Source organism: Rhinichthys klamathensis, unplaced genomic scaffold (assembly GCF_029890125.1).
Source record: "Rhinichthys klamathensis goyatoka isolate OS25496 unplaced genomic scaffold, OSU_Roscu_1.1 h1tg000177l_1, whole genome shotgun sequence".
Classification (NCBI taxonomy): domain Eukaryota; kingdom Metazoa; phylum Chordata; class Actinopteri; order Cypriniformes; family Leuciscidae; genus Rhinichthys; species Rhinichthys klamathensis.
This window is the reverse complement of record NW_026606706.1, coordinates 1,490,774-1,703,119: the sequence shown is the minus strand read 5'-3', so window position 1 is coordinate 1,703,119 and position 212,346 is coordinate 1,490,774. Positions and strand designations below refer to the sequence as shown.

Below are 212,346 nucleotides of genomic sequence, written 5' to 3'. Positions count from 1 at the left end.
TTTAACCTTTTTTATTTTACAGTAACTTAAATGATGCAATAATTTTTTTTAATCGAACAGTTGACATCTCAGATATTGGCATTAAATTAAAAAGGGATCTTCTTATTGGATTATGGCACATCGAAACCAGAGCCATAGAGAATATTATTATTATTATAAGATCTCTATATGGCTCTGATCGAAACCAGAGCCGTCATATCTAACGGCTCTGATCGAAACCTGATCGAAACAACCAATGCAAAAGTAACGAAAGCTCTGATTGGACACACCCAGCGATGAGAAATTCTGATTGGACGATTGGCGAGCGAGCTCGTCATCAGACAGGTCAGAGTCAGAGAGGATCATTCGGCGGAGAGACTCTCTCTGACAGTAACGTTAGTTCTGTGGAAAATGTCGGAGACGGCGGTTACTTGTAATATCTGTGGCGCATCCTACACATTACCCGGTAACAAACAAAAAAAATCTTGAATGTTATGATAATTCGAAAGTGTATTTTACGTTACTTGACTTTTTTATTCTATCTGATCCTACGCGCATGTTTGAAAACAACGTGACTGAAGATTCAAGAAAAGCGTTATAATAAGCATTTATGTATTTGTCATGGTTTACGAAATCTAATGTAAATATTGTGGGTTTATTAATCTGGTGGACTATGCTTTTTATTTTTCAGAAGATGAAGCTGTGGGGAATCTCCCGCACGTGCTGTTGTGCAGTCATATCTTTTGCAGCACATGTCTGCACGCGCTCGAGTCACCTCAGAAAGTCATCACGTGTCCGGAATGTCAGGTAATTTACATGGATGAGAAAAAAGGCCAGGGGAAAACTAGATTGTCAGTGAATAACGACTTAAATTTCAGTTTCTTCCTCGCCCAAAGTTATATCCCTGCAGAAGACATGCATTTTAGCGTTACACGGCCCCCTTGCATTTTATAATGTTCTTGTCTAACGTTACATGGCTTGACAGTCCCTCGTCACTGACTATGCTTTTGTCGTTTGTAAAAGAGCAGTGTATCCACCTTTTTCCTAACGAGCCTACTATGGAAGGCACTTCCGGTTTGGGGAAGTTCCACTCAAAAAGACTGAAACAAATAATTTCAAGTCATACAGTTGCACTGTCTGCAAATAATTCTTATCTGTCAGTTTGATTGGATGAGCTGCAAATTTGCTTTAAAGGGGTCATATAATGGCATTTTTTGTACAAGCTAATATGATTCTTTAGGGTCTAAATTAAAAGTTTGTAATATACTTTAATTAAAAATTTTCATTAGTATTGTAAGAAAACACTTATTTTACCTGGTCAAAAATAGCTCTGTTTTCAGCACGCCGTTTTAGTGCATATGCCTTTAAATGATAATGAGCTTTGCTCACCCCGCCTCTCTGTTCTGTGCGTACACCGTTTGTAACACAATAACCTTAACGCGTTGTTCATTATAGACGTGGGATTATGAATTATATTGAGAACGTCGTACATAGAAAACATGCTGCAATGTACCCTGAGTGTAAACCTTAAGACGCATTCACTGTGAAGCGTGCAGCTAGCGATTTGCAAAGATGAATATAAATATTAAAGTCCCTGTAAAGGCAATTCTAAAAAAATTTTCATTATAAATGTTAGAAATGTATTGCTAAAACATATTACAAAGACTGTGAACTGTGAAGTACTGAATTGTGGAGTTAGACCGTTAAACAGTTTTTCACCATTGCTATTTTATGGATTTTTTGGGCGGGGCTAAAACGGGGCTCGATGACGCACCTGAGCTTGTGGACACGCCCCTACTTGATGACGCACTAAAGCCACTGAGGCTCGGCCCCTCCCCTAACAATAGAGCACATTCGCATCAGTTTGGCGCTCAATCGCGAGTTACTGTCAGTACTATTAGTTACTACAGCCAACAGTTTGCTAGCTAGCTATTCCTTCGACACGTAAATGCGTAGGCTACTACCTGGATGCGATCACGTACAGATCGGTGTCTTTATTTAAATTTCCTAAAAACGATCACATCAAGAAGAGGTGGATTAATTTTGTGGAGAGCCAACCTTGATGGAGAGCTGAGGATCACCGCCAACACCCGCCTCTGTAGTGATCATTTTACACGGGATAGTTTATAAACTTTCGTCGGAGACAACTGGGATTCACTGATAATCCACTGTTACTGGTGAATGGGGCCGAACCAACTATCTTCGCCTCGGCCTTCATCTCCCCGTCCCGAAAGCAGTATCAGCTAATATCACCGTCGGCAGCTTTCCCGCGAGTGGGCGTGGCTTCAGCGCAGCCAGCGGACACGCCCCCAGCGTTTGAGAGCAGAGAATAATGCTCATTTTTTCAAGATTTTGATAGCTTATTTTATGTACTTGCCGGCTTTTTTTATCATTCAAATTTGGCTGGGTGTCTAATAACACATTTTTCTGTGGTGTGACAAACTCAGAACACATACTTAATTTTGACTTTACAGGGACTTTAATATAAAGGTTAATAAAACAGTGCGGTTCCCAAGTGTTCTACGTGGTGCGCTAAACTGTGGCGCTGTTACAAAATAGCCTAAATTACAGCATTTAAAGTTGGGGATAAAACATAGGCTGTATATTTACAGCCTATGTTACTGTATATTTAGAATACAGTAATATATAACTGCTTATAAAGGAATAAATATCAAGGAGTAAATCAATGAAAATTTCTTTCTATTGGTAAAAAAAATAAAAATTAGTGCTGGGCAACGATTAATTTTTAATCGCGATTAATCGCATGATTTTCTTGCGATTAATCACATTGTTACGCGCAAACTTTAATAATGAATTCTAAAGTAGTGTATTACTCACTTTTGATTTAAATGTACTGCTATATACACAAAAGTGGAATAACATGTGGTTTGCAAAAACTTTAAACAAATAAGGTGCTTTATACCAGCAGTATTCCCTTTACACAGCAATAAAATATTTATTGTAAATCTCAACTTAAACATTAATGTAATCAAATCAAATATTAAAACAAAGCTATTTGCCACTGCCAGGGCATTACCTTTTATCTAGCTTGTTAAAACGAGTCCAGTTTTCTTGTTTTTTTTTCTTAACGGGTATCAACAGGTGTCTTTTAGCAGCAGAAACAGTCTATGTAGTCAGAGGTCATGAGATATAAGTCGACCAACGTTACTTCTCTGATAGTAGCTTAGGTTTGGTCATGCCATGGTTTCCCACGTACACTAAGATTGCATTAAACAGAGGTAAAGCCCAATTTATACTTCTGCGTCGAACTTACGTCGTACCCTGACGTGCACCTCTCCAAAAATGTAACAACACGTCAATTCTACGCGCACCGCAAGCGCTGTGATTGCTAGAACCGCTCCACGGGTTTCACATGCTCCCTCTGCATGTGTAATTGCGCGTCAACGCGGACAACGACGCAGAAGTAAAACCAACCAACGCGTAGTGTATACCGTAAGTAAGTCCGACACAGGAGTATAAATCAGCCTTTTAGAGTGAGGTGAATTGGTCGAGCACAAGGTGCAGCGACAAGCGGGTGCGTTCTGTGAAACTGTTGCGGTCATGCTCGCCTCACGCGCTCGCCTCACGCAAGCGCCTGCGCCCGCCCGTTGCCTAAGTTGAATTGTGTAAAAGGACTTTGATTGTCTATAACTTTTTGTACACGACGCGCAGTACAAATCATTGGAAGAGAGACTGATCCTCGGCTCGCTGTTTGTGAGTTTCCAATATTTAAATAGTTATCAGGATATCAACAGAAGGGAATTCACATGGCAGAGCATCCCCGCTAAACTAAACGCAGGCCTATCAGGTAAAGTTATGTATAATTTTGATTTAAGTTAAAAAGATTACAGCTGCGTAGGGCACAGAAGCCGTTGCCATGGTTACTATCCATAGAGCGCCTGTCATTCACTTGCGGAGCGCTGTCTCCCTTTCTGTTCACCTGAGAGAACCTGCCAAAGCCCCTCCACTGCTGGTTTGGGTGGGTTATTTGCTGGCTGACCAACTTCCCACCCCTCCTGTGATCATGGTTTGACTGTAGGCCTATGTCCTATTCAGAGCCAGTGTGCAACGCACTTCCAAAATAAAAAAAATAAAAAAAATGCGTTAACGTGCGATAAAAAAAATTGTCGGCATTAATTAATAAATGCGTTAACGCGTTAACTTGCCCAGCCCTAATAAAAATAATATGCAACTGGTCGACCAATGAGAATGTCAGTCGACCAAGACGGCATCGACCGATTAGACGACTAAACGACTAAAGTTGACAGCCCTACAGATATGTAATTTTCTCGTCAAAATGCATGCTGCTCCCCCAAATATTACACGACAATAGCCTACTTCACTTCATACAACAGCCAGTCTTTCGATGAAGAAGTTAAATCAGTGTTCCTGAATTTAATGGATTTAGAGTATGTAGTACATTAACGTTTTAAAATTAATGGCGAGTCCGCTGTTGAAGGTGACGATCATCCATTTAATCACGCGTAACGACAATACAGAATAATTGTAATTTGACCATCGGGTGCGGATACTTATGCTGCATTCCAGGCAGGTTTTTGAGCACGTAAATCACGACTTCAAACCACGACTCACGACTTTATAGCATTCCAGGCCAGTCACGCCAAACTACCTGAGCGCAAGGAATTGTGGTAGCTAGATGTAAACAAACCAGCATGGCGGACCTTACGGGGCTTATGCGCATTTGTAATAATTTCTGTCACCAAAGGTGCTTACTCCTTGTTTATTTGAGGGAAACGGAGGAGGAAAAACGGCGCATAAGGCAAGATAAGCTGTTATACCTTTTATTTTACTTTATTTGGAAATGTATTTGGTATTAATTTATCCTTGCACTCAATGGACTGAAAACTAGTTAACGTTATATTGTCCTAAAGTGTATTCTCTCCGTGTACCGCCTGCAGAAACACTGCATCCGTAGGGGCTGCCATTGTTGTTTTGTATGGTGTGACGTCAGAGCTCGTAACTGGGAGTACATCGATCTAGATTGGCCGTATATGAGAGACAACTGGATGTGTCACGGAGACCGGTGTCTGCGCACGAGAGAGAACGGTGTCGGCCTGCGAGAGAACGGTGTCTGCGCGCGCGAGAGAACGGTGTCGGCGCGCGAGAGAGACCGAGTGTGTCCGAGCATTAGTATGCGTGCGCTCTTTTAGACACACTCGGATATATTTTTTTTATATCGATACTAGAGGTTGAAATATCAATACACTATCGTGAAAAAAATTATCGCGATAGTTAGCTGTATCGATATTTTTGCACAGCCCTAGTAAACTAAATAATTTTTTTAAATAATTATAATATATTATTATTGCATATATTTTATTAAAGCTGCAGTCCGTAGCTTTCTTTGGTTTAAAAATTGTCCAAAATACATATTTGAGAAAATACATAACCAGCCAGTGTTCAAAACTATCTGCTTGCTTTAGCTCGATTCAAAGCGGTAAGCTTGTAATAATGTTTTTAATTCCAGTGGTACTGGTGGATTTCCGCGGGAAATTCGAGCATGTCTTTGCGTCATTACGTCACATCTGTACACATAAAGGAGTCTCGGCTAGTAGGCTATATTGTGTGTGAGGATGCTGGAGGTGGAGATTTATCGCCTTTTCTCACAGAACTTGATATAATTAAACTTATCAATTTGATGGCGGATCCAGAAAGGTTCAAACGACAATCACCAGTGACAACTAGAGATTCACCGGCTGTAAAATGCAAAAGACTTCGTTCGGACTTCGGAGTGGCTACAGAAAAAAAGAGACTGCAACCGGACCCATGCGAAAACAAGGATAATATCGGAAGGACATTACATGTAGTCACACAATACAGTAGTGCTGACGTTGTTAACATTAACAATTTGAGAACAAAGTATAATTTGTACGGTTTTGCGTGATATAAGCGATTGTTAGATTTAATCAGCACGATTTACTGTAATGTCAGAACCAGAACAAAAGTGGATGTTACTTGTTCAGATGACATTTTCCGGTGAAAATTATTATGTTGGTCATACTTTCAAAAAGAATAATCTGTGATTTCTGAATTGCCAGTATCCACACCGGCGTGGTGACTGACAGCTGCACAGTCTCCTCAAACATTGTGTCCATCCGCGCTGTGCCGTGTCGAGGGTGTCGAAGTACAACTCGTGTAAAGTTTATAATTCCGCGAATAACTGCAATTACAGATTGCGTACAGAGATGGCGACAAAGAGGACAAACTGCAGACTGCAGCTTTAAATATACAATTAATACATTTCATTTGTACAGAACTATTTTCATAGGCACCACCACAAAAATATTATTTTAATGTGTGTAAATTGTGTAATATGTGTGTAAATAAAAGTAAAAATGGAAAATAATAGACCAGAAATATGACAAAAATGTTTAAATATATATATATATATATATAAATTAATGTATATGTGACACAAAAAGGCTGTTTATTATTTTGGGCGGGAAAAAAAATATGCTTGGCTGGTGGATTTTTTCATCTACCAGTCCCCGTGGCAGGTGAGCCAAAAAGTTAATTTGGGGCCCTGGATACATTCACATTATAATGCTTGATCTGTAGATAAAGGGCTGTGGATTTGCATAAAATTACTTTATTTTGCCGGAGTTTATTGCTGTTTTTAAACTACTCGCTACCGTGTGCCTGTTAGATCACACACATTACAAGGACTAAGAATCGGCATCAAACGCACAATAACTGGAATTTAAAACTGTGAAGAAACAAATGATCAATAAACTTTTAGACGGATATACACTAGGATTTGTGCGCCCGACATTTCTTCGCTTTGTGCCGTGAACTTTTAAATGTGCACTTGTAGCTTTAAGCACATCATTCTGCACCTGCGATGGGCATACCGTAAAACTTCAAATAATAGCCGAGTCCCAAACGCCTGTCTCTTTTACACGCCTGGTGTGGCTGCAGGTTTGGGTAAATAAAAGCCGGTCTCAAATAAAGGCCGGGTCTGTTTTTTAGTTTCGGGTTGTATTTAATCTTCTAAAACCCGTCCGATCGTCCACTTTTTGGCGGCCGCAAAAGCAAATTTTTGTCCCGCCAAAGCCTATTTTGATTGGTGAGTGATGTAGAATAGAATGACTGCTGCGCTTGACAGGGCGCAAACGAGTAGAGAGACAGAGAGAGCGCCCCGGCCGCGCGCGCGCACTCTCACGTCTTCAAACAACACGAGCGCTGTCTCTCTCTCTCTCTCTCCCTCGCGCATATTAATCAAAATCAATTGACACGATAGAAAAAGGTCGGAAGACCGCAGTTTCAGGTGGAGCATTTGGAGACTTTTGGAGAGATTAGAGACTCTAGGCCTACACTAATGAACAACATCTCAAGTTCAACACTAAATTATAAAGGCCTGTCTCAAATACAAGCCGGTGCAGTTCGACGATTTGGGAAAATAAAAGCCTGGGCTATTATTTGAAGTTTTACGGTACGTGCTTTGTGCCGCTCTGTTTTGGACCGTTTCATTTTATCATGGTTTTGCGCACTGAAAGATTTTTAAAAGCCTATTTTTTTGTCGTATCTATCATATCTTGTTGCCCCATTAAAAAGCTGCACAATACATTTAAAATAAGCATAATTTAATGGCATATTATTTGTGTGTAGTGTATATAAATATACTTCTGAATTCTTTACATTCATATATAAATATAAAATTGTTAAATGTATGAATACCTGAATGAATTTTATTAGAGTACTAATAGTAATTTGTTTTTATTAACATGTTTAGATTTTTATAAAATTACTATGCAGATTTTTTCAAGAATTACTTTTTGCTGCTGATTTATACACTCACTAATTTGAATAAAAAAATTGTCAGCTATTGAATACATTTAATATTTAACTGTAATCTTACACTGCAAAATGATAACTTACATGGACATGTCTAAATGGACATGAAAGTGAAATCAAACTGACATACAAAAATGTACTATGACGGTGACAATATCAAGATGGTCTTACAGGGCTCCTAGGGCTGGGTACCGAGTTCGATACTTTTTAGGTACCGACCGAATTGCCTCGATACTATCGAGTATCGAAAAATGACATGTTGTTCGGTTCCAGATTTCGATACCTAAGGAGTTAACTCGTCAACGTCAGTGCTCAAACAAATACATATGAAATGCACATACACGCAAACTCTACACACACACAAGACGCGTGGAACTCTCCGCGCACATACTCATATGAGACGCGCGCGTGCACGCACAAACTCTCCACGCGCATACTTATATGACATGAGACGCGAGCACACACACACACTCTCCGCGCACATATTCATGAAACGCGAGCACACACACATAATACCTTAAAGATGTGGAAAAGTCGATCAAAAGTGTGGGTACATTTCTCCAGGCTCGATGCCAACAGCGCGCGATGCAGTATTTGCGGTAAAATAATTGCAAAGACCGGTACCACGACAAATATGATGAAGACCTTGACAGTGCAGTAAACATAAAAGTTGCTCCTCTTCGATTGGTAAATGAAGAGATACCTTGTTGACAGTGTTTATACCGTAAAACTTCAAATAATAGCCGAGTCCCAAATAGACGCCTGTCTCTTTTACACGCCTGGTGTGGCTGCAGGTTTGGGTAAATAAAGGCCGGTCTCAAATAGAGGCCTGGTCTGTTTTTTAGTTTCGGGTTGTATTTAATGCTCTAAAACCGTCAGATCGTCCGCTTTTCCGCGGCCGCCAAAGCAAATTTTTGTTCCTCCAAAGCCTTTTTTGATCGATGAGTGATGTAGAATAGAATGACTGCTGCGCTTGACAGGGCGCACAAGCAGAGAGAGAGAGAGAGCGCCCCGGCCGCGCGCGCGCACTCTCACGTCTTCAAACAACACGAGCGCTGTCTTGCTCTCTCTCGCTCGCGCATATTAATCAAAATCAATTGACGCGATAGTAAAAGGTCGGAAGACCGCAGTTTCACGTGGAGCATTTGGAGTTTTTTAGAGATTAGAGACAGGCCTATACACTCAATGAACAACATCTCAACACTAAATTATAAAGGCCTGTCTCATATAGACGCCTGTCTCAAATACAAGCCCGTGCAGTTCGACGATTTGGGAAAATAAAAGCCCGGGCTACTATTTGAAGTTTTACGGTATTGCAATAATATTAACCTACTGAATGTAGGCCTACACTGCCATTCAAAAATGGGTTGGTTAGTCAGAATTTCTTTTCAGTAAGGATGCATTAAAGTTATCAAAGGTGACATTAAAACATGTGTTACAATATTGGCGGGTTACAATATATTTCGTTTTTAAATAAATGATGTTCTTTTGAAATTTTTATTCATCAAAGAATCATGAAAAATGTATCATAGTTTCCAAAATATTAAGCAGCAAACTGTTTTCATATTTCTGAAGGGTCATGTGACACTGAAGTAATGATTTTCAGCTTTGAATTCAATTCATTTCAATAAATTACATTTTGAAATATATTCAAATAAGATTTTAAATTGTAATACTATTTCACAATATTACAAGTTTTACTGTATTTTTTATTTTAAAAAATTCAGCTTTGGTGAGCATGAGCTCTTTATAAAACATTTTTTGTTCCTTTGTGCTTTTTTTGTTCCTTTGTGCATTGGCTAAGGAGCATGAGTCAAACTGAAAAAATCTTCTGAGGTAATGTTATGTAATCTTGTTAAAATGGATTTCATAAAATTGGTATCGAAAAAAGTATCGTTAGGAACCGGTATCGAAACTCAGGTATCGAAATTGGCACCGGATCGAAAGATTTTGAACGATACCCAGCCCTAAGGGCTCCAGACTAAAATTTGAGAGTTTGCGACTGCATTTTACATGTGCGACCAGTAAATTTGCCCCTTTTTTTTTACACGTTAAACGTGGAAGGGGCGCGTCAATGAATCCGGAATGAGTGGCAGGCCAATGAGTGTGACAAGAATAGGGAATGGCTACTGTAAGTGGCTAATGTGTGGAGGGGGAGGGTCCCAGAGATAATCGAGCGCGCGTAATTAAACGTCTGTGGGAGGGAGACGGTGACAAATATCACAACCTGCTATGTGCGTCTAAGCAATGAGCAAGCAATCTATCGACTCGTTCTTCTGACCTGCGTCTAGTGCCAGAGTCTACAGTATCACAGTCAGATGATGATTCAGAGTCAGAGGTTTGTGTGGCGAAAAAGGCCCGAACCCATCATTTTCGGGAAGACTGGCTGCGAGAATTCAGCTGGTTGAGGTACTGTAAGGAGACGAACTCCATGAACTGCGAATGTTGCAGTCGCTACCTTGTTCTAGTGGAATGTTATTGGCCAGTGCCCCTAATGTCTACAATACATACATTTGTTAAGTATTGTTTGTATCTGTGAAATGACCGAAAGGTTACTAAGCACTTTGTTACTAAGCACTAGGCTTGCTATGATAGTCGGTGTTACCGTTGTTCAGAAGCAACACCAGTTACATCTCTTTTCCCACCGCGGCACCGCCCCCCCCCCCCACTGTCGATTAGATTTTTTTTTTTTTTATAAAATCATTTAGTTCAGTTAGAGAACAGACACTATTAAACTGAACATGTCTGCTTAATAAATCGTGAGCCGAACGAGAGTCGCCGCATAGATCAGCAGCAGGAGTTTCATGTTGTCACACGTCGATTAACCGGTGGGAAAATATCCTCACCGTCACATCCCTACTAAGCACTTTTTTTTATTCTGAATGTATGGTATATTTTTTTCATATTTGTACTGAAATTGACAGCAATGGTGCTGTCGGTTTACCCTGTTGCATCTTCAAAAGTGCACAATAAAATGTGACAATGAATTTGAAACAGCACATTGAAATTTCTGTATCTATTATCAAAGTATTTATTAGTAATACAGTGGAAATTACTAGAAATGTGAATATCTGGTTAGCATGTTGATTTATGGTGTGTGCCCCTACATTTTCTGGTTGTGCCCCTAAAATTTTCATTTGGGGGCCACTGTGCTCTTAGTGAAAAAAGTTAGTCTGGAGCCCTGTCTTATGAAGGGAGGTCAAACCATTTAAATGTCTTTTATTTGATTACAATGTACATAACTTTTTACCCTTTATCATTAAAGAAGAGACCAGGCTTATAGTTGTTTGTATCGTTGAAAAAATTAATCCATAATTGAAAGGGGAAAAAACATTCTCAGTCCTGGCAATTTTTTGTATAAATTTCAATACCCCATCAGAAACTATAAAACATAATAAGTTCCCAAATAATAATCCTCCTGATACTCCAGATTAGGGCTGTGCTCAAAATATCGATACGACGATACATCGTCATGAACTCCTGACGATGCGCGTATCGATACAGCAACTGCTGTATCGATACTGTCATGCTTTTGAATGTAGCCAATTCAGGGCTCGAATTTCAGCACGGGATTGCGAGTATTACGCATTATTCTAACCATATATATTGGATATAACATCGAATTAGTCATTTTAAAACATTCTGAAAGACACAATTTCACAAACAGCGTGAGTGTTCAGCTGTGCCGCGTCTTCTGTCTCTATCTCAAAATGGGTTGCTCAAGGCAAGCGTCAAACGCGCTGAAGGCGGCGATACACTCTCGCTTTCGGGAGTTGGGACATGACGGAATATTCACTTGCATATTCAGGCCAGTATTGCATTGTCACTTAAGTTTACCATTCGCTCGTCTTTTTAAGTCTTACCACGCAAAACATTCAAGCGATTTTAAACTATTCAGTGCTCGCACGCTCTCTGAGAGAAGGTTTTCTCTGCATGCATACATAGAGTAAAGCCGCCTCACAAACAGCCTGTGAGTAACAAAAGTTCTTTTTCACGGATTATATCGCTTTTACGGACAAAAACAAGCAAAATGATGTCAAAAATGTCAGTCTTGGTGAGTATCCAACACAGTCGGTTAATGCATGTGACAGCATAATGAACACAGGATCCGTGCAGTAGCTCTTAAAGTGACGGCAGCCATGTGTGTCTGTCATTAATATTGTCGTCAAAACAAAAAAAGATAGCTTTAATTATAAGGAATCTGGATTTATAGCCAAAGTATTTAATTTAGTCAGGACTAAAATACTACCCAATGTTATTGTACATTTAATTACTTTAAGTTTCTGTAGTATTTCTGAATACTAGTGCTAGACCTATTCAAAAAAAATTCTCTTTATTGGTAGGCTATCTTTATTCTATTGTATTTATTTGTTTAAAATGATTTCAACGTAATGTAAAGAAATTACTTTGTTTGGTGCACATTCCAACACTTATTTAATTGAACTCTCATTGTTTTTTAATGACAAAAACTAAATAGTTTTTCAGTTATCACAACTGTTATAACACTGTTTATTCAATAAAGATATTACTCTGCTCAAAAGAAATTTAAATTCCAAATTGATCCATATCGTGATACGTATCGTATCGTGGCTTTAGTATCGTGATGCGTATCGTATCGTGACATTGTTGGTGATACACAGCCCTACTCCAGATGACATGCAGAATCAGATACTATGGATGAACTCTGAAATTACTATAGGAGACCAACGAATTTTGTGGAATATATGTATTCAAAATGGACATGTGCCGGTATTCGGTAATGCGATAAATCGCGGTAATGAATATGCACGATATTGTTATCGCGGGGACTTCGAAATACCGTGAAAAATAATAGATCCGAATTTAGATTTTTAGAACGCGCATCAGCTTATTTCCAATCAACCGCTTAAAAAACAATGCGTATATGCGCAAAACACATGTGCACTTTGATGTAAACAATCCCCACATCACATGTATAAGCACTGTGTGCATGCAGTGCGCACTCTAGTCTAATGTAAACAATCCTCACATGGAGAAGAAGCACGGCGGAAGGAGGAACGCTGCCGACTATTTATCCCCCGCATGGCTGCCAACTCTCACGCATTCAGCTTGAGACTCACGCAATTGACACTTTCACACGGTCTCGCGCCACACATCCATTTTCTCACGCAGAGAAAAATCGCGGAGCAAAGAGGACACTGACACCGACAGACTAGACAGAGCAGGTTACTTTTGATTTGAAAAAAATATCAGCTCTCAGGTTTTATAACGAAATTCAGACAATAAATACTGTTTTGGTGCTTGTAAATGTGACGTGACAGATCGCGCGCCTCAGATCAAGTAAACCGATCATCTGTTACTTTTTATTAAAGATACAGTACAACCCACCGAAAGGTACGTACTTTCGCTTAATCAGTGTTTTTCAACCACGGAAAGAGGTCAATAACACTGCAGGAGAACAATTATGTCACAGAACGTTACATTTACCTCAGGAAAGCCATTTAATGTTAGTTGACTATAAGAAAATAGCTATAGAGAGGAGTATTTTGCTAAATATGTGCACTATATTACATATTTTAATATATGTACTTGTCATTATATAATTGTTATTATAATGAAAATTACGGCATATTACATTTTTATATTTATATTATAATTATATTTATATTGTATGCATTATATTTAATTTCTCTCTGTATGTTTACAGCATTATGTGAGATATATTTTTTCTTGAGAAACATTTAAATGCAGGCTATCTACTGTAGCCTACCTAATATTTATCCAAATGAGTCAATATTGAATCAAGATTCAAATTAAATCCAAGAATTTAATTGAAATCATGAAAATTGTGTTAAGCAATAATACAAACGGTAGCCTCAGTAACCATGTAAACATTATAACATGTTGTCACTAAAAAATAAAATGAATGTTTTGACAATCACAATTACACATTGTGATGCAAGTTTTTTTTAGATACCCCCAATCCGTCTGTTTCTCTTGTGCAATTAAAATATCGTGATAATACCGTATACCGTGATAAAAGCTCAATCAATTAATCGCAGCATGAAAATTTGATACCGGCAGATGCCTAATTCAAAATGGTTTAATCTTTGTGAATGACTTTTTAAATACATCTGGTCACATTATTTCATTTTATGATTTCTCAATACAATTTAATGAATGTTTGGGTTTGTATCGATACAATCAGATTGTTTCAGCAATTCCAATTGGCTGGAAACAAAAAATACAAAATAAACACAAGCAATTGGTTTGTCTCCCAAAAGTACGATGCTGGAAATAGTTACATAATATAAAAATAAATAAAATAATTTACAATTGGAAGTTATATTCTGCAGGATTTGCACTTTTTCTTCACAGGGTCTGCCAGTACTGGGAAGATGAAATCAATGTATCAATTCTAGGGCTGAACGATTTTGAAAAATAATCTAATTGCGATTTTTTTTTTTTTTACCAAGATTGCGATTTAATATGCTATTAGTTTTTAAGTTCTTTATCTTCTGTATTATTCGACAAAGACAAGCAATAAATCATTGTATAGTAGGGATGGGAATCTTTAGGCACCTCATGATATACTTTTTTTCGTAATTAATATTATTAATAACAGTTAAAAACTTTATTTGTGTAATTATACGCATATTTAAAAATAATTATTAAAAATCATGTTAAGAATTTTAAATAGGCTATATAAACGAATATAGCTTTAAAATATAAAAGCTAGTAAATAAAGAGGAACAAAAAAAAAACATTACAAGCAATAAAACAAGAGTGCTTTCAGTATTTAAAAGTAGGCCGTCTGAACATTTTCCAATCAAGAGCTGTGAGTGAGTTGTCTTCTCAGTTTAGATACGATAAGCTGCATTCACACTAATGCACAGATCCCTTTTGAAATATAAGATGTGGTTTGTCCTGTTGGTTTAAGATATTACTGACTGCATTTACATTCATTTCGCGTCATAAAAGCATTTTGAGATGCCAGTACATCAACCAATGAGTCGCTCACAGCCGCATACAGGAGCGCTCTTCACAAAGCGCGCGTAAGTATTTTAAATTGAAAGCAGCCTTCTCAGTGATTTTCATATTTTTAATATATAAGCCAACTGCATTCCAAAAGACATAAATAATGCCTTAGTAGAGCATTTGTGAGGAAAATTCCGGCGGGCGAGACCGCGAACTGCAAGAGTAACATCAAGCAAAGCGGCAACCAGTGCGATAAAGCCCACGAATGTCCTTGTAATTAGATTAAACCTTTCCGAACTTTATGAAAGATTATTTTTCGTAAGGTTCGAGCGGTTTCGCGTGCGTGAGAGAGAGAGAGAGGCAGAATGAATACGGCTGTTTCTAAAGTACACGCAGCTTCATCACGCATCTGTTTAAAAACTAAGCTCAGACTCGATTCTGAAATTCTCTGAATATATTATTGTACATATATATAAATATATTTATATATATATATTAGGGGTGGAAGGGTACACAGAAGTCACGGTTCGTTTCATACCTCGGTTCAGACGTCACGGTTCGGTACGATTTCGGTACAATGGAGTGAATAGCAAAACAAAAATATAGAAGGCTTTTTATATAAATGTCTTAAGCCTTGTATTTTTTAAATAAGTTTTATTAATAAAGGCATATAACCAGTTTATTTGTAGTGCACTGACAGTAGTTTTAAATAATTAGTTTATTAATTAAATTATTAAAAAGACGAAAAGACCTTGAGATATGTTTGGTAATTGTACCTGAATGAATTTAAAATTAATTTGCTATTTCAGATCAATATATTTGTTTCCTTCATTTTAATTAACCCTAACTTTATTCTCATCTGAATTATAAATAATTGATTTCCGTATAAAATAATACTACCACTAAAAACTTTTGTCAACAGTTGTAGGTTACAGTTTGATAAGAGTTTAGAGTGTGACAAAAGCACAATGTTGTGTTTTATTGCGAGTGTACACAAATATAAGTAAACAATTTGCAGTTTTAATGATGTCCTGTATGAAAAAAATGACGGAGTATATTTTTATGTTTCCACTGTTTGATCGCCCGTGCCTCTCTCACACACACACGCACACAGTTCGATCGCGCGATTCGCGCCCGCGCCTCTCTCTCTCTCTCTCTCTCTCTCTCTCTCTCGCACGCGCACACACACATTTCGATCGCGCGATTCGCGCCCGCGCCTCTCCCTCTCTCTCGCACGCGCGCGCACACACACACACACACACACACACACACACACACACTGTTAATCGCGCCTCTCTCTCTCTCTCTCTCTCTCGCACACACATACACACACTTCAGCATTGCAATCTTGATCGCAGCCTGTTCATTGCTGCGTTCACAGTCACACCAAAAGCGAATAGAGCGAAAGTTATCGCTATTTAAGAGTTTTTTTTTTTATTTGTACCGTGTATTCTCCGTGCAAATTTGTGCACCGAACCGTGACGCCCGTACCGTTTCGGTTCAATACGAATACATGTACCGTTCCACCCCTAATATATATATTACAACATAATATCACAGAAATCAAACATAAACTGTTCTTTCCTGTATGCCATGCCAAGTTGATGCTACATCTGCAGACTGCTTTTCTCTCGCGTGTCACGTGACCAGAGTGTAATCGCAGCTTTTGCGGTTTAAAAATCGCGTTTCATCATATCGCGATATTATCGCAAATGCAATTAATCGTTCAGCCCTAATCAATTCCATGGAAAGAATATTTTAGATCAATTTATAACACTACTGTAGATTCATATTCAAGAATATTCCAACTAAATTTTTTTTACAAGATAATTGCAACTAAAAAAAAGTTATATTTATATCACATTGAAAATAATCCATATTGCAGATTTTGTGAGGATGAAGAGGAAGACCTATGGCACTTATTTTACTTTTGCCCAGTAGTATATAAATTCTGGTCAAGTGTCCAAGCTTGGTTAAAGACGGCTAGAATGGAATTTACCATAACACCTCAAACTATTGTACTTGGTCATTTTACAGGTAGTTTGCTTGTGATAAATACCATTTTATTAATAGGGAAAATGTTTATTTTTAAAACGAAAGTATCATCATGCTTGTGTTTAGGTTACTTTAAGAATGTTATAAGGTCGCATCTTCTTTTAGAAAAGATAATAGCAGAAAGCAACAATAAATTAGATGAATATAACAAAAAATGGAATAATATTCTATGTTTATTATAATTATATGAAACCTTTTCTCATGTATGTTTTTGGGGTATAAATGTGAGGATGAATGTATAAGCATGTAGTGTCTCTGTAGATTTGGGTCTGTAAATTGTATTTCTTATTAAATAAAGATATATAAAAAATAAATAAATAATGATGGTTCAAGTAAACAGTAATTTAAAAAAAAGAACAAAGAAAGAAGTTGCAAGCAACAGTACACATAAATTCAAAAGAAATTAAAGAGCTTGCTTTTCAGGCAGGCCTAGGTCTACCAGTAGTATTCAAGTTAGAAATACTAGAGAAATTGATGTCTAATGTTTAATTGTAAATGTTAAAGGGGTCATGAACTGGCTTTTTACATTTTTTTTTATATTGTTGTCTGAGGTCAACTTATGACGTTCGCTTGGTTTTTACATTCAAAAACATCAAAATGAATAAGTAATAGGCTATTTTCTACCCTAGTTTTGAGCCTAGCTCAAAAACGCTCAGTTTTTATGGGCGTCTCGCATTGAAGACTTGGAAGTAAACGCCCACTGCTGTGAGTGGATAACAGTTTAGCATATTATAATGAGTTTCGTGTAATGCGCGAATCAGTGGGCGGGGCTAAACCGGCCGTGTTGAAGTAGGCGTTGATCTTCTTCTGCGGGGGTGGTGTTTTATCCTCTTTGTCGTCATAGTTCCCCACTTTGAAAAACGAGTCGTTTGCTGAGCCTGGTGTCAATAAAAGCTTTTATTGGACTAACAAGGACGTTTTCAGTTCTGAAACTTACAGGATATTCTTATAATATGACGAACTCTTAGATGTCAAAAGCTCAAGGAAAATTTGATTTCTCAGTTCATCACCCCTTTAAAAATAGTAATATGAAACAGGTGTAAGCCTAAATATGTCCAATTTATGACATGTACAGTAGGTAGGAAATACAAAAGCCCTGACTAGGGATGTGACGGTGAGGATTTTTTTACACCGGTTAATCGACGTGTGACGACACCGGTAATACCGGTATCACCGGCGGGGGCTTTTAAATCGCTAATTTAAAGGCAAATGATGCGCGCGTTTGCACGGGCATGCATAATGGTGGTCGTGCGGAGCAACACTGTTTTGTTATTGTGCGCTGAATTGCCGCTAATTTGAAAACGAAACTAATTTTTTTTTACATCGCTTATAAAAAGCTGGTGCAGCAGTGTGCACTTCACTTTCACTTATACATTTGCGTCAATTCATCCTTCGCAGCGAGTTTGATGCGATCTGACAAATCAAAATCCACCATTTTTGTCCGACAAAGCAGTCAGGAGAGTAGTAGTTTAGTAGTCTAGATTAGTAGATTAACGTCGGTGGATTTGAACTTGTCTTTAACTGAGGCAATCTCTCACGACACATTAGAGCCACAGAACGGTAGGCCTATTTATTGTTTAATTTTCTTTGACTGACCAAATTTGAAAGTTGAGACTTTGTTTCATATTAAATATTACCTGCTCGGTCCTGTCTGTCAGCGCGTTGTCAGTGCCATTATAGGCTACGTGAGTTGCACGTAGGGCTGAACGATTTTGGAAAATAATCTAATTGTGATTTTTTTAACCAATATTGCGATTGCGATTTAATATGCGATTACTTTTTAAGTTCTTTATCTTCTGTATTATTCGACAAAGACAAGCAATAAATCATTGTATAGTAGGGATGGGAATCTTTAGGCACCTCATAATATACTTTTTTTCGTAATTAATATTGTTAATAACAGTTAAAAACTTTATTTGTGTAATTATACGTATTCTTTAAAATATTTATTAAAAAAACATGTTAAGAATTTTAAATGGGCTATTTAAACGAATATAGCTTCAAAATATAAAAGCTAGTAAATAAAGAGGGAAAAAAACATTACAAGCAATAAACAAAGAGTGCTTTCAGTATTTAAAAGTATGGCTGTCTGAACGTTCAAGCGCTGTGAGTGATTTGTCTTCTTAGTTTAGATACGATAAGCTCTATTCACACTAGTGCACAGATCCCTTTTGAAATATAAGATGTGGTTTGTCCTGTTGGATTTAGATATGACTGACCGTGTTTACATTCATTTCGCGTCATAAAAGCATTTTGAGATGCCAGTACATCAACCAATGAGTCGCTCCTAGCCGCATACAGGAGCGCTCTTCACAAAGCGCGCGTGAGTATTTTAAATTGAAAGCAGCCTTCTCAGTGATTTTCATATTTTTAATATATAAGCCAACTGCATTCCAAAAGACATAAATAATGCCTTAGTAGAGCATTTGTGAGGAAAATTCCGGCGGGCGAGACCGCGAACTGCAAGAGTAACATCAAGCAAAGCGGCAACCAGTGCGATAAAGCCCACGAATGTCCTAGTAATTCGCTTAACTTTATGAAAGATTATTTTTCGTAAGGTTCGAGTGGTTTCGTGTGTGTGTGTGAGAGAGAGAGAGAGAGGCAGAATACGGCTGTTTCTAAAGCACACGCAGCGTCTGTTTAAAAACTAAGCTCAGACTCGATTCTGAAATTCTCTGAATATATTATTATACATTATATATTAATTATATATATATATTACAACATAATATCATATAAATCAAACATAAACGGTTCTTTCCTGTATATACCAGGCCTATATGCGTAGCGTGCCAAGTTGATGCTACATCTGCAGACTGCTTTTCTCTCGTGTGTCACGTGACCAGAGTGTAATCTCAGCCTTTGCGGTTTAAAAATCGCGTTTCATCATATCGCGATATTATCGCAAATGCAATTAATCGTTCAGCCCTAGTTGCACGTATAAAAATAAGTTAACGAATAACCTCGATCCATCAGGAAACGCCATATAGGTCGTTGAATTTCACTGCGCTTCATGAAGAGTTTTTCTTTTGCGTGAAGAAGCCGTTCGCCGGAGATGTGTTAAAGATAGCGAAGTGCATTCATGATTATTAGGCTACTGGTTTAATAATCCTCCTGGCTTCGGGTCTGAGTGAGTCATTTACTCTCTTACCTTTGTTTTTTGATTAACTTTAATGACACTTTAAGACCAGCTGCTGACAGAGACGCGATCGACACGCATTCCATTTTCTCACAAATCTACGTTAATTTAAGACTTATTTAAATCATTTAAGACTGCTCTTATGAGGACACTCGACAAAACTGACATTTTGGCATAACTTGTGTGTGTTATGGTTTGTTCAAGCCCGAAAGAGAACTCGATACTGACGCGCGTCTTTTCTGTGGGTCGCGCGCGCGCGTGTATGTGTGTGTGTGTGTGTGTGTAGGCAGGACAGTGCGGTCTCTTTAGTCTTGTCGCGCTTAATATCATTCACATTAATAAGAGCGTGATCATACAACGGTAGTCAACGGGTGGCAGAAAAAAAACGGATACTGCGTAATTGCGTTAAATATATAAATATATGCCTATATATAGCCTATATATATTCATTTTTTTTTGCGGTGTCGCGGTGGACAAGTGATGAAACCGGTGTTGTGCCTGAACACCGTGTAACACCGGTAACACCGACTACCGTAGCAAGCCTAGCCCTGACACGGAGCAGATGAATACAGTATAAAGCAAGAGAGAGCAAACTTTAAAATGACCCCTCAAAAATGTCCTTATTTGTTAAGTGGGGGTGTAATAGTCTCCATATTATTCAAAATAAATGGCATTCAGTTTATTTTCACATGTTAAGCAAACCACAAAAATTAGCCTCCCTGGAGCCTGTAGTGATGTCATGTGCTTAGTAGTCTTTAGTAGGGCTGCACGGTTTGGGGAAAATGTCATATTGCGATTATTGAGGTCAATATTGCGATATGCGATTGCGATATAATAAACATATGGTTTCATGAGTCAACTTGCTTGGTTCTAATGCAAAATGCACACACAGATTAGTGATAATTCTGAAATGTGTATTTCTCAACTCAAACTAGCAACAACAACTAAATGATTGATAACACCTATAATGATCAATAAGCCATTGATGTCTGGATAAAAATTAATTTAATTTTAATTTAAGTGAACTTCAAACAATCCTCACATAAACCCATAATAAATGTCATATTTACCTGTGCTCTTCCTGTCTACAGGTAGGACATATACAGAAATTGAATAAAGTTATCAAACAGTCTGCGCTGCATAAATTATAAATTATATGGACTAAAATCCTATTTAAAGCTACACAAGTTCTTTGGTCAAGAGCAGTGAGTGTTTTTCTCTGTTCCCTTTGTTCTTTGATTAACTTTACTGACAGAAAGCATTATTGGATGCTGGCCCTTTAAGAGTTGCTGACAGAGACGCGGATCTCACACGCGCCTTATTCTCTCACAACTCTTTACGACCATCAGACAGGGTGTCCGCGGGTCCTTAAAAAGTCTTAAATTAGATTTTTAAAATTTAAGGCCATAAATAGTCTTAAAAAGTCTTATTTTTACTTATGAAAGGTCTTAAATTTTCGATGGCAATTTGAATCAGACATATCTAAATGTTTTCCAAATTAGAACCATCTAATTAGCGTACTTTTTTATTTATTATTCTTTCTTTGTGGATTTGCTTGTTCACGTGACACTTCGCGTCACATTCGCGGCATTATTACGTCCTGCACGCGAAACAGGAGGAGAGGAGAAGCAAGTTGGCAAATGTCAGTTCAATTGTAAGTTAATTCTTTGTGCGTAGTGGTGTGCAATGTGTATGGTCTATGATATTGTAATCATTGTTTTAACGATGTACGAGGCACTGCGAGCTGACATCGCTTTTGTCTCTCGTGCTTTCACTGCGTGATATGTGTAAGTTACGGTTATTGGTATGTTCCCAAATTAGTTTTTGTCTCATATTTATATCATATTATGTTGTTATCATAGGCCTACAATATCACATCAGCAAGAGTTCCGTTTTCCCGTGCACAATTGCAAATGTGACTTTTATTTTATATAACAGTTAAATTAACATTGTGAGTTACATTTTATAAACAATATTGTCAATATTGTTTGTTTTCCCTTTATTTCGCTGATGAGAATTTCAAAATGAAGCCATAGCAGAGTCTCAATGCAACCGACAGCGATGCTTTTTTTTTATAGAATCCGTGTTTTGAACGAATCAATTTAATGATTCAATGAACAACCACTTGCTGCTTTCCCGAATGAATCAGTTTGATCAAATCGGTTGAATGAACGACTCCCTCAACTCACTTATTAAGACAGTGACTTGGCGCCACCTACTGGCAGTTTTAGTTTCACATTTAAATTACCCTTTAATTAGAATGTTAAATATGAACTGATTTCTAATTTTAACGATCTCATAGCTTTATTTATGCAATTTTAAATGCAGTGTAAATATATTAATGCCAGATCTGATGCCACTTCTGTGTCACCTCTGCACTGCAAAGATGGATTTTGATTTAATTACTTTAATTACTCTTACTTTGGCTCTCCTCTTACTTTGGCTCTCAACGAAGGCGGTCGCATTTTCATTCCCTCCTCTCCCTTACCTCCCCTGCTTTTGCTCCTCTCGTCTCGTCTAGTCTACTGTCTTGTACTTTGTGAGAGACTCTCTCCGCACTGCTCTCCAAACTAAGAAATTATGGATTTGATCAACTGGTCTCTCAACGCAATTGACACCATCTTCTCGACGAGAAGCTTGGGTTCGGAGGAACCTGACTGCCCTGCCGGAACGTTCGCAGCTGGCTACACGATGGACGCGTGGGAGAGGTGGCGGGTCGTGTGTCTGGCGGCTCTTTCCGTGGAGGACATTGAAGATATCTACCTATTCGGAACCATGATAACAGGTTTTCTGCTGATTGGATTAGGCATTGCCCTGGTTTATCGAGAAATTAAGAAGTCGGCGACAGCTGTCCAAAGCTCCACAAGGCTGCCCGTCATGATTGAAGCAGTGGGCAGAGCTGTCAGCACTCAGACTGTGACTATGAACCACTATATGGATAACATCATGGAGAAGCTCACAGCTCTGCAAAGGCAAATGGATCGTTTCGGAGACCAAAATGGACCAGGGGCTGTGTAAATCGGAATGCGGCTACTCGTCCTAAGACCAAACAATCCCAATCTTATCTGCTTTCGGCCCCCCTCATCCAGCACTGGCCTTGGCCAAGGCCGCTGTTGGAACAACAACTCCTCCGGAAGAGCACTGCAGTGAGACGCTCTTGCGTTCCTTCCCCCACTCCCCACAAACACCTGCTGATTGTTGACTCTGTCTGGGACATGATCAGGGTTGTCTCCATGGCAACTTGCTGTGTATCGCTATGACAATCCTGCGGACTTGAGGCACTAAGATTATGATGCCAGGCATAGTGACTCTCCAGGCCTACACATACACGAACTCTTACATATATACAGATATGCAATCACCCCCCCACCCCCCATCCCTCGCCTTCAACGCTTTGTACCACCAGTCTGACAGGCGGGTCTGTGACCAGCGCCGAGAATGGCTGCAGGACCGGACGGATACCTGTCTGAGCTGGGTTACCTCCATCCCCCACTCCCCTCCCCTGTTGCAAGTCTTGTGTGTTCTTTGTTTGTAGAGTGTACTGATTATGTGCAAATGTTGCTGAGGTGTTTTTTACTGTTCCCAAACTGTACTCCTCACAGGAGCATAGTCTGGGGGTTGCCTTTTTTTTTTCTCCTCACCTCTCCTCATGTTATGCTGTATTTTCTTCCTAAATGCTCTGTCTTCCTGTCCTGTCTACCCCCTTGTCATATTGTATGTATTTTTGTATGGACAGGTTGATGGCTAATTTCGTTGGTACTTGTGACCAATGACAATAAAGGCTACTACTACTACTACTACTACTAATTATTTAATTTGACTGGTAACAGTGGTATTGTGTAATTATTCTAATATAATTTAATTTGAATGTTAGAATTTGACATAAAAGTTGATGCATACATCTACATATATAGATGAAAATGTCCATATATAGATGAAAATGTCCATATATAGATTAAAATGTCCCTGGAAATCTATTGAAGGTGGCAAATATTACCTTTAAAATATCGAGACATATTTTGTCAATATTGCACACGCCTAATGCATGGTATTAATTTTGATTTCTTCGGGTCTTAAAAAGGTCTTAAAAAGCCTTAAATTTGACTTTAAAAAGTGTGCAGAAACCCTGCTGCTCTTATATTATGAAGACACTCGACAAATGATACTTTGGCATAATTGTGTGTGTTATTGTTCATTCACTTCAAGCGGAAAGAGAACTGTATTCTGGCGCGCGGTCTGTGCATGCGCATGATACTGGCACGCGTCTTTCAGTCAGGACATTCACAGGCAGCGCGCTCTCTTTTGACGTGTCTCGCTGAATGGTTTAAAGCATTCGCATGAACGGGATCATGTAACACTAGCCAAAGGATGACAAAAAATAACAGATCCTGCGTTAACAGCCCTAATTTGTTTATTTCATATAAAATCGCAGTATTTTGCGTCATATAATCGCATAGGCTTGACATCGCGATTACGATTGCGATATGATTAATCGTGCAGCAGCAGCACTTGTCTTTAGGTGTTGGGGATTTCATTTTTAAAGAGCCATGAGAAGGAGCTTAAAATTATACTTCAATCACATTAACTATTGTAAATAATAAATTCACAAAATTGATCATATCCTGACTCTAAATTTAATTGGATTGGATCTTTACTAAAATAAAATTTGGGATTCAACCCACTGATTTGCAGTTCTCCTGAAGCAGCAATATTTGTTTATTAAATGCTCCTATGGAATGGGATTATATGAAATTGGTGTTGTTAATTATGGAAGTCTTTTTGTTTGTTTTAATATAGATGGAAACCCTAATTGGTGAGGAAGGAGTTGATGGGTTGGAGGTGGACAGCAGAATCATTGGCCTCATCTATACAGCACGGATGAACACAAAGAAAGAGTATTTAGCAAACTGACTTTTAGTGATGTATTCTTAAAGTCCAATATCTGTATTTTATTTATTTATTTCAAATGTATATTTTTCATAACTTTATGCAAAACATGAGACCCATTTTTAGAACTATATTTTAATGAAACATTGGTTCAATAAGTTGCAATCGCAAAATAAACATTATTGTCAGCAGGCACTCTGGAGACCGGTGGAAATCTCAAAGGTTAAGGAGCCCACCCTCATATGCAGCCGTCCACACACAGGAGAATGCTGAAGGGGTACACACACTTTCCACATATATAGTCTCATCCTTTCATTAAGATCAGGTTCACTTAATATTCTCAGCTCAAGGTTAGAGCTCAGTAGTGTGTGTGTGTGTGTGTGTGTTTGTGTAGAGGCCAGATGTCGTTAAAGTTTTGGATGAAGCTCTCATTAAAGCAATGGAAAACCTGAATCAACTTGATAAACTTCACCAGGTAAAATGAGAAACTGTTTAAACAAACTTCTGTAACCTAATTTTGTAGGAATGTTTTCCTGTGTAGAAATCAGTTGACTGGGCAACTGATTTTTGTCAAGAGATGTTACGAGAGACATTGTTTTTGATTAAAGATTACACAGACACGTTTTTTAATAATAAATGTGTAGAGATACATTTATAATAAACATTGTCTTTTGTCATTCATGATTTCATAGTGATTTTAAAACTTTTGAATAATATATGTGATATTGCTGATTTGTATATTTAACTTATGTTCTGTGTATTTAAGACTCTTACCAATGGTATTCATGCTCAGCTGAAAAAAGAAAGAACTCGAATTGTCAGAGAAATTGATGAGGCCATTAACAAAGCAAGGAGCATTCTGACGAAAAGGTATGTGGACAGAATTTTTAGAGGCACAAACTGAGATGAAACATTCTGTGGAGTTTTATAGGTCACAGACTTGGCAAATAATGCTTCTCATCATGAACTTTGTGGAATTTGTAGACGGAATATGTTGGTGTCAAAATTGGACGCTATTGATCATCTCTTCTCGGATGGTTGGAAAGAGTGTAAGAGAATAGAAGAGCGGGTAAAGGATCTGCAAACAGCCATCCAGAAAGCTCGACACGTTCGTCAGGTTCCTTCTCTGGAGACCTATTGCAACCTAGACAAGGTGACGCCATACAGAGTTCTGCTTAATGTTAAATGATCTAAATGACTCAATTTATTAAGTTTAGTTTTAAATTCTAGGAATTAAGGCAAGTAAGATAGTTAGTAGCTACTAGTTAGAAACTCTGAATTTTGTGAAAGCTCCAACTTCTCTTGTGTGTGTGTGTGAAGTGTAATTCTATTATAATCCTTGTTACCTAGTGTGCTTTTCTTGTTCTTAAATGTTTTGCAAGAGCATACAGGCTAAATGTGAAATGTAGTGATGTATGTATTTTACAATATCAATAACAGACCCATTTAGAAATGATTTTCCCTTTTTTTTTTATTTTTTTTTTTTATTCCACATTTATTCCACATTCCACCTCAAGCAAACATTTCTATCAGATTTATTTCAGATACTGTATGTATATATCATATTATATTTTTTGTGTTTACTATACATCTTAAAATAAGACATTTTCCGTTTCTGAGGCAACACTGAATCTTAAACCTTCTCTCAAATGTTTTGCTATATTTATTTTTAATTGTTTTAAGATTTTGGAGACTCTACAAATTCCAGTGGATGTTGAATCATATGACATGAGCTGTCTGTCATTGCGTTCAGGACTCAGGTAGATGACCATCGTACACATAGTTTCAGAGCTCCAGAATGCAATTAATATTGTCACAAAATGAATGCACACAGCTCTGCTGTTTTTACATGCATACAAAAAGAAAGGGAAGAATTTACTCTTTAATTTTGTTTTTTATTTATAGCTGCAGTCTTCAGATAGACAGTCTTACTGAAAGTATGAAAAACTGTCTTAAAATCACAGATGTCGATTATAGTTGGTAAGTGAAATATAATGTGCTTCATTAAATGTGTGTAAAACCTATTGATAAGATTTTTGTCATTTTATTATCATGTCAGTAGGGATGAAACGATGACCGGTTTCACGATAAAATGTCCTGACAGTTAGTATCATCGGTTAAAATGTAATTGATTATCGTGATTTAAAAAAAACTCGCGATAAATCCATTCCTGGCAGCATTAGTCTGACGCAGGCGCGCAAATGAAACTTTTTTGTACGAGAAGACACGGCGGAAGGCAGTGACAGCACTCCAGAGAATTTCAGCCTTCTAAGCCAAATCTGACGTGTGGTCATATTTTGCCTTTTACAAAAGTCCTGAGGGAAACTTATTAGAGTGTGGTCCTCCTGTCTGCAGAACATGCAAAAAGAAAGTCGCTGCAAAAGGGGAACACTTCAAATCATATTCGTGACCATCACCCTCTTTTATATCAAACGCAAGGTAAATTAACTTTTACCTCAATAGCAAAATTAAGTTTGGGAAATAATTGGACACAAAATATTGTTTTGAGTAGAATGTTTATTATCTCACTTGTAGGGGTGGAACGGTACATGTATTCGCATTGAACCGAAACGGTACGGGCGTCACGGTTCGGTGCATGAATTTACACGGAGAATACACGGTATAAAAATAAATAAAACTCGCGTGCAAATGAATTAATGTAATGCGGAACTACTGTTAGATACGCGGGTTCTTTAGGGACACATAATCTGTAGCCCCGCCTAGGCGAGCTTCGCCTATATATGCAGTTTTTTTTTCAGGTCGATGACGGTCCAGTGAGTGAGTCAGAGATAGCAGCACTAAGGGCGAGTGGTGGCGACCCACAAGAGTTAGAGGACCCGCCGGCCTCTTTAAGATCGCACGTTTGGGAGAACTTCGGTTTCCCAGTCAGTTACAATTAATTAAACAACAAGCTTCAATATTAGGTTACTTGCTTGCGCGCGCTCTCTCTCTCTCTCTTTCTCTCTCTCTCTCTCTCTCTCTCTCTCTCTCTCTTGCTCTGGTTAATTAATAAAAAAAATTATTACAGCGCTACTTTTTTCACTTCAGAATTCTAGATCTGAGCTGTAGATAAACGGGAGGGGAAAAATCTGAACTATATATCTTTTCCGTTTGACCAGCAAAACATTCATGATGACAGCTCTTATCTGTCTGTCGGTGTCATCTTTTGGACATTCATCATATTGCATTGGTTTTCATTTCTTGTCCTCAAAGCACTAATCTGTTTATTTTTAAGTTACACATTCTACATTGATTAAAAAAGAAAATCAAATGTGTTTTTAATGGTAGTATTATTTTATACAGAAATAAATTATTTATAATTCAGATGAGAATAAAGTTAGTGTTAATTAAAATTTTAAAGGTCCCCTGACATGAAATTTTCACTTTCTGAGGTTTTTTCATTAATATTAGTTCCCCAAGCCTGTATTTGGTCCCCTCGTGTCTAGAATTTTCAATCGGTGTAAACCGAGCTTTGGCTATTTTTCTCTTCTCTGCAGCTCAGACACGCTGATCTTGAATCTCCTCGTTATGACGTCATAACGAGGAAAGGTTACCTCCCCTTTCTCTGCTTTGCCCGCCTGGAGAATTTGGCTCGCCCATGAGAAAACGAGCTAGGAACAGGAAGTACGAACGCGCCGGCGCGATTTTAGTTTTTCCTAGAGAAATAGCTTTGAGATTTGAGTTTTTCCTCGAGAGATATCATGGCTTGCAAACAAACGAAGCATGGCAGTTGATCAGTGTTCGGATGTACAAATGAACACAAAAGTATTTTTTAGTTCCTTCATCCGAGCCTCTGAAGAAACAATGGGTTAATTTTATTTTCTCTGGAAATAAGCCGACACGACTTCCCAAAGTTTTGTATGGTCCAAACATTTCACCGACGACTGTTTCCTCAACTCGATGAACGTCTGAAAATAAATCGATCGAGCTACCAAGCAACAATTTCTGATGTGTAGCCTAATTGTTCAAGTTCAGACAGGTTAAGTTAATCTTTCTCTCAAAATCGTTCAATACTGTTTATGCATCAGTAAGTCAAGCCAGTGACTAAAATATCAACTTCACATCGTTTCTTTTAGTAGGATGAAAATAATCGTATTTAAATTCTGAACAAATTATACAGAAAGCGATCAAAGAACAATCTTTCCACACAGCGCGAGTTTATCTGGACAACTCGTTATGAAATCAATGACGCACGTTACACTGCACAACGAAGCTCTTACTGTATATCATCGTGTTTGCATTGGGGAAAGCATTAGAGAGAGTGCAGAAACTGCGTTGCAAAGATAATATCTTCATGCTCGCGATCAACAGACTGTCATCTGCTTGCTCAATGCTCATCACGGCAACATTTTATGTGATGGGAATAGATCTAAATACTTTAAAAACTTCTCACGATTCGTTAATCTCGATAGCTGTAATAGTAAAAACGTATAATAGCTGTAGTAAAAGTATTCGAGAAAGTTTCGCATGTAATGCATAGCTATTTCATATGCAAGCATGTCAGCCAATCACAGCAGTGGCTGGCTACACTGAATCCCACAGCAGACACACCCCTTCAAACAGAGCGTTCAAATCAGAGGCTAAAATCAGGCTAGGAAAATTGCCTTTTTTTTCTAAATAATGACTATTGATGATCTAAAAAACATACTAACATTATAAGGGCAACCCAGGAAACATTATAAATTAATAAAATAACCCCATGTCAGGGGACCTTTAAGGAAAACAAATATATTGATCTGAAATATAGCAAATTAATTTTAAATTCATTCAGTTACAATTACCAAACATATCTCAAGGTCTTTTTGGCTTTTTATCAATTTAATTAATAAACTAATAATATAAAACTATTGTCAATGCACTACAAATAATCTGGTTCTATGCCTTTACTTTATTATATTCCTTAAATCCAGCCCCCCACAGAGAGAGAAAGAAAATGCTCCAATAGTAATACGTTAATTACATGAATTACTCAAATGTAGTAATACACTAGGTGGTTCAGCCTGAGACATGCACAATACATGCACAATAAAAAAAAAAATTGCCTTCTGCATTTTTGTTTTGCTTTTCCCTCCATTGTACCGAACCGTAATGTCTGAACCGAACCGTGACTTCTGTGTACCGTTCCACCCCTACTCACTTGTAATTAACGCAAAGCTACCGCAAAGATAAGTTCGTAGCAAGTGGCTTTGAACCAAGCGAACGAAGAAGTTCAAACAAGACTATTAACGGTTTAGTTCACTTTAAAGTTTAAATTAGCCCATGATTTACTCACTCTCAAGCCATCCTAGGTGTATATGACTTTCTTCTTTCAGACGAATACAATCGGAGTTATATTAATAAACACCCTGACGCTTACAAGCTTTATAATGGCAGTGGATTGCAAGATACAAGAGACATGGATGTGCACGCTGTTATAATAATGTGTTGCTATTGACAAAGGTCATGTAATTTAAAGCTGCAGTATGTAACTTTTGCATGCATCTTGCAGAAGAACATTGTAGCCGGAGCTACGTCTCTCTGTTTATGTCTGATGAATCACGCAGGGACTGGGCTACTCCGCAGTTTTACAACCCGTACCAGCCTAAAATGGTCAGAATATAAACCCTTATTATATGTGTACCATAGTATAACAATACAAAAACATGGTTTGGAAACTGGATTCATGATTTACTCGCTCATTGTGTACATTTTGTAAATTTTGAACAAAAAAAGTTACATACTGCAGCTTTAATGTTTATTCTTAAAAGAAGTGCATAGTTGATCATTTTATTAGTTGTTTGTTGATTTTTCAAATATAAAATTTGTTGAAATGTTTTCAGTGTGTATCAGTTCTTTCTTTTTGAACATTTTCATCTCATTTAAACAAAACCATGATAATATTGATAATCGTGATAACTTTGGTCACTATAATCGTGATAGAAAAAATTCTCATACCGTTTCATCTCTACATGCCAGTATCAGAGAAGTTGCTGTGGAGCCTTTCAAACATGTTGTGAAAAGCACTGAGGAAGTCTGGGACAGCTCCAGTCAGTCTGTTCCGAGAAATGCAGACACCATTCCCAAAAGACAACGCACACACAGCCCAAGTTTTATGGGTGAAACAGATACAGGAACAGAGAAAGTGGAAATAGGTGTGTGTTTTCAGGGCTGGGTAAAAATATTGATAGTGATTGTTATTTTTTTGTGTCTGACTGAGCATTTTCTTATGTTTTTATGGGTTTTTTTTAGCACGCAGTTACCCGGTTGCTGAACCAAGGTGCAATGAACGGAACAGAGCACTTAAAAAACATCGCAGGCAGCATCTTGAAAAGTCCTCAACTCTACAACCTAAAAGTATGTGCCATGTTGGTTAATCAGAAGAATGAAAAACAAGACAACTCTCTTTTTCCTTGTGTTATTGAAGTGCATTTTGTGCCAACCGTGTGTTTGTTTGTTTTTTCTTCTGTAGTGGTGCACTATGCACTGGCAACACACATTGTGAACCCTGGACATTTCTACGTACGCTATTTGCTCGAACACAAGGCAGGTCAAAAGTTGGCCAAAAAGATCAACGATTTCTGCTCAGGAGAGAATAGCCACTTCACGTGCAGTGATGAAATCAAGACGGGTATGTGCATGTAATCCTTTAATGTTAATGATGGTTTTTTTTTAGTATTGATTACACAGTGCTTACTTCATAATTAGTCATAATTTTTCTGCTACAATATTTGGATTCACGGTTTAAAATGTGCATTTTAAAATTGTTTTCAGAAGGTTTTATGTTAAAATACTTTCTCTGACCATGGCTGATGCGTTACATGGGAAAAGACATTCAGCTCTGGTTACTGAATGTCTGGTTAGTGGCCCCGACTAAAGCTGAGTTCACACTACAAGCGACTTTGTCGCTGCAGGTCGCCAGTGGCTGCGCTGGAGGGCGTTCCGACTACTGGTTGCCTAGTAGGGGTGTGCAAAGCAGCCGGTATTTGTATCTGTATTTGTATTTGTTGAGGGGGGAAAAGTATTTGTATTTATATTTGTATTCGAGTAAAATTCTAAATGGGCGTAAAAATCTATTTTTTTTGCGTTACACTTCTAATTTATGTTATAGTGTTCTTTAATAATATCCATTATAATAATTATGGATATGCAATATTGGTTGATGTTTTTCCATAAATCCAGCAATGAACATGTAACAAGGAACGTCATTGAAAAGAAAATAACATAACAGCCATTACCTCATCCATGGGCAGTGTTTCCTCTAGGATTTTTTCCAGCCGTGGTGGCAGGCCCATTTCGCCAGGGGGAGGGGCGTGGCCCATGAGTGATATTCCCATTGGCCACGCCCCCTTATCCCAGGTGTTTAAACCTCCCCTAAGTATTATAACATGAAAGGCGCCAATAAGAGCGGCAAAGCGATTATGCGCATCGCGTGCGCAGAATGATGCACTTGCGAAGTCACAGCGTGCAGCGCTTCGCATTGAAAGGTTCAAAGCACAAAGCGAAGAGATTATATCTGCTTAATATATTATATCTATGCAACAGTTTATTAAGCCTTTTCTTTTAACAGTTTTAAATTTCAGTTAACTTACAGTGCGCATGAAGAACAATTCATAGTGCTCTCTACTCTAGTGCTGTAGTAACAGACACCCGGGAGAAAGGAATGTGATTTAGAAAGCGCTATAAACTCCAGCAAGATAAAGTAATTTTATGCAAACTATAGACCTTTATCTACAAATATAGTATAAAGGGAACATTGATCTTGAAGAGAGTGTCGTCGTGTTACTATGTGTTACTGTCGTAACCGAACGTGACGTGCTGTTTGAATCCTGAATGGAGAATGACTGAGGAGAGATGAGTTTCCATTAACTTTAACTTAACGACTTAAATATACATTTTTACCTCACATTATGCTATTGAATGACTTTAGAAGTCTTGGAATATAGTGTGAAAACTTTATGGTGCTTTACAATGTTTTGTTTGCCTTTAGTGGGGCTTAACAATAACACAAACAATATCGGACCGAGAAGCTGCAGCCATGGCGGGATGATTTTAGGTGTGGCGGCCCGCCACGGCAGAATGAATGTAGCGGAAACACTGATGGTTAAACCAACAACTAATAAAATACAATTGTGAACATTATGAACCCCACCACCACCCGTCCTTGTTGGAGGACGCTGAACAGACAGAATAAAAACAAATAATGCTTCAAAGAACTGTTCTTCTGAAAGAACTTCTTTCTAAGCACAGAATTCCAAGAACTAAACTTTATCAACCCCTGACTGGGAGATCTGGCAGAACAAAAGTTGTATTCTATATAATACTCTTATAAACTAAAAGATAAAGCCCTGCTATTGTCAACTGTGTGCCAAAAAACAGACACAAATGTTTTTTTTTTGTTTTTTTAATGTAAAAAAAAAAAATTATGTTAACCATAACTTAACCATTTTTCACTTGGAAGAAGATATCTTCTGCCAACATACTCTGTTAAATTTCTCCATGTTGTATTTTGTGAACACAAGCTCCTCCACATGTGAGGGGAGCAGTCTGGAGCGATGTGGGGATACAATATCTCCTGCTGTGCTAAAGATCCTCTCAGAGGAGACACTTGTTGGGGGGCAGGTGAGATATTCCATTGCCACATGAGCTAGGGCTGACTGTGGCTGCATCATTTTTGACCAGAAGGCCACTGCAGGATCTGAGGTCAGTGATTCAGTGCTGTCCTCAGCTAAGTAGCTCTCAACTATCTTGAGGGAGGTCATAGCACCAGATGAGGCAGATTTGGCTTTTGATTTAGCAAGATTGTGCATTGCCCCCCAAAAGAGGCTTTTTTGCCCACTGGTCTCACTCTCAACTGAGGATGAACTGGCAGCTTCAGGTACCCCAGAAACAGCATCCGCTTGGAGTTCTGCATCCACCTCTGCAGCCACTTCTGCCTTGAGCCTGTCAAACTCTGATGTACTAAGTAGTGACATGGGCAAGCTCTTAAATCAGGGATCCAGTAGGGTGGCTTTAAAGTAATGACCTGAGGAGTCATCAAAGACAGCCTGGAAGCGCTGAGCCAACTGAGACTGCAATGTGGTCACCATTTTAATTGCCTCTGGAAGAGCCAGTACATCCGCATCCACCTTTAAGTTTGTTAATGCAGTCTTGAGAGCCTGCACACAAGGGATAACAGAAGACAGAGAAGCCACATCCTCACACACAGTGCGTGTTGCCTCCTCAAATGGTTGTAGTATTTTCACAATGGCCTGCACTAGTTCCCATTGATGGTGTGACATTACTCCTCCCAGATCCATCTCTGCACACATGGTAGTCAGTGGTCGTCTCTGCTCCAACAGCCGCTGGAGCATGTGGAAGAAGGAATTCCACCTGGTTGACACATCATGCACCAAAGTGTTCTTGGGAAGGCCAAGCTCTTCCTGGATTTTGTGAAGTTTGTTCACAGCTTTGTTTGATCTGTGTACAAACCCAGTGATCTTGCGAGCAATCAATATCACATTGGTCACTCCCCGGCACTCCTTTAGAGCAGCTGTTACCACTAGGTGTAAATTGTGAGCCATACACCTAATGTGCACATAGTTACCATCAGCCATTGCCTTAACCATGTTAGTGGCATTATCTGTGACAAAATACTCAACAGAAAATTTCACTCCAACATCATCTTGCCATTGTTTCACAACGGCCTGGAGGTGATGTAGAATGTTGGCTGCTGTGTGATCTTCATTAAGAACCTCCATCTTGAGAAGTGCTGTCACATGTTTATGTTCATCTATTCCTTGTGGACTCTGTTTGCATTCTATCCAGTGGCCAGTGAGAGAAAGATATGCATTTGTGGAAAATTTGCTCGTCCAGATGTCAGACGTGCAGTGCACAAATTTCCCTTCAATTTTTGAGAGAGTTTCTTTTACTTTTGTTTTCGCATCTTGGTAAAGTTGTGGTATAACTGTGCGAGAGAAATGCCAACGAGATGGTAGTTGGTATCGAGGTGCAACCACATTGAGAAGCTTGCGAAAACCTTTATTCTCCACTACTGAGTAGGGCATCAGGTCAAGGCAAATCATTTCTCCCACTGTGTTTGTTATTTGCTTTGCAGTGGGGTGGTTGGGTGGATAAGCCTGTTTTGCATTAAATGCAGCTAATATAGGTGATTGAAACTGACTTGCAGGGGCAGAACATGGCTGTGATGATGATTTGGTGCTTGTGGGGGGGTTGGCAGACAGTACCAGGAGAGGATGCTTTAAGTGCATGTGATTATGCATAGCAGATGTTGACAGATGTTTGATTTCTCTGCCTCTGCTGATTTGACTTTTGCACACATTACATATCACTTTAGTTTTATCTGCAGCACTGACTGTAAAATGCTTCCACACAGAACTTGAGCAAGTTTTTTTGGCTGGTGGAGGACCAAGAGATGGCTCAGCAGCAGCCACACTATTTTCTATTTGGTTGACCAAATCCATGTTTCAGCTAAGTTAATAAATGTGACGGGAAGCTATGCTAAGGTTAACTAGCCTACATCTTGCTGTCTGCAAAAGACAGAGTAACTTAACGTACCATATAACTCCCACAAGTGCATACAATTCGACACAACTAAGTTACACGAGCATTTTTTTTAAACCTTTTTAAATTTTAACCGAACGTTAACGTTACTCTGTCAACAGCCTATTGTCTATATTACCGAGCTAACAGAGCTACGTAAACAGAGCGAACATGAGAGCACGCGACTGCAGACGTAAATAATGCAGCGTAATGGAATAATCTCCTCATCAAACTCAGCTTCCCGAAAGTTATAAACTGCCTCCGGAACCCAGTAATACAAAAATAGTTAGTGACGCAGTTAAGTTTTTTTTCCGCTCAGCCGAGCCCCCTCTGTTGCTGTGTGGAGCAGCCGTCAGTCACCTCTTTCTGAACGTCAGTCACTCACTCATCCGGGCATGCACTGACTGCGGTCTCGTGAGGAAACACAGCTTTTTGATATAACGGTTTTCTTGTTCCCGAATACAAATATTTTTTAAAGTATTTGTTCGAAATAAGTATTCATAAAAAACACGTTATTTGTGCCTTTCCGAATACCGTATTCGGGTTCGGCTCCTCCCCTATTGCCTAGTAATGTTTGTCAGTGACATTCACGGATGTTACTCTGTTAGACAACAAATACGTTTTCTTGCCAATACAAACAAATATTTTGGAAGGAAAAGTCTAAATATAAATGGAATCAGTACATAAAATGCATAATATTAAAGATGAATGAGAAACAGTGAGTGCTCTTTGCCATCGCGGCTATTTAACTGCAGAAAACGGGCAAATACCGGTCTATCTGGGTTCCCGAAACCATTCAGGCACGGAGTCAGTACGGTGAATACCACTGTATGTATACGGAGATATATCATAAATAATAGGACAGTTTCTGACTGCTAAAATTACCTTCTCGTTCAACTTGCCTCGGTCAGACTCAGCACTGAAGAGTGACGTGCTCCACTGACTTCACTCCTATTGGTTGTCGCTCCCGAAAGTCGCTCTGCATTTGCATAAAGTTAAACAGATCTCAACTTTGTCGCGTCGTCAGACACGTCCCATCCAGTCGCCAACGGTCGCAACCGCACGTGTCGCCGGAAGTCGCCCGCTCACCATTGAAAATGAATGGTATCTTGTCGCTTGGTCGCGTGTAGTGTGAACGCAGCTTAAGGATTTTCATTGTCGAATCAGATTCGTCAAGTCCTGCCTATAGTCGACTAATAGTCGAATCATGTGTGTGGTGTTGGAGAGGGGGCGGGGCTTTAACATTTTAAAGCCGCAATGTACAGAATATCACACAAAGATGTAATGTATAAAAACATTTTGGATCAATAAAACTAAGAAATAACATAAATAACTGCAGAAAGGCCACACTGCAGATAGGATTTGCATTTCACATGCAAATCAAATTAAATCGGCTGAATTGCCTGTACGAGCATACTCTAAGTAGGCCTACCCTTAACATCGATGCACTGAAAAATAATCAACAATTAAGAACACAATATAGGCTACATTTATAATAAATAAAAATACAAAACGAAATAATTCAGAATCAAGTCACAAGAAGCAGAACGTGTGCAAAATGCCTAAAGTGCAGGGGAACAAATATTCAAAACACAAGTCACAAATAGCTAAATTAGATCACCCTGAGTGATCAATTAATAAAATAAAAATAAAGAAATTATTAAAATAACGAAAGTATGGCCAGGATTGTCAACTTTGTCTTTTTAACTGCTGAAACAACAATAAACGCTAAACTGGAGCGGCAGTCTTTTTAGCTAAACGTGTTCACAGTATCCAAAAATCAAATTAGAACCGGCTGAAATGTTTTGAAATCACTTGTACCCATACCTGATCGAAAAAACAAAATCCAGTCTTTCACTCGGCCTGTGTCCGTTTGAGTCTTTTCAAATTGTGTGCGCGGATAAAATACATTCTAAAACGCTTAACGTGAAAAACGCTTAACGGCTTTGTCCTGAAACTGTTATATTAAAAGATCAAATTCTGTACACACCTTATTAATAAAGCATACTATATAGCCTACAGAAAAGCAGATGAGCCCAGAATATGAACGCAACGCGTTTTATTATAGGCTACGTTAAGCATTTTCCTCCCATAGAAAACCGTTAAAGAAAAAGCTTTACGTGACTTTTTGCGTTCATATTCTGGGTTCATCTGCTTATCTGCACATAGAATGGTTTCTTAAGGTGTGTAGCCTACTGTGTACATACATTAAGCACGTAAAAGTGCCATTTAAGCGTTTTACAAGCTTTTTTCACGTTAAAGCTAGGGTATACGATTTCAAAGATTGTTCATTATTAATATCCTCGTTTAGATGCTGGTTATGGTTATATAGTACAATCCTAACAATATGAATAGAAAAAAGAATGAAAAAAATCCATTCACTCTATTGGCTGTACAGCCGCAGAGAAGTTGACCAGTGTAAGCTGTCCGGCCGGACAGCTTACATTGGTCAACTGCTCTCATCCAATCACCAGCTCCACTGAAACTCCGCCTGGCGCTCGCGTCTCCACCCCACCGCACCCCTCCTGCACTCTAAACAATGCTGGGTTGTTTTAACCCAAATTTGGGTCAAATATGGACAAACCCAATTGTTGGGTTAAAAATGTAATTTAAAATGTTAACCCAACTTCAACTTTCACTTTCAACTGGAATTTTTTTAATTACATTTTTAACCCAACATTTGGGTTTGTCCATATTTGACCCAAATTTGGGTTGAAACAACCCAGCATTTTTTAGAGTGTGCGTCATGAAATTGCGCGAGCAAGCAGCTGACAGTGGTAGCTAGCTAAGTAGCATATCAGCAATGGATAAAAAAAAAAGACAGCAGCAAGCGTCCCCTGCTTGCCCCTACAGTAAAGTAAGGACGAAAGAGAAAGTCATTAGAGGAACGAGCAGAGATTAAAAAAAAAATGTGAAGAACGCCGAACTTTGAGTAGGATAAATATAGGGTCCACCATTGACCGTTGGAGGAAGCTTCAGGAAGATCTGGGACTAAAAACCGACGCTGACACGGCTGACTTTTTGTTGAGCAGGTAAACATTTATTTATACTTTTATGGACGTGTTACAAAAATAGCTTTTTATCAGTTTGACAACTTGCTCATGCTGCCGGTCGGCATTGGAATGTTAGCCGTTTAGCATCGCCTATCACGGGTCAAAGTTATTATATTTCTTGAAGTCCTTGAATATATTTCAGTTGGCCTAAGTTAGCGGGTTTCTGTTCGAGCCGATCGAAATTTGAACAAGATGCGCTGTGTGCTGCAATAACAATTACTGAAAACCTTAGCAATACTAGTAGTATTATACTAATGGTGGTGGGGAGTTTAGAACATTTCATGTGTTGCTAATCTTGCGTTGACGTGAACTCAAACGTGACATTGAATTGTTGATGAAGCAACTAAGTTCAAGTGTCTAAAGGCAATTTTACATATGTGTCATTAGCGAGGTCATTAGATTGAACATTACATGAACTGACATTACATCTCAGTTCCGATGTTTACTACCGGTGATCACAGCTTGACTGAGTGACGTAGTTCAGTTCGTTTCCCGGTGGGAGGGATCAGGTAGCACAGAGGGGAGGGGTGTGTGTGTGGAGGGGTGGGATGAGTTTTTAAAAAATTCAGGCTTTCTTGACCGATTTTCAAAATCGTATACCATAGCTTTAAGCGTTTTAGAATGTCCCGAGGAAAACCAACCTGTTAACGTTGGCCGACAGAAGTGCGATCATGGTTTTCCTGATGCTAAATCCAGCCTTGGAGAATATCCTTTCTGATGGTGTGCATCTTTAGATTTTCTTATCCCAGACATTTTTAAAGATTTAAATCCCTGCCGACAAGACGCTCCTCTGTCGGTCACGGATCGAAAGTGAAACTTAAATCTGTCACGGGGTGTTTGGATTTATTCACGCTGCACGCACGTAAAAAAATATTTATTAAAAGCTTCTTTCTTTGCACATTTTTATTGACAACATTATCATAATAGGCTACGTATTGACAGAAAACCAGTAGTTCTATGTGAAATCAGACATTGAGCACACTCATATAGCCAAAATGACATAATCCTCGTTTAATAACACATCTGCGAAGATTCGACCGTGAGATTGGTAGTCGAATCAGGCTCCTCCTATCGAAGCATCGAATCTTCGAGTATTCGGGGTCACCCCTAGTGTCCACAAGACTTTTGATTAATGGATGTTGTCGCCTTGAGTTTTTCCTTCAAAGTGATGTGAAAATCATCCTGCCTAATCATTCACATAAAACAAAAGTAAGACACTTTTGGTTTAGAAAGGCAATATGCGTGAGGCCGTGAATAATCATGAATAATTATCTGATTCACACCTGATAAGACAATGACCCGCATAATGAGCTGTGTAATGAGCCTTTCAGTCAGGTGTGTCACTGAGAGGGAACCACAAGAAAGAATGTGAGGACAAAAGAAATATATTTAGAATATAGTTAACAATATAATCCAAATATAAATAAGTCATTTTGAATCACATTTTGCGTACACAGTCATACCTGGTAACAAATCCTGTTCAAATAGGCTTTATGGGCCATTCTACAGAATTGGTTCAAAGTTAGAGTTGGAAACATCTTGTCTTTTTCCACAAATTTTGTTTGCATGCAAATTGTATAATATCCAAGGTAAACATTTCTAGTAATTGTGCAGTTAATTCTAATACTGTATTTAAAAAAAGTTTTGGAATATTTATTCTCTCCCCAAATTTGTCACTAATAAAACACAATAAAAAATAATTTTAATGAGAAGGCTTATACCTACTAAAATTTTGTTTACATCTACCTTGTAAATATATTTTTATGCTATTTTATTAAAAAGTTTACACATGTAAATCAACAACAATTACAAGTTTAACAATATTTCAAGTGTAATCTTTCTTTGTAAAAAGCATACATTTTATTAGGGCTGCACGATTTGGGGAAAATTTCATATTGCGATTATTGAGGTCAATATTGCAATTGAGATATAATAAACACATGGTTTCATGAGCCAACTTGCTTGGTTCTCAAGGAAAATGCACACACAGATTAGTGATAATGCTGAAATGTGTATTTCTCAACTCAAACTAGCAACAACAACTAAATGCACAGTGTTTTCAAATTAAAATAATATTTTTTACAAAATGAAATGATGACATCTTTGCATTACTCCAAACTTGTTATTGTCTCAATAGTGCAATAGTATAAAATAAATAGAACAATAAATAAGAACATTTGTATGCTCATGAAAATAAGATATTTTGAACATTCTGTCCAGACACAGGGACATTTAAGCAGGATGTAACATGCTTTGTCTAAACTCAGTCTGTGGATCATTTTTGGTGTAAGTGTATTGTGATTATCAAAACATTTGGTAACTAAACAGAAATTTAAGTTTAGTGACAACATGTTACAATGTTTACATGGTACAATGCTTGGTAGACTACTGTTTTTATTATTGCTTGACACAAATTTCACGATTTCAATTCAAATCTTCTGATTTGATTCCTATCTTGATTCAATATCGGTTCATTTGGATAAATATTATGTACAGTAGATACATGTTATTTTTTCTCAAGAAAAATAAATCTCACCTAATGCTGTAAACATACAGAGACCCTGTCAGCTGGTATTATTATTAAAGGTTAAGGTTTAATTTATACTCAAATTAAATATGTGGTTTTTACTAGGCTATAATAACAACGTTACAATATTTTAATGATACAAGTAAAAATATAAATATTTAATATAGTTCACATATTTAGCAAAATACAAAATACTTAGGTAAATGTAACGTTATGTGACATTGTTCTCCAGCTGTTTTATTGACCTCTTTCCGCGGTTGAAAAACACTAATTGATCGATATTATGTATAAGGCACAAACATTTCGGTAAGTTGTACTGTATCTTTCAACACACCTATTGTCCATTTGTGTTTATTTACTATTACTAGTAAAGAAGAGATGTTTGGTTCACGACCACGATCTGTCACATGACATTTACAAGCGCCAAAACGCTATTGTTTGAATTTCCTAATACACTCAGACAGAATCTGAGAGCTGAGAATTAGTTTCATATCAAAAGTAACCTGCTCTGTCTAGTCTGTCACTGTCAGTGTCCTCTTTGCTTCACAATTTTTCTCTGAGTGAGAAAATGGATGTGTGGCGTGAGAGTGTGTGAAAAGTGTCAATTGCGTTTGTCTCACGCTGAATGAGTGAGAGTTGGCAGCCCTGCTCTCTCTGCTCAGTGTCGGTTATCTTATAACTAAAATATCGCCATATAACAGGCAGATATTTTTTTTTCTGGTCACCAGTTCGGTGTCCGTCTTCTCGGCATCATCTTCACATGTGCGCTGCACACCTGAAAAAGTCACGGCGTGACCATACGCGCCACACTTGACACTGCCTAAATTGAAACTGTCTAGGCAACTAACGTGCTATCAAATGGCTTTCCTGAGGTAAATGTAACGTTATGTGACATTGTAACATAACACATAACACTGAAAGCCATCAGTGTCGGTTATCTTATAACCAAAACATCGCCATATAACAGAGGTAGATTTTTTTCTGGTCACCAGTTCGGTGTCCGTCTTCTCGGCATCATCTTCACCTGTTCTGCGCGCTGCACACCTGAATTTTATTTACAGTGACAGACTAGACAGAGGAGGTTACTTTTTATATGAAACTAATTCTCAGATCTCAGATTCTGTCAATTTTATTTGATGTGGCAGTGTAACACTGTGTTACTGCCACATCAAATAAGCTTTTGTTCGCCAATTGCTGCTCCTTCACCTGTTCTGCGCGCTGCACACCTGAATTTTATTAGCGGAAAATGGGCAAACAGCTCTGAGAGAATGGGTCTTCTGGTCTTCTTTTATTAGCGGTGTAGAAAATGGGCAAACAGCTCTGAGAGAATGGGTCTTCTGGTCTTCTTTTATTAGCGGTGTAGAAAATGGGCAAACAGCTCTGAGAGAATGGGTCTTCTGGTCTTCTTTTATTAGCGGTGTAGAAAATGGGCAAACAGCTCTGAGAGAATGGGTTGTCATGTCCACACATGCATTTATTTCATAAAATCAAAGTTTTTCAAAAATCAAATCAAATAAAAAATTCAGAGAAAGCTAAAATTGCTTTTTTTTTTTATTAAACAGTGCTTTAATGAACAAATTGTGTCCTTGTCTTTAAATTAATTCAATTACAAGTAAACGTTTCGCAAGGATAAAAAAATGATCTGCTAATGCTGTAAACTATATAGGAGCCCTTACTTGCACATTACTATAACATTAAAGCTTAACAACAGAGCCTAGACTTTTAGCCTAAATTCAGTTGATATTTATTTTTAGATATAATAATAATAATCAACACTCAAATAACAAATTGTATGAAAACATGTAAACTGCACATAAGGCAGTTTTTGCATTAACATATGTTTTTACTCTAATTTGTTATTGAAATATAATAATTTACACAGTTGCTGTTATTTTCATGACAGATATTATAAACATACATTAAATAATCAAGCATAACAGGTTAAGTAAAATATAATATATAGGCTAATATAGTGCATTTATTTAGTGAAAGAGTTAGTGAACCAACAAGCTGTGGACACTGAATGACTTGCCTGAGGTAAATGTAAAGCTATGTGAAAAACTAAGCGTTTTATTGATGTATTTCCGCTGTTGAAACACTGATTTGAGTGATTACACGAGTTATGATGCCTTTCAGTAAGTATACTGTATCTTTCAACATACCTTTGGGTGTCCATTCATATTTATTCTGTAACTGAGGAAGAGATGATCGCGTTTACTCGCTCCGCGCTGCCGCTTTAAACGGGGAGCCTAGTACAGTGATCTGTCACGCCATATCTTAGAGCGCCAAAACGGCATTTATTGTTTGAATTCCGTGATCAAATAGACATAATTTCAAAGACTACATCTTGCTTATTATCGAAAGTAACAAAACATGGAGCTTGCTATTATAGGGTGTTAATGGTGGTTGGGCTGCAGCGCTGTATTCGTTGTGTACACATAAGACATGAGGTCCATTGAGCCAGGGCTGGGCGGGGCAGCAGGGGGCGGGGCGTGTTCGGTACGACATGATAGTATCGCGATACGTATCGTGGGTGGTGTATCGCGGTTTTTCGGTTCGGTTCGAATATCGTTACACCCCTAATGATTAATCGTGCAGCACTACATTTTATCATACACATTTCAAAGTTAAGGATTCATTCGTTTGAATATACATTGGAACAAACACTATAATAACATCTTAGTTGATAATTCAGTATACCTAGTTTATTTTTGACAAAACATCCCATACTATATATTTAACATATGAGCAGAAATTGGCTTATTTGATGTGGCAGTAGTCTATTTTTACAGTAAAAACTTTATAATCTATCCAAAACTAGTCAACAAAATCTTGTCTAAACACTCCTATTTTGTCTGTAACATATCGTTTTTATGATATATTAATATAGGGTATATAAATGTTAATTTTCAGTTTAATACGTTGCTTATACAAAGACATTTTATTTCAACATATTTCAGTCGATTTTTACTCATCTCAGTATATCAATATAGTTTGGGAAAAGCTAAACTAGTAGATGTGTTCATGTAAAAATAGCATGTTTACTAATGTAAGAGCCTGTAGTAAACGGCGCGCATCTGTGCCGTTCATTCACACATAGACAAGCGATTCATATTTAAACAGTCTTTTTGCGGTTTACATACACTATATCGCGATTAGAACAATCCTCAGCTGGATCTGTTGCTCCTCGAAATGAAACCGAAACCAGCACTTCTGAGGTAAATTTTTCCAGGATTATATTACTATTACGCTATTATCACAGGGTCGCAAGAAATTGATGTGGGCGTTGACAGGTTTGCATGGATCGCCTCAGATCATTTGCGTTTGAATAGTAAGCGCTCTCAGTAGGTGTGTTCACATTAGCAGATAATGAGTTGCCATGAGAATGACCGACATCTCTCTCTTTTCATACAGATTACTTAAACAGAGAATATTTGTTTTCGTTTTGAATTAGATAATTTAATAACAGACACTTAAAGTGTAAATTGCAGGTTACATTTTTCACGAAGATAATGCAATGTGCTTACTAAACATAAAGATAAGAACCGCCCACCATTGTTTTGTATGTTTGCTTTTTTATACCAAAATGCTGAATATAATATGAAAAGTTGGTACTTTTTACACTCCCCCTCCCTTCCACTAGGCTGGGCGTGACGTCATAAAAGGGACTCCAAGCCTAGAGTTACCGTTAGTCTAACGGCAAGAAGGCTAGCAGTTATATAGAAACGTTTTTTAGATTCAGAAGTGATGAATGAAATAACTCAATTGTAAACATACTCGTGTGTGCTGGCTTCAAGAGGACCGTGATCCTGCCTGAAATGAGAGTAAGCTATTCGCAAAACAAATGGGTTCAGGCAGCATGCGTCAAAACCAGGATGCTGCGTGAGGCACGTCAGATTTGCTGGTCGCGGGTCGAGCTGCTCCGCTAAACTCCAAAACGCGTTCACCTCACGGCAGCACATACTCTCCACTGCTGATTCCATTGGGTGGCATAGCCTACACAAACACCTGTCAAACCCAGCGATAGGGACATCGATCTCTTTTTTTTTTTTTTTCTGACAATGAGCATTGCTAATTAGTTGCGTTTTAGCAGAGGCAATATCGCGTTCTGTCAGCAGATGCCAGCAAAAGCGCCATTGTGCCTGTGCAGTGTGTGCATCTCTACAGCTCTGATTAGGACTACTAACACCATGTAAGTAAATAATGTCTTCAGTCGTTGTCCCTCCTTGCTATTCTACATGACGGCAAGATTTTGAAAAGACTTTGGCTTGTTCCCTAATGTTATCCGGGTTAGCACCAGGCTAACCTAGGCTAGCTCTAGTTACTCACCAGGACACGGGGGGTGCTTCTCAATTCTTATTTGTGCATCCTCGTTTCCTTTCCTCGCTTCCTTTCCTCGCGTCTCGGCTCCACCCCTGCAGGATGCGAGGGAAGGCTGCAAGGAAGGAAAAAATGAGAACAGAGGAATCGAATGAAAGTTTTTTTTATACTTTGGAATACTTGATCACTCGAGCGTCACTTCACTGCGTCATCAGCTGCGCTCAAAGGATCTGCCCTTATGTTGTTGAAGTTTGGTTATTTAAGAAATTAGTAATAAATAATAATAAAGCAAGATACCCTGTTGAAATATGTGAGATGTGTGGTTTATATAAACTGCAAAGGTAAAGTATAAATTAAAATGATTGTGACCGACGTGAAGGGGGAGGAGAATTGATACGTGCGTCAGGTTTAGTCGATAAAACACTTCCGCAAAGCATACAACTGTGCATCCTCGCTCATAGCTCCTCTGGAAGCCTCCTCACTCCTCGATCCTCGCCTCCTCGCGGTGCAATTAGAGAATTGAGATGTCCTTCAAGATGGCTGAGATCGATCGGTTTCCGGGTCATAGGATGGAGGACGGAGGATCGAGGAGACGAGGAGGGATATTGAGAAGCACCCCTGGCCAACCCTCCACTCATTTTCCTCACACCAAGCATTGATAACTCTTTGAGGGCCATGATTTCTCGCAATTTCATCCCCTCTCTCACGCCTGACTGGTTCAAAATTGTAGGGCTGTGGTCCATCAAGAATTTGATGGTTTCCCACCTCCTCAGTCTCCCAGTCATTCACCATAGTCAAGCCACAAACAGTACGAATCTAGCAGAATATGGGTTGCTACTCCCTCTTATGACATCATCACCCAGTTACTGTAAAAAAACATGCTACCTTTGAAGAAAGAGTATAATCGGAGTTATATTCAAAAATGTCCTGGCTCTTCCAAGCTTTATAATGGCAGTGAATTGCAACCATCAGATTGAAGCTCAAAAAAGTGCATCTATCCATAATAAAAGTGCTCCACACGGCTCCGGGGGGTTAATAAAGATCTTCTGAAGCAAAGTGATGAGTTTGTGTAAGATAAATATTCACATTTAACATGCTAAAATGTACAATTCTAGCTTCCGGCCAAGCGAACATACAGTCTTCTTACGCCTAGAGCGCAACTAACGCAACTTGTGACGTCGAAGAAGCGTAGTGCGTCATGGCGTAAATATCAGCAGTGAGTCGCATTACTCAAATAAGTTGCGCTTTATACTTAAGTCGAATCTTTATGCTCGTTTGGCCGGAAGCTATTTATTTTACTTTATAAAGTTTTAGGCCTACATTTTGGGCTCCCATTCACTGCCATTATAAAGCTCGGAAGCATCAGGGTGTTTATTAAAATAACTGATTGTATTCGTCTGAAAGAAGAAAGTCATATACACCTGGGATGGCTTGAGGGCGAGTAAATCATGGGCTAATTTTCATTTTAAAGTGGACTACTCCTTTAAGTGTTTCCCGTGTGAGGTACTTTGTGTTGCCATGTTTACGTTGCCATGACGTTCATTTCGGTGCATCCCTAGTTTAGACTGCATCTGAATAACAATGCAGCAGCTTCGTCTTAGCTGTTACTTTATGTGTATTTTAGCACATCTGAAAGGCTGTATTTAATCAGCTACCAGTATCATAACTGTGTCCTATATTATGGCATTATGATATAAGGCTGTCAAAATGTCTGGTAAGCAAAATTCTAATTTCTTTCTTAAATATTAGCAAAATTCTAATTATATTCAAGTTAGAGGAAAAAAGTACTGTATTGTCTCCAATGCCCATGAGATGGCTTAAGCGAGGGCAATAAGCAAATATTAACCAAATCAAGCATCGCAACTTTTATTGAAATCTTTTAAGTGACATTCACTTTTTAGAGTGCATTAACTTTTGAAAGCATTGTTCTTAAATTAAATTAAATTTCTTTAATTTGCATGCAAGGCAAATCAGGTTACAATAGTGCATAAAACTGTAAGTGCATCAGCACATGAACTCAAAATAGCAAACTGCCATTCAGAAACAATTCACTTCTACTCACTACACATCTACATATTGTTCGTCAAAAACACCAGACGGTCAACTTGATCTGCAGCAAATGCTGAGCGCTTTTTGTTGACAATGTTTTCAGCTGATGAAAACACACGCTCAGCTCTGACCGATGTGCAAGGTATGGTCAAGTATGTAGTTGCACAGTTTTTGCCACCAACTGAGAGGGTTTTTGTCAGTTTGTTTAAAAATTAAGCCCTATTATGATATGAACATTGTCTTAATGTATGTTTGCAAATGGAATAATTTTTTTTATATATATATTTTAGTGCTGGGCAAGTTAACGCGTTATTATCGCGTTAACGCATTTATTAATTAATGCCGACAATTTTTTTATCGGGCGTTAACGCAGAGTTTTTTTTATTATTATTTTGAAAGTCCGTTGCTCACTGGCTCTGAATACACATAGGCCTACAGTCAAACCATGATCACAGGAGGGGTGGGATGTTGGTCAGCCAGCAAATAACCCACCCAAACCAGCAGTGGAGGGGCTTTGGCAGGTTCTCTCAGGTGAACAGAAAGGGAGACAGCGCTCCGCGAGTGAATGACAGGCGCTCTATGGATAGTAGCCATGGCAACGGCTTCTGTCCGCTATGCAACTGTAGCCTTTTTAACTTAAATTAAAATTATACATAACTTTACCTGATAGGCCTGCGTTTAGTTTAGCGGGGATGCTCTGCCATGTGAATTCCCTCCTGTTGATATCCTGATAACTATTTAGATTCTGGAAACTCACAAACAGCGAGCCGAGGATCAGTCTCTCTTCCAATGATTTGTGCTGCGCGTCGTGTACAAAAAAGTTAGACAATTCAACTTCGGCAACGCGCGGGCGCGGGCGCGAGCGTGAGGCGGGCATGACCGCAACAGTTTCACAGGAACGCACCCGCTTGTCGCTGCACCTGTGCTCGACCACTTCACCTCACTCTAGGCTGATTTATACTTCTGCGTCGGACTTACGCCGGAGCCTCTACGCTATAGACTACGCGTTGGTTTTCATTTATATATCTGCGTCGGTTGTCCGCGTTGACGCGCAATTACACATGCAGACGGAGAGTGTGAAACCCGGGGAGCGGTTCTAGCAATCACAGCGCTTGCGGTACGCGTAGAATTGACGTTACATTTTTGGAGAGATGCACGTCAGGGTACGCGCGCTACACAGCTACGGCGTGAGTTCGACGCAGAAGTATAAATTGGGCTTTACCTCTGTTTAATGTAATCTTACGTGGGAAACCATGGCATGCCATGACCAAACCTAAGCTGCTATCAGAGAAGTAACGTTGGTCGACTTATATCTGTAGTAGTGATCATGACCCTTTGACTACATAGACTGTTTCTGCTGCTCCCTGATACAAGATACCTGTTCAGAAAAAAACACACAAGAAAACAGGACTCGTTTTAACAAGCTAGATAAAAGGTAATGCCCTGGCAGTGGCAAATAGCTTTGTTTAAATATTTGATTTGATTACATTAATGTTTAAGTTGAGATTTACAAGAAATATTTTATTGATACTGTGTAAAGGGAATACTGCTGGTATAAAAGCACCTTATTTGTTTAAAGTTTTTGCAAACCGCATGTTATTGCACTTTTGTAGCAGTACATTTAAATCAAAAGTGCGCAATACACTACTTTAGAATTCATTATTTAATTTTGCGCGTAACAATGCGATTAATCGCGATTAATCGCAAGAAGATCATGCGATTAATCGCGATTAAATTTTTTAATCGTTGCCCAGCACTAATATATTTGTATGGATGACAAATGTCAACAACACACAGCTTCATAAAATGAAAACAAATGAATGCAAGTAAACTTGCATATGATGTATGTGTGTGTGTTCACAGGCTCTCTGATCTTTGTCTATTGGAAGGAGGATGTGTGGTGTAGAGTAACAGTGACTGAGCTCTTTCAGAAAGAGCGTTTCCAGAGTGTGACCAAATGCCTTGCTTTAGAAGTCTCCCGTCTATGTGTTTACTTTGAGGACTATGGCTTCTCCAAGGGCTTCTCAATCCCAAGGTGAGAATTAAATGGTCTGTATGTGTAAGCACTGTTAAAAAAAATTAGGTTGTCATTAGGGCTGTTGCGATAACCGCAATAATGTAATATACATTCAATTAAAATAATAAGACACTAGGCAGTTACCAATCAAATTAAATAATTTACATTGAAAAATTATAACTGTATTAAATGAGATTATGAGATTGTTTTGAATATTTTTTGAACATACAAATAAAGAATGTTGAAAAGAATGATACTTTGAAACTAATCCGCCAGTAGGTGGCGGCAGGAGACCGTCTTAATGAGCGAGTCATTGAGTCAATTATTCAAACGATTCGTTCAAACGGCTGATTTATTCAGAATGAGGCGGTTTAATAATGGGTAATTGAATCTTTGACTCAAGCGATTAGGTCAAAACGCTGAATCATTCAGTAATGAATCATGGATGAGTGTTGCTGTGAGATGCGCTATGGTTCTGTTGTTTGGAACTATTTTCGCTGCTGAAACAGAACAAAAACAGTCATTGCATCTAAAAATGTAAGTAACTTAATTTTAACTATTTGTTAATTGAACTGTTATGAAATCAATATCTCGGTTTCAATCGTGATGGCATTCAGAAAAACAGCACTCTGGTCGTGTGTAGCCTATATATTGTTTCTTAACTATAATTAATATGTTATAAATAACTGCGCGAGCCTCAACTGCGCAACTTTGTTACCGTCCGTACATTAGGTACCATGATGGGAGTTCCGTGTCTTTATTACACTCAACACATTATAATGATTTATCTGTCATCCACCCTCGATTGAATGGAATGTTTTTATTACTTGGCCCGCTCGACCCACGGATTATGATCCGTGGAGCACGTGGAAAAAGTGTATATGAGCACGTGACTGTCTGTCCGAGTTTTGTCGAGAGGCGGAGGCGGCACGAAATTTGACGGCTGCCTCATAATTGTCTATGCATTAGGGCTGTAACGATACGCGATATAAAATCGAAAGTATCGCGATGTGAGAAGGCAGAATCGCGATCACAACCCTTCCAACTCCCAGAGTTATCCTTCCTGTCCAGAACCAATGCTACCACATCTTTAAATTGCTATTAGTATTATTTGAAGTTAACATTATAAAATACGTAGACCTACACCACAAAACTAGTTGAGGATAAATTATTTAAAATTTGGCAATTCAGCGTTATGGACGTGAAATTTGCAGCCAAAACTTAAAATATAAATTCTCAGAAAGTGCATTTAATACCAATATATTGACACTTCTGTTTATATATCCATAGCCTACTCCCTTAATAAAGTCCAGTAGATGTCCAGACATTAGAAAAATATAAGTCTACACATGCATTTTATATTTAATATGAGGGAAATACACACGCGTACACGGACGCAACACAAAACATCTTTAATTTTTAGGTGGCAAAAATAATAATATTTTTTTATAATTCTGTAAATTACACTGTACAAACCAAAAGTAATAGGCTACTAGGCTACCCACCGGATGAAGGAGGGTTGGCTCTCCCCAGAACATAAAATATTCATTTTGTTTTATTTTTCGTGTTCGCATTTAAGAGGAAAAAAACAATGTTGTGACAGTTCTCTGGAAGCGGCACTAAAACTTTCAGAGACCTCAAACAGAAAGCACAAAGACTTTAAATTGAATTTCGTTTTGTATTAATTGTATCTCAATTTTAATAAATGTTTCATCAACCAACTGCCTGGATTTAATAAATTAGTAAATATAGCAGACAGATAATCACGACACAGAGAGGCCGGCGCGTGAACTGGAGCTCGTCTCATATGAATCGAAACCCAGTGTATAAGCCTATAGACCTGAGAAATATATCTACCGGTATATTGAAATGTCTACTTTTAAACCGAACAATTCAAAACGAAAGAAAACAGACTGCTCTCTGCTTATGTAATCCGTATGAAAAGTGCATTTCTCTCTGGCGCGTTCACTACTGCGAAGATCGCGAGTCAGCATCGCAACTTCGTCTTTGCAGCTGACACTGACAGAAAACACTAATAAACAATTAAATGTCTCCTTGCTATATTTGACATATTCATAATCATTACTTTTGCCGGTTCTTTGTGTCAGCTTTTAGGTGCTTTATTGGCAGTGCCACCCTTACGTTACATGAACGTGTCACCACCGCATCAGCACCGAAAATTGGAGATTTTTTTAGACCATAATCGCACAACCTATTTGATATTCTATAATTAAATACTCAGTGACTCATCCCAACCAACTATTTTTTAAAAATTAACTTGTAAGCGTCTTTTTACATGTTACATATCATGTGAGTCGTGACTACCTTTCCATGTGACGCGAGCTAGTTGAAGAACGTTAAGAAACATAGAAAACAACCCAGAGATTGCGGACCCTCCCAATAGCCTACATTTCAGTCAGCAGTATGTCAACATTTCGGCTACACGGTGGAGAACAGGGATGGCAATCGTGTAATCTACAAGATACACAATTTGCCGTAAGTGTTTTAATAAGCTTCCTCAATTGACCGGCAACACGTCCAACATGCAGATGCATATCCTACGGCACCATCCCGAAATCAATTTAGTTGGAGCACAGGACACAACCCAAAAGCAGCAGCCTACACTGCCTAGTTTAGTTTAATAATTTGCATAGTTATTATTGTTCTTTGGTGTTCAGATTATACAGGTTTTTCCTAATGTAATTTAATAAAAATACCAGTATATATATATTTTTTCTCTCTCAAAATCTCTTTTTTTCACCCCAAGCCCCGCCCCCGTGACAGAATCGCGATACGAATCGAATCGTGGGTCAAAAATCGTGATACGAATCGAATCGTGGGTTTGGTGTATCGTTACAGCCCTACTATGCATGAAAAACCCTGTGACTAACTAGTTTATGGTTTTCTGAGGTAAATGTGACATTACATGACATTGGTTACAAGCTGTTTTAATGACGTCTTTCCACGGTTGAAACACTGATTGAACGATTCCATGTAACATGATACGGATTTCGATAAGTTGTACTCTATCTTTTAATACACTTTCAGATGCTCATTCATGTTTATTACGCGCTGTAACTGGTATTATTAAGGTGGAAGAGAAGATCATGTGCGCTCCGCGCTGCTGCTTCCCTTGAGCTGAGCTGCGCCAGAGCGATCTCACGCCACAGCGCCAAAACAGTATTTGTTTTTGAATTTCGTTTAAAAAAATAGCACAAAGATTATTGCCATATATTGGATCGGATGCGCTCTACAATGTTTCATTTATTCATCAAAAGGATGACTAATCGATTCTTGGGATTTAAGAATCGATATCGGTTTGTAAAAATGAGAATCGATTAAAATTGAGAAATCAAATTTTTTTTTTTACCCAGCCCTACTGCACACTAGGGATGTGCACGAATATTCGAATTTTCGAATATTCGATCTGTAATTATTATTCGAAAAATAAAATACTATTCGAATTTTACTACATTGCTTTGCTGGCCGTAAATGCAGTGAATCCATGATAAATCCCAAGCACTAACTCGCAGTTATAATTAAATGCACTGGGTGGCGCTGTGGAGTGTATTAACAAGTTGTGTGTATTTGATCACATAATGTTGTCGTCTGCCTCGCGAAGTTTGGAATTACTTGAAAATGATCTTACTAAATGGAATTACTTTTGATCGAATTAATTAATTAATCTGAGTTATAATATCATCAACACAATGAGAAATCACATGAAATCCAAACAGTCGAATGAGGAAAGACAGCTGTCCATCACTGCATTCACGACTGCAGGTAAGCGCAGCTGGACCCCGCATGATCCGAAATGATAACTTATCTTATAGCAAAATGATTTTGAGACATATACTTCCTTTAGGTTTCGTTGAGGGAGACAGGTTTAAGAACAGAAAACGCAAAGTGCTGTTAGAAACTTAGAACACCGTTATCTTTGTGTCTCTGAAGCGTCAGTCAGCAAAGCGCATTTTCTCCCTCGAGCATAAATTGCTGGCGGCGCCCCTTCATCTGGACATTGTTTTTCTCAATAAAAACGTGAAACAATATAAACACGATAATCATATGCTGACTCGTGTGTGTGTGTGTACGTTCTGTACGATATCTGGCGCAATCTGCTTTATTAGGCGTTTTTTTCCCCGTTCGCGCTGCTTAAGCATGCTTTTATTAATGCTTTTGTTTTTTTATATTTTTTGTTTACACATAGGCCTACTATTTAATGTTTTCAACTAAAAGAAAACTTTAACATATATTGTAAGCTTGTTGTGTATATTGCCTAATTGTAAGCTGTTCAGAAGTGGTGACAAAAACGTGAAAAATTTTTTTTACTTAAAAAATAACATCTTTTTCGTTAAACGTCATTTAAATAAACGAATATTCGATTTTTATGAGCCCGAATATTCGAATGCAATATTTTTGAAAAATGCCCATCCCTACTGCACACCCCTAGTTGCTGTTTCCAAGGAAAGTGAAATCTTTGTTGTATCATCCTTTTAACGTTTAAGGGTATTTCCCATGAATGGCTAGCCTGGTTAAAACCAGACCATTCTCTTCTCAGTTGTAACTGAGTTATGGTCTGGCAAAGCGTCATAGACAAATCATTTCCAGAGGGGCGTCACCAACGGACATTGAGGATAGACCTAAAACCAATCAGAGCGATGAAGGAGATGACGTATGCAGAGCGGCGGAGAAACATCTCTGAGTGTTGTTCTTTGCTCGGTTTTTAACAAAAAGGAAACAATCAAATCGTTCGAATCAGCTATCGCGTCTGTTTTAAGCGATTGATGTTCGACGGCGGCATCTATCTTTGTAATGTAGGCTACAAAATCTGCTTCAAAATCCCAGCGCTGTCGTCATCGTGTAAAGCCCGCCCCAACGTTTCTGATTGGTCCCTCGATTTCGATGGATTGGAAATAGGCTTGAATGAGCTCTTTGCCAGACTAACTTTCAGAGCAAATCTAAATTTGCCGGAAGTTGTCTGGGTTTTCCCAGGCTAATGAATGGCATCAGCACTGGTCAATGCATTGAGTCAATGGAGATTTGAGGATCGGATCTAACTGTTATACATAAAACAATAGCCTAACAAGCTAATTGTCAGGTTTGTGTTATGTTCTGTTATGTGGACCCTTATTTTGACTAGGGGTCGACTGATTATCGGCGCCGATATTAAGCATTTTTAGGGTTATCGGTATCGGCCATTTTCAAAACCGATTTGCCGATAAAATAATTTTATTTTGAAATGCGCTATATTTGGCTCTAACGCAGCCACATCTGTCGGAACTCACCACTCTGTAGACTAGATTAATGTCCCTGCCCATCTGATTTGTTGGGAGTCACGAGTCCGGAGGATCAACGCGGAAAGCTGAAGGCACTGAAAGTTTTGCACTCTCACACCGAAAGCACTTGCTGACTGGAGCACTTCACTGATCATCAGTTTGTCTCTCAAAGTTAAGGCAGCAGCAGACTTTGCTGAAGAAGCAACAAATTACTACACTGAAGTTGCAAAATACCTCAATATAATAGAGCCCTGTGATTTCCGCGATGCATAAAACAGACGAAATCCAGTCATAAAAACGGAATTTACTGTATAAAGCGGAATATCACGGAATTTGTCAACTTTTTGATGAATTCATAAAAAGCAGGTCAGTACAAATCAAATTAAATTTCAAACCGCAAAAAGACTATTTAAATATGAATCCTGCGTGTCTCTAAATGAATGGTGCAGACGCGTGATTTCAGTTACCACACACACACACACACACACACACACACACACACACACACACACACACACACTGGAGCACGCGTGACACTTGCGCTGTTTTCAGCCTCAGCCGCATCATTATATGAGGACATGATTGCATAAACATCATCTCCAGAGTCGCTTAGTCACTTCATGAGCTTTTTAATGCTTCAACTGAGAAAAGTTATCGTCATATCATAAACACACAGAAACTCAAAGATCTCCACGGCAACCCGACAAAATAAAAGTTCCGTTTTTCATAGGGCCCTAAAAATGTAATTTTTGTTAAACTGTAAATAAACTGAATAAGTTTGATTTCAATTAATTAGAAATGCTTTTTGATTACTAAAATTTAATTTAAACATTAAAATAGTCTTTAGGTTTTACAAAGTGTTTACAGAATGCTGCTGGGTGCTCCCTGCACTTTTTAAGTTATTATAATTATTAATATTAATAACAGTCCTCAGATTCAAAGATATGTTTAAAATCATTTAAAGAAAGTATTTGTCAAAACCCTTTGTTATTCTTAATTTTGAGATTAATTTACATTTTTACACCAGACATATATCGGTTCAAAATATCGGTTATCGGTCTATTTGATCTGTAATAATCGGCATCGGCCCTGAAAATCACAGATCGGTCGACCCCTAATTTTGACATTCTCTTCTGTTTACTTCACTTCCTGTTTCAACGCTGTTTTGTTTCAGTTACATTGGTTACTGTATATGTCCTTATTTCTGTTCCTGCTGACCACATTGTAACTAGGGATGCACCGAAATGAAAATTCTTGGCCGAAGCCGAAACCGAATATAATGAAACACTTAGCCGAAGGCCGAATACCGAACACGGGTTTTCCGCATTTTTTTTGTGACAATTTTTCATAGCCTTTTCTCACAGCACTTGATTATAATTAAACTTATCAATTTGATGGCGGATCCAGGAAGGTTCAAACGACAATCACCAGTGATAACTGGAGACTCACCCATTGTAAAATGCAAAAGACTTCGTTTGGACTTCAGAGTGGCTACAGAAAAAAAGAGACTGCAACCGGACCCATGCGAAAACAAGGATAGCCTACATATCGGAAGGACATTACATGTAGTCACACAAAGCTGACGTTGTTCACATTAACAATTTGAGAACAAAGTATAATTTGCACGGTTTTGCGTGATATGATAAGCGATTTTTAGATTTAATCAGCGCAATTTACTGCAATGTCAGAACCAAAACAAAAGTGGATGTTACTAACTTGCTCAGATGACATTTTCTGGTGAAAATTATTATGTTGGTCATACTTCCAAAAAGAATAATCTGTGATTCTGAATTGCCAGTATCCACAACGGCGCGGTGACTGACAGCTGCACTCTCTCCTCAAACATTGTGTCCATCCGCGCTGTGCCATGTCGAAGTACAACTCACGTAAAGTTGATAATTCCGCGAATTACTGCAATTGCAGATTTCGAACAGAGATGGCGACAAAGAGGAAAAACTGCAGACTGCAGCTTTAACAATGAACATTTTGTTTACATTCCAGAAGACATTATACCAACAAAGCACAATAAATAAATTATTAAACTAATGATATTATTATTTGGCCATCTTTGAGCTTATATTAGGCCTATAACTAACTGCTGAAAGAATGTTACGTTTGTATGCCTACAACAAAAAAGTGCATCTTTTGTTGTTTGATTAACCCTCTGGGGTCTGAGGTGTTTTCTGGGCCCTGGAGGTGTTCTGACATGCTCTGACATTTATGCTTTTTTCTGATACTTGTGACATTTTCATGGCTAAAGTCTGATTACACTGTATTCAGCACAAACTCTGCTACAGTAATATGTCAGCAGCATGTATGTAAAAGTTTTTAGTTTTGAGATAATGACGTTTATGCGTGGTTTGTGAAAAAAACAAAAAAAAACATTGTCACTGAAATAAGGTCATGAAACCCATACTGATTATTTCTTCACAAGACTTTTGAAAATTGTATCACATAGCCTAGAATATTTGCTTCAAAACTTATGTGAAAATCATCCTGATTACGCATTCACAAAATTAGGCGCTACATGGGGAAAAACTGAAGCGGAACAGCACGGCACAAACAATAACGTGACAACTTAAACAGCAGCAGGAGTAAGGCCTATATAGCCTAGCCTAATTCATTTCCTAATATTGTTTGCTAGAAACACCAATTTATCAACTTGATCTGGATCAAGTGCGGCTCTCCTTTTATTGACGATGTTCTCCGCGGTGGAGAACACGCGCTCGGAGCGCGCACACGTGCCTGGCACACATTTGCGCGTCTTTGCATGGACCCTTATAATCGGATTGACGGCTCAATCGGACTAAAAAACGATCCGCAAGTTTTGCCTGAGTACTTCAGTGGTCTAGTGGCAGATCTTTTGCCAAGCGTGTCAGAGGTTACGGGTTCTAATCCGCCCTCGGTATAGTTTTTTTTTCTCTCATCAAAACCGAATATGTTTATCAGTGGTTACAGTTTATATCAAGCAGGGATAATGCACACGTTTGTGTGCATTTTATTTTGTGATTTTACCGGAATGAATAGTGTCCGCCGCAACGGCGATAGATTGAAGAGCGCGTCCGAGTGAAGACTGCGCGCGCGCCGCCACAAGAGAACACTGTATCAATGACACTGATAGCAGCAGACACGAGCGCTTAGCTTGAGTTCAAAAACAAAACATTTTAGCGGTAGATCTCTTATTTAAGAGCGGACTAAATGAATGCTCTGCTAGTTAACTGTAGATGTTTTATTTGTATTAGGTACATCCGTGCCTCAATGTTTCCAAAAGTGGTGGGTACAAAATGACTCATGACGAAATCTGGTGGGGACGCGTACCCACCGCCCCCACCGAAATCGACGCCTATGCAAATATGTGATACTGTCTAAATACAATATATTTTTTATATATAAATGTTCAGTTTTGGTTAGTCTATTACCCAGGCTGCCAAGGCAACTGCAAAAGGCTGCAAATATAAATGGACAGATGTCAGCATCAGTGAGATGTACCGCTAACTTACCTAACTAACCATCAGCCTTCAGAAATCATTCTAATATGATTTTTTTTAAAATCAATGTTGGAAACAGTTGTGCTGCTTAATTTTTTTTAACCTGTAATAGTTTTTTTTAGGATTCTTTGAATAAATTTTTTTTTTATAAAAAAAACAAGTTTGGTCTTTTTATGTTTGTTTTTTTGAAAGGATGTGTTAAGTGATAGGAGTGACTAAGTCTTTACGTTCTTAGGAAAGATTTCTATTTTGAATAAATGCTGTTCTTTTTAACTTTTTATTCATCAGTGAATCATTCTTAGTTCAGGCTGCCTCACAGCACCTTGATGGGCCATTGGGGGAGTGTCTTTAGTCTTCCCACCCAGGTGTAAATCACATTAATATTCATGGCCATTCACACTCCCACGCATACAGCAGTGCTAACCAAAAACTGACGTAAGAAATTTAAATCGTTATATTGTTGTTTGTGAAAGAGTGGTCAGAATGATTTTCACTTCATTTTGAAGTAAAAATTCTAGCCTACAAGAATAGTAACTCAAAAGTCTTGTGGACAGGGATTAAAGTTCTCCGTCGCTACGACGGATTTCCGTTAATTGCAGCGAGTCTATGACGGATATCCGTCAATTGCAGGGTTCCCGTCTGTCCTTATGTCTTAAATTAACTTTTCATAATTTTAAGGCCGTAAATAGGCTTTCATTTCGCAAACAGTGTGATAAATGTCTTAATTTTAGTTTGAATAGGTCTTAAATTAAGGAAAGATGATGCGTATTCACCCTGCTGAGGGGGGATGTGATAAAGCCTGGAGTGGAGCAAAAGCACGTTCCTCTCTCCACTCTAAGCATTCTGTAATCACTTTGCTCATGGTCCACTCCGGTTTTTCAATTCCCGCTCACGGAAAAACTGCTCCCTGGACCCTGTTCACTCAATCTTGTCAGGCGAGGCTACAGCTCGTTTGCTGCGGTCCCATGATAGAAAACAGAACGCGGGTCAATATTGGTCGTTTCTCAATACCAAGTACGCAAACTTCGGACTTGCGTCCTTGGTAGTTCGGACTTGCCAAGTTCGACTCAGGAGAACAAACTCCCGAGGACGAGAGGACGCTGCTAACAGCGCGTTCTTGATCGCGTCACTCAGCACGCGGCTACTCCGGTTATCAACTCTGCCTTTTTTCATCAACACCACTGTGCCTCTTTTCTTTTATAAATGAACATAATTATTATCATAAACATATAAATGGCCACACAAATGTGGTTCAGGCAACGCACATTGATTTATCATATAGTTATAACAACACGAAATATAGCTAAAACACAAACCTGCTTCTTTTTGTTTTCATTTTAAAAATATGAAACATTATTTATCATTAAAACTGACATTTAACAAACAGACAGGGTTGTATCGTTTTATTGTATTATGCGTACACATACAGTGAAGAGAATGCATAGTAATATAATATTTTATATATTTTAGAATATATAAAATTACACAACCATGTCTCTTTTTTGTTAAATGTCAGTTTTAATGCTAATATCCCGTTCAAAAGTAGTAGCCTAATAGGTAGGCTATAATAAGCTATACAATGAGAAATAAAGCAAACATTTCAATTAAACATAAGTCAGCTCTGTAATAGGCTACAAAGTTAAAGTTAAATATAGCCTACATAATAAAGTTATAAAACTTCACTTTGCCCTCAGCCAAAACAATTTGCCATGGCACAAACTATATATTAATATAGTTTAGCATTGTTTGGTCTCATAAGATAAATAAAAACATGCACTGAAAAGTTATGTAGATGGTTGATTATTTGTCAAGATAAGTAATTGTTTTTCATAGATTAAAATAGCTTTTAAATTACTCAATATTAGATCGGTTTTAAACATCTTCCCTTAAAACGCTATTGGTCTCGAATATTTAAATAGACAGAAGAATTTTTTTCACTTTAATCCCTGCGTGGACAACATTCAGTATGTGTTAAATGGCCTTATTGCGGTGACATTGTTTTTCCCAAAACGTACTAACCACGCATAATATTTTTTTTCTATAAAATGCAAACATGTACATCCATTTTGCTTACATATTATTGTAGCAGAGTTTGTGCTGAATACAGCAAATTTAAATGTTGGCAAATGGTATGTTTTAAGTAGCTGAAATAAGCACAAATGTCAGGGCATGTCAAAACATCTCAAGGACCCCAAAAACACCTCAGACCCCAGAGGGTTAATTATCGAAGATAAAAACATTCTTGTGTGTACATGTATATTCACTCCAATCTCATTTCATAACATTTTAGTCTGGCACCAGTTTAACTAGTAGCTACAATGTAAAGTATATACAACCATAAGACGCTTATTATGTGTCTTACCTTAAAAATCGTTCTCATAATCAAATCGTGTTCTTCTAATTATTCTGAGGCAAATCAAAGGTGCACAGACCAAACACTTCAGTCCTGCTCTGCTTTTCATCAAGTTTGGATTCTTTGTTTAGAGGTGATGAGGGCGTTTGCGTTCCTTCACGTGGATCATTTGCATTTGAACAGCTCACGCGCGTGTGGGCGTGGTCACATTAGAGTCAATGAGCTCAGGCTGAAGAAACTGTACATGTCGTTCCTTTCATACGGATTACTTAAACAGAGAATATTTGTTTTTGGTATGATTTACATCATTTAAAAATGGAGACTTAAAGCTTTGTAAAGACATAACTCTCACGTGTGGGTAGCAAGTATTTGCTGAGTTAAAGATGATTTTCTATCGCGTTTCAGAATGAACTTCACATTGAGAGAGACGACAGAACACACATCATGTTTATTTTCTTTATTTTACGAAAAACACAACATTTTGTTTTTATTATTAGTGTACACAAATAAAAGTAGACATTTAACAGTTTTGAATGATCTATAACACTTGCCTGTATCACAAAAATCGACAGAGTTATTTGAGTCTCTTTTGCACTGATAAGAAAAAAAGAGAGACAATCGCGCCGGCGCGATAGCCGACCCCAGGGGGTTAACATTAATATGACACAGACAGGTATTTAAGGCTGCTGTCATTTTAAGACCAATGCTTGGATCTACCGGTAATACAGTATACTGACACATATCCGGTTTTCACCGAGCGGTTAAGCCACAACCGACTGTATTTACGCGAGATACTCCACATGATGGGCAGTTTGACTGACACCTGTGTGTCAGTATTTCACCATTCAGGCGCAAGGAGAAGTGAATTCGGAATCGTGCGCTGTCTGAGAGAGCGCTTCTGGGGCGCGTCATTCAGCCCGATGCAACATTAGATTTATTTTTTCACAACTTACTGCGCATAATTAATAATTTGATACTCTTTTTGAATATTCTCATTAAACACACGCGTCTCTAACTTGATCTCCTCGCTGACTTGAATTAGGCCTACACTAAATAGTGCTGTAAGATTTTGCAGATGCACCCCTTGACAATCAAAAACGTCATTGTTCAGTAAAATTTATTTGGCCTTTTCACTTATTCTTTTTTTTATATTTTCGGCCGAATAATTTCGGTTGCTGAACATTCTGTGCATCCCTAATTGTAACATTTATTTATATAGCCATAAATATTAGGGGTGTAACGGTTAACAAAATTCACGGTTCGGTTCGAATATTTTTATTAAAACTAACATCATAAAGTATGATATTTTTTTTACTTTTGAGCAATGATAGAGCTATACTTGACTTTTCTTAGGAGCATATAAAACAAAACCGCTCCTTGGACAAAATGAAATGTAATATTGTAGTAGTTATAAACAAAGGTTTATTTTATTTCAGATTAACATTTGAGGGCAGCAATTGTATTCATAATGTCAAAATAAAACCGACGTAATGTTACTTGAAAGCATTATAGCCTACTATTCTTGCCAAACTTCCATGGTTACTGTTAGTAGTGTTACTACAGTACATCCATGGTGAATGTTGCTGATCTGTGGACACTGAATAGTTCATTCATGGCACAATGTTTCTTCCTGGTTTCCACATCAGCGCTGTTTGATATGTTAATAACGGAGAAATGTGAATGTTTCTCACTAGATCTCGCAGCGATGTTATTACTTCACTGGCGAATTCAAATTTTTTTCTTTACTGGATTTCGCTGTGTAGTAACAGTGCTGCTTGATTAAGATCGGCTCGCGCTGCATTGGTCCAAACTGATAAACGGTCCGTCAACCACACAATAACGAGTAGCTCAGTTTCGTTCCGATTACATTACATTTGCCATTTGTTGTTGGGCAATGTTGTGGTCACGTCAGCGTCTCTTACATTATGAGCGCGCTTACTTTAGAAATAACGACATTTTTGGTCGGCAGGAAAATTGGTCCAACAATTCAATACGAATACGTGTATCGTTTAGTGTTGCCGCGATTAGTCGACATAATCGACCATGCAAACTAGTCGACACCAATTTTTTTTTAGTCGACGCGTCGTTTTACTATTGACCGCATATTTATTTTTGGTCTCCCATCTCAAACGGCTCACTGTAATTCACCTCCACACACCAGTCTGTGCGCTGCGCGCGCCCTGCTGGTTAATCTGCCATCCTCTTCCTTCCCCCTCCCCTGCCTTCACTGCTTTGATATGAAAAATTGCGGAGGCAGGTGACGGTGCTTTCACACTGGGCTCGTTTGCTGCTGCCCGAGCGCGATTGTTTGAGGAGACTCTTTTCCAAATTTGTTGAATACACTGCAGACTCACTCTCGCTCGTATCCAAGGTAAATCATCAACACTATCATCCCTTACATGCGTTTTATTTAACTAAATACATAATCAGCTAAAACGCGCACCGGAGTCCGTGTTGCTTTCACATTCACGCGAACCGCTGCACGGGCCCGGCATGCACGCAAGTGTAAACGCAAGCTGCATAGCTGCGTGCCTGCCTGCTTTCAGCGCGATTCATTATGAGGCAGAGCTAAGCGTATAGGCTAGTCCAGACTCTTTCAGTTCAATTCCAATTTATTTGTATAGCGCTTTTCACAATACATATTGTTTCAAAGCAGCTTTACCTAAAATGGATGCATTGCATCTACTTTAGCCTACAATTCAGAGTGATGTTATCAGTTATGCATTTCAGAAATGTACATATAAAAATGTTCAGTAAGCTAATGTATTCATTTAAGGCAGAACAAAGAGCTAATTTAAGTAATGAATACATGCATGTTTGTTAATAGAGGATTAGATTAGGACTCTGACTAATATGGTATAGCCTAATGGAAATGCAGATACTTATGCTTAGATTGTTAATACATAATGTTTTTCAATAGGTGACATTTTATATTTTGGCCCTTCAGTTGAGTTCAAAATGAAATGGACACAACGAAATGACAAACAATTTTTTTTTTAAATTAGTCGTTTAGACTAGTCGACTAATCGAAAAATTAGTCGTTAGAAAATTAGTCGTTAGTGGCAGCACTAGTATCGTTACACCCCTAATAAATATAAATACATCTAAAACTAAATAAATGGTGATAATACTGCGTATTGCACTATTGAGCCACTCAAAATTACCACAGGGTAAATTCCTTCACCGCAACAGCCCTTGTTGTCATTTTTAAAGGCTCAAAATCCTCTTTATTTGTTAGTTGTGTGCATTTCTGGATCTGGACCTGAACGTTGTTGTATCTTCAAATAGTGAATCTGCTCATGGCATTAGATTTGACTGAGATTGATCTGTTTGCAAATCATGTTTTCTGTTTGTGTGTTTTAGTGATGGAGGTTTAAGCTCGTTGAATGAGTGTCTGCGGAGACCTGATGCATCTGCTCTAATGGAAATAAACGGCTGGGCTCCTCTGGCCATCAAATGTTCCCTTCAAGATATCATTCCTTCGGACTTGGTAAGAGCTGTGGAGATGTATTTACTCTAACCAGTGATGGGAATAACGGCGTTATAAATAACGGCATTACTTTTTCCAGTAACGAGTAATCTAATTGATTACTCTTCTCATCTTAATAACGCCGTTCCCGTTACTGCCAAAAAATGCGGCGCGTTACTATAACTGATGAAGCTGGGTTTTTTTTTTCATCAGACCAACTAGATCTCTGAGCGAGAGGCAAATACTTTTTTTACTGTTCTTCCTTGGTTAGTGGGTAGAGCACGAGACAAGCGCATAAATGCTGACGACTGAGGTAGAGTAAAATGTCATTGTAAGCCAATCAGAGGTAGAGTTGGGCGGGTGTTCGAAAGCACGCATAGTAGTAGGCATTCGGCACTTTTGACTCAGCTCACTGAAAAGAGCCGGCTCTTTTGGCTCACAAACGGCTCTTTAAATGACTTTGACTATAATATTTAAATTTTTATTACATAATTATTTAATTTCTATAGGCTAAATTTATAAAAATAGAGTCGGCTCTTCAGATATGCGAGCCAGCTCCCGACGTTCACCTAAAAGAGCCGGCTCTTAGAGTCGGCTCATTCGCGAATCGCGAACGACCCATCAAAAGCTCATTCGCGAACGAGTCGATCCATCATCACTAACGGCTAACGCTCATGAATTGCGAACGACCCATCATAACGCATAGTCGGACAGGACAGGACACACAATGAACAACACAAGCAAGCCAGTCAGTCAACGAGAGACAGGTATGGCGACGAGCTTAACAAGCTTAATTTAATTTTGCCCAGTTGTGGCCTGTTGAGGGGCAATAAATATCAAAAGTTCCAAAACATCTATTGTGTTATTTGCATTGATCCACTATATAAACATAATATCTACATGGCATTTGATTGGAGGCTAGTCCCACAGCAACATTTTTTTTTTTAGATGTGTGTACAATGTTTCATGTTTCTGTTAATAATGTATTGTAATAAGTGTCCATTTCATTATAATATTCAGATTTATCATAAATAATTGAACATGCACATGTATTGTAAGTTCCGTTAAAGAGGGGTAGAGGTGGGGTCACATTTGAGCATTTAAAATTTAATTTTACTTGAAAGTAACGCAATAGTTACTTTCTTAAGTAACTAGTTACTTTTAAAATTTGTAACTGAGTAACTAATTTAGTTACTTTTTGGAAGTAGTAACTAGTAACTGTAACTAATTACTTTTTAAAAGTAACTTGCCCAACACTGACTCTAACAACACAACCAGTTATCAGTGTTGTTATTGAGTGCACAAAATACATGTTAAAACAAGTTTTCTCACATTTCAACCACAGGAAGTTATGGGTTCCATCTAGTGGTGGAAAACTTTTGTTTCATATCTATTTCTGTTTTATAGATGTTATTAGAGAATATTAAGTGTTTGAACGTGGCTTGTGTCCAGGCACAATTGATAACTGAGAAGACATGGAAAGTGATGAGTTGTTTGTGTTTTATGTGTATCAGGTGAATGGGTGGACTTCAGAGGCAAGTGACGAGATGAGAAGACTGCTGGGCACTGAGGCTGTGGAGATGCAGGTGTTCGGTGAGGACGGAGACACGCTGTTAGTGGATATGAGGAAAACGGCGATGGTGTCTCTGCGGGAGCATCTGGTGTTCATGGAACTGGCCAGGTGTGTAATAGTCACATCTGGGGCTGTTAACTTCATCCTTACAGCACACTAATGGTGGGAAGCTTTAGGCACCTCACGATCCGATCCGATCCGATTCTGAGAGTCACAATCTTCTATTGTGTATAATGTTTATTATCTTATAAGACTTTGAATATATTGCACGAAAACTGAATTGGTGCTTGTCTGTTTCTTTTGGTCTATGACTGCTCCTTGTACTGTTTAAAAGAGCGCAATAATTAATTAGTTTTTAAATTATCATGACAGGACAATTGACAAGCACTAAACTTCCGTTTCTACAGATTAAAGTGAGCACCGCTTAAAACAACAAAGCGTTTCACACCACAATTACTCAGGGTTGTTTATGGTAATGATCTTTCGGAGCTTTATCTATAATATTTTTTTCTAGAGCCAAAAGTCTATGCCTTTCCAGCATATGAAGAGCATTTCATAATAAACAATGTTAGAATTTGGAAAACTATTTAGAGATGGCAAGGAAAGACAAAAAACATTTAAATACTTTTTGTTCTCATGATGAGAGTTAAGATTATTAGAATACACTCACCTAAAGGATTATTAGGAACACCTGTTCAATTTCTCATTAATGCAATTATCTAATCAACCAATCACATGGCAGTTGCTTCAATGCATTTAGGGGTGTGGTCCTGGTCAAGACAATCTCCTGAACTCCAAACTGAATGTCAGAATGGAAAAGAAAGGTGATTTAAGCTATTTTGAGCATGGCATGGTTGTTGGTGCCAGACGGGCCGATCTGAGTATTTCACAATCTGCTTAGTTACTGGGATTTTCACGCAAAACCATTTCTAGGGTTTACAAAGAATGGTGTGAAAAGGGAAAAACATCCAGTATGCGGCAGTCCTGTGGGCGAAAATGCCTTGTTGATGCTAGACGTCAGAGGAGAATGGGCGGACTGATTCAAGCTGATAGAAAAGAAACTTCGACTGAAATAACCACTCGTTACAACCGAGGTATGCAGCAAAGCATTTGTGAAGCCACAACATGCACAACCTTGAGGCGGATGGGCTACAACAGCAGAAGACCCCACCGGGTACCACTCATCTCCACTACAAATTGGAAAAAGAGGCTACAATTTGCAAGAGCTCACCAAAATTGGTCAGTTGAAGACTGGAAAAATGTTGCCTGGTCTGATGAGTCTCGATTTCTGTTGAGACATTCAGATGGTAGAGTCAAAATTTGGCGTAAACGGAATGAGAACATGGATCCATCATGCCTTGTTACCACTGTGCAGGCTGGTGGTGGTGGTGTAATGGTGAGGGGGATGTTTTCTTGGCTCACTTTAGGCCCCTTAGTGCCAATTGGGCATCGTTTAAATGCCACGGCCTACCTGGGCATTGTTTCTGACCATGTCCATCCCTTTATGGCCACCATGTACCCATCCTCTGATGGCTACTTCCAGCAGGATAATGCACCATGTCACAAAGCTCGAATCATTTCAAATTGGTTTCTTGAACATGACAATGAGTTCACTGTACTAAAATGGCCCCCACAGTCACCAGATCTCAACCCAATAGAGCATTTTGGGATGTGGTGGAACGGGAGCTTCGTGCCCTGGATGTGCATCCCACAAATCTCCATCAACTGCAAGATGCTATCCTATCAATATGGGCCAACATTTCAAAAGAATGCTTTCAGCATCTTGTTGAATCAATGCCATGTAGAATTAAGGCAGTTCTGAAGGCGATAGGGGGTCAAACACAGTATTAGTATGGTGTTCCTAATAATCCTTTAGGTGAGTGTATGTACATTGTTTGTTTTTAGTGTTTATTGCTTTGAGCAAAATGTAAAAATGGTCCATACTTTTCTTAAGAGGTAGTAATACATTTACTTAGACATCTTAGACATCACTGTTTTGGCTCTATGGGCCCAATATTCTCATCTTTGTCTATTTTGAGTGTTCAGTTTTTTTAGTCTTTTTTTACAAAGTACTACGGCTGCCTTGATGGAAATGTATAACTGTTCCAAAAAAGTATTGTCCTGACCTCCGCTGGAAAGGAAATATAGAGACCGGACCTCTTGTAACTTTAATTGAATACCCCTGCTTAGGGGTGTCACGATTCTCCAAATCCTCGATTCGATAAAATTTTCGATTCTAAGGTCACGGTTCGATTCGATTCTCGATTTTTACATTTATTTTTTTAAAGCCGAAACCGGCCAATCAGGATGCTCTCTGTCTTACATGCGCTTCATGAGGCACATACGCAAGATCTCTCGCTCTCTCTGGTGCGCGCGCTATACGGTTTGGAGCACAGTTTTTTCTGTCTCGCATGCGCTCTTGCTCGCTCTTGCTCGCTCGCTCTAGATTCCGGGAGATTTTAACTAATTTGCGGGCATCAGGGAGCCGCTATCAATATGCGGGAGACTCCAGGAACAGGGCTCCAGACTAACTTTTCCACTGGTTGCACTGGTGCTACCAACTTTCTCAGTTGGTCGCACCAGCATATGATTTGGTCGCACCTTTTTTTTTTCTTTTTTGCTACATGCCATGGGATTAATTAGGGGTGCTCCGATCAGGATTTTTGGGGGCGATCACCGATCGCCGATTACTGGAAGCTGTATCACCCGATACCGATACCGATCACCGATTACAGGGTCTATTTGAAGACTTCTTTTTATCATGTAGCATTACTTATTAAACTATATTTAACAACAATGTAGCCTACATTAAGTATTACATTTAAGAGAAGACAATGCATAATGAATTGACACCTGTGTATTTATTTGCAAGCAACATGTATTAACATAGCAGCTTGGTTATTGGGAGCAGCTTAGGGCTTGACATACAACTTTCCTGTAGAATGTAAAATAAAATAAATAAAAGACAGAACATCTTTAAAGACAGAGTCTTTAAATTTAGCTTTAGACTACTTTAAACTAAAAACAGCAACAAAAAAGGCTATAGCCAAAATAATGTTTTGAGTCAGTCAGCCATCAGTTTTTCTAATACACTTAAAGGACCACCGGTAGTAAAGTGCACAGCAAAAAAAAAAAAAAAAAAAAAAAAACGAACAACTTCCATATCTGTATCTATAACTTTGCTTTTTTCTGGGATGCTTAGTCAGATTTTGTGGGCATTTAGAGAGGAAGAGAGAGGTAGAGAAACCTTTTTGTGTGTGTGTGTGTGTGTGTGTGAAGAACCCTTGCAAAATTATTTTAAACATATTAAGAAAGCCACCACTACTGGTCACTATGGTTAGATTGATTTTTTTTTAGATCCAGTGAAGTCTGTCCCACAATGTACCTAATATAAATAAATAAAACATCTTCAGTTAACTAGCAGATCATTCATTTAGTTCGCTATTAAATAAGAAATCTAGCGCTAAAATGTGTTTTTGAACTCAAGCTGCGCGCTCGTTGCCGCGGCGATCAGTTGCATGGATACAGTGCTCTGTGCCTCGCTCTGTGCAGTCTTCACTCGGACGCGCGCTTCAAACTATCGCCGTTGCGGACTCTATTCATTCCGGTGTAATCACAAAATAAAACACAAACGTATCCTTGCTTGATATAACTGTAACCGCTGATGAACATATTCAGTTTTGATGAGAGAGAAAAATATGTACGAGTGATTTGACGGACGCACGCGGGGTGGGCGATGGGGGGTGGGGGTTTGGATACATTTTTGTCATTGGTTGTTGCGTTAAATCTTACCCAGATACAATAGTGCTATTTTCTGATTGGCTATTGTGTAGCTCGACGAACAACACCAGAGGAAACGCGCTTGATTCATGCCGGTTCCACAGTGAGAGCGGCGCGGCCAGAGTTTTGGCCGCTGCAGCATATTCAATATATTACAAATAGTTTTTCAGCGTGAGAAATACAATGTGTGGCGGGAAAGCGTGACAAAAGACCGAAATGAGTGACTGTCACGCTCAATGCTTGACACTTGAGAGCCCTGTTGTAGAATTGCCAGACCGGTGAAGCCATTTTTACCAGGGCGTAAAAAAATTGTCCCGCGAGTTTTGCGTCATCTGATCGGCTTTTCTGGATCGGCCTTTATAGAGACCGCCGATCACACATCCCAAAGCAATTATCGGCCGATCATGATCGGCGACCGATCAATCGGAGCACCCTTAGGATTAATCAATGCATGCTGATGAATAGTGGTTTTAATGGACCAAGGCTAGCAAAGGCTTTCTGGGTTGCAGCAGAAATACCTGTAATATATTAATTATCATTGCCAAATTTCAGGATTTTCATGGATTTTGGACAGTAATTTTAATCTGTAATTTTAAGCATTTTACATTTGAATTATATACAATCTATCTATTTACATTTGAATCATATTCTATCTATCTATCTATCTATCTATCTATCTATCTATCTATCTATCTATCTATCTATCTATCTATCTATCCATCTATCTATCTGTCTATTATCATCTTTCTATCTTTTAAAAATCATTAAACATTCAAATGTATGCATTACATTTTAAAAGATTAGAGTATTATAATAAACTGATACAGATTTTTCGTTATCAATAGTTTATAGTTGTAACAAAAAGCAGAAATCTCACACTCCTTACCTTCTGCATTTTATAATAATTTCCTTTTCCTCTGTCGAGCGATCATGAGTAATCGCTCGACAGAGGAAAATATAACCGCTGAAAAGACGTAGGAGGAAGGGGCTCTGTGATTCGTGAGACCATTTTTATCATTTTAAATGCCTTAATTCGTGAATTCGTAATTGGCGCGTTTCACCATCAGTGTGCAATGCGCGTGACGTCTACGTTCGTCAATAAATAAACTGCACGTGTCTTGCGGAAGAACATTGTAGACGGAACTTCTCTCCGTTAATGTCTATGGCGAGTCACGCAGGCACGGGCTGCTCCGCAGCCGAGACGACCCCGGGATAAAATAGTCCAAATATAAACACTTATTATAGGCGTACCGTAGTGATTTAGAATAAGTCAAAAACACGGTTTGGAAAATGGATTCATGATGTAGCCTACTCGTTCATTTTGAACATAAGACTGCAGCAGCTGATACAACGGCGATCTGTTGCTCAAGCGTCCACTCGCCCAAATGCGACCACATAACATTTTAACTCGCACATTCTCAAAAAATGGTCGCATATGCCAAAGTAAACTGTGGCTTTTTTGAAGCGCGAATGTTGTCAACATAACTCTTACACACCTGCGACTTCAATGAAAGAGGAGGGGGTTCAAGTTCTGTCGATGGGTCTCCTGCATCTGCAGTTGCCATGCTATCTTTTGAATGGCTGTAGCTAAGTTAGAGGAGGTTGACCATAGACTCGCAGCTTTTCAACACGCGTGTTTTTTTCCCTGCTTGGCACGCCGACTGGACGTGACATGGGGGCGTGGCAGCATCGACGATTCCATTTTTTAATTCGATCGATTCGAATTTTTTTTTATTTCGATCGATTTCGATTTAAGATCGAAATCGTGACACCCTTACCCCTGCTATACATTGAAGCCCACGATTTCCCTTTTCTTCAAACTTTTCGAACTTTATAGAAGATTGGAGTAGGGTTGGGCGATATGACAAAAATATCATATCAGAAAAATTATGATTCACGATTTTATCACGATTCTTTTTCATGTTGGTTTTACTATTTTGCAAATGACTGAGGATTACAGCCAAACTAATATCAAAAAACAAAGTCATATTTAAAAACAAAGCCTTACCAGGAAACAAAATATAAAATAATAAAGAATGGCAGACATTTAGGCCAAAGTGCACGCGATGTTGTTTAATACAGATTAGGGATGGGACGAAATATCGTTTGACAAAATATCGCGATACAAAACATGACGAAACGCATCGAGGTCGAAAAAAAATGGATCGCGAAATAAAGATAGATGGCACTGCTGCATGATTTGCGTAGTATATAAATAATTTAGTGTATTATATGTGTGTGTGTATGTATATGGGGCAGACATACAGTCTATGGTGGCAGGCTGGCAGCACCATCTGCTGATCAAGCAGGGTAAAACTAAATGAAAAAAAAAACTATATCCGGGGAACGGTGCGGTACGTCATCATCACGTCAAGACAGCGCATGTTGCAACAACAACACTGCAGTCTACAGCGAGCTAACAAATATTAGCATCAGTACCAACTGCCTTGCCCCCAAACAGCCGACCAAGGAGTCAAATGTATATATATACCGTAAAACTTCAAATAATAGCCCGGGCTTTTATTTTCCCAAATCGTCGAACTGCACCGGCTTGTATTTGAGACAGTATTGTATTGAGACCTCAAACAGAAAGCACAAAGACTTTCTTTAAATTGAATTTCGTTTTGTATTAATTGTATCTTTATATGAGACCGGCCTTTATAATTTAGTGTTGAGATGTTCATTGAGTCTAAGTAAGCCGAGAGTCTCTAATCTCTAAAAATCTCCAAATGCTCCACGTGAAACTGCGGTCTTCCGACCTTTTACTATCGTGTCAATTGATTTTGATTAATATGCGCGAGGGAGAGAGAGCAAGACAGCGCTCGTTTTGTTTGAAGACGTGAGAGTGCGCGCGCGCGGCCGGGGCTCTCTCTCTCTCTCTCTCTCTCTCTCTCTCTCTCTCTCTCTCTCTCTCTCTCTCTCTCTCTCTCTCTCTCTCTCTCTCTCTCTCTCTCTCTCTCTCTCTCTCTCTCTCTCTCTCTCTCTCTCTCTCTCTCTCTCTGCTCGTTATGCGCCCTGTCAAGCGCAGCAGTCAATTCATTCTACATCACTAGCCGATCAAAAGAGGCTTTGGCGGGACACACATTATACAGTAATATTTTTTTCCTTTTTTGATATCGTATCGTGACGTATCGTATCGTGACCCTGGCATATCGAGGTGCATCGTATCGTGAGTTTAAGTGTATCGTCCCATCCCTACTACAGATGTACATCGCATCTGTTCGTTCATTCACTCTCGCTCGTACATTAGTAAACGTTATTTTTACATGAACACATCCAAACTATATTGCTATAGCCTACTGAGATTTGTTCTAATCGCGATATAGAATAGTGTCTGTAATGATAACATTTCGTTGACTAGTTTTGGATAGATTATAAAGTTTTTACTCTAAAATAGACATCAAATAAGCTTTTGTTAGACAGTTTCTGCTCATATGTTAAATATATAGTATGTTTTGTCAAAAATAAACTAATCAACTGTTATAGTGTTGTTTGTTGCAAGCTAGGCTATATCAAAATAATGAATCCTTAACTTTGAAATATGTAATATAAAATGTATTGGCCTACTTTAAAAAATAATACTTTATAAGAGATTTATGGAAAGACAATTTTCTTTTCAAGATGTTTCCAACTCTAACTTTGAACCAATTCTATAGAATGGCACATATAACCTATTTGAACAGGATTTGTTTCCAGGTATGACTAAAAATGTGCTTTTGATTTTCATTTATATTTTGATTTTATATATATATATATATATATATATATATATATATCGTCGCTGCCCGATGAAACTCACGTATGTCCAAAACGGTTACTTTTCAGGAAGTGAAAAAAACACGTAATTTCAAAAGCAGTTGAACGTAGCGTTGTCATACTTGGTACGACAACTTTAAATGTAACCATATTCTTGCCAGTGTAATGATATAATCCACATTTGACCAAAATCGAGTTTAAATGGACATACGTGCATATTTTACAGTAACGGTGGTCGATACGCGTTTTTCCGATCATTAATTAGAATGACCCAGTCGCGTTTCATATTGACAGATGAATAGGCTACGCTCAGTTTATTAAATAGCCTACGTCTCAGATTATTAATACGCTCAGTTTATTATATCTCTCTTGCAAACTATGAAGGGACAATGAATCAATACACTGACATGGAAATGCTAGACTGATAGGGAAAGATGATAGGGAAGCACAGGCGAAGCACTGCTACTTGGGCGCAGAGATAGGCTATCAAGCAACACCTGAAATAAAGCTTGCAAATTTGTTGATGAAAACATTGATTAAAATGAAGATACAATTTATACAAAACGAAATTTTCAAGCAAAAATAATATTCGAAGATCGCTGGGTATTATTTAGTGCTGCCGCGATTAGTCGACTTAGTCGACGGAATCGACCATGCAAATTAGTCGACGCCAATTTTTTTAGTCGACGTGTCGTTTTACTATTGACCGCATATTTATTTTTGGTCTCAAACGGCTCACTGTAATTCACCTCCACACACCAGTCTGTGCGATGTGCGTGCCCTGCTGGTTAATCTGCCATCCTCTTCCTTCCCCCGCCTTCACTGCTTTGATATGAAAAATTGTGGAGGCAGTTGACGGTGCTTTCACACTGGGCTCGTTTGCTGCGGTCCGAGCCCGCGCGCGATTGTTCCCGGCGCCCCCGCAGCGTTGGTCTGGTTTCACACTCAACTTAATTCTACCGAACCCTGGTGTGTTTGCGTGCATCTTACGCAATCGCAAACCTACACGGCGCATGATAGAAAACAGAACGTGGGTCAATATATATATATTTTAATTAATTCTGTGCTATTATGCGCAGCTGAGTGAACAACACAGGTGCGTGTGTCGCATAAGGTGGCCTTCTGCTGCTTGCAAATTGACTCTTTTGAGGAGACACTTTTCCAAATGTGTTGCCCTGATTCCACGGGCTAAGCGCGAATACACTGCAGACTCGCTCTCGCTCGTATCCAAGGTAAATCATCAACACTATCATCCCTTACAAGTGTTTTATTTAACTAAATACATAATCAGCTAAAACGTGCACCCGAGTCCGTGTTGCTTTCACATTCACGCAAACCGCGGCACGGGCCCGGCATGCACGCAAGTGTAAACGAGAGCTGCATAGCTGCGTGCCTGCCTGCTTCAGCGCGATTCATTATAAGGCAGAGCTAAGCGTAGTAGGCTAGTCCAGGCTCTTTCAATTCAATTCCAATTTATTTGTATAGCGCTTTTCACAATACATATTGTTTCAAAGGAGCTTTACCTAAAATGCATGAGTGCATCTACTTTAGCCTACAATTCACAGTGATGTTTTCAGTTATGCATTTCAGAAATGTACATATAAAAATGTACAGTAAGCTAATGTATTAAGTTAAGGCAGAACAAAGAGCTAATTTAAGTAATGAATACATGCATGTTTGTTAATAGAGGATTAGATTAGGACTCTGACTAATGGTATAGCCTAATGGAAATGCAGATACTTATGCTTAGATTGTTAATACATAATGTTTTTCAACAGGTGACATTTTATATTTTGGCCCTTCAGTTCAAAATAAAATGGACACAAGGAAATGGCAAACAATGTTTGTTTTTTTAATTAGTCGTTTAGATTAGTTGACTAATTGAAAAATTAGTCGAAAGATTAGTCGTTAGAAAATTAGTCGTTAGTGGCAGCACTAGTATTATTTGATTATTAGCATGTGAGCAAAGCGGAGCGGTGTGACGCTTATAAGTTAAAAAACTTAAACATACGTTTCATATTTATGTTTAAATAATATAATGTTTTTTGTTTTTGTTTTTCATCTATGTTGATTATATGAAAACGGAACCGCATGAGATGAGTAAGATAGGATCATAAGATGACCAATAGGCCTATATCGGAAAACATTTGGAATGGGTCAGATTTTGATCTACTAAGTTTTGTTTTGTAGAAAGCCTTTCTTTAAATTTTATTTCGTTTTGTATAAATTGTATCTTCATTTTAATCAATGTTTCATCAACAAATTTGCCTGGATTAATAAAAAAGAAGCACTTCATATGAAGTGTGCATTTCTCTCTATAGGCTCGTTCACTACTGCGAAGATGGCGAGTCTGCATCGTCAACTTTATCAACAATTCAAATGTTTCATGCATAATCATTACTTTCGCCCGTTATTTGTGGCAAGCTTTATTTCAGGTGTTGCGTGATATCTCTGCGCCCAAGTAGCAGTGCTTCGAATCTTCACGAGACCGGCGAGATGCATCCATAGGGTGGGAGATACGCGGCGTGATTGACAGCTTTGACACCAAATGGATATACGTGAAAATCAGATGACATGATTTCACAACTTTTCATTGGTCATTTAGATAATGTGAAGCATGCTGTATACGGAAATGAACCTGGATATTCTATCCGTCGAAAAATCTCAAAATCGGCAAAATGGACATACGTGGTTTTCATCGGACAGCGACGATATATATATATGTTAGGGCTGTAACGATACGCAATATAAAATCGAAATCGCGATACTCAGGTCCACGATCCAGTATCGCGATGTGAGAAAGCAGAATCGCGACACACCCCTTCCAACTCCCAGAATTATCCTTCCCGTCCAGATCCAATGCTACCACATCTTTAAATTACTATTAGTATTATTTGAAGTTAACATTATAAAATACGTAGACCTACACCACAAAACTAGTTGAGGATAAATAATTTTAAAATTTGGCAATTTCAGCGTTATAGACGTGAAATTTGCAGCCAAAACTTGAAATATAAATTCTCAGAAAATGCATTTAATACCAATATATTGACACTTCTTTTTATATATCCATAGCCTACTCCCTTAATAAAGTCCAGTACATGTCCAGACATTAGAAAAATATAAGTCTACACATTTTATTTTTCGTGTTCGCATTTAAGAGGAAAAAACAATGTCGTGACAGTTCTCTGGAAGCGGCACTAAAACTTTCAGAGACCTCAAACAGAAAGCACAAAGACTTTCTTTAAATTGAATTTCGTTTTGTATTAATTTTATCTCAATTTTAATAAATGTTTCATCAACCAATTGCCTTGATTTAAAGGAGCTGTATGTAAGAAATTTATTTCAATTAATCATAAAATGGCCCTGATATATCACTAGACATTAAGAAATCATGTACATTTCAAATACTTATATCACTGACAACAGTAGTCCGGCCAGGATATTGTCATTTAAAAAGTGCAGTTGCAGCCCTCAACTGATGTTGATGTTGTCATGTTGTGTTTTGGTCTGATGCTCCACCTATCTACCAATCACGAAGTCAGTAGTGTTGCGGCATCCGGGTTGCCAGCTCTGCTCTAGTTACCACAGCTGCAGCTCGTCACGCTCCTGCTGGATCCTGCAGCCGATCTGGCAACCTTGAGTCAGGGGGGAGGGGGAGGGTATACACCACTCTACAGTAATTTGAAAGTGATTGCAGTACCAGTTTTGGCCACAATCTTACATACAGCTCCTTTAATAAATAAGAAGTAAATATAGCAGACAGATAATCACGACATGGAGGTGCCGGCGCGTGAACTGGAGCTCGTCTCATATGAATCGAAACCCAGTGTATAAGCCTATAGACCTGAGAAATATTTCTATATTGAAATGTCTACTTTTAAACCGAACAATTCAAAACAAAATAAAACAGACTGCTCTCTGCTTATGTAATCTGTATGAAAAGTGCATTTCTCTCTGGCGCGTTCACTACTGCGAAGATCGCGAGTCAGCATCGCAACTTCATCTTTGCTGACACTGACAGAAAACAATTTATTAATAAACAATTAAAATGTCTCCTTGCTATATTCGACATATTCATAATCATTACTTTTGACGGTTCTTTGTGTCAGCTTTTAGGTGCTTTATTAGCAGTGCCACCCTTACGTTACATGAACGTGTCACCACCGCATCAGCACCGAAAACATGGAGATTTTTTTTGACAATAATCGCACAACCTATTTGATATTCTATAATTAAATACTCAGTGACTCATCCCAACCAACTATTTAAAAAAATTTACTTGTAAGCGTCTTTTTACATGTTACATATCATGTGAGTCGTGACTACCTTTCCATGTGACGCGAGCTAGTTGAAGAACGTGAAGAAACATGGAAAACAACCCAGAGATTGCAGACCCTCCCAATACATTTCAGTCAGCAGTATGTCAACATTTCGGCTACACGGTGGAGAACAAGGATGGCAATCGTGTAGTCTACATGACCCACACAATTTGCCGTAAGTGTTTTAATAAGCTTCCTCAATTGACCGGCAACACGTCCAACATGCAGATGCATATCCTACGGCACCATCCCGAAATCAATTTAGTTGGAGCACAGAAAACAAGTGTTGTTAGGTGCTGTTTGACAGGCTTTTTAGTGCCTGTGAGCTATGGGTGTACGTGCTCAGAAAAGCGCATGTTAGGACAGCGCATCAGCCTGTGAATGAAAATGTTTAACCGGCAATGCTTAAAGCACTTTCAAATAATTAACTTTTGTGAATTGCAGTGTCCCGTGAGTGTAACTCGACATCCGCGTTAACATCTGATGTGAATGTACGTCGCGTCGTGAGACGGAGGCGCCAGAACTGCAACTGATATAATGCACTGTAGCACGGTAGATCGTGGAGACATTTTAATCGTCCACGATCAAAAACCGTGATATTGCACACCCCTAGATTGAAGGGTTTTTATGTTTGTGGAATTGGAAGCAAGCCGAATACATCTGTTTCTAGACCGCACTCAGTTCTATGGCGAATTTGGGTTAAAAGCGAATCGATTCTGTCGAAGAGAGAATCGTGATGCATCTGCTATTATCAGTATATTGAACAATGACATCTTTAACTGAGATAATTTTTGTCAGTCATTCATCACTTAGGGCTAGAGATGCACCGATTGCAAATTTCTTGGCCGATTCTGATTGACAGCATATACAAACAAAAATCTACTTTTCTTCAATGCTAAAAAGTAAAAAGGCAGTAATACAATAATGCAAACAGCACAAATAAAGGCAATAGAATAAATAGAGGTATGAGATAAACACTGCTTTACATTTTTCAGTTGCGTCTAACATTATTTCAGGTAAGATAACACTGGATATTCTTCATTGTAAAAATTAAATACAGATTAAAGGGATAGTTCACTTTGAAATTAATTTTTGATATGTTTCAGCTTACCTCAAGGGCATCCAAGATGTAGGTGTCTTTGTTTCCGCAGAAGTTTCAATTTTGATATTTTTAGGTCAAACCGTTCTTGTCTGTCAGTCATATAATGCAGGTCTATGGTCACCACCTCAAAGAGCATGCACAGAGAAGTCCAAATTAAACATGATTTAATGACTCGTTTCGTGTCTTAGGCCATCAATGTGTACTTACATTTACGAGTCATTAAATCATGTTTAATTTGGACTTCTCTGTGCATGCTCTTTGAGGTGGTGACCATAGACCTGCATTATATGACTGACAGACAAGAACGGTTTGACTTAAAAATATCAAAATTGAAATTACTGCGGAAACAAAGACACCTACATCTTGGATGCCCTTGAGGTAAGCTAAAACGTATCAAAAATTTATTTCAAAGTGAACTATCCCTTTAACCCTTGTGCATCAATTAAAAAAAGTTACACATAGCTACACAGAGGACAAAAATGTCCGTGTCAAAGAACTGTCATAAAAATGTGAAGCTTGGGAGCACAGACTTAAGTTTGGTATCATTTTAAAGAAGACCCTTGGCAGATTATTGCTGAAGTAAAAATATAATAATAAGTAAATCCAAAAAAAAGTTATATAGGTATAAGTTTATGAAAATTATTTATGAAAATTATTTTACATAAAACATATATTTTATAAATCAAGTTGAACTCTAAAACGGCAAGAAAATCAAAGCCATAAATCTAAATAAGTTGTGTTCCAAATTTGAGGTTGATATCTCAAAAAATGAGCTTTCGGTAAGAATTTGTTTGGGCGCAGTAACAGATTTTCCCCATTGGGTGCCAGCAAAACTCCACTGGCGTACACAGTGATTGCATTTGTTATTTGCAGTTGAGTTTTTCTCTCTCACTATTACAAACACACACATGCGCACACACACACATATTTTTTTATAACACACATACTAACCACACTCTGACATCCATACCAACACACCCACACAAATATCGTTGCATAATGTATCGAATTGGCTCTATAATATGCCGAAGCAGAAAACAGGAATAAAGCGATATTTGTTTTATAGGCCAAACCTGGAAAAAATGGCACCATCTGATAAAAAATAGTAAAAATGTAAATTTTGAAGCCTTGCCAACAGAATGAAAGCCTCTTAACAAAGATTGCATCATTTTATAGTTAAATGGCACCAGGATTAAAAATTGCAGTTTTAATGGGTTTCAATGGGGACATTTTTGTCCAAAAGGCGCTGAGAGGGAATTATTTTTTGGACCTAGTGCAAAAAAGATTTTTCAAAGGAAATGGAAGTGTAATAGTAAAATTACAATAAAAATACACACCTGTGCCAAAATTCATCCAGTTAGCATTAACAAAAAAAAAAAAGTTACACATAGCTACAAAGTGGACAAAAATGTCCATGTCAAAAAACTGTCATAAAAATGTTAGGCTTGGGAGCAAAGACTTAAGTTTGGTCTCATTTTAAAGAGGACCCTTGGCAGATTATTGCTGAAGTTAAACAAGTGAAAAAAGTGAAACCAAACATTTTGTATAGAGGTTTAAGTTTATGAAAATTATTTATGAACATTATTATCGTTATTTTATATAAAATATATATTTTATGAAACATGTTGAACTCTAAAACTGATATAAATTCAAAGCCATAAATCTAAATAAGTTGTGTTCCAAATTTGAGGTTGATATCTCAAAATATGAGCTTTCGGTAAGATTTTGTTTGGGTGCAGTAACAGATTTTCCCCATTGGGTGCCAGCAAACCTCCACTGGTGCACACAGTGATTGGATTTTAGATTTGCAATTGAGTTTTTCTCTCTAAAATTTTACAAGCACACAAACAGACACACACACAATTTTTTTTTTATTACACGCATACAAACCACACTCAGACATCCATACCAACACACCCACACAATTATCGTTGCACAATTTATCCAATTGGCTCTATAATATGCCGAAGCAGAAAACAGGAATAAAGCGATATTTGTTTTATAGGCCAAACCTGGAAAAATGGCACCATCTGGTAAAAAATAGTTAAAATTTAAAATTTGAAGCCTTGCCAACAGAATGAAAGCCTCTTAACAAAGATTGCATCATTTTATAGTTAAATGGCACTGGGATTAAAAATGGCAGTTTTAATGGGTTTCAATGGGGACATTTTTGTCCAAAAGGCGCTGAGTGGGAGTATTTTGTGTACCTAGTGCAAAAAAGATTTTTTTAAGAAAATGGCGGTGAAATAGTAAAATTACAATAAAAATACACACCTGTGCCAAATTTTATGCAGTTAGCATTAACACAGGCAAAGTGATAAAAAAAAAAAAAAACTGAAAAGGACAAAAATGTCCATATGGATGCACAAGGGTTAATGTTTACAATTAAAGTTAAAAAATTTATTCAGTCAAGAAAAGAGTAATTTTCTTTGTCTTTTGTTCTTTGATTAACATAAACTCTTAAGTGACAGCAGTCTAATATTTTATGAATGGATCCAATATATTGTTACACAACATGCGTTATCTTTCTCAACTATTTACGTTCTAAAACTGACTGTTTAACTGAATACTCGCCAAGACGGACATTTTGAGAATTTTGAGTATTTGAATGAATGCGGTATTTTGGGGTTGGATTTGTCCAGCTGCATGTTTCCATGCGACTGACTGTGAGCTTGGCTGTGACGTTATTTCCTGTGCAGGACCTACACTACGTTCCCAAATGTGGTTATAATGTATGTTGTATGTAATTTAAATATGAATAGCAAATTATAAATCTGATGCTGTTGTAAGTTGTGTGTAAATTTTGTTAAAGTCCCTGTAAAGGCAATTCTAAAAAAAAATTCTAAACCCATTATAAATGTTTGAAATGTATTGCTAAAACATATTACAAAGACTGTGAATTAATGAATTGTGGAGTTAGACCGTTAAACAGTTTTTCACCATTGCTATTTTCCGGATTTTTTGGGCGGGGCTAAAACGGGGCTCGATGACGCACTGGAGCCCCTGAGCTCCTGGACACGCCCCTACTTGATGACGCACTGAGGCCACCCAATCGCGACTTACTGTCAGTACTATTAGTTACTACAGCCTACAGTTTGCTTGCTAGCTAGCTATGCCTTCGACACGGAAATGCGTAGGCTACTACCTGGATGCGATCATGTACTAAACAGATCGGTGTCTTTATTTAAATTTCCTAAAAACGATCACATCAAGAATAGGTGGATTCATTTTGTGAAGAGCCAACCTTGATGGAGAGCTGAGGATCACCGCCAACACCCGCCTCTGTAGCGATCATTTTACACGGGATAGTTTTATAAACTTTCGTCGGAGACAACTGGGATTCACTGATAATCCACTGTTACTGGTGAATGGGGCCGAGCCGACTATCTCCCGCCTCGGCCTTCATATCCCCGTCCCGAAAGCAGTATCACAAATATCACCGTCGGCTGCTTTCCCGCGAGTGGGCGTGGTTTCAGCGCAGCCAGCGGACACGCCCCCAGCGTTTGAGAGCAGAGAATACTACTCATTTTTTCAAGATTTTGATAGCTTATTTTATGTACTTGCCGGCTTTTTTTATCATTCAAATTTGTCTGGGTGGCTAATAACACATTTTTCTGTGGTGTGACAAACTCAGAACACATACTTAATTTTTACTTTACAGGGACTTATATAAATATAAAATGTAGTTTAAAAAGTGAGAAGATTTGAATCCCAGGAAACACGTGCCCTGATAAATGTATACCTTGAATGGACTAAGTATTTTTGGCAAAGCATCAGCAAATAAATAAAATGTAAATGCAAGTGAAAATGAGAAATGCCTGAACTTCCAAACAGAAAAAAAAAAAATGCTTATTGGTGAACCATGACACAAAGCTTAATGAAATGTTTTCAAAAATAATACATTAACTTTGCCAACCCTAGTAAACACAATTAGATGTCAACTCTTTTTTGTTATCGTTTTGCTATTATTGTTATTATGAACAATGCTGATCTGAAACTTGTGTGTACAGATTCTACTCTCCTATAGTAGCTCCTGGCAGTGTGCCCCTGCTCTTCTACCCTCCAGTTCCCCCTAAAATCAATGTTGAGTTCAACGCTATGGTTGCTCATGTAAACTCACCGTCAGACTTCTATGTACAACAAGTGGGTGTAAAAACACACTATTATAAATTCCAAATGAAATTAAATGAATGATTGAAAATGTGATTTACTCACCCTTGGTGAATGCAGGTTGAAAATATGGAGTACTTGCTGTTGCATTCGAAGCTTCAAGACTGTTACAGTCATCCCAATGCAGACCAGGAGTTCCAGATCTACTGCCCTTCTATCTCACAGGCCTGCGTCGCTAGCTATGACCAAGAGTGGTGCAGGGTCCAGGTCACAGGTGTGTGTGTGTGTGCACTATGTCAAACATATAAACATTCAGTAAAGGAAGACTGTCGCTCTGATAAAATGTATGACGGTTAAGGCCTCTGTTTATCTCTCAGGTTTCCCTGGTGGTCGGATGGTCGAGGTTCGGTATGTGGACTTCGGTTACATAAAGACTCTCTCCGTGAAAGATCTGAGACAAATAAAGGACGAGTTCTTTGCTTTGCCAGAAATGGTAAGATTTAGGCTGTAATACTGGTTATGAGGGACAAAACTGGTATGAAATTTTATACTTAAGTAAGTTTCATTCATATTTAAACCCCCTTTAATCAACAACTCCGGTTTCTACATCAATATCCAAATGAACAGACTAGTTTTAAATAATAATTACTTGCTGGTGCATGGCAAGATATCTTGTGATCGTGTTGCCTCTACAAGTACTTTTCATATTCACATACTTTTCATTTTAATGCCATGGTAACAAACATACCTGAGAGTGCAAATATCCTGTATCTTAGGGTGTACTCACACTAGGCACTGTTGCCTTGTACCGTGTTTTTATGAAATGTAATGGAGTAAAAAGTATGATATTATTAGGGTTGGGTACCGAAACGCGGTGCCAATAGGGAACCGGTTCTGACGTAAACAGTAGTAGCCAGACCGAATAAGAACGAAAATTTCGGTGCCTGATTTCGGTGCCTGAGTCTCTGTGTCATGAGGCGCACACACGCAAAGTCTCTCGCTCTCGCGCCGTGCACGCACTATACGGTTTGGAGCACAGTCTGTTCCGTCTCTCATGCGCGCTCTTGCTCGCTCGCTCTAGATTCCGGGAGATTTGAACTAATTTGCGGGCATCAGGGAGCCGTTATCAATATGCGGGAGACTCCCGGAACGTCTGCTGATAGCGAGGGGATTAATGAAGATGCCGAAGACAAAACGCTCCCAAGGTTTGGCTGCATTTCACGTGTAAAATTACGCGTCAGAACGCCCTCTAGGTGTGCCGATTGTCTGAAGAATCATATAGAATCACGCCAATCCATTGGCTGATGGCGTGGGCGCCGCCTTGACGCTCTTACGTCGTCATATTATATTAGCGCGCGCATCATCTGCTCCTCAGATTTTTCTGCCGAAAAAGGAAGCTTGTCGGCAGCGCGAGGAGTTTGGCAGTGAACGCAGCGTCTCGTTCCCTATTCAGAGAACATGGGTTACACCATTAACCAGAGACGTTCTCTTTCATAAGTTTACTCAAAGCTGCGTAGCTAAGATGCAGTGGGAACGAAATACCAAACTTGCCAAGCTAAGCGCTGCGTAACTAGTACAATGACCAGATAACTTACATGACTGGTTCAAGCAGACAAAACATGGGAACCTGTAGCCATGTCGATATTAGATTACCCTGCTGGTAATCTCTATTAATCTCCAGTATTATTACATTGTTTGATACAATATTGTTTCATTTGATATTATGTAAATGTGAATTTTTTTTTATATTGGTTTATTTATTATTACCATATGTTACTTGTATTTATATTGTTTAAAGATATAAGTTAATATTGTGTCCAGTTTGGCCCTGTAAATAAAGGGGTATTATTTTTTGACAAAGTGTGTGCGGTTTCGTTTTCTTAAGTACCGTTTCAAGAACAGTTTAAGCACCGGAACCGTTTAAAAAATACAGAGTAGGTACTGGTATCGGATAAAACCCAACCGATACCCAACCCTAGATATTATGCTTTGGAATGTAGTGAAGTAAAAGTTTCCAAAATAAATATACTCTAAAGAACAGATATTTGAAAAATGTACTTAAATACAGTAACAAAGTAAAAATACTTCCACCGGTCCACCACTGGTAAATATTGAAAATAAATATAAGGAAAATATTTAGCTCCTTCCAGATCATGCATGCTCCAGTTGTTTCTGTTAAAGGACCCAAGATAGATATATCGGCTGTTCCACAATCTTTCCTCACCGACACTCTACTCTGACACCCTACTGCAAATGATTTTGTCAATTTTGGTTGAACTTATCTACATCTATGAAACTAATCCTTCAAGTGTTTAAATGTAATAATTTCATTCCCCTTATGTTTGTTTCATTTTGATTTTGTCAACATAAAAATAAAATGTAATATTTAAAATCAAATGTGCAGTGAAAATTACCCCGCAGTATCAGATAGCATCCCACTAGTAAGAATGATCCTGTCAAAGCAGGTCTTACAAGCACACCTCAATCATCGGCATGAGACCTCTGATAAATAACCAACTTAAGGAAGCCTATCTGTCCATCTATTTTCAGGCCTTGTGGTGCAGTCTGAATGATGTGGTCAGTTTGCAGAAAACATGGAGTGATGAAGCCTGTGATATGTTTAAGGAACTCGTGGAGCATAAACTTATCACTGTTGTGGCAAAACGTAACTTTACACCTACAGACATAAACACTAGGGGTGTAACGGTTCAAATTACAAAAGGTTTGGTTTTTATTTCTTAGGTTCATGGTTTCGGTACGGTTCGGTATGTGTTTAGGGTAAAATGACAACTGTCAAATAAAAATAAAGAAAATATGAACAAATAATCGAACTACAAGCAATAGTACAAAATAAATACAATAGAGCAAAAATACAAATAAAATCCAGTTAGTCCACTACATATACACATGCACTGATACTGATACACATGTTGTCTTTCTTGACTGTTTACAATATTTTTGTGAATTTGTCCATTCAAGCCCATAACTTGAAATTAATATTTGCGCACTGTCTGAGACGCAGCTTTCCGTGTGCGTGCTTCGGATGATTGCACACACAAATCTTCTCACAGCGTGCGCAAGGTCTTTCACGTCTGCTTGGGCTTGAATGTTTAAATTGCCAAGGCTTAAATGAGTTTAGTTTAAACACATTAAAACTACTCACGCTCACGCGCTATCAACACCTGGGTGATGACGTCATAAATAACTGGTCATATTAGAGCATACGGCACTCCTATTTAACTAAGTTTAGGAGAAGATAGAATGTGTATCCATTGACAGAAACCTTCATTATCCTAACTCTGTCTGTTTTATGTGTTATTTTCAATAAACCATATTTTAGATGCGTCTGCGTCGTCAGATTTGAGAAACCGCGGTGCAAGTTTGTGCCGAACTGTGGATGGAGAACTTTTTATATATATATATTAGGGATGTCCCGATACCACTTATTCACTTCCGATACCGATGCCGCAGCTTTGGCTATTTGCCGATACCGATATCAATCCGATTTCTTTATTTTATTCTTGAACTAATACTAATAAAATTAATGGAAGCACTTTGCTCATTTAGCCACCTAAAACATCTCACTCAAATGGAGAACAAATACTTCTCCAGTATATAGTCCACAACAACAGTTGATTATGAAAGACTGCCACCCTTTTTTTAAACACTACAAATAAATAAATAAATAAAAATACAGGTACTTCAGTGCTTAAAGCTACCAACAGGTTTAAAGTAGGGCTGTCAAATGATTAATCATGATTAATCACATCCAAAATAAAAGTTTTTTTTACATAATATATGTGGGTGCACTGTGTATAATTATTTTATATATATAAATACACACACATGCTTGTATATATTTAAGAAATATTTTCATGTATATACTGTATATAGATTTATATATAATTTATATTATATATAAATATAAATATTTTATATATAAATAATATTTTTTTCTTAAATATACATGCATGTGTGTGTATTTATATATATATATACAAAATAATTATACACAGTGCACCCACATATATTATGTAAAAAAAACTTTTATTTTGGATGTGATTAATCGTGATTAATCATTTGACAGCCCTAGTTTAAAGTTAATCATTAACAAGCTTTAAATTACACATTGATCCGTGTACTTTTGCATCCATTCGTTTTTCCTTTTTTAACCCGTAAAACGAAAAATGAACGGTTGTTGTATTTTTAAAACGCAAAGTTGAACACCAAAATTTTAATTTGAACTGTAGGCACACCAAATGGTGCGCAAAAAAATAATTATTGACGTACTTTCAGATTTTTCTTTATGACTTTTTGCCCCTTTATTAAACATTTAAAATATTCACAAATTAATATAGAAAAAAAGTTTTTCCCGCAGTGTTGAATGAGAAGAGCCATGTGTCTGGAACCATACAGAGAGGTGATTTAGGCTCTAGATGATTTATAGGCTAATAATAATAAATGTGTCTGAAAAATAACGATGTATTTTAATTGTTTATTAATAAACTAGTGTTTTCTAAATCAGTGTCGGCTGGAAACATATCTCCATCTCTGCTGTAAAGCGGATGCGCCTTTAGAGAGAAATTCATAGCTATGGATTAATCAGACGGTTTGCTTTCGATTCGAATTTGTTCGTTTAAAAGTGGACATTTCAAGCTTTAGCCTACATAGGTAGGCTATATTTTGTTTCAGTTCATTTTTGAGATGCGATCCAGTTCACAGAGACCATGAAAGCACGCCTGATTGTTTTCTTTTATTTTACAAAAGCACAACGTTTTCTTGTTATTGTGAGTTTACACAAATAAATATAGATAGAGTATTTTAAGTTGTTTCCACTGTTGATAGGAAAACGCTAGTGTTTGCACCCGCGCCTCCGTGCCATGCAGTGCGCTCCACACTCCGCACAAACCCTTGCTTGGACATGCGTCAAAATCTTGTGTCTACAGTTTACAGCCTATGGTTTATAAACTGAGGAGACTGAATGCAAAACCGTGTTTTTAGTACACAGAAGGTAGTGGGTGGGAGTGTCTGTTGTGAGTTTAGGGGGCACGTCAGCCAGAGATGTAGAGTGAGAGAGAGAGAGAGAGACTACTGCCTGCTGAACAGAGGGTCGCCGAAAGAAGGATCTGAAGTGCCGGTGTTTCGGCTACAAAAACCCGCCGAACTGATCCGAAACCAGCCCAACTTTTAAACACCCGCCCAAACCCTTTTTAGCCCGCAAAATAGATTGCAAAATTAGCCCAATTGGCGGGAAAACGCCCAATCTGCAGGCTGAGCCGCTCAACTGGATGTCGCAGCAAGGGAAATGCTAATATTCAAGCATTTCAAGCATTGTTGGATAGGTATCAGATCATATTTTTTTCTCCCCTCCGATCTAGCATTCTGGGCCAGTATCGGCACGATACCGATGACGTGGATCGGATCGGGACATCCCTAATATATATATATATATAAACAGAGAACTGTTACACCCTTTATAAACACACATAGACATCTGAGATACATCAATGCTTTTAAGCAAGTTTAATGTTTACATTTCTGTAGTTTTTATATACATTTTCCATAATAAAATTGAGGGTAATGTGGTATACTGTACATTTTTGCTTGTCACTCATGTTTATTCAGAGTCCAACACTACACCTTTGCCCGTGTGTCTGTATGAGATTGGGGACGATTTTCCAGGAACCAGTATTGTGGACATACTGGTCAGAAATGGCCTTGCTGTTTCCAGTAAACAGTAAGTTGTAAAAAGACCAAAGAAACATCTGGACCATCTTTCTTTCTGTTTTTCGTTCTTTCTGTCCCTTTTTTCCCCCTCTTGCTCGCTCATTTAAGCTAAGCTGTAAAATTCATTCTTTTCCATGTTCATTTTCTCCTGCTTTATCAGGATCCAGGTTAAAGACACCCAGCCCTTGGAGACGACTGTCTGGGACCCTCCATTTGAGGAGGAAGTTCGGTGTGTTGTGCCGACTCCCCCTCCTGCTTCTGAAGAGCTGAAGCCTAGCCTGAGTCTGCCTACCTGTCTCAAAGACATCAGAGTTCGTGTGACGCACGTCACCTCCCCTGGAAACATCTTTGTGCAGCTGCTGCAGTTTGACACCCAGCTGAAGAGGTGCCCGGTTTTCTCAGTCCATACTCTATAGTCATCAGATGCATTTGAAGTTGTAACGCTGCCATTTTGCTTGCAATGTTTGCAGAATCCACGACACACTAAAGAGTCTCTTCTCTAAGTCTGAGCCGCAAGAGATGCACTGGGAAGCAGAGATGTTCTGTGCTGCTAATAACACTGGGGTTTGGGAAAGAGGAAAAGTGTGCAGCGTGTCCACTAGTGGTGTTGCAGAGGTATTTGTGCACACACTTATTGAATAAAATGGAAAGAGTGGGAATCTGCTGTTTAATTGGACTGGTGTGTGTTTATAGGTTTTGCGTTGTGACTTTGGTAATAAAGTGAATCTCCATGTGAACAATCTCAGACCCCTCTGTGCGGATCTAATTGGATCTTTCTTACTGGAATGTAACCTCAGTGGTATAAGGTAAATTATCTTTTCCCCACAGTTGTGCATATACAGTTGCAGTCATAAGTTTACTTGCACTTTGCAGAAACATAATAATTGCTGATAGAATAAATTGTACCTATTTTCTCTTCAGGGAATCATTGAAGTATCATATTTAGCTTCTAAAGGGCAGTATTAAATGGAAAAATAAGATATTTAAACAAAATAAGAACCGGGTTTTTATTTTATTTTTTTAAAGGAGAACTCCGGTCAATTTTAACATTGAGCTCATTTTTTTGTACATATGGAGTGCTGTCAGTACAGACAAAAATTACAAAAATCGGTGTTGCCTACACCGTGTTATCCTCTTTTTAAAATTCGCACCCTGTTGACTTCAATGGGGCAAGTTTTAAACCTGCTTTTAGCCTCTTAAGAACCTTGATTTGTCATTACAAGTGCACAGCCATGTGAGTGGTGTTATTAAGAGTGACCACGGTCAATCTGACTGCAGTAGATGTGCAAGATATTAATAAAAATGATGTTAATTCAGCCAGCCCACATACCTGTATTTACTTCCTGTTTTCGTTCGAAGTCCACGGTAGTCAATTGTCGAGTTCGCGCGCGCGATCATTAGTTATATTAGTCATTAAATATAACTAATGATCGCGCGCGCGAACTCGACAATTGACTACCGTGGACTTCGAACGAAAACAGGAAGTAAATACAGGTATGTGGGCTGGCTGAATTAACATCATTTTTATTAATATCTTGCACATCTACTGCAGTCAGATTGACCGTGGTCACTCTTAATAACACCACTCACATGGCTGTGCACTTGTAATGACACATCAAGGTTGTTAAGAGGCTAAAAAAAGGTTTAAAACTTGCCCCATTGAAGTCAACAGGGGTGCGAATTTTAAAAAGAGGATAACACGGTGTAGGCAACACCGATTTTTGTCGTTTTTGTCTGTACTGACAGCACTCCATATGTACAAAAAAATGAGTTCAATGTTAAAATTGACCGGAGTTCTCCTTTAATGCATTTTGTTCTTGAGCATCAATGAATGTTTGCACCTTTTGTAATAGTTGTTTGAGTCCCTCAATTGTCCTTATTGAGAAAAGATGCATCTCAAAACCATACAATCACTTTTGGAGGGTTCAAATATGCAGAAGATGTGCAAGTTTTCTCAAGAACCAGTTAACTGCTAAGGACAGACCAGGGACTATTACAAAACAAAAAACTTTTTCATGGATCATTTGGCATATGTAACAGGGAATTTTTTTTTTTTATTCAGCTATTTATGTCTTATGTAGGACTAAACACATTTCTCTTTCTCTCTAACTCTCAGGCCAGCTGGTGGTCGCTCTACATGGACAGCCACAGCGTGTGACTTTATCTCTCTCTACTTGACCGGTGCCATGGCTGTAATGGACATAAAGGTTAGAATGAATGTAAAGAAATGAAAACTTCAACCATAGAAGTTAACTCTGTACGCTGATTTCACGCAGCCGACATTTTGAAATGGCTCCGGTGGGAAGAAAACCGGAAGTGTCGCCTTTAATCATAGTAGAGTTGCGAATGCGATGGCGTATTGTTGTGTTTAATGTAGAAATTAGTTATTCTAAAAATGTACATACATTTCTTTCATACTTTAGACTTAATACAGTGAAATTCATTTATAAATAAAATGAATTTTTTATATATAATTCAGAACGTAAAAAAAAGAAGCAGGAACGAACTTTATACATATCCTTAATATTAACATCCAATAGTGTAAATTGTGGCAGCAGCTTCAGGTTGGTAGTCCAAGGCATTGTTGTCTATCTGTACTTCCGGGGTTCTTCCCACCGGAGCCTCGGTTTCAATTTCAAAATGGCGGCTGCGTGAAATCAGCGTATTAAAGCCAGTTCCTGTCTCTGATTCTGTGTGTAATTTCCCTCTCAGGAGCCAACCGCCAGTCCAGTGCTTGTGTGTCTGTTCTGTTCGAACCGGGCCGGTCAAAACGTAAATTTTGCTGATTTTCTCATTAGTGAAGGCCTTGCACTAAAGGAGAGAAAGTAAGAAAAATGTCACTACAGGATAGTAGTAATTCAGATGAACATTAATGTCAAGCCTTTCATATACTGAAGTAAACTGTTCCTAGGGCTGCTTCCACATCTGAGACAGTTTTTTCAGAGGAGTGTGTGTTGAGCGAGGAGGTTCCTGAGCAACAGAGAATAGTGAGTCCATCTCAGACTCCGCCCAGACCCACCCCTCGCTTTAACCCATCACCAGAGAGAGTGCAGACACGCTCTTACCCCCCTCCAGAGCTGCCTCCCTGCGGAAACACGCTCATGAGCATCTCAGCCATCTCTGAACAAGGTGTCATTTATGCAATGACACACCAAGCAGGTGTGTGAAGTTTTTATTGGTAGCTTAAACAAATAAAACTTTTCAGCATCTCTCTCAGCCTTAAAAAATGTATGTAAATGACTTCTGTTATGATTGGCTAACCTGATATTTTTAATGAGATTGCCACTGGCTACAATATAAATTTACATGTTATGATGAAATGTGCATGTAATGCCTTTTTACCTGCGTGTTCTGTGATGAGTAGCCTATCAAATCTTTTGTTGTGTTGCCATAATATAAATTAGACTGTGCACCGGTTTCACTCACTGAGTTTGGGGTGCAAAATATCCACGGGGACAGAAATGCGATAGAATGTCAAAACAAAAAATATCAGACTTTTTCAAACAGTCCTCATCTCTGTTGAACAATTTGTAGGGCTTTGTAACTTTTAATGTTACTTTTAATATGTTTGTTCCTTTAATAAACAAATTCTCAGCTTTCAAATTCTGCCAATTTTACCTCAAAATACAAACAATAAATATGTTTTTTTTTTATCTTTAATGCGGCGTGACAGATCGCTTCAGTTTAAGCGGCATGTGAACCGATCATTATTTACTACTAGTTATAAGATGAAAATATATATATAAATATAGCTGCGAGCAGCGATTGCGGGCCCAAGCCGGTGGCACTGCCACCCCGGTGCCTTTAGGGTTACTGTGCACGACGTGCAAAAACGTAACCCCGCTTTCACTGTCGCCCTACGGTCTCATGGATTTAACGGACACATGAAATAAGTACACAAGACCGAAAATTCATATGAAGTGTACCATTTTGGACAGGGCCTATGATCGTGAATCACAATAGCCACATATATGAGAATTTAAATTTAGAATCATTTTTAATGTCATAGGATGTCATAGGTCAATCTGTTTTGCAGCACTTAAATGTGTAAATCCAGAAGCCCAGTATTTATCTGGAGGTCTTTGCCCTTTGCCTGTCAACCTGGTTTGTCTCTGCCTTTTCTGTTCTGCCCTGTTTGCCATTTCTTAATAAAAAGCTGCAAATGGATCCCCCTGGCCTGACCCTGCCTCGTTACAACACATATGCTGCATCTGCTCGCTATCTGCCGAACGGCTCTGGTAGTTCCGCTTCAGCACTGATGATGTTGTAGGAATAGTGCGCTCTGGTTGGTCTGGATTATTCGGGATTTTTTATTTTATACAGAAATAAGTTATTTATAATTTAGATGAGAATAAAGTTAGTGTTGATTAAAATGAAGGAAAACAAATATATTGATCTGAAATATAGCACATAAATTTTAAATTAATTTAGGTTCAATTACCAAACATACAATCTTAATTTAATTTAAAGCAAACAATACATTTAAAGTATGACTAGTCAGAATGGCGTTGTAGATATCTCAAACTGGAGTTAGGGATAGTCATAATTTAATTGTAGATATTTATTATCAAGTTATAAATATCTTGAAATTCATTTTGATTAGAGATATCTGAAATTTGATATCTGTAACTTTCATTTTATTGGGTTAGCTATGCGCACTGTGATTGGCTCATCGCATTTGGGGGTGTGGCTTAGCCATAGGTCAATTACGTTACAGATGTCTTAAATGATAATACAAACTATCCAAAATATAATTACGACTTGTCAGAAAGACGTTGTTGATTTCTACAATGTTAATTCCGGATAGTCAAACTTAGCTTTTAAATGTTAAAAGGGCTTGCCATACAGAGACGTAGGCTCAGAGAGAGGCTCACCATATTCAAACCAAAATATCTGACTTCCTGTTGGTCGGAGCTAATGACTGTAAATTAGAAAGTTGTCCGGCTCGAGGAGAACAATATACATACCGATTTTTGTAACTGTAGATAAAACTAATCCCCCCACTTTTGACAAAAGGTGGCGCTACTGAGCCCTCACCACGCCCGTTTCTGAAACTTTGCACATGTCTACTGGCTAATAAATGTAATGTGTCTGAGTTTTATGGAATTTCAAGCATGCTAAGAGTCTCAAAAGCATCAAACAAGAATATTAAAGTTTGATACGTTGCCACGGCAACAGTATCTAAGTTATCAATACTATTTTCACAGCTCTACATCTGCCGTGTGTTTACATTATACACATAAAGTTTGAAGCAAATCGGGTAAAAATAAGAGATATCTTAAATTTGTAAAAATAAGAGGGTTATTTCAAAGCATTTAGAAAGTGACACACTTCCTGCTGCCAGTTGGTGGCGCTATAACTTTGACTCACAATAGTCACATCCATGTGACCGGCCTCTTACAACGAACACACTGCTGAAGTTTCCCCAAGATCAGTTAATGTATGCAGAAGTTATAACACACTTCCTGTTTCTCTTTTCGCGCCATAATTTCGTTTCCTCGCCATGGCCAAACCGTTCGAGATATCAAAAATCCCCTGGCAATTTTTCATCCTCAATGTCTTGACTTCATGTTGACCGAGTTTCGTGCCGTGTCTTTGAATTCTCTTGAAGGAGTATTTCAAATTCCATTGCATGCGTTTTCCAAACAACCCTAAATAGCCGACTTCCTGTTGGGCTGGGGAAAAAAGTAAGAGTATGAAGTGTATATGAACATATGAGATCTATATGTGTACTGAGTTTCATATTATTACATGCAAACGTGTTTGATTTATGGACCAAGTTTTCGGACCCCGTTCCAGGGGGCGCTGTCGAGCCCCCCTGCCACGCCCGGGTACCATCTTCAGCCCGGCCCTGATGGCCGCGGGTTCCGAACCGTGTGCAAAGTTTCAAGAGTTTTTGAGCATGTTAAGGGCCCCAAAAGTGCCAGAATAGTCGTTAGAATTTTTTTTTTAAATGTATCCTAAGGAAAACAATAGGGCCTTCGCCCTTTCAGGGCTTGGGCCCTAATAAGCATGAATGAACATCAGAAGGTATGTTAAAAGAAACGGTACAACTTTCTGAAATGTATTGTCTTATGTAATCGCTTAATCTGTTACAAATGGGGAAAGACCTCAATAAAACATTTTGTAAACTGTCACATACCATTACATTTGCCTCATTCAATGTCCATAAACTTGTTAGTCAGCTATAGGGTTGGGTACCGAAACGCGGTGCCAATAGGGAACCGGTTCTGACGTAAACGGTAGTAACCAGACCGAATAAGAACGAAAATTTCGGTGCCTCATTTCGGTGCCTGAGTCTCTGTGTCATGAGGCGCACACACGCAAAGTCTCTCGCTCTCTCCCTCTCTCTCTCCGCCGTGCACGCACTATACGGTTTATTGGAGCACTGTCTGTTCTGTCTCACATGCACACTTTTGCTCGCTCGCTCTAGATTCCGGGAGATTTTAACTAATTTGCGGGCATCAGGGAGCCGTTATCAATATGCGGGAGACTCCCGGAACGTCTGCTGATAGCGAGGGGATTATTGAAGATGCCGAAGACAAAACGCTCCCAAGGTTTGGCTGCATTTCACGTGTAAAATTACGCGTCAGAACGATTGTCTGAAGAAGCCCATATAGAATCACGATTCACTCCAATCCATTGGCTGATGGCGCGGCCGCCGCCTTGACGCTCACGTCATCGTATTATATTAGCGCGCGCATCATCTGCTCCTCAGATTTCTCTGCCGAAAAAGGAAGCTTGTCGGCAGCGTGAGGAGTTTGGCAGTGAACGCAGCGTCTCGTTCCCTATTCAGAGAACATGGGTTACACCAGTAACCAGAGAGTTTACTCAAAGCTGCGTAGCTAAGATGCAGTGGGAACGAAATACCTAACTCGCCAAGCTAAGTGCTGTGTAACTAGTACAATGACCAGATAACTTACATGACTGGTTCAAGCAGACAAAACATGGGAACCTGTAGCCATGTCGATATTAGATTACCCTGCTAGTAATCTCTATTAATCTCCAGTATTATTACATTGTTTGATACAATATTGTTTTATTTGATATTATGTAATGTGAATTTTTATTTCATATTGGTTTATTTATTATTACCATATGTTACTTGTATTTATATTGTTTAAAGATATAAGTTAATATTGTGTCCAGTTTGGCCCTTTAAATAAAGGGGTATTATTTTTTGACAAAGTGTGTGCGGTTTCGTTTTCTTAAGTGCCGTTTCAAGAACCGTTTAAGCACCGGAACCGTTTAAAAAATACAGAGTAGGTACTGGTATCGGATAAAACCCAACCGATACCCAACCCTAGTCCGCTAGAAAAAAAACTCTAGATAGGATCATTTTGCTAAATGTATGCACTATATTACATATTCATTCAAATTTTACTTAACCTGTTGTCTACATGATAAGAAGCTAAAAAATAAAATCCAACACTGCCTATATGATTGCATGTGTAGAGCTGCCATTCACCAAATTTACCTCTCAGATATTACTAATGAAGAAAAATGGACTGGATGTGTGCAAGACATATGACAACATTTATAGGATGCATTGAGGCGGTGGCCAAACTACACTCAATGGCTGTTCACACTTGTAGTTCGGTTCGTTTGGTCCGGACTAAACGTTTACATGTCTTTGGTCTGTGTTGCGTTTATATTTCATTCAAACTACACCAGAGTTCATTTGGAAGTGGACCGAGTCCATTTCAGCAGTCTTGGTTCGCTTGTTAAGTGCGCTCCAGGGTTCAGATGGCAGCGTTCACACTTATTTAAATTTACAGCACTAACAGAGCAATCGCACTAGGGTTCGTTTTAATTGCAACAAACATGGCGTATGATTTTCAAGTAGAAAAAGATGAGCCATGGTCATATGTTGTTAAACATGGGCAAGGAACATTTGTTTCTCATGATATGTCCTCTCCCAGTACTCTTTTCTTTTTTTTTCTGCTGTGTTTAGTGTGTGAGTTTGATCGCTTGCGGGAGCGGCTGCAACAGTACATTAAAACTCTGCCGAGACAGAAGAACTACAACTGGAAAGGAGTTTTGGGCTGTGCTGTCATGGGAACCGACATGTTCTGGTACAGAGGTCAGGTGCAGGAGGTCATTGGAGGACACGTGAAGGTCAGTGTGCTTTCGTTGCATTGCATTACTTCTGTGTGAAAGTGAATTTATTTAAAAATCCCAAATCCTCTGATCAAATATAATTGGCTTAACACTTTGGGTTGTATTGTTTTGTTACCAGTTTGTGATGTAATTGTTACAGGTCCGATATGTGGATCAGGGACTTGTGGAGAGCATCCCGGTTTGTCACGTGTACCCAGTGGTTCTCTGTGAGGATGTGCCGCAGCTCTGTGTGCCTTGTCAGATAAATGGAGTCATACCGGTATGTGTGTGTGTGGTAATTTTGAATTTGATCACTTTGAATGTAAACTGCGCAATGTGATCAATCTCGCAGCAGTGCATCCTTTAAACCAGGGATTTCCTACACAAAAAAAAAATTCACCTCTTTGACCTAAAAATATTTACTTCAGGTACCATCAGTTTTTAAATTAGTATTTCAATAATGAAACACATTTACGGTTATTGGCAGTTAACCCTTTCGCACGTGCGATCACACCGGTGTGATCAGTCTTGGCTGGTCCCTGGAGCGTACGATCACACCGGTGTGATTAGAACGGTCAGTGCATCACGTGATCAACTGCTAAATTCATATATGCTTTCGCGCTTTGGCTGGCGCTGAGCCAGAGACAGACGCGCTCAGCGCTGTCATATATCACAACTTTTCAGTGTTTTCAACCACATAATGTTTATTTTAGGTTTCAGACATTTAAATACACATAAGTACTAGTAAAAAAAGAATTTTGAGTTTGTAAAATACACACTGATGTCTATGGAAGCGGCAATAATAATCCTTTCCATTATATTAAGACGACACGTTTTATTCATATCAGATACACATTGTCTAAGTAGCTTTACATTTTACCCTATTCTTTTCTAGGGGTGGGGGGAAAAATCGATTCTTAGATGCATCGCGATGCGGACGTGGACGATTCTGAATCGATTCACAAATGTCAAAAAATCGATTTTCCCCCCCAAAAAAAAGATTTTTTTGATATATTTATAATAACGTAATATTGACGGAACGCGAAAGACGGAACTCTGAAGCGCGGAAGTGCAGTGGCCGGACCGTCTGTGGCGTGCACATAACAGAGACGCGATGGCTGAGCGCTAAACACCCTCCGCGTTAAGGCCAATTTATACTTCTGCGTCGAGTGTACGCCGTAGTGTACGGCGTACGCTACGCACGTAGGCGACGCCGTCATGAGCATTTATACTTCTGCGTTTAGGTCTGCGTTGCTCTGCAGTACAGCGCCGAAACGCTAGTTAGCGGCGGAGGGTTTTAATGTTCCACTGTGTTTAGATTCCTCGCGGCAAGAAGAAGAAGATTCCTCGCGGCTGTTTTGAGTTTAGGTTACTACAAGCAATGTCGACTGAAAGAGAGCAGATCATGTTGGAGTTGGAGCTTATCGAGGTGGAAAAGGTTTTTTTTTTTTTTTTTTTTTTTTTTTTTACAGTTTCGGTGTACTTAGAATTTAAAAATGGCGGGTGGTGCAGAAGAACACGCCGGAAATACATAGGAGGAAACGCGATGCTCCCAAGCCGACCAATCACAGATCTTGCGGTCCGCGTCGTCGCGACGTGTAGTTACATTTTTGAGGAGGTGCGCGTCAGGTTACGGCGAAGGGTACGGCGTATGGTACGCGTCTGTGCGTATGCTACGCCGTACCTACTGCGCGCACCCGACGCAGAAGTATAAATTGGCCTTTAGGTTAAAAGCTGACGTGTGGAGATATTTTGGCTTCTGAAGTTGAAGGGGGAAAGGAGCTGGACAAGAGCCACACTAGTTGTAAGCTTTGTATAATAAAACTAACGACCGAAACACGACAAATATGAGAAACCATATGACACGTTTCCAGCCAGAGGAGGAAAAACACTCGGCTGTACCAGTCGTTATAATATTAATTTACTACAAGTATGCTCCTAGTTTAGGCACACATTTATTTTCCTGTTGGTTCTTTGCAATGTTAATAAAATATATTGTACGTTAATTCTTTATGGGTCATTACTTTGTACTTTTAAAGCAAAGTATTTATAGTCACACACACACAAAAGATTCAGATAATTGATTTGTAACATTATAAATGTCTTCACTGTAACTTTTGATCAATTTAATTTATCCTTGATGAATAAAAGTATTGATTTCTTTTTTCTTTCGCCCAAAACAATTAAATAAAAAATCTTACCGACTCCAAAATTTTGAACGGTATTGTTTAATGTTACAAAAGCTTTCTATTTCAGATAAATGCTGTTCTTTTGAATTTCTGGGTGATTCTCTGAATTGGGTGCCCTTCAAATCCCCCAAACTTGCTTCAAAGATTTTCAATTGAAGGAAATCACAAAATGCATTTTAACGCTGTCAATTAATAGAACCAGGTGCCTTTGCATTATAATGCAACACAATTGCTTTTAAAAAATAATTTAATTTAAAGATAATGGGTTGCTTAAGTAGTAGACAACAAGCATGTTTGCATGTCCTCAGTAACCATCATTACATTTTCATTGAATATCAAACAAATAAAAAGTGCAAATTAATACCAAAATGTTGCTGCTAATATAATCATATGTTGGTCTAGTGTATTTTCGTTTACTGTTGTGAAATGGAAAATCTGTTAAGTTATGTTTCTTTTACTGCGCATGTGTGAAGAGCACCATTTTATGGGTTAGCGCGGTTTATTCAGTTGTTGTTCGGTCTGGCGTTCTATGAGAGGTAGAGCGGCTGTGTTAAGTGATGGAGCAATAAAGAATCTATTGTCTGATAACTGTTGTAGTTATTGAATCAACATTGGTAGCAGAGGATGGCTGCTGCTGGGAATTACAAAAATCCCCCACCGTTTGACGAGAAGACGGCTTATGAAAGTTGGAAAAATGAGATTGAAATTTGGAGACGCGTTACTGACCTGGAAAAGAAAAAACAAGCCTTGGCAGTTACTCTGTCACTAACGGGCAGAGCAAGGGACAGTGCTCTGGAAATTTCCGCTGAGGATTTGAATGACGACACGGGAATGCAAACACTCATAGCGAAGTTGGACTCTGTATTTTTAAAAGAAGAAAAAGATCGGCAGTACGAGGCGTACACGGAGTTTGACCGGATCACTAGAGAGAGCGGTGTTTCTATGGTGGAATACATCGTCGAGTTCGAACGTCGATACAACAGGCTACGTAAGTTCAAAATGGAGCTTCCTGATGCCGTACTAGCCTTTAAGCTACTTGATACTGCCGGACTTACTGTTAAAGATAAACAGTTAGCACTTACAGCTTGCTCTAGCGTTTCTTTCACTGATATGAAATCAGCCTTGAAAAGAATTTTTGGAGATAACGTTACTTCACCACGAGAGGGCGGCAGTGTACTACAAAACACAGATGGTGACACTGCCTATTACACGAGATATTCAGGAAAACGGGGACACAAGTCTAACACTACACAACAACCCCAAACCATAGCTCAAGGCACAAACCCTCTTGATAAATATGGAAGAAGAACGAAATGTGCAATTTGCCAAAGCACGTATCACTGGGCAAAGGACTGTCCAAATAAAAAGGAACATGTAAGACTGACAAAAGATGAAGGCCTAAAAGATGACGTTAAAGAATGTAACATCACTTTGTTTTCAAATGAATCTTTGTCTAACACAGAAATTTTCATGGTGGAGGCTTTAGGATCAGCTGTGATTGACACAGCCTGTACAAGAACTGTGTGTGGAGAAAAATGGCTTGAAGATTACACAAGTGGGCTGCCACAGAGTGAGTTACTAAAAATAGATGACAAACAAAGTGCAAGACCTTTCAGATTTGGTGATGGCAAGGTTGTTTATTCCACAAGGAAAGTTACCATTCCAGCAAGGATAGGACATACCAGATGCAAAATAGAGACAGAAGTTGTTCCTGCAGAAATACCAATGCTTTTAAGCAAGACTTCATTGAAAAGAGCAAGTGCAGTTCTGGACATTGCACGTGACAAAGCAACGATGTTTAAACAACCTGTTAAACTTGAACTAACATCTTCAGGACATTACTGTGTGAATTTGAGAGAAGACAGTCATCCAGATGAAAAGGAGACAAGTGAGAACAAGACACACAATGAAAATGAAATTCTTGCTGTGACAGAAAACATGACAACAAAAGAAAAGGAGACAGTCCTATTGAAACTACACAGACAATTTGGACATGCTTCAGCTGATAGACTGAAAAAATTACTGGCCTGCTCAGGTAATCACGATGATGAAAGCAACACAATTCTTAAGAACATTGTTAAAAACTGTGATATATGTACCAGATACAGCAAGCCAAAACATAAGCCTGTAGTGGGTTTGCCTATGGCATCAGCCTATAATGAGACTGTGGCTGTGGACTTGCATGAGCTTGAGCACGGAGTATGGTATTTGCATGCTATTGATCATTTCACACGCTTCAGTGCAGGGAGTATCGTCACCACAAAGAACCCAAAAGAGATAGTGAAGCATTTTATTCACTGCTGGATAAGTGTTCATGGTCCCCCATGCAGAGTGTTTAGTGATAATGGAGGTGAATTTAATAACGACGAAATGAAGGACATGGCTGAAAAGTTTAACATTGAAATCAAAACAACGGCAGCGTACAGTCCGTGGAGCAATGGCCTTGTTGAAAGGCACAATCTGACCCTAACTGAAATTTTGCTGAAACTGAAGAGGGACAACAACTGTGACTGGAAGACAGCTCTAGATTGGGCACTAATGGCAAAGAACTCCATGCACAATGTGCATGGTTACAGTCCCTACCAGTTAGTGTTTGGGCAGAACCCGAATCTTCCCTCAGTCCTCACCAATAAGCCTCCAGCTCTAGAAACAAGTACGAGTAGTTGGATAGCTAAACAAATCACCACACTACATGCAATGAGAACAGCATTCACAGAAGCCGAATGCTCAGAGAGAATTAGAAGAGCCCTTCGTAAGCAACTGCGGCCCATTGATGACAGATATGAAACGGGAGACAAAGTGTATTATAAGCGAGTAGATTGTAATAAGTGGAAAGGTCCAGGTGTGGTCATAGGCCAAGATAGTGTGGTTGTATTTGTCAGGCATGGTGGAACCTATGTTCGGGTGCATCAGTCTAGACTAAGAAAGGTGGATGACCCACAAACAAACCTGGAGGAGACAGAAAGGGAACAAATGAAAAAAAATGAAAATCCCACAATAACACCAGCAGCAGATCTTAGTGACACTGAAAGTGAAACTGAGGAAATGACACCAGAAAATGACGAACCCATTAATGCTGAAGATGTCAGTGAACCTTCTGCATCAGTGCTACCTGGAGGTGATAGTCTTTATCAATCCCACACGCCACAAACCTGCTCATCCACGAACTGTGAAGGTCTAAGCCTGAAAAAAGATCAAATAGTTAAATACACAGATAATCAAAGTGGACAAATCCATACTGGAAAAATCCTCGGCCGAGCAGGAAAGGCAACCGGCAAACACAAAAACTGGTACAATTTGCAGTTCAGTGAGCCTGAGGAAACCGCTGGCACAACTGCATCAGTCAATCTAGGACAAATGGACAATGTTCAGGTGATTCCATCCGAACATGCTAAGTTGAGCACTGGCTACAATGATGAAGATATATTGATAGTACATGATGATCTCTTCACGCATGAAAAAAATACAGAACTAAGCACCTGGAAGAGAAATAACGTCTTTGAAGAAGTGAAAAATGAAGGCCAGAAGTGCATCTCCACGAGGTGGGTGTGCACACTTAAAGAAACGACTGCTGAAGTTGTACGTAAGGCCAGACTAGTGGCGAGAGGCTTTGAAGAAATGAACTCTCAAGACCTTCCCAAAGACTCACCTACATGTGCCTCAGAGTCTCTTAAAATGATCATGGCAGTAATATGTCAAAATAAATGGCAGCTAAACTCCATGGACATTAAAGCAGCCTTTCTACAAGGTAAAGAGTTAACCAGAGATATTTACATTCGCCCACCACAAGAAGTGCAGAACAAAGGAACCATATGGAAGTTGAAAAAATGTGTTTATGGCCTAACAGATGCTTCTTTATTCTGGTATAATAGAGTAAAAGACACCATGCAACAATTGGGAGCTACCGTGTCAAAGGTAGATCCAGCAGTATTCTACTGGGTGGATGATTCCTGCAAGGTGATGGGGATTCTTGCGTCACATGTGGATGACTTTATTTGGGGTGGTACAGATGCATTCTCCATAAATATCATTCCTCAGTTGAAAGCTGCCTTTCAAGTCGGACGGGAAGAACATGACAGTTTCAGCTACATTGGAATAGAAGTACATTCTAAGGACGATGAAATACAAGTACAACAAGGAACGTACATAAAAAATCTGCAACCCATCCCAGTGGATTCCACCAGAGCAACACAACGTGAGGCGTCATTGACAGATGTTGAGATGGACATGCTTAAATCAAAGATTGGACAAATATTGTGGGTTGCCAGGCAAAGTCGTCCTGACATTATATATGACATATCCATGTTGGCATCTAACACAAAGCATGCTACCGTTCAGACCCTGCATTGTGCAAATAAACTTATCAGAAAACTGAAATCAGAAGAGGTCATCTTGAGGTTTCAGTACTTAGGGGAAAACAGTTCAGTTAAATTGGTGGTGTACAGTGATTCCTCAATGGGAAATCTTCCGGATGGTGGTACACAGGGTGGTCATTTCATCATGCTTATGGGGGAAAATGGAAAATTTTCTCCTATATCTTGGCAGTCAAAACGGATCAGAAGAGTTGTACGGAGTACCTTAGCGGGAGAGACTTTGGCACTTGCAGATGGAGTTGACAGTGCCGTTTTCCTCGCTACATTATACTCTGAGATTACCACTGGTGGCTCCTCATGCATCAACGTGCCTATTGTGTGTGTAATAGACAATCATTCTCTTCTTGATGCTCTCAAATCTACAAAATCTGTAACCGAAAAGAGACTGCGCCTAGAAATCAGTAGTATGAAGGAGCTTATACACTCTGGAACTATTCAGCAGATCTTGTGGTCAGCCACTAAAGAGCCGCTAGCTAACTGCTTGACCAAAAAGGGTGCATCTGCACTTGGCCTTCTGAAAGCCCTCAGCACAGGTGTTTGCTATCTTAAGCACTGAATGGATTTGCTTATGTTTTGTCAATGTAGACATTTAAACTGAGGTATTTAAGTTAACCTGTTATCCTGTTATAATAATAACCAATGCTTATGTTATATCTTGAACAGTTTTTTCTTTATAAAAAAAAAAGAGGGAGATTGTTAAGTTATGTTTCTTTTACTGCGCATGTGTGAAGAGCACCATTTTATGGGTTAGCGCGGTTTATTCAGTTGTTGTTCGGTCTGGCGTTCTATGAGAGGTAGAGCGGCTGTGTTAAGTGATGGAGCAATAAAGAATCTATTGTCTGATAACTGTTGTAGTTATTGAATCAACAAATCAATAATCGCTAATCGAGAATCGTTAATAATCGAAAATCGACTGTAATCGAATCGGGACTTCAATAATCGTAATTGAATCGAATCGGGAAATCAGACAGATTAACCACCCCTATTCTTTTCCCAGTTCACCGGCCACTTACTTTCATGTATTTCGTGAGAAGTTGAGGAATTGACGCGTTGTAAACTAACATGGCGCCGCCCATCGCACATGCAGCTCAACTAACGCGATCGTTATAAAGGTGTTTAAACAACAAAACACATCCACTTCCACATATTTGACAATCGGAATATCAGTGTTTCATGTTATAGCTAATACATTTGTGAATATTTTGAATAAAAAAGGAAAAATGACATAAAAGCAGATCATTATTCATTCAGCGCTGTGTTGTGGTTGCGCTGTTACGTGACAATGACGCATCACCATGGAAACGTTAAAGTGACAGGTTCTAAATAACGGTCGCCTAGAAAAACTCACGCTGGGGGATCAGTTAGAATATTGTAAACTTACGTGTGAAAGGGTTAATGGTCAAATGACAGGCAGGTAAATATATTTTTTTGTTTTGTTTTTTTATTTTTTTATTGCAAAAACAGTATTAATAAAATGTTTAAAATGTACTACAAAATGTAATTTTGCATAAAGAAAATTAAGCATATTTTAGAGCCATTTAAAGGTCCCGTTTTGCAATCTGACATTATTTTAATGAATATGAATCTCACAATGCAAAAATATAACAGGATGTATTTTATGTATTATACAAATATTTTGTGTTAATGGTGTTATGAAATAAGACCCAAGACATTTCTTTCTAAGATGAATCCTTTCATTAGTTCATTAATTTATGTAAAATTCAAAGTAATTCTTTGAATGTGATTTTAAGTAGTCTGGTTTTCAGCAAATCATCAGGCTTTAACTGTTACAGATCGGGAAGGGATGGCAGTGGGATGCTGTGGTGCTTATGAAGGAGTTGCTACTTGGGCGTTCAGTCAATGTCTACATTATGGTAAAGTAAATTTACATGTACTTATTTACATCTACACCACTTCATGTATCAGCAGAACTGTATTAATCACTTATAGGTCAAATCATCATGTGTTGACAAGCAGTCAGCTATCTCCCAGTAAACCTGTTGTTTTGCAGGAACAACCAGAGGATCCATGTGACTGTGTTACGGTAGAGATAATGGTGGATGGCATGGCACTTAGCAAGATAATGGTGCACCACCAATATGCCACTTTTGACCCTGCCATCAGCAGCCAAGAGGTCTGATCAGTGGAGATTAGCGGTATTGTTTTGCTTGTGTGAGGTATAGATATTGACAGTTTTTCTTTCCAGGATTATGTGGTTAAGCCTCATGCCCTTGATTTGGATGACTGGGACCTAAACACAGAGGTAGAAGTTTCATTTCTGTTGACGTTGTACAATTCCTCAATTTCTGGTGTCACTCAGTTTGCTTACTAAAATTTCAGAGCTGGTTTAGTAGCAGGGTGTTGTGTTTTTAGGGATTGGAGGAGCCCCAGCTTGTTTTAGGGGTCTATAAAGAACTCCAGATTCCTAAAGAAAGAAAACATTTCCCTGCCAAGGTCAAGCATATCCGCACCCCTAATGAGGTATGTGAGCTGATGGGTCTGTTTTCAAACCTTCCGTCACATGTTTATATCTGGCCTTATTCATCAGACATTCATTTTTTAAGAAAAAACACCTTATGAATTTATCGTCTCATAGAGTTGGTCTTAAATTTGAAGTGCAGCACCAGTATTAGAAGAACCAGTAACATTAGAGAAAATTCGCTGGCAAAAATTGTCCTGCACAGCTTACATAGAGGGTGCTTTCTGTTGGTCAACGTGGCAAGTCTGTGAACAACTTGAACCTGTTGTGAAATTAGCCTGGGAAAATCTTTCACCCTCACATGAAATTCCAGATGGAATTGATTCCTATTGAGCTGCAGTACAGCTGTAAATATGACTGCTCATGTACAGTCCCTTACTGTACATTGCTTTCATTGAATCTGATGTGTGCTTGCAGGTGTTCCTGTGTGTGTTGGAAAAGACTCAGAGAAAACTGGAGCAGGGAGATAGTTTGGAGGAAGCTCTCGAGCGTGTGAATAAGAGTGTTGAAAACCTGAGCCTGCTGACAGACTTCCCCATTGGTGCTTATGTTTGATCACATTGAAATGAATCATAACCAATTGACAAAGACTTCAGTGGTACTATGTGTGTTACACATGCCTTTTGTATAAGTTAATTTGAGAAACTAAAATCTGAGACCACCTTTTTCATTCCTCGCCTGTGGCCCATTGGAATAGGCTCCAGCAGAAAACAAGCGATTTGTTGAATGGATGTTTTTTATTGTGTGTTTGTGTGCAGAGTGTCCCTGTCTGGCCGAATACAGTGATGGTAAATATTATCGTGCAAAGCTACTGGGCTTTTCTGAAGTCACTCCCTCTGTCAAGCTCCTTGTGAGACATGTGGATTTTGGCTCGGATGACATTTTACCAGTAAACAAGTAAGACCGTAGATTATACAACGATTGGCATTGCAATACTTTGTGCAGGCTGTTTTTGTAATTGCATTTAAGGCCTCGTTCTTGTAGAAATGTAAAAAATATTTGGATTTGGCTAATTCACTTCGCATCAAATCAGTAGTTCTCAACCTTTTTGTCCAAAACCATATTCGAAGGACCCCCCCAAATACTTCTGCAGTAATGGAAAAATCTCATCTTCAAACTTTTTTATACAGAAACTTGGAGTGGATTTATATTGAAATAAAAATAATTACTACAGTTACATTTCGTAATCACAGAAGTTTAAACAACTGATGTTCTTCAGGATTTACTTTTTATAACCAATGAAATTGCATTACTTTTCTAGATGTTCATTATAACAGGGATTTTTTTAATGATTTCTTGCTTACAAATAGCAATTTCTACTCTATACAATTGCAATTACAAATGCCCATGTCTTTTTCCAGTTCTAGAAATTACACTTAAAATTCTTTTATAGGTTTTTTAATTTGAGTGAATTTAGCTATTTTTGTTTTGTCTTGTTCAATCATTGTCAGCTAGCCGCCGGTTGAGAACCACTGCATTAAAAGAACTAATTTATTACAATCCTATTCAAAATCAAATAACACATCAAAAAACATATACATGTGTGTTGTCACTGCAGATTGCGGCAGCTCCCTGCATCCCTCCATCATTATCCCTGTGCAGCTGTTTACGTCAAGTTAGCAGGCTTCAAACCAGCAAACGTGATCTTGGAGATGGAGCGGATACCTTATCGGCCTGAGTGGACTATGAAAGCAATGCTGGAGATGATCGACCTGTTGAACGGAGAGCTCACTGCGGTGGTCACTGTACGCCTCATTCATAGTTGCAGAAATGTGTGCCCTTTTACACCTGGCATAACATGCATTTTTGGTGACTGGATCATGATCTGATCGCTCTTAACCACGTTTAAATGTTGGAGTTCACATTCAATGAAGGTGTAAATGAAAAGCTAAAGTTGAATTTAACTTGAGACATTTTAATGCAACTGTGTATTCTCATACTAATCAGAGACAACCAAAGGTGTAAAAGGGGACCGAATTTTCGTATAACATTTAGGCTGTTTACACCTGGTATTAAGATGCGTTTTGGTCAATTGGAAAGCAGTTGCATGAATGTGTGTTAATCTATCCAAATGTGCAATACAGGCAACGGAACCACAGCTGACCGTGTTGCTGTATAATGCAGATGGAAGACTTGTCCACACACGTCTGGTGGAGAAAGGCCTTGCAGATTATGAATAAAGGTAAGTGTGAGATTAAATAAATCAAATGAGGAAAAAAAAAAAAAAAACATTTTTCTAAACGTGTTTGTCATGTTTTATTTTCAGTTTCTATAGGTTGTGGCAGTGACTGAGGATCGTCAGCGTTCATAGCTTTTGAAGGCAAAACTTTTTATGTTGGTGTAGTAGTTTCATTTTATGTTAAAGCATTCAGGGGTTTAAGCTACTTTGTGCAGTTGTTAATATATTTGGCCAGTTTTATGTTTGTGCAATTTTATGTTCAATATTTGTATTCAAATTTAAGGCTGCTTCAATGTAGCAGAAATATTTTGTTGATGTTTAAGATCTCTGTTCAGCAGAGCTGAATAAAAACTCTTATTGACTTTTGCCGGCTCACAAGTCTTGTTGTTACTTATTGGTTCACAAGTGTTTGTACTAAATCATAACTGACAATTTTTGCTAATTTTGTACATCATTTATGGTCAACAAATGACTAAATTGACCTATTGATGCACTTTTATCTTCAGACCACTGCCAGAAGCATCCTGAAGAAATTTTCACTTTACATTATCTTAAATCATTGTCCTTTAAGGTACACTGTAACTTTTTCTTCAAAATGAACAAGACTTGAAATGAATACATCAATCCTTCCAAAATGTGTTTTTGTCTTACACTTAAAGGTGCTCTAAGCGATGTCACGCGTTTTTTAGGCCAAAACATTTTTTGTCACATACAGCAAACATCTCCTCACTATCCGCTGGCTGCCTGTCCCCTGAACACTGTAAAGAAACGCGATCTCTGTAGACAGCCCAGGCTCCACAAACTGCGGCGACCCACTCCCCGAAACATGACAAACAGTTCCAGCCAATCACCGACAAGAAGGACTTGGGGGCGGGGTTTGGGGGGTTAGTGCGCGGATGAGGAGGAGGGAGGGTCTAGCTAGCCTCCGTTTTGTTTGACAATACTTTAAACATCAACAAGAAGTGATGTCACCCGACATCGCTTAGAGAACCTTTAAGCTTGTAGGAAATTGTTTACATACGACTCTTGCCTGTGCGTGTCTCGTCATCTGTAAATGGAGAAAAGTTGCTCCGGCTACGTTGACGCATGTATGGTGTGGGAGTAGCCTAGTTTAGTTGTCACAAATGAGCAGGAAAGGTTGACATGGAGCAGCTAAATCTCAAACCTCCGGGGAGTCACCCATTTAAAAAAAATAAAATAAAGTCGGCTGGCAAAAAGAAAATGACAGAGCTCTTAATAAAATTTTGAAAAAATGGCTTGGCTTTTCGGAGATGGCAGAAACTGAAGGATTTGAAATTTTTTAAAAGTGAAGTGCAGTTTTTATCAATCAACAGGGGAGTAAGGTATTTTATTAAACAGATAAATTGCAATATGTAGCTTTCTAACACCATAGTTACTGTAATGAGTTCATCTAGTCGGCTTGAGATCCTTTCCTTGATCTAAACTGGTTATATCTCTTAAGCCTATTAATGAATGTTTTATGAGCAGTAGGACAACCATATTCACGCAGAGCCAAAGCACAACCAAAACAATGTTCTTTCGCAAAATGCTTTTCTTTTTTTTTTATCATCGCTAGATGGCCAAAAGTTACATCGTGACCCAAAAATGGGTAGCCTTCAGTCAGGATTTGGCCAAGATGCTGATATCCAGCATGCAAGCGTGAATTACAGAGTGAGGTTATGAAGAAGAAAAATTATCAACACTGTAAATGTTTTTGCCAATAAAAGCCTTTAAAAACTTGTTAAATGATCAGTTGCACTGACATTTATCGTCATTTATTACAAATTACTGAATGGCATCAAGCCTATTTTATTTCTCTAAAAAGTAGAATTTAGAACTATACCTTTCGCACACAAAACTGAACTCAACATAAAAAGATTTATTTTTTACAGAAATAAATACTCGACACATTTACAAAATGCACACACATTCTTTCACTTAAATTCACTCAAGGCCATGTTTTCCTTCCTTAAAACAGAGTATTGTGGATCATTCATGTCTTAGTGTCCATAATGACATGACCCTGTGCATCTTTTAACCGCACACGTCCTGTTGGGTATTGTGTCTCCTGCCGTCCATCTGAGTAAACGGTTTTAACCGTTCCATCTGGATATTCCCGTCTTTTAAAATCTAAGGTGTGGATCTCCCGCTGGCCAGTGTTAAACTGGATCACCTTACTACCATCCCTGAAAGAAAGCAGAATAAAAATGCTCTGACTTCAATACGTTAGGTGTCTCTTAATTATAACACACTGAGGTGGAGGGCCATGAGTTGTACTCACGGATTCAGCTGTATTATTGTTCCATCTGTCAGTACACTTTCCTCTCTTCCATCAGGGTAAAGAGTCTTGACTGTCTGATCAGGGAAAGTGATTTCCTTACGACCATCTGGAAAATGTTTCTCTAAAATAGGCATGGGGGGAAGATTAAGACTTAAAATGTAGTCTGGACATAAAACTGGACCTCTAAATATTACTTTTGAAAGAAATTAAGGCCCACCTGTTTGATTGTTAGGAAACTGAAGCACTTCCATCCCATCAGGGTAGGTGATGTGTGTGGTCTGAGCTTCAGCGTAGTAATAAATCTGAAAGAGAATGGCATTACTAATTGAAACGCTTTGCTGATTTTAAATTCACTTAGTTTTAATTGTTAACTGTCAAACCACCATTACACCAAAAAACAGCACAAATACAGCATTTAAAATTGATGGAAGAACATGTTTTCACACATAGATTATTGATCATTACATGGTGTAAACTTCCTAATAAGAGATGGAAACAACACTCTTCAGAGTCCATGCCTCACCACTCTTTGATCAGGCATTGTATGTTTTACATCCCCGTTGAAAAACATAACTTTGACAGTCTGTCCGTCGGCAGAGAGCTCTTTCCTTGTGCCATTTGGAAAAACAACAAGTCGACCTCCATCAGGAAGAACCTTCTCAATCTGAAACATACATGAATATGAGTTAGACCCCAACTTCCATTTGAAATTGGGCATTTTGATAACTTTAGAAATGTGACCATCATTTCTACACTTCCCTTATGGAAGGGTGTGGTTCAGTTTTGTTTGAAATGGCATTCCCTCAATGTCAGTACTATCTGAGCTTTGAATTGGAGCTAAACAAGACATATTACCTTGTTGTCAGACTGCGTGATCTCTTCCTGTTCCTCCTCTGACTGTCCGATGACAGCTGTGTTAATCAGTGGAGCATCATGGTTCCTCTGAGTCATAACCAGTCCACCTGTACACTGAGTTCCCACTGGACTGTGCTCCCTTTTGAAGCTGATACCCTCTTTCATTTGTTCAGGGAAAAAAGCTGTGGCAAAATGTGATTGATTATTTGTGAGTCATGCTACATGGTAATCACACTAGGGTTGGGAATCAAAAATCGATTCCAATTCTAGAATCGGATACTTGTTATAAAATTTTTATTTAGATTCCTCTTATTGATTAATTTGTGTGCATTTTAATATGACTTTAAACCATTCAAGCGCAAGAATTCTCGCATGGTGTTTACTGTATTACACACACATCCAAAACACGTGCACAGAAAGCTGTTTAATAGTGCGTGATACTGAACCGAGTCCTCTTCTGCGTCTTTTTGAATGGACAAATACACACAACATGTCGAAATATTCATAAACAGTCGGTTATGTCTTAAGTGAATGTAAACAGTTGACAAAGAAAACGCATGTGTAACTATATTGGATCTGTGTAGCTCTTAAAGTGACAGCAGCCTAAAATGTCTGCTGCCGTCTCTATAATAACATTGATCAAACAACAAAAGACAAAGAGAAAATTTACTCGCTGTTCTTGACTGAATAACTTTTGTAACGGCATTTGTAATGTATATTTTATTTATAAAGTCCAGTGTTATTTTACATTTGATTAGTTTCTATACCTAAATACCTGAAAATCTTAAAACACTGTTTATTTTAATCGTATCTTTGTTCAGTTGTATTTATTTGTGCGATTGCTAATTTGTTTATTTGTCCTTTTTTCATTGTTTACTTGTCTTTAATAATGCTTGAAATTTATATTAGTTAGGCTAGTTGTTTTTGCTATAGTCAAAAGTTCCTTCTGTAAGTGTTCTTTAGCCTGTTGATTTTTGTTCATGGTATTCAGCTGCAATGAAATGTTTTGTAATAAGACTTGAATGATATCTACTCTTTTTTTTTTTAATCAAAATTAGTAATCGATAAGCAGAATCGGATTCATTAAAATTAAAAAGATACCCAACCCTAAAGCACACTAAAAAGCACTAATATGGTGGTGTTGATAAATAATAGCTACCCGAGTCTGTGAGAGGAATCTGTGTCTCTGGACTTCCCTTTCTGCTGCTGTTGCTTTTTGCACTCAGGGAGGGACTCTAGACACACACAAACAGACATACTAGTAAGAGTGAAAATTTACACAAATTAACATAAGTTATTTTAAAAAGCAATCCTCTGGGAATTATTGTTTAGTGTTATGCATGTAAGAGAAAAGCGTTGAATTTACCCGTCTATGAAGGGAAGGACCTTCAGACCTGCCAATCCACACTTACCCTAGAATCTGTACTTTTGGATCCAGTACTAGCTCTATTGCTAGACGCAGAGAACCTTCCTTTTTCCTTCTCTTTCTCAGCACTCTTCCACACACTGAGACGCAGTTTCTCCAGTGTCCGCACTTGGTCTCTGAGGGATGCGTTCTCTGCACTCAAAGCGTCTACCTGCTGCCGAAGACGGCTCTGTGTGTTGCTCCAACGAGCCTCTCGTTTGCGCAGATCCTCTTGCAGCACGTTTAATTGCTGCTTTAGAGCCTGATACAGACATAAACCATCAAATTTAAAACACATCAAACAATTCAATATAGTAACTAATAGTATAGTGTCCAAATGATACTTTTTCAAAAGACGATAATCAAACCGGACCTGGATCTCATCTCGTTCTTGTTTGTCAGGTCTTGCTCTCACAGTTGCTGCATGCTTTTCAAAAAGCTTCTTTTCACGCTGCAGTTTCTTATTTTCCTCCCTTTTGAACTCCTCCCACTTTGCGATTTCCTCCATCCTCTTCTTTTCAAATTCAGCCCTATCTTTCCTGTATTGGAAAGTTATTTAAGTTTTCAGTTATATTTGTTTTAGGCATGATAAATAACTGTATATTCATATTGCCAAGGCATTTGCAATTTAGCTGTGAACAATATTGAACTATATATCAAATTACACATTTAGTATTTTGAGTATTTAAGAAGAAAGGTAAAGGGCCCTACTTGAGATTCTCTCTTGTTTCCTGGTTCTCCTGCTTTAGTTTGACCAGTGACACATTCTCAGATTTGAACCTTTCAATCTCTGTTTCCAGCTCCACCAAACGCTCACGAAGAAGTCTTGATTGAGCTTAAAAAAAATTTGTTTCAGGATTTAGTAGGATCATGCAAGTACTGTATGTAACCACTGCATTACATATGTGCACATTCAGAAAAGAAGTTGAGATGTTTTTCCTGAAATGTAATCATGCATGTATCCTACAGTTTAAAACTTTGGGGTTAGTAAGATGTTTAGTAAATAAATTGATACTTTTATTCATAAAGGATGCATTATATTGATCAAACTTGTCCAAATTTAATCTAACTATTTTCAACAATGATAATAAGAAATGTTTCTTGAGCACCATATCAGCATGTTATAATAATTTCTGGAGGATCACGTGACACTGAAGACATCCCTAGCAAAAATATTTTGTTTTAGTTTTACACAGCATTGATTATGATAATTTCTTCATTAGGAAGCAGGTCTCAAGATTTTGCAATGATAATGATTTAAAAACATTTCAGTAAGCAAATAAGCACATTCAGTAGCTGCATGCAGACAGTCAAAACTTCTACCGTTACCTGTTCCTTCTTCACTGGGCATGTTCTGTGGTTCCTGCGCAGTTACTGGAGGAGAAGGTTTATCCTTTAGCACTGGAAACAGCTTTGATACCAACTGGCATGTTGATGGAGCTTCTTTGTGATTTCCAACTGCATGTTGACTACCACTTACTGGTTTTACCCCCTTGGAGAAGGCAACCTTCCTTTTCAGCGCCCTCTCTGATAAGGATTCCTCTGCAGGACAGCAGGACTCATCCTCAGGTTCATTCCAGGTATCATCGTCATCAAACTCTAACTGGGCCCTTGATTCTACAAGAGTAGAGTCTCTATTGTCACTTAAATTCCTTTCATCCTCCTCTGGACTGCTGGCTCCGTCTCTGTCTTGATAGGTGCTTTTATCATAAGGCAGAGTGGTGGGCACTTGAAAGCAGTGGCTTATAGGTGGATTGGACATGTTGGGAAGGGGTTGCAAATCTGAGTTACTGCACAATTTGTTGTCATCCAACTTTTCATCGGTTTCCTTTTCAGAGAACCCTCTCATTAGTTCGTTCGGCCTTGTGCCAATGACGTCTCTCTGTATCGCTGGTACTGGAGGCACTGGTACACTATGACCCAATGTGGGACCAGGAGCTACTGTGGGCCCTTGTGCAGATTGATAGGTTGATTTGATGGGTGTGGAGGAGAGACGTCTACGATCTTTGTGAAGGAGGGTGCTGATGAAGGACGAGTTGCTGGAAAAGGATATTTCATCTGCTGCTCTTTCTAGCAACTCAAACTCTCCGAGTTCGGCACATTCAAGCTGGTGATCTTGTTCCCAGCGCTCCCTCCGCTCCGTAAACCACACCTCAAATGAGTTTTCTGCAACACAGGCATTATCCTCCACAAGACTGCATGCTCTTCCTTTATTGTCGTTTGTTGTAGTGACACTGTTAATCTTCTGCTTGGATAAGGGATAAGGTTTTCGCTGGAACAGAGCTGAGATGGAGCCCATGTTCTGACCCTGGTGTGCAACAAGAACATGAGGTTGAACTGTCATCTTGGTGACTGGTGCTGTAGTTTTATTCTGAGGAACATTTTCTTTGTTGAGCACAGCAGTCTTGCGTTGGATCACATGGTGTGCCGATTTTGAGCCTTCGGTTTTGTTTACTATGGACTTCTTCTTGGACTTCATGTCTGGGCCTTGGGAAACTTTTGGATTTGGGCACAAGGAGGGATTGGGGTTAGGTGGACTGTTTCTGTGTGATTGTACAGTGGCTTTTCCCCCAGTAAACCTGGCCAGACCTTCTCCTCGTTTAAGAAAGGGTCTCTTTACCTTCATACTTTCAGCTGGAGCATTCTACATAAGTAAATATGAAAAAAATATGAGAAGATGAGACATGGATATGAAGCTAGATAAGGCCAATCCACATTACATAAGAAAAAAATGCTACAGACATGCTTTGTACTGCACAGATGATACTTATATACACTTAATAGTTATAGCTTATCAAACTCTGTTTGGTCGCATCTACTGAAAAACTGCTTATAAAGATATTGAGAAAAACATTTTTGTTTCCAAACATCATTGACATTATCTCCTCAGTCTTCAGCTGCACACAACATTCTCAACATGAACATTATGTCGTCTAAGGTTTGTGCACTAAGTAACCTCATGTTCTTCAACTGACCTTGCCCTTCAGTCTCTGGTCTTCCATCTTGAGCTGCTCTTCCAGTATTTCCTCAAATGTTTTCAAACCTGATTTGATAGGTCTAAAACAAATACACACATAACATGTTAACCAGACTGACGCAATACATTTGTCCATTGTCAAAGCAATGTATTCCATCTTGCAGTTTTGAAGTTTACCTGTCCCGTGGCTCTGAGTTACACTCTTTTCTATATAGAGTTTGATCTTCTATCGTTGACTGAAAGGATTCTTCAGAATCAGGATCATTGTCATTATGTCCAGTGTTCAACTCCACCACACTTTGTTCCTGGTTCAACATACTGGTCTCTAGAGCAGCATATAGAGAAAGTTAGTCAAAGCTCATCCTGTCTTGATGGTTATCGACCATATAAAGTGAAGTTTAGACCAAACAGTGTTATGTATATTTAAAGTGTGATGCAATGCCTTAACAGCTTGGAGGGCTCAATTTTGTTGTTTCAACCAAGGCTAAATGTACTAAATAAGAGCTCTTATCATACAGGCGAATGACACATGCACCATAAATCATGTACCTGCAGTATTCTGTGGTTTTCCCAGAAGTCTTTGTGGTTCATGCTGTAATCTAAACAGCTGTTCCTGCTGATGGGTTTTTAGCTGCTCTTGCATGCGATGTTGCATTTGCTTCAGCTGAATAAATAAAACAAGGCATTAAATAATTTACTAAACTAAACATTTAAAACACTGTTGCTTTAAATGCTTTGACTAAGCAAACCATTCTAAATAAGAAATCTAAATTATTAGACTTATAATAATTTATAAGTCTAATAATTTAGATGTATTTACATAAATGTGAAAAAAGTAAAATACCATCAAGCAATTCAAACAGATCATCCCTTTATCTTGACATATGAGATGAAATTAACTAATTAAAATACCCAAGAAGAAAAGCAGCAGACAAATTTATTAAAGCAAGATCTCTGCAAAATTCACATTAATTGTGGACCTTAACTCACCTGTTCAAGCTTAGCTATTAATGGGAGATCCCGTGTGTTTCTTAAAACATCTTGCATACTTTGCATCTCACTGTTTAAAGATGCATCAAACAACTCCGTTTCACCGAGTGTCTTGCCGCTTCCACTTGGACTGCACACATCCACGCTGGCACAGCTGCTGCTTCGGGAGATAGGCAGCGGGGCAAACTGGCAGCTAAAGGAGTCATCTGGATCCTGAACCACCAGACTGCCGCTACTCCGGACTGACCCAGAACCGGCTTCTCCTGGGGAACCGTTTAATATCACCCCAGCGCGGGAGCTATCCGGGATCCACTGAGAGAGGAAGTGAAACTGCCCTTGCTGGAGTCCAGCTGGAGATGGCATCATGATGATGTTGGCCTGATTCAAACCCTAAAAAGGTGGGTTCACAAATTCATATTTAAACTGTTGGTCATGTTAACTCCACTGAGTGCAATTATTCAGACAGAGAGAGATGAGAAGATAAGTGAGTAGAGTACTTTATTTTTATGGCGTGGTTTCACAGACAGGCCTTAGATTGAGTTAGGATTAAGCCTTTAGTTCAATTAGGACATTTAAGTAGATTTTTGATTTTTTACATTTTCCTTAGAAAAGAAAATTACTTGTGTGCATCTTGTGACAAAACAATGGCATTGACATATTTTAAGATGTCAGTGCAAGTTGCTTTCAGTTAAAACAGCTCAAACGTGCATTTTAGTCTGGGACTTAAACGGGGGTATTTGTAGTGGGATAAGCTGTGCCACCTTTTGCTTAAGTTGTGGTCTAAAGAAAGACAAATGGAAAATACAATTTAATGATGCGTAGTCCCATTTCAGAGTGTTATTTTGCTGCACACTTTTCACATTTTCATAAACCAGCCTGGAAAAGGTTTAATATGTAGGATAATTGAACGTTTTCGAAGAGTATTTATAACAGTAATATTATTTCCTGCAATTGAATGGAAAGCTCATCACTATCAGTTGAGTAACGTTAAATGGCTCACTTTAACACACATTTACGTTTTTTTGGGGAGAAATACTCTTACTACTTTAACTACTGGGCATGACCAATTGTTAGAGTTGGGCTATATTACTGCATTAAAATTAAAATCCATAGCATCTCACTTTTATCCAATTCTGTAGTAACATAAGCTCTCTATTTCACACACAGATATAACACACTCAATCAAACAATGTATGTCTGTCAGTGCCTCTGAAGCTGCAATTGACATAAATGGAAACTAACGTAGTGAAATAAACTGCCAGTGACGACCAAAATCCTGTCTAGATAACGTTAGGCAGCTCATTTAAGTTTTAACACTGGTTCTCCTCGGCAATTAACGTTATAAAACAGTATTTTAAGGCACAGAAAGATTGCAAGCATTTTCTAATATAAATCCAATTTTCGATACAATATCATTTTTAAAAATCGTTAAAGAGCTGTGAATGAATATGTCATACCTTGGTCTGGGTTGCCAAGGCGGGTATTTAAAGATTTCAGCAGTTGACGTCTGAACTTTGGTGAGTTTCGAACGATACCGCCATAACAAAGCAAAGCCCGCGAGACAGACGAAGGAAAACGAAAGCACCGGTGCATGATGGAAGCTGCAGTTTTCCTATGCTCCTCCCCTCCGTCGTGTATTTCCGCCACCGAATAATAAGAAAATAAAAAAGGTAATTGCGACTTTTTGTCCCACAATTCCACCTTTATGTTTTATCTCACAATTCGTCCCCCCTCAGAATTGCAAGTTTATCTCGCAATTCGTATTTAATAAATCTGAGTCAATTCTCTGGTTTAGGCTTGTGACTTTTTTTTTGTCCCAGAATCGCGAAATATTATAAGGGAAAAGTCAGAATTGAAAAAAAAATGTCGTTGCGGAAACAATTCCATACGATTATTATTCATGAGCATTGGAAAATAACCAAGCAAATTATTATTATTATTATTATAGCTAATTCTTTTTCATTAAGTAAAACTATTAGCCTACAAAGATGAAAGTTCATGAGATATACCTTCAATATCCGATACCACATTTAGGCCTACTTCGTGTAACCTCGATGATCCATGACTTAACCTTCATGATCAGGCTTCGCCTGGTGGACGATTAAAACATCCACGAATGCATTCAAATATTAACAACATAGCAACGAGTAGCCTAGCCTACAACCTCAAGAAATTAACCCCACAGCAACACCTTGGCAAAAAACCGCCAACATGCATAGGTAAGCAGCATCACACACACACATTTCTCTCAGAAAATGTAAAAGGGAATTTTTTGTATGCAGTATAGTAGTGCTATGATTACGATCATGAAACATGCTCACAGTCTACAGCAGATTGTATAACAACAGACAAATGCAAATATATCAATTTCGAACATAAGGTTTTACTCAATAATCATCTCTATATTTCTGCTGAAATACTGCTATGAAAAGTTTATTTCCTGTAAAGTTCTGAACCCAAACCCATAGCATGTCTCCTATAAGTTCTGATCAATGTGACAAACTATCTAAACATCTTTTTGTTCTCTTATACTGTATATGAAATTCAAGTCAATCACAGTGAATTAAATTATTTCTTTCAATCTTGCCCTCTTGCTTCCACTCCAGTCTCCAGGGGCATTGTGGTGTGCTGTAATAGCAGAAACAGTACAAGTGATGGCGCCAAAGCCCAAAAAGCAGCATGTCTTGCCATTCTGTGTGTGCACATGCGTGTGAGGTTTCCACTGGTTATATTCATAGACTGTCTGACTGTGTATGTGTCATCATAGAGCCCCTTCCCCCGTCTCTCTCTGTGATGCTGATGCTGAATTGCCCATCACTGAAGGACAGAGGGTGATATTCTTCTCATAACGTCCACTCGACTATCCGTCCTCCTTCCATCTGGAGTGAAGGATGGCGATGATCTGGATGCAGACAGAGAAGGCAGTCGTGCAAGAGCTACAGCGCAGATTGAGCAATGTCTCTCACAGCATTGGTAAGAACTGTAGCCTAAATGAGTATGTTTGTCACTCAGCTTGTTTTTATTAAAGAGCTACTTGGTGAAATGCCTCTACACACTGAGTCGCTTATTGATAGCTTTGGTAATGTTTTTAAGTGGTAAGAATTGCTCGCCTTTGGAATATTACAGCAGTAGGCTACTGTCTACATTATAATTTTATATGTGGCCACAAATGTTGGTCACTTCATGGTCAAAGTATTGGCCAAATCATAGCTGAGTTGATATTTGGAATAACAGCACTCTTGCTTGTGTGATATTGTTTAATTAAAATATTTACCCTGACATGTGAAATAATAGTTTATTTAAAAAAAAAATTGTTTTTAATGGAACAGTTTATTGAACCTTTAGACTAAATATAAATGAAAACCTTAAAAAAGTTTGCATATATGTTTTGTTTTGTTTTGTATTTGATATACATCAGGCTTTTATGGCCCACGCAGTGAGAATATGGAGCTCACAGTCGAGGAGAAAAAAAACACCTTTTTTATCTTTTCTTTTTTCAAAAGCCCAAAACTGAGCAAAAATGTCCACCTGGTGCATTCGTTGTTATTTAAATGACCTACAAGTAAGATGAAATTCTGATTGCTTGTAATGTAAATCAATGAGATTTTTGTATATATCTATCAATAATATGTCGTTGTAAGATGATATTTAAATGCTGTAGTTTTGATTGTAGGGGGCAAAACATATAATGAAATGCAACACGATGACTGAGAGATGTATAAATAAACATTCTTCAAAAGCCTGTTATATCTTTGATACATACTTTTTAACAAAAATAAGTTTTTTGATTAAATATAAAAAATATATAAATAATCAAGTAAATATAAGTTACTTCAGTCCAGTAAATGTTCATCTTGAAATATTAATAACATTACAAAAGTAATTATTATGTTTACATTATAAAAATGTAAGATTTCAATTTTAAGATGATACTAAAAGGCCTTTTACTTGCTAAAAAAGTATAAACTATTAATCTGAGGGCAGAAGGCATGTAGAAGATTGTGTACAACAGGTTTTTCAGCAAAGTTTTGATCATGTTGATCATTTAGAGGCCGTAGAAATGAATGTATCAAATATGATAGAGTAGTGATTCAGAACATATTCAGAAGCCCAATACTGGAAGAGAATACCAAAAACTGTTCTGTGAGATTCTTGCTGGGGGTGACTTGACCAAAGTGTGTGTGTGTGTGTGTGTGTGTGTGTGTGTGTGTGTGTGTGTGTGTGTGTGTGTGTGTGTGTGTGTGTGTGTGTGTGTGTGTGTGTGTGTGTGTGTGTGTGTGTGTGTGTGTGTGTGTGTGTGTGTGTGTGTGTGTGTGTGTGTGTGTGTGTGTGTGTGTGTGTGTGTGTGTGTGTGTGTGTGTGTTTGGCAGAGTTACTGCTGAGTACAAAAACAGATACCATAAAAACAGTTTTCCACAGCACGGCTTGCTGCAGTAGTTAGTACTCTACACAGGCTTTAGGTAAGCATGTATGTCGTTTAACTATATGTTCTGAATATGAGTTTAGCTGAGGCTTTAACAATTGTAGTCAACTGTTTGAGTTTAGTACCATGTACTGTAGTATCGTAAAGCATAGCTAAAAGAACACTGTGAGGTCAGGTATCAGACAGCAATAAAGGGGAAAGTTATGCTGAGGAAATCCAGGAAAAGGGATCCCAAACAAGGCAGTGATTGTGGAGAGCTTCCTCTGGTCCCGCTGGCACAAGGACAGAGTGAGTGAAAGCATGCTAACACTGGCAAAAATTCATCACTTTTATATGTTCAAAAGGTCTTTAGATGATTGTACAGAACAATAACGTTCATAATATTAAATATTTAAAAATATTTTGAAAGAAGTATCTTATGCTTACCAATGCTGTATTTATGTGATCAACAATATCTGTTTTCTATTTTAATATACTTTTAATAATATTTATCATAAATGTATTCCTTTCTTTAAAAAGAAAATCTAACTGAACCTAAACTTTTGAACAGTATGTACAGTGGGGTTAAAAAAAGTCAAATATTCTGAATTAATGTAGTTTTATTTATTACAAATGATATTATCAGCATAATAAACATGAGTTTGTGTAAAACCTTATGATCATGTTCTCCAGTATGATTTGACAAGGCAACCATTCCCTCAAGGACCACACCAACAATTTTTGGGATATCACCTACACCTACCTTACAGACTTCCCAGACTTTTTCCCAGACTTACAGACTTTGCCTTTATTGACTTTTACTGCCACAGACACAATAACCACAACCAACACATACTCATTCGTGATGGTCCTCGGGGGTCACTGAGTGAATTTCTAGACTATACACTTTTGTTAAGTGGTTCCCACTTCACTGTGGGCTGCTTTGGAGCTTGACCCACCACGGAGTCCTGTGCTTTCAAGTCTAGTGATCTCAAGTCCAGAGCTTTCTGTGCTTCCGAATCCGTTGGTCCCAAGTCCAGAGTCTCCAGCTGTCAAGACCACCATGCCAGAGTCTCGGGCTGGGATCCAAGTGGTTCCAGTGCACCCAAGTTCAGTGGTCCCTAGACCGGTCATCTTAGCACCCTTTAGCCCAGTGGTCCCAGATCTTTTTAAGTCCAGTGATCCTGAGTCTGGGGGTCTCCCGAGGTCTTTCTACCATTGAGTGTGTTTCCTGTGATGGCGGTGGCTATCTTGTGTGTTTGGGCCACACACACCTCTCCTGGTTCTCCCGAGGCGTCGGTGACCTCTACAGCTTCTCCTGAACTTCCTGTCTGCCCTGATACGACCTCTGTGGTGAACTCTCTCTGCCCAGATACGACCACGAAGGTCATCAATGAACTCTCTGTCTGCCCAGATATGATATCCCAGCTTCCTGTCTGTCCTGACACTACCATGGAGTTTGCCCCTGAACTTCCTATCTGCCCTGACGGTCCGCCTGCTCCGCTGTGGTGGTCTGTAGTTCCGCCTGCTCCACTGTAGTGGTCTGTAGTTCCGCCTGCTCCGCTGTGGTGGTCTGTAGTTCCGCCTGCTCCGCTGTGGTGGTCTGTAGGTCCGCCTGCTCCGCTGTGGTGGTCTGTAGTTCCGCCTGCTCCACTGTAGTGGTCTGTAGTTCCGCCTGCTCCGCTGTGGTGGTCTGTAGTTCCGCCTGCTCCGCTGTGGTGGTCTGTAGTTCCGCCTGCTCCGCTGTAGTGGTCTGTAGTTCCGCCTGCTCCGCTGTGGTGGTCTGTAGTTCCGCCTGCTCCGCTGTGGTGGTCTGTAGTTCCGCCTGCTCCGCTGTGGTGGTCTGTAGTTCCGCCTGCTCCGCTGTGGTGGTCTGTAGTTCCGCCTGCTCCGCTGTGGTGGTCTGTAGTTCCGCCTGCTCCGCTGTAGTGGTCTGTAGTTCCGCCTGCTCCGCTGTGGTGGTCTGTAGTTCCGCCTGCTCCGCTGTGGTGGTCTGTAGTTCCGCCTGCTCCGCTGTGGTGGTCTGTAGGTCCGCCTGCTCCGCTGTAGTGGTCTGTAGTTCTGCCTGCTCCGCTGTGGTTGTCTGTAGTTCTGCCTGCTCCGCTGTGGTGGTCTGTAGGTCCGCCTGCTCTGCTGTGGTTGTCTGTAGTTCTGCCTGCTCCGCTGTGGTGGTCTGTAGGTCCGCCTGCTCCGCTGTGGTTGTCTGTAGTTCCGCCTGCTCCGCTGTGGTGGTCTGTATGTCCGTCTGCTCCACTGTAGTGGTCTGTAGGTCCGCCTGCTCCGCTGTGGTGGTCTGTAGTTCCGCCTGCTCCGCTGTGGTTGTCTGTAGTTCCGCCTGCTCCGCTGTAGTGGTCTGTAGGTCCGCCTGCTCCGCTGTAGTGGTCTGTAGTTTTGCCTGCTCCGCTGTGGTTGTCTGTAGTTCCGCCTGCTCCGCTGTGGTGGTCTGTATGTCTGTCTGCTCCACTGTAGTGGTCTGTAGGTCCGCCTGCTCCGCTGTGGTGGTCTGTAGTTCCGCCTGCTCCGCTGTGGTTGTCTGTAGTTCTGCCTGCTCCGCTGTAGTGGTCTGTAGTTCTGCCTGCTCCGCTGTAGTGGTCTGTAGTTCTGCCTGCTCCGCTGTGGTGGTCTGTAGGTCCGCCTGCTCCGCTGTGGTTGTCTGTAGTTCTGCCTGCTCCGCTGTAGTGGTCTGTAGTTCTGCCTGCTCCGCTGTGGTGGTCTGTAGTTTTGCCTGCTCCGCTGTGGTGGTCTGTAGTTCCGCCTGCTCCGCTGTGGTGGTCTGTATGTCCGTCTGCTCCACTGTGGTGGTCTGTAGGTCCGCCTGCTCCTCTGTGGTGGGCTGTAGTTCTGCCTGCTCCGCTGTGGTGGTCTGTAGTTCCGCCTGCTCTGCTGTGGTTGTCTGTAGTTCTGCCTGCTCCGCTGTGGTTGTCTGTAGTTCTGCCTGCTCCGCTGTGGTGGTCTGTAGTTTTGCCTGCTCCGCTGTGGTGGTCTGTAGTTCCGCCTGCTCCGCTGTGGTGGTCTGTATGTCCGTCTGCTCCACTGTAGTGGTCTGTAGGTCCGCCTGCTCCGCTGTGGTGGTCTGTAGTTCTGCCTGCTCCGCTGTGGTGGTCTGTAGTTCCGCCTGCTCCGCTGTGGTTGTCTGTAGTTCCGCCTGCTCCGCTGTGGTGGTCTGTAGGTCTGCCTGCTCCGCTGTGGTGGTCTGTAGGTCCGCCTGCTCCGCTGTGGTGGTCTGTAGGTCCGCCTGCTCCGCTGTGGTTGTCTGTAGTTCTGCCTGCTCCGCTGTGGTGGTCTGTAGGTCCGCCTGCTCCGCTGTAGTGGTCTGTAGTTCCGCCTGCTCCACTGTAGTGGTCTGTAGGTCCGCCTGCTCCGCTGTGGTTGTCTGTAGTTCTGCCTGCTCCGCTGTGGTGGTCTGTAGGTCCGCCTGCTCCGCTGTGGTTGTCTGTATTTCTGCCTGCTCCGCTGTGGTGGTCTGTAGGTCCGCCTGCTCCGCTGTGGTTGTCTGTAGTTCCGCCTGCTCCACTGTGGTTGTCTGTATGTCCGTCTGCTCCACTGTAGTGGTCTGTAGTTCCGCCTGCTCCGCTGTGGTTGTCTGTAGTTCTGCCTGCTCCGCTGTAGTGGTCTGTAGTTCTGCCTGCTCCGCTGTGGTGGTCTGTAGTTTTGCCTGCTCCGCTGTGGTGGTCTGTAGTTCCGCCTGCTCCGCTGTGGTGGTCTGTATGTCCGTCTGCTCCACTGTAGTGGTCTGTAGGTCCGCCTGCTCCTCTGTGGTGGTCTGTAGTTCTGCCTGCTCCGCTGTGGTGGTCTGTAGTTCCGCCTGCTCCGCTGTGGTTGTCTGTAGTTCTGCCTGCTCCGCTGTAGTGGTCTGTAGGTCCGCCTGCTCCGCTGTAGTGGTCTGTAGTTTTGCCTGCTCCGCTGTGGTGGTCTGTAGTTCCGCCTGCTCCGCTGTGGTGGTCTGTATGTCCGTCTGCTCCACTGTAGTGGTCTGTAGGTCCGCCTGCTCCGCTGTGGTGGTCTGTAGTTCTGCCTGCTCCGCTGTGGTGGTCTGTAGTTCCGCCTGCTCCGCTGTGGTTGTCTGTAGTTCTGCCTGCTCCGCTGTGGTGGTCTGTAGGTCCGCCTGCTCCGCTGTGGTGGTCTGTAGGTCCGCCTGCTCTGCTGTGGTTGTCTGTAGTTCTGCCTGCTCCGCTGTGGTGGTCTGTAGGTCCGCCTGCTCCGCTGTAGTGGTCTGTAGTTCCGCCTGCTCCGCTATAGTGGTCTGTAGGTCCGCCTGCTCCGCTGTGGTTGTCTGTAGGTCCGCCTGCTCCGCTGTAGTGGTCTGTAGTTCCGCCTGCTCCGCTATAGTGGTCTGTAGGTCCGCCTGCTCCGCTGTGGTTGTCTGTAGTTCTGCCTGCTCCGCTGTGGTTGTCTGTAGTTCCGCCTGCTCCGCTGTAGTGGTCTGTAGTTCCGCCTGCTCCGCTATAGTGGTCTGTAGGTCCGCCTGCTCCGCTGTGGTTGTCTGTAGGTCCGCCTGCTCCGCTGTAGTGGTCTGTAGTTCCGCCTGCTCCGCTATAGTGGTCTGTAGGTCCGCCTGCTCCGCTGTGGTTGTCTGTAGTTCTGCCTGCTCCGCTGTGGTTGTCTGTAGGTCCGCCTGCTCCGCTGTGGTTGTCTGTAGTTCTGCCTGCTCCGCTGTGGTGGTCTGTATGTACGTCTGCTCCGCTGTAGTGGTCTGTAGTTCCGCCTGCTCTGCTGTAGTGGTCTGTAGTTCCGCCTGCTCCGCTGTAGTGGTCTGTAGTTCCACCTGCTCCGTGTAGTTTGGCCTGCTCCGTGTAGTTCCGCCTGCTCTGCTGCTTTGCTTATTACCCCTCTGGTATTTAAACCCCACGTTTTTTGTGTGTTCCTTGCAGGGATGCACCGATCCGATACTCTGATACTGGCATTTTTGCCGGATCAGGTATCGGTCAGACAAGGCCGATCCAAATCCTATATTGTGCGTTTACTATTCTGTGTTATTGTTAAGCCCCACAAAAGGCACAAAAACATTATAAAGCACCATAAATTTTCCGTGCACTATATTATAAGTCTGTAGTGTGTTTTAGTGCATATTGCTTGTGAGGTGACCTTGGGTGTTATGAAAGGCGCCATTAAATAAAATGCATTATTATTATTATTATAAGTGTTCTGAAGCCATTATATAGTATAATATGAGATAGAAATTAATATTTAAGTCATTAAATTCAAGATCACGTAAACTTTTTCCTCCGCTGCGGCTGTCATCATTCTTCAGCATTCAAACAGCGCGTCGTGTTCGGTTACGACAAGTCAACACGATGAAACTCTCTCCAATATGTTTAAATGTTACTATTATTATACTTGATCTGTAAATAAAGGTTTATGGTTTCGCATAAAACAACTTTATCTTGCTGGACTTTATTGCTGTAACTTAATCATGTTACTTTCTACCGGGTGTCTGTTAGATCACAACACTAGAGTAGAGTCAGAGCACTATAATTGTTCTTCACGCGCACAGAAACTGAAATTTAAAACTGTTAAAAGAAAAGGCTCAATAAACTATTGCATAGATAGATACTGTATAAATACACTATGCATCAATATGCCTTTCCTTTGTGCTTTGAACTTTTTAATGCGGACTCGACGCGCTGCGCGCTGTGACTCCGTGTTGCTTTAAAGGATTAGTTCACTTTTAAAAAAACTTTTGCTGATAATTTACTCACCCCCATGTCATCCAAGATGTCCATGTCTTTCTTTCTTCAGTCGAAAAGAAATTAATGTTTTTGATGAAAACATTCCAGGATTTTTCTCCATATAATGCACTTTGCTGGGCACCAAACGGTTCAAGGTCTAAATGACCGTTTCAGTGCAGCTTCAAAGGGCTTTAAACGATACCAGACGATGAATAAGGGTCTTATCTAGCGAAACGATCGGTCATTTCAAAAATAAATAAAAAAGTTAAAGTTTTATAGGCACAAATGCTCGCCTTGCGAACTCTCCTGTTCGAACTCGTTCATCAAAATGAACGGATCTTTTTTCGAGTCAATGACTCATTTTGATGAACGAGTCAATGACTCGAAAAAAGATTCGTTCATTTTGATGAACGAGTTCGAACAGGAGAGTTCGCAAGGCGAGCATTTGTGCCTATAAAACTTTAACTTTTTTATTTATTTTTGAAATGACCGATCGTTTCGCTAGATAAGACCCTTATTCATCGTCTGGTATCGTTTAAAGCCCTTTGAAGCTGAACTGAAACGGTCATTTAGACCTTGAACCATTTGGCTACCATTGAAGTCCATTATATGGAGAAAAATCCTGGAATGTTTTCATCAAAAACATTAATTTCTTTTCGACTGAAGAAAGAAAGACATGGACATCTTGGATGACATGGGGGTGAGTAAATTATCAGCAAAAGTTTTTTAAAAAGTGAACTACTCCTTTAAGCGCATCATTCTGCGCTCGGGATGCGCATTAAGCGCTTTGTGCCGCACTGCATTGGAGTCTCTCATATCATAATACAGTGACGCAATGAAAGATTATTAATAGCCTTTCTTCTTCTGTCCTATCTATCATTTGTTGCTGCCTCATTAAACAGCTGTGCTATACATTTAAAACACGTCTCAATTTTATAGTAGCTATAGCCTAGGCTATATAAAATAATTTATCTTTTTGATTTTTGTTATCTTGTTTTTCATTGTTTTCTTGTTTTTCAAAGAGCGATGTGTAACGGTTTACCAGATTTAGTGTTACACTTATTGTCTCTTATTTGTTCCCCACTAAATGTTTTTTTCACTAAATGTTCAGATTTTATACAATTATTGTGCACTCGTGATTTTTCTAGACTAAATTTTACTGCTGAATTATCCACTAATCTAGTTTATAATAGCATTTTTGTCATAGATTATGATCATATATTTTTTTGATTTGTTGTTTTTCTTTATAATGAAGTTGTCTGTATTAAGTAGATTGTGTTTAACACACAAAAGAGTGATTATCAGGTCAACACACAGAGTTATAGAAATTCTACTTGATTTAAAAAAAACTGCGCTGGTATCGGTCAATTCTCAGAATTTTTGGTATCGAATCGGATCGATTCTGAAAAAAATGGTATCGGTGCATCCCTAGTTCCTTGTCGAGTCTTGTGCTGCAAGGATGTACGTTTGGTGCACTTATCTGTTCCCTGGTTCTCTGGTCTCTGTTGTGGTTTTATGTTTATTTTGTTATTAAACTCTTTTGCGAATGGATCCAGCTCTCCCTTTGTTTTTGTGTTCACCCATGCGTTACACCACTATACAGTATGTGCAATGATAATGCTAATATTGTGTTCTAAAACGTTACAGTGATAGTTAAGCTCCAATAGTTAATTTTTTTTTTTTATATACTTAGAGCCATTTATTGTGAAACATTATATGTGTTTTCAAACTTTAGTTTGACTCAGTCTGGACTGGAGCAATATTTTTGCCCTAAGAGACTTTTAAGGAAAGTGTATATTTACATTTGTATGTGTCTGAAAGAGAGAGAGGTTTACCAGTGCTAGATTGATTTACCAAACTAAAAAGACTGTTTTCTACTTTTAAATGTTATCTGTTGGTTTGTACTGAATAACTTGGTTTGAATTCAGCTTTTATCTTTCCCTCCTCAGCAAGATCAGATGGCACTCTGAGATTCCTCTTATAGTGTGGAGAAACCAACCAAACACAGACACACACAGGGTCTCATTCATCCACCAATCTGATGGGGGAAGGGGCTCCTGGGGTGGGGCAGGAGACTCTTTTTGGGGTGATTGTGCCGACATAGACTGACATAGAGTGTAAACAAAGGAAGTACAGTGCTTAACAGTCAGTGATCTATTACTGTTATCAGTTAAAAAAAAATGTTGCAGGTGAAGGGAACTTGTGTATGTGTGTCAGGAGACCAGTTAATTCCAGGAAGTCTGGAAATGGAGAGAGAGAGAGAGAGAGAGAGAGAGAGAGAGAGAGAAGAGAGAGGAGAGAGAGAGTATGAGAGAGGAGAGAGAGAGAGAGAGAGAGAGAGAGAGAGAGAGAGAGAGAGAGAGAGAGAGAGAGAGAGAGAGAGAGAGAGAGAGAGAGAGAGAGAGAGAGAGAGAGGGGAAGTCATTAACTGGTGCACTTAACTGGTGCACCTGTCTCAGGTAGCTCATTCTGAGATAACTGCTTATGGTTACAAGGACGGCCGAGGATTTTAGTGAGACATAGAGAAACAGAGGGATGGATCTACAGAACAGAGGGAAAACTGTGTGCATTCCTCTAGCTGAGGTTGAGAAATATTACCATTTTTCCAGATGTTGCCACTGGCTACAAAGTAAGGCCTTATCATTTTATTTTATCTTATTTTAAAATGTAAAATTATTTTAAAAATATTTCATACAATTATTTGATTTGTTAATTTGTTATTTACTCCATTTACACTATTGTTATTTTACTTTATTAAACTTATTTCTGACAAATTTTGGCAATGCAGTTTTGCAGTTTTTGTCATACAAATAAAGCTCACTAAATATAGTTGATTAGAACTGAGAGTAGGAGAGAGAGAACAGGCGAGCACTACCATTAAAAGCTAATTTGAAATGTGAAAGATGATTTTCTGTCAAGTGTGTGTGAATATCCTAAGGGGGGTAAATCTGACTCCAATGGGACAACCCACTCTTATTTTAGAAGAACAAAACAATGGCAATGGATATATTCTCCCCTCTTTTCAGTCCCTCTTCTGTCATTTCCTTTTAAGTACCGCTTATAATATTTGATTGCCGTGTAGGTTTAAAAAAAAAAATGCATTTCTTAATCCTGCAGTTAAAAAAAAACAGGCCGTGACTATACAATAGAGGTGTGGACATGCAGATAATTAGTTGTACGCACTTTGAGGCACTATATATCCAGAGGTGGTTTTGGTTTGAGATAGATAGGAAAATCACCTACTCTTTTCTTTCTAAACATGTCTCTGATGTACCCATTGACCAGAGCATGGGAATTGCTTTGGGCAAGATTCACATCCCTCAGATGGTAATATAAACCAGACACAATAGATTCAAGACAGCCAGTAATATATTAGTGTGTGTGTAAAGACTCTGTAGGCTCTACTTACCTGTGGTTAACCTTCTTCACCTGTGGTTTATTTCATCTTAATCATCAAAAACAACAATAAGATCAGTGCTTTTTTTCATTTTGTTATCTGCTATTGTGCAAGTAAGGCACTGCCAAAAGATTTTCAGAAGAGTTTTAAATTTGATTTAAAGGGTAATACTGCAGGATTGTCTTGCCCTGGTTACAGGGAGAACTGGAACGCTCCTGTTATAATGAACGATGCTGTCAGAAGTGATGTTAGTGTGGTCTCTGTGTGTTTGTTACAGATGAGATCATGCAGAAGGAGTCCAGTCCTCTCTTCGCTGCTGACATCATAACTGAGCTCAAGAGACAGTTTTCATTCCTGTCAGGTAAATATTCTTTATATTTGCATTTCTTTCTTTATCCATGAAACTGAAAACATTATCCAGGGACCAACTGTAAGGATCCACAGGGAAATAGAAAAACAAAATGAGATCTCTTTGTGGATCTCTCAAATGAGATCTCAATTGTGTCTCATAGAAAGCAGATGGGATATTTTTGCTTATGGGGTTTTAATTCTTGGATATAAAAAAAAAAAAAAAAAAAAAAAAAAAAAAACAGGAATCATATTCATACGTGTCTCCTTAAGAGTTTCAAATCAGATCCTCAACAAGGGTCTCAACGGTTGCTAACATACTAAAATCTGGAGTCTGAGATTTCAATAAAAAGACTCAAACATTTCTCTTATCAAATGACTCCAAGACTAAAGTTATGCCATCCACGTTTTTATTTTAGGAGAGGAATTTTACTCATACAACACATTTCTAGTATATTGCAATAGAAACACTTTCCTTTATCTCAATGAGGGTAATCCATTTTTTTACATAAAATATATTGTAGTATTAAAGAGTTCTTGAATTAGACTCTAGAGCACACAAAACTATGTATTTGAATGCGTAACATTACGTTAGGGCACATGTGCGTATGCGTAGATTTGTTAGTCAAAATTCACTTCCTATAATTTACCTGCTTCTCTCTGTAATGGGTGGTTGGATAATTTCTTTAAACTGAATGTGTTTCTCTATAAAGCATGTAAAAAAACGATGTAGAGGAAAAATATATTTTGGTGTGTTAGAAACACTTCTGTGAAATGCAGGCATGTACATTACACTGCAGCTTTAAGGATTTAATCTGAATATGTGTTGCTTTTGCTGACCAGGTTGTTACCGTTAAACTGAACTGAGTAAACGATGCTTGCACAATCTCTGTCCTGTTAGTCATGGAGACAGGCGAGAAGAAGGCATGACTTAGCCCAAATTTATATTTTTGTCACATTGGGAACCTCACCAGCTCTCAACCAGCTCCTCCTTCCTCCTCTCTCTCTCTCTCTCTCTCTCTCTCCTCTCTCTCTCCTCTCTTCTCTCTCTCCTCTCTCTCATCCTCTCCTCTCCTTCCTCCTCTCTCTCTCTCTCTCTCTCTCTCTCTCTCTCTCTCTCTCTCCTCTTTCTCTCTCTCTCTCTCTCTCTCTCTCTATTTTCCATTCCATCACCACTGTCTTCTCTCTGTCTTACCACCGATGGTTCACCTTGTATTTTCATCCTGATTTAAAGGAACACAATAGATAGAAAGAATAAAGTGACATTTTTGAATCTCGCTTTATACATTGGGGAAATCATAGTTTCTATCCTGATGGAATACTGACAACACTTATGTGTCTTTATCTCTTCATATTTTTTTTAATGATTTATATTTATTAATGATACTTTGTGAGTAGAGGATGACTCACTATATCAGACCAATTACTTTTCAATCATTTTTCAATCTTTCAATCACTGTAAAATGGGCAAAACAATCCCACTTGTGTGGGAACGGAAACTAGGATACCATGATTTTAATGAGACTCGGTCTCTTTTGACAATATAGTAACAAATAGATTATGACTAACAATATGACAATTTATTAACAATATATACTACTGTTCAAAAGTTCAAAAATCCTTAAGATTTTATTTTATTTTTAAGAAATTCATTCTTTTATTCAGTAAGAAAGAATGCATTAAATTGGTCAAATGTGACAGTAAAGTCTTTTACATTGTTGCATAAAAAACAAAACTATTAATAAAAATAAATAAAAAAAATGTATCATGGTTTCCAGAAAAATATCAAGTAGCATTGATAATAATAAGAAATGTTTCTTGAGCAGCAAATCAGCATATTCTAATAATTTCTGAAGGATCATGTGACACTGAATAATAAAATATAATATAATCAACCAAATCCTTGGTGAGCATTCAGAAACATAAAAAAAAAATCTTTCCGACCCTAAACATTTGAACGGAAGTGTAGCTACATGCAAAATACCACTCAGAACACCTTAGTAACTACATAGCAACAGCCTGGTTACCTCCTATAACAAGCTAGCATCATTATGGTTTTGCACAGGCAAGTGGTTTGGTGTGTATAGTTAAGGTTCAGGGATGGTACACTTTTCTATTCTTGCTTTGCTTGTACAATTGTTATTGGTATTGTGGCACAGTCTTGTCAATGGTGCAGCAGGGATAAAATGTGGTTTTAAAACCAAAATGCTTGACGCTAACTGCCAAACAGATGCTAAGAACACTAACAAGCCGATCTGGTATTATGTCACAGTTTGGCTGTTGCTCAATAGCAGCAGCACACAATATGAAAACTGTAACATAGCATACAGGTGGTGTGAGCAGGTTTTTTACTGGTTTGCCTGTGTGCTAATTTAAGATCTTTGATGCATGCCAACACAGACAACAGGACAGCACGGTTTCTGATTTTTATTGCCCCCTGCTGTTTGCCTGTGTAAAAGATTATAGGAGCAGGATTTTTCTCTTTGATTCTTCATATTTCTGTCCATCTTTCTATTTTAGGGGGGAGAGGACAGGATGGAAGCCCTATCATTATCTTCCCAGAATTCCCTTCGTTTAGTGAAATTGGAGACCAAGAGTTTCGTAATGTTCTTACCTACCTGACAAGTATTCCCAGGTAAATTCACACATTAACACACATTTGAATATCATACATACTGACCGCAGTAACACATGTGCATGTGTCTTCATCAGTCTGAGTGCAGCAGGTGTGGGCTTTATCGTAGTGATTGATAGGCGTCGAGATCGATGGGCGTGTTTAAGGGCAACATTACTGCGAATCTCAGTAAGTCTAACAGTACTTGTGGCTTCTGAATCTCTCCTATATAAATGCACATAAATATTGTCTTCAATAATATTTTTGCAGATACTTCACACACATCTGGATATTTTGTTTTATTTATTTATTATAATATATTTAAAAATATCTCTTTAATATATTTATTTATGTATAATATGAATTTGAGTGCTTTCTTGTGTGTTTGTGTGTAGGGCTGGTTTCCCGCTAATCTTCGGCTTGTTCTGGTGCTGAGACCCAGTGCTATCCTGCAGCGAACGTTATCTGATGTGTTCTTCAAACTCCACAGAGATGACTTTAAAGTACCGGTATGAAACCTGAATGTGTGTTGTTGTTATGTTTTATACAGGCCACATCTGTTTGTGTGTGTCATGTCGTTGTAAATAATGAAGCCTGTGTGTATTGAAGGTCATCATGCTAAGCTCAGTGGCTGATCTGCACTCTTATATTGAGCGGAATCAACTGACACAAGACCTGGGTGGCTCTCAATACTACTGCCACAAGACCTGGATTTCTCATCGCACCGTAAGAACAAACACGTCTTGAAGTTGTATTTTTTTTATACTGACAGTGTGGATGCAGCATCACGTGAATTCAAATTGTTTATCAATTCACTTGTAGAAATGCATAATTTGCAGTCAGCCATGATTAATTTATTTCATGAGTGACATTGCCCAATACATTTTTTCATTCATAATATTAATAATACACGGCTTTTCATGTGATTGCAACATTGCGGCCTTAATGAGACGACCTGCTTACGACGACCTGTGTAAAGGTGCGCTAACTTTAATGTTATTACAGCAAAAATAGTGTATAGCAAAGAAACACAACTCACACACAAGTCTCTTTCAAACCAAGCAGAAACAGAAAGTTGGTCAACGTGGTGAATTCACATGGACAATTTAAAGCTGTTGCGAAATCTGTGTTGGGAAAAGGTGGATTCCTTTTGAAATGACTGGATCTTAAAACATCTTTCATTGGGCTATTGATAAAACTTTCTGGCATTTAATTGAATATGATTGAAACATTTTGTCATTTTAATTACGTTTTATGTGTAATGTTTGTAATTGGAGAAAAATCATTGAGTGCACATTAAAAACCTATGCATAAACTCAATGAAACAAGCTACACCAGTGATATACGTCATATGTGAAATTATGAATTCTTTTTGCCGGTAGGATCTTGAAAGCTTCGCTGCATTACTGAAGAGGATGGCTCAGAGACTGCAAATGTTCGGCAGAGAGCTGGCAGAAACAGAGCTGCCTAACAACCACCTAACAGCCGGCAATCTGCTCAATGCACACACCAGCAGAAAAGACAGTTTGAAAGTATAAAAAAAAGCATTAAATATGTTCAGTAGTTTTCAGTAAGTGCCACCTCACACATTCATTTGGTTTTTACAAAATTATTCTTTGCTTCATTGTTTTCTCTTTAGGAAGAGATGGCAGAAGCTCTCAGCCAAGGACGTAAACTCTTGGAGAACATCAGGGAGCCGGTCCGCAGAGATCCGGACAGCAGTCTAAACCCTGATCAGCTTGAGAATCTTGCTACCGTGCACAGGTTAATCTCAGACTCTTTCTTAGTAGAAATCCTCTAGAACTTTTCCTCTGTTGTTTTTCTGCATCTTAATCTGAAAAATAAATAAATAAACATATGTATGTATGTATGTATATATATATGTAAAATACTAAATTCATTTATTTTAATTTACTTATACTATATGAGAATTCTAAAATAACACTGTAATGTCATTTATGCTGTTCAACATTAAACAAAAATAATTTATTTTGAACTGACTTTTGTTTTCTTAATTATTTTCAGGAATTTTTATTAGTTTTTAAAAAAAATATATATATAGATTTAATAAATTATTATTTTAGTTTGAGTTATATTAGTATTTCAACTTAAACTTATTTAGGCTATTTCAGTTAGTTGCCAAAACAACATTTTCCATTAAATATTTATATTTAATTTAATTTCAGTTTTATTTCAAATACCGACAACAATTTTTAATAGTTTTAGTTAGCATTTACAATAGTGGTTTATACACTATTTCATCTAATATACATGTGATATTTGTTTTGTTTAATGTATGCACTGTCAATTACTAACTCATTCAGATTTCATTCATATATCCCTCTCTCTCTCTCTCTCTCTCTCTCTCTCTTGTTCCCTGCCAACTTGCAGGCTATTATCCCAGTTGAATGAGAGCTTTACTGCATTTGATGAGTTCTGGATTCAGCATCAAAATAAACTGGAGCTATGTTTGAAAAACTGCCAGTTTGAGCACAGCTTTCAACAGGTCTTGCTTTTAAAAGACACTCATATTTTACAGCTTATTCTTATTACTGAATAACATTAGCATTTACTAATAATATTTGCACTCTGTTTTATTTGCTATGGTCTTGTAGTTGCAAACAGAGCTGGAGAAGGCAACAGAAACGATGAATGCCTTCTCAGATATTGGACTAAGCCCCGCCCAAACAGAACACCTCCTTCAAGAACTGACCAATCACGAAAGGAAAGTCTGTGTGAGTCTCCGCCATCTGAATAATCTTATTGTGTTATCATGCATCAGACATATATGCATGGATGTGTCAGTCTAATTGATATGAAAGCTTTCAATAACCCTTGTGATGAATACCTCCTCTCTAACCTTTTTCTGCAGGAAGTGCTGGACAGAGTAAGATCTCTGGTTGCTGAGGGCCAAGGATTGATTGACAGCTCTCAGAATGTTGATGACAGTGTTGCAGTGAAATGCAGTGAGCTACAGAAAGCGAGAGAGAATCTCATCCAAGAGCTAAAAGACAAGAAGACCATGCTGACACAGGCTATAGAGCTACACAAAAGACTGGACATGGTGATTTTTAATTTTAATATATATATATTATATAAATATATTATATAAATATTTCAGTTACCAGCCCGGTTTAACCATTACCTTACACCAGCCATAAAGCTTTTAAGACAGAACTAGTTTAGCAAGGGAGACCTGGAGTGATGGTGCATAAAGTCTTTACCTTCACTCAGCTACATGCAAATTCTCTACGCACAGACATGTAACCACACTTTCATACTGTATATGCAAATCTGTTTCCACCACGTTCTCTTCTGTACTTTTTCTCTTTCAGGTGTGTAAATGGTGTGATGATGGGATTTACATGCTAGCATCACAGCCTCTTGACAAGTGCCAATCACAGGAGGGGGCGGAGTCAGCACTGTCAGAGCTGGAGATTTACCTGGAGACAGCCAATGAGAAACAGCAGTGGGAGATCAGCACAGTTTGGCTGGAATATGAGAGCATACTGAACAATGAGCTCAGGGTGAGGCAATATGAATTCATAACTATACATGCAACTCACTTATAATTCAAATCGATTCAGTTTAATTTGTAGTCAACAGCACAAAATAAAATGGAAAAAAACATTGTTAGTTTTTATTTAGTAATAAAAATATAAATAAGTTAAAAAAATAAAATAAAATAAAGACTTGTGTTATATCATATTACATAATGTGTAATGAAACAGGAGCAGGTGAAGCGTGCATTTGAGAAGAAAGCCTCTCTCCTGGAGATGTTTGAGAGGAGGAGGGTTAGCCTGAAAAAACTAGCAGCCAAACAAACACGCCCTGTCCAGCCTGTGGCCCCTCGACCAGAGTCACTCTCATCTCCTGGTATCTATCTATCTATCTATCTATCTATCTATCTATCTATCTATCTATCTATCTATCTATCTATCTATCTATCTATCTATCTATCTATCTATCTATCTATCTGTCTGTCTGTCTGTCTGTCTGTCTGTCTGTCTGTCTGTCTGTCTGTCTGTCTGTCTGTCTGTCTGTCTGTCTGTAACTTTTTTTTAAGTGTAAAATGGAGGCAATTGGTGTATTTCTCTCTTTCAGCTCACAGGGATCACGAGAACATCTGTATTAGCGAGGACTCAGACAGCAGTGTGTCCTATAAACAAGTATGTATAATTCATCTACAATGCCCACATTGTATTTTCCTCCCTTTTCAATCATTTTACAGTTTTTCTCAATCGCTTTGGCACATTTTTCGAAACAGTCTTAACATTCTCTAAACTGTAAGTTCAATTTTCACAACTGTTTGCTGGAACATCAGAACATACCTGCAGAACATAGTAACTCACCCAAAACGTTTAATACATGCTTCAAAATGTAGTTATTGTGTCAGTAAATTGGCCAATGCCACCAAAATAAAAAATGTTTTTGTCATCATGTGAGTCAAAATGTTTAGATGCGTTTTCATCATGGAAATATTTGTTATATACACATTTTGTTTGTTTTTTTCTACTTTTTTTGTTGACAATTTGTTGATAATTTGTTGAATTTCTACAGCCTACTATACAAGATTTTCAGTTCAGTTTATAGCTTCCTATTGCTCTTCCATGGCAAGCAACTGTGAATTTTCAGTTCATGTGTAACACATTTATATACACATGTATAAATACAAAAATAAATGTACTACTGTGTGAATACAAATGTATTTATCCAGTACTGCTGTAGCTGCTGCTGTTTAGGATTGTGACTTGTGACGTTCTTCTATGTTCAAAAATAGTAGTGATTGTGCTTGGCAAACTCCATATATATGCTTCCAAACTTGATTGGTTGTTTAGTAAGATTGTGATTACAATATGTCAGGCTATTTGCCAATTTAACAGACAATACAAACATTCCATGTCAGATATTTATTGAATATACATACTGTACATGTCTGATAGATTTCGATAACTAAATACATAATTTTGCATCTGATGGCTCACATGATGAAATAATGTTTAGAAGTTGTGAAGAGTTTAACAATTTCACTGAGAATCAACTCATCAGTTTTGATAAACAAGCCATGTGCATTTAATTATTGTGCAAATTGTAGACAATTGTACTTACTCTTTGCACACAAAACACAAGCAATTTGCAATTAAAGTAATTAGCAAAATTAATGCAATTTGCTTAAATCAATAAGAAATTCAAATCTAATGTGAACAATAAACGAATTGTTCAGAGATCTGAGAAAAACTGTAAATCACTCTCTTTGCAAATGCTATAAACCTCTCTCTCATGTAGGGAACTCTATGTAAGTTAAGGGCCTTGACTATTACTCAATAATGATCCTCTCTATGTAGGTAAGCTTTGATCAGGTTGACAGGAGCAGCCGCAATGCTTCTGTATCTGAGGAGGAGGAAACCCTGGCTGTGCTGCGCAGGTCAGTCCAGGGTCAAAGGGGAAAGGGAGAAACACATGTGCCTTACTAGACCATCAACACCCCTCTACAGTGTAGTAATGAACTGTTCCTCATTGTCTGTGTGTTCTGTGTTTGTTCACAGGCATGTAATGAATGAGTTACTGGAAACAGAGAGAGCATATGTGGAAGAGCTTTTGTGTGTTTTGCAGGTGAGTGAATCTGTCAGTTCTTTCATAAATAAAATTAATCTTCACATCAAGGAACTACTTGTTAAAGTGGCCTTATCCTGTTTTAGCCGTTTTTGCCCCATGAAGTCCTCTTGGACCTGGGAGGTAGATTATTGTTGTGAAAGTTGAAGCAGGTCTACACCAAACGCTTTATTATAGTGCCATGAAAATCCTGTTTTCTGTGATATGCCCCCATTAAATGTGTCATGTGTGTGTGCTGTAGGGATATGCTGCTGAGATGGACAACCCCTCCATGGCTCCTCTCATCCCTGCGGCCCTGCAGAACAAGAAGGATGTGTTATTTGGGAACATGCAGGAGATTTATCATTTCCACAAAAGGTGAGCACCATCTAGTGGAGTGGATAAACAGCATTAAAATGTAAAGGATTATTTGGAGAATAGTTAGTAGCATCATTAGTTAGGAGGATGTAAAATCTGATTCATTTTAGCGAATTATTTGTTCGCGGATATCACTGATTAAATGAATGAATCACAGCTCAAATAAATGTTTCACAATTAATTTTAAATTTCCTTTCAGAATATTCCTCAAAGAGCTGGAGACTTACACTGACTGTCCTGAGCTTGTGGGCAGCTGCTTTTTAGACTGGGTGAGTTTTTCTTATAACTAGCAAGAAAACAAAGCATTTTTTGAAGTATGTAGTAAAAGGGAACTTTTAGGAGTTTATTTTTCTCAGTGATGCTCAGATCTTTGGTCATTGTGGTTGTTTAGATGAGGGAGCTGCAGATTTATGAGAAATACTGTCACAACAAGCCTCGTTCTGAGAGCCTCTGGAGGCAGTGCTCAGACTGTGCCTTCTTCCAGGTATGTACTGTTACGATCTTCTAGGGTTGGGAGAGGGTAACAAACTTCAATTAAATAAAAAACGTAAACGTGGAGGGTTCCCTTCAGTCCTCTGCCCCAGAAACGTGACCCAATGATTTATTGTATTTAAACAAAGAAAATGGAAGTTTTCAATCTTCAGGAGAAGGTCAGAGCAAAACAACAAACAAAAGAGGAAACTTACTATCAGGAGAACTAAATGACCTAACCAGGTCAAATAAAATAAAATAAACAACATGTGCTTCCCTCCCCTCCCTGACTAACCAAAAACAGGGGTTAATGTTTTATTTAAACATTCTTTCTGTTTTCCATAACAAAGAAGTTGATATATAATACAGATACAATACCTTTTAATTACCGAACAAAGTTATAAAGAAGAGAGAAAAAAGAGAGATTGCTTTAACACGCAAGCACACCAAAAACAAGATCAACTGCACTACACCAGGACAACGCACCAGTTTCACACTCTGTTACAGCAACACACAAGTCTGGCGCAGGGGAGAAGTGAACCTCCCCAAGCAGTGTTCACTCTGCTCTCTTATAGTAGCTCTGTAACTCTCCTTACGAGCCTCAGGTGTGGCTAATTAACTGCAAGGCAATCAGAGTGAGGGAGAGACTGACAGACCATATAACAATAACAACAGTATTTAAAGGTGCAGTGTGTAACATTTTTGAGTATTTATTAACAGAAATGCAATATGACATCCATAACTATGTGTTCAGTGGTGTATAAAGAACTTACTTAACAAACCGTAATGTTTTTATTACCTTAGAATGAGGCATTTATATCTACATAGGCGCGGGAATCCCAAGGGGGTAATCCATCGACCGGAAGTTGAAGCCGGCCGGGTGCCGCCATGTTGTAGCAGAACTTCACTTGCGTTAGCATTTCCATTGACTCCCATTCATTTTGGCGTCACTTTGACAGCGAATAACTTTACATCTGAGGCATTTAAAGACTCCATTTGTCCATTATTTATTTCTAAAGAAACACGACAATGTATAAAGTGCTCCATTACCTTCTATGTTACATTATGGCCCCGTAGAAACAGATTTAGTAAAAATAGGCTAACGATTGCGTCATAACCACTCGACTCTCTGTCGCGCTGTACAGAAATTACCGTACAGACAGGAGGAGAAGCTCGCAGGCGATCGGGGGGACGTCCCGTCAAGGGAGAAGCCAATAGATGAGTCCATAAAAGCAACGGAATACTTACTCCTGCTCACTCACGCCAAAGAACTCTTTGCTCAAGTTCCCCGTCTCTGCAAGATTAACGGTGGCAATTTTCATGCACAGCTACTAGAAGATTAACGTCTGTCAGACAGGTTGCTCACGTCATCAAGCTTAGTTTGAGTCGGTTTGAGACTGCGCGTCAGGAACGGAAGTGCTCAAAAATCGCTAAAAATGGGCTTCAACTGTCTCAACTGAGTTCCAATGAGATCGCTCTGTCCATTTCTTATACTGTCTATGGGGAATCCCCTTCTATGAAGGTCGCCATATTGTGACGTCATATTTCTACAGTAGCCGAACGCGAACAAACAGCGCTACAGAGCGCGTTTCGTCACTACCTTGAAAGAGAAGCCGCAGGAAGCTAGAAGAAGCTAGCTAGTCATAAACACCGTGAGTAGTGACTTTTCCCTTGTCAGTGGTGTAAATATGTAGTTGGATTGTTTCATGTAACTTAATTCTTCTCCCTCGCTGTGTTATGGCTTTGCTATGTGGGGATAAATGTGCTGGTTAAGTTCGTGAGACAGCTGATTAGTAGGCTACTCTTGTCATTGACCGTAAAACAGTTACAGGAATCACCAACCCGTCGATCTTGGAAGCATTTTAAGTCGATCGAGTTTCCAAAATCAGAGAAAAAAAGCCTATTGTGTGTGTAGTAAGTGTGTCTAGGGATGCAGAGGCGCGCGCGCTGTTACAATCACGTCATTTTTGCCGCACGCACCTTTGGGCTCATGCGGACGCGTCGAGTTTAAACAAGGCTTTACGCTTTAACGAGCTCAGCCACAGTAACAGCTCATATTAGCCAGCTAAACTTTTACTACCCTGTTAGAAAAATATATAGTTGCATATTTTCATGTGGTTCTTCTCCCTCGCTGTATTATGGGTTTGCTATGTGGGGAGAATGTGCTGGTTACGTTCGTGAGACAATCAGCTGATTACTATTATTATATTATGTAACATTAAGACCCTTGATCCTCACCTGAAACTTTATCCATGATGTGGTTTATAATGGACTGTGGTACAGAAACTTGGTTTACGCTGGCTATTCTCTGCTGTCTCAGTCGACGATGTTTGTCCCGTTTTAGCCACCGTAGCTTCTTCGAAAGGGAGGGGTGAGCGGTGGGCTGAGCCCTTAGTGTAAACTCGCAACCGAACCGCTAGATGTCGTCAAAAATCACACACTGGACCTTTAATAAAGTAAAATACATAAAAAAAACACTTTTTACATAATACGTCCTCAGGACGTAACAGTACACATACTTATTTAAAACAGCATACTACTACTACTACATACTATATTTGCATTATGTAGTGTATATATACATATACAATGTTCTGTTTGCATGTAATATTTTTGGATGAACTACATTTCTACTACATTTGCCTAAAAGTTCACTGTGTGTGAAATACTATATACCACAAACCAATGTGCTACACTTGACCTTCCATATTCAGGGTGGCAAATAATCCGGGAGTAATAATTATTTTTAACATCTTCTTCTTCGTTATTTGATTGCCTTACCAAAAGAGAATGGAATTTTACAAAAATGGATTAAAACACAAAATTTACACAGTTTAAAAGTTTAAAACATTTATCTGTGAATACTGAAGACTGTTTTCCATTTTTTATTATTTTTTTATTAGTAGGTAACATGCAGTGCATACTGTGCAGTATGCAGTACTCTAGAATTCTTTTCCAAACACACACTCTCAGACACACATCCACACTTAACACAATATGTTGATGACATCAGGCCCTCTCTGTGAAAGAAAGCCGTTTACCACATTGTGTTTGTGCATCAGGAGTGTCAGAAGAAACTAGAGCACAAGCTGGGGCTGGACTCATACTTACTAAAGCCTGTGCAGAGAATCACCAAATACCAGCTCCTGCTGAAGGTACGTGTGTGTGTGTGGAGATGTAATAACTGAAGGGTTTGTTAAAACACCTACGCAGCAGTGTTAATTTTTTTATTTTTTTTGTAAAACAACACAAAGTATAGCATTAAAAATGTGCATAGCATTTTTTTAAACTAAAAACATGAAAAACTTCACTAGATTTGCAATGTTAATAACTCTGGAAATGTGCCATCACAGTCTGAAAAGAGTCCAGAAGAAAAGAACTGTCAATAATTCCATTTCAGGGGTCATGTAATAGAAACCAGAATTTTTCTTTGAAATGTGTTTTAGGAGATGATTAAGTACAGTAAAGGCTGCGAGGGCTCAGTGGAGCTGCAGGCAGCTCTGTCCTCCATACTAGGGATCCTGAAGGCTGTAAATGACTCAATGCATCTCATTGCCATCACAGGATATGAGGTAAAAGGCATGCACACGCTTTACTCTCGTCCTCTCCATCAATATTCATTAATGTTTTCTGTCACTCCTATTTATTCCACATCTGCAAGCAATATTTATTGATTCCATGCAGGGTAACCTTGGAGACCTGGGTCGCCTGCTGATGCAGGGGTCGTTCAGTGTCTGGGCGGAGCATAAGAGAGGTCATGTGAAGGTGATAGAGTTGGCTAGGTTTAAGCCCATGCAGAGACACCTGTTCCTGCACGAGAAAGCCCTGCTCTTCTGCAAGAGACGAGAGGAGAGCGGAGAGGGATATGAGAAAGCCCCCTCATATAGCTTCAAACAGGAGCTTAGTGTGAGTATAATAACATAGAGTGGAATAATGCTTAGCTAAAGATGTTATAAAATGATGATGAGCTCATATTGGTAAGTCACATCTCTTCTGTTATGTTCAATTAACCATAGCATTTCTCCCAGGCTGAGGACATTTTTTTATACTTCCAGAGTTGCATCTTTAAAAGGCTTTAAAAGATCTGACTTTTTTCTAAAATAGCAAATGCAACATTTCAGATATATTTTATTGATCATTAGAAATTTATTGGCCATATTAAATTGAATTTATTTATTTATTTTTAATTATTTTTATTTTTAAAAATGCAAGAAGCATTTTTTATAACACATAATAAGCACAAACTCAAATATTTAAACTTTTTGGTTAAATGCCTGGCAGAAAACATTTTTTTATTTTTGGATTCTAGTGCTTTTTATATAATTTAATTTGTGCATAAGAGTATGCCTAATTTGCATGTTTAAATTAGTTTTGTCACACTTTTTTTTTTCTTTTTTTTTTTTTTTTTTTTTTTTATACTTCAATAGCCTATTTACCTGATGGTCTCTGTTCTGTCTTCATTAGATGGCTGCTATTGGAATAACAGAGCATGCTAAAGGGGACAGCAAGAAGTTTGAGATCTGGTCCAGTTCAAGGGATGAGGTCTACACAGTACAGGTGAGCTCAAGAGTGTTGTGTCTTAGTTCATATTCCTATTAAAAAGATTATGTTATCAGACGTGTTATGTCTGGTATATGTTATCCTGTAGGCCGTGTCTGAGGAGGTTAAGACTATCTGGGTGACAGAAATCCGGAAACTTCTAACAGGACAGTTGGAGGCCTGCAAAGGTATTGGTCTGGTTTTATGTTTGTTTGGAAAGAAATATGTGATGCATTCAGATGACCGATTTAACACAAAGATGCATTAAATGCATGCTCTTGTTATGTAGAGGCAAGTCAACAGAGGGCACCTGATCAGTTCACCTCAGATACCAGCTCAACTAACAGGTACGATTACACACGATCACATTTACACATTTATATTGGAGCTAATTTTAAAACATGAAATTAATCACATCTTAAGACTGGTGAAAAATGAACGCAGTAACCTCAGGAGTGGAGGAGTGGAGAAACAGAAGACAGAAGAGGAAAGAGGCAAAGAACTTGAGAACATTCTAGAGCCTGGAACAACACAGAGAGTGAAAGGTGAGTGAAAAAATTTAACTCTACTACATGCGTACATACATCATGTCATTAGAGACTTTTCATTTTTGTTTGAACTTCCTCTTTAACTTCTTTCTGTTTCTTTTGGTGGTTTACAGGGTCGTCATTCAGCTTTGAGACAAAACCAAAACGACAGGATATCCGAAGTGACCCTACACCTCTAGGTGACCTATTTTAGCCAAACATGAAGTTCACATGTTCTTGATCTCTTCTCTTCAAGAGATTTTAAAAATAAAAATAGAAAATGGCTGATGCTAAAACCAGCTAATTCATTGCCACCAAGCTCTCTAAAGATTAAAGGCAGAAAATGAGCTGATCCTCAGGAATAGCTCACTCAAAACTCTGTCGGGTGTACTTCAGTTCAGGCAATGTGCCATATTAAGAAGATGCAGAGATGCCATCTGATTGGTTATTTTCCTCCCAGAAACAGGGCCACACCCTAACTTGGGCGGAGTCAGGTGGTTCAGTACATCAAGCCTGTTTCAGAATCGTAGGAGAGGTACACATACTGAGTACACACGTATGTGCACACTCATGCATACTCCACTGAGGTTTTACTAGGGTAGCATGTGCTTGTAGGTTATATGTGTGTCTCATCTGATGCTTTCTGAGGGGTTCTGACCACGTCTTTGTCTATACACGATTGTTTCGGGTTAAGCTCTATCGACAGCATCTGTTACACAAAAAATTTGTCCCTCAGTTTGTAAAAACAAACAAAAACGTGTTTATGGTAATAGATTTACCACGGAAGTTAATGGAGCAAGACATTACAGAGGATTTCAAAGCAGAAATGTGCAGCACATAGTTTTGTCAAAACGCTTTTGTGAATTCTTCTGTATTAAAAATGTGTTATTTGTGGACAGATTGTCCTTTCATTTATGCTGTTGATAGACATTAACATGTATTGAACCCGGAACAAACCACTGACACACACTCACGCATGCTCTTTGTGAGGTTTTGGAAATGTGCACTGGTCTGTCCCCTGTCTATCACGTCACGATGAGGCTTCAATGGTACTTTCTCTGTCATCTCTACATGGCCCTCATTTATGTGCTCACTTGCAATACAAACTCTGTTCCCCATCCTTTTAACTTTTATCTATTTTTTCTCCCACTTCTTTCATTTTCTTCTGTTTGTCTCAGGTTGGTCTAAAGGATCTCTTTCGCTGGATGCCTCTGTGGAGCATGATGGATACTTTAGTGCAGAGGAGCAGATGACCTCTGACCCAGAGGAGGAGAAGGAAGATAAACTGGTGCATGACCATGTCTGTTTTTTACTGTTAGACTTAAAGCAAAAGGGTGTCATGTTTTATGCATTTCCTCATCTTTATTTCAGTGTGAAGATGAGCTGCAGTCTATGAGGATAGAGGAAGAGATTCAGCTTTCTGAAGAGACTAAGGACCCTGAGGAATGAGAGTTGAGTGTGAATGTGAATGTGTCCGTTATGCCATCAATGTACAGCATATACACTATGTGTCATGCATAATTCTGGAAAAGAGGAAAATGAGACATATAAAACATTAACTTTGATGTTTTGCATACTCTTAAAAATAAAGGTTCATGGGTGAACCACGTGGTTTAGAATATCTGGAGAAAGCTGTCCATTAGCATTCACATTCATTTAAATGTCAATGTGACGACAAGTGCTTTTTATGAGAATACACAGCTAATTTTAAATAGTTGTCAATGGAGAAAAATGCTTTTTAGAACCATACATCTACCAGCAGGGGTGATACTAACCAGCCAAAAACCAAAAGGTTAGTCCCAAAAATAGGTTATCAGCCTCCACATGGACCTTTTTATTATTTAATTATAAGAAACCATCTCTAGACCATAATGTAAAAACCTATAATGTAACATCAAGAACTTTAATGTAACATTCCAAAGAAATGTATACAGTGAAAATTGACTCTTGTTCTCATAACTCAGAGTTCTTTGCAAAGACCCATTGAAGAAGCTTTATTTTTAAGAGTGTAGTCTTTGAATGCACCAAAATAATGCATTTCGCAGAGACACCTGAGTTGGCTCTTTACGCACTGTTATAGTATGTTGTGATACATGTTTCATATCCCTTAAAACTTAGTAGTAATTTGTGCCACAGTAATTGTGTCTATAATGGGATATGGCATGTCTGTTGTCAAGTCCTGTAATCTCCAATGTGAATGCATGTGACAGCTGTTATATCATTGCATCCAGAGAACTAGGACCTACTGTACATGTAAAACAAGCATATCATATATGCAGATGTTGTTTCTCAAAGTGACTGTGATCACCCTGTGCCATTTGTATGTAAAATGTTTAAAAATCAATATTGTTTTATATATACATATAAAAATAAAATCATAGTTGACTAATGACTTTTGCCTATTTTGATTGAAATGTATCAGGATTGTAAATTTGGCAAACATTCTATAATAATTTGTTACAATCATTAATATATGAAATATTATAATATATATTTATATTGTAACTTCTAATATTTGTAACTTTTGGCACTCTAGCGGTTAATAAACAGAACTGCATGCGTTTTGCGGAAGAACATTGTAGACGGAGCTACTTCTCTCTGTTTATGTATATGACGAGTCACGCAGGTAGCCTACTGGACTACTCCGCTGCAGTGCCGACCCGAACCAGTCTGAATAGTCCGAATATAAACACTTATTATGGGTGTACTGTAGTGATTTGGGATAATGCAAAAACACGGTTTGGGAAATGGATTCATGATGTTCTCGCATATATAAATTTTGAACACAAAAAAAGTTACGGACTGCTGCTCAAATATATAACATTTCTGATTCTTTTTATTGATACTATGATATAATGACTCTTTTCACAGTGCGGAATTGACAGCGCTCTATCGTTTGTGATTAAATTATTAACGTTTGTATTTATTTATATTATATATACACTGAACAAAATTATAAATGCAACACTTTTGTTTTTGCCCCCATTTTTCATGAACTGAACTCAAAGATCTAAGACTTTTTCTATGTACACAAAAGGCCTATTTCTCTCAAATAGTGTTCACAAATCTGTCTTAATCTGTGTTAGTGAGCACTTCTCCTTTGCCGAGATAATCCATCCACCTCACAGGTGTGGCATATCAAAATGCTAATTAGACAGCATGATTATTGCACAGGTGTGCCTTAGGCTGGCCACAATAAAAAGCCACTCTAAAATGTCCAGTTTTACTGTATTGGGGGGGGTCCGAAAACCAGTCAGTATCTGGTGTGACCACCATTTGCCTCACACAGTGCAACACATCTCCTTTCGCATAGAGTTGATCAGGTTGTTGATTGTGGCCTGTATAATGTTGGTCCACTCCTCTTCAATGGCTGTGCGAAGTTGCTGGATATTGGCAGGAACTGGAACACGCTGTCGACAAAACAACGTCCCTCAGGGCTTTTAGCTTGTGCAGATTTGGACAAATATTGATAGATTTTCATAGGTGTACGTCAGATTTCTATAGAGAGGAATAATATTTATTGAATTTATACCCAAAATGGGCCGATGTAATCATTATGAGCGTTGGATAATCTGATATACTGTGTTTTCAATCCATACTGGCAGCCTGAGGGCGCCATATGCACATTTAGTTAATATATGGAACACATGAAGAAGAGCCATATCATGTGACATTCCAGGCAGGAACTCCCTGACATAAACAAAGCTTTCAGAGATCGCTGAAACATGCAGATAAATGAAAAAAGGCACAAGCAGGGAAGAGAAGGGAGAGATGCTTTAAAGGGGGAAGGGACATATGCTTTCTTTATTAACTGCATAACACAAAACTTGTACTTTTACTTTCAGTACTTGAGTAGTAAATTTTAAAATAAACTACTTTCAATACTTAAGTAAATTTTTTGGAATACTTTTGTACTTCCACTTAAAGGATTAGTTCACTTTTAAAAAAACTTTTGCTGATAATTTACTCACCCCCATGTCATCCAAGATGTCCATGTCTTTCTTTCTTCAGTCGAAAAGAAATTAAGGTTTTTGATGAAAACATTCCAGGATTTTTCTCCATATAATGCACTTTACTGGCTACCAAACGGTTCAAGGTCCAAATGACAGTTTCAGTGCAAACTGCAAACTGTTCAAATGGTTTTAAATGACACCAGACAATGAATAAGGGTCTTATCAAGCGAAACGATCGCTCATTTAAAAAAACAACAACAAAGTTTAAGTTTTATAAGCTCACATGCTCGCGTCGCTCTGTTCTGTGTAACTCTCCTGTTCGAACTCGTTCATCAAAATGAACAAATCTTTTTCCGAGTCAATTCGTTCATTTCGGTCGTTAAATGAATCAAATGACTCGTAAAAAGATTTGTTCATTTTGATGAACGAGTTCGAACAGGAGAGTCACACAGAACAGAGCGACGCGAGCATGTGAGCTTATAAAACTTAAACTTTGTTATTTATTTTTTAAATGACCGATCGTTTCGCTTGATAAGACCCTTATTCATCGTTTGGAATCGTTTAAAGCCCTTTGAACTGTTTGCAGTTTGCACTGAAACTGTCATTTGGACCTTGAACCGTTTGGTGCCCAGCAAAGTGCATTATATGGAGAAAAATCCTGGAATGTTTTCATCAAAAACCTTCATTTCTTTTCGACTGAAGAAAGAAAGACATGGACATCTTGGATGACATGGGGGTGAGTAAATTATCAGCAAAAGTTTTTTTAAAAGTGAACTAATCCTTTAAGTGTGGTGCTTAAAGAGCACTTCAACTTCTACTCAGGTCAATTTTTTGATAGAGCACTTGTACTTTTACTCAAGTTTGGGTCTCTAGTACTTTATACATCTCTGTATATGGGTGTTTCTGCAACTACGGGCACTTTTGACTATCCCAATTTTAAAAAAAATCAACCTCTATGAATTTTAACCATCACAGCCTGTAATACATATAAAAATTTACACAAAATAGAATGTAGTCGCCGCGTCAAAAACTATCTGACCAATGAGATTGGCGCTTTTGCTCACGTGTCTGGAGCTTCTGAAGTTACAGTAAAACACAACTTGGGGGCGCTCAAACACAAAACGGTCTTGCTGAGCACACATACGTAACGGCGAAGAAGATATATACGCCAAGTAGCGTCTACACTGCCGGGAAGAAATAAGACGAGGAAGATGCAAGGCAAGATGAATGTAGAGCTGCTGGTCTCGTTGGTGTCGGAACATAAAGAACTATATGACAAACGCGACAGCGACTACCAAAATCTTGATAAAAGAGAATGTTATGGAGTGGTATTGCAGGGCAAATGGGCGCCATCTAATGTCAGGGAATGAATTTGCATGTTCACTCGGCTCATCGTCAGCGAAAATCGCTTGGGTGTGAACACAAAAAACGCGTTGAAAAACGCTGACGAATAACGCGCGCCGATATTCGTCCCGGTGTGTACGAGCCTTAAAGGCCTGTTCACACCGGGACGAATTTCGCGCGCGATATTCGCCAACGTTTAACGCCTCGTGACTAAACAAAGGGCGCCAATGTGAGTGTGCACACCGACGCGAAAAACGCCACGCGTAAAAGCGTCATTTTTTTTAAAACGCCTCGGGTTCGTTTTTTTGGTTTGACGCGCCGCGTCAAAAACTATCCGACCAATAAGATTGGCGCTTTTGCTCACGTGTCTGGAGCTTCTGAAGTTACAGTAAAACACAACTTGGGGGCGCTCAAACACAAAACGGTCTTGCTGAGCACACATACGTAACGGCGAAGAAGATGCGCCAAGTAGCGTCTACACCATAGATATCCATAATAAAGGCTAGATGTCTCGTCCGCGCTGCTGGCCAAATATGGCCTTTATTATGGATATCTATGGTCTACACTGCCGGGAAGAAATAAGACGAGGAAGATGCGAGGCAAGATGAATGTAGAGCTTCTGGTCTCGTTGGTGTCGGGACATAAAGAACTATGACAAACGCGACAGCGACTACAAAATAGGACTATTTCTGTTTTACATTAAGCGCCATCTAATGTCAGGGAATGAATTTGCATGTTCACTCGGCTCATCGTCAGCGAAAATCGCTTGGGTGTGAACACAAAAAACGCGTTGAAAAACGCTGACGAATAACGCGCGCCGATATTCGTCCCGGTGTGTACAAGCCTTTAGATGTCAATTGTTTCCATACACACAAAAGATAACATATTTAACTTTTTATGACAGATGTTGTAATTTCAATGTGTTAATCATCTCGGCTTAAGTGTAAAAATATTTTATTGCAAATGAAAATGTGAAAAAAAAATGAAAATAGAGCAGTGCTGCATTAATGACATCTTGTATCGGTAAGGACACAATGTTCAACTGCCACGAAATCAAAAACGTTTGTTTATATACACTCACCTAAAGGATTATTAGGAGCTTACTAATACTGTGTTTGACCCCCTTTCGCCTTCAGAACTGCCTTAATTCTACGTGGCATTGATTCAACAAGGTGCTGAAAGCATTCTTTAGAAATGTTGGCCCATATTGATAGGATAGCATCTTGCAGTTGATGGAGATTTGTGGGATGCACATCCAGGGCACGAAGCTCCCGTTCCACCACATCCCAAAGATGCTCTATTGGGTTGAGATCTGGTGACTGTGGGGGCCATTTTAGTAGTGAACTCATTGTCATGTTCAAGAAACCAATTTGAAATGATTCGAGCTTTGTGACATGGTGCATTATCCTGCTGGAAGTAGCCATCAGAGGATGGGTACATGGTGGCCATAAAGGGATGGACATGGTCAGAAACAATGATAGGTTTCTGGCATTTAAACGGTAGGCCGTGGCATTTAAACGATGCCCAATTGGCACTAAAGTGTGCCAAGAAAACATACCCCACACCATTACACCACCACCACCAGCCTGCACAGTGGTAACAAGGCATGATGGATCCATGTTCTCATTCTGTTTACGCCAAATTCTGACTCTACCATCTGAATGTCTCAACAGAAATCAAGACTCATCAGACCAGGCAACATTTTTCCAGTCTTCAAATGTCCAATTTACGAGGGGTTATTTCAGTCAAAGTTGCTCTTCTATCAGCTTGAATCAGTCGGCCCATTCTCCTCTGACCTCTAGCATCAACAAGGCATTTTCGCCCACAGGACTGCCGCATACTGGATGTTTTTCCCTTTTCACACCATTCTTTGTAAACCCTAGAAATGGTTGTGCGTGAAAATCCCAGTAACTGAGCAGATTGTGAAATACTCAGACCGGCCCGTCTGGCACCAACAACCATGCCACGCTCAAAATTGCTTAAATCACCTTTCTTTCCCATTCTGACATTCAGTTCAGGAGATTGTCTTGACCAGGACCACACCCCTAAATGCATTGAAGCAACTGCCATGTGATTGGTTGATTAGATAATTGCATTAATGATAAATTGAACAGGTGTTCCTAATAATCCTTTAGGTGAGTGTATACTAATATATATATACTAATATATACTTCAGTACTAATAATATACTGAATATTTGTAATTTAATATACAGTAAACCTTGAATTTGCCTCTACCACAACACAAGGTCTTTACCACAACACCTAAATTTGCTGCGGTAAAGACATGTTGCGGAAATTACATTTTTGCTAATATTTAGCTAATTGGCAGCTAGCAAGGCCTACCACATTAGTTTTGACTCTTATCATCCTAATATATATGAATTCAACTGTAATGTACATTTATTTTTAAAATGTAGTTCAAAATACACAATTATTAAGCTGAATGGTTTGGACGCACAATAAATAGCAGAAAAGATGATGTTTACCTTATTTTTTTGGTATCTTGTGAGTGAGGTAGTGTGGTGGCCCAGTCTGTCAGCAATGTGCTCAAGTGATAATTTCTGTTTCCATAGAAACTAGACTTGTTTGTGTTCGATAAAATTTCTTAATAAAAGCTTTTTTTCATTGTTGCAGTAAGGACTCAAAAGTGTGGGACAGGCACATTTAGTTAAAAAAAAATCATAAAAAGATCAGTAAATAATACAAATAATTTTAAGATGCTGTAAATGAATCTGTATATTAAACAATTCCATTTGAAATAATGTCAAATTCTAATTAAATTAGCTCATTTTATGTATCTCAACATTGAGACAGGTGTGGGACATGAACAAAAATGGTGTTTTGAGCTATAAATGCTTCATAATATTATATTTAATCACATTAATCAGTAATTATATTTTTTGTCAAGGTGTGTAATGGCACTGTGAATATTATGAAACATCAAATGACAAATTTTAACATAAATCTAAAATTTCACTGCTGGGACTTAGTGCCCGTAGTTGCAGAAACACCCATATATTAGTTTATGTATATTTATCTAGATTGCTATTTTAGTTTTTTCTATTCGTTAGTTAATAGATTTTAATTTGTAATACAACAAATAACGTTACGCGATTCGGCCCAAGGAGGAGAACTCAGCTGAGAATCCGGGCGCCCTCTTCAGGGAGACTATGACAACAACTAATCAAAACTTTTCTATAGTCAAATTAGAATAGGTTTCAAATTGGTCTAGTTTGGAGATGTGTTTGATGGAATGTAGAAACAGTCGAGATTTCTGTCTGTTCGAGTGGTTTCATGCATGCCGAAGATGACGACGACGTGACCCGCCTTCGACTCAGAGAACCGAAACCGAAACTTAACACTTACTGGAAGTAACAGTCCGATAAAACCAACACGAGTCGTCTTTGAATCTCAAACCGTCCCGCAGAGCTCAAGATGGTATCGGATCATCGATCACCGTGCAAAATTATTTGTGTATTGTGCGAGAAGTCAGACGAAGACGAAATCACCGGACCTCTCTCATCCAAAGAGAACATCTCTGCACACCAGAACTGTTTGGTAAGTAGTCTTTGTTTTCATATTGTAAGACGTACAGAAATGTATTATTAATGCTGTTCGGTAAGGCTTATTTTGTGTTACGGGGTTTCCAAAAGACTGGGTGCGTGCATGTTTATTTATTGTGTCCTCAGTTGTTTGCATCAGGGATCTACTGCCAGAACTCGCCCACCTATGACGACCTGTTTGGATTTGCAGTAGAAGATGTAAGGAAAGAGCGGGGGAGAGGAAAAAAACTAGTGCGTACCTGCAGAAACAAATGCACAAGCACAAACACACTTCCGCTACCTCTACAATCTCATAATTGATCTTAACAGGATGACATTTTTCTCAAAACTTTGTGCAGACATTTTTCTCAAAACTTTGTGCAACACTTTACATAACACATTGTCTATACACAATACACACAATTGGTATTAAAAAAGTGTAATTGCATAGCTTAAAATGATTGTAGTTAGGACTATTTTATGTTATATCCCAAAAGTAATTAAACATGACAAGATTCTGTACAATACATGTAATTTGTATTGTTCTGCATATTTTATGTTTTAAAATGTAGCCTACTTTGAAATATTTTATGTTTTAAAATGTGACCATCATATTCTGGTGTTGTTTCTCTGTTGATGCATAATTTCCAGTAGGGGTTCAATCTTCAACTGGCTGGCAGGAGCCGCCACTGGCAGGTCACGTGACCTGTCAGTGGCTGGCTGGCAGCTGCCGGTCTGAGACTGGCATGTCACGTGACCTGCCAGTGGCTGGCTAGTTGTCTGGCAGTCTGCCTTTGGCAAGTTTCAGAAACCATTGATTTTTGAGGTTTTGTGTTCCTCTCTTTCTAGCTCATTTATTAGGAATCTGTTGATATGATTATGTTCTTTAGTATGATTGCTGTTTTGAGGACTGTTATCCCAATATAACCAGTCAAATGGCCGTGATCCGACTGGCAGCTTACAGACGCTTGCTCGACGCTCATCCAGTCAGTCGCGGCTGATAGTGCGAGTATAACGCGTTGCCTGACACTCTCGCTGCATGGAAATAAATTGTTTTCTTATTATGAATATAATGTCATGCCTTTATTCTTGTGTATGATTGATGTTTTGGGGACTGTTATCCCAATATAACCAGTCAAATGGCCGTGATCAGACTGGCAGCTAACAGACGCTTGCTCGACGCTCATCCAGTCAGTCGCGGCTCATAGTGCGAGTATAACGCGTTGCCTGACACTCTCGCTACAAGGAAATAAATTGTTTTCTTATTATGAATATAATGTCATGCCTTTATTCTTTTGTATGATTGATGTTTTGGGGACTGTTATCCCAATATAACCAGTCAAATGGCCGTGATCCGACTGGCAGCTTACAGACGCTTGCTCGACGCTCATGCAGTCAGTCGCGGCTGATAGTGCGAGTATAACGCGTTGCCTGACACTCTCGCTGCATGGAAATAAATTGTTTTCTTATTATGAATATAATGTTACACATCTATTCTTGTGTATGATTGATGTTTTGGGGACTGTTATCCCAATATAACCAGTCAAATGGCCGTGATCCGACTGGCAGCTTACAGACGCTTGCTCGACGCTCATCCAGTCAGTCGCGGCTCATAGTGCGAGTATAACGCGTTGCCTGACACTCTCGCTACAAGGAAATAAATTGTTTTCTTATTATGAATATAATGTCATGCCTTTATTCTTTTGTATTATTGATGTTTTGGGGACTGTTATCCCAATATAACCAGTCAAATGGCCGTGATCCGACTGGCAGCTTACAGACGCTTGCTCGACGCTCATCCAGTCAGTCGCGGCTCATAGTGCGAGTATAACGCGTTGCCTGACACTCTCGCTACAAGGAAATAAATTGTTTTCTTATTATGAATATAATGTCATGCCTTTATTCTTTTGTATTATTGATGTTTTGGGGACTGTTATCCCAATATAACCAGTCAAATGGCCGTGATCCGACTGGCAGCTTACAGACGCTTGCTCGACGCTCATTCAGTCAGTCGCGGCTCATAGTGCGAGTATAACGCGTTGCCTGACACTCTTGCTACAAGGAAATAAATTGTTTTCTTATTATGAATATAATGTCATGCCTTTATTCTTTTGTATTATTGATGTTTTGGGGACTGTTATCCCAATATAACCAGTCAAATGGCCGTGATCCGACTGGCAGCTAACAGACGCTTGCTCGACGCTCATGCAGTCAGTCGCGGCTGATAGTGCGAGTATAACGCGTTGCCTGACACTCTCGCTACATGGAAATAAATTGTTTTCTTATTATGAATATAATGTTACACATCTATTCTTGTGTATGATTGATGTTTTGGGGACTGTTATCCTAATATAACCAGTCAAATGGCCGTGATCCGACTGGCAGCTTACAGACGCTTGCTCGACGCTCATCCAGTCAGTCGCGGCTGATAGTGCGAGTATAACGCGTTGCCTGATACTCTTGCTGCAAGGAAATAAATTGTTTTCTTATTATGAATATAATCTCACGCATCTATTCTTCTTTGCAACTGCACACTGTTTGTGTGTTGAATAATAGTTTAAGTGCGACAAGCAATGGCCTATATAGATTCTTGTTTTTTATTTGTAAATAGTTTTTTTCTTGGGTTTTATTTGTAAATAGTCTTTGTAAATTTGAAAATATACAGTCTGTGCTAAGTGATTTTACCGTTAAAGTTGGCATTCTTTTATTGAATTATTAAAAAGCTTTCTTTTATCAAATTATTTAAAAGCATCTCTATTTTGTTCTGGTGTCAGAAAATGGTCAAGGCAATGACAATGTTATTGGGATTAATTCACGTTTTTATAGGCTACTTTTTCACAAGGATTAAAATCGTCCCGAACGTGAATTAATCCCAATAACATGAATCTTTGTCATTGCCTTGACCATTTTCTGACACCAGAACAAAATAGAGATGCTTTTAAATAATTTGATAAAAGAAAGCTTTTTAATAATTCAATAAAAGAATGCCAACTTTAACGGTAAAATCACTTAGCACAGACTGTATCACTATTTTCAAATTTACAAAGACTATTTACAAATAAAACCCAAGAAAAAAACTATTTACAAATAAAAACAAATAAAAAAATATATTTACAAATAAAAATCAAGAATCTAAATGCCATTGCTTGTCGCACTTAAACTATTATTCAACACACACACAGTGTGCAGTTGCAAAGAAGAATAGATGCGTGACATTATATTCATAATAAGAAAACAATTCATTTCCTTGCAGCGAGAGTGTCAGGCAACGCGTTATACTCGCACTATCAGCCGCGACTGACTGGATGAGCGTCGAGCAAGCGTCAGTAAGCTGCCAGTCGGATCACGGCCATTTGACTGGTTATATTGGGATAACAGTCCCCAAAACATCAATCATACACAAGAATAAAGGCATGACATTATATTCATAATAAGAAAATAATTTATTTCCTTGTAGCGAGAGTGTCAGGCAACGCGTTATACTCGCACTATGAGCCGCGACTGACTGGATGAGCGTCGAGCAAGCGTCTGTAAGCTGCCAGTCGGATCACGGCCATTTGACTGGTTATATTGGGATAACAGTCCCCAAAACATCAATCATACACAAGAATAGATGTGTGACATTATATTCATAATAAGAAAACAATTAATTTCCATGCAGCGAGAGTGTCAGGCAACGCGTTATACTCGCACTATGAGCTGCGACTGACTGGATGAGCGTCGAGCAAGCGTCTATAAGCTGCCAGTCGGATCACGGCCATTTGACTGGTTATATTGGGATAACAGTCCCCAAAACATCAATCATACACAAGAATAAAGGCATGACATTATATTCATAATAAGAAAACAATTTATTTCCATGCAGCGAGAGTGTCAGGCAACGCGTTATACTCGCACTATCAGCCGCGACTGACTGGATGAGCGTCGAGCAAGCGTCTGTTAGCTGCCAGTCGGATCACGGCCATTTGACTGGTTATATTGGGATAACAGTCCCCAAAACATCAATCATACACAAGAATAAAGGCATGACATTATTTTCATAATAAGAAAACAATTTATTTCCATGCAGCGAGAGTGTCAGGCAACGCGTTATACTCGCACTATCAGCCGCGACTGACTGGATGAGCGTCGAGCAAGCGTCTGTTAGCTGCCAGTCTGATCACGGCCATTTGACTGGTTATACTGGGATAACAGTTCACAAAACATCATTCCTCCACAAAAATAAAGGCATGGCATTATATTTATAAAAAGAAAACAATTTATTTCCTTGTAGCGAGAGCGTCAGGCGACGCGTTATGGTGTGTTCACACCGAACGCGAATTTAATTATTTGCGCGAGTAGATTGCATACAAAGTCAATGCAAAGACGCGAATAGACGCATCATTCGCGCCGGGCGTTGCGAATGAGGCGAATTGGGCGACGCGTTTGCCGCGAATGTCTTCCGCGCAAGTTGAACAATTTGAACTCGAGCGAATGTTCAAGCGTCTAACTAGACGCGATAGACGCGTATTTGACGCTCTAAACGCGTTCGGTGTGAACACACCATTAGACTCGCAGCCGCGGCTGACTGGATGAGCGTCCAGCGAGCGTCTGTAAGCTGCCAGTCTGATCACGGCCATTTGACTGGTTATATTGGGATAACAGTTCACAAAACAGCAATCATACTAAAGAACATTATTCATATCAACAGATTCATAATAAATGAGCTAGAAAGGGAGGAACACAAAACACAAAAACTGTCCAAAATCGATGGTTTCTGAAACTTGCCAAATAGACTACTATAGCCAGCCACTGTCAGCCACTGCACCTGTCAGTGGCTGACTGGCAGCTGCCAGTGTCAGACTGGCAACTGTCAGTGGCAGACTGGCAGCTGCCACTGGCAAACTGGCAGCTGCCAGCCAGCCACTGACAGGTCACGTGACCTGCCAGTGGCGGCTCCTGCCAGCCAGTTGAAGATTGAACCCCCACTCATAATTTCTGTGTCATTATTTTTAGTTTTGCCACCACTGCAAGAAAAGGGGAGCTACAGCAGGATGTGATGTAAAGCGTTGTAAGCACTCGTACCATTATCCCTGCGCCATAGAGGCCCGTGCCAGAGCCATTGAAAACAATGCTGAAGGCAGATATATGTAAGACGAAAGAATATGTTGTTTTAGATGTCTTCATAATGACAGTGTAGTAAAATTAGATGAACCAATCTTTCCTTTTAGACTGTTCTGTGAATTACATGATCCAGACCTCATAGAAACAAGTAAGTGTTTAATTATTTTTTTTTTTGCCATTTTATTTGTATCTGATGCAAATATGTAAGCAGCAACTTTATTTAGTGAAATACTCATATTTTCTGTTTATTAGGTTCATATTTTCCGTTTATTTTTGTTTATTAGGTTCAGTAAGTTTGCAAGGGGCCTCAACGTCTGGTCTCTGTGGCTCTAAGAGACAAAGATCGACAGACAGTCATGGACCAAGGCCTGACAGGGTCAGCGCATAAACACACACTTCCAACACATATTTCCTCTTTATAAACTCACACATTGACTTTTGCCTAACCACATTACTGTCCAACTTAAACCTTCACTGCACAATACTAAAAGATGAGTGGCACATTCATTTTGGCTACAATGTGAAACACTAGATGTGATTTTTCTTTTTCTTCATTTAATAACAGGGTGAATCTAATTCATCTACAGGGTAAGTGTGCAGTGTGTGTTGCTCCCCATCTGAACTGGTTTAATCACAGAACATTGCCAAATTAATAATCACAATGTGAATACTACTGATGATCTTGTGCTTGCGCTCTTTCAGGTCGTCAGAAGCGAGTTTGTCCCGAAAAAAGAATAGTAAGTCACTAGTTTTTTTAGAGTCTGGTATTTGTAATTACAATTTACTAGTACTCAATAACCCAATTCAGAGTTGTAGAGTGTTTATTCACAGTTCTTCACATCTGTTTATTCATCAACATGAGAATATTAATGTGTGTTTGGCATGTTGATGACAGATATTGTAATTTAAATGTAAAACATTAATAAAATTGGACTATTATGATGTGTATTTATCATAGAGAATGACGTTGATCCCGTGTTTGCTCCAGTAGAGTCAGATGTAGAAGAGTGTACACCTCCAAAACAGCACAATGTGAGTTTTCATGATATAATTTGGCTGTTTAATCTGTGTCTGTGTGCATCATGTGAATATCTCTAAATAAACATAATCTTGTAAACATTTAATTCAGACCGCAAATTCACAACTCTTGTTTCCAGCAAAGAAATGGTACAGTGTCTTCTGTAACATTACAGTAGTTGTTAGTAATGTATGTTGTAGTAATTGCTCTCTGTTCTCTTTCAATAGCAGTCAACTCCTGACCCTAAAAGTAAACGGTATGTTGACCTATATTCACCCATTAATCTACAGAAAGAAATAATTATATGTGATTAGTACTATAGTCATCTATTGTACTGACAAATTTCTTGTTTATAAGTTTCTTTAACAAGTTTATCTGTCCATTTGTAGGCCACGTGAAGAACTGAGTCCATCAGTTACAGGTACAATTGAACACTGTGTGTGAAAGTAAAGGATCATTTTTCATTTCTTACTGTAAAGAAACATAATCTCACTATTTTCAGGAGCTGATTGTTATGATGCTGATACCACAGTGGTTTATCTGTACAGCTGATTTTCTAGTATTAAATGCTTCCATGTGTTTGTTAGGTTCATTAAATGGGGGCTTAACGTCTGATCAGAAGGCTTGTGAATCATCAGACAATCCAGGAGAATTGCATGGCTGGGTCAGCTCTCTCACACACACACACACACACACACACACACACACACACACACACACACACACACACACACACGTTGTGTTTTATGGGGACATTCCATAGACATAATGCTTTTTATACTGTACAAACAATTTATTATATCCCTTAACCTTACTCCTAAACCCACCCATCACTGAAACCTTGCATTTTTAATTCACTTAGTCTGATTTATTAGCTGTTTTCCTCGTGTCCCACACAATGATTTCGGATATTGCCATCTTTGTGGGGGCATTTTGTCTCCATAACGTATGCCCTGTCCCAAATGGAACCCTAAGCACTCACGGTCTTCCTCTGAGTCCGCACTTTCGCGACGTAACGCCGCTTTGAATGTCGGGAAGAAGTCTGCTGTGGAGTCCGCATCAGCGTGGGCTCGGCAAAAGTGCGCATCAAGGGCGCAAATCGACCGCAGAGGGGGCGCTCGCGAGCACCCTTCTGAGATCTAAAAATGACAAATGGGACACACTGCGGTCTCACGGACTTAACGGACACGCGCACGCGGCAGCCATTGTAAGTCCACAAGACCGAAAGTGCACATGAAGTGTGCCATTTGGGACAGGGCCGTAGAGTTTACCTGAACCACACACACACTTCATATTCTTATTGGTTGATCGTCTTGATTGTTCACAGGTGTTTCTTGTTAGTCATTAGTCTTGGTGTATAAATAGCCCTCATGTTTCCATTGTATCTTGTCTAGTTTTGTTTGTGTAACCGCTGTTGGTGAGTCTTATGTTACCGAGTCAAATTCACGTTTTTTTTGTCTGTGTCTGTGTCTGTGTCTGTGTCTGTGTCTGTGTCTGTGCTGGTGCCTGTGCTGGTGTCGGTGTCCGTGCCGTTTTCCTTTTCAGTGCCGGTGTAGGTGTCCGTGCCGGTGTCCGTTCCGGTGGCTGTTCCCGTGCCGGTGTCTGTTCCGGTGCCAGTGCCGGTGTCCGTTCCGGTTCTGGTGCCGGTGACCTTGTCCGTGCAGGTGTCCGTTCCGGTGGCTGTCCGTGCCGGTGTCCTTGTCCGTGCCGGTGACCTTGTCCGTCCCGGTGTCCTTGTCCATGTCCGGTCTCCTTGTCCATGTCCGTTCGGGTGCCAGTGCCGGTGTCCGTTCCGGTGCTGGTTTCCGTGCCGGTGTCTGTTCTCGTGCCGGTGTCCGTTCCGGTGGCTGTCTGTGTCCTTGTCCGTGCCTGTGTCCTTGTCCGTGCCTGTGTCCTTGTCCGTGCCAGTGACCTTGTCCGTGCCGGTGTCCTTGTCCATGTCCATGTCCATACCAGTATCCGTGCTGGTGTACTGGTCGTGTCCATGTCGGTGTCCGTGCCAGTGTCCGTGTCCATGCCTGTGCTGGTGTCCGTGCCGACACTACAAAAACCGTGAATTTGATTGGGTTACTTGAGTTACATGAGACACAAATAGACAAACTCAGCTGATTAACATAAATGTATAGCTTAATCTTATTTTCTGTCTTTTTTTTCATTTATTTTTTTATAACAGAGCGTATCTGATTCACGAACATGGTAAGTAGTATAAACTTTTAATTACAGAATAATGTCCAGTTAGTAATCACCGAGTTGTTGTGATTATCTTGTGTTTGGTTTCTTTTAGGTTACCAGAAGTGGAAACGCCCAGAAGGAAAAAGATAAAATTCCTTGAATACTCAGGTGTTTAATGTTTATTTTCTCTGTGTTGTTCAAAACGAGAATATGAATTATAGATATTTATTGGCCTGAATAAACGAGTTATTAAAATCATAACAATTTGAATAATATATCTCTCTATTTAGATGATGAAAGTCCCACCGGCACTGACCCTATAGTAGTTCCTGTAGTGATAGATTTGGAGAAGCCCAATGTGAGTCTTGAATCATAAAATCTCACTGTATTTACTCTCACTGTTTGATGTGTCTATATGCACCAACGTTTCATATTAAACTTCACTGAAACTGCTAGTCCAAGTTTAAAGAGACCGTTCATCAAAATATGAAAATTCTGTCATGATGTACTCATCCCTATGTTGTTCAAATCCTGTATGACTGGACCCCATTGACTTTTGTTATGAGTGGACCACAATATGTTAAAAGCGCTATATAAATGAAGGTGACTTGACTTTTAATATGGACAAAAAAATTTAAGTTTTCAAAATATTTTCTTTTGTTCAAGAGATGAAAGTCATATAGAATTTTCATTTTTGGGTGAACAATCCCTTTAAGATATTATTTGCATCACACCATGATGAGTGCATATGAATCAGTTTCAGTATCAATAACATGGTAGCAATAAAGTGTTTCTCTGTTCACTTTTAACATCAGTCCCCTCCTGTGCCTGAAAATACAAGGTAAGTTTTGTGTTCAGAATTTACAATAGGCAACATGCTTCTCAAACCTGTACCCAGTTTGTATTTGTTTGAAAGCAGTACAAATACAAGGTTACTACAGTTTACCATAGTATTTTAGCAAAAACGTACTATAGTAAAGTTATGTAGGGGAAACCTCCAAAATTTCACTTTGTCTGCAGGCCCTGTGAAAAACTCAACCCATCAACCACAGGTACAACTGCGTATGTTTTAATTAAAAAAATATTATTTATCATTCCTTATTGTAAAGAAACATCTCATTTTTTTCAGGAGCGGACGACAATGACACTGACATTGACTCGGTGAGTCCATCTTTACAGAATACATCATACTCACATCACACCGTAAACAAGTATGCGTTTTGCAGTTGTATTTACTGATATTTTCATGTCCAACACATGTCAAGAAAGATTCAAGGCTAGAGGAAGATATATAAATTAAACCAAGTTTCCCCATACCGAAACAAAAATATTTTTTATATTTGCCCCCACAATTAATGTTTCTCTGTGAAATGAAAAGCTCAGAACAATAACTCCCAAACTTTAAACATACATATACCAATAATACCATATCAAATGTAGTATGTTCGATATGGCAAATCCATCACACTGCAGTACAGTTATATTACTGTTCAGAAGTTTGGGGTTGGTAAGATTTTTTGAATGTTTTTTAAACAAGTCTCTTATGCTCAACCTCTTGGCTGCATTTGTTTGATCAAAAATACCATTATTGTAAAATAATCTTACAAAATAACTATTTGCTATTAATTGTAAATGTAATCCTTTGCATTTTCAGCAGCCATTACTCAAGTCTTCAGTGTCACATGATCCTTTCAGAAATTATTCTAATATGCTGATTGGGTGCTTAATAAACGAGTGTTGAAAACACTTGTGCTGCTTAATATTTTGGTGGAAACCCTGATATATTTTTTAGGAATAGAATGTTCAAAAGAACAGCATGTTTTTGAAATAGAAATCATTATTTCTTTACTGTCACTTTTGATCAATTTAAATAAATCCTTGCTGAATCAAAGTATTAATTTCTTTAAAAATATATCTTACTGATTCAAACTTATGAACAGTGTATCATACTCGCCACTATACTCAGTCACTCTTAACTAGCCTACATTAGTTAAGTGTGATTGCTTACAGTGTTCTCTCTCTCTCTCTCTCTCTCAGGAAGATTCTCAGAGTTTGTTACCATCAGAAATGTATCATACCACTGTTCCATTTAACGTTATTGTAGACTCGGGACCCTCAGCAGAATCAGGTGCGTTTATCTCTCTTCTGTTGTCTTGCTGCTGTCATTTCAATGAAGCGCGAATCAGTGTGGCAATAGATTCTCTCTGTATTTCAGAGTACAGTCTAGAACTTGGTTCACCTGTCAGTGCTGCCCCAGAGGCTGTTTGCTCCTCACCTGGGTTTGTCGCAGCCCCTGAACATGAGGAAACACCATCCACAAGTAGAACCTCTCCGGTGCCCAGAGCTCCAACCACTGACACAGTCTCACCAGGTACTGCTGACTCTACGCCAGAAAAGCACCATGACAGCGAAGGTCCCTCAGGTCAGCCAGGGTCACCTCGGCATTCAAAGCCAGACTTCAACATTGAGGAGCTACCAGAACCTTCTTCTCCGGCTGGGGTGTCTACATCACTAGATCGGGCCACTGCATCAGATGCTTGTGATGTAAACGACACAGGAAGCACCCAGTCCAACGCGGTCATATTCTGGACTAGATGCAATCAGGCCGGGTGGACTGAAAAAATCTTCTCAGAGCTTGTGTCTCAGCTGGGAAGCTTGGGAGAAAGAGTACAATCACAGGAAGCCAGCCACCAGGGTGAGAACAGCCTTGATTCAGACCGGTTTTGTGGAATATTGTGAGTGACAGGTTGAAATGAAAACAACTTTACAGCTCAATTAATAAACAAATTTTAACAGAAGAATTAAGTGCTTTTATAAAATTTTAAGCTCCACATTTTTGCTTTGAGATTTTCCAAAAATCAGTTACATTTACTTCCAGGTTTCTCATCTTAGCCATGATGGGGTTTTTTTTGTTGTTGTTTTTTAGAAAAGGAGGGACAATTCAAATTTGTGTGTGTTGATCAACATTATGTCACAAATGCAGTCAACTCAGCTTGAACCTGAGTTGAGAGAACAACTGAAAGGCTGATGGCTTTTAAATGTTTCACAGACTATGATGTTGCTCTCAAACTACTGGAGGCATCTGGACGTCTACCTTGCATTATTACTCAGCTGGAACAAGGTACAGCATTTCATTCATAACCACTTAAATCTAAAGTTTTATATTATTGAAACCGTGTGATAGCAAGTTTGAATGTAATTATAATCTCATTCAGTGCCTTGTTGTAATGAATCATACATTATAAAGGAAAATTATTGTGGGGACTCAAATAGCATTGCTTCATGAGATGGCATTATCTTTTGTGTTTCCAGACTTGGAGGAGCAGGAACGGGATTTGCAGAGGAAAAAAGCAGCACTGAGGGATGCCAGAGCTGTACTGGGTTTAATATAATAATATAATCATCTACTCTATAGTAGTATTAATGTCTTTTTCAGTTGTTGTTTTTTTGGCCTACTTTTAAATGATAATATGATATAATACAAGAAATGATATGACTGCTTCAAGCAGTCAGTCCTTTATACCTTTTTTATAGTCAAGTGATGCCACTGTTCATACAGTATGTTTACAAAAATCTAATCTTTGTTTTAGTTTGTTTTTAAATGTTTACATCGATGGCAGAAATCTTGTGAAATATACCTGATATATAATTTTGATGTTATCGCTTTTTGGTGAAATTCAACGTTTTGTATCAGAATATTTAATATGTGAATTTGTTTGTTTGTTTTTTTGCAAGAACAATAAACCTCACAAGAATTGAAAATGAGCTAATTTCCCATAGACCGGAGTGAGACTTTATTTTACACTCGTCAAAATAAAGGTTTCAAGAGGGGTAGCCACCATTTAAATGTTTATATTAAAAAACAAAATTATGTCATTAAAAATATAGTATACTATATGATGTACCAACGGGTTCCCTGTATAGTTTTTCAGCATTAGTTGAGAGATATTTTTTCTTGGAGTAAATTTGCCATGTACTGTACCTGATAGAACCCAAATTAATCAATATTAAATTGAAGTTAAGCGAATCGAAAGTCCAATGGTGAAAATCCAATGGTGAAATTCGTCTCAATTCCCTGTCTGTCAATAAAACAATTTTTTTTTTACTTTAAGCAAATTATGTCTTTTCTCATTATTTTGTTGTCAGAGTGCCGAAGAATGCTTCGTTTACATGAAATCACAAAAATGTTACACCTTTTCACCTCTTGTGAGTTTGCAGGTCTGTAAATAAACAAAGGAGGTGCATACAGTAAGCAGAGGTGGAGTAAGTACACAACCTCCTTACTTAAGTGAAAGTACAGATACTACTGGTCAAATATTACTTCGTTACAAGTAAAAGTACAGAAGTGCTCGTTTTTAAAAGTACTTAAGTATCAACAAGTAAATGTCAACAGTACCTTATACCTCTGAATCTATGCCTGCCTACCTACCCTCATATCAATATCAAATTTATTTCTAGAACACAGTTCCAGTAATGGGATTGAATGTGAGATTGAATAAGTGCACTCAATAACATCCACAATGGTTTCAGACACCCAAATGGATGTTCCCTCTAATAGTGCCCTATTTAATCGATATTAATCGATTTTCAAAAAGAATCGCTACTTTTTCAGAAAAGAATCGATACTTTTTCCAGAAAGAATCGTTGCTTTTTTAAAAAGAATCGCTACTTTTTCAGAAAAGAATCGCTACTTGATTCAAAAAGAATAATGTAACAAAATATTAATGTAACAAATATAATAATGTAACAAATGTATAACACTTTAATAAATGTATAATTACATTGTAATAAACGTATAATAACACTGTAATACATGTATAATTACATTGTAATAAACATATAATTACATTGTAATAAATGTATAATAAGACTGTAACAAATGTATAATTACATTTTTTACACTACTTTTTCCAAAAAGAATCGCTACTTTTCCAAAAAGAATCACTACTTTTTCAAAAAGAGTCGCTACTTTTTTCAAAAGGAATCGATACTTTTTCCAAAAAGAATCGCTACTTTTTCAAAAAGAATCGATACTTTTTCCAAAAAGAATCGCTACTTTTTTCAAAAAGAATCGCTACTTCTTTCAAAAAGAATTGCTACTTTTCTAAAAAGAATCGATACTTTTTCTAGAAAGAAGAATGTAACAAAATAATAATGTAACAAATGTATAATAACACTGTAATAAATGTATAATTACATTGTAATAAACGTATAATAACACTATAATAAATGTATAATTACATTGTAATAAACTTAGTAATAAACTTACTCACCTTGCGGAAGACCGGGCAGCTTGGCGGTCTGCACTGACAGAAGGCACAGCTTTGTCCTGTCATGCTTACACCAGCTTTTGCACAGAAAGACGGCATGCTAGATACCGTTCAGATCGGCGCTTGCGCTGTAAAAGGCCTTGATGAATAAACATATAATTACATTGTAATAAATGTATAATAAGACTGTAATAAATGTATAATTACATTTTTTACAATACTTTTTCAAAAAGAATCGCTACTTATTCAGAATAGAATCGATACTTTTCCAAAAAGAATCGATACTTTTTCAAAAATATTTGCTACTTGTTTCAAAAAGAATCACTACTTATTCAGAAAATAATCGCTACTTTTTAAAAAGAATCGCTACATTTTCAGAAAAGAATCGATACTTTTTCCAGAAAGAATCATTGCTTTTTTCAAAAAGAATCGCTACTTAAAAAAAAAAAAAAAGAATCGCTACTTTAAAAAAAAAAAAGAATCGCTACTTTAAAAAAAAAAGGGTAATGGGAGGTGTATTGGTAGTGGGGAAGCACACAGTTTTTTATACGTGTTAAGCAATGTTCAAGGACACATGGAATATGGACAATATGCGTGCGCTGTATCTGCAAGGTATGGATTTAACATTAGTATGCTTTGAACAACAAAGAATGAGACACCACAAGAAGCTAATTGGAAGCAACGTTTATTAATTAGAGCACAAGAAATAAAACACATTGTTTGCATCTTACATCTGTGTTCATGGAGTTTATACGCGTTAATTACTTGCTCACTCCTATTACCAATAACACAGCGGCTTAATGGAAAGCCGTTACAAACACATTGTAATAAACGTATAATAACACTGTAATGTATAAATACATTGTAATAAACGTATAATTACATTGTAATAAATGTATAATAACACAGTAATAAATGTATAATTACATTGTAATAAACATAATTACATTGTAATAAATGTATAATAACACAGTAATAAATGTATAATTACATTGTAATAAACATATAATTACATTGTAATAAACACATAATTACATTGTAATAAATGTATAATAAGACTAATGTATAAATTTTTTACACTACTTTTTTCAAAAAGAATCACTACTTTTTTAAAGAGTCGCTACTTTTTTCAAAAGGAATCGCTACTTTTTCAAAAAGAAATCAATACTTTTTCCAAAAGAATCGCTACTTTTTCCAAAAGAATCGATACTTTTTCCAAAAGAATCGCTACTTTTTCCAAAAGAATCGATACTTTTTTCAGAAAGAATCGCTACTTTTCCAAAAAGAATCGATACTTTTTTCAGAAAGAATCGCTACTTTTCCTAAAAGAATCGATATTTTTTCCAAAAAGAATCATGTAACAAAATAATAATGTAACAAATGTATAATAATAATAATAATGTAACAAATGTATAATAACACTGTAATAAACGTATAATTACATTGTAATAAATGTATAATAACACAGTAATAAATGTATAATTACATTGTAATAAACTTATAATTACATTGTATTATACCATGGTCTGGGTGAATACTCGATTCTGATTGGCTGCAGGGTGTCCATTAAAAAGTGATAGAGGACACCTAGTAAAGGAGTTCTGGTGAAACTGACTGTTTACCGTTCGAAATTAATAAATAAATGCGCTGGCTACATCAGCTGTGAGTAACCATAGCAACAGGCAGTCAAAGTATCCGTTTACAATTTATTGTATCAAAACAAACATCTAGTTAGCCGTTATACATAGCCTACTAATACAACGAGCGACTTCGTTATTTCTTTTAACCTTTTTGGAGAATTTGACATAAAATAAGTTAACTTTCTGGCTTGTAAGTTAGCTAAACTGAAGGGTTCTGAAGGCGTATGTCTCCGGTTGCTAAATAAACCGTCAGGCGTAACCAGGGAAACCAAGTTATTGTTTGTAAAAACTTTAGATTTCGATTGTAAAACTAATTAAAATATAAACTAATGTTTTAAAAATGTGTTATTTGGCAAGTGACCATGGTATAAGCGGGTTAATGCCCTTGTCAGGTATTAATGGACTTCGGCGGAGGCAACCGCTGCGCGTCGGACGGTTCACGCCTCGCCGTAGTCCATTAATACCTGACAATAGACACCTCGTCGGGCATTAACCCTTACATAAATGTATAATAACAACCTCAAAAAGAATCGCTACTTTTTTACTTCAGAAGTAAACAGTGTAGCTGACTTAATGTTTAGCTGACAGAATGTTTATTTTTAAACCACAACTCTCTCTAATGTCAGAATGTTTATTTTTAAACCACAACCTTCTAAACATCATCTAAACATCTTCTATGTGTGCTTCTTTTATCGAGATATAGGAATAACAGACACACAGACAGACGTTTCTGTAAAATTATAGATGGATGTATGTGTGTCTGTGTATAGGCTATATTATTTATATAACCTGTATATTATACGTGTGTGTGTACTGTATATATTTTTTAATCGCGATTAATCGATTTGACAGTATGTATGTGCAACATCAGTTTTTGTGTGTTTTTAGTAATTGTTAGTTTGGTGTGTTTGAGTGCTCATTGTTACAATTACACAGCAAAAGTTCAGTGACATTTTATATGTGCATGGTTGAAAGCAAATACTGATACTGACATACAGTATGCAAAATTTAACTATATATTAACTACTGACAACTAACTACTTCTGAATAACCACAATATTCAGAAGTAAACAGTGTAGCTGACTTAAAGGACAACTCCAGCGCAAAATGAACCTTTGGTCTAATAACACATTGGTAAGTAGTCAACCGTTCTCTGAGATTTGTTTTCATGATAATCGAATGTAAAGAGTTTTATCTCTAAAAACTGTTTAGCGTATAACGCTAGTATAGGGCATAGAGTAATAAAAAATAAAAATCGCTAGTTTATACCACTAACAAGACTCAAAATAGCCCCACACTAACACGGTAACATAATGAGGGTCCCTCAATGCTTCGGTTTGCATGTAGGGACCCTCATTATGTTACCGTGTTAGTGTGGGGCTATTTTGAGCCTTGTTAGTATTAGCGATTAATTTTCATTACTCTATGCCCTATATACTAGCGTTATACGCTAAACAGTTTTTAGAGATAAAACTCTTTACATTCGATTATCATGAAAACAAATCTCAGAGAACGGATGACAGGTACCAATGTGTTATTAGACCAAAGGTTCATTTTGCGCCGGAGTTGTCCTTTAATGTTTAGCTGACAGTGTTTATTTTTAAACCACAACTCTCTCTAATGTCAGAATGTTTGTTTTTAAACCACAACTTCAATGTGTGCTTCTTTTACCGATATATTTAACGATATCTTTTGCATTTCTAATCCAAACAACGTCAAACTCGGCACTGCACTTACTCATGCCCGTAGCAAGACACCCGTCAAGTTTGAAATCCATCGGACTAACGGTTCGAGAGATATTTGATTAACAGACAGACGTTCCTGTAATTTATTGATAGATATGTTAGCCTTACTGTTATAAGCTAATGTGCTCCAAAACAATGACAAAAGTCGCATTTAGAAGACCAAACCCAACGTTAAAAATGAAAATCAGTTTGATGTCAGAATCCAACGTCAGATTGACTTAATCTCCAACGTTGGACAGACGTTGTATTGTAGTTGAAAATTAAAATCGGGTTGACGTCAGAAACCGACATCAGTCGGGTTCTGACATCAACCCGACTATCATTTCCAACCCGACTTTAATTTCCAACGTCTATCCGACGTCGGGTTCTGACGTCAACCCGACTTTCATTTCCAACCCCTGCAACCAAAAACATCCTCTGACTAACGTTACTACTTTCTACTCAAGGACCTTGAACGAAATGTAGTGGAGTAAAAAGTACGATATTTGTCTTTCAAATGTAGTGAAGTTAAAGTAAAAAAGTTTCCAGAAAAAATAATACTCAAGTACAGTACAGATACTCAAAAAGTGTACTTAAGTACAGTACTCAAGTAAATGCCCTTTGTTACTGTCCACCTCTGACAGTAAGAAACGTTCTTCACAGTTCCTGCATTGTATTTTAAAACATGGCTTTTGACACTTTTAAAGAGAAGTGAGCAGTATTTGTCTGTTGTACAGATACGCTGTTTCTTTTTTGTCTTGAGTGTTTTGACTTTGGTAGTGAGACTTTGGCCTGCTCATCTGTAGCTTTATAAGAGGAAAGACACTTCATTCCCAAATATCCATAGACACTAGGTGGCAGCAGACACTCATCTCAAAAGCTTTAAAAGGCTTACCAAAAAAAAAAAAAATCAGCTCATTGATCTTCCAACAGCATTTTGCCAGTTTAATCCAAACTTTGTCTAAACGGTGTTTTAGCTAATTAACTTAACAACTATTTTGGTCTAAAAATAATACTTGTGTAAAAAACAACACATATACTGTATATGTTTATGTACATTCAAATATGAACAGTTCAATAATGAGATATTTCAAGTAGTTTCATGACATTTATTTGAATGTTATGAATGTATATATGTAGATTACATAATGTAATGTGTTATTTATTCATAAGTTATTATAAAATGCTGCCTTTATCTCTAGTTTTACTCAATTTTTGAACCATCAAAGCAGTACACACTTGAAAATAGTAGGATGAAAGATCTTTAAAGATGCTTTTTTTGTCTTTTTCAAAATATTCACTGAACCCCCTCCTGTCTGTCATTACTAATGTCTAGACCAGCTGAGAAATCAAGACAATAGGAACAATAAAAAGCGTCTGCTCTGGGGGGTTTACAAAGAGTTACTCACTCATCCCTGTTAGGTATAATATTTCTGGATGATGCTAAATGGTAGTGTGGCATATGAGTAAAACACATCAAAATTAAGGGGCTACTTTTTTATTATATACACACACACACATAATGTTTACAACTAACCCACATTATTCCTAGTTAACAATGAAAGATCTAGAGACGCATTTTCGATTTTAGCTAAATAGAACACTTTATTTTTGCAGACGTGCTTGGTACGTTGTTGACATTTTAAATGGTCATAGGTGACTGTCCTCATTTCACACTATGACACAGATACAGAATATTTAATTGTATTAAATACAGCACTTGTGGAATGTACCATAAGACACAGTGTACAGAGAGAATTCAAGCTTTGTTTGGGACCAAAAAAAAAAAGATTACTACAGGACACAACGTTTTCAGAAAAGCACATTGCCTTTGGGTAACTGCATGGCCATTTTGTTCACGTTCATTATTTGAATAAAATCAATGTGTGATTAAGAGTGGTTTAGTGTTATGAGTAGATAACATTCTTTTGTAGAATAACATTTCTGCTGTAACCAGCAAAATGTTGTTAATATTTGTAATTAATGTTGCTGTAAATATGTGAATAACTGGGGTCAAGCGCAATATCATTGAAGGAAAATACATCCGAGACAAAAATAAATGTTTTGGTGAATCTTCAGTCTAACACATTCGAAGGGTTTTGGTAAGATATCTGCTAATGCATCAGAACTGGCCATGTTAAACAGATTCATGCTAGTCTTAAACATTGTAGAGGTTATTTATCACTCTGGAGCCTGCCCAGCCAAAGTCACTTATTTAATATTAAGTGCAATAGAGATCATAGAGGTAAAGTGATAAAATACACTGTGGAAAATATTGAAAATTGCTATTGTTAGCAATCTATCAATATGAAGAAAACACACACGCCTAGTTCAGATGAAAGGCAAATGACAGTAACAGACGCATCAAAAACCTATCGAACTGTTTCTGATCATATATTTTAACAAGAGAGGTTTGTTTTGATTTTCAACCACACATAACTAGTGCAAATACAATTGGTTCATTCAAGAAAGCTGATATGTGTAGATAGAGAAAGTCAACAATAATTTATACATAAATCAAATCAAATAAACATACAAAATAAGAACAAAAAGTGATCAGCTGCTAATTCATTTGCATTGTCATGAAATAAAAGTATAAGCTCAGTTTATCAATATCGCCCACTACAGAAAGTAGATATCAGTAAGTGTCTTCAGTGCTTATGTAAAGTGTTGTAGATTCGCTCTCATTTGTGCGTGTACAAACTCTCTCTCTCTCACACACACACATAGAAATAAAGCCTGGTTTGACCTCCAAATGGACAAGAGCAGCAGTAGTAACAGCAAAGGCAGAAGCAACATTGAAAGAGAACATAAGCAGCACGTACTGCCACACACAGTTCAACTTCACACTATGTGTGTCTGCACACGTAGCTGACGATTCAAAAGATCTGCTGTTCAAACAGAATCTTTTCAAAGCCTTCAGGTGGAGTATGGTAGAAATCACTGAACTGGCAGTCTATGATGGCACTGTCATCCACTGAGAGAGAACAGATTACAAACATCAATATAATGTTAGTTCATCATATGAATGGCAAAAAAACATTTCATGACAGCTCGTCTCTGCAAACAGCAGATCATAAATCATGAAAAATCTATTTTTCTCATCCCTTGAAAACTTCTACTGAAAGATACAGCAAATTAACAGCACATTACGTTTATTTGAAATGTATTATTAATAATTATTGTTTTAAATGTTCCTTCAATAATCAAGAGCCATTTGGACATTATGAAAGCTTTTAATATATCTTTTTTTTACCTTAAAGAGATCATTCACCCCAAAAATTCTGTCATCATTACTCAGCCCTAATGTAGTTCTAAACCTGCAAGACTTTCTTCTGCAGAAAAGAAGATATTTTGAAGAACATTGGGAACCAAACATTGGAGCTCATTGACTTTTGTGCTCCACAGAAGAGTCTTAAAGATTTGGAAAGACATGAGGGTGAGTAAAAGATTACCTCCCATTCATTTGCACAATAGAAAAGGGACACTGATAGGAAAATGCTAAATTGCAACACTCTGGGAAGTGACCCAGTTTTGAATTAAAAGAGCTAATTAATTTTTTGGAAAAGGCATTGCATTTTGCTTTGAAATGTTATTTCTTTAGCTGGACTAGCCTGAAAACTAGTTTTTAGCATGACTGGAACTAAAGAAATAAATAACTGGAAATAAATAATATCAAAATTCAGATTTTATTAAAGAGTTGAAAAGTATTATATACAAATTAATGAAACTATAGCAATATTATTTAATTTATATGTAACATTTCAACTTCAGTATTATTACTGAAATGTAATCTTGGCATTTGATTGGTGTTTTAACCCCATCCCGGCTTCCTTGGCAATGTTAATACTATTTTTTTTTTAAAGCAATAAAACTTTTTTTTTTTTTGCTTAAAAGGTTTTTAAAATTTGCTTAAGATAAAAACTCTAAAATGAATTCAGGGTTGACCCTGTTAAAAATAAATTGAGTAACATTGAGTAATCTGAGTAATATATTTCCTAAGAGAACTCAAGCCAGAATAATTTAATAAAATAAGAGATTGGACCACCGCTATGCTTCTTAATATAAAAATTAAAATGCATAGATTTTCACTTGATATAAAGGACTTGTATGTGTGATTATGGAATGCCCTATTTGGCATTGTGTATATATGATCTGATCCCAGCAAATGTTAAAAATAAAGATGCTTTTACCCACAGTAGGGTTAAAAGTTTGTTGTTTGTACACTGATCCCATTCTTTTTGCCATTTGTTGATGACATAAGATACTATGGCAGTTTTAAAATCTGAGGGTGGTAGGTAACATCTTTCAATCCCTTACCAAAATGGCCACCAAATAAATCAACTACTTGCTCCAATAATGACCATGAAATTCCTATACCAAAAAAAAAATGTGATGTCCTGTATCTGTCATTGATAAAGAAACAATACACAACTCACCATAAACTATGGGGAACACAGTCCCTCGAATACCTGAGGCTGGACAGTGCATGCTCTTTCCATTTAAGTACAGGTTCAGTTCCACATGATCATAGGTCAGGCCCTAAAAACAGACACACACACACACACTTATGACCACGAGCAATATGTCTTCTACAGTATATACTAGTAGTATTCCACAATTTAGCTATTTATCACAATCTAGAATGTAACCAACACACCAAAGAAGTAAAAATGTACCACTATATCCCCCTCCTGAGGCAGGCTGTTGGCAGGTAAACGGTTCTTCTCCTCGTTGTTGTGGTATATGGAGCCATCATGTCTAAGTACCAAACTGTGGCTGTCTTGACCCAGTGGCACCTGGTTCAAATTCACCTTCTGAGTGGCCACACCGATCCCCCAAACACCTGCATCGCAAACATCAGCAAAAGTTCATAGCCCACAGATATCTAAAGCTATACATACCCATCTAAAGACCAATAATACAGAGATTTGGGAGGTAAAATTGTACTAAAATTAATGTCACAATGCAAAACAAATCTAAGGGTCCCAATAATAGGTTACTTTTATATATATATATATATATATATATATGTTTCTTTTTCTTTTTGCAAATATGTTTTTCTTTTGAATTTGGTCACATTTTTGACATATGTGGTACATAAATTAACTTTTAAATTAAGGTGAAATCTTGCTCACTTATAAAGCTAAACAACTTTTTTTGGTCAGAATCCACTTCATAGCTACACACTCAACAACATTCCACTTTAAAACAACAAATAGATCTGTCTGACAGCTACAAATTACTACAGTGTTTGCACAATAATTAGCAAAATATTAAAAACCGGATTATCTGAAGCCATGATTACACATGATTCATTTCTGACCAAAAGGGCACTCACCCGTGGACTGGATCTTGAACTCAAAATAGCTCTTGTTCTGGTGTAGAGGGGCGTTGGCGAGGCAGGCTCCAGTTCCACAGATCCGCCTCCCACTTTTCACTATGACCACATCCGTCCCTGGGAAAAAAGGCCGAGCAAACTCTCATGCCCACACTGCTACAGCACAAGGTATGTATTTCAAAACGTTTTCAGAGATATCGGCAAAAAACGAGTCTGAATTGAACCTCACGTCCTGGATTCACTCAATTGAAATGCAATCAAATTAGACACTGGATCTGGCAGCTGTGTACTAGCAACTAGCATCTGATCCAGAGTAGTTAGGACTACTTGACATGATTGATTAGATATTATTACATAGAAAACATACTGTTTGATTAAAAACAGTGATGGCAATAGTTACTTTGTGTTCTAACCTTTGTTTTTAAGATATAGCATTATCTGTTAGCTTGACACCTCTCTTCGTGTTAAAATTAATTTGGTAAATTTTGTGACCCCGCTGAGCAGTGGAAATGACCTCTTACCCATGTGATGCGTGTCTAGCTGTACGGTGGGCATATCTTTGAGGGGAGCGTGACCCGGTCCGCCATCCCCGCAGCAGCCCAAACAACACGTAAAAACTGCAGCCATTCTAGCGCTGAGGTCGCCGGAAGTGCAGTTACACACGTCAAACTCAAGAGCGCACGAGCTCTCATGGAAAAATCATTGTCGACGGCTGGTGTTTTTCTCGTTAACCACCTCAAGGGGGCGCTTACCGACTCCTTTGGACCACATTCAAAACAGTTGTATTATTAAACCATTTTACACTAATAACAATATTTAAATTTGGAGTTGTAGCAGATTTTTGCACGGAAATATACATAATATATATATAATATATATATATTTTGTTGTGCAGTAATCAAAAACGACAGAAAATGCCCCATCCTGACCAGCGCAGAGAAAAGTATCAGATAACTCCTGACGCTTTACCGTCGGTCTGGAAAATAATTTACATCCAAATAATCACATTGAGAAACTTTAATAGTCATTGAATGGAAAATACACACTGAGGCAAATTGGAGAATTATTATTTTGACCGCTAAACTCCACCAGATTAAATCCCACATTCTACCAAGAGTTAGAGAATACTTAATTTTTTATAATACTTAAATTATTTGTGTAATAGGTAAATATCACAATCAAGGCAATGTGCTTAAAGTTCAAAACCAAAACATCCAACTGACCAGAAAAGCTTTGAGAACACGCCATATCATATTATTGAAATGGATTGGGATGAATTGTTTGCTTTTTTAAGTGTATGTGCCCCCCTTGTGGATTTTGGTTTATTTTATTACCGAATTAATATACAATACATAAAAACAATTTTAAAAATCCCCTCTAGCGTTATCACATTTGTGGTTCTCTCGCCCTCTCGTGGCCAATTACGTCACTGCACGCGCTCTCATCCCTGATTCGACCAATGAGCGCTGCGCCTCGGACGCCGTTCTCTTCCTGATGGCATGGAAACAGGGGAAGAAAAATCGAGGTCAAAATATTTTGACACGTGACTCGGTAGCGATTGGTTATCGATGCGTCAAGACCCTGACACATGGCACGGGCATATGCGACCAAAGTGGCGAGAAGAATCATCATTGGGGCAGGAAATACGGACGTGCTTTTTGGTTGTTTGTGTCTGTAAACCATGACTAGTTGTAAATGAAAACCACGTAGTTATTGTAGTTCACTGAATAGATGAATTATGCGTCTATGCGGGTAGATGATGGGGAACGCAAGTATTGACGTAATCTGTAAAGAAACGCTGATCTAGGAGAGAGTGAGCGCTCCCCCGCAACAACACCATCCAAGAATGAAGGGATCCTCTGCATTTATTTCTCACCGCACAAAACGTGTTCAACTACCCGAGTCGGCAAATACAATGCTACGCGGATATTATGCTGAATGTGGCATTGAAATGTTTAACTTTAGAATCACTGTACAATAGCTGTCTGTGCGCATTAGTTTTAATTGCCTGGCCATACTGACTTGACCTGAACTAGTTAAAATTTCCCAATTGGAAAGGGCGAAGTCTGCACAGCAACAAGAGCCATGATTGCGTTGCACACTGCCTATGCAGCTAGTGCACTTCTGATCCAATTGCTGGTGCTTTCTGCCAGCAAAATCTGCCTCAACAACAGTAATACCTTGACAACCGGACCCGGGCATACCGAGAAACAGTTTGACAAATCGACGGCTGGGATATTTTTTTTTTCCCAAATCAATTCCTTGAAGTTTGTTGGACAGGTCCTCGGATATTCCTGCACGAAAGTTCTCACGCGGGCAATTAAAATGAAGTACTGGTGCACTCAGGAGTCTTCATCATCAGGCAATCTGAACTACTATATTTGGTTAACCTGCTGTGCCTCTTCACAGAATCGCACTGTAAAATGTTGACTGAAGCTAGTTATGTTCCATTATTTATTCTATGTAGACTCATAACGCATTCTCGCAATATAAAAACATTTTTCGATGCATAAAAAATAGCCTACTTGTTTGTGAATATCTTTGCTTATTGCGCGTAATGTAGATAGTGTCAAAAATTACACTGGACAGCACTAAGTGCTCTAGACTTCACAATCGGTGTGAGAAGCACGAGAGAGAAGCTTGCTATGATGAGAGTTGTATTGATGTGTCATGCCCCCGACAAGCTTTCATATTGATGTCTCTTTCCTCTTTAGGATACGATGGAGCTCTTAGAAGAGGACCTCACATGTCCAATATGCTGCTGTCTTTTCGAGGACCCGCGTGTTCTACCGTGCTCTCACAGCTTCTGCAAGAAGTGTCTCGAGGGCATCCTGGACGGTAACCGGAGCCCTGCATGGAGACCCCCGTTCAAATGTCCGACCTGTCGAAAGGAAACCGTGCACAACGGCATCGCGAGCTTGCAAGTTAATTACTCATTGCGTGGCATCGTGGAGAAGTACAACAGGATTCGAGTGATGCCGAGGATGTCTCTCTGTCGAGCTCACAGCGGACAACCGCTCAATATCTTCTGCGCCACGGATCTGAAGCTCATCTGTGGTTTTTGCGCCACGACAGGTGATCATAAAGGACACAAGTTTTGCGCGCTGGAGGAGGCGTACGAACGCGAGAAGCTCGCGTTTGAGGACTTGTTTCGCGTTGTGGAGGGCTGGAGGGGCGCGGAGGTGCATTCGTGCCTGGAATCGTTAGAGGGAGCTAAGAAGAAAGCGCTGGAGAGGGTCTCGCGGGATGCGGATCGAGTCTCAGAGTACTTTGACAAACTTCTGCGCACGCTGGACCACAAACGGAGCGAGATTCTCTCGGACTTGGAGACTCTGAAGCTCGCGGTCATGCAGACCTTTGACCCCGAGATCAACCAGCTGCGCTCGGCGCTCGAGGAGCAGCGGCGCGCGCTCAACATCGCCGAATCCTTCCGTTCGCTCTCCGACCCGCTCACTTTCCTCCAGCAGATGCAGGACTTCAGAGAAAAGCTGCGCGTCATTCGGGGAACGCCACTGCCATCGCGGACTGACGTGGACGTGGGTTTGCTTGGCCTGCAGAGCTTCGATGTTAAGGAATGGGACCGGGTGCGTCTTGGAGAAGTGGACAAGCTGTGCGCCCCCTACGAGAGCAGCGCGTACCTGTCTTCGCTGCCCCCTGCTGCCGCTCCGCGCTTCTCCCGTGTGATGTGGAGAGTTGTTCTGGTTATATGTGCGTGTCTCCCCGCGCTGAACTTTCTCCCATCGGACTGCCTCGCTTTGAGCTTCCAGGATAAGGTGGTCGCACTCAGTGGCTTTTCTCTGCCCGGTCCTGGAGAGATCGTGCGCTGGCTCGGGTTCTGCTGGACAGAAGCGGCTGAGATCTGCACACTAATAACTGAGATGTGTCGGAACTGTATCTTGGACCTGATAAACACGACATCTGATTTCATCAGCTGATTTTATAACTCCATTCCTTAGGTACTTTTTTATGTACTACTACATTGTGCCAATCCCGTAGATTTGAAGCATTGGATAAATTTAGTTCGTGTCTGTTTTTGAATTTGTAACAAAACATAACTAGCATTTTTGTGTGCTATAAAATTGCACTGATTTTGTCTGTCGGTTTAAAAAAAAAAAAAAAAAAAAAAAAAAAAATACAAGTGTGGATGGATCGTGGTATAGGGTACTAACAACATTCCCAAATCTTAAATAAAAAAAAAAATCCCTATTCATTTAAATTATATAGAGCTAAATAGTTCATCTCCACAAGTTCATCTCGAATACAAGCAGACAGCTTGATTGAATAAATTATACCGTTTTGGAAGTTAACTAAAGAAGAGGAACACTTATTCCGAAAGTGCATTGAAATATTTTATCTTCTGTGTGCGAGTTATTTACATACTCAAGGTTAAACGTTACGTAACAATGTCAGACTCACACCAGGACAGGATTCGTTTATAATGTTTACTTAGAATGAACTTGTATCCTGCTATGTTTGTTTTGTTGTTGGTTTAACTTTATTCAAAGACTAGAGCTCATCAATGTCTTTAATGTGTACAATTTCACCCAAGAGAGACATGAGATGTGCAAAAATGAACAAAGTCAGGACTGTTTAGAATTTTTTTTTTTTTAAGGCATCCCCTTTTTCCCACTGTTTATAAGCAGGAATCCTGAGATTCTCGGACGACTGTTCTGATATGACGTCACCACTGGAGCCCTTCGCACGTCACCGAACATATATTTAGCCGACTGTTGCCAGGCGAATTGGGGATGAAACGTGAAATTTCCTACTTTAACCTACTTTACCAAATACAACCTTACATAACTAAAAGTAAATTAAATAACGAATTTATGAATAAATAGGCTACATTTTCTGAAGCCATGCAGAATGCATTGCCGACAATAGGAAGCTCACTCTGAAATGGCGCTATGTGTTATATAATTTCAATTATTCGATTTTCTTTCTCTTTTTTAAGCGAATGAACCATTGTGTCTTAATAATAATGACACCATCTTCACTCTATCGCATTGCCTACCCTACCATATCTTGCACCAGTAGACCTAACTTCAATATTATTTTAAGGAAAAAAGTCATCAACACAAGTGCCATTTCTTTTTGCTTTAAACGTTCTGGTTTCCTGTGTTTAATGTTTCTAATGATTCAATTGTTAAATTCGGTCAATACTCGCCTCTTTAGGAACTGACTACGCACTGAAAAATACTTTGCATGTTGCTGTTTTTCTTTGTAAAGTTGAAAATTGTATATATATCCAAATAAATTTCCCGTCATATATGTATATATACCTATTTAGTTCTAGCATTATGCTTATTTCTCTTTACATTTTGTCAAATGAAATGAATGGCAAAGCCTACGTCGGCAATTGCTAGGCTATTTGAAGCCTAACTGTGTAGGCTACATATAGCAAAATATGTTTTATTACTTTATTTGCAGCAAGTAACAAGTAACTTTCTTTTTTATACGTCTCCGTTTACAAAAACACCTGAAATACACCAGATACACGAATTAATATATTCACCGTTTAAATGTCATCATGAAATAAAGCAACCTTGCATGATGAAAAAATGATACAGCAACAGGGAACATCACCATTTAGGTTAGTTATGTCTCAAAACTCCAGGCAAAAGTGGCATGGTTGTCGGGAAAGCAACATAAAGAAATAAAATACATGCTGTATTTTTATTAAAATTCCATATTTTAACCTAAAAAAAAAATCCTGCATCTAACATTTAAGGCACTTGAAAGGACCGTAATAGAATTTGAGACTTCAGTCTCATTCATTTGTCTATAGAATTAAAGCGTGACGATCTGCAGCTGTATGCACAGAAAATTTCGAGCTGTAAAATTATTTATCTGGACCAAGTCGCTCCGACATAAACACACTCACATAGGCTACTTGAAAAATAGACGGACTTTTTCCCCCTTGGTCCTTCTATCTAAACACACGTTGACCAGTAACTGCATCTATTCAGGTCATGTAAAATCAGTCTAATCTCAATTAAAATTAAGCAAAAAAACAAACATGTGTAGCCTATTCTTTGGCGGAGAAATTAAATAAAAGATCCAAATTAAATATAATTTCTAACGGCCATGCTATATGAGAACATCTTATAAGAGGACTTCCCCGTGCATAAAACATGGGCCTAAATAATAAGTAAAAAATAAATAAGTAGGCTACACGCGGGAAAACCGCATATAGTAAATTTGGATTTGATTCAAAAACGTAGAAATTTCATAAAATAGCCTATACGTCGCTTACAAATCCGTACTCAAATCAAATCGTGATTTGTTTAGTAAAAAAAAAAAATAATCAAAACAATTCTAGGCTACGTCCTATAGGCAGCTGCATCGTGGATGCACTTTTAAAAAAAATAGTGTTTAAATTGTTAAAATGTGTTTTGCCATAGTCAAATAATAGATTAAAATCAGCTCTATGAAACTGTGCACTGTTCCTATTATCACAGCTGTGCTGACCAGCTTTAGTTCAGATCTAAAAGCATCATATGACTAAAACGAAGGGTCAGAAGATTAAATCGACATGTGTCAGAAGTGGCCGTGTTACTAGTTAAAGGCAACAACGGTTTAAGTGCTGGTCAATTAAACAAAAAATAAAACGTCATTTCTTTATTGCCAAGGATACAAGATGTGATAAAATCAGAGGAAAACGCAGCATTCAGTTATCAAAAAAGACGCATTTCTGCGTATAAAAGGGTCCCTTATAAAACTCCCCAAAGTTATCCTATATAGCCTACTTTCACCCCGGCAAAATAATTAATAAATAAATGATCATTAACCAAAATACAAGGATATGGCAAGGACACGATCAAATCGTGGTTACATAACTTAGCCTGCTTATAGTTTTTTTTTAATATAGGCCTAGGCCTATACATTTCATTTCATAAAATGGCGGAAATTATTTCAATGGCATTTTGAGACCTGCGTTGCGAGATAATGCTCTTTACATTCTTATTTTTTCAGGGTGACAAGCCTTTATACAATATTTTACAAAAATCACAAACATTTTATAGTATTATTTTATAGCCCATAGGCACAGACACGTTGGGCAAAATTCCGTTGGGCGTTAAGCTTTTTAATATTAATGTTATATAAGAATGGGCTACGCATGCGTAAACTCTCCAGCACGAAACTGTAGACATTTGCCTCCATGTTAATATCTCGCACATTGCAACTATCGCAATAATCCACATAAATGTGTAAAACTTGCTTATTGGTTATTATCGGAAAAAAGGCTATTGGAGTCACATTTTTTTTAGCTTAATGTAGTCACCGGAAATGAGGAATACTTTAAAAGAAACATGAATACACGTCACGCTAGGGTTCATCCACCAGAAACAAAACACATTTCTACAACAGTATTGAAACACATCAGAGCAGAAAAGCGACCACAAAAAAAAAAAGATCTCATTTGACAACAGTTGTTCCCTGTGAAAAAGTGTTAAAAACAAAAGCTGAACAGATACATCGACAAACGGTGCCCTAACTAGTCAAAATGAGTATTCACAGGTCAGTTTTTTCCTTTTTTTTATATATATATATTTGTTTGCATTTACACAAAAAAATGCAACCACGTTTAGGAAAATAAAATTGGAATATTTAATGAAGAAACAAACGATTGAAACAAAAAAGGATACATATTTTACATAAAGGAAAACAAAATGTAAACATTAAAAAATGTTTGTGCATGAACATTATAAAGGGGGGAAAAGCAACATTGATTTTAAAAAAAAAGCTACTTAACTCACTTTCCAAAGACTAAACTAAACTCTGCATCTGTCTTTACCTTTGACCATTCAGTTCACTCCGGTGAGGCCGAGTGTCCTCCTGACTTTATGTTGGATTGATGATTCAGTCCATGAAGGTATTTCTGTACCTGTGAGTCAGCCATACCTGCACCGGCTAGGCCCTGGTAGCTGTGATAGAAAGATGACGTGCATTTGCTGCTTGGTGACTTCTTGCTTCAGCAGCACGAGCAATATTGGAGGCATTGGCCAAGGAGTAACTCCAATATTTACATGCTGCTAAAGCAAGACAACACACGCATTCACACACACATGCAATCTCTCCTTCGGCTGCGTAGGTCCCAGGAATTGATGCTGCAGCACATCACGGCCTGCATCTCTGTATCACCACAAACCATTCTGTGCTGCTACACCATCACCTAGAGAGGGTTCCTCTCTCTCAATCACACCCTCGGCAACATGACCAAGCACTGCCAGAATCAGAGCGAGTGACTCCTCTCCTCTCTCTCTCTCTCTCTCTCAGCAGGGCTTGAGGTATTCCAGGACTCCATCTGAAACACAGAAGAGAGGAGGACGCTTGAGTGAGAACATACACACAGCAGCTGGACGTGATACTGTCAGTTTGCAGTAAAATATTTCAGTGTCTCCTACCGTGTTTGCCTGCAACCCATTTGCATACAATAAAAAAATGGCATTGCTACATTTGTGAGCAGGACTTGGTAATGAAATACATACTTGAGACTATTATTTTACTTTATTTAATATATGCCTGTTATGTACATTTCTATTTTTTTTTAAATAAAAAAACCTTAACACAATAGCATACATAAAGTTTAATGTATACTTTTAAAAGATGGATGCACACTGAATCCGAATTTTTGCACTTCAGTAAAATGGCACCTATAAATGTGTACTAATGTTACGATTATGGGTATTTTAAAATAATCATCATTCCCAGTGGATTGTAGTGGATTGTTGTTTTGGCATATTTACATTTTATTATAATTTGGGACAAGGCACAAGAGACTGAAAATAAAGCATTGCAAGAGTTTTAAATGGTAATCAGAATTTTATATATATTTGCACGACATCGTTCTGATTTTCTACAGGCTGGACTCTATGGAGATCATTGCGGACACACCTCTCAGCAAATTTCCTGCATTATACTAAAACCTGTCCTCTGGCTACTTCGTCAAAAAATAATTATATCAAAAGAAACAAGCAACTAGTAATATTGTCTTCTAGACCAGACTGGATTTAACCTTCAAGATAGTGATTCAGCACTGACAACATCCTGCCTCGTAGTCATCTTCAACAGCGGGAGCTGCCCTGCCACCAGCTTCCCAAAGTGCTGTCCCACAACAGAATACATCTCTTATGCCTCCACTATGCTAAATAAGATATCTCTACTTTATGAATCAATCACTGTGGTCTGTGCCTTATGTACAGTTATGATTAAAAAATAAGAATCTAATTTTAATGTTCACCAAGTCAGAGTTGATGTGAGACCTCATTACCATCTGAATTTTAAATTATTCTGAAGTACTGATAGTAATATTAGATATATGTATTCAGAAATAGAATGGCGAACACATAATATTAATAACCAAGTATTTTCTTTAACACACAAGCTTTCTAAAGACTTAGAATTTATTAAAAGTAAAATATAATTGTTTTGAATGAAATTCTACTTTAATTAGAAATTGGAGAATTGTAGCCGGCTATGTACTCGGAACAGCATAGATGAATGAACTGAAGCAGCAGAAGGGTGAGATTTGAAGTGAGAGTACTAAATAACACACCATTTTGCAGCCAACTACACCGATTGAAATGAACTGATCACATATTTTTAAAAAATCTAACAGTTTGTTATTATATTACAATATATTCATTCTAACAAATATCAACTGAAGCATCTGTTCATTATGAGCATTGACTTGTAACACCGACACCAAGGTTACGACCTGACTAACATATCAATGGAATTTGGGTCAATGATCCAACATGGATTCACAGCCAAGAAACAGCCATTGTGATAATGCTACAATATTTGTATATAATGTTTAGCTCCTGATGAAGTCACTGAAATTTTTTTTTTAATTATGTAAAAAAAACTAGTGTAAGAGATTTTGAAAACAAACAAGAATTTTCTAAAATTAGCCAGGGTTTTTTTTTTCACTCCAACAAAACCTAATGCCTAGTTGTGATCTCAAAGACTGACAGGAAGACATCTAGACCCTTTCTCACACTGTACGGCCAATGCTAGAGTAGCCTATAAGAGCCTATGACCTGATATTGACAACAAACTTGTAATTGCTTCTAAACAAGAGTTGGCATCTGAAAGCTAAAGCCAACCCATCACTGCCTGAAAAACTGAGTGAATTCAATACCATAAGAGACTAGTAATACTAAATTAAAAAAAAAAAAAGCTTTACACTTCACTTATGCAAACAACCACTGTGTAGATCTAAAGCAGCCACTTCATTGCTTGAAGGGGATTTTTAAGCCTTAATACCATAATGGCTTAATGGCATAAATTAAACTACATAAATGGCAAATGCTAAAAGTGTCCTCTACTGGGTGTATATAACACCTGAACTGCCTAGTTGCTGTAAAAATGTGTTTTAGCCCATGATTTCTTAAAACAATTAACACACAACACATAAATTAAATTGCAGATAGATGTTATTACCTTGATTTGTTGTCTGGTTTCTGACATCACAACTAGGCAAATACTGGGAAAAAAGACGAGAAATTCATCAAAATACAGACATTGCGTTAGAAGCTACAGTTCTAATAATCTGATGTAACAGACAGCATCAAAACATAAAGCCAGATGCTTAAATAGTTTTAAAAACAAACACCTACTTTTAAAAAATAAAATAAAATTGATACACCTATAGTTAATGTTACAGTGTGTCTGTGAGAAAGTTGCTGTCAACTATGTGAGTGGATGTGTGTCTTCTCTGAGAACACTACAGTGTGTGAGGTGTAAAATATTATTGTGTGTATTTTATTCAAGTCAGTTAAACCTCAAATGCACCCTTAAAATGAATACCCTTCAAAGCAACAAATAATAATGATTGAAACTATTGTTGGCCTATGAATTATAAGACAGAAACTTTCTGAAATTTACATCTAATACCTCGCATAAGTTTCTGTCTCAAAAAGCTTATTTAAATTCACAAGATATTTTTTAGAAAAATAAAAACAAATTATGCATGCATCTCAGATGTGAATCAGAGATGCACGTGTAACACAAAAACAGAGACTGGTGAGAAAACGTTTCCCCACTCCTTTCACTAACTCCCACATTTCTCTTCCCCCACTCTCTCTCTTTCTCTCACACACACAGCAAGCCTTATGCTAAGATATTATAAATTAGTATCTTCAAAGGAAGCATCTGACCACATTCATTTTTATCACGGAGAAAAAAAAAGATCAGTCACACAAGTTATCAGACAACTATCAGAGCTGAAAAGGACAAGCAAATGGAACGACTGAGTAACAGAGCAGGTCAAACAAAATACAGCCTGGGTAGACAACCCAAACTCCATAAATCAAACCATTTCAAAAATATGTTGGGTTATTTTTTTTAGGCTTAAAAAAATATTTTTAAGTGTTGCCATCAAAAGAATATTAAAAGTTCTTCAACTCGGTAATGTGTAGTTGGCCTAGCCTCCATTTTGGTGTTTAATCTTGTGCACTAGCAACATCGTAATCCCACAAGATAAGTGCGCATTATGTGCCCCATATTACACTATAATTTGAAATCGTGCAGCAAATATATAATTTGATTATATACAAGCAGTGCATCAGCACATAACTCTTAATAACCTAGAGAGTGGTCATGCACGTGTGAGTGTGTGTGTGCGCGAGGAGGACAGTCAGAGCCCCTGAACAAGTCTGTGTGAGTGAGAGGGGGTGTGAATGAATACATCACATTTAACCTCTCTCTGCTTGTATTTTACTGAGCTCACATGACCTCAGGGTCAAAGGGTATCACCTTCCACTCCTCCATCAACATCAGCATGTGACACGCTCACACACTCCGAGAGACTCTGCCTTATGCAGGAAACCCTCCCACGTAATTATTTTGCCAGTTAAATGATCAAAAGAAAATGTAGCAAAACAAGTTTTATTTTATAGGTATAACTTAAGATCACTGAAATAGGAAACTTTGGAAGAAAACAAATATATATATGCATGTATAATTATAACATTTTAAAAAATAATAAAAAACATGAATATTTAATTACTTCTCATGATGGCAAATAATCCACACTATATTCAAATTCAGACCCTGTAAATTAGCTACACCTCTGCACTTGTAGTAATGAGAGGTGTGTGTGTGTGTGTGTGTGTGGATGTGTTTGTCTCTCTCAAACATTTTCTTTAATCTAATAAAAAAAAACTGTGTAAATAAGTAAGTCTGTGCAAATATTTCGTCAAAGAAAGAATGACAGCAGGCAAGCCTGCACACCTGTATGGTACCACTGCACCTGAGTACGGATAGAACTACACACAGCAACACACACCTGTGCCCTGACTGCAACCTCTCACTGTTACACACATGCATTGATCAAAGAATGCTCTGCAACACTGCAACAGCCTGTATTCACAACTTGCATCCAACCCAAACTTAAACTATCATTAGTTATAGGGTCGGGATGCTTTAAACAGTCAAAATCAGAGCTGTAAGTCTCAGAGTAAGGGCTGGCGGCTGGCTGGTTTATACAAAAAAAAAAAAAACATAACATCTTTCACATCCACACACACTACTTTCCATATAATCATTAAAAGAGCGTGGGTGATGTCACAGAGACATTATGTGTGCCTGTGAATACACATTTGCTGCTGCACATCACAAAGAGTCAAAACAAGTACAACACGGGTTTCTATTTATTCAAAACAAATAATAATAAATAAAAAAAACAGTCATGTCACCACTCACCACTATTGCACTGTTATTACAGTCATATTACTACACTCAATTTTGTGAACTCAGAAGGTCCTGGCATGGTGTATGATAAAATTAACAAGTTGTATCTCATAAAATTACCCGCACAATTAACTGATAAATAAGCCCCATATTAAAACTGAGTGTATACTACAGCCTCTGGTCAGGAGTGCAAGTCTTCATTTCCTGCAGGTTCACGTTTACACAGTCTCAGTCATGAGGATACAAAGCATGACTGCCTTAATATATTCTTGCTTTTTTAACTAGTTGTTTAATTGTGTACACATCACAATTTAACTTATTTAGTGTGGTGACTTATTTTCAAAACTCTCAGTAGACCCGACAGTATATAAATTCAGCTTCTCCCCAAATCCAGCCCTGGACACACCGGAGAAACAATATCACAATGTCTTAACATGCAACAAATTTAAACCATTTCATAAAAGTTTCAACTGCACACACACACACACACAAAATATCATCTCATCATTATCTCCATTAAATTTTTTTTTTTTTTTATTGCAAACAGTATTACAAGTGAATAGCCACATAAGTATAAAAAACCTGTAGGTGGAGAACTGCTAAATTATATAAATGAGCAAAAATAGATTTCACAATATATTTTGGTGTAGATGATAGATGCATATAAACTTCAAGTGTAAAGAGTAAACTGCTTACAATAACCTGTAAGTTAATTGATTACATATTTAGATGGCAATAGATGATATTCTGTCAGTGTTATGGAGTGCATTAATTTTAACTGTGTGTGGGATTAAGTTTGAAGTGTTTGCAATAGTGAACTTCTTTGAAAATATAGATCATACAGTAATTTACAGAACTTACAGTAAGCTATACATTTAAAATATAACTACAATAGTTATGACTAAAGTGTTTCTGCGCACTGTACAAAACCAAGCAAAAATAAATATTGTAGTATCAGCACTGTCACTGAAACTGTGGGGCGTTTGAGTGGGTGCATGATGTGTCTGTTAATTAAACTACATGTTGCGAACATGATAAAGAGATCGTTGTGGCTTACTTGTGGGGGTTTCCCTACGGTCCCAGGCAGGATCAACTCATGGGAGAAAAACTGCCAGGAAATAAAAAAAAAATCAACAAAAACAAAAACACTGATGTGAAAAGACACTCTGACCAACAATGCTTGGTATTGGGCTATAGTTGACTACATTCATACAAAAAAAAAAAAAGGGAACCATCTCCGTATTGCAGGAAAGAAGTAGACTAAGAATTGTTACTCTTACACTGACCTACACTGCTTTTTTTTGGCCAAGTGAATGTGCAATTCTAATGTGCAATAATTAATTGCGGTGGCACCTCAAATGTTGCTGCAATGGGTCTTTTTCATAATATAAGATTTCTGTCATAGGAGTAATACGGGTAATATGGTGTAATTTGTGTCACTTATTTTTTTGTGAATGGCCATTAAACAACTCACTACAAAATAATGCAAACTATGTTATTTAGGCAAAACCATACATCATTTAGACCTGTACACAGAACTAAAAAAATATATATATAATAAAAAAAAAGGTTACCATATTTTTAACATTCTGTATTAAGCCACATTTATATAGGAGTGAGAAAAGTGAATAATCAGAAATATATTTAAAAAGAAATAAAAAATCTTGTAACTATAAAACAAAAGCTACACAAAATGGCACATAAAACTAAGATTAGGTTGACATTTTGTAATAAAAAAAAGATTAAAACTTGATTCTCTGAACTCACTTGACCCGTTTGGGCTCAAAATGAGCCTGGCTCGCTGCTGGGCTAACCTTTCATGACATCACATGACATGGACAGGCCTTTACATCAATCAACAAAATTAGGAGGTCAAAGCATCACGTTAATGACTTCCTGACCTTTCTGCATGTGACCTCTAACGTACATTAGACAGAATAAAACTACCCGAAGTGACACTTTCCTTGAGGTACAGAAGATTAGCGATGGAATCGTGTTCGATGCAAGAAAAACGTCACCAAAACAACTTTAAGAACAGAGACTGAAAAAAGAAGGAAAAAATACGACGCTATTATAAGAACTGAGGTGCACACGCTGACAAAAAGGCCGACTGCTGACCCAAGATCCCTCTAAAGATTATTAGCTTTCGCTCTCTTTGCACTAGACATAAAAGTTTATTTTCCACTAACCCCTAACACAATTAATACAACGAATAATCGCATTTTACCATTACACAACCAGGCCTTAAATTATTTGACAATGCAACCTGGTTATGTAATTTCAATTTATAGGCCCGCTCGTATAAAAGTATGAATACGTGTCCATAACACTTACGTTAGTGTGAAAACAAGGGTTTCAAATTGCTAAGGGGATATGTAACTGAGTTAAGTTGCAATAGCGTGATACAGTAACATTAGATCAAACACATTATGACGTGTTTTTTCGATCGAGATTATATTGTTCTACAAACTGATCAAATCACTTTAATCTCGTCTCCAACTCCTATTTACTTTTGTGAGAGTTTGCGCTTTTTACACTTTAGATGGCAAATGTTTGCTATTTTAATACATTTACCATAACAGTTACACTCACACGCACAACACATAAATAGTCATTTTCATGGTAACTAAACAAAAAGACGCTTTTATGAAAAATGTTACTTACCGAAAACACCTGACCGTTCATAATATTTGTAAATCCACAAAAAAAAGTTTGCAATTGAAAATTATGACGGCGCACTGTTTTTCTATAGTTTGTGCAAAAAAGCGAGAGAGAAAAAGGCACTCTGGTCATCGTCGCTTTTTTTCCGCTGAAAGAGGAACAAAAACTGTAGTAAAGAATAGGACAGTGTTAGTCGGTGTGGCATCCCGGTGTATCGCTCGCTGATAGGCTGTCGGGCTCGCCGGCCGTCTCGCTCACATCACCAATCCCGCTCAAACTTAACGTTTAAAAAATGCACAAAACCACCTCGCTCCACCAAACAACCCACGTCATTCTATTCGTCGTCGCCTGCGATAATTTTCCGAATTTTTTATTGATTTTTCAAATCATCCACGTAATTGTTGGATTTTTTCGAAAAATAATACAAAATATATAGTTTCCACAGCGCGGCTCCAATCTGACGCCCCTTCTTGGCTGGAGATGCTAGCCGGATTAGCCTGCTAGCTCACTTCAGACTCCACTTCACTATTTGTTGTCACTACACATCGTCTTTTGTGTCCGCTGCATCCATCCACCGGGAAACAGCCGCCTAAAATTTGTGGCAGATTTCGGAAAAAAATATCTCTCTTTGTTCTCTGGAAACAAAAAGAAAAAAGTGTCCCCTCGCTCAAATTACTGGACTAACGTTACAGTACGGAGCCTCTCTATGCAGCTGCTGTTGATGTAGCTGCTCACTCGAAAATGGCGCCGAAAGCTCCAGTCTTCATTCAAATTGGCCGGAGCCTCCCCCTGCCCGCATTGGGCATGCCGGGACCTAGAGCACCGCGCAGGATTGGTCGAGACAAAATGCACCCTCAAACCGGCTAGCAACCCAAAACCCACGCACAATATCCTTACACGGCCAACAGAACACGGTTTAACTGTAGCTCTGCCAGTCTGTGTTTGAAAAAGCGATTGTTACCAGTACAATCGCGTTCACACCATTGATACGGTAGTTTTAGGCGTACGTATAGGTTATATGCAATATATAGCTTAGGGATTTCAATTGCTTCCTAAATCAGATAGCTTTCAACGCTGTCAAGGATAAATTCACCATAAAACGTGATTTAACCCTAAAATGAACATGAAATGAATCGTCTGCTGAAGTATTGGTTTTCTAGTTACTATGGTGAGCGTTTTACCAAGCGAACAATCTTTATTTATTATTTTTCATCATTCGTGATTTTCATCACGTGATTCGTGAAAAAGATTTCTTTTTTTATGGCCAGTTTTGAAGGTGCGTGTAATGTTTCTATAAGAAGATGAATGCATGCATTAAATGACCGGAACGTCGTGAAGACGAAGCAAACGACCACAACACTGCCTGCAAGTAGCTTGACAACAGACCCTGCGCTGCTTTACTACAGGCAGACAGCAGCGAGAGCAACTGCGAGCTGCGTCACTCACACACCACCAGCAGCGTGATGGTTGATTGGGAGAAGAAAGAAACTGCGCTCCATCTGTCAAATCCGCCCCTTTCTGATGACTGCCGACTGCATCATTCGGATAATGACTTAAAATTTGGCACCGCTTTGTGACTATTTGACCAGCAGCAAACCCCGATGATACATTTAGGAATATCTGGTGGCTATGGGACTAAATTGCTTTCTAAACCTCAGCCTTATTTTGCAGGCATTAACTGCAACAGTAAACCAAGACAAAAGATATCTACCACGTACTTTTTCTAGGCTATGTCAAAGAAACATCATGGCTTTATTCCGCAGCCATAATCTGCCCACCTTTTTAGCTATATTGGGTGGCATCATTGCATCATGCATATTTCTTATTTTTAGACACACCCACATAAACTCACATGCCACCGCTGACGGCTATCTGTCAGTGAGTGTTCCTACATATGTGAGAAAGTGTAAGGTGTTATAAATGGATGTAGACAGTGGGGAAAGGAAGTGACTCCTCATTTTATTTAAAGATGCACTGTAAAAGACAGGAAGTGTGTCAGCAGTAAAAGAAAATAACAAACTGTTCTATACTTATCCGCCATGGATGACTAGGCCGAACGCTACACTGATCTGTGCCATAAGGTTTATGTGAAACCTTATGGTCCCCTTTTATGGACAATGTTATGCTCTTTGCATGTCTCTTGTAAATGTAACTTTATTTGAACATTTCTGCATCTTGAATTTTATAGATACACCTTGAACTTGAATGGCCATTATTATTGTTATGGTCTATTTACTATTTACCCATGCCATATAACAAATCCCTTGGTTTCATTTTCTTTCTTTTTTTGCACAACTTTAGACCATTTGTGTTATTTCCACCCCACCACTTTGAACTGCAACCAAACCTCTGCGTATAAGTTGCATGTCATAAGCTATTTTCCTCCCACCATCACAATAGGTGACTAAATATCTGAACATCACCACCACCCACCATTCGTGTTCTCACCAAAGTTTCAGTCAAGGCTGTCTTCTCCTTTCTTTTCATTTAATCCACCAGACTTATTAATGAAATTACTTAGTAGCCTACTTTAGGCTATTTAATAAAATCATATAGCCTAACCTTTCTCCTTCCACACAACTGTCAGAGTAACCAACTTTACATTTATTAACCACAACATATCATTCATTAACCTTTCATTGAAAGAAAAAAAAGAAAAAAAGAAGTCTATTGTTCCTATGCTTTTAAAATGCTGAAAGAACATGCTTCGTGTTTTGATCCGTGACAGTTTTTTATATATATAGACGGGCCTACTGTATATATATTTTATCAGCGGTGAAACTAATAACAAATCGCACTGCAGGGCAGGCAAGTCCAGACAAGCGCGTCAATCCTTACGGATGTCCCGCCCCTCAAAGGCAGTCCTCCGATGATGTAACTCTTTCCAAATATAGCGTGTTGCCGAAGCAACCGTGCCACGCCATTTGTGCAGCGCTCTGTCAGTATTGCAACGTCATGAAGCTAGTGTTATTATTGTAAACAGGGTGCTTACTTTCCACGGGCTCTCGGGTCCCGAGCCTTTGCTACGCGCTTCTTTGTTCACTACATGAGAAGATCAACACGACAATAGACTACTTACGAAAAGACGTTGTAAACGTTATGGACCTCCTGCAATCGTTAATGAACAAAACAAATAAAAACTGAGTAGTTTAATACGGTTCTCAATCAAACCTGTTAGACACTTTAAAATGACACGACGTATCTTCGAAGACAGCCGGTAACTTGTGCGTATACGAAAATGTTCCTGAAGTTTTGACAGGCAGCGCGTTTTGTTCAGTTTGCAGTAACGTTCTTAATTCACGGAACGCTAGAATTGAACAACTTTTTAGAACATCCACATCATGATGTAAAAGCAACAATCCGGTTGAGTCAAAAACTTTTCGACAGTAGTTCGACGCCGATAGCTTGTTGTTGAATGTTGCCACTCCTGCGCATAAAGAGCTTGTGTCATTGTTTCAACAAAAACACATTTCAGTTTCCCCTTTTAGTCTTGCTATGCCACTGAAATTCTACCTCACAAAATGCTCAGAAATCTTATCAAAAGAGCCTAGTTACGCCAATTCCCAATGCGACGAGACTGATCAGAAGCTACCAAAGTCGATGTGAATGGCACTTACCCAAAGCTCTGGGGAAAATGAGGATGTGTATGAAGACATCACTTGACTCTAGTGGGATGTTAAAAAGTATAGCCTACTCAACGGGTTAATTTCAGTTCGCACAACAGTTTCACCTTATTTACTAGTACCGTTTCACAAGGTATCGAGGAAGTTCTTTTGTTCTAGTATTTATGCACAGCGTCAAAGTTGCGCGTTGAGGAGGCGGAGCGGTATAGCGCTGCGCGAGAGGAAGAAAAAAAGAACAAGCGCCAGCACTCGACCGTAGATACTCAAGACTCAAACCCTACGACCCACACTGGATCAGATTAGGTCACGTGCTGGCTGAGCGGCGACCGAGTTGGGTGTCATAACTGCAAACTATCCTGATCTTGACGACATGATGAGACCGGTGTTCCACAGCATGGCGCGCGAACGAGGCTTTACCTCGTTCTTAGCTGCGAGAGATGCCAAGTGTCTTACTATGATCCGCTCAAGTGCACGTTCACTGACGACTCTTATTGCTAAGTCTCCTTCAAATGTGATATTTGATTGAATTTATGATAGAGGTAAGAAACTTCCATCATGAACAGATTTGAGTTTTCTTCGAACTGATACGATAACAAAAACAACACCAACAAAAATCAAAGTAGCCTAAGTATTTTGGTGTATTTTATTTCAGACTAATAAAGACGATTGCATTGTTTAATTTCAAAGTGTGAGGTGGCTCTGAATGTTTTTTTTTCCCCACCTTTCTTTTTTTGCAGTAGGCTATATCTGCGCATAAGAGAATTTGAGGATATATTTGTGTTGTATGGGTAAACAAAGTATAAAGAGAGAACTTACTGTAATTTGAAACAGCTGCCTCCTGCTATTGGCTGTGTTCAAATGCATTAGAGCATCTAAAGCCTGTCAAATATCATCTGCTGAGCCCCACTTTGGTTTGGATGCGTGGCACGAACATTCAACAGTAAACAAAACTGCTTAAGCACATGTGTTTTCTGTTTTAACAATTTCATTTTTAAACCTATAATGGTATAAAAAGTTTAACATAGTTCATATTAAGGATTACATGTTTTTTCCGAGGCAAAAGCACTTTTCACCTTTAAGTAGGCCTATTTTTTGTTTTGTGTCAAAATGCACTTATTAAAACACAACTTTATGGTTATACAAAGACATTGACTTTAGGGTTAAAAGTAATCCAGCTGCTGTAAACTATGGGATTCGTACAACTAATTCATGCAAAATATTGCTTACAATGTGAATATTTTATTTGAATAGTTTTATTTTGGATGGCACGTGGCGTTTAGGAAGTTAATTTGAAAGTGGGGCTATTTATAACAAGGAAAAACACACGGCCTATTGACACAGCTGAGGTGAGGTTTTCAGCATTTTCCAACCTTCCTCTCACCCTCAACGAGCAAATAGCCATACAGGCGGACGATTATCACGTGGCTGTAAAGTGATTTTAGGATTTAGTAAAATATATAAACAGGTACCCTATCCATCAAAATAGCACGTAATCTAATAAAATAACAATCACCTAAACAATTCAGGCTAATTGATTTAATATATATGCCGTTCATCAGTGAAAACATTCAGATATTGCCTGATTTCGTTATTATTATCGTTCTTTTAGTGATGAATCAAAGCATCTTGACCAATTCCAAACACAATCAATCAATCTGCTGGTATTTCACAACGACTCGAGACGTAACGTAATGAAACATGAAAAATTGCACACACAAAAAAAGTTTAAAGCAATAAAATAGTCTCTCTACTAAAGAAAAGCATAATTCTCGGATTTCAACAACACAAATGAACAAATGAAAATGTAGAACAACGAATTAATTCATTCGACTAATTAATTTAGCCTATTAACCAAACAAGCTGCATGTACGAATGGCTAACGAATTTCTTCGTGTCCTTCAGTTACTAGCTCCTATAGCCTAGTTTCAAAATGTGAAAATTAAAATTTTTCACAAACAATTTTCATGTATGAAAATACATAAATCCATCACCACATCCATTTTGTAAAGCTGCTTATTTAAAAACGCGGATTATGTGATTTAAATAGGCTATAGGCTACATTTTGTAAAATGGCACACAGTTTATATATAATAGCTTTGTTACTTTTACAGCATTGTTATTACACAATAAGGTTAAGATTATATTGACAAAATTAATTTGATTTTATTATCACGGACGCCTCAGACTTTTTCCTCAAGCGTGATAGGCTGCTAAATCATATAGCTACCTTCACGATTACATTTTACACTGAAACTAAAACGCTAGTTCGCATTATAATCGCGATTTTTTTTACGACCAATTAGTTAAAACTTAGATGTTATCTGATAGATTGCGCTCTGTTTGACTCATCAAAGCTCCTAATGTCAAAACACTATATTTTCATCGTCTTCATCGAAAATGAAAATGAACGACGATTGGTGGTCATTTTATGCATCGCATCTTTATAGGTTGCCCATCGTGCTATAAATTCAGATGGACCACAGGTAGTTTACATAGCCTAATCCACACATTAGAACAAGACAAGTTAGCGCGTGACTTTTAGTTGATGATGAGCGATAAGATTGCACGGCTCAACCCAGTTTAGACTGATGTGCTGGTGTAGGCTACATGCATCTCCCTCCTGAGTGTGTGTTCGTGTGTAGCCTATGCAAGAATAAAACTAAAAACAAGTCCCCTGTAAAATGCAAGATGGGTTTGCTGTTTGCTTAATTTTGCATGTGTGTGGGAGGAGGTAAGGCTCAGATGCAAAATAACAATCGTTATTCTGATCTGCGCCTCCATCAACCAGTTTATAAAACAGAGCAACAAGTCAGATGTGGAGAACGAGTCTGAGCTGGAAATGTCACTGTGTGCATGACTTGAAGTTTTTTTCCAACCAGATTACGTTGTCTGCCTCTCTTAGCCTACAACACAAATTAAGTTTCTCAATAGGCGAATGGTGTCTGTGGAAGAAAGATAAATGAGCAGTGGATGAGAGGGAACAATCTTCACTATTAGAGTATCTTATAGACAGATTATTGTTGTTAAAGACATGTTAATCAGCATAATATTTTAGAATATTAAGAAATCATATGGTGTTAAAATATTATTTTTTCAAAACTAAACTGTGATGGACCTTTTGATTAAAAAGGATTGGAGCATAACATATGACAACTGACTTTGCCATAAAATAAACTTCTCTTTTCTTATTCAATGGTTAATTTCTTGTACAGCTGGGATGTCCTGGAGCCCCTGCTCCCCCTCCACCATGTCCTTGCTCAGCAGACCTTGCTGACCTGAATACCACAGACTTATGGCAGAACAGGGGGTCCCTGATTCTCAACCAGCAACACATGAATGCATACCCATATTGTGTCAATGCATGTCTTGGTTAGTTATTTTAATGAGTGACAAACATGTAAAAAGACACATTTCCTTTGCTCTCACAATATAAAGTGAGACATGAAAAAAGAGGGAATCATTAGAAATGCTAAGCTGAGTCACATTCTGAACCAAGTGACATGTTAACATGTCTGTCGGCTGACAGACTCTACGAATAGATGTAGGTGTTCTAAGATCCTGAAAACCAAATGGGGAAAAAATAATAAAAGAGAGGAGATAGTCTCATGGACAGTTCTCAAACACATACTGTAACACACTCACACTTAGTTATTGGCATTATGTAAACCATATCTCTGTTCTATTTTTTAGCATTTGATTTATTGTAAATTATTTTACTTTTACCATTTTCATTTAATTCCTGTCTAAAACATTTGTAGGCTATGTTTGAATTCTTTGATATTTTATTGAAATATGTAGCCAGTAAAGCTTTGTTCAATGTGACTGAGAAGACGTGAGAATAAGATCATTATGATTTCTTGAAACAATGTCTAGAACTTTCCAGCAGATAATCAGCAGTGCTAGGTGAATTCAGCCTGAGGGAGTTACATTATGCATTTTCAAGATACTGGCGCCATCTTGAGGTGACTTATAGAAACATACATTTTGTATAGAGGTTGGTAGGCCTATGTTTAGTTTGAGTTTTGATCTTTTGTGCTGAAATTTGTTGAATATATTAAAAGTGTTGTCTATTGGTCATCAATTTTTGAAACATGGATTAACCCCCATGTTGTTTTCAGGTCATTTTGATCCGGGGATGATTTTCTTTTCCCCGAAAATGCTAGTTAACATTATCGCATTGGACTAAAACTTAGGCCACTGCATGGCTTTACTCACCCAGCGTATCACTGCTTCTCCAATTTTCTTTTGTTGAGAATTTTTGTTCTTTTTTTGTGACCCCCTATTTTTTGTCACCTTGTTGTCTTTCAGTTAGGACAGGTTTTGTATTTATTTTTTTAACTGATTGATTGTAGGCCTCATTGATCTGAGCTTATATTGGTCAAAAATGACCATCCATTGGGGAGACTGAAAAAAAGAGAATCATTTAGTGTTAAGGAACATGTTCATCCTGTTCGTGTTCACATACATGATAGCTTGCAAAGATAAAGGCTTCGGACCTGTGCATGTGTGGATACATGGACACTCGCACTACCGCGCACAGACACACACATGTTCATGTATACAGAAAACTATTTTGAGAATCAAAGGCTTTTTTTTTTCACAGAGATTAACTTTATCCTCAGATCAATGAGGCCTATACACAAAATGTCCTAATTGAAAGAAAATAAGTTGATAAAAATAAGCTATTTTTTTGTAGGCTATAGTCATTTTTGCCTGCAACACCACAAGTATGACTGCCATTTTGTACAAAATAAAAGCATTTTAAAACAAACTTCCTGGTGAAATATTAAAGCACACTAGAGTGCAATTTTATCCATTGATGAATATTGACAAAAGTATCCACAAATAAAACGTTTTTTCACTCAAAAACTGAGGTGCAAAAGCTATGATCAATCAGTTCCAAAAATAAATACAAAACCTAGTTGTCCTAACTGAAACAAAACAAGTTGACGAAAAGATTGAATCCAATATTTGGTGAAAATATTGCATAACGAGCGATTTACAAGCAATTTTTAAAAGGCTGGTCATTTTTGACTGGGGATACAAAAGGTGGTATAGGCTAAAGGGTTTTCAACCCATGTCACACCTCCTAACCTGCTTTTAAATAATGTAGAAACAAAATGTTTTAACTTTTTTGTTATTTATTTTATTTATTTGATTTTGTCAAAATCACGACATTATATTGTCACTAATTTCTTCATTTCTTCATTTAATTTAAGTTTTCTAAACATTTATAAAACATTATAAATTGTAATAGTTCACACAGAACAACCAGAAGGCTGTACCCAAAGTACATTTTACATTTACATTTATTCATTTAGCAGACGCTTTTATCCAAAGCGACTTACAAATGAGAACAATAGAAGCAGTTAAACTAACAGTAGGACAACAATATGCAAGTGCTATGACCCCTCTCAGTTTAATATAAAGCAGTCCATGTAATTTTTTCTTTTTGAGTTTTGTGGCAAAGTTAAACAGATTAATTTATGTTCTTTATACATAAACTATTTTTTGTCTTCTGTTTTGTTCCAGTACAAACGGTAAAATTATGCATTTATATAATTTAGTCATTTTAAGGCTATAGATTACATAGATTGTAAATCAGTAGTTATGCGACAGGCAGATGACTTTTAAATAAATAGCATATTACAAATTATATATACAAAATAATTACTAAATATGTGAAGAATATCGAGAAATATCTTACAACTGTATTTTTAATGATGCTTAAAAATGTGCTACTATATCTTTAAGGAATTCTTGAAGACTGTACCATTTTGAGAGAGGGGTGGCTGTGTAGACGCTATTTCAAATGAGGTGTTGTTCTGTCTTCACATTTGTTAGACATTTAGAATAATGTTTATTTTTTACTTACTTTTGAGAAATATATTATGTTGCGCAGCCAAGCTATTATGTTATATTTATGAAACATAAATCTTGTATGTTTCACACACCTATTTGAACTGAACACAAATATTTGCCGCCATTTTTCTAGAGGCAGAACATTACTCACCGGTCTTGCGCGTTTACATTATACATATCAGAAAACCGGTTGTTACAGTTTAACGTTTTAACTCAACCCTTGAAATGACCACTAAAAAGAAACGCTCTGCGCACACCGACAACGACAGCTGGGTTGTCATTGCTCCAGGTACATTTACTAAATTTACACTGTGTTCCATGCTAAGTTACACACTTGTACTTTGAGAAAAGTTGTATACACAGTTTTCAGTTGCTTTATTATTATATAAAAAAAATGTTTAAGTGTGCATTATTAATGTCAACGTTGGCGTGAGTGTAAGTTACCCTTTTAGCCCACCTAAATCTACATGCAGTTCTGTTATGCAGTTGACAAATCCACATTTAATTGAGTTTTGTGGCATGTGCTGACCCTTCCTTCACTTTCAGATTCAGCACTGGACACAGGCAGATCCGAAGACAGTGATCCATCCTTCATCAAACTAAAGAATCCTGCTACAGGTGGCTTTTAGTGTTACAATAATTTAATCAACTGCAACTTACAGTTTAGTGGATATATAACTTATTTAGTCATCCTGTCTATCAGCTATAATAAACTAAAACTGACTGACAGTTCTGTCATTGTGAGTGCAGGAAGTTCTTCGCTGTACCTATTTAGCTGTGGTGATATCAGTGTTTATGAAGTTAAAGCCTTTTCTGAAGACTTTCGATCTTGGTTTATTGGACAGACAGTGCAAAGAGGTAAGCTCACCTTACAGAAAGTGAACTATCCATTCAACATGTACTAGTTGTCTAGTAAATTGCTGATGCCATTTAAGTGAACTAACAGCTCTTCTATTCCTGTGTCCTCAGATGGTAGACTGCTGTATGTGACTTCCATTGATCCTTTATTTCTGCTTTTGCCATACATTAGCAGTGTCGCCACCGAGGTAAACGATTAGTTGACATGCAAATATGATAGTAAAAGTCAGTCTGTTGTTCACATGAGCTTCACGAGTAAGCTAGCACTCTTTTCATAGGGAAAGTTCCAACCGGTGAAGCAGATGGTGATGGATGAGGATTACCCTGGATGCACAAGACTTCTGCAATGCAAACAGGGAGTAGACTCCCTTCATCATGTGGCTGATGAGAAAGGTGTGTGAGTCTGTAGGCATGTATAGTGCCAGATCATGTACAGATACAGTATGATGTCCAAATTGTGTGCCACATATATAAATTTAATCCTTTTTGCAGAGGGTGGTGGTCAGAAGTTTCACAGATATAACCATGAGAAGACCTTGGAGTGGCTTAAGAAAAAGGTTCAAGCAATTTTTAACTTTTATAATATAAAACCCCATTAGAGGCTACACAATGTAAAACTCAATACTATAGCATAGTGCCAGTTTTGAATTCACAAAGACTGCGATTCAGTTAAATAAACAAATATATATATATATATATAAACTCAGCAAAAAAAGAAACGTCCTCTTTCAACTGTTTTTACTTTCAGTAAACTTAATGTGTGTAAATATTTGTATGAACACTAAAAGAGTCAACACCATAAGACATAAACTAAAAATGTTTCACAAACATGTGACTAACAGAAATGGAATAATATGTCCCTGAATGAAGGGAGGCTCAAAATCAAAAGTACCAGTCAGTATCTGGTGTGGCCACCAGCTGCTTGAAGTACTGCAGGGCATCTCCTCCTCATGGACTGGACCAGATTTATCAGTTCTTGCTGTGAGATGTTACCCACCTCTTCCACCAAGGCACTCGCAAGTTCCTGGACATTTCTGGGGGGAATGGCTCTAGCACTCACGCTGCGATCCAACAGGTCCCAGACGTGCTCAATGGGATTGAGATCCGGGCTCTTCGCTGGCCATGCCAGAACACTGACATTGCTGCCATGCAGAAACTCACGCACAGAATGAGCAGAATGGCTGGTGGCATTGTCCTGCTGGAGGATCATGTCCGGATGAGCATGCATAAAGGGTACCACATGAGGGAGGAGGATGTCTTCCCTGTACCGCAAGGCATTGAGATTGCCTGCAATGACAACAAGTTCAGTCCGATGGTGATGTGATATACCGCCCCAGACCATGACGGACCCCCCACCTCCAAATCGATCCCGCTCCAGGGTACAGGCCACGGTGTAATGCTCATTCCTTCGACGATAAACAAGAATCCGTCCATCACCCCTGGTGAGACAAAACAGTGACTCATCAGTGAAGAGCGCTTTTTGCCACTGCTGTCTGGTCCAGCGAAGGTGGGTTTGTGCCCATAGGCGGCGTTGTTGCTGGTGATGTCTGGTAAGGACCTGCCACAACAGGCCTACAAACCCTCAGTCCAGCCTCTCTCAGCCTATTGCGGACAGTCTGAGCACTGATGGAGGGATTGTGTGTTCCTGGTGTGACTCGGGCAGTTGTTGTGGCCATCCTGTACCTGTCACGCAGGTGTGATATTCGGGTGTACCGATCCTGTGCAGGTGTTGTTACACGTGGTCTTCCACTGCGAGGATGATCAGATGTCCTTCCTGTCTCCCTGTAGTGCTGTCTTAGGCGTCTCACAGTGCGGACATGGCAATTTATTGCCCTGGCCACATCAGCAGTCCACATGCCTCCCTGCAGCATGCCTAATGCACGTTCCCGCAGATGAGCAGGGACCTTGGGCATCTTTCTTTGGGTGTTTTTCACAGTCGGGAGACAAGTCTCTTTAGTGTCCTGCGTTTTTAGAACTGTGACCTTAAATGCCTACTCTCTGTAAGCTGTTAAGGTCTTCACGACCATTCCACAGGTGCATGTTAATTAATTGATTATGGTTAATTGAACATGCATGAAAAACATTGTTTAAACCCTTTAAAATTAAGATCTGTAAAGTTATTTGGATTTGTACAACATTATTGTTGAAATACACAGTCCTGAAAAAGGGACATTTCTTTTTTTGCTGAGTTTATATATATATAAACACACACACAAAGGATTTGAATCAATTAAATAAATATATGCCTTGTGGGTTTAATATATCTATATATATATATATATGCTTTGAGTTTGGGTTGCTTATAACGTTCATCTGAGAACGCAATGTGAGAGTGCCATTTCATCAGATTTGTAAGGTAAGCCAACACAGGAGAATACATCAATATGTTTCTAAATATGCAAACTCTCCATCGCTATTTCAAAATAAAAGTTTAAACCCTCGCTCTGAGTTTGCATGTTTTGATGACCACATTCTTTTTCAAGAAATTAGTGGCTGTAGCATTTATAAGATGATTATTTTGTTATATAAAACCATATGTTCACTTGCTTTTGATACTTTATTTGAACCAAATATTATTGCCTCATTGTTATTATACATGTATTTTGAGTCATTTTAAAGGCTTAGGTCTTTGCTTAGGTGTATTTTTATTACCACAAAAATATCCGATTACTCAATTACTCGTCAAAATAATCGACTGATTACTCGATTACCAAAATAATCATTTCTGACAGCCCTAATTTCAATAATAAGAATTTTCATCCTAACCTTAACCCTATTTGAAAGGAATTTTGAAAAATTCTTTCAGGTTCAGCAGACAGTAAGCACACTCAAAAAGAGCAACACATCTGTGGGTGGAGGAGTGAAGTCCAGCACATTTGTCAGAGTCAAACAGGAAGATGCTACTGAAGGTAAAGAAAAGGATGAATAAATAGTGGTAAACAGGATCATGCTTGTATGCATTGTGTTGCTAATGTAATGGTATTTGTTATCCTTTTAGAGGACTACCTCCGTTACGCACATGGTCTCATATCAGAGTACATTAGTGAAGACCTGAGCAAAGATCTCCTCAAGTATTTGCAGTATGTACACATACATGTGTTTTCATGCACTCAACGTTCACATAACCTTACAAAGTTGTCCTCACAAACAACATTGCCAGACTGTCATTCACATTTTTACCTTGTTATCCATAGTCACATTTAGTCTCTCATGTTACAAGGTTGCCAGAGATATCCAGCCCTAAAGAGACAGAGCCACCTTCTAAGGTAATCTTACTGCTTGAAATCCCAAATATTTTCATGTTACCGCCATGCTTGAATTTTAATATTTAAATTATGTCTGGTCTCGCTTTACCTGATTTTATGCAATGTTAACCATATCTGCTTGTAATTGTGTTGTGATTTGTTTTCTGAATTCTATTTCTTCTCAAACTCAGTCAGCTTTTGTCATTGCTTCAAGAAGCATCATAAATGCTTTGTTTTTGAATGCAGTTAGTGGAATGGGTGTAGCAGTTCACTTTGATTCAAAAAGATCTTTTGGTGGCCTGGTTTTTCTGACTGCTGTCTTGCATTTGATAGAAACGGAAACTGTCAGATAAACCAGTAGAGGCCGGAGAAGACTACACCAAGTTCAACAGTGGTGATTTTGCACGAAAAGTGAGTTAGAATAACAAACAATGTGGTGATGGGATTAATGATGCAAACATTTAAAGAAAATGAAGGACGCACTCTTGCAAAACTATCTTTTTCTCTCTGTCTATGCCTTTAAAAAATCATTCAGCAGTTCATGCTTCAAATATTATTGGTTGTAAATGTATGTTTTCTGATTAATTTTAGCTACTGTGCTACAGTTTTGATAATTGTAATATTTTAAATATGGTCTATGTTATCTCAGCCACCAAAGAAGATGACTGCAGCTCAGAAGAGTCTTGCCAAAGTAGACAAAACTGGAATGAAGAGCGTGGCAGCATTCTTCAGTCCCAAAGTCAAACAAGAGAAGAACTGAGTGTTTGTGAGTGTGTCAAAACATTTTTGTTAATAAAGTTATTTGAAAATAAATTCTGCTCTATTTCATTTTTTTTTGTGCTTTTCACCATGTGCTGTGATATACAATATGATATATGATAATGATATACAATACAGTTCAAAAGTTTGTGGTCGGTAAGATTTGTTTATGTATTTGAAAATCTCTTATCCTCACTAAGACTTTATTTGATCGGAAAAAATAAAGTGAACCATAATATAGCGGGAAAAGTATTACAATTTAAAACAACTGTTTTACATTTTAATATATTTTAAAATTCCCGTAATGCAAATCAGAATTTTTAGCAGCCATTACTCCAGTCTTCAGTGTCACATGATCCTTATAATATGCTGATTTGCTGCTAAAGATTTTTTTCATATTCTCGGTGTTGAAAACAGTTTTTTTGTGACACAAGATTTTTGTGGTTTTTCAGGATTTTTTTATGAATAAAAAGTTCAAAATAACAGCATTTATTTGAAATAGCAATTTGTTGTAATAATGTAACCTTTGTGACTTTTGATCAATTTAATACAATTCTAAATATAGCATTAAATTATTTAGAAAAAATCTTACTAACCCCAGAAATTTGAACAGTAGTGTATGTAATGTAATATAACACATTCTTCTTTGGCCCATAATGTAGGATAACTTCAGTTGTATGTTGTTAACTTCCTTCAACTTTATTCTCTATTATTGATAAACACTCTTTGCACCTGGTTTGGTGTTGGTATTTTGAGTTTAATTTTTATAGTCTGAAAGGGTAATACCCGATTCCTGCTTCCTTTTTTCAAAAAAAGAAACCTGACCTATTTAGCTCTGGATTCAAACACATGTGTTTAGTTCCTCTTTATAGGTTTTAATGCTAAAAAAAACAGTCTCAATAGTAGAAATTCATAACTTAAACTAGTTCATGTAGTTAACACGATTTAGCATACTTGCAGATAATCACAAATCATCATAAATAATAATAAAAAAAGAACGTACAAACATACCAACGAAAAACACCTACTACCAGTTTGAGGGATGTCATACAAAGAAAGACTATACAGTAAAAAAGTTTTAGTATTAATGTTGTTTTAGTTGTCAAGTTGTTTTGCATTTGGCTAATAAAGTCTTCTCACCTATCGTAACTAGGCAGTAAATACCTGGCCCCTTGGGCTTGATGTGTTTTGGATCATTCATATGTCAGATTATCTGGCTTGCGGGTCTGAACACACTCCTGGTGGAACTGCTACTGGTGATCTGACTGGTTCATCAGATAGGTGATCCTCAGATCTGAGTAATTGTGATAAGGAAATTCCAGTTGCTCTGTCTGGAATCAGTGCGTAGGATGATTGTTCCACTTCAAGCAGAACGGTCACGCTCTGCTGATTGCCTTAAGTGTTTGCTATGGAAAGCTACTGAAAAAGAGATTCTAATCTGCTGTGGATTATTTATGAAGCTTGGGCAGTGAGTAAGCACTGACATGTCACAGAGCTCACGTCCTCTACCAGGCCCAACTTCTTGATCACACAACAGTGAGCATTCAGTTGTCCTCTGGGCACAAACAGTGGAATAACAGTGTTGATTAGGCAGCTAGTCTTTCTTCTTGAGCTTGGGTTTGAAGCGCAGAGTCTGAAAGGCACTCTCTACCACTTTTGGCAGGTGGATAGGGTTTCGTTGCAGACATCTCCTGCTGCATGTGCTTCCCATGTGTCCCTTCCGCTGGGCTGCTTGCCCATGACTGATATCTGAATTCTTGGGCTGTGACTCCGTCATGGAGATTCGACGAGGGTCCCGAAGCACCCAGTTTGAGTGAAGGTCATGCTCACTGGTACTGGTTGCCACTAGAAAACATTAAAATTGGAGGAGGGATAGAATCAGACATGAAACAATAATAATAATAAAAAACAGATGGCTGAACCATTAAGGGAAAAAACAAAACTTTCGATTTTTGATGTTTCCTGAAGGTTCACAAAGTACAATATAAAAGTAAAATATACTTTCTATTAAGATCTATAAAGTACAACATCCCGCAACTCCATCTTCCATGCTGCCTTTAGAGTACTTTGGAGTATTCTAGAATTTGAATGTAAAGATAGTCTTATCCATACACACCTATAAAGTCCACATCTGCATGCCCGTTGTCCACATGTGGTTTTCGACTGGGTTCTGGGTCACAGCTTGCAATGACTGCATCAAAGAACTGGAGAGTGTCTTCCTCATTTGGGATTGGTGGAGCAGAAGGTTCAGGCCGTGAAGTCTTTGAAATACAAAAGATGATGTGTGTATTATGATTGTAAGTTGCATTACTGATTCAAACAGTATTTCCTTAGCATAGGTTTCTTCAAGGTTGTTTCTTCATGTTATTCTTAGAACTACTGATAAAGGATCAAACTAAAACTACTGTACCTCCTTAAAATTAAAAGCCTTTTCACACAATCCCACTTTTCACACTGAATTATCAAACATTTTCCTTACTAAATTAAACCTTTAGCATTCACACACATTTTAGGGAACTGCAAAGCAGGAACAACATTCTCCCTAATCCCTACTCTTTTGAAATATTCGGAATATTAAACCTTCTAATTATGGTTATATTATGAATATCTTTAACTAAATAATGCACACTAAGATTGAACTTTAAAAAAAAAATGCATCTTCATTTTATAACGCAGATGAAAAAATGAAGAACACGTTTATGGCCCTTTAACAGGCTATAGATTTCACAACTTACCTTACTTTGCCCTATAATAATGTTCACAGCTTCTTCCGTAAGGCTTAAACATACAGTATATACATTGCCATGTTGCATCTCACCTGTGCAGCTCTGTTTTGCGGTGGCCGAGGTGCGGGGTTCTTCTTGCGGGACGCGGTCTCTTTCCGCTCGCTGTTGTTGAGGTCATTGATGCTCTTGGTGTACTGACGCCTGAGCGCGACCAGTTCCTGTAAGTACTCTAAGCAGTTCTGGTTCTGGGAATAGAGCCATACTCGGTCCTCTCGACTCTGGTAGTAGTACAGGGCCGTGCTGGAATGGACACTCACGGCGCTCACGCTCCTCTTCAGTGTGGAGTCCTGCTGCGCGCGACTGCTCTCCCCGACCACGAGCATCGACGTGCTCCGAACCAGTTTCACGGTGCACGCGCTGTGGTAATCCTCATTGGACTTGAACCTGTCCCGTGAGCGAGGCCCAAGATGGTTCGGACGGAAAACTGCGTTGATTTTCTTAAACATCACAGTCGGTGTCCGGGTGCTCTCGTTTAGTGGTTAAATATCCGGGCTGGCGATTGAAAGGATGCTGGTTCAAACCACACGAGGGTTCAATCATCATTGTGCCCCTGATCAAGACACTATACGGTTACTAGTAGCGTAAAATTAGTAAAATAAATGACTTATTATTAGCTTGCTTGTTTAGTAATCGGGCTCTATATAATTATTGTAGGCCTTCTGATGACAGTCAGCCTGTTCTGTTTCTCCACATCCATCTTCACTTTGCACCATGCGCGAAAACTTAGGCTAGGCTACTTTATATCTTCTTCATGAAATTCAGATCCAAGAGTTTGTTGGTTGATCTTGTCCATGGTGCTGAACTCCTGTTTTGAGCCAAACGCATAAAGGACACATTACAGGCGATGGTGATGACCATTTCTCAACCGTAAAGAAGACATGGTTTCTAACACAGCCATGGCAACGGTGCGCAGTAACTCTACACTAACACATTAATAATGAACCAACCTTGGACATATTGGGCTACACACATGTGCTGGCCATCACAGTTAGCCCTATGATGCGTTGGATAACATTAGATGCATCTTATGCATACATTATTTAATCACAATGTATGTGGATTAACATAAGATCTTAACTGGTCTCTTAACTGGTTGCCGGTGCGTCATAGAGTCGATTTTAAAATGTTGTTTGTTTTCAAATCCTTAAATGGTCTTGCACCCTCTTACCTATCTGAACTTTTAACTTTGAACGTGCCCGGTATGTGTCTACGGTCCACACAAGCAGTTATAATCTGTCCCAGCCACATTCACGATTTAAGTCGAAAGGGGATCGTCATCGTGCTTTTGCAGTTGTCGGTCCTATGGCGGAATAGCCTCCCCGTATCCTTGAGATCCCTTTTTTCTCTCTTTATTTATATAGCACATTTCATACACAATGGTAATTCAAAGTGCTTTACATAGAAGAAAAAAAAAATCAATAGAAATAACAATAATTAAAACAGGTTAGAATAAAGAAATTAAAATAATCAAAACAAATAAGAATAATTAAAACAGTTTAGAAGAAAAAATAAAATAAAGTACAGTAAAAACAGTCGGACGAGCAGTGGCACAGTGCTCATTCAGTAAATGCATAGCTAAACAGATGTGTTTTGAGTCTGGATTTGAATGTGACTATACTGTAGGAGCACATCTGATCTCCTCTGGAAGCTGGTTCCAGCTGCGGCTGGCATAGTAGCTAAAAGCGGACTCACCATGCGTGAACCCTTGGTATCTGAGTGATCTGTTAGGTTTATATTCAGTGAGCATATCTGCAATATATTGAGGTCCTAGCCCATTAAATGATTTATATACCAGTAATAATACTTTAAAATCAATCCTAAATGTAACTGGGAGCCAGTGTAAAGACCTGAGGACTGGTGTGATATGTTCATATTTTCTGGTTCTGCTCAGGATCCTGGCAGCAGCGTTCTGTATGAGCTGCAACTTGTCTTATGGTCTTTTTAGGAAGGCCAGTGAGGAGTCCATTACAATAATCCACCCTGCTGGTGATGAAAGCATGCACAAGTTTCTCTAAGTCTTGATAGCAAACAAAGAATCTAATTCTTGCAATATTTTTCAGGTGATAGTATGCTGATTTAGTTATTGCTTTGACATGACTACTGAAACTAAGGTCTGACTCTAGAGACACACCAAGATTCCTGACTTGATTTTTAGTTGTTAGACCCCTAGAGTCAAGGTATGCATCCACCTTGAGAACTTCCTCTTTGTTTCCAAACGCAATGACTTCAGTTTTGTCTTTGTTTAACTGAAGAAAGTTTTGGCACATCCAACTGTTTACTTCATCAATGCATTGGCACAGGGAGTCAATGGGGCTGTAGTCGTTAGGCGATAGGGCTAAGTAGAGCTAAGTAGAGCCCTTTCCTCTTTACATGAGTTTACATTTAAGCTAACGTTTTATTATATTTGAATATATAGATAGTTAAATATGGAAAATGAAAAATAAACTTGTATTTGACCCACCTAAGGAAAATAGGGGTATTAATACAAATATCTTTTTAATATAAAAAAGCCAATTTAATTCATGGTTCCCATGCTGAATATGTCAGGATGATATGATGGAAACATAGGCTATCAAGAACTTGTCGTGTTTCCTGACAATCTGCAAAAAAGAAAAAAGATTTGGCAATACCATCACATTTGTGCAAAATGTGGCTACATATGAGATAGTCTATGTCTCAGATAAATGATCAAAACTTGTTAAAAAAAAGATTTGTAAAAAAATATTAAATTATATTATATTCAATTGTAAAAAAAAAAGTCAATAAGTCATGACAACATGGGTTTTTGGGTTGCTTTAACTCATCAATATAAGTTAAGCAATTTTCAACTTTTTAAAAAAAAAGTTAGTTATACAAAATTCAACTTGTAATTTATGTTGAAATGACTTAAACATCCAAGTTGATTGTACTTTAAAACTTAAGGCAGCAACTTTTTTTTTCTTCTTTTTTTTTTACACAGTGTGGTGCTTAGGAAGATCCATGTGTTCATATTCAACTAATGAGTCAGACACTTGAGCTAGAGCCACTACGACGGGACGGCTAAAGTTTCTGGTGAGGTATTGGGTGGATTCTGGGAGCTGTGTGGTCACCATAGAGGGAGTTTATTATTTTTTCCCTTAGGTTATATATTATATAGTCATCATTTTTAACCCTTCATCATATCATATTTTTAACCCTTTCTCTGACCCTTTTAATTAATGGGTTGTTTAAAAAAAATAGTTAATACTGCACCTTATTCTGGTCAAGAACCACCCACTAAGACTGGAAACGACATGTAAAGCTACCAGTTTTTTTGCTTTTTGCATGCTGTTGTTTGAAATAATAGTAAACCAATACGCAAAAAACTATTCATATGGCATGGCACTCTCAGGTCACTATACACCTATAATGGCAGAAAATTTGACTGACTTTGTGATCAGAATTTCTGTCTGTCTAAAAGTAATACGTACTGATTAATTCACAGACATTACTCTAAAAACAAGCAAAAAATACAGTTCTTTTTGTGCCTTATATGTTAAGTGCATACTGTGATGATATTGTGAGAAATAGCCGAATGGATAAAAACCTCAACACAGTATAGAAATGTGTTGAGTTTGTGCTTGTTCACTTGTTTGTTGGTTTATCAGGTAATCTTTCTTTTTTACCACAGATAGACAGATGATCACATGAATAATGAATGTAGGTGATGCAGCATTTTATCACCAACCCTTTCGCAGATTAACCAGTGCTAGAGGTGTGTTCATCACGTGACACAAGTGGTTTCAATTACACTGGAATTGGATTATTTGGTTTCAATGAGGAAATGAAGATTAACCGTTACATAAGAATCCAAATAGCTGCAGGTGCAAACATTGATGTTAGAAGAAAGACATTAGTTTTCATTCTAATGAAACTGCAACATATAACAGCTGCATGAAGTGTGAGAGTTTAAGAGAAAAAAAAAAGACTGATTACAACAATGTGCCAATAAATACCCACAACAGGACCATGGTCCATCTCTTATTAGCAGAGAATTTTTTTATTCACCACCAGAACAACTGCTATAGCTTTTATGTTTTATATATTTAAAGTTAATATACTCTCCATTAGGGAAATTACCCACGACCCCCTCTTCCTAAAATATAGGCAAATCTAGGGGGAACACAGCAAAGAGAATTGGGTGTGATGGTCATGCATGCATTGCACATTACATAAATTCAAACAGCAATTTGAATGTGACAAGCTTGTATCATGACAAGAGGCATGCTAAAAAATTTGGTTCCCAATTTACACAACACTTTCACTTCCTCCCTTACTGGAGCATAAAACTGAAGAACTATAGCACAACTTTCACTTACAATGAAATAAAACCCTATGCAGCAGAGCTTAAATACTGCAGAGACTCAGAGACAGATAGCCAGAGATTCTTCAGTAGAAAAAAAAGGTAAGCTTTAAGGAACTTTCTATCTAGGGTAATCTGGGTGATGTGAGGTGGACAATAATATTACATTGTCGGGGTCTCAAACTACTGGCCCATGACTTTGATATTTTGTTTTAGTTTATATTGTGTTTTAATTACATTTATTTTTATTCTTTTTTTACTACTGTTCAAAAGTTTGGGATCTGTAAGATTTTTTTATATGTTTTAGAAACAAATCTCTTGCCCACCAAGGCTGCATTTATTTGATCGGATAAATACATTTTGAAATGTTATAACAATTTAAAATA

The 212,346-nt window shown here is 38.4% G+C and overlaps 8 protein-coding genes across 23 annotated transcripts; 5 read left to right on the top strand and 3 right to left on the bottom strand.

Moving 5' to 3' along the window:
* The first annotated feature begins 340 nt into the window (after positions 1-340).
* rnf17 (ring finger protein 17) lies at positions 341-107,846 on the top strand. Of its 2 annotated transcripts, none has more exons than XM_056260672.1 (37): positions 341-445; positions 671-786; positions 24,743-24,840; positions 25,025-25,109; positions 25,227-25,307; positions 25,599-25,702; positions 25,817-25,985; positions 26,516-26,592; positions 26,738-26,812; positions 30,788-30,963; positions 31,061-31,165; positions 31,281-31,439; positions 49,163-49,334; positions 63,797-63,923; positions 65,417-65,583; positions 82,446-82,578; positions 82,666-82,819; positions 82,923-83,038; positions 85,096-85,210; positions 88,171-88,282; positions 88,433-88,657; positions 88,743-88,887; positions 88,966-89,078; positions 90,389-90,479; positions 90,985-91,097; positions 91,184-91,431; positions 96,227-96,390; positions 96,533-96,652; positions 104,728-104,808; positions 104,946-105,068; positions 105,141-105,197; positions 105,308-105,415; positions 105,831-105,954; positions 106,172-106,310; positions 106,972-107,158; positions 107,498-107,595; positions 107,680-107,846. In XM_056260672.1, exons 1-36 carry the CDS (start codon positions 391-393, stop codon positions 107,591-107,593), a joined length of 4,530 nt encoding a protein of 1,509 aa, XP_056116647.1. In that variant the 5' UTR covers positions 341-390; the 3' UTR covers positions 107,594-107,595; positions 107,680-107,846. The 2 variants fall into 2 exon arrangements, with proteins under 2 accessions (XP_056116647.1, XP_056116646.1); XM_056260671.1 differs by having other exon boundaries at positions 25,022-25,109.
* A 1,605-nt stretch (positions 107,847-109,451) lies between these two features.
* On the bottom strand, positions 109,452-117,792 carry cenpj (centromere protein J). Its single transcript, XM_056260678.1, has 15 exons — positions 117,558-117,792; positions 116,101-116,490; positions 115,660-115,774; positions 115,288-115,435; positions 115,109-115,190; positions 113,463-114,777; positions 112,845-112,968; positions 112,507-112,672; positions 112,141-112,395; positions 111,888-111,963; positions 110,729-110,910; positions 110,397-110,537; positions 110,091-110,175; positions 109,874-109,994; positions 109,452-109,778 (listed from the first exon to the last, which is right to left on the bottom strand). Exons 2-15 carry the CDS (start codon positions 116,464-116,466, stop codon positions 109,586-109,588), a joined length of 3,369 nt encoding a protein of 1,122 aa, XP_056116653.1. The 5' UTR covers positions 116,467-116,490; positions 117,558-117,792; the 3' UTR covers positions 109,452-109,585.
* A 1,026-nt stretch (positions 117,793-118,818) lies between these two features.
* On the top strand, positions 118,819-146,429 carry mcf2lb (mcf.2 cell line derived transforming sequence-like b). 10 transcript variants are annotated; one of them, XM_056260683.1, is made up of 30 exons: positions 118,819-119,073; positions 129,846-129,929; positions 132,437-132,551; positions 132,629-132,719; positions 132,926-133,039; positions 133,140-133,256; positions 133,913-134,062; positions 134,170-134,294; positions 134,922-135,036; positions 135,146-135,265; positions 135,403-135,594; positions 135,866-136,057; positions 136,262-136,406; positions 136,635-136,699; positions 137,876-137,955; positions 138,077-138,143; positions 138,385-138,500; positions 138,700-138,769; positions 138,892-138,984; positions 142,034-142,126; positions 142,418-142,543; positions 142,656-142,877; positions 143,436-143,528; positions 143,620-143,698; positions 143,800-143,857; positions 143,934-144,055; positions 144,172-144,237; positions 144,498-144,593; positions 145,216-145,337; positions 145,409-146,429. In XM_056260683.1, the coding sequence occupies exons 1-30, from the start codon at positions 118,992-118,994 to the stop codon at positions 145,484-145,486; spliced, it is 3,288 nt and encodes a 1,095-aa protein (XP_056116658.1). In that variant the 5' UTR covers positions 118,819-118,991; the 3' UTR covers positions 145,487-146,429. The 10 variants fall into 10 exon arrangements, with proteins under 10 accessions (XP_056116658.1, XP_056116660.1, XP_056116661.1 ...); XM_056260685.1 differs by lacking the exon at positions 118,819-119,073 and adding an exon at positions 128,665-128,800 and having other exon boundaries at positions 143,955-144,055; XM_056260686.1 differs by lacking the exon at positions 118,819-119,073 and adding an exon at positions 128,665-128,800 and having other exon boundaries at positions 144,504-144,572.
* A 6,322-nt stretch (positions 146,430-152,751) lies between these two features.
* phf11 (PHD finger protein 11) lies at positions 152,752-164,653 on the top strand. The gene is made up of 22 exons (XM_056260749.1): positions 152,752-152,894; positions 153,026-153,130; positions 157,874-158,007; positions 158,089-158,129; positions 158,266-158,357; positions 158,547-158,569; positions 158,684-158,718; positions 158,940-159,013; positions 159,227-159,255; positions 159,389-159,420; positions 159,587-159,726; positions 160,556-160,746; positions 160,908-161,051; positions 161,239-161,339; positions 161,462-161,529; positions 161,987-162,012; positions 162,192-162,223; positions 162,301-162,332; positions 163,209-163,299; positions 163,387-163,866; positions 164,221-164,292; positions 164,484-164,653. Exons 1-22 carry the CDS (start codon positions 152,772-152,774, stop codon positions 164,561-164,563), a joined length of 2,145 nt encoding a protein of 714 aa, XP_056116724.1. The 5' UTR covers positions 152,752-152,771; the 3' UTR covers positions 164,564-164,653.
* A 7,298-nt stretch (positions 164,654-171,951) lies between these two features.
* spryd7b (SPRY domain containing 7b) lies at positions 171,952-175,837 on the bottom strand. Its single transcript, XM_056260737.1, has 5 exons — positions 175,668-175,837; positions 175,147-175,263; positions 174,485-174,651; positions 174,245-174,347; positions 171,952-172,782 (listed from the first exon to the last, which is right to left on the bottom strand). Exons 1-5 carry the CDS (start codon positions 175,771-175,773, stop codon positions 172,685-172,687), a joined length of 591 nt encoding a protein of 196 aa, XP_056116712.1. The 5' UTR covers positions 175,774-175,837; the 3' UTR covers positions 171,952-172,684.
* Positions 175,215-183,603, top strand: trim13 (tripartite motif containing 13). 5 transcript variants are annotated; one of them, XM_056260716.1, is made up of 3 exons: positions 175,215-175,314; positions 177,861-179,102; positions 183,430-183,603. In XM_056260716.1, exons 1-2 carry the CDS (start codon positions 175,291-175,293, stop codon positions 179,079-179,081), a joined length of 1,245 nt encoding a protein of 414 aa, XP_056116691.1. In that variant the 5' UTR covers positions 175,215-175,290; the 3' UTR covers positions 179,082-179,102; positions 183,430-183,603. The 5 variants fall into 5 exon arrangements, with proteins under 5 accessions (XP_056116691.1, XP_056116689.1, XP_056116690.1 ...); XM_056260714.1 differs by having other exon boundaries at positions 183,427-183,603; XM_056260715.1 differs by lacking the exon at positions 183,430-183,603 and adding an exon at positions 179,790-180,152.
* A 16,563-nt stretch (positions 183,604-200,166) lies between these two features.
* On the top strand, positions 200,167-204,907 carry rnaseh2b (ribonuclease H2, subunit B). Of its 2 annotated transcripts, XM_056260726.1 has the most exons (11): positions 200,167-200,280; positions 200,538-200,609; positions 200,742-200,849; positions 200,961-201,037; positions 201,128-201,242; positions 201,342-201,406; positions 203,656-203,758; positions 203,848-203,929; positions 204,070-204,115; positions 204,428-204,505; positions 204,744-204,907. In XM_056260726.1, the coding sequence occupies exons 1-11, from the start codon at positions 200,217-200,219 to the stop codon at positions 204,852-204,854; spliced, it is 921 nt and encodes a 306-aa protein (XP_056116701.1). In that variant the 5' UTR covers positions 200,167-200,216; the 3' UTR covers positions 204,855-204,907. The 2 variants fall into 2 exon arrangements, with proteins under 2 accessions (XP_056116701.1, XP_056116702.1); XM_056260727.1 differs by lacking the exon at positions 204,428-204,505.
* A 1,177-nt stretch (positions 204,908-206,084) lies between these two features.
* Positions 206,085-208,182, bottom strand: LOC130094442 (uncharacterized protein C13orf42). Its single transcript, XM_056260732.1, has 3 exons — positions 207,672-208,182; positions 206,970-207,114; positions 206,085-206,698 (listed from the first exon to the last, which is right to left on the bottom strand). Exons 1-3 carry the CDS (start codon positions 208,083-208,085, stop codon positions 206,448-206,450), a joined length of 810 nt encoding a protein of 269 aa, XP_056116707.1. The 5' UTR covers positions 208,086-208,182; the 3' UTR covers positions 206,085-206,447.
* Positions 208,183-212,346: the final 4,164 nt, after the last annotated feature.

What these genes read in the sequence shown, in the direction of transcription:
- rnf17 (XM_056260671.1), top strand. Translation starts at nt 391, where the DNA reads ATGTCGGAGACGGCGGTTACTTGTAATATCTGTGGCGCATCCTACACA. An exon ending in CAGTGATGAAATCAAGACGG is followed by an intron (nt 31,440 to 49,162) that starts GTATGTGCATGT and finishes GTGTGTTCACAG; the next exon opens with GCTCTCTGATCTTTGTCTAT. An exon ending in GACATTTTACCAGTAAACAA is followed by an intron (nt 106,311 to 106,971) that starts GTAAGACCGTAG and finishes TTGTCACTGCAG; the next exon opens with ATTGCGGCAGCTCCCTGCAT.
- cenpj (XM_056260678.1), bottom strand. Translation starts at nt 116,466, where the DNA reads ATGATGCCATCTCCAGCTGGACTCCAGCAAGGGCAGTTTCACTTCCTC. An exon ending in AACTCAGAGCCACGGGACAG is followed by an intron (nt 115,191 to 115,287) that starts GTAAACTTCAAA and finishes TATTTGTTTTAG; the next exon opens with ACCTATCAAATCAGGTTTGA. An exon ending in ACCAGAGACTGAAGGGCAAG is followed by an intron (nt 114,778 to 115,108) that starts GTCAGTTGAAGA and finishes TTACTTATGTAG; the next exon opens with AATGCTCCAGCTGAAAGTAT.
- mcf2lb (XM_056260680.1), top strand. Translation starts at nt 128,707, where the DNA reads ATGGATCTACAGAACAGAGGGAAAACTGTGTGCATTCCTCTAGCTGAG. An exon ending in GAGATGACTTTAAAGTACCG is followed by an intron (nt 133,040 to 133,139) that starts GTATGAAACCTG and finishes TGTGTATTGAAG; the next exon opens with GTCATCATGCTAAGCTCAGT. An exon ending in ATCACGAAAGGAAAGTCTGT is followed by an intron (nt 135,266 to 135,402) that starts GTGAGTCTCCGC and finishes CTTTTTCTGCAG; the next exon opens with GAAGTGCTGGACAGAGTAAG.
- phf11 (XM_056260749.1), top strand. Translation starts at nt 152,772, where the DNA reads ATGGTATCGGATCATCGATCACCGTGCAAAATTATTTGTGTATTGTGC. An exon ending in ACTGAGTCCATCAGTTACAG is followed by an intron (nt 159,421 to 159,586) that starts GTACAATTGAAC and finishes TGTGTTTGTTAG; the next exon opens with GTTCATTAAATGGGGGCTTA. An exon ending in ATGACACTGACATTGACTCG is followed by an intron (nt 162,333 to 163,208) that starts GTGAGTCCATCT and finishes TCTCTCTCTCAG; the next exon opens with GAAGATTCTCAGAGTTTGTT.
- trim13 (XM_056260716.1), top strand. Translation starts at nt 175,291, where the DNA reads ATGCCCACACTGCTACAGCACAAG. An exon ending in CCACACTGCTACAGCACAAG is followed by an intron (nt 175,315 to 177,860) that starts GTATGTATTTCA and finishes TTTCCTCTTTAG; the next exon opens with GATACGATGGAGCTCTTAGA.
- spryd7b (XM_056260737.1), bottom strand. Translation starts at nt 175,773, where the DNA reads ATGGCTGCAGTTTTTACGTGTTGTTTGGGCTGCTGCGGGGATGGCGGA. An exon ending in GCTAGACACGCATCACATGG is followed by an intron (nt 175,264 to 175,667) that starts GTAAGAGGTCAT and finishes CTTTTTTCCCAG; the next exon opens with GGACGGATGTGGTCATAGTG. An exon ending in GTTCAAGATCCAGTCCACGG is followed by an intron (nt 174,652 to 175,146) that starts GTGAGTGCCCTT and finishes TTTGCGATGCAG; the next exon opens with GTGTTTGGGGGATCGGTGTG.
- rnaseh2b (XM_056260726.1), top strand. Translation starts at nt 200,217, where the DNA reads ATGACCACTAAAAAGAAACGCTCTGCGCACACCGACAACGACAGCTGG. An exon ending in TGGACAGACAGTGCAAAGAG is followed by an intron (nt 200,850 to 200,960) that starts GTAAGCTCACCT and finishes CTGTGTCCTCAG; the next exon opens with ATGGTAGACTGCTGTATGTG. An exon ending in TCATGTGGCTGATGAGAAAG is followed by an intron (nt 201,243 to 201,341) that starts GTGTGTGAGTCT and finishes TCCTTTTTGCAG; the next exon opens with AGGGTGGTGGTCAGAAGTTT.
- LOC130094442 (XM_056260732.1), bottom strand. Translation starts at nt 208,085, where the DNA reads ATGTTTAAGAAAATCAACGCAGTTTTCCGTCCGAACCATCTTGGGCCT. An exon ending in CGCAAAACAGAGCTGCACAG is followed by an intron (nt 207,115 to 207,671) that starts GTGAGATGCAAC and finishes TGTATTTCAAAG; the next exon opens with ACTTCACGGCCTGAACCTTC. An exon ending in TGCAGATGTGGACTTTATAG is followed by an intron (nt 206,699 to 206,969) that starts GTGTGTATGGAT and finishes AATGTTTTCTAG; the next exon opens with TGGCAACCAGTACCAGTGAG.